Source organism: Heloderma suspectum, chromosome 5 (assembly GCF_057233095.1).
Source record: "Heloderma suspectum isolate Gila_16-S chromosome 5, 16-S_ref, whole genome shotgun sequence".
Lineage (NCBI taxonomy): Eukaryota > Metazoa > Chordata > Lepidosauria > Squamata > Helodermatidae > Heloderma > Heloderma suspectum.
In genome coordinates, this window is record NC_139462.1 from 37642102 (window position 1) to 37930459 (window position 288358).

At 43.6% G+C, this 288358-nt stretch overlaps 3 protein-coding genes across 8 annotated transcripts; 2 read left to right on the plus strand and 1 right to left on the minus strand.

Annotated features, from left to right (window-relative positions):
- The first annotated feature begins 1808 nt into the window (after window positions 1-1808).
- CYP2U1 (cytochrome P450 family 2 subfamily U member 1) lies at window positions 1809-27931 on the plus strand. The gene is made up of 5 exons (XM_084855822.1): window positions 1809-2375; window positions 13264-13899; window positions 19955-20116; window positions 24415-24582; window positions 25504-27931. The coding sequence occupies exons 1-5, from the start codon at window positions 1913-1915 to the stop codon at window positions 25680-25682; spliced, it is 1608 nt and encodes a 535-aa protein (XP_084711948.1). The 5' UTR covers window positions 1809-1912; the 3' UTR covers window positions 25683-27931.
- Window positions 27932-34106: 6175 nt separating this feature from the next.
- Window positions 34107-65806, plus strand: HADH (hydroxyacyl-CoA dehydrogenase). Its single transcript, XM_084855823.1, has 8 exons — window positions 34107-34339; window positions 39666-39794; window positions 43264-43421; window positions 47844-47970; window positions 54040-54129; window positions 55629-55701; window positions 61197-61313; window positions 63410-65806. The coding sequence occupies exons 1-8, from the start codon at window positions 34223-34225 to the stop codon at window positions 63526-63528; spliced, it is 930 nt and encodes a 309-aa protein (XP_084711949.1). The 5' UTR covers window positions 34107-34222; the 3' UTR covers window positions 63529-65806.
- Window positions 65807-69417: 3611 nt separating this feature from the next.
- LEF1 (lymphoid enhancer binding factor 1) lies at window positions 69418-207819 on the minus strand. 6 transcript variants are annotated; one of them, XM_084855825.1, is made up of 13 exons: window positions 207139-207819; window positions 205986-206214; window positions 203361-203424; window positions 201438-201571; window positions 121856-121988; window positions 110094-110184; window positions 106176-106259; window positions 103852-103974; window positions 101631-101793; window positions 93411-93518; window positions 91074-91122; window positions 90008-90048; window positions 69418-70573 (listed from the first exon to the last, which is right to left on the minus strand). In XM_084855825.1, the coding sequence occupies exons 2-12, from the start codon at window positions 206190-206192 to the stop codon at window positions 90014-90016; spliced, it is 1191 nt and encodes a 396-aa protein (XP_084711951.1). In that variant the 5' UTR covers window positions 206193-206214; window positions 207139-207819; the 3' UTR covers window positions 69418-70573; window positions 90008-90013. The 6 variants fall into 6 exon arrangements, with proteins under 6 accessions (XP_084711951.1, XP_084711953.1, XP_084711956.1 ...); XM_084855827.1 differs by having other exon boundaries at window positions 205986-206205; window positions 207139-207542; XM_084855830.1 differs by lacking the exon at window positions 106176-106259 and having other exon boundaries at window positions 207139-207479.
- Between the last annotated feature and the right edge of the window lie 80539 nt (window positions 207820-288358).

Here is a 288358-nt window from a genome sequence, read left to right on the forward strand (position 1 = left end):
CGGTCACTGAACTTGAGCTGGACATCCTAAAGACTGAAGTCAAGTGGGCCTTAGGAAGCATTAGTAACAACAAAGGTAGTGGAGATGGCAGTATTCCAGCTGAGCTATTTAAAATCCTAAAAGATGATGCTGTTAAAGTGCTGCAGTCAATATGCCAACAAATTTGGAACATTCAACAGTGGCCACAAGACTGGAAAAGGTCAGTTTACCTTCCAATTCCAAAGAAGGGCAACGCCAAAGAGTGTTCAAACTACCCTATAATTGCGCTCATTTCACATGCCAGCAAGGTTATGCTCAAAATCCTACAAGCTAGGCTTCAGCAACATGTGAACCACGAACTACCGGAAGTACAAGCGGGGTTTCGAAGAGGCAGAGGAACTAGAGATCAAATCGCCAACATTCGCTGCATCATGGAGAAAGCAACAGAATTCCAGAAAAACGTCCATTTCTGCTTCACTAACTATGCTAAAGCCTTTGATTGTGTGGATCACAACAAACTGTGGCAAATTCTTAAAAGAGATGGGAGTACCAGACCACCTTACCTGTCTCCTGAGAAACCTGTATGAGGGTCAAGAAGCAACAGTAAGAACCGGACATGGAACAACCAATTGGTTCAAAGTTGGGAAAGGAGTATGACAAGGCTGTATATTGTCACCCTGCTTATTTAATTTATATGCAGAGTACATCATGAGAAACTCTGGGTTGGATGAATCACAGGTCGGAATTAAGATTGCTGGGAGAATGATCAAAAACCTCAGATACGCAGACGATACCACCCTACTGGCAGAAAGCGAAGAGGATCTAAAGAGCCTCTTGTTGAGGGTGAAAGTGGAGAGTGCAAAAGCTGGTTTGAAACTCAACATTAAAAAAACGAAGATCATGGCATCTGGCCCCATCACTTCCTGGCATATAGAAGGGGAAGAAATGGAAGCAGTGACAGATTTTACTTTCTTGGGCTCCAAGATCACCGCAGACGGTGACTGTAGCCATGAAATTAAAAGACGCTTGCTCCTTGGGAGGAAAGCTATGGCAAACCTAGACAGCATAGTAAGAAGCAGAGACATCACCTTGCCGACAAAGGTTCGTATAATCAAAGCTATGGTTTTCCCAGTAGTAATGTATGGCTGCGAGAGCTGGACTATATGGAAGGCTGAGCGCCGAAGAATTGATGCTTTCGAACTGTGGTGCTGGAGAAGACTGTTACGAGTCCCCTGGACTGCAAGGAGGTCAAATCAGTCCATCCTAAAGGAAATCAACCCCGACTGCTCATTGGAAGGACAGATACTGAAGCTGAAGCTCCAATATTTTGGCCACCTAATGCGAAGAGAAAACTCTCTGGAAAAGACCCTGATGCTGGGAAAGACTGAAGGCAAAAGGAGAAGGGGACGGCAGAGGATGAGATGGCTAGATAGCATCACCGATGCAATGAATATGAACTTGAGCACGCTCCGGGAGAGAGCGGAGGACAGGAAGGCCTGGCGTGCTCTGGTCCATGGGGTCACGAAGAGTCGGACACGACTGAACGACTGAACAACAACCGCCCCATAGCCGGAGCTCTCCTTTTTTTGCCTACTAGGCCGCTGCAAGCCAGGGGCGCCGTCAGCGGCTGCTGTTTGCAGCCACCGCGCAACCTCGGACACGGGAAGGAAGCAGGCGAATGGGGGGTCTGTTGGATAAGGCCGGCCAAGTCTAAGGAAACCCCTTTCGCGCGTGACGTCACGCCTCGGGAGGCGTTTCCTCCCCGCCCCTGCGGGCAGCCAATCAAAGGAGGAGCGGTCGCTAGCGGGCGGGAGCGCGCTTCGATCAACACTCGCCTCGAGGAGGATGTGGCGGACGCAGCCGGCGATGCAGCGGGGCGGAGCGTGACTCGCGGCGCAGCGCAGGAGCCGCCGCCGCCGCCGCCGCCGACGGAATGGCGGTGGAGGAGCCGCCGCCGCCCTCAGCCTGGCCGCCGGCTCTGGGACGAGGCCCGATGAGCTCGGCGCTGCTGGCGGCCGCCGGGCTGCTGCTGCTGCTGGGGCTGTGGCAGCTGCTGGGCCGCCGCCGGGCGCAGCAGGGGCTGCCGCCGGGCCCCAAGCCGTGGCCGCTGGTGGGCAACTTCGCCTTCGCCCTGATGCCCAACCTGCTGGTGCACAAGCGGCTGATGGGCCAGGTGGCCAAGGGCGCGGTGGCCGCCTCCCGGCCCGTCCCGGCGCATCTGGTGCTCACCGGCCTGGCCAAGATGTACGGCAGCATCTTCAGCCTCTTCGTGGGCAGCCGCCCCATCATCGTGCTCAGCGACTTCGAGGCCGTGCGGGACGCCCTGGTCAGCCAGGCGGAGGTCTTCAGCGACCGGCCCAGCGTGCCCATCGTGGCCATCATCACCAAGAAGAAAGGTGCCCGGGGCGTTCTGGGGCGGCCCTCCCGCCGGATGCGCCGGGCCCTCGGTCGCCAAGCCACGCCGCAGCCTCTCCAGAAGGCCGCGCCGCGCCGGGCGCGCTGCTTCGGGATGCCTGGGACGAGGGAAGACCGGGGAGAGCCTTGCGCCGCCTGAAATACTTAACGCGTTTATGCTGGCAGGAGCGTTCCTGGACCATTCCGGCTGATGCCAGAATAAATGGGTTAGGCTTCAAGGTGCCACAAGACCCTGCTGTTGTTCCACGAACGATATTGTGATGATGGAGGCCGGGTGGGAGCTGAAATCCCCCGTTAACGGGGGACTTTCTGAGAATAAGGCAAACTGGTGGTACAGTGCAGAGTATTTCACATATAAGGGCTTGGCTGCAGTCTTCCCCATGCTTTCTAGGGGGTGTAAGCCCCATTGAACAGGGTCATACTTATTTGTATAGGTTTGTGCTGCACGGAACTTTACAATATCCCTGCAAAGTAGGCTAATATCACTGGGTGGGGAAGGGGGCACTGAGATGAGAATGGCTTGCCTAACACCCTGTAGTGAGTTTGTGGCTGAGGTGAGAGTTGAACATATCTTTTTTGGCCACAGTGCCAGGCCATCTCTGTAGGTAGCATCTCATTTTGTCTGCAAATTGAATGCATGAAGTAGAAAGCCCCATGCAAAATAAAGTTATGTGTAGCTGTGTCTCTTTGGTGCAACAGGAGGGTGTATGACTGCTGAACATGTTGTCTTGATGGACTTGAATTAGAAAGGCGGGGGGTGAGAGAGCGAGCCCTGACTCTATAGTGGAACTGTGATAATTCCTTGGTGTAGCAGTTTGGGGCTGCAGTATTGTGAAAGGGAGGAAGAGTCTATTTGACATGTGATGTACTTGAGATATTCAGCAAGATAAGGAACACTTTGCGATCTTATTGACAATTCTATTTTCATCCTAGCCATCAGTTGTTGGTGATACTTATGTAAGTAGGACCCTTTGGGAGGAACTGGATACTCTTCTAGAATTGATCAAAGTGTATCAGCCTGATTCCTGTAGTGAATCCATCGTCTTATATCTCTCTGTGTGTGCGTTACTGTGGCTTAACTTCCAAAGAGGAAGTTAAGCCACAGTCTAGAAATAGACATTCAGTTCTCTACCTACCTATGTGCAGATGTTGAATCTTCAATGATCTACAGATTTGCTCCCTTTCCTGCTTGCCATATTGAAGCCCTGTCAAACATGAAAAGCTTCCATAATCCTCTGGAGCTTGGGGAAGGGAGGGGAGGGTCCGTAGCTCAGTGGTAGAGCATCTGCTTTGCATGCAGGAGATCTCAGGTTCACTCCCTGGCTCCTCCAGGTAGAGCGAGGAAAGAAACCTGCCTGAAACCCTGAAGAGCCAGTGCCAGTCAATGGGCTGGCTCACACATCATGATAAGCCAACTCTGAGGTATGTGCTGGCCGCCATTTTGAATATGCATGTTGTGGCGGGGGCGCACTGCAGCTTTTTATGTCATGTGAGCCCAGGTGTCGTGGGTTGTTCTAAGGTTATCCAAGGGTTGTTTAACCCTCAAATAATCCATGATGCCTGGGTTCACACAACATGACAAGTTACAGCACCCCTGCCATGGCTTGCATACTCAAAATGTTGGCTGTCTCATGTCTTGGAGTCCCGCAGGTGAAATAACCTATGCTGGCTTACTGTGATGTATGAATTGGGTCAGTGTTGACGACAGTACTGGGCTAGATGGACCAGTGGTCTGACTAGTGGTTCCTACTGTTTGAAAGCTGTGTTGTGATTTGGAGGATCTGGAACACCTCCAAAGCTCAACATGACATCAAGAGACAAGAACCTGAGCCTTCTTCAAGTCAGGGTAGGGGGAAGGGTTGTGGGGACCATGAACTTGACTGGCTATCAAGGCCAATGCAAATTTGTTGACCCTTAGTGAAACAGTTGAAGGCTGCAATCTGATACACATCTACCTGGGAGTTAAGCCCCATTAATCCCAGTTGAGCTTGCTTCTGAGTAGACATGGAGAGGACTTCACTGTAAGATTTCTAACTTTTGATTCGTGGCATTGATGTCTTCAGCAGTTGTCCAGGAATCATGAAGACAGACCTAAATACCTCCCAGAGGGATAAACTCTTGGGAATTATGAGATTTCCAGTCCCAACACATCTGGACAGTGCCAGGTTGAAGAAGGCTGGTCTGGAGAAAAGAGTGACCCCTGAGTAGTTGGCTATCTCTTTTATTAGAGGAAGATTCTTTAATGATGGAGGCCAAATAATGCTGCTGCTGGCTGTATCTTTGTGTAAAAATTGGCACAGGCAGCCATTTCCAGCTTTGTCTTTGCTAGCCACACCTATGTGTGGAAAGGTGCAGACAGGTGTAGCCAATTTTATATGCAGATTGTATGTAGCCCTCAGGGTCCCATATAGCTACTGCAAAAGGAAACCGCATGTAAGTGTTGAAAACTGAGGTATAACATGACTATGAATAGGGATAATTTTGTTCTGAAATACTTTTATTTAAGGCTTATATGTGTTTTGTTCTTGTTCAGGTTTTTGGGTTTTTTTTAAGGTTATTCCGTCATGTGATGCTGTGTTTGTTTTAGCAACATCCTTGAAAGTTTAAAATAGCTGGAGAGAAGCACCAAATAACTGGGCAATCTCCCAGTTTGGCTAAATAATTACTTGGGCTTGTAAGAACTACTACACTGCATATCCTATGCAGTTTTTCAAGCTGCACAGTGCGACACTGGAAGTTTAGCACAGGAGTTGTCATTTTGGCAGTCTTGGATATTTTATCCCCCAAGTTTCTAGCTCTCATGGTTGGTAAAATAAAGTTTGACAACATGTAGTTGAAGTTTGCAAGTGGCTCAGAAATCAAGAGATTTTACTCCTCATCTGCTTCCTTGTTCTTCCTGTGTCATCCCTTTATTCCCTTGCCTGCCTCCATCCCTGCCATTTCTCTGAAAATTTTGCAAAACTCCAAGTTTACAAATTAACATTGTGCAACTTTTTTATACGCCAGAACTTAGTTCTTCCTGGCAAACGGTTGTAATTTTATGGGTCACAGTTGAATCTTGGTTGGGTAGTGACAGGAACAGCTGTTTTGCCTTTTCATGGAACGCAATACCATGCCTGTGGGACAGCATAGCAGCTTCCAGGGATTTATACATAGAGCAGCAACATTTATTTATTTAATTTATTTAATTCAGGCTGTTTCCCGTCTCCTAACTGAGCAGAAGAAGCTGCTCCAGCTGATCTAGGGGCTAAGCAAACAAGCTCTCAGAGAGCGATCAGAGCGAGCGAACAGGGAGCACAAACAGGAGTTTGGCAGGGGAGTTGCAGGGGAAGAGGAGACAAAGGTGAAGCAGTGAGTGGCCTGGAGTGAGCTCAAGGACTTCCCATTCTGAGTCGCTGTGTGCTCACAGTGTGCTCCTGAGAACTCCAATTGAATTGAAGGGGCATGGCCTGAGTACTCCCAGTAGCTGTTTGGATGGGAAGTTTCAGTCTGTTTCTTGTTTTCTAGCTGAGCAGAGGAAGCTGCTCCAGCTGATCTAGGGGCTATACAAGCAAGCAGGCTCCCAGAGAGTGAGCGATCAGAGCGAGTTATCAGGGAGTTTGGCAGGAGAGGTCCCTACCAATTTTTTTTTTAAAAATATTTTTCTTGTAACACACACTTCCATACCAGTGGGACACTGTTGTTGACCTCCAGTGAATAGAGGACAAAGCATAGGCTATCCCAATACAATCAGAACGCTAGAAACATAAAGAGAATAGAGACAATGGAAGGAAAAGACTCTCCAGTGACCTGCAAGGTCTGTGCAATGTTTGTTTTCTTGCCTGAGATCAGCATGGCCTACACGTGCAACAAGTGCAAGTTGATTACACTGTTGGAAGAAAAGGTAAGAGGACTGGAGTGGCGAGTGTCGACCCTCCAGGGAATAAGAGAAGACAAAGAGTTCTTAGACAGAACAGTAGAACTACAGCAGCAAAGTGAAGTACAGAAGCTAGAAGAGCAACAGCAAGCTGAGGCAGAAGAGGAAAATGCTGAGGTGAGGAAAAATGAAGTAGAAGATACTCCTTGGAAAAGAGTGGCAGTTAGGAGCAGAAGAACTAGAAGCCACTCTGCGCCAGTGGAAGCAGTGGAACTATGGAACCATTTTCAGGTACTTGAGAACGAGACTGGAGGACAGCCTGCAGAGGAAGAATTGCAGGGGACCCCGCATGAGAGCGAGCAAGAGGCTGAAGGTCAGTCAAGCAGAGGCAATGAAACCAAGGCCTACAACAACAAGAAGAGAAGAAGAGTAGTAGTGGGAGACTCCTTGCTGCATGGGATTGAAACCCAAGTATGTCGTGAAGACCCATGGACTTGCTAGGTATGCTGTCTCCCAGGAGGATGGATTAGAGACTTGACTGAAGGTTGCCTACACTAATAAGGCCCACTGACATGTATCCCTTCTCATCCATGTGGGAACAAATGATATGAATATGAGCCAACAATGTGATGTGGCTACAAAAAAGGCAAATGCTCTTTTGGGCTGAATTAATAGAAGTATAGCTTCCAAATCCTGTGAAGTACTATTTCCCCCCTACTTAGCACTGGTTAGGCCTCATCTGGAGTACTGCGTCCAGTTCTGGGCACCACACTTTAAGAAGGATGCAGACAAACTGGAGAGGGCTCAGAGGAGGGCAATGAAGATGATCAGGGGACTGGAAACAAAGCCCTATGAAGAGAGACTGAAAGAACTGGGCATGTTTAGCCTTAAGAAGAGAAGACTGGGGGGAGGTGTGATAGCACTCTTTAAGTACTGAAGGTTGTCACAGAGAGGTTGCCACAGAGAGGAAGGCCAGGATCTCTTCTTGATCATCCCAGAGTGCAGGACATGGAATAATGGGCTGAAGTTACAGGAAGCCAGATTCCAGCTGAACATCAGGAAAAACTTCCTGACTGTAAGAGCAATATGGCAATGGAACCAATTCCCTAGGGAGGTGGTGGGCTCTCCCACACTGGAGGCATTCAAGATGAGGCTGGACAGCCATTTATCAGGGATGCTTTGACTTGGATTCCTGCATTGAGCAGGGGGTTGGACTCGATGGTCTTATAGGCCCCTTCCAACCCTTGTTGTTGTATTATTCTATTGTTTTATTTCTATACCACCCAATAGCCAATGCTCTGTGGGTGGTTCACAAAAATTAGAGTAGCCATTACAGTCCTCAGTTGTTACTTATAAAATATATAAAGCTAATACAGGTGTAAAAATTAACAGAGAACTCATTCCTTCTGTCAGGGTACTGTTGACATGACATAAATTATGTGGAGGTATTTTGCTTTGAAATGAATGCAATTTGCTTCCACATAACTCTCTCTCTCTCTCTCTCTCTCTCTCTCTCTCTCTCTCTCTCACACACACACACACACACACACACACACACTCTCTCACACTATGTGGAAGCAATTTCCTCTTTTTTCAAAGCAACATACTTATACATTTGTATTAAAGGTAAAGGTAAAGGTGTCCCCAACCAGTCGTGTCCGACTCTAGGGTGCGGTGCTCATCCCCGTTTCTAAGCCGAAGAGCCAGCGCTGTCCGAAGACGCTTCCGTGGTCATGTGGCCGGCATGACTGAACACCAAGGTGCACGGAACGCTGTTACCTTTCCCGCCGAGGCGGTACCTATTTATGTACTTGCAATTTCTTGCTTTCGAACTGCTAGGTTGGCAGAAGCTGGGACTGAAGACAGGAGCTCACTCCGTCACGCAGCACTCGGGTCTCGAACTGCTGACCTGCCGACCTTCCAGTCTGCAGTTCAGCGTCTTAACCACTAAGCCACCGCAGTCCTATACATTTGTATTAGACAACCGCAAAATGTTACAAAATGTACAAACAATAAAACAAAAATTTAGTAGCAGTCCAAATTTCTGTCTAGATAACAGCACCTTTGCCGTAATTTCAAAACATCAAGAATTCCTCAGAACTTTTACACAGAACAGCAGTTCAACCATATTAGGCATAATAACTTACAATAATTATCATCAGTAAATATTTGACGCTAATATTCAATCACTGGTTTCCAAATTGCCCATTTTAAAAGTATTTGCTGAGAGTTGTAAGTCATTTTCTTGTCTAAACATGCATAGGATTGTGCCTTAACATAGTGTAGCCCCGTCTATCAATTATATCCATCTATTTTGCAACCAGTCTATTTTTGTTTGTTTGATTCTTATTGGATTGCCATCTGCATAATGTTGTTTAATTAAAGATCAGGATGGGAAAGTGGTACTGTCCTCTAGAACAGGGGTAGGCAACTTGGTGCCTCCCAGGTGTTTTGGATTATACTTCCCATAAGCTCCAGCCAGCATGGCCAATGGTCAGGATTTATGGGAGTTGTAGTTAGGGATGTCTGGATTTTGTGAAATCTATCCTTGTGTGTTTCATGGATTGTGCAGTGTCATTCATTCTGGCATCTGTTCACAGACAGATTCAATTTTTTTTCATGATGTGGAAAAATATGCAAATAATTCCGTAAGAGGGTTCACAACAATTCATGTACTTTACATTAGTATGTAATGTTTAGCGTATTGTCCCCCATTCCATTCAACTTTTCCCTGTGTATATTTTTCAGTCTCAGCAGAAAGTTGTTATTTTCCTACAAATAAATTTGTGTAAATTTTGGGAAAGTAAAAAAAAAAAGAGAGATCTGAAAGTCCATGGACCCCACATGGCCTGAGGAGGCCGGTCCGCAGCAGATTCCACAGGTCAGATTCTTGGAAATCTGAACTCATTTTAGTCTGTCTCGAATTTCTCCAGCATCCCTAGTTGTAGTCCAAAAGCTTGGGCTGGTGCCACATTCCTTACCTCTGCTCTAGGAGTTTCTCATCTGCCTTTTGAACACTTCTATCATCCATGTATCTTTATTCTTCTGTTACTTGCTAGTGATGCACAAGCAGTTCGCACAACCACTGTATGCAAGAGATGGGTTGGGTAGCATGGATATTGCCACTTAGATATTGGCTCTCTGGCCACTGAAGTATTTTGCAGCTCAAGCATGTTATGAATCTGTTTACCACCACTGTCTTATTATTGCTATGAATTGGTATTTTCTCTTCTATTTATTTATTTAAAGCATTTTTATATTGCCCTTCAATTCAAATTTTCCAGTGCACTCATTCACCCACCATATAACAGCAGCAGCTATCACTGAAACAATTTGCAACAGTCAAAGGCGGCACAAAAAGCAATCTCAGTAGAATAAAAAATACACCAGCCTTGGAAAATAAAGTCTTTGCTTCGTCCCTAAAAGTAGTTCATGTAAGTGTCAGGTGAGCCTGTCTAAGGAGAAAGTCCCAAAGATTCAGCCCCACAACCAAAATGGCCCTCTTCTCCCAATGCCGCCCCCTTATTTTGGATAGCAGGGGGCACTTAAAGGAGGGCTTCTGGTAAAGATGTTGGTGTACCCACAGCTGGGAGGTGATGTTCCCTCCAGCATCTAGGTTCCAAGCCATGTGTGGTTTTAAAGCAGGGGTGTTTCATCTCTTTCAGCCGAAGGGCCAAATTCCATTTTGGAGAAGCTCTTGGGGGTTCATTCCAGTGTTGGGTGTGGCCTAAGGTAGAAAGGGTGGGGCCAAACCACCAGCATAACAGCTTAAAGCTCTTACTGCCAGTAGCTAAGTTTTAGGGGAGGCCTCTCAAACTTTTAGAATGGAGAAAATCTACACCAAAGCCAGGAAACCACCAAAATATCAGTGTTTGGGGGAAAGGGGCTGGGGGAAGGGGGGAACTGTACAGGGCTGGATTTGACCTATGGGCCTGAGGTTCTGAACTGAAGTTTCAAGGTATGCACCAGCCCCTTAAATTGTGCTTGGAAACAGACCAGAAGCTCTTCTAACACCAGTGTGATGTGTTCCTAGCACCCAGTCATAGTTAGTAGCCTAGCACCTGTGTCTTGAACTAAATTCATTTTTTGGGTAGTCTTCAGAGGCAACTCTTCATAGAAAGCATTGCAGTAGTCTAACCTGGAGGTTACCAGGGCATGGATAGTTAAGAACATAAGATCCCTGCTGGATCAGACCAAGGGTCCATCTGGTCCAGCATTCTGTTCCCACAGTGGCCAACCAGCTGTCGACCAGGAGCCCACAAGCAGGACAAGAGTGCAGCAGCACCCTCCTGCCCATGTTCCCCAGCAACTGCTGTATATAGGCATACCACCTCTGGTACTGGAGGTAACACATAGCCATCAGGACTAGAAGCCTGATCGACTTCTCCGCCAGGAATTTGTCTGACCCCCTTTTAAAGCCATCCGAGTTGGTGGCCATCACTACATGTTGTGGTAGCGAATTCCATAGTATAGCTATGCGCTGTGTGCATATTTGTAGCCAGGCTATCTCTAAACAGGTGCACTAGCCCTAGCCTTCCATGAGTGTCTGCCTTGTGAAAGGAAGTGTCTTCTGGGATGGCTAGACTTCCTGGTCCAATGCCTTACAATTGCTGTTGCTCTAACCAAACTGACTTCTCATTTAAGGGAAGAAAAAAAGCCAACTTAATATCAGCAGTACTTTGCCCATTGCCACTGTATGAGTGATATAACATAATTATAGTTGAGATTATGAATCTATTTTGGAGCTTTTTAAACCTTTATTATGTTTGCTGATATGCCAGTATAGGAAATATTGGTATATTCTGTTTTTGCACATGTTTGAGGACCTTCTTGTCACACTCTTCAAGATATCAGTCAAAAACCCATTTATCTTGGGAGTAAGTCCCAATGATTTTAATGAAATCTATTTCCAGTGGTATGTTTAGGATTGCAGTCAGCCAGCCAGAAATGTTTTAACTGCAGCTCAGAGCATCTCTTGCTAAGGCAGTTGCCATTATAGCATTCTGGTAAGATGAATAGGATGGTGCTATCCTACTGTGCTGTGTGTGATTAATTGCCTCAGTCAGCTCAGCTGCTTACGGAAGGCCAGTGTGGTGACAGGGGCCCACAGATTGGGCAACCCGTATTTGGACCTCTGCTTGGCCTTGAAGGCTATTTGGTGGCCTTGGGCAAGTTGTCATGTTGGGCAACAGTACAACTGTTGCGAAGATACAGCGAGCAATTCTGTAACAGCAAATGTGCTTAAGCATGTTTTCAGAAAGACAGTGCCATGAAAACTTGTTATCATAGCTGTGTTAATTCCCCTTTGCAAGAGTGGAATTTGGTACTGAGTTCAGAACTTGCTATTCTGAGGACCACAGCATCCATTAAAAAAAATCCCTGAATACATAGTTCTTAAGTCTGTGAATGCATGAAGCTGCCTTGTACTGTATCAGACCTTTGGTCCATCTGATCTTGTATTGTCTACTCCCAATAGTAACAGCTCTCCAAGGTCGCAGCTAGAGGACTTTCTTTGCCCTGATACTGACTGGGTTCACACAACACAACAACCCACACTCAAGGTTGAATGTGGGTTGTCGTTGAACCATGGGTGGTGGTTGAAATGTGGATTGTTGTGTGAATGCAGCCACACTAACAAACGATGGTTTGCTAACCATGAACAACCAACAGTTTGCAACCCAACAACAAACTATGGGTTCTCTTCATGGGTTGTTCATGGTTAACAAACCATGGTTTGTTAGCATGGCTGGATTCACACAACACAAGAACCCATATTTCAACAACAACTCACAGTTCAATGACAACCCACGCTCCACCTGTACTCAACCTTGAGTGTGGGTTGTTGTGTTCTGTGAACCCAGCCGCTCTCTATGGCTGGAAATACTAAGAGTCAAACCTTCTGCATTCAGAGCATGTGTTCTAACAATGAACTATGGGTTCTACTTGAAGATAAGCTTAGGCTGCAATCTGGAAGGAAGCCCTAGCATATTCAGTGGGATTTACTTTAGAGTAAACATGCCTACCTTCCCCAACCTGGGGCCTTCTAGATGTGTTGGACTGTAATTCCTATAATTCCCATCCAGCATAGCCACATAGGATCACACTCTTAACCATAGGGGTGTACCTCAGTGGTAGAGCAGATGTTTTGCATGCAGAAGGTCCCAGGTTCAGTCCTCAGCATCTCCAGTTAAAAAAGGATCAGGTAGCAGGTAATGGAGAAGACTTGGTCAGAGATCAGTTGCCATTCAGTAGACAATACTGGGCTAGATGTCTGATACAGGATAAGGCAGCTCACGGGTTTTGTAAAATCTGTTCTGTCCGCATTTCGCATATTGTCAAGTGCCTTTTCATTCCACTATCTGCTTATTTTTTCCAATTTCCTGAATTTGCACAAATTCACATTTGCACAAATCACGCGTGTGAAAATGCACAAATCCCCCCAATACTCATTTTCATTTTATTTATTTATTTATTTCTGTACCGCCCAATAGCCGAAGCTCTCTCATTTTCATGCTTTAGCCTAAGGGGAAATGAGCATTTCCAGCTGCTGCTTTTAAAATATTTTACGTATTTTTCTATGACTAAATTTGCGTAAGATTCCGGTAAATAAAAACAACAACAACACAGTCTACAAGTCTGTATACAAGTCTGGGCAACTCAGGAAAAGCTGGTCCACTGCAGAATCTGGGTCAGATGCATAGACATCTGAACGCATTTGATTCCATTGCGGATTTCTCTGACATCCCTAGTTCCCAGTGCCTGGCAAAATCTCAGAGTGACTGCAAATGTGGCTGTGTTGTGGATTAAAGAAAGAGTGCAAGACATTTGCGCTTCCTGTTCACTCTGTAAAATCATCATGTCCAAAGTCAGTCTCCAAAGCTGAGATTCGGAGTGGGTGGTGGGTGGAGGCTCTATGCAGGATTTCCAGTGGTTAAAAGGTCAAATGATGACTCTTACTAAGAAAACAAGCAGCTTCATTTCTGATCAAAATGTTTTCCTTCCCTTTCATTCAGGTGTGGTGTTTGCACCTTACGGCCCAATATGGAGAAAACAGCGGAAGTTCTCCCATTCCACTCTCCGTCACTTCGGATTAGGGAAGCACAGCTTGGAACCAAAGATTATTGAAGAATTCCAGTACGTGAAAGGAGAGATACTGAAGCACGGAAAGGAGCCGTTCAACCCCTTCCCCATTATCGGCAATGCCATCTCCAATGTCATCTGCTCGATGGCCTTGGGCAGGCGCTTTGACTATGGCGACATGGGCTTTAAGGGCTTGCTCAGTCTCATGTCGCGGGGTCTGGAGATCAGTTTGAATGGCCGCATTCTTCTAGTCAACATCTGCCCTTGGCTGTACTACCTCCCTTTTGGACCGTTCCGAGAACTCCGGCAGATCGAGCTGGATATTACGGCTTTCCTGAAGAAAATCATTGCGCAGCACAGGGAAAGCCTGGATGCCCAGAATCCCCAGGACTTCATTGATATGTACCTCCTTCATGTAGACGAGGAGAAAAAGACCAACAGCGAGAGCAGCTTTGATGAAGACTACCTGTTCTTTATTATCGGGGACCTTTTTATTGCAGGCACAGACACGACGTCCAACACACTGCTCTGGAGCCTGCTTTACATGTCACTTCACCCGGAAGAACAAAGTAAATGGCATCCTTGTCCACGTCTCTCCCATGGCTAGTCTGTATTGGGATTTGTCGGGAGAAGCTTTTCACAGAGCTGGTGTCAGGGGACGGCATGGTTGGGTACTTGCCATGGCCCTTGCTTTAGCAGGGGGCACTGTCAACCCCTGGAGCCCACTGGCCCTGCTGCTGCTGCTGGTTCTTGCTGTCGCTTCCTGTTTATCTGTGCCCCTCAGAAAGTGAGCAGGAGCAAGGAGAAGGAACCGCAACCTCTCCTCTGAGCTGGTGTGCAGGTTGGGAGAGGGCAAACGAAGGGGCAGCGGCAAGGAGGAGGTAGTTCCATTCAGGGCAACTTGCCCAGGGGCCTTCCAAAACTCGGAGGCCGCACTAATTATCTTCATGTGCTTGTCTGCCATGGAACTCCTGTGTGTTGTAGAGAATTCTGGGGCATGTTCTAAGATGGAAACTCAGTGCATACAGGGCCCTGACCAGGCCTCTTGGGCCTTGCTGTTGCCTTGCATGAGCCAAGAGTGCACCATGGGACACATCAGGAACATAGGAAGCTGCCTCATACAGATCAGACCATTGGTCCATCTAGCCCAATATTGTCAACACTGACTGGCAGCAGCTCTCCAGGTTTTCAGGCAGGATTCTTTCCTAGTCCTACTTGGAGATGTTGGGGATTGAACCTGGGACCTTCTGCATGCAAAGCATGTGCTCTACAACTGAGCTATGGCCCCTCCCATTCAACACTCCTCCAGCGTGGCTGCACGTTGCAAGGAAATATTGGTAGCAGTGGGCAAGTTATCCTCTCTGCCAACTGAGAAATCCTCAATAAGCTTTTGAAGAACCATAGGGTTACCTAGAACCAGGAGTCTACAAACTCTGACTGGATTTAACCAGCCAAGCTTTGTTGTCCAGTGGATAGGATTACATGACCATGTCCCACTTGCACAATAGAGGAATTGCATTAGCTTTATCACATCCTAGCTCAGTTGTAGCACCTCAATCGAGGTGAGTCAGCCCCAGGCTACACATGCAGCACAATGAGGTGAGAGGGTGGATTGTACCACTTTCGAGTGCAGATGGGGGATGCCATTTTTGAATCTCCACCACATAAAAACCTACCATTTTGGAAAGGAAAGTTCTAGCCAGATCGGCTCCTTGCATGTGCTACTTTTCAACTTACTGGTGGTTACTTTTTGTTTGGTTCATTTTTTCTCTCTCTCTCTAATGCAGAACAGTCAAAAATTGTGATTTCCCCCCAACTGCAGTCTGAAGTGACACAGGTCGTACTGATACAGTCCTCTCGCCCCACAGATCTTCATCACTGGGTTGCTGCTTTTCCCTCTCCAGCTGTTCTGTGGAATTGAAGCATCTGAGGGAGCAATCCTATGGCCACTAGTCAGCAGTTAGACGGCCATAGGATATCTGGTTGCTTCAGGTTCAAGGGAACCGACCTCGGAGCCCACGCTCCAGGCAGCGTGGAATGGCCCCATACTACGCACTCAGAAGAGGAGTGCAGAGCAGCCAAAACAGGGTGTTCTGGGGCAGGGAAGGCAGAAATGCCGGTACGATACATCCTATGTGTCATTGGACAGCCTCCTCCCTCACTCCGCCTTCCCTGCCCCAGAACACCCTGTTTTGACAGAAATCAGCTGTCTAGACAGAAATCAGCTGTCTAGCCGCAAATGCAGAGCAGGAGAAGCACGATCCCCTCCGTGCTTCTCCTGCCCTGCATTGAATAGGTGGTCGCCTCCGAGTTTGGAGGCGGCCACCTATTCCCATAGGATTGCACCCTAAATATCCTTCTGTTCAGATCAAGGCAGAATGAAGTCTCCATTGATTTCAGGAGGAAGAAATAAAGATGCAGCAATTCTAATAACACCTGGTTGGGCAAAAGACTCCAAGTTGCTGTTTTCTTTGTGCAATTTGTTTTTTTCACCATGGTAGCCAATCTCTGGCTGCAAAGAAGCCTTTGGTACCCAGGAATCATGAGGGCTTTTAAGCCCCACCCCCCGCCCCTCGATCGATTTGTGCAGTTTAATTCAAATTGGCTTGGAAATTAGCAGAGCCATTTTCCATGGTTAGTGTTCCCCTTTCTTCTGGAGCTAGTGGTGGCTGACCAAGAAAGAGATCTTGGGGTTGTGTTGGACAGCTCGATGAAAATGTCAACCCAGTGTGCGGCTGCTGTAAAAAAGGCAAATTCCGTATTAGGCATAATCAGGAAAGGAATTGAAAATAAAACTGCCCAGAGCATATTTCCCTTATACAAATCTATGGTGTGACCACACTTGGAATACTGTGTACAGTTCTGGTCACTGTGCCTAAAAAGGGATATTGTAGAGTTGGGAAAAGTGCAGAAAAGAGCAACTAAAATGGTCAAGGGGCTGGAGCAACTCCCCTATGAGGAAAGATTATTGGATTCCTGCATTGAGCAAAGGGTTTGGACTCTATGGTCTTGTAGGCCCTTTCTAACTCTACTATTCTATGATTCTACGATTACAACATTTGGAACTGTTTAGCTTCTAAAAGAGGTGAATAAGGGGAGGCATGATAGAATATATAAAATTATGCATGGTGTGGAGAAAGAGTATAGGGTAACATTTTTCTCCATCTCTAATAACACAGGATGCTGGGGTCATCTCATGAAGCTGACTGGTGGGAGTTTCAGGACATTTAAAGGGAAGTACGTACATCTTTACACAGTGCAGGGTTAAACTATGAAATTTGCTACCACAAGATGTAGTGATGGCCACCAATTTGGAGGGCTTTAAAAGGGGATTGGACAAATTCCTGGAGGAGAAGCCTATTATGTCCTGTTTGTGGTTTCTGGTTGTGGGCAGCTGGTTGGCCATAGAATCATAGAATACTAGAATACTAGGGTTGGAAGGGGCCTACAAGGCCATCGAGTCCAACCCCCTGCTCAATGCAGGAATCCAAGTCAGAATCCAGGCCAGTGTGTGAACAGAATGCTGGACTAGATGGACCCTTGGTCTGATTCGTCATGACTCTTCTTACTTTCTTACGGAAAATGGCTTGTCTTATTTCCAAGCCAACCCAATGTGGACCATGGGTGGCTCACCCATCTAGTGCAAACAAGCTCCTATATTCGCTTGGAAGGTGTAATTTATATTTTGCAAGAAACAAGGCAAGCATCCAGGGGGATGTTGCTGACAGAATTAGTGCTTCTGTGTTTAATACATTTCTTCTCCTGTGCCACAACACTCTCAGTTCTCAAAAAGTCCAGATTTTGCATCTGGAACCAGTTGGGAAAGTTTTTAAGGGCATAATCCTATCCATGTTTAGACAGAAAAAGTCCTACAACTCCCAGCATTCCCCAGTCAGCATGCATAGGATTGCTGCCTTAGTAAATTAATTTTCATGAGTTAATCTAGCTACAGAACCTGACTTTTTTCGTTGCAGGATTTATTGTCTTATGAAGCAGAAATGTATACTCCCTAATCCTTAGTGTTAAAAAAAATAATATGGGTACACTGAATATTTTGACCTTTCTACATGAAGCATTTATTGTGTGCTCGTGATTCCTTAGTCATGGTTGTTCACGGGTTCTTTAGACAACATCATGATCCTCCAGTTTCGTTTCTGTTTTCTGAACGAGCACTTTCCTGGTTATTTTTAGAGTGGAGAAAATGGTATTATTTCTGAAAGCGAAAGAAAAGGCATTTTCCTACTTGTGTAATTGCGATATTCTGCTATAGCACAGCACCACCTAGAGGTTATGTAGCAGAAAAGCAGGAAGGGAAAAGCTCCTTGTGTGGAGCTGGGATATCAATGAAAGCAAAAGTAGATACAGTGATTAACAGCCTCATGTAGAAAAGCTCTTTAAATATATCCCAACTATTATTTCATTCTCTTTCCACCATAGCCTCTTTGTACTTTAAAGCAGTGGTGGGAAGAAGGTAGATCTCCAGGTGTCTTTACCTCCTATTAGCTCTTGCCAGCATGGTCAGTGGTCAGGAATGCTGGGAGGTGAAGTCCAAAACATCTGGGGATCTACCTTCTGCCCACCCCTGCTCTAAAGCACACACCTGTGATGTGCGTTGCAAAAGATTTGTTGATATGCTGTTAGTGTCAGGATTCTGTTAGGCCCCACTTCACTTCAATGCTCAAACGGACGAGAGGCTTCAGTCTACAGCTTCTAATCCATTACTTCACAGGGTCATACAAATGCAAATTCTCAAGAGACTCTCCATCTACAAGGAATGCCTTCAGGGGATCCAAATGGAATTTATGGGAGTTGCCTGCTGTTTGAAGAGGGAGGCAGTCTCGCTAGCCTAACTTAAGGGGGGGAGGTCCCTCTCTTGTCGTGAGGCCTCTAAGCGCAGCTTCTCATGCAACGCCAATCGGGTAGACGGTCTAAGTTCCATCCCTGCCTTCTCTCTCTTTGCTCTGCGCCTGTGCCTGGCATCTATTAGGTCAACCTACCAGAGAGGTTCACTGCCTCTCATGGGGTGGGGGGTGAGGAGGAACCCTCAAGCTCAGCCATCTGTCTGTAACCTGAGAAGCAGGCCAACTCATATCTGGACTAGCCTGGGAAAACACCTCCCCCATGTCTGATGGTTCTCCTTCAGAATCTGAACTGCTATCTCACTCCCTGCGCTCAGAAACACCCCCGACGGTTAGCAAAACGAAATAACTGTTGGCGATTTGAAATATTTCTTGGTTTGCCCATTGATGCGGTTATGAACTGTACTGGCCAGCCATGGTGCAGTCATGAACTGTGCTGGCCAACCATGGTGCAAAGAGGTTAATTATAGAGAGATTTCAAAATCAGAGAGAGGGAAGACCTACATCTCCTGTTGGACAAAATATGCTTGAAATAGGAAATGAAACCCGAAGATTCATTTTTCTATGCACCAAAAGATTGATGGCAGTGAATATACATCTGAGTGAGGGTTGCCAACTGTTCCTGGCAGAGTTGCTGTACTTTTAAGAGCTGTATGACTGATGGAAATACAACAATCCAATCACTGAAAAGCATGGAGTGAAAACAAAGAGAAAAACCACCTCAAAGCTACTGTCAAACACTCCTAGTTCTTGCACACAATGTAATGTTGAACTGAAACTTGCATTTCTGGAATAACTTGGAAAATGTTGAGAGGAGTTGAAGTGAGGTCAAATACAAAGCAAGAAGGAGATTTCAGTGCTTAGAGTATGTTGCTGCTAATCCCCTCCCCCACAATAGTAGTAGTAAATTATTTAAGACTGCAATCCCATGCATGTTTAGACAGAAAAAGTCCTACAACTCGCAGCGTTCCTGAGCCAGCCGTGCTGACTGCGGAATGCTGGGAGTTGTAGGACCTTTCTCTGTCTAAACATGCATGGGATTGTGCTGTTACTTCCTTGCAGAAAAGAGTCAACTACATCTTCAGCGCATGTTAGATGGCTGGCGTCATCAATATTGATAATGATGAGGTTAGTTTCCATGTTAGGACCTCGTCATTCCAGGAGGGGTCAAAGCTTTCCCAAAACTAGTAAAAAATACCCCTGACCACAAGAACATTGTATCTTTACAACAGTAAAGCAAGCAATTCTAATTGTATTTAATTAGAAGAGAGTCCCATTCATTTTCATGCAACTTGCTTTCAAAGAAGTGTTTTTAAGATCGCAGCCTCAAAGTTTGGATTTTAGCCACTGGAGGGCAGTGTTCCACATTTGATTGGTTAAGGGAGATGCCTGTGAGCTCAATCTTTCTTTGCTCTCACCCCTAAGATACATATAATGTCAGCATGGAAACACAATTTTAATGTAATTAAATTTGTATAAAGCCATTTTTCTTTTCAAAAGCAGCTTTCCTTCTAGCTTAAAAAAGGCTGATATGAATTTAATTTGCAGGTTTCATGGCAGACAAAGACAAATTCAATAAGAAGGGAGACAAAAAACACCTAATCTGGCATGACATACCAAGCCTCTCTCCCTGGGCCTGTAGCATGAATGAGTCCGTATTCCCCATATCCATTATTCTAATTCACTGGTGATGGCTGCAGATGAGTCTGTCCCCCCACCCCATCTCTCCTCCAATGCTCATCTTACTCTCTCTTGTTTGGCATAGAAAAGGTTCAGGAAGAAATCGAATTGGTGATTGGATGCGATCGGCCTCCTTCCCTTGCTGACAAGGCACGGATGCCCTTCACAGAAGCAACAATCATGGAAGTTCAAAGGATGACGGTGGTTGTGCCTCTTTCTATTCCTCGAATGGCCTCAGAGACGACGGGTAAGACTTGTGGTGGGTTGCCAGTGACGAATGCAGCTCTTTCCTTTTAGTACGAGGTCATTTAGCTGGGAGCTGATTCGCATGTGGGAGAAAGACGAGGAGAGCTGACCATTGAACAACATCCACTTCTGCTTATCATGCTTCTGCTTTAACTTGAGAATGTGGATAGGGAGACGTTTTTCTCCCTCTCTCAAAATCCTAGAACCCAGGGTCATCCTATGAAGCTCTTTGGCAGGAGATTCAGGACACATAAAAGGAAGGACTTTTTCACATAGTGCTATGGACTATGGAATTCGCTACCACAGGATATAGTGATGGCCACCAATTTGGATGGCTTTACAAGGGGGTTGGACAAATTCCTGGAGGAGAAGGCTATCAATGGCTACTAGTCCTGATGGCTGTGTGCTATCTCCAGTACCAGAGGCAGTGAGCCTATGTACACCACTTGCTGGGGAACATGGGTGGGACAATGCTGTTGCACTCAAAGAATCAGAATAGTAGGGTTGGAAGGGGCCTACAAGGCCATCGAGTCCAACCCACAAGCACTCATGTCCTGCTTGTGGGTTCCTGGTTGACAGCTGGTTGGCCACTGTGTGATCAGAATGCTGGACTAGTTGGGCCCTTGGTCTGATCCAGCAGGGCTCTTCTTATGTTCACTTCACTCATTTTTTGTGAGGTCTGAAATCTTCAGATGAACTTGGGGCTTGCATGCTTCATTGCCGGTGAGATATGTGAGTCCTCCTTCATACGTTTATAGCAGAAGCTGTTCATCAGGGGTGCAGAACCTCAGATCTGGCCCTCTCAGGGTGTTGATCTGGCCCTCGGGGGTCCCCCAGAAGACCCTGCCCCCTTCCCCTGGCCCCAGCCCCTTTCCCCCCACCATCCATCGTTTGGTGGTTTCCTGGCTTTTTGTTAATCCCCACCCCTCATTCTAAATGGTTGAAATGTGTCTCCTAAGGCTTAGTTAGTGGCAGTCAGAGCTTTAAGCTAAAATATGCCGGTACATTTGGTGTTTTTAGCCCCACTCCTTTTGCCTTTGGCTCCACCCACCACTGGAATGCGGCCCCCGAGAGCTTCTACAAAATAGAATTTGGCCCTTGCACTGAAAGAGGTTCCACATCCCTGCTGTACATGATGTTGGATCACATACATGCATTTACTTTTACCCTTCTCTCAACCTGTGATTCAGCTCCAAATAAAAGTGAAAGACTTAAATGGCATTTTATTTTATTTTTGGAGATTACGCTTGCATCCTGTAACCTACGAATCCCATCCCCCACCCCCGTCACACACAAAATGGATGGACTGTGGATCACAATCTGAGACAGCATTCAGATTGCAGGACTGAACATTGCATATGAGCAGGCAACTGAGGAGGCCAGTAGAATGCATTTGTGAGAAGCTTGTCAGGCATGTCTTTGAAAAAGGGGGCAAGCACCGTAAGGAGGATTCTGTAATCCTCTCCACCTGGACACTTCAGTTAACGAGTGTGACCCTAATTCACACATTTTTGCTTCTCCCACTTTAGTGTCACCACACACCCCTCTGAGATAGGGAGAAGACAGTATCTGGCTTACTCTGTGCCATGTCTGCTGCCATCAGAGAGGGGGATGAGAGACAGGGCCTTCTTAGCAGTGGCTCCCAAGCTCTGGAACTCCCTATTCAGGGAGGCTAAGTGAAGCCCCCTTTTTTTGTCCTGCCAGCAGGCCTTTGACACATAAGTGTGTCTGTTGTTAAAGGGGTTTTTAATTGATTGGTGCTGTTCTTTTATTGTTTTTAAGTGAGTTTTTATTTGTTTTTATTTTATGTTTTTATTAAGATTTTTATTTTAATTTGTATTTTATTGTTAGCCACATTCAACTTTATTCTTTGGTGGAAAGGCAGGATATTTAATGATGTTGATGATGTCGTTTAGACTCGGATGCAATCCCATAATACCCCTGATAGCAAGGCTGGGGTAATATGTGTGCAATGAACTATGGGATATCTGCTCTTGGAATGTGACCTGATGTCCAACTTCATGTGTGCACCTGAGGACCAGAAAAACTGGAGCTCTCCCACGCTGCTGTTCTGTAGCAAAGAAAGTCAAGGATGTGGCACTTCTTCAGGCCCAACAGGCATTAAATGTGCTGACTAGAGCAGTAGTTGGAGGAAATGTAGGCTTTTATTTATTTTATTTATTTATTAAATTGATTAATCGCCCATCTGGCTGGTCACCCAGGCACTCGGGGCGATGTACAACATATAATAAAACAGTTTAAAACAATAAAATTCTACAATAAAAACGTTTTCTAAAATACCCTAACCCACCCCAAATGCCTGCCTGAACAACCATGTTTTTAATGCACGGTGGAAGCTCATTAAAGAGGGGGCATGGCGGAGTTCCCTAGGGAGGGAGTCTAATCTTAGCCTCTGGCAGGCCACCTCACTGGCCTCTGCTAAGCTCTGGAATTCTTTGGAACTCCCTGCCCCGGAGGTCAGGCAGGCAGCCACACTGCGTTAATTTCCACTGCCTCCTGAAAAGAGCACTGTTCCAGGGGGCATTCCTTAATTGACCCGTTATGGTTTTTATTGGCATTGTGTTTTTCAATAGGTATAATTTTAATGTGGTGTTCTTAATTTCTTTATTCTTTTACTGTTTTATTCCTTGTGTTCACCGCTTCGAAATCTGTTCTAGATATGGAGTGGTATATAAATGTCGCAAATAAATAAGCACAGAGGTGCTCATGCATGAAATGAAAAGAAAAACATTATTTTACAGTTGACGTCGATATCTAGATGTCACGGGTATCATTGGGGGGGAAAGCCAAAGCCCAGTGTGGGTGCTAGAGCACCTGCTTTGCATGCAGAAGGTTCCAGATTCAATCCCTGGCATCTCCAGGAAGGGCTGGAAAAACCCCTGCATGTGAAACCCTCGCGAGCGGCTGCCAATCAACCCCAGGGGGGTTGAACCTCTTCCAGCCTGAACACCAAATTCTACTTCAGAGAAGCTCGCGGGGAGAAGCTGTCAGGGGGGTGGGGGTGGGGTGGGGTGGGACGAAAGGCAAAAGAGGCTGTTACTGCCACTAACTAAGCCTTAGGAGAGGCAGTTCAACCTTGCATTTGGCCCCGCCCCCTTCGGCCCTGCGCACCACTGGAATGTGGCCCCTGAGAGCTTTTTCGAAACAGAATTTGGGCCCTGGGCTGAAAGAGTTCACCCAGTTTCAAGGGAAACATAGGAAGCTTTCTTTTATAGAGTGAGATCATTGGTCCATCAGGCTTAGTCTTCTCTGCACTGGTTGGCAGTGGCTTTCCAGGGTCTGAGGCAGGAGTCTTGGGAGTTTTACAAGCAAATTGCCCATTATCTGTTCTTTTCCTGCTTCAAAGAGTAATCGCCGAAATCGAATGAGAATGAAGAACGGACTGCGATCAGACTCAAGCACTTGGACTTTTAGGCATCTCTCGGCTTCTTATGATTTTGTAGATATGTTAATAAGTTACTTTTGCAAGAAGTCATGTTCTGAGCTGCAGTGGAATGTAGCTTAGACTTTGCAGCGTTGTTTCATGTGGCTTGCACCACTTCTGAAGTGGATGGCCTCCTTTAGCTGTTGACAAACTTGAAATAAGAAACCTGTGTTTACAAAGTATTGTGATCTATCCAGTGCCAAAAAGGCTGTGTCAGTATGCTTTCCTTCTTCTGTACCCTTGTGTGAGTACTTTACCTGTCTCCCTTCCTAATAAAAGCTTCAACAAATTTAAAACACAATTGAGAAGCCCTCAATCAACCAAGCCCCCTGCCCCACACAAACATGTGATGTAGACAACAACAAAAAAAATCAACCCACCCAGTGTAGGCTGGTGGCGCTGATGTCAGTGTGGTGGTAGATCCACTCCGGGTTTCAGTCAGAACCTTAAAGGAGCTATCCAAGGTGCTTCTGCAGAACTCCTTTAGAGTTTTGACTGGTTCTGACTGAAACCTGGAGCAGATTCACCACCCCAGCATCGGATCCACCATCCTCCTCTGAACCCACCTGAACTTGAGCACTTTTCTGTCCCCGTGATGTCAGTGGATGAGGGTTAAACAGGGTTTCAACTGCCGCTGTTTTCATGTTTTTAGTTTTGGACTGTGATTTTATTGATTTTTTTTAATGATCTGTGTGTTCTGATGCAAGCTGCCATGGGCGGATTTTGCCTTGAAAGGTGGCACATCAATCTTTGAAATAAATAAATAAATAAATAATATACGTGGGCAAAATATTTTCATAAGTATAATACCATTTATTAATGTTGTTAACTCTCTTCCCTTTTTCTCTTTTAAGTGCTCCAGGGATACACAATTCCAAAAGGCAGTGTAATCATTCCTAATTTGTGGGCCGTACACAGAGATCCTAATGTATGGGAGAGACCAGATGATTTCTACCCAGCAAGGTTTTTGGATGAAAATGGCGAGCTCCTCAAAAAAGACACATTTATTCCTTTTGGAATTGGTAATTTAACCCTATGTGGGGTGTATATTATGAGGACAAGCATATAGTCTTGATTGAAATAGGAGGGGCTTTTCTACATGAGGCATTTATCATGCACTTATCATTCCCTACTCAGGTTTACAGGTTCTTTAGATGACATCATGACCCTCCAGTTTCACTTCTGTTTTAAGCAGCATTTTTGGCAATTTTTTTTGAGCAGGTAAAATGCAGCATTTAATTGTGAAAGCAAAAGAAAGCACAATTTCCTCTTGTGTATTTGCACTCTTCCGCTATACCACAGTTCCACCTAGAGGTGATATAGCAGAAATGCAGGAAAGGAAACATTCCTCATGTAGTGCTCAGATCTCAATTCTGCGATGACAGTAGATACAGCAGATTAACAGCCTCGTGTAGAAAAGCTCGAGATCTTTAAAACCACGTGTGTTACATGGTGTAAGTTTGGAGGCCAAAAGGGCCAGGACAAATGTTGCTTATTTCTGTCTTGCCTTTTGTAGTCTATTTACAGCCTTCCCCAACCTGGCACTCTCCAGATGTGTTGGACTGTAACTCCCATCATTCCCAAATAACCCGTTAGCTTTAATTGATCACTGTTTGGCGATATAAATTGCAGGGGCATTGGTGGGGGTGGTTGAACCAGATCAGGTCACAGGGGGGCGGAAGAGTTAAAGACCATCTACCCCCAGGTTAAGGTCCTGATCTGAATCAGGACCCCTGCACTTACTCTAGAGTTAAAAAAGGAACCTGTACTTTGGGTCTTTCAAGTAAAATATGCCTTGGGTCTTCAGCTTGGTTTTGGTAGGACCCTTTATGAACTCAATATCATTTCTTTAAAAACTGGATTCCAAGGCAGAATATTAGTATTTATTTAAATTGTGAAGCTTCTCTTTCATCTCTGTCTAACCTCTTTGCTTTCTTTCTCAGGAAAACGGGTGTGCATGGGAGAGCAGCTGGCCAAGATGGAGCTGTTCCTGATGTTCGTGAGCCTTCTGCAAAGTTTTACCTTTCAGTATCCTGAAGACTCAGCGAAGCCGTCAATGGAGGGAAGATTTGGCCTGACTTTAGCTCCATTTCCATTCAACATAATTGCCTTAAAGAGATGAAGGAATCTCGGACAAGAATGCTGCATGACGTTTGCATTACTGTAATGAAATTCAGGGCTATATATATTCAAATGCACTCTACTAACAAAATCACCAGCCCTGAGCAGGGATGGGGAAACCTGCCCCACACAGGGTACCCAAAGCTCATAAAGCACTTCCCCCTTAGCCCGGGGACTCTTCCATTAGATGCGCTGAAACTCTTGACGTAGGAAGCAAAACAGAGCTTTTACTCCTCGGAGCTGCAGAACAATGAGTGGCAATTGCGGTGCAGAAACTTAACAGAGCTGTCAGGCGTCGAGCGACATTTTATATTAGAAACAAAGAAGGGGGAATTTGAAAATTAATTTATACAAGATGACGGTAGATGAAAAACAACAGAATAAAAAGCAGTGGTGTATTTGGATATCTCTTTTGTACAAGAATCCTGGTATCCTTTTGAAAGAACGCCTAGAGGGCGCATAGAGAAATATCTTAGAAACATGATTCTCTGTGGTTCTCCCTCCTCCTGGGTGAGTCCAACCTCCACCCGCCTTCACTGTGAAAAGAGCAGTCTTGCACACCACTGATTCAAGTGCTGATTCAGTCCTCAGGCTTGGCTTGCCCCCATGCTTTAGGCAGGCTGACTGCCTTTTTTTTTTTTTTTAAAGAGATAATAATTAAGCATTGCATGCACATTTGTTCAATTAAATTTACATTTCATCCCGCTCAGTCAATTTTTTAAAATGTGGAAAACCAGCTCCAGGGGAGATGGGTTAGCAATGACACTGGCTTAAGACAATCAGCACTGTGCATAGCTGGTTTCTGCTTCAGCCATGCAGAACCTGTTTCTCCTGAGCCTTGATCTGGGTGAGAAGATCAAAATGTGGTGAGTGTACTTCCATGGCTCAAATTATATACATCTGTATATGCTCTGGGATTTGTCTCACGGTAGCTCTATCATTGCTAAAACTGGATACCTTGGGGAGTCGCGAACTCTTATTTTCTGTTATTAGTTCTTAGGGCTTGCCTATATTCTGAGTTCACTGCAGATCAGTGCTGAACCGAAGTTGATTTAGCTAGCAACTGACCTGCAGCATCTGTACTAAAAAATATTTGAGGATCACTGTAGGGGCATAAGAAGCTGTGTTTACAGGTTCAAATTATACGGCTTCAAGCAATTTGGCAAACCTTTTCACTCTTAGCTGTGCATGATACAAAATGTACAGGAAGACAAAATCATTTCTAACCCCCCATACTTGCTCATGTTGCTGTATGTGGGAGGAACCCTTATCCTAGCGGCATCCCTTGCCTTTCCTCCTCTGGCCCTCATGAGAATAAGGAAGGTGCAAATGATAGATGCATGTATTCATTTGTGTTAGTCAGCAGCATTCATTGGTGGTTTTTTGTTAGCATATTTGCAGCACGAATTTAGGCAGTTGCATATTGTTTCATTGTGGTGGCCGTGTGCATCTGAAAGATGAGAAACTTTAATACTGGCCATCTAGAAAGATGGTCACAAGTCACAGTTGCTCCTGTACACATACCATGCACACGTACGTAGGGACGGGAAAACATACAGCCAATGCCTTGGGCTTGTTTTTTTGGCAGGGGAGAACCCACTTCGATGTAAATGCAGAGTTCATTTCTAATTCATTGAGGTGAAAGGAAGCAGTGACATGACCCGAAAGTGGTACAAGTCTCCGAATAAACGATATTCAGGTTTGACCTCTGCATGTATGTGCAGGTAAGATTGCAGGGTGGGCATGCCTTTAAGGTAGGCAGGTGACTTGGACAAGATTCTTGAAGATTCTTAATCTTCAGTGGAAAAGTGGTAACTGCACTCCTCACTTTCAGTTTAGAACAGCCAGATTTAAGGGGCAAAACTGCATTGTGAAGCTGGCAGTTGAAATTATTTATTGTATGGCATGTCAGCCCTCCTGTAATAAGGCAGCCTTTTAATGATGCACTTTATATTTTAATCAGGATCCAAAGATCTGTATGTTATAGTGGGCGGTAAGGGCCTCACTAATGATTATGTATATGTAGGTTGCCTACATCTTGCTAATGTTTACCATGCCTGCTTTTTCTTTTCTTTTCAAAATGAATGACTTGTTTAGAATTTTAGTAGGGAAGATTGTTAATACTGTTAGAAACTAGCTTTTGAGATGGTTGTTGATTCTTTAAAAGGTGCCTCTATTTCTACGGACAGCTTGAGATCTCTTTCTCAGTGTGAATCTCTTTGTCTAAGTAAACCGTTTTATTTTAAAAGCATTACTGTCTGGAAGCCAATGTTGTTTTAAAACTAATTCTACTGCGGGTATATATCTTAACTGAATTTACAGTATCGGGGGCTGCCCTCCTCCTATGCCTTGTCAGCATGAGCCGAAAGGGCAGAAGTCAGGAGGAAGCAGGGCTTCCTGGCGGGTTTTCTAAGGGCTCCTGAGCTTGTGTAAATGTTTCCTGGGGACGGCGGCATGATTGGGGGCTGAGAGGATGTCGGATCCATCGAATCTACAGCCTTTCCCTACACACCCATTGGGACACTCAAACACATGGTTTTCCCTGTTTCAGCAGTCAGAGTCCTCACCTGAGGAGGGATCAGCTGCAGAGGCTTCCATTGTGAGAGGTTGGAGTCAGGAGGAAGACTTTGAGGTCGGAAAACCCCCCCGAGGGCAGAGTGCTAAGACCATGGAGGGCTTTTCCTGCCCAACCCCATGGCTCTTGGAATGCTTCTCTAGGGACCATAGGATAGCTTTCTTAGGATACTATTTCATCTACTGTAGGCATCCTTCTTCCGCACCCACCTCTGTGCCTTCTTTGATATCTGTGGCCATATTCACACCACAGGTTTAAACTGACTTGCAGCTAGGGGTGTACGAAACCCCACTTACTTTGCTCCGCTGGGGTTCGCGGGGCGGGGAGGCGATCCGGTCCTCCCCCCCAGAATCCTCCCCGGTCAGCTCCACTCCGCGGCGTGTCCACGGAGCCGCCGGCTGGGCGGATCTGCAGCTGGGCTGCTGCGGACACAAATGGCGTCCTGCATAGGGGACACCATTTGCATCGCTGCTGTAGCCATGATAGGCCACGTAAATATTTATGTAGCCTATCATGGCTAAAGCAGCGACGCAAAAGGCGTCCCCTACACAGGATGCCATTTGCGGCCGCACACCGGAGCAGCGGCCAGCAGTGGCCGGATCCGGACCACCGGAGGCAGGTAGGATCTGGTCCGCGGGGACTTTGCAGGGTGGTGGGAGGATTGCTCCATTCCGCCATGGACTCCGGGGGGCCGGATTCTTTAGAATCCAGCCTCACTGGAGTCTGTGGCGGAATTCTCCACCATCCCTACTTACAGCACAATCCCATGCACATCTGTTCGGAGGTTCAATGGGATTCAATCCCAGATAAATGTGTAGAGGATTGCAACCTTAATAGTCTTTCTCCAAACACTCCTGGGAACTGTAGTTTTCAGTGTATATAGCAGTGGAAGGCATGTGAGGGATACCATACAAAGTTCTCAGCATTAAGGATTATTGGGGCGGGGGGGAAATGAATTATTAAAAATCCTATAAAACAGAGCCGATGTGGTGTAGTGGCTAGAGTGTTGAGCCAGGAGATCCGGGTTCTAGTCCCCACTCGGCCATGGGAGCTCACTGGGCGACTTTGGGCCAGTCACAGACTCTCAGTCCCACCTACCTCACAGGGTTGTTGTTGTGAGGATAAAATGGAGATGAGGACGATTATGTACACCTCCTTGAGTTCTTTGGAGGAAAAAAGGCAGGATATAAATGCAATAAATAAATAAATATGTTTTCACATTATTTCTAAATTAGCTATATAATCCAGTTAGCTGCTGAGCTACATTAGCTGCTGGCATACTGGTTGTGGGATACATTAATGTGGGATACATTACATTACCATATGCGGGAGCAAGTTCACTGGCTGTTATCCAAAAACGTGGATCATCTGGCAAAGCTTAACGTGTGTGTGCATATGCATGTGCACTGGTGATAAGTAAGAGTGTAAAGCTGTTGCGTTCTTGCTCTGCATGCAATACATCATCTGGCTAAACACTGTGTAGAAAACAGGATGGTGACCTGGATCAGTTTTTGGTGTGCTCCAGCAGGGCTGCTGTTATGTTCTTTAATTGCTGGACATTAAAAACTGTATAAAATAAGATTTCACTTGACCGACAGCTACCTCCTGAACATCCGGAAACTGCCTCTCTCCCGTCCTGATTTACTTGGAATCAAAGCAACCTTTGATTCCAGTGTAATTTGAAAGAGGGTACTCTTCAGATCAAGATGTAAAGCTCATACTGGAAATGCCAAAAATGGCATCATAGTGCAATATGTGTATTTGAACTGTCCTAGGATTCATTATGTTCATGTTACTTTTATGCAATTACATAAACAGCATGTAATGTAACATAAACAGCACTATCCTCTGGCCCATGATAGTGTTTCACGTTCCTCCTTCCATTCTGAGAACATCTTTTTTTCTTTTTTTAAATCCCAGCTTTATATAGCTGATTCTGCAAAGGTATATTCTGCAAAGGTTTAACACATTATTGACGTGGTTTGCATGATCAAAATAAGCCATGGTCGTGGCACATGCAAGGCATGATTTCCATAATCCCCACCTGGGCATGGCTTGTCATGTCCTCCGAACCTGGGCTGCATGGCTTGTTGGATGAAACAACTTCACATTGTCCCAGAAGGAGCAATTTGAAATGGCAAGCATGTTATAATCTCTGGAATTATTTATTGCCCCTCTGCCAAGGAGGGGTGTGTCTGTGTGTTCTTATTTTGTCCACACAATAACTTGATAAGGTAAGTTAAGCTGAGAGAGACTGGTCAGCAAGTGAGCTTTATTGCTAAGCAGTGATTTCTGAATCAAGGACTAAGCCTAAGGTTTCAATCCTATACACCAGAGGTCCGGGTGCCCCCAGCCTGGCCCTTTGGGGGTCCCCAGAAGGCCCCGTCCCTTTCTCTGATCGTTTGGTTTCCTGTTTTTGTGCAGTTTTTCCATATTCTAAAAAGATGAAATGCCTAAAGCTTGGTTACTGGCAGGAAGAACTTTAAGCTAAAATATGCTGGTATTTTTGGGTCCCCCCCCTTTTGCCTCCCCCTGCCCCAGCACTGGAATGTGCCTCCCAAGAGCTTCTTCAAAATGGAATTTGGCCCTCAGGCTGAAAGAGATCCTGCACCCTTGCTATACACACTTGCCTGGGAGTAAGTCTTATTGAATTCAGTAGAGCTTCTGAATAGTTTATGCATAAGACTGTGCCTGGTACTCTGCCTGGTACATCACACTGGCTTTCTAACATCTCTGTGGTCACTTTCCTACTGTCCAACTGCTGGCTTGCTTTGGCCAGGGTCAGAGGTATGTGTGTGGGTTCCCTTTTAACCTCCCTTCCCCCAACAAACACACTTGTCTCCAAGGGTTGGGGATTTACTACTACAACTCCAGGGTCTGTATTGGAGGAACAAGAAGGCCTTGAATCCTATGGATCCATAGCCTCCCCTGCCCCACAAATGTCCTGCTTCTGGCCCTACCACATCAAGGAGGCCTGCAACAGCTGACCTTCCTCTCTGGCAGGCAAAGAAGAAAGTCTGCAACATCCTAAGGCAAGATTCCATGGGCTGGGGCATGCTGGGAGTTGTAGACCAACACACCTGGAGGGCACCAGATTGGGGAAGGGTGTCCTATGGTCTTTCAACCACCCTTCCAGGGAGCATAGGGTTGCTCCCTAAATTTCTACCTCTTATGTGTTGAGATTAATCCACCAAGATAGCTCTGGTGCCCATTCAATGAAACAATCAAGACAGTAAGAAGGTCAAGATGACATGAGTTTTGCAGCCAGTATTGACCATAGACATCGTTGTGGTCTTTTAGGCTTTCATGACACTGAGTCTTGTGGCACCTTTAAGACGAACAGAGTTATTGTGGCACAGATCAGGAGAAGGATCCATGGGTGGAGGTTCTATCTGTCTCCACGTTGTCATAGACGGATCACCATCTGGTCTCATGGCTACTCCCTGCCTTCTCAGGAGTGGAGGGCCAATTAAGATGGTCCACCTCCGAAAGCTGATGGATCCGTTGCAATTCCAAAATGCCTTGGGGGGTTTCGTGGCTGGTGCCGCCACCAACCCTGTTGAGTCCCTGTCTGTGTGTGGAATGAAGATCTGACCAGGAGTATCAACACGGTCGCTCTTAGACATCCTCTCCTACCCACTTCCAAACAAGCTCCATGGTTTACAGAAGAACTGAGGAAGCTGAAGTGGCAAGGACAATGACTAGAGTGCCAGTGGTGGAAAACTCAACTTGAATCTGATAAGACACATCATAGGAATCATTTGAAGATCTATGAAGTGGTGATACATGCAGTGAAGACAGCTTTCTACTCTGCACTCACTGTAATGCCTTTAATGAGTTTTTTGCAGATAAAATCTCTTGGATATGAGCCAACTTGGATGCTGTCCAGCACCCATGAAGCTTTTTGCCTAAGTCATAAGGTACTTAGGCTTGTTTAGATGGGAAAAGTCCTACAGTTCCCAGCGTTCCCCAGCCAGCCTTGCTAGCAGAGGAATGCTGTAGGACTTTTTCCTGCCTAAACATGCATAGGATTGTGCTCTTAATCTCTAAGGTGCTTCAAGACTTAAAAAAAATGTTTTGCAGTATCAGCCTAGCAGGGCTTTGGAACTCTTATTAGCATGCCCAATCCTAGGCATGTTTACTCAGTCAGAAGCAAGCCCCAGGCCCCATCTACATGGCACCACTTTCACCCCCCACCCCGTCACAACTGAGCAGCAACATGGCTTCGAAGTAGCATACCCTGCGATACACTCACGATGTACTGCACACTTCCCTAACAGACTCACTGTGCCCCTTTCTTTGGCTGTTATACTGAAGTGTGCAGCTGTGCGCATGTGTGTGGGGGTGCGACACTTCAGTGGTTGTTTTGTATTTGAGGGGCTCTGCTGTGTCTTTCCATCCCTATTTAGGTAAAAAGTGGGTGTTTTGTGCTCCTTCATTTCCACACAATCAGCTTGTCAGTTCCCCAGCCTGAGAGTCTCGCGATGGTTCGCACTCACAAGTGTGAGTGGTACATGCCTACCCATCGCTCCGAAATGGTGGCTGGAGTGCTGTTGTTCCTCCCCCAACCCCCCCAGCCCTTGGGTGCTGAGTCAAAAAGCAACCGTTGAGAAGATACGAAGCTGCGAAAGTGTGATTAAATAAATGAAAATGCCCCTCTGTGCCTCTGTAACTACGCAGCTGCGAAGGAACGGGGGTGTGTGTGTGTGAAGGGGCATCACAGAGTAATGCAGGCTACGAACGCCTACAACACACCCACTGCAAAATGTAAGTCGGTTTGGGGAAGGGACAAACGGCTCACAAGCATGGGGAAACCCGTAGCAAACGAAAAACATTGCAGCAAAGCTACTCTTTGGAACTCCACATTTTCCAGGTGAAAACCACAGATGGCTGCAAAGTGGTGATTGTGTCTTCCATCCTGAGGCACCTTGACTTGCACCCGCCCCAGAGTAAAAGCCAGGTGTAGATGGGCCCCCAGTCTGTTCAATGGGGCTTTCTCCCCCATAAGAGTGTTTAAACAAGTCTTCTTATACCTACATATCTGGGATTAAGTCCCATTGAACTCAACGGAACTTACTTTTGAGTAGGCATACATAAGATTGCTAGCATCACCGATGCAATGAATATGGACTTGAGCACGCTCCGGGAGAGAGCACAGGACAGGAAGGCCTGGCGTGCTATAGTCCATGGGGTCACGAAGAGTCGGACACGACTAAACAACAACATAAGATTGCACTGTAGGCCTCCTTACGACAGCCAAAAATAATAATAATGAAAAGCAACATTGTGCCTCCCACATTTACTGAGGTCCCGTCACAGATTTTTAAAACGAGAAGGGGACGGCAGAGGATGAGATGGCTGGATAGCATCACCGACGCGATGACTATGGACTTGAGCACGCTCCGGGAGAGAGCGCAGGACAGCAAGGCCTGGCGCGCTACGGTCCATGGGGTCACGAAGAGTCGGACACGACTGACCGACTGAACAACAACAAAATATATTGAGGGAGAGAGTTGAGTAAGAGAGCTGCAATCTGTGGTGCTAAAAATGCACGGTCCCTTCTCTTGTTTGAAAACAATGTAAGTCTTGACAAGCAACCCGGGGAGGAATAGCCTTGGGAAGCCAGTTGGCCACCGCAGGGCGCAAAAGGTGAGACAGACAAAAAGGCCTACAACTCCCAGCAAATAGCTGGCTGGGGAATGCTGGGAGTCGTAGGGCTCTTCTCCGTCTAGCCCTGCACAGGGCTGCGCCCTAAAGCAGCCACGGCCAAGGAGAAGAGCGCGCCCGCAGCAAGGCCACGGAGGCGGGCACGCCGGAGGCCGGCGCTCCCTCCCTCTTCCTCCTGGCTTTGAGGCAGACGGGAGGCGCTGGGTCGAGTCCCCGCCCCTCGCTCGGCCGAGCTCCGCAGCCCCCCCTCGCGCGGCGGCCCGCCGTCTCCTCGCCGTCCCAGCACAGCGCGCTTCGCCATGGCCTTCGCCGCTCGCCCCTTCGTGCGCTCTGCGTCCGCGGCAGCCGCCAAGAAGACGGTGGTGAAGCATGTGACGGTGATCGGGGCCGGCCTCATGGGCGCCGGGATCGCCCAGGTGAGCGAGCCGCGGGTGGGTCGGTGGGCTGTCCGCTTGCTTGCTTGCTTGCTTCCCTGGGCAAGCGTTCTCCTTCAGGGCCCTTCACCTTCTGGGCTCGTGTAGTGCGGGGAGAGGCTGGGATTGTTTTTTTTCCACCCCCTCCCCGCTTCCTTTCTTTTTCGTTCCGGTGTGCTTAGAAAGTAAAAACGGGTTACCTTTATCAAGAACTAGTTTCTAATAAGAGGATATTATTAGCATTTGCAAAATAATTACATTAATTTGCTAAGTAGGACTTAGGTTTGGTTTTTGCCCTGTGTCCCCTTTGCCCCAGATGTGTGTGGGGAGGGCAGCCCAAAGTAATGAATGATGATGATGATAATGAGAAGTTGTTATTAACACTGCTGGGAACGTAGGCCTCCTGATGTGGAGCAAAATCCAACAGAAATTCCACCTAGAGTAGACCAGTTGAAATAAATGGAACTTAAGTTAGTCATGACTAATTTAAGTCCCATTCATTTCAGTGGGTTTACGCTAAGTAGGACTTGCGTTGGATTTTGCCCTGTGTCCCCTTTGCCCCAGATGTGTGTGGGGAGGGCAGCCCATGGATACTGCGAGCTTTCCCGCCCACTTTAGCGCATGATTACCGTGCACTAATCACAGCTTGTTTCTCCAGCTGTGGTGCCCGTTCTTGATGCCTTCCCTCAAGGTTTGTCTCTGTTGCATGGCTATCTCGCCTTCTGAAAGCCAGGTTGGGGAAAGCTTCTTTAGTGGCAGTGGACTTATATATACTGCATTTACTCTACTACATTCTCTCCTTTATATATCCCAGGAATGAGCTTTAGCACTGAAAATGTATTTCAGAACTGAGTCCTAATGAACTCTCTGCTCAAACGGAGCCACATTTCTACCCTTACCTTTATCAAGGGATAATAATGCAGCCTCTCCAAAGAATCTGTTTTACCCACCCGAATAATGGGAACACTTGTAATTGTAGCTAGCACTTGCACCTCTTTTCTGCCTAGCCAGTTCAGGAGGTATCCTGGTTGCTTCTCAGGATTGCTCAACATCTACAGAACAGGGAACAGGTATTGTAACAGGCCGACATTTACTAAAGTAGGAGTATGCAAATCTCCAGTTTACACAGTGCTTTGTCTGCAAGTAAAACTTGAAAACCTGTGCATTCCTGTAGTCCTATACTAACAAGCTGTGCAGGAAAAAATAAAAATTTCCCTATATTCTCAAACAAAACCATTTCAAATCTTTCCACTGTGGAACTCTTTTGTACCAAAGTAGTTACTGAGTTAGGAAAAATGGTGGGACTTTAAAACTACATTAGCAGTAGTGAGAACTAGGGATGCTGGAGAAATTTGAGACAGACTAAAATGAGCTTGGATTTCTAAGAATCTGACCTGCAGAATCCTCAGGCAGTGCAGAGTCCATGGTCTTCTGGACTATGTTTTTACTTCCCCAAAATTTACGCATATAAATTTGTAGAAAAATATGCAAGTTTCTGCTGAGGAAACATTGAATGGAATGGGGACAATATGCTAAAAGTTACATACTAAGGTAAATTATGTAAATACTGACGTAAATACTGATGTAATTACTTTAGTATTTTTCCACCTGACAAAAAAAAATTGCATCTGTCTGTGGGCGGACAACAGAACAAAAGGCACATGACAATCTGCAAGACACAGATGAAGCAGATTTTACATAGTCCGTACATCTCTAGTGAGAACCTGAGTGTGATCGTCTGAATTTGCTGCGTGCCAGGCAGAGCTCTAATGGCTTTTAATTTTTATATGAACTTTCAGCTTATGGCAGCTCTTGGATACCTACTGGCTTGTGTAAAATGCCAAATCATATTTAGCAACTGACTTTCATGCTTTGGTATCCCTGATAACACCCTATTGAAACATGCTTTGTGTGAAACTACCCTTGATGACTGCAGGACAGGGTGGTTAGAAATGTCAGACTTTGGGTTTGCACTGGTTCCCAAGATCTTCTAGGTAGTTTTGGATTTGTTAACCTATGAAGCCCTTACAGCCTGGGCCCTACAGACCTAAGAGGCCATCAGGAAACTCATCAGACCCATGAGGGCTGTATTGTAGTTCTCAAAATTCCTGCATAAAAGGTACAGTTCCAAGATTATCATATGTTATGATGTCCATGCACGTAACACACTGATTTCTGTACAGTATTTTGTTGTGAAGTAGTCCTGAGTATCTTCTGTAAGGACTGTGTAAGGTACTTTGCTTAGGTGGGCCTTTTGTGCCATGGTTAAACTCTTGTTAGATGGTTAGGGGGAAATTCCAGGCTTATGACTCATCTTCTAAAGGTAAGATAATCTCTTATCTTTAGTTCTGTGCTGTACATCAGCTTCTAACCCAGTTGTGTTCTCCCCATTACTTCCTTCTGTATAAGTGAGTAATAGCCCTGTACTCCTATGGTAAGGCACTTTGCTTGAGGGGCATTGTAGGGACGCCAAAACCTCCAGTCATGACAATACGTCAACCAGCGCCCGCTCATAGCGGTGCCACAGAAGGATGCACAGTGTCTCTATGTGCAAACTGTATTGCATCTGCTATAAGGTCCTTGCAAAATACTTCCCTTTCCTACCGGTCGCATCCTATTATTTATGGGCATTTTGCTAGCATAATAATGGACCACCCAGCTGGGATGTAGAAATCTTGGATAATTGCAGCAAATCTTTTTATCCAAGTATCATTTTTACAGCACAGTTCTAGATGTTCATTCCCAAGCACATCTTTTAAGAGTTGCAGTTTTTTCTTCTAGAATGAGGACTCGCTGTTTCAGAGAATGATTTGGCAGCGGATGACTTTGGGCAATGAGTGCTGTTAAAAAGTAGCTTTCTCAAAAAGGGAAATGAAAGTCAGCTGCTTTTATTGAGAGCTTCTTGTAGAGGAAAAAAAGGGGTGGCTGTAGCAGGTAAAGGTTAATCTTGGGCACACATGCCTATTTCTGCTGAGAGCCTTTTACGCTAGAAGGGCAATGCCAAAGAGTGTTCAAACTACTGCACAATTGCGCTCATTTCACGTGCCAGCAAGGTGATGCTCAAAATCCTACAAGCTAGGCTTCAGCAGTATGTGACCCGAGAACTACCGGAAGTACAAGCTGGGTTCCGAAGAGGCAGAGGAACTAGAGATCAAATCGCCAACATTCGCTGCATCATGGAGAAAGCAAGAGAATTCCAGAAAAACGTCTATTTCTGCTTCACTGACTACGCTAAAGCCTTTGTGTAGATCACAACAAACTGTGGCAAATTCTGAAAGAGATGGGAGTATCAGACCACCTTACCTGTCTCCTGAGAAACCTCTACGAGGGTCAAGAAGCAATAGTAAGAACCGGACTTAGAACAACTGATTGGTTCAAAATTGGGAAAGGAGTACGACAAGGCTGTATATTGTCGCCCTGCTTATTTAATTTATATGCAGAGTACATCATGAGAAACTCTGGGTTGGATGAATCACAGGTCGGAATTAAGATTGCCGGGAGAATTATCAACAACCTCAGATATGCAGGTGATACCACCCTAATGGCAGAAAGCGAAGAGGATCTAAAGAGCCTCTTGTTGAGGGTGAAAGTGGAGAATGCAAAAGCTGGTTTGAAACTCAACATTAAAAAAACGAAGATCATGGCATCTGACCCCATCACTTCCTGGCATATAGAAGGGGAAGAAATGGAAGCAGTGACAGATTTTACTTTCTTGGGCTCCAAGATCACCGCAGACGGTGACTGTAGCCATGAAATTTAAAGGTGCTTGCTCCTTGGGAGGAAAGCTATGGCAAACCTAGACAGCATAGTAAGAAGCAGAGACATCACCTTGCTGACAAAGGTTTGTATAATCAAAGCTATGGTTTTCCCAGTAGTAATGTATGGCTGTGAGAGCTGGACTGTAAGGAAGGCTGAGTGCCGAAGAATTGATGCTTTCGAACTGTGGTGCTGCAGAAGACTTACGAGTCCCCTGGACTGCAAGGAGGTCAAATCAGTCCATCCTAAAGGAAATCAACCCTGACTGCTCATTGGAAGGACAGATAGTGAAGCCGAAGCTCAAATATTTTGGCCACCTAATGTGAAGAAAAAACATCCTGGAAAAGCCCCTGATGCTGGGAAAGATTGAAGGCAAAAGGAGAAGGGGACGGCAGAGGATGAGATGGCTAGATACCATCACCGATGCAATGAATATGAACTTGAGCACACTCCGGGAGAGAGCGGAGGACAGGAAGGCCTGGCGTGCTCTAGTCCATGGGGTCATGAAGAGTCAGACACGACTTAACGACTGAAAAACAACAACATTCCTGCACAGGTTGGCTGAGGCACTTCATTTTCCATTTGCAGTGACAGCATCCTTCAGTGGCATGGTTCACACATAACATTAACCCGTGGTTTGGGCTATTTAGTTATGGGTTGTTGTGAAGCATGAACATGACCACGCTAACAAACCATGGTTTGTTGACCACAAACAATTAAGAAAGAGAACTCATGGACAAAAGAACCAAATACCTAGGGAGGTAGTGGGCTCTCCCACACTGGAGGCATTCAAGACCAGGCTGGACAGCCATCTGTCAGGGATGCTCTGACTTGGATTCCTGCATTGAGCAGGGGGTTGGACTCGATGGTCTTGTAGACCCCTTCCAACCCTACTATTCTATGATTCATGGTTTGTTGCTGGGTTATTTAAACCATGGGTTGTTGTTACATGTGAACCCAGAACCATGGGTTCGTGGGTTGTTTCACCAGGCTACAGAGCTGGCAGGCAAGAGTGGTAAAAAAAAATAAAAAAATCAGCCACTCTGCATGCCAGTACTAAATGACACAAAGGCATTTGGAATACAAGGAGGAAAAAGCGAAGAAGGAGGGAAACAAATAACCCAGGGATTGAGAGAACAAACCATGATTTGTTTGATCATCTGTCAGACAAACTTAGTTAGGGCAACAAATCATGGATTAAATAACCTTGGGTTAGCATTATGTGCAAGCCAAGGTGTTGTAGTTCTTAGCGTTGGAACTAGAACTGGGGAAAACCATGTCTAAGTTTTCACTCAGCTCTTAAGCTCATTGGATGACATTGGGCTAGCCACATTCTCTTAACCTACCTCACAGGGTCGTTGTGAGGATAAAATGGGTGGCAGGGAAGGATGTCATCCTGAACTTCTTGGCTGAAAGGTAGAATGCAAATAAATATTAGTAATAAGTTTTACTTGTACTTTTTGTTTTTGTGGATTACTTTTTTCTTCTTGTCTTCCTTAAAGCACTTCTTCCTTGTAGACTAATGGACCTCTTTTTGGGCATTTCCCCACCACCACCCCTGTCTTTTCCATAGGTTGCTGCAGCAGCTGGCCACACTGTGATATTAGTGGACCAGTCAGATGAAATATTAAATAAATCCAAGAAAGGCATTGAGGAGAGCCTGAAAAGATTGACAAAGAAAAAGTTTGCAGACAAACCTGAGGTGACATCTTAATATTTATCAATACTGGAAATGGTTGTTGAAATGTGACAAAGCTGTTTGTTTCTTTTGATCTTTAATGCCTAGTCAGACAGGTACAGTAATATTAGATATGTATACTGTTTTTAACAGGCTCTTTTCAAGGACTGGAGTGTGTTACAGGCTGACAGACACCCCCCCCCCCAGTCATCAAGGGCACTCTGCAAACAGAAGCAAACTTCTGTGTGCAGATCACCTTGATGGACATGTTATGCATGCAAAGGGAGGTGTGAGAAGGAAAACAACCTTGCAGCCAGCACATAGGACTGCACACATGGTATGCAATGTAAGCCTCCTTGGGAGGGCTTTTGTCCTGAAAGATGGCCAAGAAATGTTTTAAATAATTATTTTATTTATTATTATTCTTATTATTATTATTTATTTCATTTCTTTATGGCCCAATAGCCGAAGCTCTCTGGGCAGTTCACAAAAATTAAACCCAAACGGCACACGATAAAACAACTTAAAATATATAGAACATTAAAACCACAATATAACAATACAACCACAGTACAACCTAGCAGCAGTGCAGGAATTTAAAAGACAGATTTAGAACAGCAAAGCTAAAAGTCTAGAAAGCTAAAATGCTAAAATGCCTAGTAAAATAAAAAGGCCTTCACCTGGTGCCGAAAGGAATACAATGTAGGCGCCAGGCGAACCTCACTAGGGAGCTCATTCCAGAGCTGGGGTGCCACAGCAGAAAAAGCCCTCCTCCTAGTAGCCACCCGCCTCACTTCCTTTGGCAGGGGCTCACGGAGAAGGGCTGCTGAGGATGATTGTAAGGTCCGGGCAGGCACATATGGGAGGAAGCGATCCTTCAGATAGCCTGGCCCCAAGCCGTTAAGGGCTTTAAATGTTAATACCAGCACTTTGAATCAGGCCCGGAAATGGACTGGCAGCCAGTGCAGCTGGAAAAGTACTGGCGTAATATGAGCTTGCTGGCCTGTCCCTGTTAACAATCTTGCTGCCCTATTTTGGACCAGCTGAAGTTTCCGGACCGTTTTCAAAGGCAGCCCCATGTATAACGCATTACAGTAATCCAGGGAAGAAGTTATCAGAGCATGGATAACTGTAGCTAGGCTATCTCTGTCCAGATAAGGGCGTATTGGTATAACAGCCTAAGCTGATAAAAAGTGCTCCATGCCACTGAGTTCACCTGTGCTTCAAGTGACAGTTCTGGATCCAAGAGCACCCCCAAAGTACGAACGTGATCCTTTAGGGGGAGTGCAACCCCCTCCAGAACAGGTTGAATATCACCTAGCTGGGCAGACGAACCACCCACTAACAGTAGCTCCGTCTTGTCTGGATTGAGTTTCAGTTTATTGGCCCTCATCCAGTCCATTACCGTGCCCAGGCCCTGACTCAGAACAGCCGCTGCCTCACCAGGGATTGATGAGAAAGAGAGGTAGAGCTGGGTGTCATCCACATATTGATGGCACGTCAGCCCACACCGCCGGATAACCTCCCCCAGCGGTTTCATGTAGATGTTAAACAGCATGGGGGATAAAATAGAGCCCCGTGGGACCCCATGGCACAATTGCCACGGCACAGAGCAGTAATCCCCCAGCACCACCTTCTGGAATCGGCCATCCAAGTAGGAGCGGAACCACTGCAGTGCAGTGCCTCCATCTCCCAACCCAGACAACCTATCCAGAAGGATACCATGGTCGATGGTATCGAAAGCCTCTGAGAGGTCCAGGAGAATCAACAGGGTCGCATTCCCCCTGTCCCTCTAAATAAATAAATAGTGGTGGGTTAGGCACATACCTCTAACAAATTATTGGCATTGTCATCAAAGAGAGCATCAATCTGATGGGGAGGTGAGGGAATTCAATCTTGCCTCTCCCTCCCCCATTCCCAATAGCTTTGCATCCAGCATTATTTTTATTTATTTATTTATTTATTTGATGTATATGTTGCTCTGTCCTATGGTGTTAGTGCCTTGCAGCAGTTTTTCTAAGTGTTAATACTCCTATCATTAAGGGGCTCACAAGGCTAAGGAAATCAAATGGTTTGAGGGATAAAAATGACATTGTAAACATAAAATCTACGTTAAAAGGAAGGAGACCTTATTCGTTGTACTACAACTTGGTGGATTGCCATCTGGCAGCAACCCAGAAATGGTCCTTCTCTGTGGTGGCATCCGCGTTGTTGAATACCCTCCCCCTTAGTGTAAGGGAGGCGAAAACTGGCATGTCTTAGGTGCCATTTAAACACCTATCTTTTCAGCCAAGCCTCCCTTGATTGATTGTGCTGCCCACAATAGTTCTCTGATTTTAAATGTTTTAATTGAGAGTGGTTTTTTGTTTTGTTTTTGTTTTGTGTGTTTTAACTGAGATTTTGTATTCTGTTTTTAAATATTTGAACTGTGGACATTTTGTATTTTAAACTGCTTTGAGATGTCTTTTTAGATATAGTCAAGCTGTCTATAAATAGATTAAACAAGAGAGCAATCCTATAGTCCCTGGGATAGCCTCCCAGGGACGATAGGATTGTTCGTGAAATCCTTCCAAAGTCAGAGACAGCACTCCGACATCGGAAGGGGGAGTCAGAGAACCTCCCCATCTCTGCCCCCTCGCAGCCAGCATGGAAAGAACCGTGCCAGCTGGCTCTCTGAGGTAGGAAACTCTACCTCAGTGAGGGGGGAAAGAGGGTGACCCAGGGGGCGGGGAGGGGAGGAGACCAGAGAGGCCAGGATACAGTTTATCCTGAGTCTCTTCCAGCACCTTCCCTCCCCCTCCAAAGCATCCTCACTAGGTGGACTGAAGAGTTCCAAGGCTTCCAATCACTGAGGGCGCTATCAATAGGATTGTGCCCTAAATTAATTAATTTTTTAAAAACCTTGACAGAACAGTGCGTTTTTGCAGGTAGCCACCTGCTAAATGCATATTTCTTAAAGAGATGCTGCAAGGTGAGCTGGGCTGGCTGGCTGGGAAGCACAACTTAGACCCATGTGTGTTGCTGATGATGTCTCTGGGGCTCCGCTCTGGATGGATCTTCACTCCTGGACCCTGGACTGCTCCACCATCAGCACCAAGTGTTAGTGCCAACATCAGCCATTGGAAGAGGTGCTCCTGGGTGGGATGAGCTGGGTGGGGAGCAGAGATCAGTTCCCCATGTAGTGTCGATGGTGGCGCTCTGTCCCGGGGGTAAAATGTGGGTGCTTATTTTGTGGGGGAAAGTGACAGACAAAAACTGCCAGCAGGCCAAAAAGGCTCTTTGCTTTTTCTCTTGAGTTAAGTTACTTTCTGCTTTTACTTATTGGCCATGCAGCAATGTGTTAGGCAGTTGGGCAGGTACAGCATTCACGTACAGTTAACAGAGGCGCACAATATCATTTCACAGCACACTGTTGAAAAACGCATTGCACTTGAAATGGGAATTCTTCCTTTGAAGACAAATCTGTAGTTTTGTTGTTTCTCTGACTTCTCAGGCTGCGGCAGAGTTCATTGAGAAGACCTTAAAGAACTTGACCACAAGCACAGATCCAGTCTCTGTAGTGCACAGTACTGACCTTGTAGTGGAAGCCATTGTGGAAAACATAGCAGCAAAAAACGAACTCTTCAAGACACTGGATAAGTTTGCGCCAGAGTATGTTCTTACAAATCCTACAAAGCAAATGCAAAAAGCTGTTGTTATCTACTGGTTTGTATGGAGATATGCATCTATATTTGCTTGAAGAGGAAGGCAAGCTGAAACCTCCTATCCCATCTACCGTCTCCTAAGAATTTAGTTTGAAGGGTGTTGGAGAAAAAGTTCTCCCACTCTCCTGCAAGTTAAACATCTGCCAAAACCCAAAAGAGATACAAGATCACGCAAGTGCCAATCTATTTTATGCCACTTTCCCATCATTTTGGAGATAACGTCCTTCCTCAGAGGCTCCTTATAATAACATATTGCCGTTTTATACCCATACGTACACAAGATAATAAAGCACAAAAATTGCCATGGAAAGATGCATTCACAAGCGCATTACAAACTTTCAGCACAGAAAATGCCCAAATAAAACTCCTACATTAATGTTTTTTATAAACAATTTAAAATGTATAAAGCTTATAAAAGAAAATACAGCCACCCACTAAAACTAACATTTTCTTACCTGCACTAAAGAAGTAGTCATTGTTGCTGCACATTCACATGATACTGAAGTCACATTGATTTTGTTGCCTTTGTAAATTATAAAGAAGTGGAAGTGTCAGGAATGAGCCAGCCTCTTGTGCTCAGAGACCAGCATGAGAGAAGTTCCTCCACAGAATATATGATAGCCTCCCCTCTCTGGCTGTTGCTCCTGTCCTGGGCGGAGCTCAGGTACTCCTGCACTGAATGACTTGGGGCCAAACTGCATTTTACATTAAACGTGTTCTTTAAAAAGCATGCTTAAGTCGGCCACTTTTATTCTGAGGGAAAAGCAGCCTGATCCATATGAGGGCTCTGCGCTTCTACTTCTCTTTCAAAGTAAGTGGCCGACTTAAGGACGCTTTTCAAAAAGGGTGTTTAATGCAATGTATAGTTCAATTGTTGATGAAATATATTCCAGCGGAACGTAGACAGGTTTGATGCAAGATTTATTTGGTTATTTGTTGTAATGAACTAACATAAACTTTAACTGTAGATTCATCCATAGGACTAATAAACAGTGGCTGAGAGTTTTAAGGGCTTGCTGCCGTGCAGGATGCAGCTAAAGATGGCTTTTTAGCACACTTGTCAGCAGCCCTTTCTTCCAGATACTGAAAAAAAGCACTTCATATTGAAGTTTTATACTACAGGCATTTATTTTCATTTTAAAATCCAGCAGTCTCTTACAAGCCAAACATTTTAAATTCATTGGGAACTATGAGAGTTGAAAACTAGAATGGCTGTAGACATCCTTTTACTTCTGATTTGAATTCTAGTATCTTTTGGCTATCGAATCTATCTGCCTCCCTGAGGACTACAACTGTAACCTTGCTTGCGATACATACAGAGTGGAGGTAAATGAGTTAGGTGAGATGAGGTGAGATGTATGTCTCTTGTTTCCGCAACAGAAGCAAGTGTAGTTTTCTGATCATAATTGAGGCCATCCAGTAGTTTACAATGTTGTTCTTCTGTAGCGAAATATCTATTGTTCTTTTACCTTGGTAGCTTTTTATTCAAGCTTTTGTGGCACAGTAATAAAAAAAAGCAAATTGCTCTTGCAGCTACTTTGCCAGTAGCCCCATCTGAGATGCTGCCAAATAAAGCATTCTGTATAAAGATTGAGTTCTACAGCAAGTTTCAGAAGCTCATCATACTTCCACATTGGTGATTCTTTGATAAAGTTATCATTTGAAGAGCATCTCGCTCTGCTCACTGGAAGAGGCCTGAGAACTGAGTGAAGATATTAACTTCTGAAGAGAACAAAGGTGGAGCAATTCTCTGCTTGTGAGCAAAGATTAAAAGGATATTCCTATACCAAAGAGCCACCTCCCATAAATTATTCAAGTAAAGTCCCATCCATGCTTCCAGCTGTTCACGCCAAAGAGAATTAATCTTCACTGTTACCATAGGTTCTGAAGAACCCTATCTATAAATGAGCAGTGTTTTCAGAAAGTTATTTCTAGACTGATAAAATAACGAGCTAAATAGGCTGGGGGAGATGAATAGAATATAGGTCTATTCTGAAGTGGTATATCTTGCAGAGTGTTGCATATTTTAATAGCAAACTCAGGTGGTGGGTGTTGACAGCTATGTAGGGCCAGTGAGAAACGCTAGGGAGGAGTCCGCGTGCTCAGGAAAACCTTGAAGTTTGCAGAAGTTGTTCAACTGGAGCATGCTCGGTATCCACAGAATGCTGTCAGTTGGAAAGCAACAGAAAGTGGGGTGTTGACTGAATGTCATGAAGTATTCTGGAGGAGGGCAGATCTATCAGGAACCCTGAGCAGGAGCGCCCTGTTAGGAGAGGATATGCTACAACAGGGGCGGGCAACTTGTGACCCTCCAGAAGTTTTGGTTTGCAACTCCCATCATCTCTCACCATCAGCTAAGCTGGCTAGGGCCGATGAGAGTTGTAGGCCAAAATGTCTGGAGGGCCCCAAGTCCCATCCCCCCGCCCCAGCTACAAGGTTTTCTTGTCTGATCAAGCTATTTGTGGGTATTTGTAGGCAGTCTTGACTGCCAGAAAAATATCATGTTCTTCTTCCCTAGTAGAAAGCTGGCACCATTCACAGCAGTCGTCTCCTTGGATAGTAGTTTCAGTTACATAAATACAGTAGGCTAAAGAACCTCAAGTTAGCGTAGTTGAACTAAGTGTGCTCTAAGCTTCTTATGAAGAATGTATTGCTTTTAAGAAGAAAGCAACCTGAAGACCTCCAGCTGTATTAATTGGTGACCAGGCGAGTAGCTGTTAACAAGCTTGTGACTAAAATATATTTTAAAAATCTCTGATTTGTAAGAGACTTATGTTTTTGTTTTGTTTTTAAAAAATGAAAATATCCCTGTAGTGCAGAACCTCCATTTGAAATGCTTCTCTCCCTCCCCCCACCCCAAATCTTGGAGGATAGAGACTGCTGCTGTTAAGTAGGGTAACTTTGAAGGCTATGAAAAACATTTTAACTGCTGCTTCTATGCAGCCTGCATGGCAGCAGGGCCTCTAAAGTTCCCAGTCATTGCTTATCAGCCCTATAGATTAATCAGGTGGTAAATGTTAATCTACGGGTCAAAGTTCTTGTTAGTTCACTTCACCAAATGGTCAGATGCTACATTAAATCTGTTTCCATGTCACTGGAATAGGTTTGACTTTACCCTTTCTACCAGCCTATTTTCTTGTGTGTTTGAATCCCTCTCATTTTTCTCTTAAGACACTATGTAGGAACTGTGTAATGTTGATGGATTGATGACTGGCTTCTGAAACTTGTAAACTTAACCTACTAGACATATTAGGTCATTGTTGAAGCAGAACTGAGCAGTCAGGTGAAACTTCTTAACCACAATGTTTTTCTTTTCATTCTGGTCATATATCCTACTAGGTGGTGCTGCAAATATGGGAATAGATCTTAGTAAGGGTATTGGTGTGATAATTTAAATCTTTAAAGGATGTAAAGCCCTAGTTGTATGCTAAAATCTGAACTCTAAAAGTACATGCCATGTAGACTCTCGTATCCAGAACTGAAAGTGTTGAAGAAGATCCAAGAATGCTTGGGTGAAACTACTGTGTCAGTGAGGTTTTGCTTGACAATCCCAAGCACACAGCGTTTCAAAGGCTATGGAATAAGTATACATTGGGGTGGCCACTGTGCAGCCCGCTCTGTACCGCTGAATTCAGTGGTGGTAGGGAATTTTTTTTTTTAATTTAAAAAAGAAAAGAAAAATCACACTTTTAGTGCTGTGGAGTACTAAAAGGGTCAAATTTAGCTTGCAGACAAGGTACATCTAACCCTTTCAGCAATACAGAGTGCTATCGAGTGGTTTGCTGCTGAATGTTGGTAGCAAACTACCAATTTGTAAGTTCTTTAAAAAGAAGAATTTGAGGCGCCCTGCAGACAGCACGTTGCCCTGCAGAGTCCAGCCCGCCCAGGGCAAAAATGCCCCCTAAACTCCTGCAGTTGCCCACCCCTGGTTTACACGTCCCTTTTAGCCCTACAATTACTGGGGTTTGTGTAGCTCTTATATGCATGGTGCTGTCCATCACACACCCTGGTGCATGGCCAAAGGGTAAATTTCCAGAAATGTGCCCACGTCTGACTTAATTTTTTTCCGATAAAATTCTGTGTTTAAGCATCCCTACTGCAGGTATAAGCCCTACAAGCCACTTTGTGCTAAAAGGTAGACAAGTATTTAAGGTTTCGTATTTATGCAGCTTTCCCTGTCTCCATTGCATGGCATGTTCAGTCCTCATTGTTTGGCCTGCAAGAGGCTACATGAAGAGAGGGACTTTGAATTAAAACAGCAGATCAACACAGGTCTTTTATCTTAATTTATATTTATATCTTATCAGCGTAAAGGGTCCTGAGGGTTGAGAGTTGTAACCAACATAAACGGTGTGTTGCTTCCCCACAGGCATACGATATTTGCTAGCAACACTTCATCCTTGCCAATTACAGAAATTGCCAATGCTACCACCAGACAGGACCGGTTCGGTGGCCTACATTTCTTTAATCCAGTGCCTCTCATGAAACTAGTGGAGGTAAGGGAGTCTTGACAATATTCTGAAGTAAATGTTGTAGCAAGGTCGGTACATGTTGCAACCTATGTGTTGTTGAGCTTCTGCCTATTTGCTGCTGGTCAGTTGGTGTTTAGAGGCAAAAAAAGGTAAAAGTGATATCCCTGGACACCCCTCCCTCAGTGTCTGGCTCTGAAGCCCTCAGAGCCAGGCATTTGGGCTTGGCTAGCTCTCTGAAGAGCCACATTGGCTGCTTTTTCCAGCTGATGTGGCTCTGAAAAAAGCCTGCCTGTTCTCTGGTTCACCCTGAGAGGATCCCCAGGGCAAGCCAGAGGCCAGTCCAGAGAGCCCGGCTGGCCCAGTTCTCCCACTCTGGCAAATGCTGCAGGGGGAAAGCAGCTGACGAGGCTCTCTGAAGCACCTGGTTGGGTGCCCCTTTGGTGGGGAGCGGGGAGCATGCTTTCACTGCTCCACCACCTGAGGTGGGGAATTCACTCTGCCTCATGACAAGGCCAGCCCTGATGGGTGGTGAGTGCCAACAAGATTGGAGCCATAATGAGGCCACTGAGGAAAAAGAGTGAAGTATTGCCATGTTCAGGGGAACACTCCAAACAGGAGTACTCTTGTAGGTGAGAACAGACTGCAACATTGTGTTACAGATCCTACTCATGTAACACCAGAATACAGATTCATAGGCACGGTTTTATACCTGAATGCAGGAAGTTAGGTACAAAACCTGTCCACGAAGGTGACATGTCCAGTATTTATTACTTCTTAACAGGGTGAGCAAAGGGGATAGGGGGACATCTCTAGGCTGGTATTGCCTCTGAAAAAAGCTTCCCTGGTGCCATAATTTTAATGACGTGACTGATATCAAACAAAGAGCTTGGTGTACCAGACTAGGAGATGTGACTTATAGCTCTAAAATAAAAGTACTAACCACGGTCTGCCTGTTACAGGCGCCCTTTATGGAAGCATCGTATGAAGTGTTTTTCATGAGTTCATCTCGTAGTGCTAATGCAATGCTTAAAAGCCTGTGATTGTGTACGTGGGGAGAGATGATTCCATGGGGAAGACCTTCAGAATCAACCCTGCCCACATGGCTGCGGGCTTTTAAAAACATTGCATTAACACTGCCATGAACCCACTGAAAAGTGCTTCCCATAAATCTAATTATGCCCTCCTTTTTCAGTTCTGGAGGTCTTAAAACTAGTGGGACCTGGCTGCTAATAAACGACAGCTTGACTAAAAGTTGCAGGTTTTTATCGTTTTAAATTATTGTACACTGCCTTGCCCCTTCATGGATCACTGCCTTGTTGTGGCAAAGGGGCTTGCGTAACTCAGTGAAGCCATTAGCTATGTCGTGCAGGGCCACCCAAGACGGACAGGCCATGGCGGAGAGTTCTGACAAAATGTGGTCCACTGGAGAAGGAAATGGCAACCCACTCCAGTATTCTTGCCAAGAAAACCCCATGGAACGTATCACAAGGCTAAAAGAGATGACGCTGGAAGATGAGCCCCTCAGGTCGGAAGGTGTCCAATATACTACTGGGGAAGAGCAGAGGGAATTTCCAAGTAGTGCCAGAAAGAGTGAAGCGGCTGGGCCAAAGCCGAAAGGACACTCAGCTGTGGATGTGTCTGGTGGTGAAAAGAAAGTCCGATGCTGTAAAGAACAATATTGTTTAGGAACCTGGAATGTAAGATCAATGAAGCCAGGGATGGCAAGATTGAACATCGACATCTTGGGAATCAGCGAACTAAAATGGACAAGCATGGGCGAATTTAATTCAGGTGACCATCATATCTACTACTGTGGGCAAGAATCCCTTAGAAGAAATGGAGTAGCACTCATAGTCAACAAAAGGGTGGGAAAAGCAGTACTGGGGTACAATCTTAAAAATGATAGAATGATCTCAGTACGAATCCAAGGCAAACCATTCAACATCACAGTAATTCAAGTCTGTGCCCCAACCACTGATGCCGAAGAAGCTGAGGTTGATCGGTTCTATGAAGACCTACAACACCTTCTAGCACGAACACCAAAAAATGATGTCCTCTTCATCATAGGGGATTGGAATGCTAAAGTAGGAAGTCAAGAAATCACCGGGATAATGGGCAAGCATGGCCTTGGTGTACAAAATGAAGCAGGACAAAGGCTAATAGAGTTTTGCCAAGAGAACACTCTGATCATAGCAAACACTCTTTTCCAACAGCACAAGAGGCGACTCTACACATGGACATCACCAGATGGTCAATATCGAAATCAGATTGATTATGTCCTTTGCAGCCAAAGATGGAGAAGCTCTATACAGTCAGTAAAAACAAGACTTGGAACTGACTGTGGCTCAGATCATGAGCTTCTGATGGCAAAATTTCAGCTTAAATTGAAGAATGTAGGGAAACCCACTAAACCATTCAGGTATGACCGAAGTCATATCCTTTATGAATATACAGCGGAGGTGACGAATAGATTTCAGGGATTAGACCTGATAGACAGAGTGCCTGAGGAACTATGGATGGAGGTCCGTAACATTGTTCCGGAGGCAGCAACTCAATCCATCCCAAAGAAAAAGAAGTGCAAGAAAGCCAAGTGGCTGTCTGAGGAGGCTTTACAAGTAGCTGAGGAAAGAAGGGAAGTGAAAAGCAAGGGAGGAAGGGGAAGATATATCCAACTGAATGCAGAGTTCCAGAGAATAGCAAGGAGAGACAAGGCCTTCTTAAATGAACAATGCAAAGAAATCGAGGAAAACAATAGAATGGGAAAGACTAGAGATCTCTTCAAGAAAATCGGAGATCTCAAGGGAACGTTTTGTGCAAAGATGGGCATGATAAAGGACTAAGAAGGCAGGGACCTAACAGAAGTGGATGAGATTAAGAAGAGGTGGAAAGAATACACAGAAGAACTATACAGGAAAGATCTGAATGTCCCTGATAGCCATGATAGTGCAGTCACTGAACTTGAGCCGGACATCCTAGAGAGTGAAGTCAAGTGGGCCTTAGGAAGCATTATTAATGACAAAGCTAGTGGAGATGACAGTATTCCAGCTGAGCTATTTAAAATCCTAAAAGATGATGCTACTAAAGTGCTGCACTCAATATGCCAACAAATTTGGAACACTCAACAGTGGCCAAAAGACTGGAAAAGGTCAGTTTACATTCCAATTCCAAAGAAGGGCAACGCCAACGTCCCCTTCTCCTTTTGCCTTCAGTCTTTCCCAGCATCAGGGTCTTTTCCAGAGAGTTTTCTCTTCACATTAGGTGGCCAAAATATTTGAGCTTCAGCTTCACTATCTGTCCTTCCAATGAGCACTCAGGGTTGATTTCCTTTAGGACTGACTGATTTGACTTCCTTGCAGTCCAGGGGACTCGTAAGAGTCTTCTCCAGCACCACAGTTCGAAACCATCAATTCTTCGGCGCTCAGCCTTCCTTATAGTCCAGCTCTCACAGCCATACGTTACTACTGGGAAAACCATAGCTTTGATTAGACGGACCTTTGTTGGCAAGGTGATGTCTCTGCTTCTTACTCTGCTGTCTAGGTTTGCCATAGCTTTCCTCCCAAGGAGCAAGCGTCTTTTAATTTCATGGCTACAGTCACCGTCTGTGGTGATCGTGGAGCCCAAGAAAATAAAATCTGTCACTGCTTCCATTTCTTCCCCTTCTATATGCCAGGAAGTGATGGGGCCACATGCTATGATCTGAGTTTTGTTAATGTTGAGTTTCAAACCAGCTTTTGCACTCTCCACTTTCACCCTCAACAAGAGGCTCTTTAGATCCTCTTCGCTTTCTGCCATTAGGGTGGTATCGTCTGCGTATCTGAGGTTGTTGATAATTCTCCCAGCAATCTTAATTCCGACCTGTGTGTCATCCAACCCGGCATTTCTCATGATGTACTCTGCATATAAGTTAAATAAGCAGGTGACAATATGCAGCCTTGTCATACTCCTTTCCCAATTTTGAACCAATCGGTTGTTCCATGTCTGGTTCTTACTGTTGCTTCTTGACCCTCGTACAGGTTTCTCAGGAGACAGGTAAGGTGGTCTGGTACTCCCATCTCTTTCAGAATTTGCCACAGTTTGTTGTGATCCACACAGTCAAAGGCTTTAGCGTAGTCAATGAAGCAGAAATAGATGTTTTTCTGGAATTCTCTTGCTTTCTCCATGATGCAGCGAATGTTGGCGATTTGATCTCTAGTTCCTCTGCCTCTTCGAAACCCCGCTTGTACTTCCGGTAGTTCTTGGTTCGCATACTGCTGAAGCCTAGCTTGTAGGATTTTGAACATCACCTTGCTGGCTTGTGAAATGAGCGCAATTGTACAGTAGTTTGAACACTCTTTGGCATTGCCCTTCTTTGGAATTGGAAGGTAAACTGACCTTTTCCAGTCTTGTGGCCACTGTTGAGAGTTCCAAATTTGTTGGCATATTGAGTGCAGTACTTTAGTAGCATCATCTTTTAGGATTTTAAATAGCTCAGCTTGCAACTGGTACCTACAAGCACTTCTTAAGTAGGACAGGTCCTACAGTTGCTTAAATAGCACAGGTCCTTCTCTCTTCTTCAATTCCAACCCCATGGGAGAAGATACTGGAAACAAGATAGTGCCGAAGTTATATTGGGGTGGTGGAGAGGCGGATGTAATGGAGGACACTATGGAAAATTGTAAATTGGAACCAGGAAGAGCTTGCATTTCTTGCATGGGGTCTCTGTAATGTTCATACCACAGAGACTCCTGTGACCCTGAGCCATCTCTGATTTTCCATGTGGTTGACAGCCTCTCAAAAAGCTAATAAAAATACTAAATATTCTGGCTACACAAACACCACACCCAAGCCAGATTACATAGAAATAGCATTCGAAAAGCATCTTGCACATTATGTTGAACTATCAAAAGGTATCACATGTACCTGGGATAGATGATTTACACTATGGAAAAGCAAGTCATGGGTTGCGTGCAGAAGTCTATGGGCCTGGCAGCCGTGTATCCTTGGTACTGATTCTATTTTAAATTGGGAAAGGGTGGTGTAACTTTCCAACCCGTTCCATGCTCTCTTGGCCCAGGAGCGGTTAATGTTGGAGGGAAGAAGAAATAAATGGACTCCCAAGTGTGACTGATGGGCAAGCATCCTCTGTTAATACTTGATCTGTTGCCGAGCAGTATTCGAAAGCAATTGGGATGAAGGTTGCAGGGCTGCTTGATACTCGACTCTTAATTTCAGGGAGTGAAGAGAAAATTATCCTTCCCCTCCCCTCACCAAAATAGTACAGACAGTAACATATTTTGGGGCCTGTGTACTAACTACTTCAAAATACTAACTACTTCAAAATACTAACTACTTCAAAATGAAGAAGCGTCCTGCTAGCTTGGAATTATCTAGTCCAGCATCCTGATTCCCATGGTGGCTAACCAGATGCCTACGGAAAGCCCACATGCAGGGATATGAGGGCAATAGCACCTTCCCGTTGTTTGTTCCTTTCCTCCTCTGATCCTGGATATAAGGATATAGACATCAAGTTAAGTAGCCGTTGATCGCCGTATCCTCCATCAATTTGTTTATAAGAGATTCAGCCTATTATAAATGTTGTCTTCAGAGAAAGTGCCATTATATAGCAGTGTTGTGTGCCTGTCTTTGTAGCTAATTAATCTTTACAGACTTATCTGAATATCTAAAAGGAGGGTAGAGAGGGGTGTGAGAGCCAGTGTGGTGTTGTGGTTAGAGCGTTGGACTGGGACTCGGGAGATCCAGGTTCTAGTCCCCATTCAGCCATGAAGCTCACCGGTGACTTTTGGAGAGTCACTGACTCTCAGCCTAACCTACCTCACAGGGTTGTTATGAGGATAAAATGGAGAGGAGGAGGATAATGTAACCTGCCTTGGGTTACTTAGAGGGAAAAAAGGCAGGATATAAATTTAATAAATAGTCTGCTTGGACTCTAGAGGAATGAAGTGTGATTTGACTGTTCATTTGGTGGCAGTCTCTCTTCCATGGTGGTTATGTTATGAAAAAAGGTAACGTATCATTGACATGAAGAGATGACCCCACACACACACACACACACACACATACACACACACCCTTTGATGATGTCTTTGCTGCTAGGTTATCAAGACACCAATGACCAGCCAGAAGACTTTGGAGTCACTCTTGGATTTCAGCAGAGCGTTGGGGAAAAATCCAGTGTCATGCAAGGCAAGTACATTTGAAATTAAGGGAGGAAGGTCTAGGTAACTTCAGAAAGATTCAGACTTGGTCATAGCACCCGAGAGCAAGGTGGAGTCCGATGGACTCCCCAGCGCTCAGTCCCCCGAAGACACCACTTGCTGAACTGCAGGGCAGTCACAGATGTGCTTGCCAAGTGCCAGATGTGCACTCACAGATGTGCTCACCAAGCACCACTCAGTCCGGACGGTGAGGATTTTTCTGCTCTAATATGCTGTGAAGCCACCCTTTTTATTTAAATAGAAAAACTTCATTCAGAGGGAGCACCTGCTTGCTTAGTAGGAGATGAAATGAAGTATTTTTTAAGAGGCAGGGAAATTGGGATATACATGTCCTTTGTAGTTCCTGAAATGTAGGCAGAATATCAAATGGTTTGATGGCAGTGTAGAAGATGAGGTAGGCTGCTGCAGGACTGGATGTTCTGTCAGAGGCTGGGAATATCCATGATTGGTTGGTTTCTTGGCCTTGAGGCAAGAGAAAGGGGAGGCAGTGGTGAGCACTTCTCGCATGCCCTTGAGGTTGAGCCTTTGTGAGCAACTTGTTGGAGTGTGCATAAAACCTCGACCCTTTTTATGGAGGGCGATCACTTTCCCCTTGTTACTGGGAGGAGTTGGCATGAACCTAGTCGAGATGCCACTGCATACCATGAGTGGTGTGTTTGCATCAGAACATTTTCAGATGCTCTAGAGAGTGATCTTATTTAGTATGTTTATTTTACTTGTATTTATTCCATTTCTGTACTGCTCAACAGCCAAGGCTCCAGTTCACAACAAAACCATAAAATACAACATGATAAAACATAATATAAAACTTAAAAGTTTAAAAGGAGCATGTAAAACCAAAGTGAAATCCAACAGCAGTTACGGCCCAGGGAAAGCCTGAGTGGAAAGGTGCATTTTTAGGAGGCGCTTGAAAGATGCCACGTTTTCTGCCTCCCGAACTGCACGGGGAAGGGTTTTTCCGGGGGGTGGGTGCCGCTACAGAGAAGGCTTGCCGTCAGGGTTCTTCTTGGTGACATTCCTTTTGTTTTGAAACGACCACCAAGGCCTGGTAAACAAGAAAGCTTTGAAAAGTACCCCATGTTAATTTTTTGTCCCAATGCACAATTGTTTGACCTGAAATATTTGTGGAAAGAAATTAAAGCACACTTAATGTGGTTCAAATATTATATTACGCTGAAATTTTTATTGCAATACTTATAAAAAGTTAATGAAGAACTTTTCTCTGTTCTATAAGGGTAATTACAAATTTTCATCGTATTTCAAAGGCTAGCCTCCTTCCCCATCTGCAACAACGGGGTAATAATACAGGCCTATGTTGCGAGTTACAAGATAATGGATGTGAAGTAATCCCTCACATCTGGAGGGCACCAGGGTGGGGAAGCATCCCTAGAAGGCGCCTTTTCAAGTAATAGCCCTAACTTGGATTGTAGCAGTGGCCTGTTTTAATCCCCATCTTTCCATTCACAGGACACTCCTGGGTTTATTGTCAACAGGCTCCTTGTGCCTTACCTGATGGAAGCAGTTCGGCTTTTCGAGAGGGGTATTTTATTTATATTTATTTATGTTAAAATATTCTTATATTGCTAGTCATGTACAACATACCCAGGTGGCTCACCATACTAAGATTACAATGCAAGTATAAATTAGGCTAAAAGAGACACTAGACAATAAAACCAGCAGCCATGAATTAGAAATAGTCCTAAAACAGGGGTTATAAATCAACAAATACCAAGGTGCATAAGATGTCTTCAACACGCACCTAAACTGTAAGAGTAGGCACATGTTTTATTTCAGAGTGAACAGTAGGGGGAAAATCATAATCCCACTGTTTGACACCCACACCTACACCACTCCTTTTTCCTGGAGCTTCGCTGAAACCCAAGCTGCTTTTGGGATGATTTAGATCCTTTCTTGGGCTGGCTTTGTGGACTGAGGACATGGTCTTCCAGGGACCAAGACATGGGACTTTGATACTTTTATATGGATACTTAATCTTGGCCCTCCATCTGACATGTCCTACATGACTCACCATTGCCATTCTTGGAAACCATAACACGGTTTCCAATATTAAGTAAACACACACACAAATATAGGCTGTGGTAGGTGCTTCCCTCTGCTCTTCTGTGGGAGCCCCTAAGGGAGGGGCCATAGCTCAGTGTGACAGAGCACCTGCTTGGCATGCAGAAGGCCCCAGGTTCAATCCCCGGTTTCTCCAGGTAAGGTGAGAGAAGATTCCTGCCTGAAACCCTCGAGAGCCACTGCCAGTCAGTGTTGACAATACTGGGCTAGATGGACCCGTGGTCTGACTCAGTATAAGGCAGCTTCCTATGTTCCTTTGAGCAGAAGCAGGCTTGGTGCATCCATTATGGCATGCATAATGGAGTTCCTACGTGTACATAGAACATTTCCCTTCATAAAACAGAAAACCCATGGTCTTTGAACCGTGCAAGATGGGTGGCGTTTTACTTTGTAGGATATTAATGGCATATTCTGTTTTACTGCAACACCTTGCTCTCCAGGAGTCATTTTGTGTTGCTCTTCCTATCTGCATTTGAAATCATACACTTCCTGCTAGGTGGAGAACTGATGTGTTTGAAGTGGATGGTTGTGTGAAAAGGACGAGGAGACGACCAGTGACGGGGGCTTTGTTTGGTTAGATGTGTGCTTTTGCATAGGTGTGCAGCTTGAGTTAATCCACGCCAGATCCTTTCTGACTTACTCATTCCATGTTCAGATGCTTGCTCTACTTCCTCTAGCACGTTTGCAGTGTTATTCCTCTATCCCCTATGGGCTGATGTTAAAAATACAGCATAGAGTGGACAGATGGTGCATGCCATTTTGCATATTCTGGTGGCACTTGGTTGCCACAGTCTCCAGAGCCATAATCCTGAGATGCCGCTTGGGCTTTCATGTGCCCAGAAGTATTTCAGATCCCTCCCCCTTTGTATGCAGCATATTAAAACCTTTTAAAAAGTATCTTCCCCACCCGTTTCCAAAAGCAGGCTTGTTATCCTTTGGCAGCAGGGAGATAAATCACATCCTGGTGATTATCTCTGGAATTGGGTCTACAATGATCATTTTCATTAGGCTGGCAGATGCCAAATTGCAGTTGGAGGCACAGTACTCTTTCAAAGCTATTATGTTTTTTTTATATATATACCAAGTTTGAGCCAAAAAGAATCTAAACTGGGGCCAAACTAAACATTCATCACAGCATGCGTAGCAGAGCTGTGCATGATTGGATTATTTACGTTAGTATAAACACATGTGGCCCCCATTCGGATTGGGACTGTAGTGCTCGGGGGGGGGGTTAAGCTTCCCCCCCTTTAATTTTTGTCTCAAAATTCCACCCCATTCCCCGGGGGTGGGGACTGTTTAAAAAAAAGGGAAAAAAGCTCTTTGTTGGAATCTTGTAAGTTTCTACCCTGCAAAATATTTTACTACTCTACTAACAGGCCAGCATGGAAATGCAGGCTACTAGTTTATTAGCAGTCTAGTGTAAAAAAAAAAAAAAAAGCCATCTACCAAGGAGACTGGTGGAGGAGGGACAGAGTGATCGTTGTCCCTTCCGACAGCCCACTGTGTTTCATGCTGGTTGTGGGGGAAAAGAGTTGCCCTCCTCTGTGGCTAGTACATAAACCACTGGCAGAGAGGGGAGGGGGAGTGGTCTGTCTCTCTTCCACTCACTTGCCTGCATGAAATTCCTGGTTGTCCTTGGCTGCCGGGCAAGTTATTAAATACACAGCTAATTTAGAGATACAGACTGCAAGTTCATGAGTATTAAAAACAGAACTATATAGACATAACGAATATGAGCTTTGTTCTGCTTGCCAAGGCTGGGCATATTCTGTGCTAAAATATCCAAATTGTTCACCAAGAAAAGCAATAGGTTCTATAAAGAGCTAAATCCGACTCCTGACAAATAGAAACCCTGCTCAGCTCCACCTGCATGGCCTCGATCCTTTTGTAGTATTTGCCATCACAGGAATGTGGACTAGAAACTAGCATTAATAAAGCAACGTGAACATTGCTTATTGTTAACAGGGGGAGGGCTGTGTGTCAGTAGAGCACATACTTGGAATGCAAAAGATCCCACGTTCCATCCCGTGCATCTCCTCTCTGAAGTCCTGGAAAGCTACTGCCTGTCAGTGTCGGCCAGGGGTCCCCAATGTGGCACCAGCAGGCACCCATAATTTTTTTTATTATTATTTCCCCCCTTTTTTCATATGTGTATAAGGATTTGTATATATCCAAAGCGATTAATACATATGAAATGCATAAAGCCTTGTAGCGCTTGAACATAGGCTTCAACAAAAGCAGATCAAGTATCTAAATAAGTATCCATTTGAAGGTGATGTCTATATGCCAGCTGTTCACATACTGAAAGCATTGTAAGGTCCTCAATCTGTTGCATTATAGGAGGTGAGTGTTTATCCTTCCAGTGTTGTAATATCAGTCCTTAAGCTGTCAAGAGGGCGTTGAGAATCACATTTACGCTGACGATTTGTTAATTTCCATGTAAATGATTTAAGAGGACATGTACGTCAGTACATATTAAGGACTGTTCTAGTACAAAATTTATCCGTGTAATAACCTCCTCCCGAAAAGAAGCAACTACTGGATGTTGCCAAAACATGTTTAAAAGAAGCATTAGCTGTATTGCACAGTCACCAGTTAGCCAAATTAAGTAATCCCTTATCAAAGAGACATCGCGGTGTCCAGGAGACATGAAGCAAAAGTTTTTGCTGAATAAGATGCAGCCTAAGATTCAAAGACTCAACAGCTAGACGCCAAAGCGGCGATCCACAGATCAGGCATTTTGTGGTGGTGTCCACAGCATGGTCTCAAATCCCCAACTGTGCCCGTGGGCCCGAAAAGGTTGGGGACCCCTGGTGTAGACAGCACTCGGCTAGATGACCAGCGGTCTGACACGTACAAGGCAGCTTCCTATGTTTCTGTTCTCCGGGGCAGCACAAAAGTGTCTTTGCTGAGTGTAAACACCTTGAAGCATAAGAAAGGGACTAGCAACCTCTCTTCTCTGGCCATGTTTTTGCCACTGTAGTGGTTCAAAGAAGAAGCAGGTCAGACAGGAGAAAGTCGGCGGAAGAAGGCAGCTTAATAGAGTAGGAATGGTGATCTCAGGGTGGATTGACCGATAGAACAAAGCACTGGACATTGCCTACTCGGGTACTGTTTTGTAGCCGTGTTGGCGGAAATGGGGAGTTATCATTGTCTTTCAAATCTCGGAGCCAGTCAACTCTTGAAATAAGCCTTGTCTTCTTCAGAGGAAACATACTTGCTGTGTGAAGCGCTAAAGAGAAAGTTACGCTGCGTAACTGTTCAGACTTAAGCCCCCTTTCATGGCTGTCTGCTATTAAGGATGTTATTTCAAACATTTTATTTGGAAGGCTGCCTTCCTTTACAGATGAAAGGCCTCCCATTATCAAGATCTCTGTAAATATATTTTAAATATTAAAAGCTCCCTTTGTAGTTCTTAAAAGTGTCGTCGGCCTGTGAAGCAAAATTAATCATACTTCTTGCTTATCCATCAACAAATATCACTAATTACTCCTCAAAGGCAAAATAAGAACAAATTAGTTTGTTTTTTTTTTAAAGCAAAGGAGTGGTACTGTGCGAACAACTTTCATTATGGCTAAAATATCACCATATAAAAGGCTTCAGCTAAATGGTGCATTCTTGAGTGCATAAAATATGTAACTATGAAATTTACATGGGTGAAAATCTGGATGTGGCTCTTGCTCATTAAATACATTCTTAATCTACCCCCCACACACACACACACACACTCCCCAGTAGTTATATCCTGATTTCAGCTTCTGTTGTGGCCTTTAAAAAACCTGTAGTCTGGTAGCTTTTAAAATTTGTTGGGAAAATGTATTAAAATGAATGTTGTAAGAAACAGGTCTCACTCTCTCACTGTAGCATGAGGTTTTGTTTTAATTGTTGTGCCCAGAGTGAAGTTTTATTTCAGTAGCATATGCTGAATCACTGCTGATGAAATGATCAATAATTTATGGCTTGGTCTTCAGTCTTCTAGCCAACTCCCTCCCACCCCCCGCACACACAAGAGTAGAAGGACAAAAGTTCTACTGCAACATTTTTCAAACTTCCCATTTGCAGGGAACATTTTCTACACTGACATTTCTGCTGATGAAGAACTTCCAAGCATCTGCCTCAGAGTCCTGTGTTCTAGACTAGCAGCAGTACTCAAACGCCGCTGCCACCAAGGGCAGGTGTTCTCGGCAGACCGCTTCCTTTGTTCTACAGATCCAAGCACATAACTCCTATTTTAATAACGGTAGTCTTGCCTTTCTAATGTGGTGGGTGTGCCTGGTGTTGTGAGCAAGCTTTCCGAGGGTCCCCAGAATGGATCTCGAAGACCACCAGTGGTCCATGGGCCATACTTTGAGAACCTATCTTCTAGAACAGGGGTGGGCAGAAAGTAGATCTCCAGATGTTTTGGACTTCCAACTGCCAGTATTCCTGACCACTGTCCATGCTGGCAGGGGTTTCTGGGAGTTGAAGTTCAAAACAACTGGAGATCTATCTTCTGCTCACCCTCGTTCTAGAGTGTGTGCTCAGTTCATGTGGGCTGGCCTTTATGGCTTCACTGTCACCCTTGCAGGCTGAGTGTGTGTGACTGCTGCCAAACAGACACGGCTGCTGTGCCAATGCCCCTCTATTAGTGGCTGGGTGGAAACAGGAGACCGTCAAGCTCAAAACGATGATGCTGGTGCCTGTTGAACTGTGGTCATCAAAATGGGCTTTGGATACATATCTGGTCTCTGTTCAAAACCATTGTGAAGCCAAAATCCTTAATGTTGGTCTCTAGCTGGTGCATCATTGTCCAGTATCCACAAGCATGTCCTCAGTGGACACAGTCTTCTTGAAAGCTGCCACGTTTCTGAGTCTGTGAAGTGCTAATACCTCTATCACAAGCCGCACCAAGTATATGCCATAAAAGGGAGAATAGATGCTGAACGTTGTTCATCAGGTTGTCCACCTTTTCTCTAGGGGATGCATCAAAGGAAGATATTGACACTGCCATGAAGCTGGGGGCAGGCTATCCAATGGGCCCATTTGAACTCTTGGACTATGTTGGCTTGGATACCAGTAAATACATTATAGATGGTATGTATACTTTCCTGATTAGTTTAATCCGCTTTTCCTTATATCAAAAGAGAAATCCAAACCAGCACACACATTACAATAGATGCGTTGAGCTTTCCTGCTGCTCTTGCAAAGAGCCGTTGTGGTTTTGTGAACCTTCAGCTCCTTTTAACTCCATTTCCGTTTTCATTGGGAGGGAAAAGTGACCTCTTTCTTCTTGAATATCACAGAGGGTAGTCATTATTTCTTCTTTGTGTACCTGTCTCTGATAAAGAGTATGACAGCTACTCTGTCTATGGCGGCTTTTTCCACTGCCTGGAATTTGCATGGACAATGAGGAACTACAGTTCATTATGAGGATGTAGAGGTAATATGCCAGAACAATGTCTCTTTAAGGGAGACCTTTCAGGTACAGTCCAATGGGTTGCGCCCTCGCAAGAGAGAAGCCCCCAAACTCGGAGGCTTCTGTGTATCCAGTGCCCTTCCAGGCTGAAGCCAGCAGGGCAGGAGCAGCAGAGGTAACCTTCCCCTCCCCATCCTCTGATCATCGTGTTTTTTGCTAGATGGGCTTTTCCGCCCATCTAGCAATGGCTCTTCAGAGCGGGAGGGAAGGAGGCTGAAATAGCTTGTATCTGGGCCTCTCCGGCCTCCTCACTTCCCCATACACCAGAATGCCCCCTTTTCCCCCTCTCTGAGATTAATTTTTCTGATCTCAGAGGCCAGCCAGTGCAGTTCTTCCTGCACTTTTGAGAGGGCGGAGGTCAGATCTCTGGCTCCCCTTTCCGAGGTCAGAGCACTGTCTCTGACCTTGGAGGGGATGATCTCCACTCTCCTGTGGCCCCTCAGACAATGTCTAGGGGCCAAAGGATTGTTCCCACAGTGAATCATCATTCAGGGCCCTGGTACTCTTGAACTGTAGTCAGATGTGTATAGTGGTAACAGAACATGCCTGTCCATGCTTTATCTTCTATGAATGTTACTGTTGTCATGGTCATGAACCTCTTTCTGCCTGAGGACTGAATTTCATGTCAGCTTTCGGGGCTGCGTTCCAGTGGTGGGTGGGGCCAAAGCAGAAGGGGTGGGGCCCAAATACGAGCGTATTTTAGCTAAATGCGCCTCCTGCCAGTAACTAAGTCTTTGGAGAGGCATTTCCCTCTTTTAGAAGGGGAGAGGGAATGCACAAAGGCTAGGAAACCATCAAATGATTGGTGGTTGGGGAAAGGGGGGGTGTCCTGAGGAAGGCGGCGTGGTCATCTGCAGAACCTCCGAGGGGAGGATTTGGCCTCAGCCTGGGGTTCTGCAGCCCTGGCCTAGGATATATTATATGCAGTACTTCTAGAGGAAAATCTTGTGACCTAATTCACACCTGGGCAGTGGCCGGCCTAATAGATAGTATCTTTAAAATTAGTCCACAGACCATTTACAGTGGCTAGGGTAATGGTGTCGCCCTCCAGAGTTGGAGACCTGTATAACATCACTGGAGTCACTGACTGGGTTCACATAACACAACAACCCACACTCAAGGGTAGAATATGGGTTGAGTGGGTTGCTGTTGAACTGTGGGTTGTTGTTGAACTGTGGGTTAGCATGTTGTCTGACCATAGCCACACTAACAGACCATGGCTTGTTAACCATGAACAATCCACAGTTCACAACCCAACAACAAACCATGGGTTGTCTTCATGGGTTGTTCGCAGTTAACAAACCATGGGTTGTTAGCATGGCTGGGGTCAGACAGCACAGTAACGCAAGTTTCAGCAACAATCCATGGTTCAATGACAACCCACACTCAACCTTGAATGTAGGCTATTGTGTTGTTTGAACCCACCATCTCAAGCATAGATAGGCCCTGAAGATGCGTGCAGCAATTGCTGAAAGGAGAAGAGCTGGTTCTGTGCTGGATTTTCTGCATTTGAGTGCTGAACAGAATTGCAGTATTTAGTACTGGAATTCCTCTCTGGTCCCTTTGGGCAGGCATAGAAACTTGCTTTCTTGTCCAGTACAGAATACCCCTTGTAAATGAGGATCCTTGAGAAATACAGAAGCATCTGTGATAGGTTATCAAATTGAGTTTTTACATAATGGGCACCACTGTTCCTTTTTTCCTCTCTTGTCAGGGTGGCATTCATTACAGCCAGACAACCCTCTCTTTGCTCCAAGCCCAATGCTGGATCAACTGGTAGAGGAGAAGAAACTGGGAAAGAAGACTGGGGAAGGATTTTACAAACACAAATGAGCTTTGCAGTGTGCCATGATTTCCCTGCCTGTATAAGGATAACCCCCATGCCACTTGGTGTTTCCATGTCTTTCTTGGAGTGCTACTTAATCAGGGCCTTAAAAAAAAAAAAAAAGTCATCACTGTGCATTCTGATTGTAATGTCTCTAAGGCAATTGTTTTCCCTAGCTAATGACTTGTTCCCTTGAGATCTGCGATTCGGAGAGTTTTACACACTCAAGTGCCTTTCTTTAGGTTCAAGATGCTGTCTCAAGGACCAAATGGGGTCTGAGTTCATGCCTGTGTGACAACCTCTTAAACTGTCAGACCTTTTAATCCAAATAAAATAGTCCCAATATCATCTAGAAATGAATGCCTTGCTTTTACATTGACTTTTGTCCAGTAGGTGGCAGTATGACAACATTGCTTTGAATCTGTCACTGTTTCCATGTGATCCAGTAGCATTTTATTCAACACCCGCTTGCATGCATTGGTGTAAACTCCTATATTCTGTTGTCTTTGTTATAGGTATTCAGCGTTTAGCTTGCATGTGTGTATTACATTATATAAAATGGAGGTGGCACAGGTACGGAACAGCAGCAAGAGGACAGGAGGTATTGCGTTTTTTTCTTTTTTCTTTTTAAAAAGACATCCTTGTTAAGGAAACAGGTATGGAGAGGTCCTTCCAGTCCTAGCTTATTAATTTTAGTTTTCATTCATGTAAAATCCGCATAACTACTTGTGGCTACAACTCCAGTAAAACTACATACCAACGGCTTATTTTCCATTAAAAGTATTTAGGCTTCTTTCAAGTGAGAGAAGTGAAATAATTTAAACATGTTTTCCTTTATTAATATTCTGTTGCCATATTGGAATTACATATACTAGAGAGGCTAGTAGATTCAAGCGCTATAGCTCGTATTAGGTGAAAATTGCGGGGTGGGGTGAAAACCCTTAAAGATGCTTGAAGCAGTATGAATCTTGGACCAAACAAGCAGCTGCTACCAAGATATTTTCTTGTTAATTTGGAATAACAGTTAATGAGCTTATCCTTAAATATACATTCATAAGTGGGATCTAAGAAAATACACTTTACCAAGTATCGTGTCAAGCCTTCTACCACAAAAAAACCTGATGGCAAATTATTTTTATGCTTAGCTCACTATGTGGAACCCTTTGCCACCTCTTCTTCTTATGCATAAATGTGGTAACTTCATGGGACTAGATACTATATATCCTTTAGAACCTCAGGTGAGAAAAGCACAGGAGTATTGCAGAAATTACACATGAAGTTTAAGACTGCAATTTATGAGAACTTTTTTTCCCTGCAGGGTGATAGGTGGTGAGAATTGGATACAAAGATTGATAGCAAGTATGGCTGGTTTGGGATTTTAATGTTTTTCCGTGTACCTGGTTTCTTAAACTTAAGGATCTTGTAAGGAAGTGAGTTATTCACATAAGTGAAAGTACTTTGCATCAGTGGTGAACGCTTAAGATTTTTGTTCAAGGTAAACTAGAGTATACATTTCCCATATACATAAACAACATGTGGATGAGAAGTCCTGTACTGCCAAATCCCTTCCCAGTAGGATAAGCAACTTATCCCAGTAGGATAAGCTAATCTTACTTTCCCACTTCATGGAAGAATACTGGACTGGCAGACAAAAGGGAAGTTTGTTTTTTAATAAAGATCTTAGGGACAATAGGTAGGTCAGATAAATAGCTTTTATAGTAAAACATCCACTGATCTATGAGGCCAGTTAAATAGTTGTACTCTAGCAAATATTTCTAGATGCAGCATATGGGACTTGGTCTCAAACTAAGATTATCATTAGCAGGGGTAAAAGTTAGGGTGGCTTGGTCTATCTAGTTATATTGGGGTCTCAGTATTTAACCTTTTACTTGGACTAAACTAATACAAGGAAATACAATAGAAATATTTAGAAAATCCAGTTTTTAAATATTTTAATGAAAGAATATATTTACACACCACTAAATTGACTGCAGCACCATCCAGAACACCTCTGTTCTGTTGTGAGTTTGTTTGGCCCTCCTCTTGACCTGGGTGCTGAATAATTGTCCACAAAGAGCCATGCTTTGTTGTGAGGTGCTCAGTTATGGTAGGTCGATGGTGGTGGCCTTGTATCATCTGTGGGGACCCACCTTCTCTGAGTCAGAATTCCGCCCCTGGTAATTGGGGCACCCTTCAGACCCTAGACTGTCACAGATTAATTTTGATATAAAGCTCGTCTCCTTCCCCCCACCTCCACCGAGATGCTTAACATGATCATTGCAAACCTGAATCAGTTGCGTGAATGGTACTTTAGCACTGGGAATTGTGCGCACTTCCTCTCAGCATGCTTGGCTGCAATCGCCAGTGTGCATACCTGTTACAAATCCATGGGGCTTGCTTTTAGCGACACATGCTTAGAATGAAGGAGGCTAGTCTCTGGCAGCAACGTCTTTCCATGTCAGCACAGAATAATATTTTGTGCTTGGTGCAGGGCTGCTGTATATAGAGTCATCCCTTCCCCTATAAAATTTCGGCAGAGCCACATTTTTTCCTGCCAGCAACAGCCAATGAGGGGGAGCAAAACATGCAGTGTGATTTACCCATGCTGTGCTAAGTGTTTACAGGCGATGGGGTAGAGAACTTGACATGGGATTGCCATTTTTTTTGCACCAGCTGTATCTTGAGTATAAAGTCTAGTTCTGCCTTCAAAAGGGCAATCGTGTTCTCTATTACACTAGACCAGGGATGGGCAATTTGTGGCCATCCAGATGTTTTGGGCTACAACTCCCATCTGCATAGCCAATGGTGGGGGTTAATGGGATTTGTAGGCCATAAGTTGTCCGCCCCTACAATAGACAAAGATACTGTCTAAAGAAAAGTTCTTCAACACAGGAATAATGGATCTTCTGACTTCTCTCAGAGACACAGAGCACTCTTAAAAGAAAAAAAAAGCCAGCACTTCCTATGGTTTCAAAGTGATGCTAAAAAGACAGAACTACTGAATTTTTCAGTGTAAAACAAACGCAAACCTGATCTTTGTTTTGAAAAATCTAAGACTTCTATCTGCATTCCGGGACACTATCAGAGGGACGTCTAGCTGGTTGCATTCAATGCTAGTCAAAGTAACAGTAGGGCTTGCAAACGCATAATTATTAGTACAATGTTTTTATTAGAGCAGCTGTTTGTGTCCATGTTGGTTGTACCAAGTTTCTGCAAAAGATGTGTTGTATCAGTGCAATTGAATGCTGCTGCCAGATCTACAAAGGCATCATAGAATAGTAGGGTTGGAAGGTGCCTGCAAGACCATTGAGTCCAACCCCCTGCTCAATGCAGGAATCCAAGTCAGAGCATCCCCAACAGATGGCTGTCCAGCCTCGTCTTGAATGCCTCCAGTGTGGGAGAGCCCACCACCTCCCTAGGTAATTGGCTCCATTGTCGTATTGCTCCAACAGTCAGGAAGTTTCTCCTGTTGTTCAGCTGGAATCTGGCTTCCTGTCACTTGAGCCCATTGAGCCCAGAAAGGTTGCTGCATAAGGTGATAGCATCTTTCAAATTAAGGTGGAGTCTTAAAAGCCAGCAGTCTGTTCACTAAAGCTCAAGATGCTTAACTTGCTCAGCAGTCTGATAATCAGCTCATATTAACAAGGAAGCCTATGTCAGGATGGAGCCCAATATACAGACTTTGCAGGTCAGACAGTCACAGCAGGCAATCCTCAGTACTGTGCCACAGAGCCTTCCAATGGGTGTGGGGTGGGGGAAAGAAACAACAGTGGGCTCCATGCAAGTACTAGAGGGGAAAGGGGGCTGCTATTAGATACAGGCAGCAGTTTTCAGTCCTGCAAGGCATCCTTTTGTGAACTGTCCTAATTTGTGGTGTAACACTTGAATGCAAGTATAGGCACGGGCAGACTTTGCTGTTCATTATTCAAATGTCAACAGTTCCCCCCAAGATATGTAGCTGCAATAAGGTCAGAGGCTGAGAAAAGTGTCTACAGCCGTAAAAGGTTTGCTCTCAAACCAGAGAGGAACTGCCTGATGCTGTTTGCCACTGGGCAAGGTTAGAAGCAGGTAGGAGTGGGTGGAAGGACTATCAGAAGGCAGGTGATCAGCTTGCTCACACATGGCCTTGCACAAGTCAGATGTAGTTGAAAATGGGCCAGGATGTGGCAGCAGCAACATCAAGCACAGTTCTGTCCACAGCCCCTTTCTCCAGTAAAAACAAGCATATACTTCCTGCAGCCAAATTCCAGTCTACCACAGGTAAGCACTAGTAATTAACTTGTAGATGCAACGGGGTTGGTAAAAATAGGCCACCACAAAGTGTTAGTGCCATGCAATGCCTTACATGGTCTATTCCACGGCCACGAAACTGCTGTGCTTTCAGGTATCTAGATCACAGGTAGGCAACCTGGTGCCCTCCAGATGTTGGGCTTAGACATAGAATCATAGGTTTGGAAGGGGCTTACAAGACCATCGAGTCCAACCCCCTGCTCAGTGCAGGAAGCCTGATTCCCAGGCAGTCTCCCATCCAAGTGCTAACCACTTGGTTCAGCCTAGAACACAGCCAGCACTCTGCTGCAGCTGCACCTTGCAGTGGAAGGACGACTGCTAATGAAGGACAGACTGCCTGCAGCAAATATTATTTGTCATTTTTGATCTTCTCTTTGAGTAACCCCAAGGGTCCATTGAACATGGTTTGAACACTACTGCATTAGGTTATGTGTAGACAAGGAGCAGTTCTACATGAGGCTTTTATTGCATGCTCGTGATAGGTCACTCACGGAAGTTTGCGGGTCCCTTACATGATGTTGTCAACCTCCAGAGCGTCTCCTGTGCTTTTTGAGCTTTATCCTGCTTTTTTAAAGATTGGAGATAAGCTGGTAAGAAACGTGAATGCAAGATATTGGCAGTCTGTAATGATGGTGTTGCACTATAATACAGCCACTAGATGTGTTGGGCTACAACTCGCATAATCCCTGACCACTGGCCATGCTGGCTGGGGCTTATGGGAGTTGTAGTCCAACAGATCTGTAGGGCACCGGGTTGGCTACCCCTGATCTAGATGATGGCAGGTAGAGAGTTTGGGACAAGGACTCATTGTAGAAGAAGAAAACCGGCACTTCTCTTTACATGGGGCTCCATCAGTCAGGCATGAATTGAAGTTACTCTTACAAAGGTGTTAAGAGCTGATGGAATTTGTAAGGAATTAAAACCAATTGAACCAGGAAGTAAATTACGATTTTCCTCAACAATAAATTGTCTTATTTGTGCCACACAATGCTTTTAATACTACTTAAATATCACCTATTTGAGTCCTTTAGTTAGATATAAAAGACAACTAACTTACATTTCTTCCCACAAAAACCCAGACACGCACAAAGAATGCTTCTAGCTCAGTACATATTCTACATATGATGACCTCCAAAGAAATGCCTTTTTTCTCCCACAGTGAGACTATGAAAAGAAATGGCTTATCCATAACGTTGGTATTGTGCGAGAGAAATGTAAGCACACAGTAAAGTTGAACTCTTAAGCATACTTACTAGGAAATGTCACTGAACACAGTAACCACAAAGTGTATGTAGAATTGGATGGCATGAGATGCAAGACACAATCCAGAAGTTAATCCTATTAAAAGCAACAGAATGAAACATGTAGAATGAAAACCCATTTATGTTTAGTCAAAAGACCCACTTATTTAGTGGGTTCTCATTGCATGCATGTAAGGCTACGGCCTTAGTCATGACTAACTTAAGTTTCACGGATTTTGCTTGATTGACAATGAGCTTTAGCTGAATTGTGTCCACAAGATAGCAAAGCATACAGGACACAAAGAGCAAAAGTGCCACCAGATATTCTTCCGCAGGTGAAACATGTCGAATCAAACAACTCATCTTAGCCAGTCAAAAAGTATTTTGTCGTTTTATTACAAAGCTTTTATTTAAAAAACAAAACAAAATGCTCAGCACATTAACTCAAACTGGAATGACAAAATATATATCAGTTGACAATTTTTTGGCAAAGGCTGTGCCTCAACTATTTAAAAAAATGGGTACATCAATGCTCATTTCAACAACTGGCATAAAATCCCACTAAACAGGCTAACAAAAACAGATACAAATACAGAACAATTGAAGTAATAATAATTCAAGTGCTGGGCTTTTTTTTTTACAAGGAAATTCAGGATAGGTGAGTAGGAGAGCTCACTGCAGTCAGTCCTGATGAAATGTGGTGCCTTTACACATACAGAGTAAATGAAGTGGATCAACAGGACTAGTGACCAACTGATTGTTATGTTTAGTATTAGAGGATTCCATAGCACACATATACAATGAGGGATTGTTATGTTACAAATTGTTAACAAAAAAGCCACAGTTCTCCAAATAGTTTGTTCTTCCGCTGCAGGAAAAAATGGGAATTTCCTTTTATTTAAAAAAAACAAACAGTTTTTTAATGCTTCTTGAAAAGCTCAAAGACAATAAAAATGTACACCAAGGAAATAGCTAAGATATAAAAGCATTCAAGTTTTCTTTTTAGAAGCTGAGAATCCAAGTTTGATCCTTTTGCACCATTTAAATAAACTGGATTGTGCCTTCCTCAACAAATTAATTTTGTTCTTTCGGTGTGAAGGGTTAGGATGGGAGTTGCTGCTGGCTTACATCATTCGGTCGGCTGAAGCAAAACAAACACGGCAGAACTATTTTGTTGCTGACTCAGTATTGACAACATATGAGATACAAATGTAGGAGTGTAAGGCGGAGTGAAGATAAAAAGCTACTCTGCTGACTGGGGAAAGTTCTGAAATGCTCTTCTCTCTTATTGTGTCAGATTTGGGACTCTGTGATAGCGAAGGGGCTTGGCAGTGATTGTCTTTATGGTTCAGTGTCTTTAGCAGTGACATCAGGGTGAGTTTTGACATCCTAGACATACTCCTTAGTGGTGGTCTGTGCAGATGAAGGACATGCCTGGAGATTTAGCAAGCTTCCATTTCAAGGAGAGGCCCTGATGTCGCTGCCTTTGCTTTGCACGTTGAGAAAGCATTTCTCTTTCCACCTACAGGGGGAACAGTAAGGTGAAAAGCTTTAGTTTTTTTTTAAAAAAGCATCATGGCACTTCATTTATCATTCATTTGTTTGATTATAATACTACTAGTGAGCGTTTATATAATGTTTTAGAGTGTTAAAAGAGGTTCACATACATGATCTTGGTAACCCTAGTTACAACCATCCTATAAGGTAAGGGTGCAGAAATCTGGCCCTCCTGGTGTCCCAGTTCAGTTTCCCCAGATGGCCACACACACCCATTACCCTGGCCACCAATCTTTTGGCAATTTCTCAGCTTTTGTGCAGTTTTTTCCTTGTTCTAAAAGGTTGACATGGCTCTCCCAAAGCAGTAAGAGCTTTAAGCTAAAATATGCTGGCATATTTGGCCCTTCCCTTTTTCCTTTGGCTCCACCCCCTTTTGCCTTCGGTTGTACCCACCACTTGAAGGTGGCCCTCAAACGTGTCTGTGAAATGGAATTTGGCCCCTGGGCTGAAAGTAGTTCTGCTCCCCAGATGTAAGGCATGCCAGCATTAATACTGGATTGCAAATGTGGAAGCTGACAGTGCAGGGATTGCAAACCCTGCACTGCCAGCTAAACACAGACCTTCAGTTCGCACACCCCTCTGCACAGGTCACGTGCCTTACCAACCCCGCTCAAGTTTGATAATATTATTTATTCTGTTGATGGAACAAATCTTGCACAAGTTGGAAACAGAGAATGCCTTGATGCAAATGTCCTTGTTGTTGCAAGGTAACTGCCCACATTTGGTTCTGGCCCTGCCCAGTTCTGGCTCTAGTTACAGCACACCCATTGCTAGAATGAAGACAGATTTCAATGAAGGTAATGAGGAACTTGACAGGAAAAAGGTTCCCCACTCCTAGAACATAGGTTGCCTAAGACCTCCAAGTGAATTTACGACAGAGGCAATGCGATTTGAACCAGGGACATCCTTGTTCACAGTTGAGTCTTTTAGCCACAGTGCTATATGTTTAGCATTGGGTCCATATGTTTTGTTTCTCCAGTGGCTTCAGTTATGGGTCAGTAGACCAAGTACATTAGTAGACATCACTCTTAATGTGATGTTTCTTATTGTAGCTCATGTTAGAACACATATTCAAAGGAACCAAATTCCCTTGTGTTACCAAGCCATAGCATTTGATAATTATTTTCCATATTGGCCTCCAGTATTGGGGTAACAGGGATGGGATGCAAGGTATTCCCTTCCTACTTAAGTATAAATTATGTAGAGGTTCCCATATGCTTTTTTCAACTGTTTTGAGTATTGCTCCAGTTATAATTTTGAGGGTTTGATTCAAGCAAAAATTCTGATGTTTACAATGCCAAGTCCAGTTAATGTGTAGCACATCCCTTTTAGCACACCATGACCAAAACTAAACATGGAAGGATGTGCACAATGCAACTCTTGGCAGGCATGTTTGCATTTGTATTCTAGCTTATTTAAATTACAGAGTTGATGCACTGATGCCCCCCTCTCCACAAAGTACTAATCTAATTTTTTATATAGCTCATCAACATACATGGCACCCGTGAGATGATGGAGTGGGTTGCATGTGCAAGTAAACAAAAATGCTTCAGGAAAGTAAGTGAAATAGGAACACAGAACCTAAACTAATGTCTACTGCAACATTTACAGTTACAGGGTACATTTCCCCTTGCACTATATTCATACATGTGTAGAGGAAACTTACACCTGTTGCTTCACCAGGAGTCTGATTTTAGTTTATTGTTTGTTTCAGTTAAATCTGCCTGACCTTTTAAAAATCAAAGAAAAATGCCCCTTTCAACCGAGGTGGTCTGCCACAAACTAAACTAGTTCCTATTTCCTCATAAAACTCTCCTACCTCCCCCTTTTAAACCCCCTTTAGTTTCCTGCCTCTTTTTTAAAAAACTGCTCCAGAAGACATGGGGATCAAAGAGTCATGAAGACCTTTACTTTTCCAAGGATCCTGAAGGAGAGGCCAAGCAAAAAGCAAAGAAACACTCGAGAGCGAGAGGGAGAGAGCACCCTGCCGATTTATATTTACTTTGGGCCTTTTCATCCCAGATTTTCAAAGGTTTGGTCCAGGTTGCTCTTCCTGGGAAGGTTTTCCTCTCGGTCTTACATTAAAACATTCTGTTTCCTGTTGAGGAATGGCCTTGAGGCACCAAGCCAGTAGTTCACAGCAGCCTGATACAAGTACTGCGATTCAGAGTTACTCCCCATTACCAGCCAGGAATTTAGTCCTTGCTAGAGGAAATGAAATGCCCTTCTGTTGAGATGGTTCCCGTCTCTCTTCCCCCCACCCCACCCCCAGGAGGCTTCTCTTACCAGCAGCCTGTCTTTGAAGTGAGGAGGTTAAAATAATGTCCATGGCCTTGCTCCGATCCTCCTTTCTCGAAAGCGGAGCCTTATTATTATCATTTTCATTCAAAGTGCCACCCATAGCACTTCTGAGCTCACACTTTCATAACCACCTTTTGCCTCCCTCCCCTAGTTTCCTGCACCAGACCGAAAAAAAAGGGTGGCGCTAGAAATACAATTGTTTGTTAATTTTGACAGGCGGGTACCCAAGGTTCAAGGTTTCTGCCTCTGCTTTTGATTGCTTTTTTATTGGCTGTATTGGCTAGGGAATACTACACTGAATTCAGTAGCTATGCTGAGGTCCATGAACTAAAGTCTTTCACCTGCTATTAATGATGATGATGATAATAAATCCAAGCTTTTGCAAGCATGAGCTACAAACTGGAAGTTTCTTCCATCCCTACTAATAAGCTGATCAGAGTCTTAAAGGAACAGCTATGGTGTTGCCTTACAGATATAAAACAGGTCAAGCCAGGATTCTTTTCAAGAAACCACAGGTATGTGCTACAGAGACTGAAGACTTCCCACATCTAAGGCTTCACTGGAGGGCTACAGCTGAAGTCTCGCCAAACCAGGCATGCCCAAGCAAAGCCCAACCCGCAAGTGAAGTCGGCGCAATCAAAGACAGCAATTACAGTTCCCTGGCTGTGGTTCGGCTTCAAAGCAAAGCACTGCAAGTCACATTTTAGCATATGTGAAGCCTTGAGCCTGAGCCACAACAAGATCCCCAGTCCCTGCCATTCATGCTGTAGCACAGATCTGACTGCAGCAAAGAAATGAGGAACTGTTCCTCCAAAATAAAAAGAACGTTAAAAAAATGCTCCAGAGTTAAAAGATAACACTGAAATTTTGGCAGCAAGAAGGGTGCATAATTGGAGATTTGTGACATGCAGAGATCAGAAGCTGGATTTTAATTCCCCCCCACCCCAAAGAAGTGGCCAACAAGCTTTTGCCCTTTTCTGCACTGTACATTTTTAAAAGGGGTATGTGACTGAGCTGAAACACATTTACACAGCAGCACGGTTTTTAGTTATTTCAGTCGAATTTGCTCATAGGCTAACATTTATGGATGATTCAAAGTGGCAGGAGTGTGAATCAGAATCAACCTCTGCCATGGCAGGAATCTCATGACTGAAATCTCCTGAGATAAATGATCTTCCCTTTTACTCTAAAGCTTCTACCTAGAAGGAATGTATCTTTCCATTTCCACAGGCAATTTGTTTCGTTCTACATCACTTTTTATCGTTAAGGAATTATAATATACCTAATGTAAAATTCCAACCCAAGTCTGCTTTTTACATCCTAAACTTACTGATGATTGACATTTCCTTAAGTGTTGAAGTGAACATGGCCTACTCTTTTACATATTTGTGAAAAGCTACCTCTAATTTTCATTTAAATCTAAGCTCCATCTAACAGTTGCTTTCCAACATTTCCTCATTTGCCATGCATTCCTAAGCCATAACTGTTGATTACCTTTGAGTCCAGTTATCAGTTCCATTTCAGAGTTCTTAAACGCTGATGATCTCAACTCAGCACAATAGCTTAATAGCATCCAATGTTGTGGAACAACCGTTAAGTGCCTCATGTTGCATCTTATATTTCTGTCAAGACTATACAAAGATGACATTCTGCTGGTGCAGAGGATGTTGTGTCAGTGGAAACTAGGTTCTGAACTATGCATAAGGGGAGAATCCAACTAAGTTCTGCTTCCCCAACCATTTTCAGGAGAATGGGCCAGGTGCTCTGCTAGCACATGATCCACTAGTACAGTGTGCAACTGCTTGTGCAACTGAAATATTTGGCAGAGCTCTGCTAGAGCTATTTGAGTTTGTAGAACAATACCATTGGATACTGTCCCATGTACTACCAATCAAAAGACAGTGTGCAGTTATTCCATCTTTTCCACTTTAACAGATTTTCTGCGGTAAGAAAAAAGACAGTAGTAGTGGTAGGAAAACATGGGAGGGTTACTAATGGAAGATGACATCTGTACCCCTTGTAAAATTCCATGAATGAGGCAGGGTGATTTCACAATAAAAGCCTCTTATGGAATGACCCTTAAAACCAGTAGATCAAACAACTAAACTTCCAGTTACTTAATCTGGCGGGGCCAATTTTAATTAGTTGGGGCTCCAAAATCAGGAAAATGTTGTACGTTTTAGGCTATTTTAATTCTGGTGTATTACTCTAATGGAATAGAATGTATTAAAGATTGCCTTTCTTTAATCAGTTGGCAGTCCTAGTTTATTAAACAGGAAATGACATTTGTCTTACTTAGAAGTACAGACTGTCCCACCCTAAAGGTTTGATTTCATATATCCAGTTCATATCGAGAACTACTCCTTAGATTCTCCTTAGTGGTACCATCGAGGCTTCCCAGACTTCTCTCCATTTTGTATTTACACAAGGTTGTCTTACCAATATGGACCAGAACATCAGACAAAGTCACTATCAATACTTGTCATATTTTCTCATTACAAATTTTGGAGAGAAGCAGAATTTCAAATAATGCAACCCCATCCCCTATAACTGACCTGAATCAATTAAATCAAGTATTGCAAATAAACTGGTTTGTAAAGCTTCTTTTTTCTTTTCTTTTTTGTAACTGATGAGACTAAAAACTTTGGGCAACTTTTACTGTAAGGTTTCATGTTAAGCACGATCTGCCTTATACTTTGTTTTAACTAAACTTTATATCCCACCTTTCCACTCTATTTCTAGACCATCCAAGATAGCTCTTATAATAAAAGATATAAACACAATCATACAAATATTAAATCAATAATAGCACAGTAGACATGGCAGGTTAAAAGAAATCTAATGAGTCAAGAGAAATAATACAAAATCAGCCACTAGGCCGACCGTTTCCTGGGGAAAGTATTTTCAAAACCACATCTAAATGCAGGAACTGGCAGAAGAACTCTCAGAACCACTGCCTGTTATCTTTGAGAAATTGTGGAGGACAGGTGACCTGCCAGATGACTGGAGGACAGCTAATGTTGTCCCTATCTTCAAAAAGGGCAAAAAGGAGGAACTTGGGAACTACAGACCAGTCAGTCTGACATCAATCCCTGGGAAAATTCTGGAGCAGATGATCAAGCAATCAATCTGTAAGCACCTTGAAAACAATGCAGTGATTACTTGAAGCCAACATGGATTGGTCAAGAATAAATCCTGCCAGAATAATCTCATCTCATTTTTTGATCAGGTAACCTCCCTTGTGGACTGTGGGAATGCTGTAGACATAATATACCTCAACTTCAGCAAAGCTTTCGACAAAGTGCCCCATGATATCCTGATGAGCAAACTAGCTCAAAGTGGGCTAGATGAAACAACGATCCGGTGGATCCACAGTTGACTACAGAATCGGACTCAAAGAGTGCTTATGAATGGGATCTTCTCAAACTGGGGAGAGGTAACGAGCGGGGTACCGCAGGGCTCAGTCCTGGGCCCAGTGCTCTTCAACATTTTTATTAATGACTTAGAGGAGGAGGTGCAGGGAATGCTGATCAAATTTGCAGATGGCACAAAATTGGGCAGGATAGCTAATACCCTGGAAGACAGAAACAAAATTCAAAGTGATCTTGATAGGCTGGAGCACTGGGCAGAAAACAACAGAATGAAATTGAATAGAGATAAATGCCAAGTTCTGCACCTAAGAAAAAGACGCCAAATGCACAGTTACAAGATAGGCAATACTTGGCTCAACAACACTACAAGGGAGAAGGATCTTGGAATGGTTGTAGATCACAAGCTGAATATAAGCCAACAATGTGATGCGGCTGCAAAAAAGGCAAATGCTATTTTGGGCTGCATTAATAGAAGTATAGCTTCCAAATCCCGTGAAGTACTAATTCCCCTCTACTCAGAACTGGTTAGGCCTCTTTTTGGGTACTGTGTCCAGTTCTGGGCACTGCATTTTAAGAAGGATGCAGACAAGCTGGAGAGGGTTCAGAGGAGGGCCGCAAGGATGATCACGGGACTGGAAACAAAGCCCTATGAGGAGAGACTGAAAGAACTGGGCATGTTTAGCCTTGAGAAGAGAAGACTGAGGGGAGATATGATAGCGCTGTTCAAGTACTTGAAAGGTTGCCACAGTAAGGAAGGCCAGGATCTCTTCGCGATCATCCCAGAGTGCAGGACATGGAATAATGGGCTCAAGTAGGGATGTACGAAATACCTCCAGGTCCACACGGGGGGAGGCAATCCGTCCCTCCCCCGGGAATCCTACCCGACTGGCTCCGTTCCGTGGCAATTCCGCAGAGCCGCCGGCCGGCTTCAGAGCACCAGCGATACGGCCATTACCATATCGCTGGCTGAGGGTGACTGTCTCCAGACGCAAATGGCGTCTAGTACGCCATTTGTGGCCGTAAAGGTCTTAGATTAAGGTAAATGCAGCCGTAAATGGCTGCATTTAGCTTAAACTAAGTCCTTTACGGCCACAAATGGCGTCGTGGACACCATTTGCAACCGCAGTCAATTTGCCCAGCCAGCAATATGGCAGTGGTGGCCGTATTGCTGGCGCTCCACAGCCAGCCGGTGGGGAGGATCCGGCCAGTGAGGATTCCTCCAGGGGGCAGAGGTAAGTCTTCCGATCCTCCATGGACGCCGGGGGTGGGGGCTGGATTTTTTTGAATCCAGCCTCACTGGGGTTGGTGGAGGATTTCTCCCCCATCCCTAGGCTCAAGTAACATGTAACACTTCCTGACTGTTAGAGCAATACGACAGTGGAACCAATTACCGAGGTAGGTGGTGGGCTCTCCCACACTGGAGGCATTCAAGATGAAGCTGGGCAGCCATTTGTCAGGGATGCCTTTACTTGAATTCCTGCATTCAACAGGGGCTTGGACTCGAGGGTCTTATAGGCTCCTCCTCACCCTACTATTCTATGATTCTATGACTGTATGCCATTAATGAGCATGCCAAGCAGATCTCTCAGGGCAGGGAGTTCCACATCCTGTCTGCCACCACAAAAAAGCCTCCTTATGCATTCTAACCAGCTGCAACTCTGATGGCAGCAGGATGTAATGAAGGGCCTTCCTTGACAAACTGAGCAGGGTTACATAGGTGGAGACAGTCCTTCCAGTAACCTGGGTCCAAGTCATTTAGGACTTTGAAGATCATCACCAGCACTTTGAATTGAGCTAGAAACAGATTAGAAGGCAGTGACAATGGAATCACATGCTCCGAAGAACTGATCATGGTCACCACTATGGCTGTTACAAAACAGTTTTGCACCAGTTGTAGTTTCAGGGTTTTTTTCCAAAGGCCACCCCACAACAGCACATGATAGTAGCCCAGCCTTGATATAACTAAGGCATGCACAATTGGAAGTAGATCTGTCTTCTCCAGGAACAGGTTCAGTTGGTGCACCAATCTAAGCTGTACAAAAGTATTCCTGGCCATAGCCATTATCTGAAGATTCAGAAGCAAGGCAGCATCCAGAAGCATCCCCAAACTGCACACCTGATACTTCAAGGAGAACGCAATCCTATCAAAAACAGGTTGAACCTGTAACCCTGGATCAGGAGCAGTCTTGCTGACCAAGACTACTTTCTTATCTGGATTAAATTTCAGTTTGTTGGCCCTCATCCAGTCCATCACTGATTTCAAATATTCGCAGGTTTTTCCCAGGTGGTACAGAGGTTATTACAGCTGGACCTAGGGATACTGTAGAACAGGTGTGATCAACACATGCTCCCCCCCCCGGTGGTTTTTCCAGGGCTGTCACCTGCCACCCTTGCTAAATTTGCCAGTGGTGGCAAAAAAGCAAATGACATAAGAGGAGTGTGTTTTTATATTGTTTTAAAACTGTTTGTATTATTGTATATCGCCCAGAGTGGCTGGGTGACCGGCCAGATGGGCGATTAAGAAATTTAATAAATAAATAAATACATTTTGCTTGCTCCCTGCACACCTTATTTCCTTGCAAATTGCCGCTTTTTTGCTGCCACCACTATAGAAGCAATTTCAGCAGCAGTAATTTTAGTGACAGCAAATGTGGAATGTGACTCCTAGTGGGTTCCTGGGGGGCAATGCAGCCCCATGGAAATTGCCCACCACTGCCATAGAACTCTTAGAGGCCTACGGTAAGAAGTTGGCTAGGCACCAAAGCCACCTACTTTTATCTTCCTGACAGGTAATGTTCGTGATAGAAGAGAGATGGGGATTCACCTTGACCTCTTGGCAATGTTTGATACCATTGACCATAGTACCTTACTGGACCAGCTCTGTGGACTGGGTTGGTGTGATCCAGGAGTTCTGCTCCTACCTACAGGGTTTCAGAAAGTAGCATTGAAGGCTCTGTGTTGTGGGGTCCCACAAGGTTCCATCTTCTCTATGTTCGTTAATATCTATATTAGATAAGGAACCTATGGCCCTCCAGATGTTGTTGGACTTCAGGTCCCATCAACTCCAGCCCTATGTCCAATGACCAGGGATGATGGGAATTAAGAATCCAACAACATCTGGATAGCCACAGGTTCCTCAGTCCTGCTCTATATGAAGTAGCTGGATGAAGTCAGAGGGTTTGGAGTGAGGTGTCATCAGTGTGCTGATGACACTCAGTTTCATTACATTTATATCCCACCTTTTTTCCTCTTGCAAGGAACCCAAGACAGCTTACATGGCCCTCCTCCTCTCCATTTTATCCTCACAACAATCCTATGAGGTAGGTTAGGCTGAGAGACAGTGACTGGCCCAAAACAACCATGTGAGCTTCATGGCCAAGTGGGGACTAGAACCCAGATCTCCTGTGTCCCAGTCCAACACACTAACCACTATACCATACTGGTTTAAGTTCTATTTCTCACTGTCATCTGAGTCAGCTGAGGCTGTGCGGATGCTGACCTGATGTCTGGATTCAGTAATGGGCTGAATGAGGACTAATAAACTGAAGCTTACTCCTGACAAGATAGAGGCTCTGTGGATAGGTGGTTCTCAGGTCTGGAAGTTTTGGGTGTTCAGCCTGTTCTGGATGGGGTTGCACTCCCCCAAAAGCAGGTAGACAGATTTAGGGATGATCCATGATTCAGTCTTTTACTAACTTCATCTGGTTTGCCAGCAGTAGCCATTCCTGAACAGAGATAACCTGGCCACAGTCATCCATGGTAACTTCCTGGCAGGATCACTGTAATGCATTATACATGGGGCCTTGAATATGAATTGGGAGCTTCAACTAGAGCGAAACGTAGCTACCTGACATTTAACTGGTTCAGTCAGGTAGAGCTGTATTACTCCAATTTTGAAAAAGCTACATTGGTTATCTATTTGCTTCCACGTCCAATTCAAGGTGCTTTCCTTGAATTTAGATTTGTCTGTAAAGACCTAAGTGGCTTGGGACCCAAATACCTGCGGGAGCACCTTCTCCCATGGGAGCCCGTCCATGCGTTCAGATTTTCAGCTGAGGCTCTTCTCAGAGTGCATTCCTTATCGGAGCTATATCACGTATGCATTAAGGAGAGGGCCTTTTCTCTGTTGGCACTGCAACTCTGAAATATCCTCTCCAAAGGGGCATAACTGGTGCCGACCCTGCAATCTTTCTGACACCAGGCTAAGACTTTGCTATTCGCCCTGACATTTTAAATGGTTATGTTGTTATAATTTTTTGCTGCCTTTCAGTTGGTGAAGGATATTGTTCCATTGTATTTGTACTTCGTTAAACAGTGTGTTTAATGCTCGTGGCTCTCCTGGCAGCTACATTGTGCTCGTTTCAGCACCCGGTCGAAACCTTTTTATTTTCCCAGGCTTTTTAGTCCTTCAGTTTTACAAATTGTGTTAGTGCTTTTAAAAATCTTTGTGCTGCTGCTGTTTTTTTTTTTATCTTGGTTCCTACTTTGATTTTATTCTGTTTAAACCTAAGGTTTCTCTATTATGTTCTACTATGTCATCGTATTTTATGGTTTTACATTTTGTTTTGTGAACCACCCTGACAGCTTTGGCTAATAGGCAGTATAGAAATTTAATAATAACTAAATAAAATATTTTATATAATAAACACCCAAACATGAGCTCCAAAAGGAGAGACTTCGGTGTCATCAGCATACTGATGGTACTATACCCCAAATCTCTAGATGACCTTCCCGAGTGTTTAATAATATGGGAGACAAGATGGAACTTTGCAGGATACCATAAACCAAAGGCCAATGTGTTAAGCAAAAATCCCCTGGTATAACATTCTGGGCTGGTCTGCATGATCGGTGGCTAGCAGCATGGCTTAAATAAGCCACAGTGGCTTGTGGCACATGCTGGCTGATATTGTGAGTATTCAAGCCACATTGGGCAGTTGCTGTGGCTTACTGTGCAGTGCAAACCAGGGTTAACAAGCCACTCGGAACCCAAGAAGAGCCCATGGGTTCTGGGTGGCCTGTTAAGCACAGTAACAACCTCCCCTGCCCAGATTTGCCACGGCAACGACCTGCTGCAACTTTAATACTCATAATGGTGGCTGGCATATGCCAAAAGCCACCAGGGCTTACTTAAGCCATGCTGCTGGCCACCAGTCATGCGAACTTAGTCTCTGAGATCTTCCCTCCAGGAAAGGGCTGGAACCACTGTAAAACAGCCCATCTCCCCACCCCAAAGTTCCATCCCAGCCTACATTCATATGAAAGTGCTGTAAATTGGAATTATGCAGTTTTTTTAAAAAAAACTTTATTTAGTCCTACAGTCATGTGAAAAAGAAAGTACACCCTCTTTGAGTTCTATGGTTTTACGTAACAGGACATAATAAAAATCATCTGGTCCTTAGCAGGTCTTAAAAATTAGGTAAATACAACCTCAGATGAACAACAATACATGACATATTACACCGTGTCATTATTTATTTTACAGAAATAAAGCCAAAATGGTTCACCTAAATCCATTTGCCCAGCACAGCATTAACATGCACAACAAGAAGTTTAGCTTAAGAGCACTTACCAAGACATACAATTTTTGAAGGGGCCATATAAACATGGTCCTCCCAAGGAAGTCAGTTTGGGTCGGTATACATGGGCTTTAGCTGACTACAGCTATCTCCAGGATGGACAGAAAAGCAATGAAATCATCATGATGTTATTGCTGGCTGAACTAGAAGTAGTCGAGGTTCACCAAGGCCCATTAACATGAAGAGGTCTGGCCCAGTGGAAAGCACTGGGTTTATATAGCTCTCCCAGCAACAGGTGTGCTGCAAACCCCACCGCCCCCCAAAGGGATACAATCAGCAAAAGCCATTTCACATTAGATACTTCAATTTGATCCCCACAAGCCAGACTGCAACCAGCCCTCATCCATCTGTACTACAGAAGGGGAATATCCATACCCAGCACTATGAATATCACATTTTTCCTGTATTTTCTGGACATTCCTGCTACAGGACGGGCAAGAATGTTCTTCTAATCTTAGATAGCTGTTAAAAGGGATTAGACACAAGCTTGGAGGGTAGGTCTACATGGTTTAGCCATGATAGCTAAATGGAACCTCTGTATTCAGCATACCATGCAAGAGGAGAGAAAGTTTAATCCTCTCCTCCCTAGCCCCTCCCTCCCCCCCCCCGATGCTGCAGTTAAAGGGGGAGGGAGCCTCCATTGGTCCCAATAGGCACTTTTTTACCTTTTTCAATTGCGCATAGGGCAGTGGGAGGGAAGGATTAAGCATCCCCTCCCAGTGTGCATTGGTCCTGATTGTGACCCTGTATGCTTACTCTGGGGAAGACAAACTAGAGGGGCAGCTGCATGCAAAGTAATTAGCAGCTTGTAGTTTGACCCTGAGTACTAACGGGAGTCAGGAAGGCTCTTCCTTGTAAGATTTGCGGAGGTGTGTGTTTGATCGCTGATGGCAACGGAATGCTGACCACATTAACCTTCAACAAGTTCAAGTAAAGTTGCTCTAAGCTGAAACACGCATGTTTGCAACACTGAAACTTTAACTGAACAAACAATCCTGATGAAACATTTTATTTTCCCCTTTCCCCAGCAGGTGTCACTCTGTGATACAAGGTTGTGAGCTTTCTGCAGCCTTATAATTTAATAATGAAGACTCGAATCTGTGTCTGATCTCCCTTTGCTTTACAGAGTGAAATTTTGCCCTTCCATCTTGTTGAGATGGTGGTGGTGGTTTTTCCACTCAACAAAGAGACTCAGATTTGAGTTCATTTCCAGCAGCTGAGTCATAACAACTGGAATTTTAATTTACTAGCTTTTGCTGTTAATCCACACACAAAACCCGAATTTCTTATAATTAATTGAAGATTTAAAAATAACTTCCCTTCAAACTATTAGTAATAGTTATCTTCCTCTATTATTTTTATACTCATACAGCAGTCAGTTTTCAAGACCAGTCCTAAGTAAATACAGTTATTATGGGGCAGCCAGTTTCTTAGAAGACTCAGAACAAGAGAAGATGGACCCTTAGACCATTTTCATGTTACCACATTAAACCATAAAATGAAATTGTGCCACATCGGTTTTGCACAAGTATTTCCACATTTGAATGCAACCTGAAACTAACCACAGCATGTTGAATTCTAGGTTCTTGCCACTAGAGAGTGCTTTCCAATAAAATATTCACCAAAATAACAATGTGGTAAGATTACACAAAGTAATGTAACCTGGGCCTAAATCGAAATACAGCATGGTGTATTTCCAAAACCATCATGCTGGGATGGTTCATACAGTGTTCTTAGGTTGCTACTTGCTCTTTCTTATAGAACCTAATTAATCTTCCTTAATTAGACAAATGGGCAGAGCCTCCTCTCTTCAACTGCTTAGAGAAAAGCAACCACATGGCAGGAAGGGACCTTTAGCCCACGGTTTCCCAGCTGGTGCCCTCCAGATGTGTTGGACTACAACTCCCATCATGCATAGTCGGCATGCCTATTTGGAAGCCTGCTTTAGCTAATAAAGATAGTTGTTTGCTGCTAAGGGTGAGTAAGAAAGCAGCAGCTGGCAAGGCAATGGGAAACATTTATTTATTACATTTCTGTACTACCCAATAGCCAAAGCTATTAGCCGAAGCAATCGCCAAATATGTATATTAAAGGCATGTCCAGATCTGTTTACCTACACTGACCACTGAGGAAGAGGGAAGGGCAAGAAGTGTGAGTGCTTATGTTTGTTCATTTTGAGAGCAATCTTATGCTATAGAGCAATCCTATATTGGATCATCCACTCCTGCCTATCTCCTGTTGGCTCTTGCTGGCAGGGTGGAAGTCAGGGCTTACTATATTTTACTTCCGTTTGTTGACAGAAGAAAAATCAGTCGCTCCTATTGCCGACAATGGACGGGGGCTGAGAGGGCTTGGGATCCCTTGGATCTTTGGCCAGACGCTCCCTGCCCACTGGAACGAGCACCCCCCCCCCCAAACACCCAGTTCTGGAGTTCTGACCTCACGGAGGAAGCCACCATGGAAACCACAGAGGCTGTGAGCAGCCAAAAAGAGGGTTTCAACATCAGGAAAAAATGTCTGAGGTCATGGCTCTGTCTATGGCCTTGGAGGGTTTTTTTTCTGAACAATCCTATGGCTCTAGGGGCCATAGGATTGCTCTCTAACAAACTATCCTTGTGAACCAGTCCCTATGGAATTTCACATATATAGGCTTACATAAAAATTAGTAAAAGCTATTTTATGTAACTGGGAATGAATGAACAAATAAACAGAAATCCATTATATGCCAGAGCTTTAAAAATTTGTTACTAGAAGGGGTATACCAATCTAATGAATTTCATCATCCAGTTTTCACTAATTAGGCCACTTCCTGCTGCTTAATTCAATGAAAGCCATCAAAATAAAATTTCACTCTCTAGAAAAGCTTGGTGCTTTGCAGTGAGACACTAGGTATCTTACTGTGTTAACTGGATGCTAGCCAGACATATTCAAATATTCCCATAGCTCAATGTAATAACGTGGGCCTTTTTTCTTTTTTTGGCTTTCCGCTGTATATTCTCAGTAATTTAAGAGCAATAACTCTCAGCAGGGAAAAGAGTAGCCCAAATAATGGCTTTATGGCACTGTGTTGTCTCTGGTCAACCATGTACACAGTCCCATATCAGCTGGGGACATTTTGAGTAGTTTTATATGAGAAGGGATGTGTGTGTGAGGTCCAGTTCTGGTACTGAAAACCAAATCCTGAAAACAATGTGCTCAGAGGCACATTGTTCCTCAATACTTTGTCTACTTCCTGAGTCACTATTCTGCACCTGGCTCCCGTTGGCAGACCTCGGGATTCTAGTGACCCTGCAAGCCTGAAGTCTGCCCACTCCTGGTCTAGAAGGCTTCTATCATCTGCATTTGTTTTGCTAAATGTGTCTTACAGGCCCATCTCATATGGTGGGTTCTTCTTGGTCCTGCTTTCTGCTTGTGGCAAGCTATAACAGCAGCTGTATATACACAGTGCCAAGTAACCCCCGATTCTGTGATTATAAAAAAATCAAGCCAATTTGCGTATATCTACTTTTTGCATAATTTATCCTGCTTCCAAGATTTGGGGATTTCATAGCATTTGGATCTGGGGAGAGGGAGGCAAGGAGATGGGTAGTACGAGAAATGGAGGAAAGGGGAAGGATGTGGAGTTTTAGGTTAACTTCCCAACACAGTCAGGAAGACAAGTAACAGCAGCTCATAAGAACTATCTAGGATGCTTAATGCCCTCCTCTCCAGGCACTGGATGTTCTCGGCCAGACCCTATCTGGTTTCCAAACACATAAGGCTTTTTAGATGATAAATTCATAGCGCAAAAAAATGAGCAGTTGTTCCTCATCTGTTGGATGGGATCTTCAGAGAAACACATCTGTTTTAGGGGTATCTCATTTCCCAGTATTCAAATGGCAATAACTTGTTGATGGGGAAATGTGATTTTCCCAATATTCAAGATAGGGAAGGTGCAATTGCACTCATGTCCTGCTTGTGGGTTTCCTAAGGGCAGCTGACTGGCCACTGTGTGAACAGAATGCTGAACTGGATGAAACCTTGCTCTGATCCAGCATGGCTCTTCTTACATTCCCATGGTATCAGAGCCATTGGTACTTGGGAGACATATGACATTACTATTACTGTTTTTGTTTACAGGTTGCTTATTTCTATTAAATTAGAAACACAACTTATGCATGATTCTTGATAAGTACCAAAAACAGATTTCAGGAAAATACCTAGCCAGCTAAAGCTTCCTAATATACAACTGTCCCATAGAAGAAACTTTGGAATTGAGGATGCATTGTGGGCAGAATATACTTGCAATTGAGCAAGATAATGCTTTAAAACAAATCTTAGTAGTTTTTCGATAACTAATAATCTTGCTCCTTTCTTAGATGGCTGAATGGTAGTTCCTTTTATCACAGTTTATAACAACAATCTACCGTAATGCAAATACATTTTGTGTCTTTTTTTAAAACTAAAGTGCAATTTCGGTGCATGGAGTATTCACATATGTACAACTTGTATTAACAACTATTTCACTGAAATTATAGGATGATTCATTTCCAAATCCACTACAGAAAAATGTAGAGAAAGGTTCACTTTTTTTTTTTCCAAGTTTGAGAACAGGCTGTGCTTGCTTTCCATAACATTAGTTTGATTAGCAGACAGACATAAAACCTGCATTTTGCAAGTGAGCCAGCAGAGGGCTTTTTCACTGCCTTGTTGTAGTGAAGGGGCTTGCGTAACTCAGTGAAGCCATAAGCTATGCCGTGCAGGGCCACCCAAGACGGACAGTCCATGACGGAGAGTTCTGACAAAATGTGGTCCACTGGAGAAGGAAATGGCAACCCACTCCAGTATTCTTGCCAAGAAAACCCCATGGAACGTATCACAAGGCTAAAAGATATGATGCCGGAAGATGAGCCCCTCAGGTCGGAAGGTGTCCAATATACTACTGGGGAAGAGCAGAGGGTATTTCCAAGTAGCACCAGAAAGAGTGAAGCGGCTGGGCCAAAGCCGAAACGACACTCAGCTGTGGATGTGTCTGGTGGTGAAAAGAAAGTCCGATGCTGTAAAGAACAATGTTATTTAGGAACCTGGAATGTAAGATCAATGAATCAAGGTAAACTGGAGGTGGTCAAACATGAGATGGCAAGATTGAACATCGACATCTTGGGAATCAGCGAACTAAAATGGACAAGCATGGGCGAATTTAATTCAGGTGTCCATCATATCTACTACTGTGGGCAAGAATCCCTTAGAAGAAATGGAGTAGCACTCACAGTCAACAAAAGGGTGGGAAAAGCAGTACTGGGGTACAATCTCAAAAACGATAGAATGATCTCAGTACGAATCCAAGGCAAACCACTGAACATCACAGTAATTCAAGTCTATGCCCCAACCACTGATGCCGAAGAAGCTGAGGTTGATCGGTTCTATGAAGACCTACAACACCTTCTAGCACGAACACCAAAAAATGATGTCCTCTTCATCATAGGGGATTGGAATGCGAAAGTAGGAAGTCAAGAAATCACCGGGATAATGGGCAAGCATGGCCTTGCTGTACAAAATGAAGCAGGACAAAGGCTAATAGAGTTTTGCCAAGAGAACACGCTGATCATAGCAAACACTCTTTTCCAACAGCACAAGAGGTGACTACACATGGACATCACCAGATGGTCAATATCGAAATCAGATTGATTATGTCCTTTGCAGCCAAAGATGGAGAAGCTCTATACAGTCAGTAAAAACAAGACTTGGAACTGACTGTGGCTCAGATCATGAGCTTCCTCTCGCAAAATTTCAGCTTAAATTGAAGAATGTAGGGAAACCCACTAAACCATTTAGGTATGACCTAAATCATATCCTTTATGAATATACAGTGGAGGTGATGAATAGATTTCAGGGATTAGACCTGATAGACAGAGTGCCTGAGGAACTATGGACGGAGGTCCGTAACATTGTTCAAGAGGCAGCAACTCAATCCATCCCAAAGAAAAAGAAATGCAAGAAAGCCAAGTGGCTGTCTGAGGAGGCTTTACAAGTAGCTGAGGAAAGAAGGGAAGCGAAAAGCAAGGGAGAAAGGGGAAGATATACCCAACTGAATGCAGAGTTCCAGCGAATAGCAAGGAGAGACAAGGCCTTCTTAAATGAACAATGCAAAGAAATCGAGGAAAACAATAGAATGGGAAAGACTAGAGATCTCTTCAAGAAAATTGGAGATCTCAAGGGAACGTTTTGTGCAAAGACGGGCATGATAAAGGACAAAGAAGGCAGGGACCAAACAGACGCAGATGAGATTAAGAAGAGGTGGCAAGAATACACAGAAGAACTAGACAGGAAAGATCTGAATGTTCCTGATAGCCATGATAGTGCGGTCACTGAACTTGAGCCGGACATCCTAGAGAGTGAAGTCAAGTGGGCCTTAGGAAGCATTACTAACAACAAAGCTAGCGGAGATGACAGTCTTCCAGCTGAGCTATTTAAGATCCTAAAAGATGATGCTGTTAAAGTGCTGCACTCAGTATCCCAACAAATCTGGAACACTCAACAATGGCCACAAGACTGGAAAAGGTCAGTTTACATTCCAATTCCAAAGAAGAGCAACGCGAAAGAGTGTTCAAACTACCGTACATTTGCGCTCATTTCACATGCCAGCAAGGTTATGCTCAAAATCCTACAAGCTAGGCTTCAGAAGTATGTGAACCGAGAACTACCAGCAGTACAAGCTGGGTTTCGAAGAGGCAAAGGAACTAGAGATCAAATCGCCAACATTCGCTGCATCATGGAGAAAGCAAGAGAATTCCAGAAGAACCGTGGTGCTGGAGAAGACTCTTACGAGTCCCCTGGACTGCAAGGAGGTCAAATCAGTCAATCCTAAAGGAAATCAACCCCAACTGCTCATTGGAAGGACAGATACTGAAGCTGGAGCTCAAATATTTTGGCCACCTAATGCGAAGAGAAAAGTCACTGGAAAAGCCCCTGATGCTGGGAAAGATTGAAGGCAAAAGGAGAAGGGGACGGCAGAGGATGAGATGGCTAGATAGCATCACCGATGCAATGAATATGGACTTGAGCACACTCCGGGAGGAAGCTCAGGACAGGAAGGCCTGGTGTGCTATGGTCCATGGGGTCACGAAGAGTCAGACACAACTGAACGAATGAACAACAACAAAAAAGGAGCAAAATGATAAAGACTTATACCATATCCTATGTTCAATTTATTAGGCGTCCACACCTTTGTGATAAACTTGGTAGAATTTAATTTAATTTAAATCTCGGTTCCTGCAAGCAAATTTCACAGCACTTTAGCTCCTTTGCTAGTAAACTAAACAGAAGATGCCTAGATGACAATTTGCAAACAAGAGTAGTTGATAAGTCCACCATTTAGGTTTGAAATCATGGCAATGTGTGAAGGTTAGCTTTTGTGCTTTTATCAGACATCTAGATATATCATCACTACTGGCATTAATTTCAATATCTACATTAAGTGATGCAGCTTTAATTCCTTTTTGAGTATTATTGGGGCCTTCACCACACCTAACACTTATCACAGTTATGGAAAAGAGTCTCAAGGGTTGAAATACTGAGCAACTTCATTATAGAATTTATAATCAGGAAATTCAAAATTAAACAATGCATAAGAGTATCAAACGAATACCCCTCCTACTCTGCCCAGTCAGCACTATGCAAGTAACAAGCAGAACAAGTTAATTTGGCTGCAAATAAACCATTCAAACTTGCTTCTAATGAGGGTTTTTGTAACATGCTGCCAGCCAAAATGGTTTAGCTGCTTAGTGAAATAATACTCATGTTTCATAGACAGACTTGCAGCTAGTCAGTGAGGCATGGTCAATTTGGGTGGTGTAAGTTAAAATAATTGAAAAAAGAACTGGGGCTAAAATACACAGCCGGTATAAAAACCATTAATCATAAGAGCATTCATTTGAGGAGAAAGCACTTGTAAAAATATGTGCTATAAATTCAGGATTTGTCCAAGAATTAAACTTGAGAAAAGACTTATAAAATCTTTTTTATATATATATATATATATATATATATATATATATATATATGTGTGTGTGTGTGTGTGTGTGTGTGTGTGTGTGTGTATGTGTGTGTGTGTATATATATATATATATATATATATAAATTTAGCAGAAATGCTTTTAGAAATATTCTTACCATGCTTCAGATGTAGGCAGCTGTCATTCGTGGGGCTGCACCTGTAGAAGATTGTTGTTCTTTAACAAATTTCCATTGAATAATTTTTTGCACACCCCAAATAAAAGGTCTTATGCTGGACTATGAATTGCTGATTGATTTCCTCTGCCTTTCATGGTTCTTATACCAGCCATTTTGTTTTATTTGTGAAAGGACCTCACTGCTCCTTTGAGCCAACATACCAGGCAGCTGTTAAGACCATTTCCACTGTCTTTTCTTTTTTTTAAGTACACCTAACCAATACCCCCACACAGAATCAAGCCATTAGATATCTTCACAATGAGGAAATGTGTACAGCCAAGATCTCTGTTGCTGCCTCTTTCAGCAGTTGGAAGAATGAAACATTCTCCATACTTCTGGAAGTCAGTAGAGGTAGAAGGGGCTAGGATCCGATGTCTGGCATGTGGAAGAAGGAGAGACACCCAGCTGCTGCTTGTTGAAACCAGGCCAAGGTGCAGAGAGAGAACAGAGGAGTCAGCCTTTTGCTGCTGCTTTTAAACTGGTGCTGCCTGTAAAGCAAAAGTTGTGGCAATTCTGCAGCTGCTGAGAACAATCTTCACTTGCCACAGCCATTAGAAAGTGTAGCTGTATAAGAAGGTTGCAAATACTGATTGTCTTGCAGGAGACACTCTTTTTTCCTTTGTCAGCAGTAGCTCTGACACTGAGCAGCCGGGAATTATTATAACCTACAGTCACAGGTGCTATTAGTAATCTCCAGTTTTGAGCCTGTGCTGACCACCAAAAGCACAGAGACTTCTCTATTCTTCCAGATGCTGAAACAAGCAGCACAGAACTTGATTCCATGCATTTCCTTATTATGACAGCAAGGATCACACTCTGACACTGCTTTGGGTATAGGACAAGGCAATGAAGACAGCAATCAAAACAATGTCATTAGAAAACGCACTAACCATTCTGGAAGCGTCTATGTAAATAAGGTTACATATGAACTAGAAATAAGCCTTAAAGCACAGTGTTTTTAAAATATGGCAAGTAATTAACATCACGATCCACTCATAAAATATACCTGATGTTGACTCTTGTAACTTCTCTCTCTTCCTCTTCTTTTTTTTTCCCTATAGAGGGCAAGAAAAATTGGAAAGATCTGTATACAATGCCATGTAATACCATTTTCTAAAAACTTAATATTATTTATGACAGGGTGATATCGCATCAAAAGTAATTTCTGATCATCTCCACATTTTAATCATTAAAAAAAGTGTTTCCTGCTATAGAAAATGCAATATCTCTATATGACCCACCAAGGATTATTCTTGAAACAGTTTGCCTATATTCAGTTTCAACATACATTTCCTTACAAGTTTCATATCTTGTAGAACACTCTCTACTAAACTGTGCTCTGCACTATGGATGAAACTTTACCCAACACTCATAATCACTAGCTGAATAAAAAGTTTGAAGGGTATGTCTAGTAGAAATTACAATATGACATTTCAAAGAATAAAATATCCTAAGTAAGTCTATTCGCAAGCAGTAGACACCATGAAGAACATATTTCAGGCAAAAAGGCAAACAGACTGAGTTACAGTGATTATTAGCCATAAACTAAAGCAATTTTAAGCTATGATTCAATTTCTAGACATGTATTTGTAAGTCAAAAGCTCTATTCAGCTGCAATAAAGAGAGTGGTAATTTGACAGGCTGCAAAATTACTGCAATTCAAATTGACTAGTTTCCATAATGAACAGTAACATGGAGGATGGACTTGAAAGGTTGCAAAACCCCTTAAATTTATTTTAACAGATGGTGGCTTCAGAGCTAGTGTGATGTAGTAGTTGGAGTGTCTAACTAGGACCAGCAAGAGCTGGGTTCAAATCTTCACTCGGCTATGAAGCCCATTGAGTAAACTTGGCCAGTCAGCCTAAACTACCTCATAGGATTGTCCTAGCTCGTAAGATAAAGTGGAGATGGGGAAAACCATGTATGCTGCTCTGATTTTCTTGGATGTAGAACTGTAGCAATAAATCAGTGCCTTTTGAAAACTCACAAGTTCAGTGATAGGCAATAGACAGATTGACATGTATTTAAACTAACATATGTCATTTACCTTTTATTTAACATCTCGCTTTTTACAAATACTAATTACTTATCCAAAACATTTTTATCTAGGTGTTAACTAGAAAGTGAAGCAATGTATTTTCCGTTTGGGAAGAAACTGCAATCTTAAAGAGCTGGACACCCTATCAGGCATTTTCAGCACAAGTTCTCAATATTGACGTAGCCAGCTGAAAGATCTGCACATATGCTAGACTTCCAATAGCATGATGGGCTGCTGTCCTCAGTCCTCCTGTTTTAACATAATTCATTAAGACGGAACAAGATTTTCAAAAGGAACAGAAGCTAAGGACACAAAAAATGGTTTTGTTAAATTACTGTGGTTCTAGGCAAAGGAGATTTTTTTGGCTCTGAAGCTCATTTTATGGAGTTTGACTTGGGGGCAAATCTGACATTAAGTAGGCATAATGGAATATGGATATAGCCAGCTACTGATTGAAATCTTCGTGAAGGTGCATTTTCAAAGTCAGGACTAGGTCTAAGATTAGCCTCCACTTTGAATTCTTTATTTAGGAGTAATCAAGGCCCAATCTTAGCTAACTCCCAGACAAATAGTTCTTTGGATGTTATCAGTATGGGATTTTTTAAAGAAAAAATAGCATTTTTAAAGAGTAAAGGGTAAATACGTTGTTTAACTATAACAGAATCATAATTTGATTTTGCTGTGAGCAGCTTTGCTTGCTAAAAACCATCATAATTAAAAGCAAAACACATTTTTATGAAGTTTTGACTAATTTTTTTACACATTGGATCGGCAGCCAAAGATTACTGCTTTGTTCAAATCAAAATGTGAAATTCAGTCCAACTCCCATTCTACCTGCTTAGAAAAAAGCACCACACAAACGAAGACAGAATCGACACAAAGAACATTTACACATAACCCAGATTAGTTCCAGGACAATCCAACAGGGCCCTCCTTCAGAAGAGATTCGTCGCCATGTATTTAGTAACCATGCGATAAACATATGTCAAAAGAGTCATCAGGTGGGGGACATATGTGAGTCACTGCTCCAGATGTTTGCAAAGCAATCATCTACCATTTAATTACCATTTTGATGTGTTTGCCACATGGAACAAAGCTGGGCCAGAAAGACATCCAGGGCCAATTCAGAATCAGTTTAGGATATGTGAAAGTTATTTTTTAAAAATAGGCAGGAGAGTAAAGAGACACAGAACTCAAAGTGAACGCAAGGCCGACACTGGGTCTCATGTGCCAGCTGCTCCCTCACCTCCTTTCATTTTAACTGCAGCAAATGCTAGCTGAAGAAAATGTAAATTAAGGGCTTACATAGTTGTCCCTTGCAGACCAGCCAGGATAGAGCTGCATGTGTAGCTGTCTTTCTTTCCGAGCTAGTTCATAATATTTAGCTTGTTCTTCACGGGACAGTGCATGCCACTGCAAATAAAATGAGAAAGAATGAATGTTGTGCTACAGGAACATGCTACACATACTGAAACCTAAAGGATAATACTAGTTGGAATTATTCCAGTGCATGGGAAAAGGCTACAATCACTCAATTTGCTCACGTATCACCAATAGTAAGATGCAAAAGTAGTACCACATCAACAGAACATTATGACCATTTAAGGAGGAAGAGATTTTATTTATTTATTGCCTCAACCATGTAATGTTCAAGCCTATAAACTCTTCAACAAAAAGTTTGGGTTTTAAATTCTCCCATAACATTTACTCTTAGAGAGCTGGCAGAAGTTTGGAATATGGCAGGGGTGGGCAAAGTATGGCCCTCAGCCCAATTTCATGCAGCCCTCAGCCTAATTTCAGAATTAGGCTTTGCAAGCAAGCCAATCAGACTTTTGGCCAGGGTGACAGCCCACAGAAACGGGACAGAGAAGGGGAAAAGGGGGTAGCAGAAAGAAAGAGAAAGGGTGGACCTGTGCATTTTTGGCTCTGGACCTGCCCACTGCTTGCTTCAGCCCCACCCACTACCAGCATACGGCTCCTGACAGACTACCCTCCAAGGAATACAGCCCTCAACAGGAAAGAGTTGCCCCACCCCTCAACTAAAGTGCAGTTTCCCATATGATGTGAGGAAAAGGTGATTTATTTTGGCTCAGAATAATAGCATTGCCAAATTCATTCCAGTTCAGTTTAGGTTACATTACACCCACAAGTCTAGGCTACCAAAAGACTGTTATTCATACAATTGTAGCGAGTATAAGAATACAAGGAAAGGTCCATACATTTGTATTGTCAACTTTTAATAGTCAGGGGCTAGTTATACAAAGTAAGTGCTGTTTTCGTGCTTTAGTTTTTCTAAACTTCTTTGACTGAAGTCTAATGTGAGATATTAAAAATATGATCCATACTAACAAGAATGTACTATTTTCATGAGAGTTTTTGTCCTGATGTATTCAGAGTTTTTTATGTGGTGGCTACCACACTGTGAGGTGCCATATTTCTGAACTTGAGGATCTGAACCCCTGATGCTAAAGGGACAGATTGCTTCCACTCTGTGGAGCTTACAGTCTAGAATGGTATGCATGGAATTAAATATTTGTTTTGTATTTTAAGATTCTTTTTTGGGGGGGTGCAACAGAAGAGGGCAACTACTAAGGGGTGATAAACTGATGAAACAAAATGCAAAGCAAAAAAAATCACCGAAGGAAAAAAAGACTAGACAGTGAGTCTGAAGCTGCTATCGGAGCTGAAGCATCTGCTGGAAGCTTGAATAAACTTGGCTTTGGCATGATAGAGAACCAAAAGTCATTGCAATGTTTGCGGATCATGGAGTTGGTACAATATGAACAGATTGACAGGCAAGGAAGGTATTTTGCCAATTGCTTCTTGAAAGTGAGATTAGTAGTAGCACTTGACAAGAGGGGTACAAAAGCAGGAGATATGGACTTGAGGTAAGAGGTGACACCAGTCCTGACAAAATATTCCTTTTTAAAAAAGCCACTTGTTGGTATGCATTCAAGTCATTACAAGGTCAGAATCATCAGCAGCCAATTTTATGGCCTTTGTTATCTGCAATCGATAATTATCTTTCCTCCCTCTCAGTATGGTTACAGGAATCTTCACTATTAGTTTTTTTGCCACCTTTTCAGTCATTCTTCCCCTTGGGAGTGTGACCTCTCTCAACTTCCAGCCCAATGCATACACTCTGAGATCACATGGTCACCAACGAGTTTATTATTGCTGCTGCTATATTGTTCAAGAACTCTACTGATATCCCAGAGCATCATTCTGGGCTTGAGGTGTTCCAGCACAAGGCAGTTTTTTGAACAGGTGCATTTCTCCTCTCGGTGCCCTTCTCCAATCCATAGCAACTTTTGCCTTTGCTCTCAAGCAGCAGCAGCCAGCTCCAACCCCCGCAGCTGCCTGTCAGCTGTTTCACAGCAGGAAATGAGGGTAGAAGCTTGCTGCTTCCAAGAGCCAGACAGCAGGGAACATGGGAGGGAGCCAAGAAGGGACAGAGATGAAGCACAGAAGGTGCGCTGCTTTTCCAAGGGGCTCATAGTTTTCTAATAAAATTAGAGATGGGGGTTTGGGGACCTCCAGAGGAATCACTTTGCAAAGGTGATTGCAAAGATGATCTTCTCTGCATCTAAGTATTATCACCGGAACAGAATATTTTGTATAATTTCCTGTGATTATTCAACATAGGGGTGTTGCCTAAAATGTTAGCACCACCTGGATTTTGTTGTTTTTAACTGTTCACTGTTAGTTTTCTGGCGGGCAACTGTAAATGTGCACAAATTTAATGCATAGCATGTAATTGGTTAGGGTTTTTTTTATTTGTTTTTAAACCTTTAGGAGTGATAGTATCTCTAGCCCAAGAACTTTGAAAACATGTAGCATATCTAACACTGGTTTCTATAATATTGTACAAACAGTGTGCAAACATTCAAGAAATTTCTTCGAAAAGTTGAGAGCCGGAATAGCTCAATAGCTTCTTTTGAGGAAGCAGCATTTCAACTCCTTAAAACAAAACAACTCACCCTCTTAATTTGTATAATAAAGTTACTTTGAAGAGAGGCCTCACCAGAGCTTGGACAGATTCCCACAGTACTATTTCCCCCCTTGCTACATACAAGGTAATTTTGGTTGTGCACCATCTGCCACTTTGTTCAAAGTCTGGCTTTCAGCAGACCATTGCAAAAGCTAGAAAAGTGACATTTGATGTAGCATGCCAACAGCCAAATCCTCTGTGTGTTGGCAGATGGACACAGCCAGCTGACCTCAGGCTAAAGTGCCTGTGTACAAACACAGGCAAGACTTTTCCTGCAATTACCATGTACTCAGAAGGCAATGTGAGTAAACAGACCAGTCATCAACCCATAATCTGATCTACATAGAACTGGCTTGAGTGAGAAGTCCAACATGCTTCACGCTTCCCTGGACTGTGTGTTTAGCAAGTTTGAGTTTTAATGCTAGTTAACATTTGGTGGCTGGAAAAACTGTAACACAATATGCATATGGTGGGGCAAACCAAACAAACTGTGAATCCACCCTATATCGCTAGCTGAAATGTTAGGATAACCATTCTCTATTCACTTCTGTGAAACACAGTTAATTGTAGAGAAAGTTAGTTTACAACTCTTGCGACAAAGGGCAGGTACCTTCGCTATGTGCAAAACTGTATAGAAGTGCGGTGTTAAAGTAAGTGTGTGCGTGTGCGTGTGTGTGAGAGAGAGAGAGAGAGAGAGAATGAATATAAAATGAGCTCACTACAGGTCCCACAGCTATGAAATGAGCCCTCAGAGGGCCTCTTGGCTTAGCAACTGAAACTGACAGACGAATACCTCAGTAAACCGAATGTTTGCTCAGCCGTCAATCATGCCATAGGGTAAGGACCATAGCTTTGGGGAAGAACCATAGCTCAGTGGTAGAGCACCTGCTTTTCATGCAGAAGGTCCCAGGCTCAATCCCTGTCTTCTCCAGATAGGGCTGGGAACACTCCTGCCTGAAACCATGGAAAGCCACTACCAGTCGGTATCACCAGTTCTGGGCTAGATGGACCAATGGTTGGATTCAGAATAAGGCAGCTTCCTATGTTCCTACGTGCTTCATCCCCTTTGTTAAGGCAAGCGATCCATCTTGTTTTATTTTTAAAAGCACCACACCTACATTGGTACGTTCGTTCTTTTTTCTTCTTCTTCTTCTTTCATTTTTATAAGTTAGGGCTCTAAATAGAAATGTTTTATTGCTGCTGTTTGCTGTTATGGTAAGGCTAAAAAGGAAATTCTTTCTTAAGAAGCACAACACTGTTCTGAGTTTGAGAAATGTTTTGGTGACACATGGGGCAGTAGTCTTTCAGGACAGTGAACAGCCAGCTTGTGCATCAAGAGTTCAGAACAGTTTTCACCTCCAGAGCACGACCCTGAAGACCAATAACAAAACTGAATTGGATGGTGCTTCCAAAAGACACTGCGCTAAAAAGGTTCTCTCTGCCTTCACCAGGAGGTTTACTGAGTGTCAGGCAATGATCCAGAAAGGTATGCATACACCGGAGTGTTGTGTAGATGTTTCCTTCACAGAAAACTCCCCCACAGAATCTTCAAACTTTAAATTCCCATGTCCAAAAAAGAAGCTTGTGGATTTGTTTCATAACACATATGGCTGACAAATCATTCACACCCTGATTTAAAAATCTCTCGTACCACATAAATTAAAGAAACACAATTTGGGTAAAGAGGGATTTAATAGTTCTGCAGGGGAAGCTTCCAAGGAAGAAAAATTGGGGTGTATGAATAATACACCTTTCTGGATCCTGGCCAGAGTGTCTACCCAAAAGGCCCCATTCCTGCCTAATTGCTATCCTTTGCAAGTCAGTATTAAACACAGACCAATACTCTATTTTGTGAAGGGTGCAGGAGTTACCTTGGGAGACAAGAGGTAATTTAAGTAATGGAGAAAGCTATCAAAATATAGACAGGGGCTTAAGTTAATTCAATGTTTGTGAAAATCAGAGTAAGAATTTCCAGTCCTATGTCACATTTAGACAGCATAATAATCAAATACAGAGAGCATGCTTTGATGGAACCAAGCAATAAACTTTATAGTATTCTTTGCAAATAGATCCCTAATCACTCTGACGCCAAGCCCCATTTTAAAAGCCAAGGGTTTAGGTAGTTGGCAAGCACAGCTCAAGCTAAAGAAATATCAGAAGAGAATGAAAACCCAGACTTAAATGAAGGTCTCAACTTGTAAATGCATAGAAGGATTAGTCATATTGCTAATATTTTAAGGCAGATAGTCTGCTATGAAAACCTGAAGAAAAAAGGAAATGTACAGTAATATGTCGCCGAAGAATTGATGCTTTCAAACTATGGTGCTGGAGAAGACTCTTACGACTCCCCTGGACTGCAAGGAGGTCAAATCAGTCAATCCTAAAGGAAATCAACCCTGACTGCTCATTGGAAGGACAGATACTGAAGCTGAAGCTCAAATATTCTGGCCACCTAATGTGAAGAGAAAACTCCCTGGAAAAGACCCTGATGCTGGGGAAGATTGAAGGCAAAAGGAGAAGGGGACGGCAGAGGATGAGATGACTAGATAGCATCACCGATGCAATGAATATGAACTTGAGCACACTTCGGGAGAGAGTGGAGGACAGGAAGGCCTGGCCTGGTCCATGGGGTCACGAAGAGTCGGACACGACTTAACGACTGAACAACAACAACAGTAGTACGTACTTTTAACATGAGTAGACGCTAGTTAAATTTGTTTCCTACTACACAGAGCAGAACAGTAACTATGAGAGAGATGGTTACATAAAACTGTCCTGGCGAATCAGTGCACCATCAAAAATACAGTTGCACTCTCTCTGGCCAAATACAGTTCCAGGGCAACCAACTCCCTTGAAAACAGCTTCCTAATTTGTGGTAGAACTGCATATATGGTTGTCTGCTCCAACACCTACATTACATTACAGTCTGAATAAGCAGGACCCTGGATGCAGAACACGTGAAAGCTATCTCTTTAAGGCCAAACTAAATGTTCTCCTAATCACTCACAGTGGGACTATGGGTGATTTTTTTCCATACTCTCCTGCAAGCACACGCTGCCCCCATTTGAATTGGGACCATGGCACTTGGAAGAGGACTGAAGTCCGCCCCTCACTTTTTGGGGTACAATTCCACACTCCCCACCACCCATATGGGGGTTAAAAAAAAGAAAAGTCTCCACTGGAATCAATGGAGGTTTTTTTTCTTTTTTTAAACCCCCCAGAGGGGAGGTGGAGGTGGAATTTCAGGATGAAAATCAGTGGGAGGGGGAACTTAAACCCTCCTCTCTTGATGGTCTCAATCTGAATCGGGGCCATGTGTGCTTGCAGAAGAGTAGGGGAAACAATCATGCATAGCTCCACTATGCTTCATTTGGACGAAGTGTAGTTTGGCCCTACGTTTGCTCCATATCCTGAGGCTGGAGGCTGTACCAGATAATTCAGTTTTATTCTACATGAATTAATTTAAGGGTAGGCACCCTTTTTGGGTCTGTGGGCACATTCAGCAATTGCAGAAACTGTCCTGGACACTACCACAAAGTGGGTTCTATAGGGGACATGGCTAGTCACAAAGGACGAGTAGGAAAGGAAAGGTTCCTCCTGTGCAAACACCATGTCATTGCTGACTCCTAGAGGGACGCCTGCTTAGGCTGGTGTTTTCATGGCAGACTATAGCGGGGTGGTTTGCCACTGCCTTCCCCAGTCGTGACTACCTTTCCCCCAGCAAGCTGGGTACTCATTTTACCAGCCTTGGAAGGATGGAGGGCTGAGTCGACCTGAGCCGGCTACCCGAGACCCGGCTTCCGCTGGGATCGAACTCAGGTCATGGGGAGTATTCGGCTGCAATACTGCCACCTCCCACTCTGCACCACACGAGGCTCAAAGGACAAGTAACCTGCCCCCAAATACTAAGTATATAGCAGGGGTGGGTGTGTTCTGAGCCACAACATACAAAATACCTCCTTTGAACTACAGTTTTCAACACCAATAGAAATCTATTGCATAGAAGGCAAACTCTTTTTCTCTCCCCCTTCCTATCCTCCTGATTCTGGATCCCCACCCATATTCTGTCTCTCTCTCTGTCTGTCTGCCTGTCTATCTGTCTCTCTCTCTCACACACACACACACACACACACACACCCTCCATACACACACGCAAGCACCTACTGGAACTGTGGAATTCACTACCACAAGACGTAGTGATGGCCATCAATTTGGATGGCTTTAAAAGGGGGTTAGACGAATTTGTGGAGAAGAAAGCTATCAATGGCTACTAGTCCTGATAGCTCTATGCTACCTCCAGCATCAGAGGCACGATGCCTATGTACATCAGATGCTAGGGAACATGTCTTGCTTGTGGGTTTTCCATGAGCAGCTAGTTGGCCACTGTGTGAACAGAATGCTTGACTAGATGAACCCTTGGTCTGATCCAGCATGGCTATGTTCTTAATGTATCCATCATGCACACATGCCCCTCCCTTTTCCTCCCTGCCAGCACACAAAAAATCACCCTTTATCAGGATCGTTTCAAAACCTGCCCCCCACCCTAAACCCTTTCTCACTCTCTCTCATCACACACACGCAGCCCCAGACATACAAGCATGCAACCCTCTCCCAGCCCCCACTGGCTTCCTGCTTGCTTCTCTGATCCCCAACTAGCTTACCGCTGCTCTCCCTAGCCCACCCACCTGCTCTCTTGGTGGCTGGGTGTGCTGCAGAGGAAAGCATCATCCTGCACCCATCTGCCATCTTCATTTCCTAAGAATGTTTCTGAGCCCCGGGTGTGGCCCAGAGGCATTCATGGGAAATGAAGATGGCAGCGGCTGGAGGCCTTCACTTTGCTTTGAAGCGATCTCAACTGCCCAAAAGAAAACTCATTAATTTTTAAAATTTAAGTGGGAGGTGTAGGGCACTTCAATGGGTACCATGAAAGGTGTCCGGGGGCACACTGCTGCCTGTGGACACCACGTTGCCTATCCATGTTAGATATGTTCCCTCTTCCAACATAAAATTCCTGCATGACCATTTGTAAATATTTTTTATTCCAAAGCATGAACAGAAACAGAAAGTCTTAAGATACAGTTAACACATCTGCATGAGTATATGAAGCTGCCTTATACTATGGATCCATCTAACCCAGTGTTGACTCCATCGAATGAAAGCTGTTCTCTAGGATCTCAGTCAGTGGCCCTTCACAGTCCTCCTAGCCGAGACTCTTTAAAAGATATTTATTTATTTGTGGCATTTATATACTGCTGAATATAACAGAATCTCTCCACGGTTCTCTCTCTCAGTGGGGAATTAAACCTGAGATCTTATGCAAGTAAAACATATGCTTTACCAAAGAGTTATGGGCCCATGCTTTATGGCATAGAAAGACTACTTGATTTTTTTTAATGTTGTGTCACATCATTTCCACTAGCTAATAACAGCATAGTCAATGTGTGAACCAATACACTATGGGTGGTGGATGGGTTGTATAACTTATGCTCAATACAGAACACGCATATACACAAAAACACACTGTTCTGCCATACCCTTCTGCCAAGGATCTGGTTGATTGCGGCACTTTCTTTCAGAGTACACTCTGCTACAACATTCGCTCTCATCTCTTTCATGTATAACATGAAAGCGTTCAGAGGTTTCTTAATGTGAGGTCTTTTGGGCTCTTGTTCTTTCCTCTGTTCATGCTGAGGCTTCCTAAAGGTAGCAGGAGGAAAGAAAACACAGAAAAAGAGCAACTGTTACCATGTTCAGCTTTAGGTGTGATGGGAGGTACTTTATACCTCCATTTCAGATAGTCAACAAGCTTTTTTCCCCATTTCTGAGTAGAATTGTTTGATTGGTTATTACAATTTTAGGACATGACGGGAAAAAAAGCAATCACACTGTGTCTTCTAGAATGGGTGGACAACTTGTGGCTGTCCAGATGTTTTGGCCTACAGCTCCAATCAGCCCTAGCCAGCACCAATGGTGAGGGATCATGGGAGCTGTAGGCCAAAACATCAGGAGGGCTACAAGTTGCTCACACATTCTAGGAGGTTGTTAACTGGCAAGTCTCCCGCTCTGCACTCTTTGCCAGAGAACGTTGGGGGCACTTCCAATATTACTTGTTTTCATTCTCAACTCATTTCCAAGATTATTGGTATGTCTGTGCCTGATTTCTGTAAACACAGAGCAGCAAAAATATCTGGAAGATTACAATTTCAACCAAAGGAGCAAGTGACTTGTGGACACACTGGGGCTGTTCACATGACATGCCAGCCCACTGTGGGTTATTTAATCCATGGTGAGGCTGCAGCACATGCAGGGCACGTGCAGCCACCATTCTGAATATGCAACCCCCACTAGGGGGTTGTCATGTCATGCGAATCCAGTAAGCATGGGCTATGCGAGGGTTAAACAACTCTCACATAACCCGTGGCCTGTTTTAGGGTTATGCGAGGGTTATCTAACCCTTGCATAAGCCATGCTCACTGGGTTCACATGACATGACAACCCCCAAGAAGGGGTTGGAACCCATGGGCGCCATGGCGTATCATCCAAACCTGGTCAACACCATAAATTTGATGCTAGGAACAGCACTCAGTAAGGGTGTTGAAAAATTGAATTTCCTGTAATGTCAGAACTTCAAAATACCTGATAATTTTCTGGCACCCTTAAATAAGATGACGGATTCTGCTCATTTATGGATGCATCTACTAGACCTGTGCCCATTTGCTCATATGTGGCAAATATGATTTAGGGGGGACAATAAACTCTTTGGGCTGGATCCAGACTTAGTCAAACTTAGAGTGGGAGCTCAGTTAGTCCATTACTAACTTAAGTTCTGTTGATTTCAATGGGCCTACTTTAAGTATAATTAAGTCTGGATCCAATCCATCTATTTTGGAAAGAAGCAATATCCAGAGCTCATATATCTGTTCTACAAAATAGGCATATGTATTACCCTTTTAACATTTCATTCTCATAGTGCTTAAGGACAGGATTCAATACCCTAAAGGCACAGTTGGTGTCTTGAAAGTAAATAACATACCAGTCTCAGGAACTGTGTCACTGAAAAGGTCCTAGGAATTGATGACTTTATCTGTTCTTGGCCCATGTCATTTTTGTATGTTTTTATGCATAATTCTGTTCCATTTCTTCAAAAGCCCTCCTTAAGTGTGTAGATACATATTAAAATACATAGTTTAAATATGTACTTTAATGTGCATTTTCTCTCAAAATGCATATTTACATGCATATTTTGATATCTTTAAACTGCACATCTTTATTGGTAATATTCATCACAAGTACCGCTTAGGATTTGGGGGTGGGTCCTACAAGTCTCACTTATATTGACAAGGGAAAAAAATGTATCTAAGTTTCTCTGCCTAAAACTATTGCTGAGCCCAAAACTATGTAAGAGGATGGTCATTATATACTGCTTGTTAGACAGATCTGCTAGAATCTCTTTATGCAAGCCATAGTCCATTTCACACATAGGCCACTGCTAGCCTGAATCATGTTAAAATCACAGTATTACATGTTCTCATGAACTAGTTACTGAACTAGTTATCTCTGTTTCAGCTATTTCCCCCTTCAGATTTGAGACACTTAGAAATATCAAATACCATAGTCCTATTGAGACACAAATCTAACACCTTCCTGCAAGAATATGCAAAAGAGTGTCCCACGATCATTTTTGCCTTGCTTACTCAAATTTTCAGGCATTGCAGATTAAGGATTAATTCACAAAGAGAAGAAAGACTAACTCACACATGCATTAAGTCACTATCTGTGTGTGGGTGCTCTTGTTTGACTTGAGGTGTTACAATCGCTGGGTGAGGGATTCCAGTTGTGTGGGGTCCTGGAGGACCAGGAATCATATGATGTGAAAACCTAAAAAAAGGAAAGAGGGCAATTTCATAATAGCAACTTGAATACAGGATAGGATGACTATATGAATCAAGACAAGGCTTAGGAAGTGATTTATTCATACTGAGCTCGCAATAAGGACACCATGATACACCAAATGTGTGAAACAATTATTCGGCTAAGACCTATGTGATATAAATAGAGTTCTTATTCTCCTGTAATGTGGGAGGAAATCTTATTTTTCAGAATCCTCAACAGGAAAGGGACATTTAATGTGGCCAACAATTTAAAAGGCATAACACCTTTAACCAAAATAAAACTGTTTCCACACAAGTATAAAAGATATTATCCACCACCAGCCAACAAGAAGTAGGAATTATCACATGCAGAAAATTAAAAGGTTGAAGAGCAGTTTCCATAGGTTGATACTGACTTGAGAACCTATTGCACAAGGATCTAAGTCCCAGGCAACCATTTCACTTTCTTATAAGGAAAATTCTGGTCAATATTAAATAGCTTTGTACAGCTTCAAAGGACTCACCACCACCACCACCACAGCTAGTCAGCTAAAATTCTTAACAAAAGGTAACTTTCCTATCATTATAAAAAAGACATTAAAAAAACTATCTTCATAACCAGGTAAAAGTATTAGCCTGTTACACATCCCAGCCTATGTTTCATCAATATGACGATCATATGTTGAGCTTTAAGTCCCCCAAGGACCACATGGCAGGGGGAGGAGTCAGGTCATTAAGACACATTACCATGTGTGTTAATTGATTTGCCCTGGGCACACATCCAAGTCACTGTACCTCTGTTGGGAATACAGTACTTGCAGTACAGATGAGTTGCATAAAATATTTAAAGTATAAGGGAACAATATTGGAGTTTGTTTGTTTGTTTGTTTGCTGAAAGCATTTATATCTTGCCCTATATCATTAAGATCTCAGGGCAGCGTACAGATAAAATCAATTTAAACAGTATAGAATTTGCTCCACCCTGCAGTCCCCCACCCCTAACCCTGCTCCGGAGGATCCCCTAATCTCCTGGAGCAGGTTAGTGGGGCTGCAGGTGGAAGGGGAAATTCAGTCCGCCAGTAGCATCTGCTTTGCTGACATAAGGACACCACTGGATACAACCATAAGCTTTCCTAATGTTCTTACCCTGTCTACCTGCTTTAAATATCCTCATAACTTCATCTGTTGCAAAATCCATCAAGAAATTCACACAGAAACTAGTGCTAGCTGGTAAAAAGCACACTAGAATAGTTTTCATAGTGGTTCGCACAACTGGGAATTTTTGACAGATTGTATCACTAATGGGGGAATAAAAACAGTAATTAAATGAAAGAAGCAGACGTAAAAAGAGATGTGATGGAACACACACCAAGTCTTACAATGCCTGTGTAAATTGTTTTTGGCTGAGTGTTTTTGTATTTTGAATCTGTAAAATATGGAGACGTTCACTGCAACCTTTGGGTACAGCAAGCACAGCGCAGAGATCCCGTATTTCCATAGCGCAGAGACGTTACATAGAGTGACGCAAAAGTGTGCCCCTGCCAAATCCCACTTAGTGCTGCTTGCTTGCACTAACAACAGCTCCCCATTCACACACCACCATTGCAGATATAACCATGTGTACACAGCTTCTTTTGCCTTTATTTTAAAGCAGACTTGGGCTTGGAAATTTCCTTGCAGTGTTGCAATTGACATTTAAAGAGTAAAGTACTGGAGGGGCTGGAGTGGGGGCGGGAGGGAGAGAGAACAAAATTACTCCAATGATCAGTGACTATTTTGTATTTAGTCATTATATTCATATGATACAAAATAGCAAAAATGCTGTTTGAATTACTATCAGGTGTATTTATGTCTTTTATTACATTTATATCCCACCTTTCTTCAATTAGAACTTCAAGCAGCATGCATGTTTCCTAAGAAATCTCCTATTCAGGTACTGACCAAACCCAAATCTACTAAGCTTCAGCAAGGTTGCTTTATTATTTGTCTTTAGACCATAGCCTTGGCTATAAACTAAAGGTAAATAGCATGTGATGAAGGCAAGCTGTATATACACAGTAATATATATATATATATGCATGTTAGCTTGCTGGGGGCAGGGGGAAAGCAAGCGGAGGCATACACCAGGATGCAATCAGAAGAGCAAATTGCCCCTCTAATCTCAGTGGTTCCTCCTCAGCCAGTCAGTCATTCCGCACCTACACCTACCTTGACATGGAAGTGTCGACTGAAAGTGAGGATGGGTAGGGTTGCCTGAATCCACTTGAGATGGGATATACAGGCTGACCTTGCCTGAGGTCACAGAAAAAAGGAACCCATCAATAATACTGTAATAGAAGTGAACCTGCCTTTTACCAAACACCAATGAAACAAGAAGCTAGGAAGTAATGAAAGTAAATGGCATTCTGACTTGGGAGTTCTGCCAATTCCTTTCCTGCATTTAAGAGAAAAATCACTGCCATGGATTTCTGGAAGATTTATTTGAACTGGATAATCTAGAATTTTCTGTGAAGTAGATTAGAATAAACTGGAATTTACTTATTGATAATGGGACATTTAACAGCCATTTGCTCACCCAGGAAATTCTGGGGACTATAGCTCTTTGTAAAGGAGTGTTTACTAATACAAAATTCTCAGCAAACTACAGTTTCCATGAGGGAAGTCAGGATTGTCAGTGGTACAAAACTGACATAAGGTTATAATTTAGTAGGCCCAAATTTCCACTAAAACCAATGGATGTTTGTCACTCTGTCTGCTAATGCATCAAAAATTAACAGTGTCTTAGTAGGGTACCGATTTATTTATTTTTTTGCCCTTGAAAATGATTGATAACTTCAACATCTCCTGGAGAACATGAACTTATCAATAAGGCCACACTGCAGGGGACAGACTTTAGCAATTGTTTCCTCAAACCACTATCTGGGAGGAATTATTCCTTTCCTTGCCCCCTAGCCTGACAGATCAGCTACTGAAACGTCCCCCCTACACACACACTTTGCTCCACTGATGCTAACATTTCTTGTAGGAATACTGGGACCGGGCAGATCAAATCTATTGTGATCAGTATTTTCTCCAGGATTTTGAGGCCCTGAAGCATAGCATAATAAGCGTCCCACCCCACCCCTCACCAAATCTGGCAGGAACAGGACATGCAAACTGAGAATTCTCTTAGGCTGAATCTAATCTTTTTTGGATACTCTGGTGCAGAGTAGAAATGGAAATACTGTGCGGGCACTGGGCCTCCTGCTGGGCTTAGAGCCATGGCAAAAGCCCAAACTTGCCACCCTCTGGAGCCAACCCTGGCTGCCATTGCTGTTTGCATTCTGGTCCCCCCGTCTTTGTCCTCCTTCAGCAACACTGTGACGAAAGTTTCCAGATTAGCACTGAGATATTAACGAGGGAGAAGCAGCAATTTGTTCAAGCATACAAATACCTAGTTCACACATAACAGTGGCGAGTTATGGATTAATTAACCCACAATTTGCTGGGTGGTGTGCCCAGCGCATGCCACGTCACTTTGCATAATCAACCTCTGATTGACCCAATCGGAGGCTATTTCTTGATGTGTGAACGCAGACACTATGGGTTAACTGTGAGTTAAACAACCCACAATTAGCCTAAGAACCAAGTGTAGATTAACTGTGGCTTTCTTAACACATGAATAACCCATAGTGTCCAGGTTCACATGTCATGAAACAATCTCCGATCGGGCTGATCGGAGGTTGATTCTGAAAAGCAGAAGCACGCATCAGGCATATGACCCACATTTTGCTGCCATTACATGCAAATGGGGCCATTGGGTCATGGTGTATTCAGATTCCTGAAATTGATTGGTTTGGGTGCACCAGCAGCATCCACACTCCTGGCAGCTTGGATGGTTATTTGAGCTTCATAACCATCTGTTTTGGGCTGGCCCTTTTCTCTCTTTTCAGGCAAAACGTCTTGTTGCCAGCATCACTTTTCCATGGCCTACTGAGGCAAACTCCTCCGAATTTAGTTTGAAAAGACAGGGACAGTTATCATTTTGTGTTTGTCTCCAAAAAAAGGTGGTACAGTTTAAGGAAAGCTAACCATTTATTTGTATTTAAAGATGAGTGTATACATACAATTTGAATGCAAACATAAATCTTGAAAGAGAGCACACAAAAAATAAACCCTCTTCGGTTTGAAGTTCCAGTCTTCTTCAGAATGCCATACCCTACAAATTGATTTCTTCAAGTACTTTGAACTTTTTCTGCTTAGTTTGCATTGTCTTTTCCTCCAGCTTGCATTGATGCAACTTCTGAGCAGATTTAACACACTTACGTAGAAAAGTTCAGAGAGAATAATTGATCTACCCTTGAAAGACTACGCTCAATTCTATTCAAGCAGAGCTATTGATTGACAGATTTAATGTTTTAAGGAATTGGCATTTCCAAAGCTGCTGGCCCTTTATTATGTTCACCATGACAGTCTTCACACTTAAACAGAGCTCTGTGCAAGTGCACAGGGAGGCCTATGGCACAAAGGGCGGAAAAGTAGAAATCCAAGTATCAACCCTGGACCGTATTTTAGCTACAGTAAGCAGAGCACAAGAGCAACGTATATTACACATCATTTGTACTGTCAGCATATTCCTGATTTGATTTTCTTCTTTGTAAAAATATATGCATTGAAAAAGAATTTGAAAGAAATGCCAACACTTAAAATCTGGTATCAAAACCATGGGAAATCCTTCTGTAGCAGAAAAGCACCAGCAGTATAAAAGAGAATGGGCATCAGATACTCTGCTCTTAAAAATCCTAATTACAAAGACATTTTAGAAATTTGCAATAATTTTTGACATGTGCTATAAGAGGCAATTTTGCTTTTTTTCCCCCCCTAAACATCCATATAAGCTAACTCAAAGGTTGGGGCCCAATCCAACAAAGAATAAAGAGTCTACAGCTGTGGAATTTTCTTGTTTGATGTGTTATGTCAGCTCTGCCAAAAGGACAATATGGTCCCTCCCAGCATGACAAATTGAAAAGAGGTGCGGTGCTGCCCACTGGCATCAACCCTTTACTTAAGGCTCGAAGAACATGACGTTTTGGTTCACTGCCCTGCAAATGGCACTCATGCTTTTGCTCATGTCTGAATCTCTCTCTTGCTGGATGACAGTGCAATTGATTACATGACTGGAAGAGGCTTTACTGAAGGTAAATTCACAGAACCGCTCTGCCAACAGCTCTTTTTCATCTGTGACCTCACCATGAACATGGTGAATGAGTTATATCTGAAGGCTGATATGCTATCATGAGTCTTCCTGAAGTGGACTACTGCTACCATGGAATGATTGTGTTAACTCTCTGTTTAAGATGACCCATCTGCCACATGGACAGTGCAATGACTAACAGGTGAGTAAATGAACTGTGATTTAGTGGTAAGAAGCCACTCTGCACATGCTCAATGGCACTCATATACTTTATGTGTTCCAGCCCTGAACTCTGCAAATATTCAGGGCAAAGGCCTGGTCAAATAAGCCATCTTAAATCTAAAATAACATATATTCCAGACATTGGGGGAATACAAGCTATACAATTTGGGATTTATACAATATATTGCTTATGGGAATACCACTTCTTTTTACCCCAAATATTCCTCTGCGAAGCCATTGGCAACTACATTTCAAAGTGTATTACAATCAATTGCTATTATGTTACTTATTTGTTTATTTATTTATTTATTGCATTTATACCCCGCCTTTCTCCCTCTCGCAAGGAACTCAAGGCGGCTTACATTATCCTCCTCCTCACCGTTGTATCCTCACAACAACAACCCTGTGAGGTAGGTTGGGCTGAGAGTCTGTGACTGGCCCAAAGTCACCCAGTGAGCTTCCATGGCCAAGTGGGGACTAGAACCCAGATCTCCCAGCTCCCAGTCCGTCACTCTCACCACTACACTACACTGGCTCTCATTTCTCATCTCTCATTACACTACACTGGCTCTCATCCGCATTTATGGAAATGCCCACATTTTTAAAAAAATATAAACACACAGGAGACACAGTTCTCAAGGCAAGAAAGGATGCAGTTGTTGTTTTTTAAAGAAGCACACAACTATGCAAGCACTCACAAACATGGTTCAGAAGCAGCAGGAGGGTCTTACCAGCCCAGAGGTGGCGTTATCTGCCCAACATTGCCAGGAGACAAGGGATAGAAGGTGGGGATATCAGGACCTGGAGGATGCCTGGACATGCCTGTTAAGGAGCATAGAATGCAAGTTGTCATTCTAGCCAGCACAACATAAAATACTATGATAAAAAGGGAATATAGCCAACTTATCCATAAATTAAGATAAGAATAAAAATGAGCCTGCCATATATTTACCACTTTTATAAAAAATATTCCATGACAGATTATTTCATCCAGCCTAGGCTGTGAATACTGAAATCATTTTTGTTCTAAGAGTCACCTCCCCTATCTTATAGGAATAAAATAATTAGGGGTGGGATGCATGAGCTCTCGCTTAAACCATGGGCTCACAGATGGTGGAAGAAAGATGAAACTGGTTTGATTTCTGCCAAAACAGTTTATTAGCTGCTAAAGTTAGGGTATGATCTAGCTGGAAAAGTGCTTGTTATAAACATTTTGTGAAACAGGGTTCAACCTGAGAGGAAAGTCCAGATGCAAAGGGCTGAATCAAGACTAAGTGAGTTGGAATGGGACCGAAATTACTTAAATCAATGGAACTTGTCATGACTATCTTTCCCCACTGATCACAATGCAACCTAAGTTTAATATACACAGAACGGATAAAACTTTATGTCTTCCTGTGGTAGAGATGGGGATACTGAAAGCATACACACCACAGGGATCTAAACCACATCTTGGTCATGTTCCTAGATGCTATCATTTGAAATCAATGACATGACATGCCAGATTAGCCATTTCTGTAAGCATTGCTGGTGCCAGTATCCCGCTAATTTGAGTGGTGGCCCAAGGCCCACAGATGTCTGTAAGAGACCTGCAGATCCAAGCCCCAGGTCTTGTGCAATCAGCTTCAATAAAGCCTGAAAAGTCATTGTTTCACTATCTAGACACCAGCTCTTAGAATACTTTGAACCTTATATTTCATGTTCCAGGGGGATAGCTCTGTTAGTCTGTTGCAACAAAAAGTTTTATGGCACCTTAAAGGCTAACAACTTTCTTGTGGCATAAACTTCATGAACATGAGCTCACTTGGTTACCTCAGATGCATGGTCACCTCAGTGGATAAGTATATATACCCCAAGTACAAAGAGAAGGAGGGGTGTATGACTGTGTGTCTAAAACAAAGCCAAAAGGTCAAGCACTATAAGAGATAGCAGTAAATGCATCACAGTACTATGCAGAACAAAAATGAATTCAAGATCTAATCAGAATGGGTACAACCCGCTCCTAACTAGCAGCCCTTGGTAATGAATAGGCATAGCAAGATCAATAGCATAAATACACACCTAAGAGGGGCAACTGCTTGTTGCAGTGACCTAGCCACTCCCAGGTTTTGTCAAGATCAAATTCCAGAAACTTCTTAATTCCAAATTCAATGGCTTCACATTCAAGTCTCCCTTTGAAACTTGCCTTGGACTACAATGGCCTTATGGTCTCCTAGAATGTCCTAGAAAATTGAACTGCTCCCCCACTGGCATCGGAGTGTTACAACTTCTAATGTTTGATTTGGTTCCATTTATTCTCTTGCACTAGGAACAGTCTTATTTGTCCTATGGCAATGATAGAAGGGCATTACTGAAGAAAGATACCATGTTAGAAGATGGTTAGATGAATGACCCCATAAGGTTAAGGCTGATGCAGTTTGGTCCCATGACAGCATTGCCCAAGTAGATATGGTAACAGAGATGGAACCAAGATTTGTATCTCCATTAGATGGCCCACTGGTGCTGGTGAGAAGCTAATTCTAACCAGGGTGCTATCTGAAAGGAAGGACTGGCCTTCCGCACAAGTACTGTGAGGGGGGATGATCATCTTCCAAGGTGGGCTGTAGATCCTTGATGATGCACTGAGAAGTACCATCTGAAAGCTGTAAATGATAGTAAGCAACATTGTTACCCTTCTGCTGGGCCTGTCCCATAGTAGGGGGCTAATGGGTACCTGTCTGGCTGTGTCAATCTGTTTCCCCCTCTCCTGCTTGCCCAAGTGAGTGCTGCAATTTTAAGAATTCTTGATGTAAATCCAGGAGGTAGTAATCTCTCACCAAAGGAATGGCAAAAACGCAGTTACTCGGTAAGATTTGGCTGTAGAGAATGGATTGTGTAGCATGCTCTGAACTGTAGCTGGAAGTAATAGTAGGTATGTGTAATAGTCAGTTGGTTTATGGAGGTATTTATGCCCGATGCATAATTGTAGTGTGATTGTAGTGTACAGAAAGTGGACCTATTTCATAGAGTGCTCCAGATTCAGAACAGTGGAAATCACTAAAGGGCTGACTTGATTTCTCAAGGGCTTATTTTCTGGTGAGTTCAAATGAAGAAGATGCCACCAATATATCCTGGAGAGAGAAATGTTACTAGGAGATGGGAGCAAAAAAGAGATATGCCAGCCTACCCCAACCTGGTGCCCTCCAGATATTTTGGACTACAGCTCCCCCATCCCTGACCTTTGGCTATGCTGGCTGGGGCTGATGAAGGTTGTAGTCCAAACACTGACAAGAGAACAAGTTGGGGAAGGCTGGAGTAAGCCATTAACTATATTGGCATATTAAATGGGTATCCATACCCAGATGATTGATCTGAAACTGTTGTGAAAAAAAGGACAAAGGCTGAAAACATCAACCCAGTGCACAGCAGCTGTGAAAAAGGCAAATTCCATGTTGGGGATCTTTAAGAAAGGGATCAAAAATAAAATGGCCTTTGGAGTGCCTGAAATCGGTGTAATGATGTTTTTTTAAAGTAAAAGGACTTCCTTTTAACTTAAAAAAACAACAACATTGCATTGGTCTCAGGCACTCCATAGGCCATTTCCTTGGCTATGTGTGCTTTGACATCCTCCCAAAATCTTTCAGGAAGCATTGACAGCCCAGGAGGCTGCAGAGCACAGCACAAGGTTCACTTTAAGCAAGAAAAGCACACGCACATATCTCTGGCCACCTTGTAAGATTACTAAGCCTTAAGGTAGGCATGAAACCCCTGCACCCACTGACTTTTCCCAAAATCTCCTCTTTCTTCAATTTTCAAGGGTGATTTCTTTTGCCCCTCTCCACAGCAAATGACAGGGGGGGAAAACTCAGCCAAAATTATCAGCACAGTACTAATATAACTTATACATGTGTGGTTGCCAGAACTGTGCTTTCATGGAAGCTTCCTTGCAATGTTCTGCAGATAACTAAGACTGGTGGCATAGGGCCCAAGAATCGACTCCATGTAGCCAGACACCTATACTGTCAGAATGCCAATGTTTGAAGCAATGGCATGTCCACATTTATCTGGTTTGTGAATTCAGGGTACCAACTAGAAGAGGATCCTGGGGTGTCTCTGTGTAGATTTGTTCCTGAACTTCTATAGGAAGTTTTTACAACAAGTTGTGCAGTTCCTCAGCAAGGTCAAGTGATACTGACCTGTAGAATGTGGCGTTGGGAGAGTTGCATCTCAGCTTTCCATATATAAAGCAACTTATTTGTGATAACCAAAGCACCCCTTTGTCATCCTTTTTTACCATAACACCACCATTGTTTCTGAGGTTGCAGGTGCCAGTACATTTTGTATGGTTGACATTACAAGGCAAGCAGTGTGACATTCTGACAGTCTCAACCTGAACATGAAAATAGCCTATGTAACAGTCCAGTTTGTACTGAAAAGATCAGGAGCGGTCCATGTATACACTCTTTCTCCAGTGCTGGGAAGATGATTGTTGTGTATCAATACAGTTATGTGGCTGAAGTATTTCTTGAGTTAAGCATGGCAGAAATAAGTCCCCAGGTCACCATGGAACAGTATCACATATGTGGATGTCATGAGGCAGAAGGAGAATTCCCAGGCCAAAACAGACTCTTCTGCCTGGTTCAGCATGCTACTAGATAGGTTAACAATATTGCTGGGTAAGCAATATTTTTGTCCTCCTTTTCTGTAGAGAAGCAAAGTGGTTTTCTCCTTTTTCTGTAGAAAAGCAAAGTGCATGATGTAGATGGATTGCATCGTTTTGGGAAAGTCTTGATAAGTGCAAAGTTGTGTAGAAGACAGTCTTTATGTAAGACTCTGGTTTTGAGAGTTCATTCTAAATCCTCACTTGTTAGCTATACAGGATGCTTATCAGATTAGAGAGTCAGTATCCATTTGTGTTCTGCATGGCACTGTGACGCACCATAGCCTCCTTTGCATTGCTTGACCTTTTGGCGCATTATATATTCATATTCAGTTTCCTTCTCTCTGTACTAGGATATATATATGTATACCTACCGACTTAGATGACTGCTTCATCTATCTGATGCTGAAGCAGGCCGTGGCCCAGAATAGCTTATGCCACAAGACTCATGGTTTTTACATTTCTTGGTTGATTTTCACTCTGGTTTAAAAACAAAAAGAGGTAGACAGTTACACAGACCGTAAGCGATAAACTGATAGTATTTGGGGAAGCTTATCTAATTTCCCCCTTAAAGATCAATTGAAAAAAGTATCTAGAAATTTCTCAGAAATGAAATATGTGAGGAGGGGCCGGGAGAAGAGGAAAACAGCAGTTCCAAATAGGCAGCAGACCAGATTTATTAGATTAGGTAAATTGCTGCTTGTACATTTTCTGTGGTTCCCTTGCGATTCACAGATTTTGGAAACTTGCTACCACAGAGGATCAGTGGTTAATTAAGAATCATTTTCAGGCCTACAGTGGTCACACTTGATATGATTCATTTGGCTTCTGAATGTCAATTCGGCTCTAGCTAAGCTCCTCATCAAGTTGACTCTTGTGGGCACCAAGGTCAATCTTTTGTACTCGTTAGTATTTTTGTAGTTGGGTAAGGAGGTCTCACTGGAAATGATCCATCAACTCACACTCCCAAGAACATAAAAATGCTACTCACTCTAAAAGCCACCTCAAGGATTAAAGCTAATCCTAGTCCCAGATGAGCCCTATGGTTTTCACGCTCTACCTAAATCTCATACCCCAAGGAGGCACACAGAATTATGGTCACAGAGACTGTTAAGCCCTTGATTTATGTAGTGCATTAGAGAAGAAGTGAAGCAAGAATCACAGGTTTCACTTTAAATGTAAAGTCCTCTATTCCAAATGAGAAGAGGTTCAAGTGACCTCTTCAAGTGACAAGTCATTTTGGAAGATAAACTACATTACAAAATTCCACAAGAAACTGCAGTATGACAAGAACAGGCTTTCAGCTAGCTAACTGCCTGTTTGCCCCCAAGTAGCAAGCAGCTTGTTGTCCCTTCCTATTTCTTGCAGCTTCTTTTTAAAGATCTGGACTTTACCTCCCATCCCCTCAGCTGGACAAGTAAGAATGTACCTTGGGTGTGGGGAATGAATCTTGAATAAAGAAGGAATATCCACATTAATTAACCTACTTCTGTTCCTCTTTTAGAGAAGCAAAGCAATATCCCATCATTTTCATGGATTATAGACTGTGTTATAAAACAATAGTAATGCTGTTATCCTGTCATTTATGATGCCATAAGAAGGCATCAATATCCCTTCAAAGCTATACCTATTTACAGGGCAATATTAAATGTTGTTGTTCAGTCGTTCAGTCGTGTCCGACTCTTCGTGACCCCATGGACCATAGCACGCCAGGCCTTCCTGTCCTGCGCTCTCTCCTGGAGCATGCTCAAGTCCATATTCATTGCATCAGCGATGCTATCTAGCCATCTCATCCTCTGCCGTCCCCTTCTCCTTTTGCCTTCAGTCTTTCCCAGCATCAGGGTCTTTTCCAGAGAGTTTTCTCTTCGCATTAGGTGGCCACAATATTTGAGCTTCAGCTTCAGTATCTGTCCTTCCAATGAGCAGTTGGGGTTGATTTCCTTTAGGATGGACTGATTTGACCTCCTTGCAGTCCAGGGGACTCGTAAGAGTCTTCTCCAGCACCACAGTTCGAAAGCATCAATTCTTTGGCGCTCAGCCTTCCTTATAGTCCAGCTCTCACAGCCATACGTTGCTGCTGGGAAAACCATAGCTTTGATTAGACGGACCTTTGTTGGCAAGGTGATGTCTCTGCTTCTTACTATGCTGTCTAGGTTTGCCATAGCTTTCCTCCCAAGGAGCAAGCGTCTTTTAATTTCATGGCTACAGTCACTGTCTGCGGTGATCTTGGAGCCCAAGAAAATAAAATCTGTCACTGCTTCCATTTCTTCCCCTTCTATATGCCAGAAAGTGAAGGGGCCAGATGCCATGATCTGAGTTTTTTCAATGTTGAGTTTCAAACCAGCTTTTGCACTCTCCTCTTCCACCCTCAACAAGAGGCTCTTTAGATCCTCTTCGCTTTCTGCCATTAGGGTGGTATCATCTGCGTATCTGAGGTTGTTGATAATTCTCCCAGCAATCTTAATTCCGACCTGTGATTCATCCAACCCGGCGTTTCTCCGTCCATATAAGTTAAATAACCAAGGCAACAATATACAGCCTTGTCGTACTCCTTTCCCAATTTTGAACCAATCGGTTGTTCCATGTCCGGTTCTTACTGTTGCTTCTTGACCCTCGTACAGGTTTCCCAGGAGACAGGTAAGGTGGTCTGGTACTCCCATCTCTTTCAGAATTTGCTACAGTTTGTTGTGATCCACACAATCAAAGGCTTTAGCGTAATCAATGAAGCAGAAATAGATGTTTTTCTGGAATTCTTCAATTTAAGCCAACATTTTGCAAGAAGCAGCTCATGATCTGAGCCGCAGTCAGCTCCAGATCTTGTTTTTACTGACTGTATAGAGCTTCTCCATCTTTGGCTGCAAAGGACATAATCCAACTGATTTCGATATTGACTATCTGATGATGTCCATGTGTAGAGTCGCCTCTTGTGCTGTTGGAAAAGAGTGTTTGCTACGATCAGCGTGTTCTCTTAGCAAAACTCTATTAGCCTTTGTCCTGCTTCATTTTGTACACCAAGGCCATGCTTGCCCATTATCCCGGTGATTTCTTGACTTCCTACTTTAGCATTCCAATCCCCTATGATGAAGAGGACATCTTTTTTTGGTGTTAGTTCTAGAAGGTGTTGTAGGTCTTCATAGAAACAATCAACCTCAACTTCTTTGGCCTCAGTGGTTGGGGCATAGACTTGAATTACTGTGATGTTGAATGGTTTGCCTTGGATTCATACTGAGATCATTCTATCGTTTTTGAGATTGTACCCCAGTACTGCTTTTCCCAACCTTTTGTTGACTATGAGTGCTACTCCATTTCATCTAAGGGATTCTTGCCCACAATAGTAGATATGATGGTCACCTGAATTAAATTCGCCCATGCCTGTCCATTTTAGTTCGCTGATTCCCAAGATGTCGATGTTCAATCTTGCCATCTCATGTTTGACCACCTCCAGCTTACCTTGATTCATTGATCTGACATTCCAGGTTCCTAAACAATATTGTTCTTTACAGCATCGGACTTTCTTTTCACCACCAGACACATCCACAGCTGAGTGTCCTTTCGGCTTTGGCCCAGCCGCTTCACTCTTTCTGGTGCTACTTGGAAATACCCTCTGCTCTTCCCCAGTAGTATATTGGACACCTTCCGATCTGAGGAGCTCATCTTCCGGCGTCATCTCTTTTAGCCTTGTGATACGTTCCATGGGGTTTTCTTGGCAGGAATACTGGAGTGGGTTGCCATTTCCTTCTCCAGTGGACCACATTTTGTCAGAACTCTCTGCCATGCCCTGTCCGTCTTGGGTGGCCCTGCATGGCATAACTTATGGCTTCACTGAGTTACGCAAGCCCCTTCGCCACAACAAGGCAGCGATCCATGAAGGGGAATATTAAATGTTACTGCCATTATATATCCACAACAAAAGGACAAGTACAAACTCAATTTATCAACCTTCTGCCTAACATCTAGGGATTCAAAAGATCCTTAAAATGGTGATAACTCAAACTGCATAAAAGGAACTCTGAATCATTAGGCGCTAATGTAGCATGCCATTGTTTGTGTCTTCAGCCTCTGGTCCTTGATTTTTTTAAAAATAAAAAGCCAGCATGGGAAAAGAACTGGATCAGGATCATGCTATGGCTATTTGCAATGGGATCTTTCCTCCCATTGCAAATAGCCAGCATGGGACCCCCAATTTGGGTAGAAACTGAAACAGGGGGAAAAACATTCTCCATGCTATGGTCCTGATCTGGTTTAGCCCCACCACCAGCTATTAATTTTTTTTAAGATCAAGCATCAAGCATATCAGGGCTAAAGACATGTTACATCTAGTTTGGCCCCACATTACAGAGATTGCAGAATCTTAGATTTTAGTAACGAGTTCTGTATCCGGTGTATAATGCACAGTATATGTGGCCAGAGACACAGGAAGCATGTTCCTTGTTTTGTCCCAGGAAACTGCATGCCAGGTTACCAAGCAGTGTGCAGAAACACACAAAAAAGTCACATGAGAAGTTCTTGGCAACCTCTGCGAAATAGAGGAACCAGAGCAGAAAGCATGTTTCTTAAGCCTTATTGGACTGAGATTAGCAGTTAGAGTACGGCAGAGGATAGATGGGCCTGCTTTTTTGTACAGCACCTTGGTATCCATAAGGATGAAGGGTAGTTTAAAAATATTTTAATCAATCAACAAAAATGAAATTAAAAGGTGACTGGGAAAACATGTTCTAAAATGGGAAATAGTAGGTATGGAATAAGAAATCCATGAGAAAACATACAGTTTTAGAAAGCTCATCTCCGTAGGCAATCATAAAACAGCCAATCAATTGTCTGTATAAGTCATTCTAGATTCAGATGTTGGTTAGAAATATTCAGTCGATATACTGTCTTATACCTATGTCCCATACAAATACATTTTAAGATGCTCAATGATCAAAATGCCAGTCATTTTCAGCACTCTAATTTCCTGTTTCACCCCACACATTTTTAGTTTTTTTTCCCAGAAATTGCACTAGCAACAATATAGCACGATCCACCAAGCCTCAGTCACATCCACCTTCACCATGTATTTTACTAGACCTTAATGGCACATCTCATGAGGTACTGCATGTGCTGCATGGTCAGCCCCAGTGTATTTCTTGCACCAGAGCACCTCAGGGTAGCAACAGTTACAACCTAGTAATACAGAGATTTCTAGGCAATAAAATATGAATACACAACCTTAACATTTCACAAATGGAAACTTGAGATTTAACAGTAAGAATAGTTGGGATTTTTTTTTTTAACACAGAATTTTCATTTGAAATAAAGCTACAAATACAGGCAACAAAAAGAAGGAACACATATAACAATGTAACAGTATATTATTAATATCGTGAGAAAAGGGAAACTCGCTGATTACAGTCCTTTCAGTGTAATTGTATGCATATATTCTCAGATGCAAGTCTCACTGAGTTCAGAGGAACTTACTCCATATAAATGTGTATAGGATTATAGCCTTAGTGTATAATGGGTAAACTTGTGAGACAAGTAGGGTAAAACAACCAAAGCAGAAGTTCACTATTGAGAAAATTTAGATGTTTGAGTTACGGAGCCAATTCATACTCAGAAAAGATATAAGAATATAAGAGCGATGCTGGATCAGACCAAGGATCCATCTAGTCCAGCATTCTGTTCACACAGTGGCTAACCAGGATGTATCTGTACTAGACAGAAATATGATTAGAAGTTTGAAGGGCTTACATATAGACAGACAGAACCCATCTTCCCATAACATCTTTTTTAAAAATTGAGATTCCTTGCTTGTTGTACTTGCTGAGCAAACTTATACTTATTGTGGTCTCCCAAATCCACTGCAGTTTAGAAGGTTGCTTGAAAGAATACCGATGACATACTATACATAATTTTGCTGCTTCAGAAAGTCTATATTAATTGTTGTTTTAATTCACATTTGAGCAATACATAGGTACGAACACAAAGAACACAGGCTGTCATCTGAAAGAAAGGCTAAGGATGTGAAAAGTCAGCGTACCGATACTTTGGGTAGTATCCAACACAGGCCTTGTGTGGGCGGCCAGTGGCAGTATGCAGGTGGCCCCTACCTCTGGCAGCCGCGATGTAGCACTTCTGGGGGGAAGCACCGCAACTAGGAGAAATGCTAGTTTCTGGAAAAAGCAGGTTGTGCCCCTTCCAGAAGCTAGCATTTCTGCCTGTTGTGGCACTTCCCCCCAGAACTGCTGTATCACAGCCACCAATGGCAGGGGCCACCCACGCAACACCCACATTGTAGACTATCCTTTGCTCCCAACCATTCAATATCTCTTAGAGTACAATTTGGTTCAGAGCTTTTAATTGATTTTTTTGGTCCAGACAGTTTTTCTGGAAAGATTTAAAGGGGGTGGGGTTGTTGCTTTTTAAAAGTAAGCTGGTACTTTAAAAGTGAGCTGGTAAGCTGCACATACACACCACCAGATTCATCTTTGCTTGATAATTCAGTGTTTTTGATGCCCTGCTTATTCCAACAGGCCTTTCAGAGACCAGTTGCTTCATATCTTCCATTAGCAAAAAGGGAAATAAATAAAATCTGATTACAGTTTTCATTACTTTTATTTAAATAAAGTATCTTCATATTGTTGCAGAGAATAGAATACAGATTAACACTCAACCAAAAGAGTCAAACTACAGTCAGGTTCACATAATTTGGCCTTTTCTCCCACCAAATAATCAGCTTTGTCGGTCAATATATTAAGATATTCAGCAAATTGGCCACTACACGAATAGCAATGCTATGAAATCAAGATTGTTCAAACAGTATCTAGGAAGCTGCAAGTGTGCACAAAATGTTTTATATCAGGATCTGATAAGATATAATTTTAGTAAAGTCATCTCTCTTTCAGTTGCTGTGTCATGGGGCATGGCCCCAACATGTTTATAAAGGTTATAAAACTTATAATTCTGCAACACAATGGCCAAAAAAAATAAATAGAAAAACAAAATTTTGAGATCCAGGCTAGTGCCACCACAGCCATTGAAACAAGATACACACATCATGTTGGTCAGTGAATTAATCTATCGTTGCCAAAGGGAACAATGATTTCCAGTTAGTTCAGTGGGCAGGGGTGATTAGCGGCACACACTGACCCTATGGTCATTAATAAGTAGTTTACATGCTTCCCACAGAGATTTTAAGTCAACAGAAATTTCATCTAGATGCAATACAAATGCCTACTTATTTCTATGGCCCTAATCTGAACCCAGTAAGTGGTCAAATAAATTAAAAGAGCTTTGGCTAACGGGCAGTAATAGACATGTAATAAATAAATACCTTGAAAGCATATTACACAAATAGTTTAAGATCCTATGGTAATATTTAATATTACAATTAGTGATCAAGCTAAACAAATTTTTAAACCCAAATGAAGAACAAATGGCTATCATTTATTCCAGCAGAGGTGAAAATGTTGTATGAAAGGGCAGAGCTGAAGCCTCTTGGTTTCCTTTGAAGGAAGCCTTCTCAAATTTAGAAAATGTAATATGGTTAGTAATAGGAAAGAGTGATAGCATCTCCTTTCACCTATCTGAACCTAACTTTGAAAAAGCACCTCTACACTTCAGAACATCTGCACTGCACATCTAATATGACAGGGGGCGCCAAGGACTTTATTTGTAGTTTCCTGGGTTTTATCAGTCCACAAAAGAGGTGCACCAGGAAAACCAAGGCATATGGCCTTTTGATTAAGCAATATTTTGGGACAATACTAAAGTATAACAGTTCCCTTTAGCATCCGAGGGAAAATGCTAAAGCATGCATTGCTATTCTGTTAACAGCTGTTCAATTACTGCAATAAATGATTGATGGTTCCTCACCTTGTTTTGAGTTGACATCTGAAGGAAGGTGTGATGGATGTGACCCTGGAGAAAAGTGCTCATCGCTGTAGGTGATAAGTGGGGTGAGAGGGTGAACCGCATGGGAAGGCTGCACCACCGGTACTTTGTTTGACTGTAAATAAAAACAAAAACATTGGTAGCAATTGGGGGGGAGGGGGTTCTCAATAGGGCTGACCAAAACAAAATAGTGCAGACTAAACTAGCTGGCTTTTAACTAGGGATTAGCAAAGCTATTCATTTCAGTTTCTTACAGTTTCTCATTTTTCCAGTTTTAATTTTGGTTCGTCCTGAAGTTTGAGAATTTTACCAATCTTACGTTCAGTTCCAAACTTTGAGAAAAAACTTCTCATGAAAATTTGTATGTATTTTGTGCACTTTTCTCCCAATACATTCATTTTTATGCAATTTTGCCTAATATATACATTTTTGCAAGCAATTTTCCTAATATAATGCATTTTTAATCATTGTCACTAATATATCCATTTTTGTAGGCACTTTTTCCTAACATACAAATGTTTGTACATATTTTTTTATTGGAGAATTCCATTGCACAATTAGGAGAAGAGTAAATTTCAAAGGATAACTCAATTTTGGTTCAAAAGTGCGAAGTTAGGTAAGTTCTCATTAAAATGTGAACTGAACGAATTTCTCCTCTATCTCTACTTTAACTAGAAATGCTGGAGAAATCTGCTGCGGACCCAAATGAGGCTGAATTCCCAGGAATCCGACCGCCAGAGTCCACAGTGGACCACCCCCCCTTACCTGCACGTCTTCAGACTTCACTCAGGATGACTCTCCGTCTTTCTAAAAGTCGTGATAAGCTCATGGCAGCTGCCATTAGCCTATCATGGCAAAATTACAGCCACAATTGGCGTATTTTACGCTATTTGCAGCCATAAAGTACATACTTCTACCTAAATTGTGGTATAAACAGCCGCAATTCAGGAAGAAGTGCTTTACTGCTGCAAATGGTGTAAATATGGCAATTGTGGCTGCAATTTTCCCATGATAGGCTAATGGCAACTGCCATTGGCCTATCACACATTTTAGGAACACGGAGAGATGTCCCCTGAACTCCGGCTGACACACCAGGGCTCTGGGAAAATCTATGGGGCCCCAAGTGGCCCAGATTTCCCTGCGGTGCACCCTCTGTCCTGGACTCGATGTCTCTGGGTTCGCCCATCCCTACTTTCAATTGACCAAAGGTATGGGAGGGTACTTGTGTCTTTGGGGATATGTTGATGTGAATGGCAAAGGAGAGAGCATAAGAAGCCAGAGATACAGTCAGGGGTCTGAAATGTTTATGATCAGAGTAAATCATCTGAGCCACAGGTTACGGCACCCATTCTCTTTCATCTGCCCTCAGCCATAACATTTTCCACATGAAGCAAAGGAATACGCAGATCCGTGGACCCATGCCTATTGATGCTATACGAGTTTGCAGTGCTGATGTTCATCACCATCACCATTTTTTTGAAGAGCTGAATGATATTCTGCATTGTAAAATAAGCCAACAGGTTTACAAGCTTAAAAAAATTGGTAAGAACAACCTGAATATCATACATGGTATGAATTGCAGATTACAACTTTATATGAGCAAGAGGTATATCTAGCATTGGTAAAATGCTATGCACTACTGCATCTCTAATTCAGAGTTTGTCCACTGACCTAGTCTCCATGGCGAGTCCCTTCCCAATGCAATCTGCCCTACTGTGATGTCCTCCCAAGTAGCTAAGGAAGGTATGATCAGAATATTTTATGATGCAACAATACAAACATTTACACCAGTGTACTTTGTGGATAAAAAGATTCCCAACATTACATGGATAGTTTTCTTTTAGGCCTTCCCACTCAGCCCTCACCCCATTCTTGTTATCTGTTATTACTGAATAACAAATACTGTTACTGTTATTTGTGGTTGCTTGTTATTACTAAAGCACTGCAAGTCATACCAGAACTCAGCTATGAGGAGAAAAAAGTCTAGTTTATTATTATTATTCTAATAATTTCTGACTGGGTTATGGTTACTCCCATCCACGTAGTGCTATGTGAGATGTTAAGGTAAAACAGAGGTGCTAGTTGTGTTGCCTATGTTGAGTATTTGCTAAAATTTAGTACAGCATTAAAAAAAAGTCATTCTATTGCTACGTGCAGCAATCCCCTCAAGCTGAAGAAATGCTGGAGTTACCTGAATAATTCCTATTTTTCCCCAAAGCCTTAGTCTATGCAAAACATGAAAAATGTTTGAGACTCATTTGCATTATTACACTATGTTATGTAGTTTAATTTTCTCTTTTTTCTGTCTATGGGTGTACTATCAAGGAAAACCTCAGCTTATTTTTTTGCTAGACTCTGAGTGGAACCCCCTTCAGCAATTTTTTTTGGTCACAAATATAAAATCATGACAGATGAGTGTATGGGGGTGGGGAGAGGATTCAGACAAAAATGCAAAATCACTCATAAAGTACTCCACATATAACATATTGATAATTAAGTAGAGAGATATTTCTTAACGGATCAACTTTTATTTGTGAATGCTAATACGATTAAAAATTGTTGGGCCATATTTAAAATACATCACAGGAGAAGTGTCTGTGTGCCTTTCTAGTTTAGAAAGCACAAAAACAAAGCCAATGTCATATTTTCTGCCTATTTTTTTTCTTTGCATACTTCCCCTTGTTTTCAGAGCACCACCTTAAGGAACCTGCATTAGCAAGTGGTATCATCTTAATGTCTGACCTACCCCTCCAGTCATATAGCTCAGAATCTTCTGCATGAATTTTTAGCTAAATTATGCTATCCTTGCTCTCCTCTTAATTTTACGGTTTTCAACACAGATTTGCTTTCCTGTGGGAAGGAGATAAGAACCTCAGGATTTTAATTTAAGCTTTGGCCTTGTCTTATATTTTGCAAGAGGGAGAGTGTGTGTGAGAAAGAGGGAAAAAGCAGTGCTATTCCTAGGTGTTTTAAAACCAAAAAGCATTAGGGTCATTATTTGTGACCAAATAATAAAATCAGTACGAATTCCCATTAAAATATATGAGTTGGCTTCCAAGGGAGATAGCTCTAACTGCCATGCATCTTTCCTTTTCTTAAACTCACAAATTGGATACCAAGTTTTAGATTATCTATAGCTACATGCCTCAGTTTTCTGAGAAGACTTCGATGGGCAGGGTATTAGTAGTAATACTAATACTTTAGAGACAAAAAACATGTCCTAAAACATGCAGGGACATCTAATACAGTGCTAGTAACTTTTTGAAAGATGGATGTGTACAGAAAATTGTGTCACCACCATAACACTGAAGTAGCCAAATGGAAGTCATAGGCTCAATCCAGCCCCCAGAGGCTTCCTTTTCAATATAAGCCCCCAAACCAAAGACCCCTACTATAATGTATTTGAGCTGTTTTCTTTTGCATGAGCTGACACTTCCACAAAGCCTCTTTTACCTTTTCCCGTCTATAAACAGCAAAAATCTCAATTTACATTCTTTGGCTGCCTGTCTTGGCTCATGCAGAACTGTGGTGTGTAAAAAGGCGAGGGCATTGCTAAAGCCTCGCTCGGTGACCATAATAGGGAAGAATAGATTAAAGACTGTTTGTCCACATTTTGAGTCAGGCAGGAGTGGGTGTAGCCAGTGTTGCTGATCCTTCAATCCTTATTCAGTTCAAACATATAAAATACTACTAACAACAAAAACATCCACAATTATACAAGCCTGACAAATACAACTGGACAGCAGCCTTCAAAAGACCTTTCCCTAGTTGATATCAGCCTCGTCTCCAAGGAAGGGGACACTCTTTGAGAAGGCCATCGGCAGATGACCTTAAAATTTGGGGCAGGTTCATATGGGAGTATATAATATGGGTGTTGTATATATTGTTGTTATATATAATATAGGAATAAGCCAGCCTTCCCCAACCTGGTGCCCTCCAGGTGTTTTGGACAGCAACTCCCATTATCCTGATGATTGCTGGCTGGGGCTGATGTGAACTGCAGTCCAAGACATGGGCAAGGTCTAGGTTGGAGAAGGTGATGAGCTATCACTTGTGTAAGTGTTTAGCAATATCAACAATGTATGGCTCTCATCTGCCCCCTTTCTAGCTTGACCTAGTTTATATGAGGTGTTACCAAGTATTTATTTCAGACACTAAAATTCCCTAAATAGATATTTGGGTAAGCAAGAAATTAGTAAAAACTTAGGTGACAGACCAAACATGGAGCATCTTGCAAGAACTTAGGTCTTCTAAAATGCTGCAAACCATATGATAGCCTTTGACATTTTGGCAATATGAATGGCTATTACAGATCCAGGAAATCATGCATGTGGTTGAAGTTAACAAACTTTGTCAAACTGAAGAAGGTCGACAATTACACAATATGTTTACAGAACATGGAGTATTATTTTTTTTATAAAGCACTAGAACATGAAAGATACAGTATTACCTTTTACAATGTTGGGTGTAATCAAAATGCTGTTTAAGTCACAGCACAACCTATTTATAAATATTCTATTGCTTATGTATCTTTTTAGCCTCTAAACAACCCAGCAGTCCAGATTTGCACATCATGCTGTACAACCTATAAGGTAGCTGATTGTGGATTATGGTATAAGGTGGAAGAGGTAGGCATGTTGCACGCAGCACACCCGCTTATGCATCACAATCCACTGGTTTTTAAACTGATGGGCTGTCACATTACTTGAGATCAGGGCCTATGAGTTGCTGGTGTGCATCATATTTCTATCTGGTACTAGAAGTTATCTGAAACTAGAAGTTTCTGAACACAGATGAAGCCTATGTTCACTGCTATATGCACAGACCCACACCTGCCCTTACACTGAGCCAGATGATTGGTTCATTATGACTGGCAGCAGCTCTCCAGGGGCACAGGGAAAGATCTCTCCCAGCACCTGTTAGTAGAGATCCTTTTAACTGGAGATGCTAGATGTACTTCTTGCCTGAAACTTGCCCAGCCTGTGGGATGGGGGCCAAAAGACTCCCTCCTTATTATCTCCTCGCCTTGGTAATCAGGTGCAGGTGTGGGGATGGTGATGTGCACATTAGCACTGTTGCCTTGTCATTTACCCTTTAAAAGGAGGGGCTGAAAGCCCACATCAGCAGACTGGGGAGGAGTGGGTCTGTCAAGAGCTAGGTCTATGCCACTCTGAGCCAGGAACTGACCCAGAGGTGGAGAATATGGAGCAGAGGTGACTCCCCAGGAGAGCTGGTGTGTGTAAGTGCCAAAGTGACAGGTTAGGTAGAAGTGGACAGCTTATAGGTTTAGTTTTTGTATCCTGTGTTTGCTCCCTTTCCCTATGTGCTTGTTTATTTATTTAATAAAGGTTATTTTTGTATTAATTGGGCTTGGCCATATAATTTAGAGGTGTCTGACCAGACCACAGGGGACCTCCTTCGTGGCCTAACCACTCAGAAACGCTACTTGAAAGCAAGATTTACCATATAAAAGATGGTGAGGGAAAATAACAAGCCCGCCCCCAAAGGGGAAAAGCATTATACCAGATATTGAATCTTGGGCCTTCTCTGTTCTAAACTTGTGCTCTGCCACTGAGAGGGTGTCTCCACCAGTGATTTACTCCAAGCTGGCTGCGTGTTGAGGTTGTTAGAGATACATGACAACATGCCCATCCAGCAGCCACCCCAGAGCTTATCAGGGAAAAACCAGATTTCCTGAGACTGCTTAAAGTCTGATTCTTTTCCTTAAGTTGGGTTCTCCACGGTATAGTTGTTGTATGCCTCAACCCCTGTATTGACCTTGGGTATGCTAGCCCTGCCGAGGGGTGTGCCTTTCACTGTGACCCCAGTCAAGGGGTGTTTTCTGTCCCTGTGTTTCCCAGCACAAACCAATTAGTGTCTACTCAGAAGTAACACCCGTTGTGCTCAATGAGGCTTGTCTGCCAAATGCACACATAGGAAGTAAGTACTTCCCCTCTCCATTATGGAGAAAGGGTGGGGAGAGCCTGGGGCGGAAGCCTCATTGGTAGATCAGCCCATGCCACTCAGATGACGTTCACTTCAAGCCCCCACCACATACTAGAAAGTATGTTGTGTGAAGCAACTTAAAATGGGGTGATGCACATGCTTGTGGAGCCCTGCCCGGACCAAAATCTGCTCCTAGAAAAATGCGGGTAAGCCACTCCTCCCTTCTCCTTCCATTGTCATGGAGACACGGCCTGAGCTATGGCTACTCTGCTCTGATACTAGAGGTAGGTGGTGAAAGGAGTGCCTAGCTGTCCAGTCTGACAGCATTATCACCATTTCTCCGTTTTTGCATGGTACAAGAATACCATACATGATACATGCAGTATATAGGGATTTTTTTGGAACCTCAAGTTTGTTGAGTCTGGAGAAAATGCACCTGTGTATCCCTTTCAGCTTTCTGCATGCTAGACAATGGACAATTTAAATATAGGGATATATTTGAATTACTATACACAGTTTGCAGCAGCCTTCCCTTCCAAAAACCTGACAAGAGTGTCAGCTTAAGATACAATGACAATATAGACTTGCCAGCATGCTAAAAATACGAAAAGCAACTGAATATGCATAGATGAAGAACGTTTCCCACGCGACATGCGTCCATTCTGCAGAGCCTGCATTGCGTTCAGAGTCGGGTGCTATGCCAGGTCATCAGGCAGCAATGAAAACTGCACTGGCTCAGAACTGGCCCACACAATATTGTTCTTCTTTAACCAGGAACAATCTTCCAGACTGAGCTGAAGCAGGAACCTGATTGCAGAGACTTCCCCTTAGGAACCAATTCAGAAGCTTCCAATGAATTTCACAGTGATGCACAGATGAGCTGAAGCTGCCTCTGCCTGGAAGCAACGCTGAACAAAGACAAGCAAAGCTACACCACCTTCTCTGGGTCATCTCTCATAAATAGGCTGACCATATTTTGTTGAGACAAAAACGGGACATTGGGATGACAAAAACGGGACGGGGTTATGTAATATTCCACTGTAATAAAAAAATAGCTAACAGCCTGTTGAACCGAAATATGAGTCTGAAAAGTCCGAATCAAACTGAATGTTGGGCAGAAAGAATCTCTATGGGTGGAATGATGGTAGAAAATAACAGTAAGACTCACCCTCCTGGCTCCCACATGCTGAATGGGGCTTAGCGACCGCCTCTCGAATTCCCTGCCACTGCAGACAAGCGAGGGGGCGGCATCTGATCGTCGCTAGCTCAAGAAGCCTGGCCCTGACTGGATAAAGTAAATGGAACTTCCTCTTTCATCACACTAGTAGTTTTACTGCACGCATTGATTAGCATAGAGCCTTACGATAAACGCGTTCAGTTTTTTTTTTACAAAAAATTAAAAACGGGACAAAATTTAATTGAAAAAAACTGTACTGTCCCATTTAAAACGGTACATATAGTCAGCCTACTCATAAAGCATAGTTTTGAGCTAGCTGATCCGGAGAAAGAGGCTGGACTTGCACTTTGTCGGGGTGGCGGTGGCGGCGTGGGCTGTAGAAGAGTATGGGCGGGCACGTGCAAGCCATGGGCCACATTTTGCCCACCCTTGCTTTAAATCATAGACTTTCTGTGGAAAAAAACAATTTTTCATAACTTTTTCTAGTGCGAGATTAGTCAGTTTCTTATGACCAACTCCTGGGATTCCTTCTCCACTAACCAACTGCACATGGTAACTATTTCCTTTTCTTAAATAACGTTACTACTGCCAACCTGGGCTTGCTTAAATCTCATAAGAAACTGACTAATCTCGCACTAGAAAAAGTTATGAAAAATTGTTTTTTTCCACAGAAAGGCTATGATTTAAAGCAAGGGTGGACAACATGTGGCCCATGGCTTGCACGTGCCCCCCCATACTCTTCTACAGCCCACGCCGCCGCCACCACCCCAACATCATGGCAAGAAAACAGCAAACAAGCTAAATTTGCCCTTTTAAAATCTGTAGCAATTTGCTGTCAAATGCCAGCAGCAAATTGCTGATTTCTTTCCTAAGGGTAGCAGCCCCGGGGGGGGGGGGCGGTTGGGTCCCAGACCTGCCAAAGTTGCCCACCCCTGATTTAAAGCATTCTTTGAATACAGTATTTACAAGGGAGTACAACACCCTGAGAGAGAAGAAAAACTGGGAGAAGATCTTTTAAGTAGGTATCTAGAAAATATATTCAGCAAATTATGTTGCGGTTCTTCACGTATTGGAGCCATTGGATTACAACTCTGTATTGGAAAGTTTTAGACAACAACAGCAATGCCACGTTCACAATTTAAACTTATAAGGGGTAAATAAATTTGGGGAGCTTCTTTCTTTATTGCCATTATCCACATTTTTGAACAAAAGCTATGCATTTTCTTTCCCTTTCATCAACTAACCACACTCAAAACAGGCACAAATCCTATACTCGCAACCTCAGAATCCAACACATGTCTATACTAAGCAATATAAACAGAGTAAGCCACTTTCAACCTCTGCCATTCAGCAGTAATCTTACACAGTCTTCAGTTTCTTTGGGCCAAATGTTTGGCTAATCATGCACAGCAGAGCTATGGGGAGTTAAACTCCCCTCCCCATTTTTTCCCCCTGAAATTCGACCCATCCCCATGGGAGAGGGAGGTATTTAAAAAAAAAAAAAAACCTCAATTGAATCAATTGAGACTTTCCTCTCTCTTTTTACCCCCCCCCCCACCGCCCCTGTGGGGGAATGGAAGCTCAAGGAAAAAATGGCTGTGTGTGTGGGGGGGAGGTTTAAAGCCTTCCTCCTGGAGCACTACAGTCCCAATCCAAATTGAGGCCACACATGCTTGCAGGAGAGTAAGGAAAACTATCATGCATAGTTCCACTATGTGTGTGATTAGCAAAATGTTTCATTTGGCCGTTTGTGTCTGGCTGATAGTATTGAACAACAGGGGTCTATCTGTGTCACTGCTGGATTGGAAGATGAATGGATATGGGTATGAGAGAGAAAAAGCAACAATCTCCATTTTGGGTTCCCCTTGAATGGCAACTACAACAGTCACAACAGGGTAATAGGTTGATTGCCTGTATCTACTTTATAGTTCATAAAGAGCTCCAATGGTGGTGGGGGGGGGGGAGGTGCAGAGTTTGTATTGTACGGAACACCCAAGTGCCACAGTAAGCATTTCAGACCTACTAAAAACAAAAGCTCAGCAAAAACTCTTTCAATTGGTGACTGTATGAGTCTAGACCACAGGTTGCACCACACAGACACAACTGGATGAGCAAAAGTATCAGAAAAATGCAGAACTTCACAGGTCTATAGAACTAAATAGCCCAGTGTCATGCTTTAAAGCACCTTGTCACACGGATGTCATAATGTATTATGAACATTAAAGGTTAACCGGCAAAGGAACACTCAAGCCTGTTAACCTGAGTGGGTCCCTGTAATGTCCCACTGACCAGGCTGAAAAGGGGGTATTTAACACAAAGTTAGAGAGCATTTCAGCACCTTTTAAGAAGTTGCCAACAATTCTAGACTTCAGGTCTTTTGTAATATCAGAAATTAAATATAACGCCCTACAGCAAGGCGATGCAATACCCTCGGAATACCAAATCCAAATTATTTTTAAAGAACATATGTAGGTCTTGAGTAGATTTGCACATTTTAAACAAATCAAATAATGCTTTATCATCTTGAGTTTAATGGCAATTTGAATTAGGTCTTTATGATTAAATGGAATGAGATTTGAGGAATATTTTGCATTCTGAGAGATGAGGTGAGGTGTCTTCTTTATTTTGCAGTCTGTGTTATATTTGCCTTCATGAAAACCCTATGAGACAGTTTATTATTTCCTTTAGCTGCACAGAAAATGCTGGAAACCCTTACCTAGAAACAGTCATTGTGTAAATTTTCTCCAACTTTTTTTAAATGAAAAGCAGCAGTTGGAGGCTGCAACCAGAAGCAGAGGAAGGGCTGATAGAGAAGAGGGACTTTTCCTTCATGCCATTTGTTTGCTCATCCCCCTCAAACTGCTTTTCCTCTTACATGGGAAAGATAGAAGTCCCCATCTCTTCCCACCCTGCACTGTGGACAAAAAAGCAGCCCAAAAGAAGCACTTTTGGGAGGAGAAATGCAAAACATGGAAACCATTAAGCACTCCTTCCCAACCCACCCTTCACACTGAATGCAGGCTCCAACTTCTGCTTTTTGTTTTGTAAGAGAGTTGTGGAAAGTTACACTGATTGTGTGTGTGTGTGTGTGTACACACACACCCACACACACACACACATCGACTACAACATCAGTCAAGTATCAGTAATATCCAGGGATACCTTCTTTGTGATGCAAAGACTAACTCTTTGAAAGAAAATTGCATTCCATTTGTTGCGTACTACCATCCTGCTGCTCCTACGTACCACAGGATAATTAAAGGTGTGCTGTTGCGATCCCCCAGACTGTTGGTTCTGGAGGATGTCAACATTCGTGCTGAGGGCACCTTGCCTGGGGCGGCTCAGGATTTCATGGCCTCCATGATGACCATGGGACTGCTCAACATGTCATCGGCCCAACGCACATAGCAGGGCATACTCTAGATTTAGATTTCTCAACTGGACATGGAGATGGTGGTCTGAAGAAGGTGGAGAACTTTGCATTACCTGTTGAGGTTTAGATTTACAGCAGCTTTTCCCCTCTGCAAGGGTGGGGAACTTGTAATAATGTATTATGAACATTAAAGGTTAACCGGCAAAGGAACACTCAAGCCTGTTAACCTGAGTGGGTCCCTGTAATGTCCCACTGACCAGGCTGAAAAAGGGGTAATGTATTTAGGTGGGGAAAAGGAAAAGGGGGTGGGGAAGATGGTCCGCCTAATGGATCCAGATAGTTTTCAGAGGCCTCTGGGAAGGTTTCCGGCTGCTATGGCGAGCTCTCCTGTTGAAACCCTGATTGATCTGTGAAATGCAGAAATGACCCGGGCAGGTGACATGATTGTTCCTGAGCATCCTCTCCTGAGTAGAGCTCGAACTGCTCTGTGGTATACCCCAGAGCTGAGAGCGATGAAACAAAATAGGAGACAGCTTGAGTACAGGTGGAGAAGAACTCCTAGTGGATGCAATCGAATGCTGGTATGTGCCTATGGTAAAGCATATTCAGGGGCAGTGAGGGTGGCAAAAAACCCCATCGTCTTGCTGGCTCTATTTAATCTTCTATCTGCCACCCAGCGGAGCGTTTCAGAGTCATCCGGGGGCTATTACATGCCGACCCTAAGGACACTGTAGACCCCTCTGAGGCCTGCTGTAATGCATTTGCAAGGCACTTCCATGATAAGATCTCTCGCATCCGCTGGGACTTAGACTCCAGTGTTATAGCAGGTGAATCTGGTGAGGTATCCAGAGCACAGCCTTGTCCTGTTCGCATGGATGAGTTTCAGTTGGGACAGCTCGAGGACATTGACAAGGTGCTTGGACAGATTCGTGCAACCACTTCCATACTGGATCCTTGCCCCTCTTGGCTGATAAAAACTGGCAGGGCAGGAACAGCTGGCTGGGCCAGGGAGGCGATTAATGCCTTCTTGAGAAAGGGAGTGGTCCCAGGCCACCTCAAAGAGGCAGTAGTGAGACCACCCCTAAAGAAACCCTCCCTGGACCCAGAAAATCTTAATAGTTTTAGGCCAGTGGCAAATGTTCCTTTCCTGGGCAAGGTTCTTGAGTGGGTGGTTGCCAAACAGCTCCAGACACTCCTGGATGACACTGATTATCTAGATCCATTTCAGTCGGGGTTCAGGCCAGGTTTTGGCAGGGAAACAGCCTTGGTGGCCCTGTATGATGACCTAAGTCGGGAGAGAGACAGGGGAGTGTGACCTTGTTGATTCTCCCTAATCTCTCAGTGGCTTTCGATACCATCGACCATGGTATCGTTCTGGGATGATGTCCGAGCTGGGAGTGGGAGGCACTGCATTACAATGCTTTCGCTCCTACTTGGATGGTCGGCTCCAGAAGGTGGTGCTTGGGGAATATTGTTCAGGCCCGTGGATTCTCCAGTATTGAGTTCCGCAGGGGTCAGTTCTGGCCCCCATGCTATTTAACGTCTACATGAAACCACTGAGTGCAGTCATCCGGAGTTTTGGGGTGCGTTGCCATCAGTATGCTGATGACACACAGCTCTATTTCTCCTTTTCATCTTCAGATGAGGCTGTGGATGTGCTAAATTGGTGCCTGGCTGCAACAATGGACTGGATGAGGGCTAATCAACTGAAACTCAATCCACACAAGACTGAGAGGCTGTTGGTGGGTGGTTCTTCTGACTGGATGGAGGGTGCTCAAGCTGTTCTGGATGGGACTGCACTCCTCCTGAAGGAGCAGGTTCGTAGCTTGGGGGTTCTCTTTGAGCCATCTTTGTCACTTGAGGCTCAGGTGGCCTCAATGGCATGAAGTGCCTTCTAGTAACTTTGGTTGGTGGCCCAGCTACACCCCTAGCTGGACAGGGATAACCTGGCTTCAGTTGTCTATGCCCTGGTAATCTCCATGTTAGATTACTGCAGCGCACTCTATGGGGGGCTGCCTTTGAAGATGGTTCAGAAGCTGCAGCTTGTGCAAAATGCGGTGGCCAGATTGATAACAGGCACCAGAAGGTCTGAACATATAAGACTGACTCTGGCCTGCTTGCACTGGCTGCCTGTATGTTTCCAAACCCAATTCAAGGTGCTGGTTTTAACCTATAAAGCCTTACATGGCTTGGAACCACAATACCTGACAGACTGCCTCTCCCGACATGAACCTACCTGTATGCTATGCTCAACATCTAAGGCCCTCTTCTGGCCGCCTACACTGAGGGAAGCTCACCGCCTTTTCGGTGGTGGCCCCTAAATTATGGAATTATCTCCCCGACGAGGTCTGCCTGGCGCCAACATGGTTATCTTTTTGGCGCCAGGTTAAGACCTTTCCCGTCTCCCAGGCATTCGGCAGTACATGGTAAGTTTTAGTTGATTCTGGAATGTCTTATGGTTATGGTTGTTTGCTTTTGAGATTGTTTGAAGTAGTTTTTGATATATGTTTCGTTTGTGTATATTGTCTGTTCATGTGTTTTTTTTTATGTAAATGGTTTTTAATCTCTGTATATTGTATTTAATGTTTTTAATCTTTGTAAACTGCCCAGAGAGCTTCGGCTATTGGGCGGTATAGAAATGTAAATAGTAGTAGTAGTAGTAATAATAATAGACAGCTGCTCTGTTATATCCTATTGTGCTCGTTTAATGGAAGCCATTAATTCTCCATCATGTATCGCATTCAGAAAACCTCCCAGTCTGTGTATATTGTTAGTTAAGGCTGCAGTTAAACAAGATACTTGCAACCCAGGAACATACCATTGTAAATCAACGCATTGTATTACCTGCAGTTACCTCCAAGAAACTGAAATCCGTGGTGGAACGAAGCCCCCCCACCCCGCGAAAGGCACATGAAATGGGACACTTACCCAGTGCCGTTCGCGCTGCTTTGCGAATGGTGGCAGCATCTGCGGCTGCCATTCGCTTCTTCATTATGGCTGTGATAGGCTACGTAAATACTTATGCCATTTGCGTCCCTGCGGGGGTGCAACGTAAGTACTTACACCATTTGCGACCCTGCGGGGGCCACGATAGGCTACGTAAATATATATGTAGCCTATCACGGCAAAATACAGGGACGGAAATGGCGGTGGCTACAGCGGCCGCCATTTCCGTCCCTGTGCAGCCCAGCGGCCAGATGTCCGGCTGTAGGCAGCCCCAGCCGGCGGCTCCGCGGAGTTGCTGCGGAGCGGAGCCGGTGGGGAGAATTTCGGGGGGAGGGACGGAGCACCTCCCTGCCACCACAAATATCACCCTTTGAAAAGGTAAGTGACTTTCGTACATCCCTATCTCCAGGCGTTCCAAACTGCCACTCCTGATATCCATTTAACAGCACAGCTACTGATTAGGGCTTTTTTTTTTTTAATGTTTTTCTGGTCTGTGAGAGTATGTTTTTAATTTTTAATTACAAAACAAGCCACAGAAATGTTTTACATTTCAGGTTATCGATGGCATCAAAAAGTACAAGATAAGAAATAACTCCTAAAATGGATAAACAGTATAAGCTAGCAGTTGAATGAGAGAGAGAGAGAGAGAGAGAGAGAGAGAGAGAGAGAGAGAATGAGAATGGATATAGACTAGATGGCCAAGTTGTACAATGAGGATTCTACCAAAGAACTCATCGCCATAAGAGATTCAAGGGGATCCACTGAGGTACGACTCCCTTGTTCAAATTCTGTTACCATCATACCTTCCTGGTGTCCAGCCCCTATTGCACTCCATCCTAACAACTTCCAGTAAGCATTTATGGCCCTTGCCTGTGATACCAGAACTGATGGGCACATGTGTCTGACTATTCTGGCAGTTGGAAGACTCTGGTTCAGATGATGCAAGGCTCACTGGATGAAAGCAGCTGTAACAGAAGCGTGTGTGTGCGTGTGCGCACACACGTACATGAACAGGTCAGTACAAGACATTGTAAACAGTACCTGTAGGTGAGGCAAGATACATCTTCTCATTGACTCCCTGCCTTTCTACCAGGGACTTTTTGTCTGAAACTATTCCAGAACAGAGAATCCCCTGAAAGCCTCTCACTGACCTGCTGCCTGACCTCTTCTTTCTTACACATGTTTCTGATATGCAACTATCAGTAATTGCTCTGGCTAATTTGCTGCCTTCAGGCTAAACAGAGGATTAGTTCTCACCGAGGAAGTAAAACTCCATCTTGATTGTACCACTTCAGGCTGCAGGTGGGGTCCCACATGACTAAATGCTCCCACATACAAACCTGCACATAGAAAGCTAGCATGTCAGCCAGAAAAGATCTAGCCTGCTCTTATCTCCAATATGCTAGTTTTCTACATGGGGGGATATGTAGTTTTTGTAGGGAGGAGAATTCAATCATGTGAGCCATGCAGTCTGAAGGGTACAACTAAGACACAGATTTACTGCCTCAGTGAGAACAATGTCCATCTTAGTGCAGAACAGAAGAGATAGCATTAGGCATAAATACACAAAAAAACACTCCTCAGTGAGCTGGGAATTTTAAAATGGCTTCACGGCAAGGGACAGTATGCTGGTGTCTCCCATACACAAAAGTCCTATACAGATGGGTCCCCACAGGATAGAACTGAATGTGCAGAAGGGAGAATAGGATAGCCCCTGCCCCCACCTTCATGAATTCATTGGAATTTGTGCACAGGGACTTATGTGCAAAGACCCTAGTTCACATAAGTTTCAAATGCAGGAGTGACCAACATATTTTAGCCCGAAGGCCAAATTCCATTTCAGAGAAGCTCTTAGGGACCACATTCCATTGATAGGCAAGGAAATAGGCAACAGTGGGTTGCTCCCACCCCCCAAATTCCACTGTTACCAATCTTTAATAGGAAGTATTTTGTCAGAGTTCCCCCTATGACCTGGACCCCCTGAGCAACTCATTATGCCTCCTTAAGAATGTCACCTTCCTTCTTTTACCTTCCCCTTCCCAATAACATGGGGCTTTGGCTGTAGATGTGGGGTGATTGGCACTTCAGATACTGGGTTTAACCACAAGAGTTTACTGGTAAATTAAAGCAAGAAAATCACAACTAAAGGTATTTACACAATAGAGCTGAGTGATACAAAAGGCATTAAAAGAAATAAAAAGTTGCAAAATGCAATTTCCTTTACCCTAGCTGCAGTTAGACTTCTTCAGGCTGCTTCTTCCTGGTCCCTCTTCAGGCTCTGGTCTCCACAACTGTGCTCTTACTAGCTCTCTTTATGTACCCTCCTCCCCCAAAACCAAAAGTACTGCTTCAAACCTGAAGAAATGAAACCTATCCAGGGAAATTAAACTGAAACCTAACCAGGGAAATGAAACTAGTCCTCTCAGGGATACCTCCTCCCAACAAAAGTAGGGGGTATCCCTTTTGCTTTGCCTCTGTAGGCCTCAAACCTTCACATCTCTACTCAGAAGCACGGGCAGCATGTCTACTCACAATTAAGCAGGACAAGCCTCTGCATGTCTACTCAGAAGTAAGCAGGACTGAAATCACTCAGCAGCACTTTCAAATAGCATCCCAAATATCAATCCTATGTCGGTCCACTCAGAAAAAAGCATGAACATCTTGTCTACTCACAAGGATGCAGGGCAAGCCTCTGCATGACTACTTAGAAGTAAGCAGGACAAGACTCTGCAGGACAAGAAGGAGGCAAGACTGAATCACTCAGCAGCTTTCCCCCCTGGCCCACCGCCTTGGCCCTGCAGGGAAAAGCTCTTATCTCTGATCAGCAGCTGATCAGAGTGCTTTCCCCTGCTAAATAGTGAGAAAGGGAGCACTTTTTGAGTGCTAAGCAGGGAAAAGCACTCATCTCCAATGAGCTGATCTGAGATAACTGTTTTTTCTTCTGTAGCAGATGGGTTGGGACCACTGGAAGAAGCTGCCAGACGAAATGGCAACCCAGTGGAGGTCCCCTGTCCCTGGTCTATGCCCTGCAAAAGTGGGGAATACAGACCATACCATCACAGCATAAATGTACAGGCCACTATGCACATGTTCTAACCAAAGGGGTTAAAACATAACAAGAGCCCTGCTTGCTCCTATAAATTTATTTATTTGTTTATTTATTAAATTTCTTCATCGTCCATCTGGCCGGTCACCCGGCCAGTCTGGGCAACGTACAATGGTACAATTTAAAACAGTAAAATTGTACATTAAAACATTATTTAAAAATATCCTAACCCACCCCAAATGCCTGCCTGAATAACCAAGTTTTCAGAGTGTGGCGGAAGCTCATTAAAGAGGGGGCATGGCGGAGTTCCCTAGGGAGGGAGTTCCACAGAGTGGGGGCCACCACAGAGAAGGCCCTCTCCCTCGTACTCACCAACCTAGCTGTCCTGGCTGATGGGACAGAGAGAAGGCCATCCGAGACTGATCTTGTTAAGTGGCCTGTCTGGTGTTGCTGGAGGCACTCCATGAGATAGGCTGGGCCAGAACCGCATAGGGTTTTAAAGGTCAAAACCAACAACTTGAATTTGACCCGGAAAACAACTGGTAACCAGTGCAATTTCTTCAGCACTGGAGTGATGTGATTCGGCTGCCTTTAATCAGGCGGTCCGCCGCGTTCTGCACCAGCTGCAGCTTCCGAACCGTCTTCAAGGGTAACCCCATGTAGAGCACATTGCAGTAGTCTAGACGAGAGGAGACCAGGGCATGTACTACCAATGGGAACAGATGGTCAGGAAGGTAGGGGCACAGCCACTATATCAGATGGAGTTGGTACAGCGCTGTCTGGCTCACGGCTGACACCTGAGCCTCCATGGACAGCTGGGAGTCTAAAATGACCCCCAGGCTGCGGATCTGGTCTTTCAAGGGTAGCCGTACCCCATTCAACACCAGGTCAACATCCCCCAACCTCCTCTTGTCTCCCACCAAAAGTACCTCGGTCTTGTCAGGGTTCAGTTTCAACTTATTCCTCCCCATCCAGCCACTCACTGTCTCCAGACATCTGGACAGGGATTCCATGGCCAACCCTGGTGAAGATCTGAACAAGAGGTAGAACTGCGTGTCATCCGCATATTGATGTCACTGCACCCCAAACCTCCTGATGATAGCCCCCAGCAGCTTCACATAGATGTTAAATAGCATTGAGAAGAGGATGGAACCCTGTGACACCCCACACGTGAGCAGCCACGGGTCCGACACCTCCTCTCCCAGTGCTACCCTCTGGTACCTGCTGGAGAGGAAGGACCGGAACAACCGTAATACGGTGTCTCCAATGCCCAACCCCTCCAGGAGGTCCAGGAGGATACTGTGGTCAACGGTATCAAAAGCTGCTGAGAAGTCAAGGAGAACAAGGAAGGAGCATTCACCCCTATCCAAAGTCCTCCTCATATCATCCACCAAAGCTGTTTCTGTCCCATGCCCAGGCCTGAAGCCCGATTGAAATGGATCTAGATAATCGACTTCTTCCAAGTGTGCCTTCAACTGAATCTCCACCACCCACTCAATGATCTTGCCCCAAAATGGCAGATTCGAGACTGGGCAAAAGTTGTTCAAGACTTGGGGATCCAAGGAGGGCTTCTTTAAAAGCGGTCTTATCACTGCTTCCTTGAGGACTGATGGCATCACTCCCTCCTCAAGGGAGGCCTTCACCACCACCCTGATCCCCTCACCCAATCTCTCTCTGCAGCTCATAATGAGCCAAGATGGGCAAGGATCAAATAAGCAGGTGGTCAGCTTTACGGATGAGAACACCCTGTCCACTTCATCAGAAGGAAGAAGCTGGAACCAATCCCACAAAACCAGTTTGCCACAAGCTGCCTCTCGCTTGCTAACTGTGTCCACAGCACATGGAATAACACTCCTAATCCGATCAATTTGATCCGCAAAGTGCCTTGCCAAGGCCTCACAGGAGTCCCTAGAATGGTCCAGCGGTTCCGGAGCAACTGGACCAACCAGGCTCCGGACCACTTGGAACAGCCTCCTGGGACAGTACTCTGCAGACGTGATAGAGGCAGCATAGTATTCCTTTTTTGCTGCCTTCACCACCACGTGATAGGCTGAAGATACAGCTCTAGCCTGTGTCCGATCATCTTCGGAGCGAGACTTCCACCACCGGCGCTCTAGCCGTCTCACCTTCTGTTTCAGAGCTCGTAACCGCAGATTAAACCATGGTGCAGTTTGAACCCTGTTCAGGGGGAGAGGGCGTTTCAGAGCCACCCGATCTAATGTCCCTGTGATTGCAGCATTCCAGCCAGCCACCGGGGCCTCAACTGAGTGGCCGTTTGCGTGCTCCAGAGAATCCCCAAGTGCGTTCAGGAATCCATTGGGATCCATAAGGCGCCTGGGGCGGACCATTTTAATGGGTCCTCCACCCCTGCGAAGGTGTGTCTAGTCAGCTGGTTCCTGCAGTGGCCAACCTGACACTTCTTTGGAAGCCCCCAAGTGGGAGGGGCTATAGCTCAGTGGTAGAGCATGTTCTTTACATGCAGAAAGTCCCACATTTAATCCCCGACATCACCACGTAGGGCTAGGAAAGAATCCTGCCTGAAACCCTGGAAAGTTGCTGCCAGTCAGTGTTGGCAATACTGGACTAGATGGAAAAAATGGTCTGACCCAGTCTAAGGGCATCTCTACACAGATCACTTCCTGCTGAGATTTAGACTTCTGGTGGCCTTTCCCCTCTGCAAGGGTGGGAGACCTATTAAAATGGTCCGCCCCCGGAGATTAATGGATTCCGATGGATTCCAGAGGGCTCTGGGGGATTTTCCTGCTGGTATGGCTGGTGCTCCTGTCGAAGCCCAGGTCACTCTGTGGAATGCAGAGATGACTCGGGCGGTTGACACGATCGCGCCCAAGCACCCTCTCCCTCTGAGCAGAGCCCGGCCAGCTCCTTGGTATACACCTGAGCTGAGGGCAATGAAGCAAGAAGGGAGACGGCTAGAACGCAGGTGGAGGAAAACTCGTGCTGAGTCTGTCCGAACACAGGTAAGAGCCCACTATCAAGCCTACTCTGTGGCGGTGAGGGTGACAAAGAGACAGTTCTTTTCCACCAGCATTGCATCTTCTAAGTGTCGTCCAGCTGAGCTTTTCCGAGTGGTTTGCGGCCTGTTACATTCTGGGCCAGGGAGAGAGATGGTGGAACCCTCGGTAGCACGCTGTGACAAGTTTGCACAGCACTTTGAGGATAAAGTCGCTCAGATTCTTCATGAATTCGACACCACCATTAATGCAGTTCCATTGGTGGAGGCGTTCAGAGCACTGTCTGGTCCAGTTTTATTGGATGAGTTTCAGTTACTGAGGCCTGAGGATGCGGACAAGGTGCTTGGCCAAGTCCGATCGACCACTTGTGTGCTTGACCCTTGCCCTTCATGGCTTATTAAATCAAACAAGGAGGGGTTGTCCGGCTGGGTCCAGGAGGTTGTAAATTCCTCCTTGAGAGAGGGAGTGGTGCCTACCACTTTAAAAGAGGCAGTAATTAGACCACTCCTGAAAAAGCCTAACCTGGACCCAGAGGATGTTAACAATTATAGGCCAGTGGCCAACATCCCCTTCCTGGGCAAGGTGCTTGAGCGGGTGGTTGTAGGACAGCTCCAGGCACTGTTGAATGAAACGGATTATCTAGATCCATTTCAATCGGGCTTCAGGCCTGGTTTTGGAACGGAAACTGCTTTGGTCGCCCTGTGGGATGACCTCTGCTGGGAGAGGGACAGGGGGAGTGCGACCCTGTTCATTCTCCTGGACCTCTCAGCGGCTTTCGATACCATCGACCATGGTATCCTTCTGGATAGGTTGTCTGGGCTGGGAGTTGGAGGCACTGCATTACAGTGGTTCTGCTCCTACTTGGATGGCCGATTCCAGAAGGTGGTGCTGGGGGATTATTGCTCTGTGCCATGGCAATTGTGCCATGGGGTTCCACAGGGCTCTATTTTATCCCCATGCTGTTTAACATCTACATGAAACCGCTGGGGGAGGTTATCCGGAGGTGTGGGCTGAGGTGCCATCAATATGCAGATGACACCCAGCTCTACCTCTCTTTCTCATCAAACCCAGGTGAGGCAGTGGCTGTTCTGAATCAGTGCCTGGGCATGGTAATGGACTGGATGAGGGCCAATAAACTGAAACTCAATCCAGACAAGACGGAGGTACTGTTAGTGGGTGGTTCGTCTGCCCGGCTAGGTGATATTCAACCTGTTCTGGAGGGGGTTGCACTCCCCCTAAAGGATCAGGTTCGTAGTTTGGGGGTGCTCTTGGATCCAGAACTGTCACTTGAGGCACAGGTGAACTCAGTGGCACGGAGCACTTTTTATCAGCTTCGGCTGGTATACCAACTATGCCCTTATCTGGATAGAGATAGCCTAGCTACAGTTATCCATGCTCTGATAACTTCTCATCTGGATTACTGCAATGCGTTATACGTGGGGCTGCCTTTGAAAATGGTCCGGAAACTTCAGCTGGTCCAAAATAGGGCAGCAAGATTGTTAACAGGGACTGGCCTGAGAGCTCATATTACGCCAGTACTTTTCCAGCTGCACTGGCTGCCAGTCCATTTCCAGGCCCGATTCAAAGTGCTGGTATTAACATTTAAAGCCCTTAACGGCTTGGGGCCAGGTTACCTGAAGGATCGCCTCCTCCCATATGTGCCTGCCCGGACCTTAAGATCACCGTCAGCGGCCCTTCTCCGTGAGCCCCTGCCAAAGGAAGTGAGGCGGGTGGCTACTAGGAGGAGGGCTTTTTCTGCTGTGGCACCCCGGCTCTGGAATGAGCTCCCTAGTGAGGTTCGCCTGGCGCCTACATTGTATTCCTTTTGGCGCCAGGTGAAGACCTTTTTCTTTTCCCAGGCATTTTAGCTTTCTAAATTTTTATCTTTGCTGTTTTAAATCTGTATTTTAAACTCCTGCACTGCTGCTAGATTTTATTGTGGTTGTATTTTTATATTGTGGTTTTAATGTTCTATATATTTTAAATTGTTTTATTGTGTGTTTGGTTTTAATTTTTGTGAACCGCCCAGAGAGCTTCGGCTATTGGGTGGTATAGAAATAAATAAATAAATAAATAAATAAATACACCAGCCTAAAATCCTGCATTTAAAACAGGAATTTCTGCTTCCATTTGTAATGCAGGATCACAATGGACTCGCTTTACACGTGCTTCCTTTCCTCCCTCCCCTTTCCCCCTCCTTCTCCCCCTTATGTGAGTCTTCCATATGTTTCATTGATCTAGCTCCTCTTCTTGCAGCTTCTTCTTTTTAACCGGGGGGGGGGGGGGGGTTCCACTCAAATGGAACACAAGCAGGGTAATTTGATACCTCATTATCTCTGATCTATTTAAAAACAGAATAAAGGTCATTTAGTGCAGGAGATGCCCTAGAGGTTAACGGCGTCATCTAAAGGGCCCACAAACTTCTGTGAGTGAGCAATCTCAATAGCAGGATAAAAGCTCCGTGTGAAGAAGCCCTACAATAGCTTCCTATGTTTCTATGAAACAAATGCAATAGTCTTTCTTGCTGTTGTGTCCCAGCATTTGGTAACAGAGATATATTACATCCAAACCTGAAGTTTGGCATATTTGACTAGTAGCCATTGATAGCCTCCATTAATTTGTCCACACCGTTTTAAAGCCATATAACTTAGTGGCTATCACAACTTGTTGCAGTGAATTCAATAGGTTAACTATGCTTCATCAGATGTTCCCAGGTTCCAGTATTATGAGGGAGAATTTTCCTCCAATCCATGTCCACCCTCACTTGCCTGTTTTCTAAACTTAAACAACCTCAAACACTGTAATCTTTCCTCATAGGGGAGTTGGTCCAGGTTGGAAGTGTGGGAGTCAGCACAGCAAGTGCAAATCCATGCCCCCACCCCACTGCCCCACACACAGCTTGAAGATTTGCACAGATTTAATCCAGCCCAGTTATTTTGCCAGGCTTCAAATCACTAACAAAACAAAACCAAACCACTGTATTTATAATTCAAATGTGTTTATGATACTGTTATGCATCATTAACATAGGAAAAATAAATGATGATAAACATTAAGCCATGGACTCTTATAATGGCTGTCTTTAATAACCTAACTAGAAAGGTAGTATTATTGTGTTTAATGAAATTCTAATGGAACCTTTTCTGGCTGCAAGCTCTCCCTGTAACCAAGTAGGTAACGTCATCTTTAACTGGCAACTATCTTCTGTAGAGTATGTGAGCTTTCAGTTACTTAACAGGGAGAAAACTGCTGAAGAATTCGACATAATTCTACAACTTACAGTCCTTTTTACCAGCAGAACATGATAGCCCAGCTAAAAAAAAAATAGCTTCAGAACTACAGAATAGCAACAAACAACTATTATCTCTCCCTGTTTGGATACTGGGTTCCAAAATAGATTACAACCTCATGCCTTTCAAGACATAACATAAACAATAGCATTCAGTGAACAGTTGCCATGTAGAAACAGTAACATGCAGGTGCTGAGGAAGACAGCTGAAAGAAAGTTAATAAACACACGCACACAGCTTGAATCATGGAATTGTTTCTGAATAATACATGCATGAAAATTACGTGTAAATAAATGAGAGAAGTCAGCAAAAAAACAGTCATGAGTATTTCAGTTAAATAAAGAAATCTGAAAGCTGGCAAGTAAAGTTGAAGTGAGAATTATTGCACGTAAGTAGGTCATCTAGGAACCTGTGGTAGAAAACCTAAATTCTTCAACCACAACATGTGAATTCAGTTATCGGAATAAATTATGAATATTGTCTGAGTGAAACTTGAAAATACACAATTTGCATGGTTAGCTTCAGTGGTTTGGGGGACAGAATTTGGGTTTTCCCTGATCTAGCCCTGGAAAATTCAGGCTGTGACAATGAGGATGATTTGCCTGTAAGGGCAGGGGACAGACATGTGGGTCACAGAATTTGCTGTTACACATGCCAAGTTAAAAACAACAGATCCATCAATGGAAAACTTGATCTCAACCTGCCAGTTGTGACTATGATTTAGACTGAGGTCAGAACATTTCCAGCAATCATGGCCAATGCTTTACATGACTTTGTGGATCCCACAGCAGAATAGAGAAAGTCAGCATGAGCTAACCGAACAAACTGCATTTCTCATGGACTCAAAAGTAGCATGGTTATTCTGCAGCACTGGATACATGGGTTTAATATGGCAATCTTAATGGCTCTGAATTCCTGCACACAGCACTCTCAGCTCTGGATTACAGAATACATCCATAACATGTAAATATTGTATAAACCAAGAGGTGGATTGTTAGGATTGCAGGCTAATAGCCGAAGGGAAATGATACCAAACCTGGAAGACCAAATGCTGTGAAACTATACAGCAAACATTTTCTCTTGAAGAGGCACAGTTTTACAGGAGGCACAGTTTTTACAGGACGCACAGATTTACATCTTCCTGCCCTTGAAAGCATTAGACAGCTTTAACATTTGGCCACCTGTAACATTTGGCCAAGGACCTTTCATTGGTACTGAAACTAGGAACAGAGTTGGGAATACACTTTCCCGTACTTCAAGCAGACATTTACCTATGTTTATTGTTTAACACTTACTGTTGCTACTTCTGTAGTAGCAAAAGCAAATCGCTACAATGTTTCATAAAGGAAAACAGGTATAGTTCTCTCATTTACATGGATGAAGAATTTATAGTGTAGAAACCGACTTAAAATTATTTACCTATTACATGGAAACCATGCTTACCACACCTATGTGTCAAATGTGTACTTTTTGCTATGAAATGTTTTGCTCCCCAAATAGGACAATATTCAAAATTCTAAAGTTCTATGTAATACACATTAGGCAAGTCGCATAAGATCCAGTCCCCAAATTCATACAGATTTGTGAAGTGTTGATGCCCTCTCACCTTCCTCACCTCTGATTGTATTATTCCAGAAGTATTATTGTATTATTCCAGATGTACCTATGGAAAACACTCCCAACGCTCCTCTCTTTTAGTGAGATAAACCCAACTTCTTCCTGCCTTCACCAAGTCTGCAAGTTTTGCTGCAGAGCTGATTGGCTGGCAGCTGTAGTCTCTTGTCCTACCTCCAGAGCAGTTTTATAAGGTTTTAGAAATGCATCTTAACCCAAAAGCAACACATTAATGTGCGAAAGTTGATCTGTTCAGTTGGCAACAAATCATTACTTTTTAAGAAGCACAATCCATTTATATACATGATATAAAATGGAATCAGTGGGGAACAAGAGGAAGGATTATCGTTTCTAGATCTGCTTTCACCAACCTGATGCCAATGGTCTAGACCAGGGTTAAGAATCTGGTTGGTTCCAAGGGCTGGATTGTCCCTGGAACCAATCTGGCAGGCTGGATGATGTCAAGGGATGGGAGCCTACCCCTTGAAACCACACCTCCAAAATCATCTGGCCCCTCCCCAAAGCCAATTTTTGTCCTACTGGGGCTGAATCAGGTTCAGTGTAAGGGCAAATTAAGGGGCAACTCCAATAGTCAGTCAGCAAACAGGCACAGGTAGAGAGCACAGAGTTACCAGTCAAGTATGTGATTCCCAGAAGACACTGTCAAGATCCAAACACAAGAGAGCAGTCAAGCAGAAACACAGTCCAAAAGCTAGGGATGTGTGAACCCACTCCTGTCTGGGTTCTCCGGGCACCTGCCCAGCCCTGCCCCCACTTGTCGGTCCCCAGACCACACTTGAGCCCCTCCCGTGCTCAGCAAGCAGCCCACACTCACCCCGGCAGCCTGATCGAGCTCCGTTGTTGCCATTTTTTGCAAAATAAAATGGCTATAGGAAAAATGTGCATATTTCTGTATACAAGAAAACATGCACTTTTGCAAATATGAATATTTGTGTATGTGTGAAAATGCGCATTTTGTGAACATGTGCATTCACAAAATGCACATTTCACATACACAAATATGCGTATTCGCAAAAATGCACCTTTTTGCGACCGCCATTTTATTTTGCAAAAGGTGGCAACCACGGAGCTCGATGAGGCCGCTGGGGTGAATGCGGGCTACTCGCTGAACTGGGGCAAGGGCTCAGCAAATGGGTCTCGGGGCTGTGGGCAGGGGTGGTTCCACCGGATTCCCTGGACAGAATTGGGTGCCCGTGCCATCCCTACCAAAAGCAGAGTTAGGGAGGAGTCCAGGGGTCAGTAACATGGAGGTTCAAACATAAGACAGGGCCAGGAAAATAGGATACAAAGCAATAGGAGATGAGGTAAATGTTGTTCCAACAATGGCTAAACAGAAACTGAAGGCTTATATAGCCAGAGCTTCTAGGGCTCCAGCCAGGGCTCAGCTACAATTAGTTATAGGTCCTCTGGCAAAAGTCTTACTCATGAGGAGGGCCTTTCTCTTCAGGGGTCTTTTCCTCTTGAGGAGTCCTCCTTCCTAATCAAGCAGTCCTTCTCAAAGGAGGCCTACTAGCCTGTTTCTTGAAGTAATGATGCTTTTGAGGGCTAGGTGGTCATCCAGCCTCTGCCTCAAAGACAGAATTCCCCTCCTCCTATGGGGATGGACCTGCAGTCATCTCCGAAGGCCCAGGCTCCCCCAGGTCTCCTGAGATGGGTAATTCCATGGCGTTATCCATTTCTGGGAGCTCTAGCTCCTCGGAGGATGCTCCCTCCAGGGGGGCATGACAATTTTAGCTTTCTTTTAGCTGGAGAAAGGGGCTCAGCAAGTTGCATGTCTGCTTCACGTGCCACTTGTCTTTCCAATTGGGATTGCATGTAAAGGGGAATCCCTGTAGTGATCAGAGATAACAGCAGGGATTCCTCTCCCTTTAGAGCAGTGCATGAAGGACAATCTCCACTGTTATCTCCAACCAGAAATAACAGTGAGGATCCCTAGAGAAAGGCTAACAGAAAGCGGATGTGGCCTGGAGAGGGGGAAGAGCTTGGACAGAAGCCTCCATGGACCAGTTTTCCCATCCATGATCTATTCAATCAGTGCTGTCCACAGGCAGCCACTCTGCTGTGCAAGCCAGCTCTGCTGCAAAACCTATGGAATTGGTTTACCTCCATACTTAGTCCTGGTGGGGGATAAGTATATGGGCTTCTCCACACCAGGCTCTTTATCCCACAACGTACCAGAACTTATGCTTCCAGAAGCGTGCAATAAAAGCCTCGTGTAGAAATGCTCTATATCTCAATGAACTAGTAAGAGTGTTCCCAGAGTACAACTAGTTCTTTCTTATGTATCTTGGAACGTACTCTTAGCTGTCTCGGGGTGGGGGAGCTTCCTGGAAGTTTTCAAATTCAAATAGAGACTATAAAAATTGTAGCTAGTAACTTGTCCTGATCTTCCTTGGAAATGTTCACACATAGAATGTGTGCCATGAAATAAATACTTTGAGTTACCTGAACAATTAAGAATGCTGCCTAGTTTATTAACACCTCACAGGTGGAACATTTCCAGGACTACGCTCTTCCAGTTTTTATATTCCTGCAAAGCAGGGCTGTGTGCATTTTATTTATATAGAAAAGTGGAAATACTTTGAACACAAGAGCTGATCAGCATAAAGTTGACCTGAACAAAGTAAAAAAAAGAAAAGAAAATTCAATCATGTTGCTCTGCTCTTATTTATGCCACAGCTATCCCACATCAGTGACAGGTTACCCTTGGAAGGCAGTGGCCAGGAGTTCCTTTGCACAGCTTAAGCTGGTGCACCATTTCTACGGTGGTTTGAGCTGGCTATAGTAGCACATGCCTTAGTTATACTGAGATTGGATTACTGCAATGTGCTCTACAGCAGGTTACCTCTGACGAGTCTTCATAAACTTCAACCACTTCAGAATCAGAATAAGGCTGCAAGGATGTTAGTGCCCATGGGATCATATTACACCCATTCTGCAACAGCTGCACTGGCTGCGCATTCATTTCCAGGCTCAATTCAAAGTGCTGGTAGTCATCTTAAAATCCCTAAATATCATGGGTCCAGGATATCTAAAGGACCACCTCCTCATGTATCAGCTTGGCCAGTCTCTAAGATCTGGTGAAAAAGCTCTTCCCGCCTATGACTGAGGCAGAGGCTGACTGCAACAAGAGATAAGGCTTTCTCAGGAGCAGCAGCCAAATTGCAGATGATCCTCTCTCTGGCCTTCTTCTGCTAGTTAATAAAGAGTTTAACAAAATAAATAAATCTGGCAGGCTTTTGCCCTGCTTGGCACATAGTTTTCATCAGACGTGGAGATGGTTGCTTTTATCTGCTATGTCTACATCTCACTGTATTTTGATTTGATATTGTTATTTTATTATGTCATTGTGATTTTACATGTTGCCTATATGAGCCGTATGCATAATGAATTAGAAGGGCACGGTATAAACTCTTAATAAAATAAATTATTGATGACCCTGAACTAATTCTCATTAAAGCACTTCCCTGAGGATGCAAATTTAGGTGGAAGCCAAAGAGATAGCCCATTGTTATACCTTTTAGATCCCTTCATTAAAAAAAGGATAGAACATAGAGCTACCATCAATTCACAACTCTACCAGAGATGTAATGGTACCAACAATAACCTCACTGATGTCCACTAGCTTAGATTCTTCTAGGGAACCTTGAGACAAAACAAATTCATGAGTCTTGGGTGGTTGCTTAGTTGGGATTGCTGTAGAACAAGGAAATGAGTATAAAAGTGAGTTTATTTGTTGGATATATTCTATGATATGCTTGAGCTAATACCAGCATCCAGTAAAAAATTAAGAATTTCATCCATCGTCATGCAAATCTGGATTTTTAAAAAACTTTAAATCTCAGCTCCAAGAGATTTGGACTTCTGTTCTAATATGGAAGTATGTTAATTGCCTAAAATTTTACACATCAAGTCTTAGCATTTGTTGTTGTTCAGTCGTTCAGTCGTGTCCGACTCTTCATGACCCCATGGACCATAGCACGCCAGGCCTTCCTGTCCTCTGCTTTCTCCTGGAGTGTGCTCAAGTTCATAAGTCTTAGCATACATCAGTACAAATAGTATAGTCATGTGTTAAAGAGCAGCAGGGTCTATCTACAAAAAAATCTTAATTGGGATTTACATTTAAAAAACAACAACAACTAAAGAACAGGGTGTCTCAATTTAGTCATGATGGAATTCAGATTCTCTACACCCAATTCAAAATCCCCAAGTACCTTTATACTGTCCTCGACCAAAATTTATACCACGGTGTCTTACAGCAAAGGTGCAGAACCTCAGGTCCAGGGGCCAAATTCAGTCCTCCAGTGGTCTCAATCTGGCTGCCCAGGGTTCTCCAGAAGGTGCCAACCCCTCCCCCTGGCCCCACCCCCTTTCCCCCAACTACCAATTGTTTGGTGGTTTCCCAGCTTTTTCAGCTTTTCCACCATTCTAAAGGTTAACATGCCTCTCCTAAGGTTTAGTTACTGGCAGTGAGAGCTTTAAGCTAAAATATACAGGTATTGTTTGTTTTTTTGGCCTCACCCTTTTTTGCCTTCAGCCCACCACTGGAACGTGGTCCCCAAGAGCTTCTCTGAAATAAAATTCAGCCCTCGAGCTGAAAGAGATTTCTGTAAACCAGGGTTGCAGAATGTAAGAACAAAACACATATGGAAACAAATAAAAAAAGAAGATAACAGTATTTAAAATGCCTGGGTGAATTAAAAAAAATGTTTGCCTGGCACCTAGAAGAAAACAAAGTTTGCTCTAAGCATGCTTCTTTGGGAAATTCCACAACTGGGGGCATCCGATCTGAGAAAGACCTTTCCTCCCTAGTTGATATCAGCCTCCTCTCCAAAGGAGAAGACACTCTTGAGAAGGTCATTGGTAGATGACTTTAAAATTTAGGGCAGGTTCATATGGGAGTATATAATATGGGAGTTGTATATATTGTTGTACATAGTTGTTATATATAATATAGGAGTAAGTCACCTTTCCCCGACCTGGTTCCCTCCAGATGTTTTGGACTACAACGCCAAGGATTCCTGGCCATTGAACAAGCTGGCTAAGGCTGATGGAAGTCCAAAACATCTGGAGAGTAACAGGTTGGAGAAGCCTAAAATAGGCATTTCTTCAGGTACCTGTGTCCCCAGCCACTTAAAACTTTAAAGCACCAGTACTTTGGACTAGAAATCAAATATAAAGCCAGTGAAGCACTTAAAACTGGTGAGATGCGATCCAAACAAGCTTTACTAGTTAACATTCTGGCACCTGTATTCAGAAATAACTGGAGGCTTCAAAGACTTTTCAAAGGTGGCCTCTTATATTATAGGAATCCAGCCAGGAGGCTACGGGGGTGTGGAAAACCAAAACTAGGCTATCACTGTCCAGAGATGTTTGCAGATGCCAAAGCAGCTGCAGCCAGTAAAAGACTCTCCAAGCCACAGAGGCCACTTTCTCCTCTAGAGACCAAACTGGATCCAGGGCCAGATCTACACCTCACATCATACTGATACAATCCCGTCATGGTAATGCTATATCCCTCTTGCGCATTTATACCACGTAGCACACACAATGACATCTGCTGTGGCATTTTGGAAAATACAGAATAAAAAGTGGGGGGTAACACTACAAAAGCAGTATAGGAAGTGTGTAATATGCCCCAACAGTTATCAGTGCACTTCAGTCCTGGTAAAAAGCCCTAGTGTAGATTAGCCCAGGAGAACCCGCAAACTGTAGACTTGCTCTTCCAGGAGAGTGCAACCCCAGCCAGAACTGGCTGAGTACCATCTCTCCAGACACAAAAACCATCCACCCATAGCATCTCCATTCTGTCAGGACTGTGCTTCAGTTTTTTGGTCCTCATCAAAAATTTTGCTCAACTCTATTTAGTACCAGTACTACTTGTGTTCCAAGACTGATCTCTGATACTGAAAACATGGACAGGAGTGAAGCCTGGCTGACATTAAATCCTGCATTCAGACAAACATATACTTGCATTTTTCCCCCCTAAGGCTGCCTGAATCTGCACTAAAGAAATATTTCCTCATATAGGCAGTAATTTCACACTGAACTACTAATGCACATGCAGTATGAATATGGTCTATAAAGGCTATGATGTAAAGGTAGGCCATTGCTCCTAACTTTTATTTTATTTATTTTAGGATTGAGTCGCACAGTAATTAGTCATCTGGCATGCAAAGTGCTTGAAAAATCCAAGACACACTTACCCTATCTATGTCCATGCAGTAATGCACACATGCCTCAAAACCATCTCAACAGTCCGGTTCTCACATAATGCTAACCCATGGTTTATTTAACCCATGGTTTGTTGCCCTATCCAGGATTTATCTGGCAGACGATTTAACAAACTGTGGAATGTCTTCTCAATCCCTGGATTGTTTCCCTCCTCCTTTGCCCACACTCTCCCTGAATCCCAAATGCCTTTGCAGCACTGCAGTACTGGCATATAAAGAGGTTAGTTTTGTTAGTTTGGGTTTTTTACCACTCTTGCCCACTGCCTCTGTAGTAAAACAACCCATGAACAACCCAGTTCACTCATAACAACCCATTGTTTAAACAACCCAGAGTTCACTACCCAACAACAAACCATGGTTTCTCTTTCTGGATTGTTCACACATCACAACAACACATCATGACAACCCAGAATTGAACAACCCATACCATAGGTTAGCGTTATGTGCCACCAAACCAGGCCACCATCTGCAAGTCTCGTTTCATCAGGGCTGGCCTTATCATTAGGCAAAATGAGGCTGATACCCAAAGTGAGCTGCCTGATGTATTATAAAAGGGCAGCAAACTGTACGTTATTTATTATGGTTATATTTTTGCTGCCTGGGAGGGCAAGGGAAGAGGTGTTCGTAGGGTTTACTGCCTCAGGTGCCAAAATAACTTGAGCAGCACTGGGCACTATGCATTTTGACTTGGGAGAGGGCATTTTGTTGCTCTGCTCAGACAGCAAAACATCTGGTGCCAGCCCTACACTTCACTTTTGCTTGTACTAGCATAATAGTTGCGTAGGGAGGATGCCTGCAAGACATTAGCATTCTTCCATTAAGATGAGTTCATTGGAAGAAAGAGGACTGAAAACAGGGTTGCCGTGTGGCCTTTAAAAGGGTGTGTGTATGTCAATTTTTCAATGGCTTCTGCCCAGGTTTATGATTCCGTCCAGGTACCCACTCCTGCCCTAGATTACAATTAGTGCTATGGAAGTTGTTGTTCAGTCGTTAAGTCGTGTCCGACTCCTCGTGACCCCATGGACCATAGCATGCCAGGCCTTCCTGTCCTCCGCTGTCTCCCGGAGTGTGCTCAAGTTCATGTGCAGCTGTTGAGAAGGGGATATGATGGAGCTAGGGATCTCCTGTGCTCTTCTCCTCTGCCCCAACAGACGTTTGGCAGTATGAAAGAAAATATTGCAAGGCTATTACAGCCAATCTAGTGGTGGGGAGAGGGAGTACAGAAGCCCACTCTCTAAGGGCAAGTCCCTTTGTCATTGTAAAGGTGGTAACCCTATCTAAAACCTAAATTCAGAGGAGTAGTTGTGTTTGTTACTTTTGCTGCTACAGACTAAGAGTCTCCTGGCACCTTGAAAGCTAACAAATATATCATGGCACAAGCTTTCGTGGACTACAGATGTAATAACCTTGTTTCCTTGATTCACACAGTTGGGTACTGGATTACTAGTCTCACCTTTACAGCACTGAGGGGCAATTACTATCCCCATTATTCTTAGGCCTGGCCTAAATCTACTCAGTAAGCTCATGGCTGAACTGAGATTCAAACTCAAGTCTCCCTAGTTAAAAGCTGAAGAGACCATTCTACTGAATTACGGTCAGAAGAACTCAAACCACTGTGCATCTAAAGGTGCAATCCTGTGCATGTTGAGACAGAAAGAAGTCCTGCAACTCCCAGCACTGTGGAACACATAAATATAAACATGCATAGGACTGTGCCTTAAGAGTATTAACTGTTGGCCCTTCAAAAAAGTTGACCTAAGGAGGTTCATAGGGTCAACCTATATTTTCAACCCAACCTGTTAGAAAAATCAGAAGAACCCACGGCTGATAAATACCCCCCCCCCAGTTCCTCAAAGGCTTGAACTTGATAGTAGTTTCCTTAACCAACAGCATGCAAGACACATTTATGGACACATTTCCTTGCATGCTACACATACCACAGTTGCATGCCCAACCACAATGTCATAGCCCGAAAGCCATGAGAAGAATTCATGGCAGCTGATATTTACAGTAGTACTTCCTCCACCACCCCTCTTTTATGTCAGTCTGTTCACCTGATCTTTTTCACTCACTTAGCTGGAAGTCTGTAAAAAGAGTTAGTATGAATACCACATGGAACAATTTTAGATGTCTTTGCGGGGTCTTCTGTCTGGTGCCAGCATTACTGTCTCTACAAAGACAGTTTGATAAAAGAGATTTTAAAAAATCAAACACTGAAGCCTTGACAGCAGGATCACTGACCATCCCAAATATTGGACTTCTATTAAGCAATCCTCATTCTGCTCTCCCTCAGATCCTATTCTGTCCTTCCTCCCCCCTCACAGATTTCTATGCATTCTCAATTCTTATTCAAAATAATAACATAATTACTTGTGGACAATGGGTAAAATCCAACATAAGTCCTACTTAGAGTAGATCCATTGAAATGAATGGGACTTAGGCTAGTCGTGACCAACCTAGATACCATTCATTTCAATGGATCTACTCTAAGTAGGGCTTATGTTGGATTTTACGAAATAGGTTAGCGAGCAATCATCATACAACATTAAGGAATTATTCTAACAAAGCACCGGGCAACCTTTTTTCTGTCAAGGGCTACATTCCTTCATGTGTAATCTGTAGGCGGCCACATGGTGGTGGATGGGGCTGAAGCCAGCAGTACTTGGGACCAGAGCCAAAAGTGGATGGGTCACCCCTTTTCTCTTTCCATTGTCCTTCCCATGCAGCAGACTGCCAGGGAAGGGTCAGATCGCTCTTGCCAGAGGTCAGAACTGATTGTATGTAGAGGTCTATTGAAATTAGTCTGAGGACTGCAGGTTGGCCACCCCTGTTCTACGAAATGGTCTTATAGGCCCCTTCCAACCCTACTATTCTATGATTCTATGAAATACTAGCGCACAAGCATTAATTAATGTTATCATTGCATGATACTCATTTTAGGGATGACGTAATATCTACAAATTCTGCAAAACACAACTAATCTGGGGCAAAATTGTTAAAATGAAAACCATTCTCAGTGTACGTAAAAATAGGCTGGGTATTTAGGTGGCTTTAGTTATAACTTAAGAAAATGAGTAAAAATGTACCTAATTAGGACATTCCTTCCCAAAGCTCCAGATGTGAAATGCTTATCATCCTATTTATATTTAAGCAAAGATCTGTGGGACTAAGGGCTTCTTCACATGGAGCTTCTTTCCTACTATTGAGATTGGTTACTCATGGATGTTTGCGGGTCCTTTAGATGACGTTGTTAACTTCCAGAGTGTCTCCCATGCTAAATGACTTTTATTACATTTTTTTAAAGATAGGAGATAATGAGCTATTAAATTACCAAGCTTGAGTTCCACTTGAGTTCCCTCCATACAAAAGCAAAAGCCGCAATAAAAGGTGCTAGACCACAGTGCCATCTAGTGGCTGTATAATGAAATATATGGAAGACTCAGAGAAGGGGGGAAAGGGGGGGAAGTGGGGGGAGGAAGTATGTGTAAAGGCAGTCCATCGTGATCCTGCACTTAAAACGGAAGCAGAAATCCTTGTTTTAAATGCAGGAATTTAGGCTGGTATAGAGATGCTCTAATTCAGATGAGCTGAAAGAGCAATATTTTATACAAGGAAGAATACATTCAGAATGGAAGATTTGTATTGTATCCCAAAATGCTACAAGAGGAGCTAAAATACACGAGGATCACTTGCAGACTTGATGGGAAGCAGCGGCATTTTGTACCTACTGCATGAGAGTGTTGCACATATCTATACTACTAACATATGTTGGTTTTATACAGTTTTCTCTGCAGTGGTTTCTCCCAAAGAATCTTTGGAATTGAAGTTTGTTGAAATGCTGAGTACATCTTCTTGCTGGCCCCTTCTCACCCCCACCCTGTTGAAATGAGTAACTATTAAACCCATTGAAATCCATGGTATGATACGCCCCAGATACTTCAGTCTCAACACACCCTTGTATGGAAACCACAGTTCCATGATGTCCTGTGATTTTTTGATCTGGCAGCATTTACTGTGCACACAGAGTTCTCAGCTATCCTTCTTTTGTTTTGTAAGGTCTGGATGTGGGGTGGGGGGTGGGGGAACAGGTCTCAAAGTAATCTTCTTCCGAAATTAGTACACACACAAAAGGTTCCCCCAAAAGATCCTAAACTGGGAATGTTATATGTCCACAGTTGAGAGGGGCTAGGAACACAAGTAACACATTAGTAGGGTTTATAATAACAACAATAACAACAACATCAGCCCTGAAAGCTGCTTTTAAAAAACTCACACCCTTCGAGATTCGGCAAAGGACTCATTATCTCAAGCTGTGAGCCGGCATGATCAAAGCCCTGGGAAAGGTCAGACATTCCAGTAGGAGTGACACTGATGCCTGCAAGCACTCTTCCAGCGTACATTTCTCACAGCAGAAGCTGCAGTCCAGCACCTAACTGAAGCACTTTATCTGGTTACCAGGTGAATTTGCAGATTAGACTTTGAGTCAAGCCAGGCAAGCTGCTAGGCCTCTTCTACATTTTTTGAAGAAAAAGCACTTTGTGCGTGTTCCTCTCCCCTTTCCCTCCCTCCCAAAATTAGATCTAGTTCCAAAGTAAATATGTACATATGTTGCCTGTGTGAATGTGCCCACGATCGCATTAATGCACAATCCACTGACCTTTAATAAATTTACTAAGTTGCCCATATCCATGTACATTCTAAGGCTTTGAGTACAAAGTCAAGCCATACAGGCATATCCTGCTATGGAGACTTTTAGGGATATGTCCGCAGTGATTCTCTTACCACAAATATTCCATGCAATAATTTTATTATTTCATAATACTTGTAAACCACTTGATATAGTAAAATCTCTTAAGTAGTTTACTTACTAAAATATTAAAAAAATCACAGTTAAAATAGTCAAACACAGGTACAAGAAAAATAAATAAGTAACAAAAAATAAAATAATTAAAAACCAATAGAAAACAATCATCATAATATCAATTGCAAGCCAGGGAAGCTTGTGTAAGCAGGTATGTTTTCAGGAGCTTTTTAAAAATCAACCAATTTTCTGCCTCCTGAACCACACAGAGAAGGGAGTTCCTGAAGGTGGCTGCCACTACTGAGATGTCACATGGTGACACTCGTTTGGTCATGGAATGACCAGTACGACCTCTGTTTAGTATCTTAATGGTTGGCTGGGGGTATATAGGCCCTATAGGAACACAGTCTGCTGGGCACTCGGGTCCCACATTGTTGAGGGCTTTGTATATTAACAACAGAACCTTGAATATGGCTCGGTACCTAATAGGCAACCGGTGCACAGGTGTAATGCGTACCCTAGCTCAGATTGGGATGGCTCCACAAAAGCTGAACCTCTCTAGATTTCTGCTATAGAGAGTAGGTTTTATAATTCTTAATAGGCTCTACTCTCTTGAGTCACACACTTTTTCTGATCTAGGGAATTGCATGTTAAACTCCATTTGGAAGTTTCAAATTGGACTCAAATCGTGCTGCCAAAATGAAGCAGATATGGGGTGAGATCAACACTGTGACTAGGAGAGAAGATGCACAGCACAAGCACTATGTATTAATTTGGGGACAAGGCTCTTCTGCCAGAGTTGCTTAAGGGAAAGTACATGTGTACACTGCAGAACAATTCAGAAGGTAGCTGTGTAATTTCTCATGTACCTTTCCAATGGATGTCTGTATATTTGCAAACAACTGAAGTACAGGTGTAGTTATTGGAAGGAATATGAGAATATCTGCCTCCATGCAGCATTTAATTTTCTTTGACCTGGAATGACAGCATAGTTCTACTTTGGTTTGGGTGAAACCACTTTGATCAGGGACACAACTAATGGAAATGAGATACTATTCTTTATTCCTATCTTAAACGTTATATTTGCTAAACATCGTACACACAATGATTTTACTAATTCCTTCATTGCCGCTCAATACCATCCAAGTGCATATACCACATGAAAGAATACTGATTGTTTATATGGCACCAACAATAATGGAAGCACTCCTTCACACTTTAAAATGAGGCACAGTTTAAGGGTTTATTTCAGGGTGTTGTTTTAGGATTTATACAAAAAATACTATCTACTATGCACAGAATAGATCTGCATTTCCTCATCAGCTCCTCCTCTGGAATTTTGTAGGGCAGGAGACTGGATAGTAAAGCCACGTCACAAAACCACATCAGAAATACTTTTCTGTCTTAACCCAAGGGAGGATGTGGAGGTAAGGCTACATCAAAGCATGAACAAAGGCAATGCTGGCATTTTAGATGTACACATTTATCCTCTCCATACCAGCTACCACAATAGGCCTAATGATCATTCAAAAATGCTGGGTTCTAGGCAATCATGAATCTTTCTCCATGAACTAGATGGCAGAAAAGTCATTTGCTCAGACAGGACCATGTTCTCATAGCATCTCCAGCCACAAAAACCCAAAGCATCATGGCAAGGCGCACTAATGCTGCTCTGTCTGGGGTTTATGCATAGCAGAACAATAATTTACTAGAGCCGCTGCATCAATATCAATATAGAATTCTCAGTTCACGAGTCTGTGTTCCAGGAAAAAATAATATATCCAACCTTTTGAAGTTGGTACTAGTGTTTTCATGGATCACTGCCTTGTTGTGGCAAAGGGGCTTGCGTAACTCAATGAAGCCATAAGCTATGCCATGAAGGGCCACCCAAGACGGACAGGTCATGGCAGAGAGTTCTGACAAAATGTGGTCCACTGGAGAAGGAAATGGCAACCCACCCCAGTATTCTTGCCAAGAAAACCCCATGGAATGTATCACAAGGCTAAACGAGATGACGCCGGAAGATGAGCCCCTCAGGTCGGAAGGTGTCCAATATGCTACTGGGGAAGAGCAGAGGGTATTTCCAAGTAGCGCCAGAAAGAATGAAGCGGCTGGGCCAAAGCCGAAAGAACACTCAGCTGTGGATGTGTCTGGTGGTGAAAAGAAAATCCGATGCTGTAAAGAACAGTATTGTTTAGGAACCTGGAATGTCAGATCAATGAATCAAGGTAAGCTGGAGGTGGTCAAACATGAGATGGCAAGATTGAACATCGACATCTTGGGAATCAGCGAACTAAAATGGACAGGCATGGGCGAATTTAATTCAGGTGACTATCATAACTACTATTGTGGGCAAGAATCCCTTAGAAGAAATGGAGTAGCACTCATAGTCAACAAAAGGGTGGGAAAAGCAGTACTGGGGTACAATCTTAAAAATGATAGAATGATCTCAGTACGAATCCAAGGCAAACCATTCAACATCACAGTAATTCAAGTCTATGCCCCAACCACTGAGGCCGAAGAAGCTGAGGTTGATCGGTTCTATGAAGACCTACAACACCTTCTAGAACTAACACCAAAAAAAGATGTCCTCTTCATCATAGGGGATTGGAATGCTAAAGTAGGAAGTCAAGAAATCACCGGGATAACAGGCAGGCATGGCCTTGGTGTACAAAATGAAGCAGGACAAAAGCTAATAGAGTTTTGCCAAGAGAACATGCTGATCATAGCAAACACTCTTTTCCAACAGCACAAGAGGCGACTCTACACATGGACATCACCAGATGGTCAATATCGAAATCAGGTTGATTATGTCCTTTGCAGCCAAAGATGGAGAAGCTCCATACAGTCAGTAAAAACAAGACCTGGAGCTGACTGTGGCTCAGATCATGAGCTGCTTCTTGCAAAATTTCGGCTTAAATTGAAGAAAGTCGGGAAAACCACTAAACCGTTCAGGTATGACCTAAATCATATCCCTGATGAATTTACAGTGGAGGTGATGAATAGATTTCAGGGATTAGACCTGATAGACAGAGTGCCTGAGGAACTATGGACGGAGGTCCGTAACATTGTTCAGGAGGCAGCAACGAAATCCATCCCAAAGAAAAAGAAATGCAAGAAAGCAAAGTGGCTGTCTGATGAGGCTTTACAAGTAGCTGAGGAAAGAAGGGAAGCGAAAAGCAAGGGAGAAAGGGGAAGATATACCCAACTGAATGCAGAGTTCCAGAGAATAGCAAGGAGAGACAAGAAGGCCTTCTTAAATGAACAATGCAAAGAAATCGAGGAAAACAACAGAATGGGAAAGACTAGAGATCTCTTCAAGAAAATTGGAGATCTCAAGGGAACGTTTTGTGCAAAGACGGGCATGATCAAGGACAAAGAAGGCAGGGACCTAACAGAAGCAGATGAGATTAAGAAGAGGTGGCAAGAATACACAGAAGAACTATACAGGAAAGATCTGAATGTCCCTGATAGCCATGATAGTGCGGTCACTGAACTTGAGCCGGACATCCTAGAGAGTGAAGTCAAGTGGGCCTTAGGAAGCATTAGTAACAACAAAGCTAGCGGAGATGACAGTATTCCAGCCGAGCTATTTAAAATCCTAAAAGATGATGCTGTTAAAGTGCTGCATTCAATATGCCAACAAATCTGGAACACTCAACAGTGGCCACAAGACTGGAAAAGGTCAGTTTACATTCCAATTCCAAAGAAGGGCAACGCCAAAGAGTGTTCAAACTACCGCACAATTGCGCTCATTTCACATGCCAGCAAGGTGATGCTCAAAATCCTACAAGCTAGGCTTCAGCAGTATGCGAACCGAGAACTACCGGAAGTACAAGCGGGGTTTCGAAGAGGCAGAGGAACTAGAGATCAAATCGCCAACGTTCACTGGATCATGGAGAAAGCAAGAGAATTCCAGAAAAACGTCTATTTCTGCTTCATTGACTAAAGGCTAAAGCCTTTGATTGTGTGGATCACAACAAACTGTGGCAAATTCTTAAAGTGATGGGAGTACCAGACCACCTTACCTGTCTCCTGAGAAACCTGTACGAGGGACAAGAAGCAACAGTAAGAACCAGACATGGAACAACCGAGTGGTTCAAAATTGGGAAAGGAGTACGACAAGGCTGTATATTGTCACCCTGCTTATTTAACTTATATGCAGAGTACATCATGAGAAATGCCGGGTTGGATGAATCAGAGGTCGGAATTAAGATTGCTGGGAGAATTATCAACAACCTCCGATATGCAGACGATACCACCCTAATGGCAGAAAGCGAAGAGGATCTAAAGAGCCTCTTGTTGAGGGTGAAAGAGGAGAGTGCAAAAGCTGGTTTGAAACTCAACATTAAAAAAACTAAGATCATGGCATCTGGCCCCATCACTTCCTGGCATATAGAAGGGGAAGAAATGGAAGCAGTGACAGATTTTACTTTCTTGGGTTCCAAGATCACCGCAGACGGTGACTGTAGCCATGAAATTAAAAGACGCTTCCTCTTTGGGAGGAAAGCTATGGCCAACCTAGACAGCATAGTAAGAAGCAGAGACATCACCTTGCCGACAAAGGTCCGTCTAATCAAAGCTATGGTTTTCCCAGTAGTAATGTATGGCTGTGAGAGCTGGACTATAAGGAAGGCTGAGCGTCGAAGAATTGATGCTTTCGAACTGTGGTGCTGGAGAAGACTCTTACGAGTGCCCTGGACTGCAAGGAGGTCAAATCAGTCCATCCTAAAGGAAATCAACCCTGAGTGCTCATTGGAAGGACAGATAATGAAGCTGAAGCTCCAATATTTTGGCCACCTAATGCGAAGAGAAAACTCCCTGGAAAAGACCCTGATGCTGGGAAAGACTGAAGGCAAAAGGAGAAGGGGACGGCAGAGGATGAGATGGCTAGATAGCATCACGGATGCAATGAATATGAACTTGAGCACGCTCCGGGAGAGAGCGCAGGACAGGAAGGCCTGGCGTGCTATGGTCCATGGGGTCACGAAGAGTCGGACATGACTGAACGACTGAACAACAACAACTAGTGTTTTCAAACAAAGCCATTCACAATAAAAAGGTAGGCATAATAAGTCACATTTCATTAGATATAATAGACAAATATTGCAGGGGTACAGTTCACACATCTTGCAAGAAAGGTATCTTTAGCTATTTTGCATGTGATAATGTAAGATCAGCTTCTGCATCCCTCTTGCATGTGCTGTTGTTTTCAGAGGCACATTGGCAGCAACACACAAGAGGGCTTTCTCGTGGCAGCACCCCAGATCTTCCTCTTTACCTGGGTTCTACCAGCAAGTGAAGACATTTCTCTTTAGACAAGCATTTGACTCTGCATTGCTTAGGGTTATTTATTGACTGCTACTTTGTGTGGGGGGTATGTTTTTGCTGCTGCTTTTAGTTTGCTAATGTGCTTTATTGTAAGCTGCTTTAAGTGAGTCCTTTTTCGGAGGGGAAAATCGGGGGGGGGACATTTTTAAATACATGGCAAGCAAAACTTAAAAGTTGCCTGTTGCCTATCATTGAGGCTGCACTAGAAGAAAGTGAGCTGAGAAGTAAAGAGCAGCCATGTGTTTCGATTACGGTATTTCCAGATGAGGCTCTTAATGTGCAATTGCTGTGCCTCCCTCCCTCACTCTTATGAGGAATACAGATGATGTTGTAAGCCAATTGTAATTCTCCTGCATTTGCCCACTACTTCTTCCACCTTTTTTCTTATTGCAGAAAATATGTTAATAAGGAAAGAAGAATAGCAGCGCAATCTCTTCACAGGTGCTGATAGGAAAATGTGCTATTGAGTCACAGTGGGAGGAGTGGTCCCTAGGAAAGGTGGATGACATATTCATAGATCATAGAATCATACAGTTGGAAGGGGCCTACAAGACCACTGAGTCCAACCCCCTGCTCAGTGCAGGAAGCCTGATTCCCAGGCAGTCTCCCTTCCAAGTACTAACGAGGGCTGACCCTACTTAGCTTCTGACATCAGATGAGATCAGGTGCATCCAGCGGATGCCTATCCTTTCCTTTATTGCTTGTCATGCACTTCCAGTTTCAAAACCATTTCATATTCTGCACCACAAGTCTAATTAGTAAACATGTTTAACAAGCAGGGAAAAATCAAGCCACAAGTTTTCTATCTGGGCTGCTAAACATATGGCCTTATATTATTTTACCACGGCCTTCTCTTGATATGACTGCTATTGTTGCTGTTACTGCCGTTACAGTTGTTGCTGGTTTTATTGTTGACTTTTATTGTTTTTATGTTTTATCGCTTTTAATATTTTAACTGTTTTTATGTATTTTATTGCTGTAAGCCGCCTTGGGAGGGCTTCTGCCCTGAAAGGAGGCGAAGAAATGTTAAATAAATAAATAAATAAATAAATAAATAAATAAATAGGCTAGATCAGGTTGTCTGATTAGATTCAGTTGTGAAATTGACTAAACTAGAGATTGGACATTCTCTCTGGTGAAATCGATGAGACTTACCCTGCCCACACTGCTCATGTTGTGCGCACTGTATGAATGGAACATGGTGAGATGCAGGCACCCAGAAGTGCTAGACCCTCTGAGGTCTGGATGGTCAACTGCAACTCTGCTTCTAGCTTACAGCAGAAAAGGAATGATTTCTGTAGTGCTAGGAGCCGTCCATCTGGAAGCACCCTTGATCTCTCTGAACACAGAAAAGTCGGATCAGATGTGTAAAGACACATGTCCCAAGCAAGTGTGCAACACATGAAAATGGGGGCGGGGAGGAATAGCCTTGTATGCAAGATTAGTCCAAGTCAGTTTGCTGCCCAAAAGAATTGACTCCATGTGATCTGTAATGTATGCCTTAGAACCCTTTGCAGTGTTGTAGTGGCAAGAGTGTTGGACTAGGAGCTGGGAGATCTGGGTTCTAGTCCCCACTCAGCCATGGAAGCTCACTGGGTGACTTTGGGCCAGTCACAGACTCTCAGCCCAACCCACCTCACAGGGTTGTTGTTGTGAGGATAAAATGGAGAGGAGGATGATAATGTAAGCCGCCTTGGGTTCCTTGCAAGAGGAAAAAAGGTGGGGTATAAAAGCAATAAAATAAATAAAATGTAGTTTCAAGAACAGAGCCCCAGCAAGGGATGCCATGATAGGACACAGATTTGACTACTCATCACTTCACTTTGGACCCTAATATTACTCCCACAAGAAATTTATTGGGTTCTTTGTGCTCTTGGGCATGACCCTAACACTAAAAGGACTTTCTCCTGCCTTTCACCAGCTTACAAGGTCAGAAGGACCCAAATGCATCAAGCAAGATGGAGACATTAAAAAAAAAAACCAGCCACAGGAACTTATAGGAAAATAGCACATGGAATAAGACAACTGGATACTGCTGCACCAGCATCTCTTGTACTTGAAACTATTACTGTGATTGAGAAAGCTGTAAAAATGGCAAATGGAATGGAAACTACACTCTGAGGACTTCAAAAAATGCATGAAGAAAATTAAGCCATTTTGAAATTTATAATTTATGCAAGTCTGTAGTTTATTGGCTCCATGAAGTAATCAGTAAGTATAAATTATGATTCATGGCAAAATATTTCTGGGTGAAACTTGTCTTCAGATATACTTGCTTGGAAGCAGGTTAGAATGAATAGGAAGCATAAAACTTTCTTCTGGAGACCTCAGGATTTAACACATCATCCAACCACTTGCTACCCAATCTCATCACCTTATTGAATTAATTTGTTACTTTAGGCACTACTGACATATAAAAGTAAAAGGCTGGTTGGATCTCCAAATTAATACATGGATATATACTTTTCTGGAGAATCCAGTTGTACCAGCTAACAGTATTGGCATTGCACTGGAGATCCTTAAACTAGTGAAACTTGGGAAGACCCAAGGTGGCTTAAATATGAAAACAACACAATCCAATTACAAAAGCACATTACACTGAAGCAACAATTTAACAACAATTTAAAAGACAAAGACTGTTAAAATTCTTGCAATAAAAGACAATTCCAAATATCCAACAGCATACATAAAAAGCATTTCAGTTAAAAGCCAGAAACAAATATGTATTTTAAAGCTCCTCTTAAAAGTGGCCACAGATAGGGCCAGATGTATATCTTTCAGGAAGGAATTCCATAGGGGAGGGGCCACCATTTAAAATGCCCTGTCTCTAATATCCATTAGTCTTATTGATCTTAGTGGTGGGCCAACAATAGGGCCCCAGAAGATGATCTTAAAACACAAGCAGGTTCATCCAGGTGAAGGTGCTCCTTCAAATAACTTGGCCCCAAACCTTTTGGGGCTTTAAAGTTCAACACCAGCACTTTGAACTGAGTCCAGAAATGTATTTATTTATTTACAGCATTCATATACTGTTCTACATCTAGACAGATTCTGGAGCAGTGAACAATGCAAGATAAAAGATAGGAAGATGAAAGAATAAAACTCCATATATATATATATATATATATATATATATATATATATATATTAAACAATACCAATAAAAAATGTGGCTGGTCTGTCAAGGAAGGCTTCCTAAAATGAAGATGTTTTCAGGAGACACCAGAAACAACACAGCATTGGCAACTGCCTGACCTCCAGAGGCAGGGAATTCCAAAAAAAGGGGGCCACCACAGTAAAGGCTCTTCTCTGGGTGGACTCCAAGTGGGCCATAGATCCATGCAGAACCACCAGGAAATGCCCTGGCAACCAATGCAGCTGGTACAGAATTTGTGTAATACAATCTGACTGTCTACTGTGGTTACATTATGTACCAGGTGACATTTCCGAGTCATCTTCAAAGGCAGTCCCATACAGAGTGCATTACTGTAGTCCAGTCCAGATTTCACTGAGGCATACATAACTGAGGTTAGGTCTGCTTTCCCTAGACAGGCTCAAAGCTGACATACCAAATGAAGACAGTCTTTGTTGATGCTGCCACCTGTACTTCCACAGTGATGAGTCCAGGAGTGTCAGGGTGGACACTGAGCCCATAGAATCCCAGAGTAGTTCTGATTCGGAGGAAGAGCAGTCGCTCCTGGGAGAGGAGCACGCCCCTTTTTCCCAGGGCCCGCAGCTGACAGAGATTCCTCCCACCAACATTCCTAGATTAGAAATCAGTCCAGGGAGTGACCCAGCACCGATAACAGACTGGTTGGATGCGTGGCGCAGACGCAGAGAGCGGCGCCAAATGGAGAGCGCGGAAAGGAGGCGTAGTGCCCGTTGACGCTCAAAGAACGGTTGCGCCCAGAGGATCCAAGGGAAAAGGGGATGGATTCTCCCTAGTCCTTATATTCAGGGGTCTGCCAGTAATTGCCTTTCAAACTGGGACCAACTGTTCCAACTTAGGGCATAGGGATGCTGCTGCTCAGATCTAGTTGCTACCTGTAGAGTTGTAAGTTGTAAAAGAAGAATAAAGCTTTGAAAAGAATCCCTTTGTCTGCGTCTGGACTTGGCTACTGGATTAGACTGAGAGAGCCCTCCAAGGAGCCCTTGACAAGGAGGACCCCCAAGCTACAAAATTAGTCCTTTGCAGACTCCATGCAATACCAGTTAAATCCCAGCAGATTTCTTATCCGAAGCAATTCTCTCTTGTCTGGATTAAGCTTCAGCTTGTTTGCCCTCATCCATCCCAAAACCACATCCAAGCACCGATTTAGGAATTCCACCCTGAGATTAATAGGTGGGAAAGAAAGGGTAGCACTGAGTCTCAACTGCATATTGGTGATGCTGCATCCTAAACCGTTGGACCAAATGACTTCCCCCAGTTGTTTAATGTAGAAGATACAGGAGGCCATGCAAACTCCATGTTCCACATTATTCTGCCAGCAGGCAAATTCGTTCCTATTCAGACACACTTTTGGCCATTCAGCTGACTTTTGCTGAAATAGGTTTTAACTGGTGTGTGTCAGGAGTACCCTAGCTGCCTCTTGCAGTCCCCACCAATAGCCAACTCAGGACACAGATGATGAGGAATTCTTTCCAATGCTTTATTCCTTTATTTTATGACTCTTTCAGAATACTAGTTGCCAGCGCCAAAGCAAGGAACAGCACTGGGGAAAGATAGCTGAGCAGCCTAAGCTCCAGGTAAGGCAGTTGGTCTCCGTTTGAAGGAGAATCACAGGAAGACCCTGAATTTATGGGCTAGGGAGAGATCCTCCCTCTTTCCCTTGAGTCCTCAGGACGCGACCATTGTTTGCGCGCAAACAAGCGCTACGCCTCCTTTCCACGCCCTCCATCTGTTGTCACTCCCTGCGTCTGCGCTGAGCGTCCAGCAAGCCCCCCTCCAGCGCTCTCTCACTGCCAGGGTCACTATCTATCCCAGGAATGCTGACAGGAGGAATCTCTGCCAGCTGCTGTGCAGCGAGCTCCTCTCCCATGGATTGCTGTTCCTCCTCAGAATCAGAACTGCTCTGGGGCTCTATGGGCTCAGTTTCCACCCTGACAGTGTGTGCTGTTTGTTTAATTTTATTGAGGTGTTTTTAATTCAGTGGCTTTTAAGTTTTGATTATAATTTTGTATTTATCATTGGTACCTATCTTGAGCATGTTAGCAGGCTGCTCGGTGGTAGGGCTGGCACTGCAGGCTTCCACAGTATTTGGCATCCATGGATATGGTCACTTTATGAAGCTTTCCCTGAGCAAAGACAGGCAAAGGTTGGGAAACTAATAGCTCAAAATGATTCCGCCAAAAAACTTTGCATTTCTCCAGGTCACCTATGGAAGACCAAATTTAGCAGCAGCACCAATCCAATCTAAGTTGCACATAATCAAGAGTCTGGGGTGATGATTGACTTACCAGTGCATGCATATTCCAACCCAGAAGTGATCTCCTCTGGTATGATTAAATCACTGGTTGAGGTGAGACCAGGAGTTTCCACACATTTTGGAAAGAACTGCTTTGGGTGCAACATTGCCCTGATTAGATTTCCCAAGTCTAGGTCATGCTCTTAACATCCGAAATGGCTCTTGCAAGGAGAGTATCTCAGCCTTTTTTTTATATACCTAGAACGCTATTGACACCACTTGAGAAGCTTACTCTAGGCCCTTTGTGTCATTGCCATGTAAGAACTGACACCCACTGTGTCTTTGAAGCCTTTGTCAAAACAGTATAAGAACTCCAAGCTCTCAGTGTGCTGTTTCACCTAATTGGTCCCATTCATGACTGTTGGTCCAGTGGCACATGCTGGGACCATGCTACTGAGATCACTATGGTTCCAGTTGCCAATCAGTTCCAATTTGCTGATCACTCAGTCCCGTAATTCAGGCACCCATCCTGCCACTTTATTATTCAGCCACTTGGGGCCAAGCCAAAGTCTCAAGAGTTTGCCTTGGCAAGAAGTCATTTTTCTGGCTTCATCCCAGATTTTTTTTTTTTTTAAGATAATAACAAGACAGGGAGGGATCATGCTGATGGCCCTGGAAACTGGAGTGAATGTGTGTGATAGCTCTAGGTAACCCTGTTGTGCCATCCCCTTTTGTTACTGTAGCTGTGCACCAGGACTAGCCTGACTGCATCACCACTGTTAGGACAAGCCTCTGTGAAGCCATTTTTTCCCTCCCTACTCTTGCAGGCTCACTCCAAACCTCTCTCTTTCTCTCCCAATAGTGTCATAGGGCTCCCAGTTTGCCTAGCCCCTACTTCTGTAACCTCCCCACACCCAGAAGCTCAGCCCAGATGTTACATGCATGTCCACATCTTGGTCCATGCACCAAAGCCCTCGGTTTAGGCACCAAGAGAACTATTAAGTTAATTTCCCCATCATTCAAATTCACATCCTCCACTTGACTGTATCTATTCGTTTGCTCTGCATAGTGTGCGTGTGTAATTGCCAATGTGTTGGCATTCTGTAATGAATGGTCTACCAGCTAATTTCCCAAAGGCATGAGAATACATTTTAAATTACTGAGTATTTAATAAATTCTCCCACGTATGTATGTGCGTGTGTGTGCACGTGCATATCATTAGGCCTTCTCCTGCCAAGACACACTAGTGACATAGTTAAAAGGCACCTTAATGGATGTGTATGTTGAGAATGTGCACAAATTTGTGCACGTTCAGTAGCAGCAGCATTTGAAGTCAAAAGGTGGGTTATAAATGTAATAAAATAAAAGATGTTAAATAGCTTGGAATATGATGGAATCTCACAGTATCCAACAGGCCAGAGTAGAAGTCCCACAGTACAACTTCTTGAGACTGACCTGATAAAATTAGAGCCACCATAAAACTGTACTGCCATAATCCATGGTCAATTGGAACGAATTACCTAGGGAGGTGGTGGGCTCTCCCACCCTGGAGGCATTCAAGACAAGGCTGGACAGCCATCTGTCAGGGATGCTCTGACTTGGATTCCTGCACTGAGCAGGGGGTTGGACTCGATGGCCTTGTAGGCCCCTTCCAACCTTACTATACTATGATTGTATCAAAAGCCACTGAGTATCCTTCCTATACAACAGTGGATTCAGAGGCATGTGCTATACCAACATTTAAGTCAGCCTTTCCCAACATTGGGCTCCCAGATGTAGCTGGACTACAACTCCCACAACTCCTACAAAGTTGGACCATTGTCCAAGCCAGCATGGACAATGGTCAGGGATGATGGAAGCTGTAGTAGTCCAATAAGATATAGGGATCCAAGGTTGGGATCCCCATATCAGAGAGAAATGCTCTCCTACAACAGACCAGAGTCATAAGCCAAGAACAAACCCTGGTTCTGACTTGTCTCTGACTCTGACTTGTCAGGGAAGAGACAAACCACAGATCTCAGTTCAGACATCAAGCTAAACAAACAATGGAGGGAGAATCCCTGACTTCTTTAGCTGCTTCTGCTGGCAGGAGGAACCACACTGGAGTGATTGAGCAGCTTGCACCATCATGATCGCTCACTCATGGTAAAACAGAATTTAAAAAAACCCTGGCTTACTATGATGTCTGAATGCACCAATTGTGTTCTACTGGGCTTATTTCCTAGTAAGCATATTCAGGACTGCAGTCCAACTATATGTTTCTTGAGATAATGAGCTGCAAAGCTTTTACGTTTTCTTTATCAGATTTTACCCACTGTCCCTTTAAATGGATGAAACTAGGTAAGCGTTCCAGTCAGAAGAGATCAACATTTGGATATAAACCAAGATGTCAATGAGGAGTAAAATAAAATGACATTTCGATTTATCAGAATAGGGTGAAAAATAGACAATGAATAAAGGAATTCAAATTTTGTGAAGACATGTGTTTAACTAGCTCTAGCTGCATTTCCCCCCAAGCTTTGGAATCGGCTAAGTCAAACATAGGGCCTATTTATTAATAAAGTATGAGTATGGCTGCTTTCTTGTGAACAGCTTTGACTATGGCACCTTAAAGATGCTGTTCTCCATTATAATTTTGTAAAGTAACCCAGAAACCATTTCTGAATCCCACAATCCTGGTAAGAAGTGCAGCTATAAATGTAGCAGCTATATCAAAAACAACAGGCATTGCATTTGTAGTGTATTATTGTCTTATACCATCCATTCAATGTACAAAGCCATTCACAAAAGAGCAGCTGGCTTTATCTCCATGTAGATAATGAAGTGTATCTCAAGTGGTCCCACCTGGACTCTGTCTTTATACCTTAGTGCAGAATTGCTTTTACATTTGTAGCTCTCCTCCTTACAAAGGAAACTGCAGGGCTCAGAAAGGTTCTTTGGTTACTTTAACTAGCTTTAAAATAGTAAGTATAAAAAATAGTAAATGAAAGCAATCAGTAAGTCACTGGATTGAGTAAAACCTCCCAAACAAACCTCTTCAGTGTTTTCTCCACTACCGGCTATTCTCAATTATTTTGATCTAACATTCCACTTTAAACCCAGTGCCAATATATAATACAGTTGTGCTTTAAACATGGAGGTTTCCAAGGCTTTTCTAAACAGTAATCTAATTATTTTAAGATGTGGAAGCAGACTAGGCTGTGGGCCAGAATGTTTTCCTCTTTGGAAAACAAATGGACCACCAGGTGCTTTTACTCAGAACTCAACATGAGATGGTATGGTGCATATGCACGCACACACAAAACCTGGTAGCTTCTGTCAGCAAAAGGAGTTCAGAATTTTAGAGTTGGTTGAAAAATTGCTAAACGAAGTATGCAATATAAAAAATTATTCCACTTATGTTTATCTCATCTGTTCCCATTATACACAGTAATTTCATAATTATTTGGGTTTTACCAACTTCTGTGCTTATCTTGAATTCAAGGCATACATTTGACCATACTTATGGAGACACAACGCTGAGAAGTTGAATGATAGAGGCATTTTGTCAGTGGTGTACATACTCAGCTCATCATCACCTCTGATCAAATAAATTATTGTCGATCACAAGCTGAATATGAGCCAACAATGTGATGTGGCTGCAAAAAAAGCAAATGCTATTTTGGGCTGCATTAATAGAAGCATAGCTTCCAAATCCCGGGAAATACTAGTTCCCCTCTACTCAGCACTGGTTAGGCCTCATCTGGAGTACTGTGTCCAGTTCTGGGCACCACACTTTAAGAAGGATGCAGAAAAACTGGAGAGGGTTCAGAGGAGGGCAACAAAGATTATTAGAGGACTGGAAACAAAGCCCTATGAAGAGAGACTGAAAGAACTGGGCATGTTTAGCCTTGAGAAGAGAAGATTGAGGGGAGATATGATAGCACTCTTCAAGTACTTGAAAGGTTGTCACAGAGAAGAAGGCCAGGATCTCTTCTTGATCATCCCAGAGTGCAGGACACGGAATAATGGGCTCAAGTTACAGGAAGCCAGATTCCGGCTGAACATCAGGAAAAACTTCCTGACTGTTAGAGCAATACGACAATGGAACCAATTACCTAGGGAGGTAGTGGGCTGTCCCACACTGGAGGCGTTCAAGACGAGGCTGCACAGCCATCTGTCAGGGATGCTCTGACTTGGATTCCTGCATTGAGCAGGGGGTTGGACTCAATGGCCTTGTAGGCCCCTTCCAACCCTACTATTCTATGATTCTATAACCTAGGGCTGGGGGGCTGGGGGTGGCAGCACTACAAGTGACAAATGACACCAAGATATTTCCTTTAACTCTTAACAACTATTGCCTCTCTCCAGGGCAAAAATGCGCCACATAATACTAGTTTACATTAACGGTACAGTTAAGTTCAGCACAGGGTTGGGGAACCTCAGGTCCGGGGCCAAATCTGGCCCTCCTGGAGTTTCCCAGATGGCCTCACCCCTTTCCTCCCAACCACTAATTGTTTGGTGGTTTCCTGTTTCACCCCCCACCATTCTAAAAGGTTGAAATGCCTCTCCTAAGGCTTAGTAATTTGCAGAAATAGCTTTAAGCTACAATATGCTTTTATTTTTTTTTATTTTTTTGGCCCCACCCCCTTTGCTTTTGGCCCTGTCCACCACTGGAACATAGTCCCCAAGAGCTTCTTCAAAATGGAATTCAGCTGTCAGGTTGAAAGAGACTGCCCACACCTGGTTTAGCATGTGCACCAGAATCAATATAGCAAAAGTTAAATTTGTTTTTCAAAAGTGGCAAATTACAAGTTTAAGTTATCAGATACCACAATACAACTTATTCTACAAGATGCTTGAATGATGTTAATTAGTGCAGACATGCTGAAATCCAGGTCAATCACACCAGAATCATTGTTCTTTTAATTCTTTTCCCAGTGCTCTGCCATTACCTACCTAGGTAAGTAGGTTAGGGGTTTTATGGCACAGTGACAGCTAACGTTGGTGCCAAACATTCTAGTACTCCAGATCCATATCATATTTGGAGTTAATTTCAAATAGCGAGAATAGCTCATTTTCAAACTTCAACTTGAAGAGTTTAAACACTTTATTAAAGATATCCAACTGCAATTTCAAGTTATGCATTTCTGATTTGCTATGTACTGTGCAGAAACAACAAACAACTGAAATCCGACCAGCACACTGCGTCTTGTTGGCAGACTGACCACATTAATAAAGAGTGCGATCCTATGCATGTTTAGACAGAAAAAAGTCCTAACTTGCAGCATGTCCCATCCAGCCCTGCTGGATGGGGAATGCTGGGAACTGTAGGACTTTTTTCTGTCTGAACATGAATAGGATTGCAGCCTAAATTACCCACAGGTCTTTGAAAGCTGTAGAGGGGGCCAAAATTGGCCCAAAAAGAGAAATGCTGCACAGGGGCATCTCATACTTTTCAAAGGATCGTGCACTAACTACTTGCATAATTCATCCCTGTGGAATGAGACACCATCTGCAAACAGGACATTGCTCTTGCACCTATTTCACAGACAGGAAAGTGATAAATAAAAATAAAGTGATGTGAATGGCAAGAGAGGTGTCAGGCTCAAGACATTTCTGGAATTCTATATTTTAAAAAGTTACTTCATTACATCTAATTTATGCTGCACTCCTGTGTAGAGTTAGGCCTTTCAACTCCCATGGAAGTCAGTGCTGGGTGGGGGCCTATTGGCAGCACTATACCAAGGGCGCACTCAAGCCTGGCGCCAGCCCTGGATGTCAGGGTTAAATCTGAGTAATAGCGACTTGAGAGTTCATAGCCGAGGCAAGGGTTGCATTGAATGCTGTCAAGGTTCCCCTTATGACCTGGACCCCCTGAGCAACTCATTAAAGATCTCTTGCCTACTAAAGAGTCCCACCTTCCTTCTTTTAAACTTCCCTTTTTAATAACATGGGGTTTAGGCTGTAGATGTGGGGTAATTGACACTCTAGACACAGGGTTTAACCACAACAGTTTACCTGTAAATTAAAGCAAGCAAATCACAACTAAAAGTATTTACACAATAGAGCTGCGTGATATGAAAGGCCTTAAGAGAAAATAATAGTTTCAAACTGCAAGTTCCTTTACCCTAGCTGCATTTACTTCTCCAGGCTGCTTCTTCATGCTCTGGTCTCTCTGTCTCACCTCTTACTGGCTCTCTCGCTCTTTATTTATCCTCTTCCCTCAAAACCGAAAGTACTGCTTCAAACCCAAATAAATGAAACTTAACTGGGGAAATGAAACTACTCTTCTCAGGAATAACCCCTCCGAACAAAAACTCCAGTCCTCTAAGCCTGACCTTTTTTCCTTTTGCCTTGTAGGCCTCAAACTTTCACGAATGCAGTTTTTTTTTTTTTTTAAACATATTCTGCCCAGCCATTAAGATCAAGTAGGGATGCTCTCTTGACAGTGTCACATTTGCCTGGGGTTTGAGATGTGACAACCTGAGAGGGGGTGTTCTCGATACAGGCACCCTGACTGTGGAACTCCCTCCCCACTCATATACGGGCAGTGCCAAGTCTTATAAACTTTCGGTGGCAGCTAAAAACATGTTTGTTTACCCAGGCTTTTGAATGAATTTTCCTCTTTTATGTTGCTTCATTGTGTAAACTGTTCTTTATCTGTTATTGTTCTCCCTTGTTTATGTTTTTCTTTTTCAGTGTTGTACTGTTTTATTGTGTTTTACTGCTTGCATCCTGCTTTGGGATTGTTTACTAATGAAAAACAGGTAAAACATTTCTTTAAATAACTAAATAGATAAATTTTGAAATGAAGTTAAGAATACAGGCTAAAAAAAAAGAAAACCCATAATAGAAGCGTAGTAATTACTGTGGCCTTAAATGCCATGGTTTTTACAGAGTCAAAGATGAAAGGGACTAGTGCACCACCTAGCCATATTATGGATACCTTCAGCTTGTGTAGCCTGAGGCTGTGGACAACTAGTTGGAGCATTGAGACCCACCCCTTGCTGGCTTGTGAAATCAGTCAGGGCTGGGTTGAGTATTTGGACCTCAGAAGTAGTTAATGCCACTTTTGGGGATGGGATGGCATAGTTCTCACTAGCTTGAACAAAGCACTGGTGAGGCGGTTGTTGAATAAGCCTAGTGCCAGCTAATTTAGGATAAGGAGAGCCAGTGTGGTGTAGTGATTCGAGTGTTGGCCTGGGACTTGGGATACCTGAGTTCTAGTCCCCATTCACTCGGCCATGAAGCTCACTGGGTGACTTTGGGCCAGTCGCAGACTCTCAGCTCAACCTCCCTCACAGCGTTGGTGTTGTGAGGATAAAATGAAGAGGATGATTTATGTACGCCACTTTAGGTTACTTGGAGGGAAAAAGGCAGGATATAAATGCAATAAATAAATACCACCCAACATTAAATTTGCTATCTGTGGAACATGTGGGAGCTTTTCAACTCCAGGCAGCGTTGGATGATACTGATTATTTAAATCCTTTCCAATCCAGTTTCAGGGCTGGTCTGGGGATAGAAACAGCCTCGATCACCTTGGTGGATAACTCAGAGCCAAAGATGTTATGCTAATTTGAGTAGCATGTAGCTGAGGGTTGCTTTTTATTTACTCTAGTGTAAGCACATGAAGCCTCAATTCAGATCAGGACAACACTACAATGGGAAAGGACTACACCTCCCACCCCCATTGTTTTACTTGAAATACCCTCCCCTATGAGGGGGTTATAAAAAGGGAAAATCTTCCATTGATGCCAGTTTAGGGGGGAAATGGGGGTGGGAAAAGTTTAATCCTCCCTTCCCACTGCATGGAGGTCCCAACCCAAATCAGGCCTATGCATGCTTACACTAGAGTAAATAGACAGCGGATTCTCAGCTACACACTATACAGTTAGCGTAACATGTAGTTTGGCCCTTACTTAAGAGAAAGAATGGTGGGAATGCAACCCTGTTGGTATCCTGGGCTTCTCAGCAGCAGCTTGCAGTACCTGATTATGGTGGAATTTTCCACTGCTGCCAGTGCTCTGCCAGCAGTGAAGTCAAAGTGAGGACAGTCTGAGGTGTATTGAGGTGGCTGATGATCCACAGGATTGTAGGCTGCCTCAGTCTCCCAACACGCACCCCTCAATCCAAGATGGAAATTCTGCCAGCCCAAGAGCTAGTGCTGCAAATTTCCTCCCACTGGAGTCAATTTCTGCCTCCATTCTTCCCTGGTTGGTGCAAGCCAGCAAAGCTTAGGAAGCAGCGGTTCCTCTGCCACAGCTCTCTCTTAATTGTAGGTTATAGCCAAGGAGGGAAGCAGGGCACAGAAATGTCGTATGGAGTCACCTTCTCAAGTTTCACCAGATATAGCCCAAACATTTCCAAATATATCTCGACAATCATGAAGACTACAAAGTTACTTCAAAAGGAAGAGCCGAGATCCTCATCATACTGAGTCTAAAGTTGCATATAGACTAAGGATTCCGGTCTGAATTTTGACCTGGTTATGGGATTGAATCGGCCTTTGTTGCCCTATTGAATAACCTTTATCAGGAGGGGTGGGGTAGTGCGATCCTGTTAATTCTGCTTGCTCTCTCATCGGCTTTTAATACCATTGACCATGATATCCTTCTGGATCAACTCCATAGACTGGCCATGGGAGGCAGTGTGTTACAGTGGTTCCAGTCTTACCTGCAGGGTCGATTTCAGAAATTAACTTTGGGTGACCATTCCTCAGCCCCTTGGCAATTCAGCTATGGGGTTCTGCAGGGTTCCATCTTGTCCCCAATGTTGTTCAACATCTATATGAAGCCCCTTGAAGCTAGGGGATTTACAGCGAAGTGCTAGCAGTATGGTGATGACACACAGCTATATCTCCCTGTGACATCTGATTCAGCTGAGGCTGTGCAGGTCCTGGATCAGTGCCTAGACACAGTGATGGGCTGGATGGGGGCCAATAAACTGAAGGTAAATCCTGCCAAAATGGAAGCCCTGCGGGTGAGCGGTTCCCAAATCTCGGAGACAGGTTTATTGCCTGTTGTGGATGGGGTTGCACTCCCTTTGAAAGATCAAGTTCGTAGTCTGGAGGTACTCCTAGATCCATCACTGTCACTGGAGCCCAAGTGGCCATGGCCACTTGGAGTGCCTTTTACCAGCTTCGACTGGCACGCCAGCTATGGCCCCTCCTGGACAGGGATAACTTGGCCACAGTGGTACAGCAACCTTAAGACTGGATTACCGCAATGTGCTCTGTGAGGGGCTGCCCTAAGGCTGGTCCGGAGGCTGGAGCTCATGCATAATGCAGCAGCTCAGCAGTTGTCAGGAGCTTCTCCTTTTCAGCATCCTTTCCCTCCTTTGCTGAGGGAACTGCACTGGCTGCCTGTTCCTTACCGGACCAGGTTTAAGGTTTTGTTACAAATATATAGAGCCGTAAACAACTTGGGACCAGGATACTTGAGAGAGAGCCTTCTCTGTTATCAACCTACCCAATCACTGAGGTCAGAGTACACGCTCCTGGTGGTTCTGCATGGACCTATGGCCTGATTAGAGCCCACCCAGAGTAGAGCCTTCAGTGTGGTGGCCCCCTTTCTGTGGAACTCCCTGCCCCTGGATGTCAGACAGGCACCGATGTTTCCAGTGTCTGCTGAAGACATTTTTCTTCTAACAAGCCTTGCCCAATTGACCAGCCATGATTTTTATTGGTATCCTGTTTTTAAAACAACTGTTAATATTGTGTGTTATTCCTTTTATCTTATTGTTCACTGCTCCGGAATCTGTTTAGATGTGGAACAGTATATACATGTTGTAATAAACAAATAAGGAATGCCCCATTTTCTCAAGCAACCAATTTTTAAAAAAATTATTTCTAATGTAAGTACTTATTAAAAACTGCTTCTGGCAGGTGCCATCCTAGAAGAATTCCCTCTTCTCTCACACACTGCAGAAATACCTGTCCTAATCTGACGACTGCAACAGTCATGAACAGGCCTCTTCCCCTACAAAACTATGATATTATTCATATGCAAATGTATTTAAGACTTACACAAATTAAATCAACCAAGTCAAGTGACAGCCCTAGTTACAATCCAGATTTAAATAAAAGTAGTGGGAATCTATCCATTGACTTCAATTGCCACACACTGCATCCTCAAAATAGGTGAATCTCAAAATGAGGGGATTTTAAATGTGAGCATGCTAAAAGCAACTGAACACATAAATTGTAGTCCTATGCCACACAAATTATTCTGGAGGTATTGGATGACATGGAGGAACCGGTTTCAGAACAGCTGCTCCAACAACTGAGTAACAACATTATTCCAGGTGACAGAAACCATGTATTACAGTTTAAAGAAAAAATCCGTTTACAGTTTTACTTTACAGTTTAAAGTAAAAAAAAAACATATCAAGGTGCTTACGTTTTGAATAGGATACAAAATTGATATATATATATATATATATATATATAGCATGATAAATTCCTAGGATTCTGCGTGAAATACACAAAATAGCAAATTGCAATTTGTAGCTAATTTGTGATGATGAAACTTTATGGCAGATACAGAAATAACTGCATAGAAAAGAAGTTTATATGAAAATGTTCAAATGCCTATTTAACAACTAGAACACAATCTTCCCCCTTCGTCCTAGGCTACATGCAGCTATTACACTGAACAAGCATTCAGCACATACAGTGCTGTTTTTTCACAGTGCTTCGGGAACTACAGTTTTGAAGCGCCCAGGCTTTACAAGTCTTAAGATACTGAAGTTGTACTGCTCTGTGAATACATAGGATAGATAAACTCTAACTGTATTTATTAGACAAACACTAGATTTCTTATGAAACGGCAAAACATTAAAGCCAAACCACATGACACATGAGATCCGTAATTGGATTCCCCAGTGGCATTTTTCTCTTAAAGTTTAGAACAGGTACAAGTGCTTTTGGATTTGATCAGAGGAATGTCATTGGGGGAAGGGTTTTTACCCTTTCCTCTGCACTGTTTCCTAGTCTAACATACATCCCCTTGAAACTGCTATTAGGCTCACAGAGAATGAATACACACACACACACACACACACACACACATGCAGAATGTGCATTCCCCATGCACCCACAAGTCTAATACGAGGTCCTAATAGCTTGTTAACTGAAAAGAAACTTGATATGTCAAATTACATTTGATTTTAGATAATACTGGGCCTTGCAACAGAACTGTGCAACCAAATTTAGGATGAATGCCAAAACACTGTATTTGGATTTGAAAAGTGCACCATTATATTGTTCTCCTAAGTAGGTTGGGGATGAGAAGAATTTTGAATCCTATTAACCTAGGAACTGTTTGTCAAAAATACTTCGAATTTAGCATGACCACATGCAAATTATACTACAGAAAACCTTGGCAAATTTGCAGATGTTCAGCTCGGTCGGTGGAACATAACATTGTAGATCACTCTTTTCAATACAATCACATAGCTTCCTTCATAAATATAAATATACCTAAGTTAATTTTTTATTTTTTTAAAAAAAGAAAAAAACACACAACATACCTAAGTTCTAACCATTTTCCAGATAAAGAAAATAAGGTAAAAGTCCGTAGTTAGCCTAGTAGTAACAGTGAGGAAAGTGGACCCACCTATTTTTTTTAGTTCTTGTGGTGGAAAGCTTCCTATCATTTGTGTTCTTCAATGGAGCACCACCAAACTTCATATCAGGGGCTTTCAGTTTAAATTAATATGAATCTCAGGAAATATTTTATCTGTCCAAAAGGTGAGAGTACTCCCCTGCCCATTTTGGACATATTAACAGATTTGTCACCAGAATATAAACTGGGAATAAAGGAAGAGGTTCAATGCTACTGATTATTCATCTGGAAAAACTTAGGCTGGGTTGGCATGACTACAGGGTGAAAGAAGCCATCATGGCTTCGCCCTCTACCCTTGTGCGTGCCACATGCATGCCAATTTACATAATTACCCACGCTGCTGCGTGGGTTGGCGTGTTGTCTGAACCCAGCACACAGTATGGCGAGGGTGGATTCCTATCCACTCTACAACCCATGACATGCCATAAGGTGAGTATGAAGCCACCCCCACTACGCCACACACTGGGTTTGGGCAACATGCCAACCTGCGCTGCAGCACAGGTAATTATGTAGACAACCGGCACACATGCAGCAAGCACAGGGGCAGGGAGAGAAGCCACAATGGCTTCTTTTACCTCCACAATCGTGCAAACCCAGTCTTAAACTTTTCTTCCCCCAAAATGAAGTTGTTCTTCTCTCAAAAAGACTTGAACACAATATAAATTTTTAAAGTTTGCTTATCGTGCAAGTCATGAATAATGGAGCAACAACTTGTTTTTAATGCAGCGTGTAAAAAATTATTCTAGTAATGGGCAATACGGACAGATACTGAAAGTTATTCAATGAGCCTGCTCAGGGTAGTTCTAACAAAGAGTTTCATTTCTAGTAAGCCAGAGATGGAGACTTCAACCCCCAGACCTACCCCAGCCTACTGAAGTTTCCCATCCAGCCCTCAGAGGCTTTGAGTCCCTTCCCAGGCCTCCTCTCCTCACCTCTTGGAGGCTATTAGAGAGAGAAAGCCCTGCTATTATCTCCAATCACTACAGTAGGGATTCTCCTTACTTATTATTGTTACATTTCTATACTGCCCCATAGCGAAAGCTCTCTGGTGCATCTTACAGAACTTAAAACATTAAAATACAATATACAAAGTTTAAAAGCTATTGACATAAAAGCACACAGACAATATACACAACCATATAACTAAAAACAACTTTGAACAGTCAGTCATAACTAAAGACACATCCAGGACCAATTAAAACTCATAATGTGCTGTCAAATGCTTGGGAAAAGAGGTAGGTCTTAATCTGGCACTGAAAAGATAACAATGTTGGCGCCAGGCAGATCTCATCAGGAAGGTCATTCCAGAGATGGGGGACCACCACTGAGAAGGCCCTCTCCCTTGTTGCTGCCTTCCAAGCTTCCCTCGGAGGAGGTACCCAGAGGAGGACCTTAGATGCTGAACGTAGAGCACAGGTAGGTTCACTTAGCCTCTCACTTTCCCAACTGGCAAGGCGAGTTAGGTGCTTTCTCTGCCCCATGTCCTCCCCAACGGAGTAAACCATGCCCTAGAATTCCGCCAGCAAAAAAGCGAGAATAGGTTGAGCTCAGAGCAGGCATTCATGGAGCTGTCCTTAAAGACTCTTCAGAAACATTTGCTGATACAGAACACATTGTTCCAACAAAAGTCTGTTATATTAGTGCTCCAGGATCTACACTTCCTGCCTTGTAGATACAATCCAGTTTGTGGGCTTTGACCTTTAAAGACTTCAGTAGCTTGAGCCCAATACACATTATAAAACAACCTTTTTATAGTTTATACAAGTGCTCATTCACACAACAGCTTTCTCACTACATTTGTGCTGCCTGAAGTTATCCTGTAATCACATGAGTAAAAATCAATGCGAACTGGACTGTACATGGACGAAGCCAAAAGTAATTTCCATGACAGCATTTTTTTTCCAGCTGCTTCAAACACAGGAACTGCAGAGGCTGTATCCACATACAGCTCCATTCACACAAGCTTTCCCTTTGTTGGTATGTGTCTTTTTATGGCTCCAGGATGTTTATGTGAAGGGAAGAGAAAGGACTATTAGAAACAGCCTTAAGACAAACCTAAGAGCACCCTTTAAAACCATCCTTACATAGATTCAGATACCAAAAGTATGCAGCAGGAACTCTCAGCAGCTGTCCCCCTCCTCTCTTGAAGCCATGCCAAAGCTAAACCTATATCGGGTTAGGGTTAAGCATGCAGAAAACTGGATATTAACTGCATTTGTGTGATTATCTTTCCATTCTGAATTGTTCCATTTTGAAATATTTTTTATGATTTTTACTGATACATTCTCAACGCATCAGTATAAGCCTTGGGGCAGGGCAGACTAGATATACATCTAAATAAAAATAAGTTAAGTATTGCTACTTGATAAAGTGATTCCCCCTTTGTTTCCAACCAATCGGAAACATGAAGTTTGTGCTTTATCCCTTGGGACTGTACTAACAGGCAACTGTTACCATTTATATCCAGGTAAGCACAAGACTAGCTTTAAGCAACCACTAAGAGAGAAGCTACAGGATAGCTCTTGCATAGGCAGAGGAAGAGGGGGCAATCACTCAAGGATAAAAGCAAAATTGCCACAAAAATATGAGGTATGCGCCAGTCTCACAGGGCAGACAAACTGCTGTGCTGATCTGCATAGTATGTTTGCACAGTTCATAATTGTCTATTGCCATCTTCATAAACTGGCATCCACTGGAGCCATGTGGATGCTGCAACTCCAGTCACAGAAGTTCGAGGTCACAAGTTAATCTTGCACAGGAAGAAGACAAGAGCAACAGCTATAGTACAATCAAGCACTGTGGAAGGGAAAGGACATAGGGTACATGAGACCACAAAAGTAATGTAACAGGTTTAAGTGATGGTTGATAACAGAGGTCACACATTAATATTTGCTCTGGCGTGGGCAGGTCCATGAAGTCACAAAGAGTCGGAAACGACTGACCGAATAAACAACAACAAATTGCCCAATAGGTGAAGCTCTCTGGGCAGTTCACAACATAGATATAGTTTGAAAGTTTCATTGGAAAAATATTAGAACACAGAAAAATGTTAGTCTTTAGTGAAATTTTCGAATGCTCTCTACTTCTATGTTTTAATATATCTCCTATTCTCACACATACACACACCCTATGCTGAACAACTTAACAAAAATGCTTCAGTATGAATCTCTGCCCAGTACATTATAGAAAGTTAAATAAATTTTCCCCTCAGTAGATGAGTATGTTGCTGTAACTTTGAGAACACTTTACAAAGAAAAGAAAAAGAAATCCACGCTACATATTTGCTGCTTTTCTTGTTAGTCCACACGTTCCATTAAGCATTAGAAAAATATCTCAATCTATAATCGATATAGGAAGGAGGGATTATTCCAGACTATAATTTACTATTGAAGTTTGTGGCAAAGTGTTATACCACGAATCAAATGTAGTCTAATTCCTCTGTGGTTATATTTAAGAGAGTGGAAGAAAGTGACTTCACTGAAGCCAATGCTTGAGGCTGCCCTGCAGCAGACTGGATCCAGATCGAAAAGAACTGGCAACCCTAAAACTTTTTGATAAGATAAAAATTCATTGATGTTGGCTCACACCGGGCCCACTTCAACTCTGTACTTGTCCTCTGTGTTTCCTTGGCATATCTGTTCCTTTCCTCTATCTGCTTTAGCATAACTTTATTTTTCCCTTTTATCTTTAGATAACTGCAGCCAGGGACCGGAGGGATTGATTTTTTGTTTTGACTTATTGTTTGAAGATCTGTAACTCAAAGCAGCTCTCGTGCCTCTGATGTCTAAAGCCTGAGCAGCATAAAAGGTAAAACTAGCCCTGTATATCAAACTGAGCAGTGATGCCATTTATAATCAGCTATCTCTTCGCATTTTATTTTCTGGGGGGGGGGAGAACAGGGGGAGAGAAAAGCAAATATTTTAAGGTAAAGAGATACTTTAAAATGCCACCTATAAATGATGCTCTCAAAGTAAAAGTACTTGAGGGGGGGAAAATCTGACATATTGTACCATCAGCACCCCTCTCATTTCAAATGCATCTTATTGTGAAAAAATAAAAGTTTTTGTAATGTCTATTTGCATTTTAAATACAGATCATAGCTGAAATATCTTGATATGAGCTTTAAGATCTCTTCATGTAAAAAAAAAAATGCTCAGCTGTACACAAATGTGGCTATGAAGCCCTCTGAATGTCCGACTTGGATGGGAAAGCAGTGGGAGGCATTTATACTTGCAATTCAAAAACCCAGCAATTCATCAGACCACCACTAGCATTTTCAAAAATAGGAAGGCAGCCTTGGGAGTGTATTTCAGATATGATCTCCTTCAGAACTACTCAAGTTCCCCCTGCCCCTCCTCTGTCCTCCCCCTCCCAACCTTCACATCTGCAAACATTGCTGGGCTATTTGTCAATATAAGCCTTTCACAACACTGATATATAAATAGGGAGATAAATTATATCAAGTGCACGGCACTACAGATACATACTTTTTACCGTAGCCTAGGTTGCCTGTTCCCCTGAAGTTGCTCAGCTTGATGAAATATGGTTACATATGCAAACATTATCTCCCAATTGTAACCTTATTTTCTGCTCTGCTGGACAGTGTGACCAGCATTTGTCATCATGCCTCCCCCGCCCGCTACATCATTCATATGTCTATAATTGTCATCAAGATGTGGCATGTCAGCAGGGCTCCTGTGTTCAGAGTTCCCCCATCTCTACGCAGTCACTCAGGTAACAAACCCATAATCTCATCCTGTTTTCATGATGGTTGAATTACACATAATTGTTTCTGCACAGTGATTGATTTCTGCCTGAATAGAGACCTCTGCCTTTTTTCAATGCAAGCGAGTGGCAGCCAAGTCTCTCCATCTAGGAGGAGGCAGCAGCCTTTGAAGAGATCAAAGCCAAGGCCGCAAGCAGTTGTGCGCCCTGGGAATATGGAAAGCCTTTATGTTCTCAACCCCATTTCCAACATCATGTTGGATTGCAGCTGCATTACATTCTGCCAGCATTCTTAATGCTTTTAGTATTGACTCTGACATCACCAATAGCTGTTTTAAAGAAACAAAAAGCTGAAAGATGACTTATTTTCACAACTCTGTAATTGGAACATGCAAAGTTAGGGGAGGGAAGCATTTGTTTTTAATCTGAAATAATACAGAAGAAAAGCATGTGAGCACACACAAAATTATATAAGATTTTGCAAAATGAAAAACATGTTTTTCATATGGAAAGAACAGAAGGGTCATTTTTATAGCTTGGACCACACAATACGAACTGCTTATTATGCACATGCATTGTGAAGCTTGAAGAGTAAAATAAAGCATGACTATATACAGAAAAGCAGGCTAGAAAATAAGTGCGTTAAAGCAAGTCACTCAGTCCAACTGTAAGACAAGCACCTCAACTAAAGTACAGTATGAACACCATCCCTGTAGTAAGAATACATTCCTTGTCATTAAGGAACTTTTTATGTTCTAGCAATATTAAAACACATTCAGAAGTGCAAAATCAAATCTTCATTTTTAATCCTTTACATGAGTATTTAATAGTTCAGTGCATCATTAACCCCCCTGCCTTGTTTCTTTTTAAAGATGTCGAATAGAGAATATGGTCTACTAGGATCCTGTGTTCAAACCTGGCTATATTGGTTTATGAAGCTATTTCAGATGTTGTGAAATATATCATTCAAACTTCAGCCACAATAATAAAAAAGGATGTGTTTGCCTTGCCAAAGACACGAAGCCTTTGCACAAACAAGTCCTGTTTAAAATCAGCTTGGTGCAGGAGATGTGGCAACATCCCACCTCAAAAGTACAAATGCATTTTGAAGCAAGTCCTGTGTATTTAATGAAACATACTCCTTAATGTGTATGCACCCAGTTTTTCATATTTAAGCCAAATGATGTGAAGCGAATTTAAGGTTGTATGGGAACAGGCAGGTGTCAGTAGGTGTTATGTGTAGTTTCTGCAGTCTGCAAATAATCTGGGGTGCTATCCCAATTAGGACTCACCTAGACAATGATACACACACACACACACCCCTCTACCTGTATCTGTAATAATGAACTGCCTTTAAAAAAAAAAAAAAAAGCAGTCAGACCTGGGAGAAGGGTAAATCAGATTAGGCCAATGGTGCTGGGGTAGTGGGAATTAATCCTTTCCACCTATGGCATTTTCCCAATTAAAATCAGTCCTTGAAGTTATTTGTTCTGCAGGGGCAAACCTACAGGCATCCATATACCTGCAAGTGCCCCCCCCCCCGACAGATAGAAGTTTGAGGGAGGGGCAATTTAAAATAAATAAAACTGTACAGAGGGAAAGAGTTAAGTCTCTCCCCGCCCCCACATCCCCCTGCACTATGGCTTCAATTACCTTTCCCTTCCCTTGGGTGACTATTTATCCTTCTTTTAACTGGGAGAGCCTAATTGAGGATTTCCTGTGTCACCTCTAGTTTGGCCTAGTGTAACATTTGCAGATTAGTCCCTTATCAACTACTAACGGGACTGCAACATCTCTTGTGATAATTTGGACAAATTATTCACAGTGTTTGCCATCCTGGACACTATTGTACCATTTTTCTTCCATTATCAAGGCTTTCATTTTATTCTGATTACGCATAATCCACCTTTTCACCAATCCCTGCCATTGCTTTATTTTCTCCCTTCAGCCTTGTATGATCCCCAGTTACTTTGCATCATACCAAGATATAATGATTCCTCCCTTTTCCTGCACACCCCAAAGCTACTCGTGCCCCATGTCCGTACAGGATGCAGCTGCTAGGACACACATTTAAAAGGTTATTTGCTTAAGCAGCAATGCAACTGGAAGACTTCAGCAAGTTTATTGCACCAAGGAAAATATTGTGGTTTTATATCTATATGTATAACCACATTTGGATACAGCATGGAAATATCATAAATAAAATGGAAGGGATCAGTCATCAACACTTTCTAGCTCTATATTAACGTATCACCACTACACATGTTTGAACATTTAAAATATTTATCTCATTACCACTTCCAGAATTCTACTGTTTGTTCCATTCTAGACAGACATCTACATTGTCTATGAAGGCTGGAAAGGTTTCAGGTGGTAGACAGTATGCAAAATAACATGCTTATTTTGTATGTCTCATCAGTATGTTGGGTTTTGTGTTAGAGTGTTGGACTGGGACTTGGGAGATCCAGGTTCTAGTCCCCACTTGGCCATGAAGCTCACTGGGTGACTTTGGGCCAGTCTCTAACTCTCATCCTACCCCACCTCACAGGGTTGTTGTGAGGATAAAATTGAGAGGAGGAGGAACATGTAAGTCATCTTGGGTTTCTTGCAAGATGAAAAATGGTGGGATATGAATGTAATGAATACATATAAATAATTAAAATATTTATATCCTATCCTTCCATTGTACAGCAATGCTCAGGGTGGCTCACCTCATATTAAAACAACCGAAATACACATCATTAAAATGAAGCAAAGACATGGGCACAGCACATAAAAACAATCTTATAACAAGGAGTCAATTCATGACAATTCATCAAACCATTAAGCCAAATGCTTGCAGGGAAATAATTGTTGTAATCATGTGGCAGAAAACCATGGAAAGGGGGCCAAGTGAACCTTCCTAGGTAGTAACCTTGCCAAAGTTAAGCCGGTCTGGTCAGTGCCTATATAGGAGACCATTTGGAAACCTTATGTCTCCCTATGGAAGAAAAGCATGATATCAATGTAATAAGTAAAGAAAAACAATTATATAAATTAAGATACATTAAAATAAATAGCACAAGTCGTGTCAGATTACGAGGATCTAACACTGCTTTCCCTAACCTGAGTTCCTCCAGATGGTTTGGACTCCAACCATCCCTGACCATTGGCATGCTGGCTGCATCTGATGAGAGGCACAGTCCAAAACATCTGGAAGGACTCAGGTTCAGGAAGGCTGGTCTATCTAGTCTAGTGTCCTGTTTCCAAAAGTAGCTAGCAACGTGCTTCTGGGATATCCACAAACAGGCAATGAAGGCAGTAGATGATTAGTTTGTTCCCCAGAAGGAGGGAGAAGAGAGCCGATTGCTCCAGTTCATCTTGGTTATTGCTGATACTTGGCATAGCTTTCAGCCATTAATACTGTGATATTCATAAGTCACAGCCAAAGACCGTGCAAGGGTGCTACCTAATGATGTTAGTCAGCATTTAAAAAGACTATTTTCATAAAGTTTTGGAATGCAATCTGGCATGACAAAAACTAATCTTACATTCAAAGATGCACAGGGGCTAATACCAGATTTCTAATTTCTCTTGAGGCCTATATGCCAAGCCTGTAAAACATCACTCACTCTATTGCCTGTGGCAAGTAAGAATCACCTCTTAGCAGCAAAGACTGTCAATGGGAAGGAAGTTGTGTTTTTTAAAACCTTTCAGGCGACTGCTGTGACTAATATAGATGAGTGGGACAGGCTTGTAAGATTCTTTAATGAACCAGTAATTTCTGGGACTTTTCAGGAAAGCTGCTTTAGAAGCTACTATAGCACTAGAGTGTTATTTTATCATGATACATTTTAAAATACACCTTCCTCTTAAACTGTAAGATGATGAGCTCAAAAACCAAGCCCACAAGACATTCTGGGATGACTGCTAATATTATGCTTTAAACATTTCCTGAAGGCATATGCTTGCTTTGAAGTAGAAATGCAGAAGCCCCAAAGGCAACTCCAGTTAACAGTTCGGACTTCTGTACGATCTACCCTTGTATTACCTTATGCCATACCACTTGGCACAAAGTGCTAGTGGTTGGTTAAAGAGATACCTGCGTGGATAAGCTGCTTCAAAACAAATACATTCTTGGCAACAAATCCATCTTGTCTTAATAGATTTAAGAGGGTTGTCTGTACCAGCTAGAGGTGTAAGCAGCATGGACAAAACTGTCCTGTCACCAATAAAATAAGCTGTAAAGCAAGCTGCTTTAAATAGTACTGTTTTTAAAGGTTGAACTTTATCATATTCTTTGTTGTTGGTGATACAGTTTTTGATATCATATACTTTATAAATAATATAAAATTCCTCCTGATTTTATATATTTTACACACACACACCTTCAGCTCTGTCCTAAGAATTTCTGGATGATTACCCCAACTGGGGAAACACACCGACTCAGCTAGATTCTAGTATTTAACTGGAATTCAAAGAAATCCAATAAGCCCATTGTTATTTAATCCTGGATTTTGGGGGGGCAGAGATTTTAGAAATGATAAAACACCCGAACATGTCCATAATATTTGAATCACCTCAAATAAGTCCCTGATTGGATTTCTCAGTTATGCTTGATACTTGTTAAGGAGGTAGGGTGGTCATGTGTCTTCTTTTACAGAGGACAGTCCTCTATTCAAAAGGCTGTCCACTCAGAGTCTGCTTTAAAGATCAAGACCAATCAGATACTCAAATAAACCAGTGGTCTCTGGTACCTAATAAAATGGACTTCTACATGCTTTGCTGGCAGAGAGCCTAAGGGTGCATTTAATCAGAAAGGCCAAATTAGTTCCTTGGTGATGCTGGCTTTTTCTTAGGTGAGACTTTTGCTAGAGGCATTTTAGGAAGCAGTATATGTAAAAGCTGAGCAAACTTCCATGTTTTCTGGAGGTAGAATGTTCCCCATAATAGTTAGATTGCTCTGGTTAGAGAGCCAGGCATAGTTTTTCTACCACATGATGCTACCTTCTTATAGGGTGGCCACTTGTAAATTGCCAAAAAATAGGAAATGCATCACCAAAAGAGATGACACATATTTTGTCATGTTATGAGACATTTGGACTCTGGTTCCAGTAATCAAGTATAAAATATGCACATATTACACCAGTTATGATGGGCACACATTTGCTTAAATCATGGCTTTTCCCTTCAAAACAATGCTACTAGGAAAAGGCTTTTGTGACATTTTGAAGAAAATAGTAATTTACACAAATGTGCTTCCCTTCTTTATAAGCAACACAATAAGCATGTATTTTGTACTAGGGTATCAGAACCCAAGGACAAAATATATTGTAAGACACAGCCCTTACAGCCATGTGGAAAGCCATTGTTTGGTTGAACATTTCCATTTGCCTTCCACAGTATGAGATGGGTCTGCCAGTTTGGTCTGGGTCCAAAGCATATGAAGTGTACTCCAGCTTAGACAAAGAGGGTACATTTCTTGAGAACTCTTAAATAAGCCCCACTCCCAATGGCATCTGCAGATGTGGCCATATAATAATGCTCTCCAGATGGGTAATGGAGAGTTCTATTCTTCTCAGATTTGTCCTACACAGAGGTCCTTTTCCCAGAGATTCTTTTCTAAAGGACACAGAAGCCCTTATTTATGGTTTTCACTATGTGCATTCTTAAGTTACAGTTCTGGGCGCAGGGTCTGATAGAGGAGCCTTGCCAAAGCCAAGAGTGTGTGGGTCTGGTCAGTGCCTGATGGGAGACCAACTGGGGAACCCTATGTATGCTTTCTTGCATGCAGAAAGATGGGATATAAAGAAATGACATGGGCATGGGAAATGGCAGAATATTCACCTCTGAGTAACTTGCAAGTTTTCAGATATGTTGTCTTCTATTTTCTGTATTTGGCAAGTGTCTTGGAAATTTATCAGTATTTACCAAAAACAAACATATCACTAGTTACAAGCCACAAGAGACACTCCTCTTCACTGTCTGTGCGTGATAATAGCATATATGAAACAGGAAGACAGAGACATCTCCAATACTAAAGGACTACACAAAACACACATGAAGTAAAAAATTACCTAAAAAATTACTCTGTGGAACTCCCTCCCTAGGGAACTCCGTCATGCCCCCTCTTTAATGAGCTTCCATCATGCATTAAAAACGTTGTTGTTCAGGCGGGCATTTGGGGTGGGTTAGGGTATTTTAGAAAATGTTTTTATTGTAGAATTTTATTGTTTTAAACTGTTTTATTGTATGTTGTACATCGCCCCGAGTGGCTGGGTGACCAGCCAGATGGGCGATTAATAAATTTAATAATAAATAAATAAATACCTAGACAGGGGAGTTACCACAGTAAAGGATACAAAGTTCGCAGTGCAGAACAACACTTGTGTCAGGATTTGGGTTAGAACAATTAACAGGAAGTTGCCTTGGCTTACTTTTTAGTTTCGGCTCACCTGCCATATGGTTTCTACCCCAAAGCAGCCAGAGGCTACAACCTCAAAACACTGCACCTGGATTGCCTCTGACACTTGTCATGGGGAAAAATAGGTTTCCTAGTGCTCTGATCTAAACTCGTTAAGTCAGAAGACCCAGGCTTATATCCATTTAATCCAGACAGGTTCCTAGGTGTGGGGTACATCTCTCTTGTGCTACGATGTGGAAATCTTTTGAACCAGTATTTGTATTACACATGGGCCGCTTGGGATGAGTGATCCTTCATCAATGCTAAATGCTAACAAAATGAAACAAGTCTCCCAATAACCTAATTGTGTTTAAAATATTATGAGTTGTTTTTTTTAATTTAATAGATTTAACATCCATGTTGTAGATTCTCTCCAGTATTTTTCCTGAGAGGAAAAGGAGATCAGAATTATAACAACGCTTGAGAATATGTGAATGGTCTTTTCTGTAATACAGCTTTTTAGGTAGATATCTAAGTGTTAATAGTCCTGAAGAGGATATTTGGACAGGTGCTTCTTTGCTCCTCTGAACCTGCCATCATTTCCTTTTCTATACAACCACTAAACACACAGAGGCCCTGTCCTTTGCTTCTAGGGAGACTTTGCCTCTAGGGAGATTTTGCTTCTCGCAAAACTTCATGGTTTTGCTAAGATCTTCCTTGTATCATTTGAGGTACTTTCTGCTCCATCCCTCATCAGCTTGAACAACAGCTGTAACCCATTCCTAAACTAAATTTCATATACTTTGACAAAATGCTATTGTACACTTGTTTCTAATAAAGCCTTGCTTATAAATATTTGTGCATGTGTTTTTCTGTATTTATTTCCAAAAGCCTACAAAACCTTCTACCAGTCTGCCCATTTGTATCCAGGGCAGTTTGATCAGTGATTCTATCACACATGCGCAAACACTTAGGATACTTGGAGCTGATTCACACAGTCCCTTTTCAAGGTTAATACTTTCCCAGACAATAATCTAAAACTGTAATTTGATTGCCGGCAACACTTTAACCCACTATCATATCAGCTTGCCATTTAACATGGCAGGGAGAAGAAAGAAGCCTGATTTGCAGTAAGAATGAACGTTCTGGATAATAGATCAATCACGACAGTTACTAACGACAGAAGGATAGTTTAAAGTCTATATTAGTGTAATACTTTTATTCAACAAACCAAATGGACACAAAAACGTGCGGGTTTTCAAGATATCTAGATCTCTTCATCAGGCAAGGTATTACGAAAAGCTGGGGACGGGGAGGTGGATAGGAGAAAACAACAACACTAACTCGATGGTGAAAGTGTGGGAGGAGGGGTCTGCAAACACACAACTTAGGTTGTAACAGGTTGTGCGATGGTTACAGGTTGGACCTCAAGCTGCCCCTAGGACTACTGGAAAAATGTTTGATCACCCATTTCTGAAAATACAAAATCCAGTTGTTATCCAGAAGTGTCTGCATCCAGGGTGGGGCACACAGGCCCTTTTATCAGTGGGCCACAGAAAGAAACTAAGCAGTCTTTATATTAACAAAGCCAGAGATAATTTTAGATAATGTCCCAAGTTTTTTAAAAGTCACTGGAAGCCAAATTGGGAAGCTCTACCTAGTAGTTGGAAGGGATGAACTCTTAGAGAATGAAGACCCAGCTTCAGGAGGTATAAAATCTCTTACTCCAGTGTAGAGTCCTGCTGTAGAATGATTATATTCAGTATTCTCAAAGTCATGCAAAAAACAAAGGTAGTTGTGTTGGCCATTACGTGTTTCCCCCTGAAACCCATATTACTGTAGTAGTTTATTAGGCCAACCAAAAGGTCACCAAAAGGTGCAAGCTTTCAAGATCTCCAGAGATCTTGAGAGGTAGCAAGAGGGTAGAAAATGGGGCTCCCCCTAAGCCTATGAAGGCTAAAAATTTGCAAATACTTTGGAATCCCATGTGAACTCTAACTTTATAGCCTTTAACTGGGAATGTGCATCAGATTCAGCCAAATCCTGACCCAAATTGGACTGCTTTGGAGAGATCTGTTGGCCCTCCAAGGCGAAGCACAATTACCTCCAAAGCAACCAACACGGAATCTGAACCTTCCCAAAGCTCTGGGAGCAATTTGGAGAGCTGAAGAAAGGCAGACACAATAGCTACATTTCCCCCCAAAGCTTTACCATATATGCAAGACACTAAGGTGGGAAGAGGAGGTGTGAAGTGGAGTTCAGTGCTGACAGGTCTGCCTTCTAATCACAGGGAATGGTTTGGATGGTTTGTCCAGTCCACTTTTAAATGGCTGATGGCTATGTACTACCTCCTTTATCAGAGGTAGTATGCCTATGTACACCAGTTGCTAGGGAACATGTGCAGGAGGGTGCTGCTGCACTCATGTCCTGCTTGTGGGTTTCTCTTGGGCAGCTGCTTGGCCACTGTGTGAACAGAATGCTGGACTAGATAGACCCTTGGTCCGATCCAGCACGGCCCTTATTATGTTCTTAAGTTTATCAGGGTTCTCCAATCACAGTGCTTTGGGGGAGGGATGTTGAGTCTGGTATTACCCTTTGCTCCAGTCTGTTCTGGGCCTTTTGTTAGTTCTGCCCCATCTGCGCATGAATATTTGAAGAGCTTTGGTGGAGTGAGAAATCTTTAAGGCTTGTCTGCTTAATCCTTCCTAATTCCTTATCCTTCCAACCAATTCTTATTCCAGCCTCCCAGTCATTTTCCTGAAATCATTTGGTTTCTATTCCAATCCATTTCCACTCTAATCTTTTTTCCCCTAGATGTTTAATTTCAATTATTCTTGCTGTCTGTTACCCATCTTCCCTATTATCAGAGCACCTCTGTTATATAGGTAGTGTCTCTTCCCTTCCTGTCCCACCAATTTTGGGCCCTAGTCCTATAGGTTAAATTTTATTATTTTCAAGTTCTGTGTTCTGTTTTACTAGCGTGTATTAGCGTGTGCTCTTTGTAACGTCTCTCATTAGTTTATGTGTCACTGTTATTTTACTGCAGTGTGCAAAAGAGCTCACGTATATTAATAAAGTGTACATACTAATCAGCATGTCAGGAAGCAAGTTTACGGTGGCAAAGCACATGACAGAGAGAGGCAAAATACTGCTGGCAGTCCCTATACCCAACTGAGTTTCCTCCCTCATCAGAGTTAAACATCTAGTCCGAGGGTGGGCAACCTGTGGTCTTCCAGAGGTTTTGGCCTACAGCTCCCATGATCCCTCATCATTGGCTATGCTTGAAAAGGCTGAGTCTTTACAGGGAGGAGCCATTCACAAGAGGAGATACAGCAGTTCCAAGGCTGCTGCTAGCAGGGGGAACCAGCCCACTTCCACTGCAAAGAAGGGTCTTTTTGTAGAGGAGGCAGCAGCCAGCCCTTCTGCCACTGGCACATATCCTCATCCACCCCTGCCAATCATCAGCTTTGCACTTGTAGTTTGGTGCTAATCATTGAGCAGAACACATGTCAAAAAGCTTAAACAACTTTTGCCTACCACCTCCAAATTGCCTTCACTCACGGGGTTAACCAGGCTTGAGATTGTGACTCTTCCTTCATTTTTTAAAAAACGGCCGACCATCTCCTCACATAGTCTTTGCTAGCAGGGGCAGCCATTGCCTAAGATTTTTTCTTCTAAATGTGCACGCAGTGCGCTGCCTATGCCATGGCTCACTCCAAGATCAACTTCGATAGTCCCTTACACAGAAGGTGTTGCACCTATCCTTCTGTAGTATGGCGGGTTTCTTAGCAGGGGCACCTCTACAGTGTCTGCTGTTTTCATACAAATTGTCCCACCAAACAATGGGGGGGATTAGCGAAACTTCTTTAACCACCCCCAAATTGTAAAGACTCCTCTAGCACAGAATCCCCTGAACATTTTCAGATGGCTTCATGTCCACAGAAGGGGCAACTAGGTATGCAAATTTAATCTTTAATTTTGCCTCCAAAAGTTAATGTTATATGTACTTCCTTTAAATTAAAAAAAAAAAATCAGCCAAACTGTAAAGTCTGCTTGCACAAGAACTATTGTATCTTTCTCTGAAATTTGGCAGGTTGTATTCACTCAGTATAGGGTGCTATGCCTGAAAAATTCATCACATTCAGTTTTTTAAAAAGCAAATTGCAATAGCCATTTATTGCTTTCCCATGATAGTCAATGGGGAGGCAAGAAGCTAAGGGCTTTCTGAAGCAAGGTTCTGATTCACATCCAAGGTAAACTGGATGGCCTCTGAATCAGGCCACTTTACAAGTCACCAAATTGGGGCTCAGATCTTGTGGCCGGTGTGCACCCTTGCATTTAACTATAAATGAGTGCATAATGCATCATACAGTAAAGTTAATTTTAGCTTGATGCATTCATGGGGTGGAGGGAGAATCCAAAAACTGAGTAAGCATGGAAAAGAACAGCCCTTCACCAACCCAATGGCAAGTGCTAAAAAAAAGAAGGTGGTGTGCAATGGAATGTTTACCTTTTATTACTGATAGTCATGAATTTGCCAGTGTTTCAACAACGGAAGAGTGTTTTACATATGCAGTTTGTCTCCCAGCCCAAATGCTGTACACCTCCCACACATACACAGATCCCACAAAAAGATCTCTATCATAGCAATCAGAAGAGTTCTTTGGAAAGCAGTCAGAACTGCTTTCTCCATACTTTCAATTGCACAGTTAGTTTTACAAAGACTATCTTTGAATCTGTGCATGTTATCCCTATGCTTCCCCCCCCCCCAAATTCATTATTTGGATGTCCTTCATTGATACCTCCATAAAGGACTACGGTCAATTAAAAAAAAACACACACATCTAGAAGAGTAGAAATTTCAGAGATTTCACTTTGATCACACCAAGGAAACATCACTTATTAGATGGTCTTTTAGCACAATATTTTTAAATAGCAATTACTATTCCACTATAATCCTTTTAAAAACCCATACCAATAAAGCTTCAACACAGCAGCCAAAGTGTCTATGTCTGCTGACTAAAGGCTTCAGTCACACTTTGACTTATATAGCACCCTATATTCATTTTGACAAAGAACACACTTGATTTTTGTATGAATGCTGGCCCTAAGGACACACAGGATTTTCTTTTGCCATTAGCCATGCTCACTGGGGATGATGGGAGTTGTAGTCTAACACAACTGGAGGCACTAGGCTGGAGAAGCCTGAGCTACCCTCCTGTCTAGCTATGGGTCCAAAGGTATCTGACCTCTTCTCTACCCATAGGTCCTCTTACATGGAGAAATGCAAAGTGCACCAGACAATGCATTTGAATATATTACTGCCACTTGCAATTTGGTCTTAATGCTTTTAGGAGAGAGAATGTGTATGCATGTTTTAGGGATACCTCAGTTCAGAATGTTATATTTCTTTAGTCCAGGTAAGCAAAAGAAAGCCTCTGTCGGGCAACAAGCCAAAAGGAACATGCCAAAGCAACTTAGTACATCATTCTGTTGAACATATATGTTACATCACAGGTGGAAAGCATAGGGCCTATAACTTCCACGTAGCCTAATGGCTGAAGTTACAACCCTGCAAAATGCATTTCCCATGGTTCAACCAGTTTTAAACTTTCCTGTTAGAAAGTGTTGAAACTTAATAAAATGTTAAGCAACAATGGAATATGTTATAAAATGTTCTGTTTCTCAACACAGAATTTCTATATAAGCATTTTTTCACACTGAATAGAGTTAATTTTTAAAAAAAGGTTTAAGGATACAAGTGTTATGACTATACAACTTTTGGGCAAATCCAATGTACATGAAAATGTTATGGCAGTTAGTCATTGGGCCTCTAAACATACAGGCTGGCTATGGAATCTCCAGCTTATGAGTTAGCAGCGAGGGCTCTGGTGTAAGCGACTTATATAAGTCGCTAACCTTGTATAAGATCCACACCTTGGATGCAACAACAGTCTGCGTGGAACTTCAGAGAAGGAGTTACATCATTCACACTATATGGCTGCCTTTTCTGCCTGTGCATTTTCAAGAATGACGCAGAAGTTCTTCAAAATAAAATCAATGCATTATGATTTGCAACTCAAATTGGGCCTCTGTTACCCTTTCCCCAAGCACCCCATGATTGAAAATTAACTATGTAAGTTGTCATTTAAAATTATAAGCCGTAATCAATGTATCTCTTTCAGACTTGGGGTCTGTTAAAGGTACAAAATAAAACCCAGCTTTGGTGCCAACAGCTGTATCTATGGGAGTTTAAATTAAAATTGGCACTTAGTTCACTAACTATTCTGGAACATACAGTATGTGGGACCTACTGGTCAATCAAATTATTCTAGCTAAGAACTAGATGCAAAGCAAACCACACTTTTCTTTCTTGCTGAGAACACACGCTACATAATTAAACTTTGCTTCTTCCATCTTAGTCAAGTGATTAGATTAAGGTTTTGGAAAGAAATATGTATAAATAGCCTCATATGAGAACTTAGGGAAACTCTCCCTCTCTCTCTCTCTCTCTCTCTCTCTCTCAATACAAAAAGGATAGGCCTGGCTTCAGGACAGAAACCCCATACCAGTCTTCCTTGAAGTGCCGAAATATGGACTGCTTCTCTTTCTTCTCTTTATCTCCTTCCACGTTTGACGCTTTTGTTATGATGGAAACCACCAAAAGGCACACAAGGCTATATTCACAAGTACTGTGGTCTTACTCTTGACATATGTGCTACATTAGCACTTGCTTTATGAAGAACAGCATTCTTCCTTTTGCTGGTCCAGCTGTTTTCTTCCATGGTTATAGCAGCTTTTTGCCAGTAACCTGGAAGTTTGTAACTCAAAGGTATATTCATGGGATATTTAAGAATAAAAACAAGCTAGGCAAACTCTAAAAGAATTGGAAAGGTTTTTTGAATAAAGGCCTAGGAACAAGTTTCCACAAAAAGCATCAACTGTCTTTAGAACTTTTAGTGCTAATTTATGTAACCACTTCAGGAGGTGATGTTTGCAAACTCCACACAGTAAGATCTATATGGAAATCAATCTTGTGAATGGATCCAAAAAGCTCTGAAATCTTGAATGCCTTACATAGCAAGTCATACCATTGATTCATCTTGTTCAGTATGGTCCTCAGAGCTAAACTTTTCTTCATTACTAGATGAACCATCTTAGAAAAGGACACTTTCTAAGGATGAGATGGCAAAGCAGCAGTCACACATAATCACTGGAAGGAAATACATTTCCAAGACCATAATTTAATTCAGAAAAGTTCAAGACATAAAACTGATAGCTCCAAAACATATAGCCAGACTTGCTCATCCATTCACAAGGCAGCCATCTCTCCAAGAGACCACTGAACATATCATAAAGATGGATGTACATCTTAACTCACTGACATAAAGTTATCAAAACATATACAGTTTTCCCAAATCATCTGAATCTCTTATGACTTCAGTAATATACTTCCTTTTACACATCAAACCCCATGCCGACCCTCCCTCACAAATACTGTTCTTTCCCCTTAATTAAACATTATTACTACATCAGTCCTTTGAGCATACCACCAACATTGTCCTTTTGCCTGACACAGTATACAGCATACATTCAAGCCTTATATAAGCTTGTATTAAAACATGTAAAGTTTCAAAGAAATGCTAACTTGCATATTACTGTTCAGATAATTCTTTTGACAAAAGTACTCAGTAGTGTGGAATTATGTTATCTCATAAGAGAAATAATCATTAAGAATTTTAGCATGCCATAATGAATAGTTTAGCTGCATAATTCCAAATAAATCAACAAAACATTGATCAGCCATAAGGCCATCAATTATTGTACACAGAAATATCCATTTAAATAACTGGTTTTCATCAAATTCCCTGCAGGTTAGCAAGACAAACTGTCCAGAATGAGGTGAAAAAATTCACTGCAGCCAAGGTGGTTCAAATCCTTACTAACACTTCTGGAACAACAGATGTAGTCAACAAGCGGATGCTTTGTTATACTAACAAAGAATTCCACATGTACCATTAAGCAAATTCACAAACAAATGGTCATTGCAACACAACCAAGAACAGCCTGCCTTTAAATCTATCATTCTACCTAAAAGAGAGAGAACCCAAAGGATGGTGACTGTGTAGGTACCCTCTTTTTAGAAGAGCGTCGTTACCCTAGAAAATGTGTGTTCCTGAACCATTTTGACAAGGTCACAAACATGGAGGTGGAGGGTCATTTTTATGGATTTTAGGATTCTATTCCCATCTTGGTACGTTTTGAAAACAGTTCCAGATGTAGTTTGAGATTTTCTATTATTAAACTGTTATGTATATAACGGTGTATGCATGCACATGTGTTTTTAATGCATACACATTTACTGTCCTTTTCTGGGATATTAAACACAATTCAAGGTAATTATAATAGCCAAGAAATTGTCCAATACAATTCTGCTAATACAGCATCTAGCATTAGGTATACATTCAATTCCCCTCCATATGCCAAACACATCTAGCCAGAGCAATTGTAAATATCTGAAGTAAGCCAATGACAAACATGGAGACATACTCGACAAGGAAATAACTAATATTCAGTTTCACACATTGAATCTTCATGTATTTGGCGTAAATCTAGAACTTGCAAACTTAACATACCAGCTTCAATTTCAGAAGCATAAGTAATGTATAAATATAAAAATAAAGTGCATCACTGTGTACCAATTTTATCTCGCTCAAAACCACAATCTCATAGAATAGAAGCCCCTTTGGATCATCAGCACTGTTTCAATTATCAAGGAGAACCAGGAGTTCAGACACACAATGCGATCATATTCATGTTTACTCCAAAGCAAGCTCCACCAACTTCAATCAGACTATGTACACAATCAGTGTTCATAGGAAGGATGTAGCCTTAGAGTCACTTCAAACATCACACAATAGTAAACCATGTTTGCCACCAATATACATTTTGTGTCAGAAATATAGTCAATCCCAGTGATCTGTCTAGATTAGCCTTCAGGTGCTGGAGAAGACTCTTACGAGTCCCCTGGACTGCAAGGAGGTCAAATCAGTCAATCCTAAAGGAAATCAACCCTGAGTGCTCATTGGAAGGACAGATACTGAAGCTGAAGCTCAAATATTTTGGCCACCTAATGCGAAGAGAAAACTCCCTGGAAAAGACCCTGATGCTGGGAAAGACTGAAGGCAAAAGGAGAAGGGGACGGCAGAGGATGAGATGGCTGGATAGCATCACCAATGCAATGAATATGGACTTGAGCACGCTCCGGGAGAGAGCAGAGGACAGGAAGGCCTGGCGTGCTATCGTCCATGGGGTCACAAAGAGTCGGACACGACTGAACGACTGAACAACAACAACAACAACCTGGTGTCCCCCAGATGTTTTGGACTTTAACTCCCACCAGCCTCAGCCAACCAGGCCAATAGTTAGGAATGCTAGGAGATGCAGTCCAAAATATATGGAAGGCACCAGGTTGGGGAAGGCTGGTGTAGATAATATATGCACTAAGAACATGTATAACAAGCCTAAGTTAATATTTGCCATGTTTACATGAGGAAATTAAACATGTACATTTTGAAGATGTAATGCATTCAATCCGAAAAGACAAAAGTCACACATCTGGGCCTCCACCAGTGCAAAGGCAGTGCTTCAATTTAATCACTCGCTTTGCTTTATGCCACTCAGCCAACAAGAAAGAGTGGCCTCCAAAATACAAGCACCCTTCATCTCAGATGGATTCTCCACTCCTTCTAACAAACAATTACTCAATTATTTAAGCAAGCCCCAAACCATCAATGTTCACATACTAGCATATGCCCAACACAGAGAGAAATAAAATTAATAGCATTTAGGACTCGGAGAAGCTCGCACGTATCTAAGTATCTGTCAATTTTATTTTATTTTTTAAAAATCTAACTTACTTTGGAAGACTGCTGAGGGACCAGTCTATCAATGATGCCAGTAGCTTTTTTAAAGCACCTCCTGTATGCAATATTTTTGTATTTATATTAAAAGGAGGCAGCAGGAGGGCAACATAGGCCCAGAGAATGCATTCAAGATCCTGGAAGAGGAACTCCAAGGAAGCAGAAAGTGTTTTGCATAGAATTATTTAACTGATCTCCAATTCTGATGCACATATGTTTGGGACAGGTTGGTAAGAGGGGCACCTCCGCCTCTTTAGCCCAATCAAGATAATCACTAGGAGGGCAATCCCATGCATGTTTACACAGAAAAAAGTTGTACAACTTCCAGCATTCGCCAGCCAGCCATCCTCATTGTGGAATGCTGGGGGTTGCAAAAGTTTTTTTCTGTCAAAACATGCATAGGATTGCACCCTGATAGGAGCTTCCACCTCCTCTGGCAACTGACTGCATCTGCCTAGGAAAGCCCCACTTCAGCAACAGCTCCATAAATGTATACCATTGGTTACAGCTGCCACTGAAGTCACACCAACGAGCTGTTCTGTATGATTCACCTCTTATGCTTGGCTTTTCAAAATTCCTTAAAAGCTTATATAGTGAGAAATGAGCCTGAGCAACAGGAATGCATTCTCAGCACCTTAATTAGTAACCAGCATTCCTCTCAAATCCTGCCAAAACTAAAGATTTGCTAATCTGTAAACAAAGCCTGTTCCCCCCGCCCCAAATCTGTCTTTATATATGTATATGTGTGTAATATATAAGAAGTAAACTTACTGTTCTAGGAATCGGTGGAGAAAGAGATCCATTAGACATATATGGATCATTATTCATATTTGGCATCATGATATATCCAGAATAACCAGAGTAAGAAGGTCCTTTACTGTATATGCCTCCATCTGAGTGTTTCCCTATGAAAAGCAAGAGTTATTAATTGAGCTGTCACTTAAGTTTGACGTACCACAAATCCCTATATAAGCTTAAATGACTAATATTTTTCCAGTAGTTTTAGATTTTAGGGAGAGGAAATGCTTGTTGCACTACCAATGTTTGCATCTTTAGCATTCTTAGGCCTATTAGGGCCCAATCCTATGCATGTTTAGGCAGGGAAAAGTCCTACAAATCTCAGCATTTCCCAGACAGCACTACGCCCTTAGGAGGGCAGTATTAAAGTGTGTATAATATCTCAGACCACCACCTGCAGTTTAATAGGTTCTACTGTATGACTTCTGGGAAATTTGGAGAAACAGAATATTTCCTGGTGGTTCAGGGGGAAGTTCAGCTTGCTGAACACCAACAATATTAAAACTTCAAGTAAGTCAGTTTATTGCTACAGCTAAGAATTGGAAGTTATTAAGAGTGCCCAGCATGTGCTGTTCTCAGATGGAGAACTAAGATGTTCTAGCTAGTTTGGGGCTTAAGAAAAAGAAGAAAAAGACATCCTTCTGATAGTCTATACATATGCAGCATGAACAAGTGAATTCTGATTATGCCAATTAGGAGCAATTAAGGAGAAAAGGGGTTCAGGCTTGTGTACAACAGTGCCCTGCTGCTAGCAGTGGGCCTATTCATCATAGGGGGTTGCATTTTTAATGTGCTTAATAACTAATTTATATAATAGCTATTTTGCAAGCACCTAGACAGAAGCTGAAATGCCAAGTTCTACAGAGTTCATGTTACAAATCTTATTGACAGAAGTTGCCCGGCCCTTCTCTACTATCCCCCAGTGGAAAATAACGTTTCTGTGTTGAGCATCTAACCTGAAACATATACGTTTTGCAGTAAGAATCACATTCACCTACCCACTTACACTGACTGAAATATCTTATCTAACCAAGTCACATCCAAATTTTTTTAGTTAATTAGCAGTTCAGATGACCAGTTGTTGTTAGAATTACACTGCTTCCTACATCATGTTTTAGAACAAGGGAGTGCTCACTGAAGTAACCCCTTCTAAACTTAAAAAAGCCTGAACAAGTAGATAGTAAGAACAGTTGCCTTCCCTGGTAGGAGAGAAGTGTACATGTGCTCTGTTATAAAGCAGATGTAGCGGTTAATCCTGTTCTACATTTTAAAATGTTTTGGACACAGGACTGATTTACGGAAACATTCCCATGGCATAAAGCAGGGCGGCCAACTTTCCCCATGGAACCCACCGCGGGCTGCACCCCTCTCCTGTTGCTGCCACAACCGCTTCTGAATTTGCAGCAAAAAACAAACGATTTTGCAAGGAAACGAGGTGGAAAGTGAGTGCACACCTTGCTTTCAAGTGCAACTGCACTCCCGATTATGCTTCCCCCGCCCAAAAGGTGCACACTTCCTGTGTGCCTTGTTTTCTTGCCAAATTGCTACTTTTTTGCCATCACCAGCATGGTGGCAAATTCAGCAGCAAGAAGGTGCAAGGGGGGGGCCAAAAACAATTATGTGGGGCTGTATGTCCTGTGGGCCACATGTTGCCCACCCCTGGCATAAAGGCACAACATGAGAAGTGGCCCTCCAGAAAAAGAAATAGTTAAATATCAATAACCAGCATTCAGATGAACTGTCTCTTGATGTCAGGTTGCCAATTAAGCTTTCTCAGACTAAATAAATGCAACAGAGCCCACCTCATGCATATTTATGTCATTTACGCATCCACCGCCACAACAACGTAAGAGTTAAATCTGGAGCCTGTGTTAAGATTTTTTTTTTTTATCTTACCTTCTTCAGGATGTTCTCTGCCTTTCTCATGGTATGATTCCTGAGGTTGACCTTGCCTGGATACCTAGCCAAAAAGAATCAATCATGTGTCATTACTACATTTCAATTAATTTGTATCTTATTGTGATCCTTAGATTCTTCCATAATAAAAACGGATAGCATCCGAGCCCAGCAAAAGCATCTCCTACTTTATGCACTATGTGATAATGGGCTAAAGAAAAGAAAAGAGAAAAATAACTACTGCTTCATGTTCTTTTTCAGTTTGCACAGCTTTACTAGTTTTCTGTTTTTGGGGACACAATAGCTTCCATAGTCCATATTTTGCACAAACTTTCATTTTAGTGAAAAAATGCACTCTGAGAGTCTTTGAACTATCCAAGCTTTAAAAACAAAAACCCTAGTATAACGTTGGTATACTTTAAAGGATTTTCGTAAACCAAACAGTTTACGAAAATCCTTTAAAGAGTTTATGACTAATGCTTTGACCTTGCTCATTTTAACCCAAGAAATTTCATGGCTACTCTTGACCTAATGCTATTATATGATCCTGTAATTCATACAAACCTGCCTTTCCTGTGCCATGGAAAGTGCTTTACAGTTCAATCCTAGGCATGTCTACTCAGAAGTAAGTATCACCATGTTAAATGGGACTTACTCCCAGGTAAGTATGTACTGAACTGCAGCCTTATAGAGGGGGGGAAACCCTCACACTGTACTCCATCCTCACAAAAAATCATGCACTACAGTATTTGAGTACAGGGACTAACAGTTAACAAGCTACAAGGAGTAATAGTTAACAAGCACTAGTTATTGCAAATACTGGACTACACTAACATGCATTAGTTATTAACAATAAAAGAACAAGCCATTAGCTCCATTTTAATCAAACAAATCTCATACAAATTCAAGGGGTAATACAGCATCATAGTCAGTGAGAATAAGACAATCCAAATCTGAACCAAACCTTAAATGGTCAACCCAAATATAAACAGGTTCACAGCTCAGTCCTATATGCCAGAACTAAGCCCTGCTGACTTCAGTGTGTCTTACTCTCAAGTATACATATGACTGCAGCCTTCATTGTGAATGGCATTGATTCTGAGTGGAATTTATTTGAAGCGATTGTGCTTGGGACCATTTCCCTGAATGTTGCTGGTAGGGCACAACCCCTTGTCTACTCCCCAAAAATATTACTCTAACTCTGCCAGAAGCAACAGGGAAAAGGGGGGCTCTCCCAGCTTATAGTAACTACTGCCCCCAGTTGTTAGGCTACTGACGTTACAAAAGTCAAGATTACTAACGTTTCTCAAAGTCTCTCAATGCTGCTTTCCCCCAACAAACTCAAACTATGGGCCTTCAGGTTTTATGAATGCATGAGTCATAACAGCCTGCAGATATTTTCTTTAGCAACAAATTTAAGGTCTGTCTGCTTAAAGCTACAGAGGCTCTCTCAGTACAGCAAAGCTCTGCCCTGAACCTACAGCTTGACTTTTGTTTTGTTTTTAAGAGTTCGAACATTGTGACTTGCTATATGTCCGTAGGACCTCCCCTTTCCTGCCTTTCAAAGATGCTCAGGATGATAACTTCCTAGGATTTTTTGCCCTGCTCTGTCCATACCGCATCCATTTGTCTTCTCGAGTTAGGGAGCTGCCGCCTGCTAGCTATCCACGTGTCTCTTAAGTACTCTGTTTCTTGCTTACTGGAGTGTAACCGCGATAATATATACAGAATACGCGGCCCCAAACCCAAGTTTTAATCTCAGACCAGGTGGCTTACGTTTCGGCTTTGATAGCTATCTTGAACAAGGAACGCAGCGAAAGCTTAGTTTAGCAAAAACTTTTAAAAGGGGGGGAGGGAGCGATGAATAGAAGTACTACCATACTTGCATCCCTACTAAATGCGCCCCCCCCCAATGTTTTCAGGTTGGGGGAAGGGAGGAAGAAGATTAAAGCACTGGGTAAACAATCGCTCCGTGTCAACCTCTGTGCCTGCCCCAGCCCCCAATGCAAAGCGGGAAAGGGGGGGGGGGGCTACAGCAAACAGCTTCCAACTCCACTCCCTCCTCCACCACGCCAAGCGCTACTCATTCATGGGGAACGGCGGAGTATCGGTTTGCAAAGCGCCGTGGTCAGAACAGTATCCCGCTCGGCGGCTTACAGTTTCCCGTTTTCCACGCTGGGCGCACACGCCCTTTCCTCAGCTCGCCTGAAAAAATAATTTCCTTCGGCACTTCAAAACCACCACCACCCCCTTTTTAAATCATCATCTCGAGTTTTCACGAACCAGCTTTCTTCTCCCTTTTGCTAGCCACAGAATATTAAATATTGCCACCCACTCGAATGCATTCCAGAGGAGGTTGCTACGCCACTGCCGATTCACTGTTTGATATAAGGGGGTTAAAGAACTACGAGGAAGAGTTTCCCCCACGCCCGAAGCCCACCCAAAGAGCGAGACCGGATTGTTCTCTGTGCATAACTTTATGTGCCTAACTTTATTGCTCCCGTTGCTAACACTTGGCCATCGCCCGTTCCAGAAAGTTTGCTGCGCTCCATCAGCTGTCGCACACTCCCCCTCGTCCTTCGCACAAACGAACACCGGGAGTTTCACCCATCCCTTTCTCCCCACCTCATGGCCGTTGCTACTGGGGGTAGTTTCCGACTCGTTCACCAGCGAAGACTTGATGTCAGCCAAGTCTCCCTCTTCCTCCGGGTGGCTAATCTCGGCGAAGATCTTCTCCTTCTGGGGGTCGCCTTCGTCTTTGAAAGGGATCATCTCGTCCGTGGCGCAGAGCTCCGGATCGCCGCCGCCGCCGGCGCCCGAGAGCTGAGGCATAGTGGCTGCTTCTCTGTCGAGTCTGCTCCTCCACCCCGGGAAGAAATGCAGGAAAGGAAGACGGGAGGGCAGGAAGAGAGAAAGAGGAATAGCAGGAGGAATGATGGAAGTTAAAAAGTGGACGACCGGCTTGCTCCGCAATCCAGCCTCGTCTCGCCTCCCCCACCTAGACGCAGGGCCTCCCTCCCCTCGCCTTGCCACCGCCAGCCATATCCAAACACCTGGGGGAGGGGAGGGGAGGGGAGGGGAGGGGGGAGAGCAGGAAAGAGATCGACAGTAGCCTCGCCTGTCTATTTCGTCTGCCTGCCTTTAAAAGGGAGGGCGGGAGGGAGGGGAGAGAAAAAGAAGAGAGGGATTCACACTCGCGCACTCCTCCCCTTCTCTCCCGGTTTCTGTTATGTCTGCAGCGAGAGGACAGGGAAGTCTGGACAAGTTTGCGTCCCTTCCCGGTTTTGCTTTTATCTCCTCTGTTATGTTTTTCTGAAGAGGTGTCTAGCTTCTCATTGAGCCCTGGTTGGTTGGCTTTTGATACAAGCAGAATTTAGCCGTCCGATTTTTATGAAGCAAAAGTATTATTTGGGGGACCGGGGGGGGGGGGAGAGATACTTTTTTTTTTTGTAAGCCTGAGTTGTCAGTCTAACAAGTCCCCTTCATTTCAACGGGTCTACTCTAAGTAGGGCTAACAGTGGTTACAACCTCTGAGCCGGAACCTCTGGTTCCGGTTTTTCGAAGCGAGGGGGGGGGGGAGGACCTTGTGTGACTGCTTGGCTGGGTTAAGTGAGGTTTTTCTGTTTCTCGAGTAAGTCGGAGAGGTGGAGATGGCAAGGAAAATGCCAGAGCGATACCTCGCGGAGAGAGGGGGAGAGAAGCGGTGTGGTGGGTGGGACAGACAGACAGAGAGAGAGAGAGAGAGAGAGAGAGAAAGGAAAGTCGTTCGCGCACACACCAGGACTCGGCCTTTGTCCCTCGGCCAGGGGAGTTTTCTGCCGCTCGCTCCTCTTCGCTGTCCTCGGCTCCCTAGAGGAAGAAGGGAAGCAGGAAGGTGGGTGGGGATTTACACGGGGGCGGGGGGGAGAGACGGTGCAGAAAATCCCTTAGGTGGAGGAGAAGGGGGGAAATCGAGAAGTTCTTGCGTGAGAGGAAAGAGCCGCCGCTCCTTTCGTTAAAAAGGGAAGCCGGCTCCCTCGGGAATCAACAACGCCACAGGTTCTCCAAACGAGTCCGGGGTCGGCTCCCGCACTCGGACATCACAGGGCGAGCCGGCTTCTTCTCCCTCTTATCTGCCTCCTTCGCCTCGCCCGGGCGACGGCGCTGCCTCCCCTCCGCGGGCCAATTAGCGCGGCAAAACAAGCCACACAGGTGTGCGCGCGCGCAGCCTCTCCTCCTCTTCTGCGCCCGCGAGCTGTCTCGAAAGGCCCTTCTCCGGCGCGTGGGGCTCGCTGGACCGTCTCCCGGTTCGCGCCACGAGTTCTGGCGGGCGTGGGGGGGGGGGGCCTCTGGAACCGCTCGGCTGGGATGAGCCTGCTGAAGTGGGCCGGGTGAGGCGCAAAGCCAGTTGTCTCGCGCGCTCTCCCTCTGTAATGTAACTTTAACATCCCCTCCACCCACTCCTTCCTCACCTCCTCTCTTTCCACCTCCCTCCCTCCTTCCTCTCCTCTCGCGCTCCAGCTCGCTCTGTTGAAAGGGTGGGGGCGGGAGGAAAGAAGATGAAAGAGAAGCCGCCGCACTGATTGACAGCGTATTGATAGACGCTCTTGGGAGAGAGGGAGAGAGGGAGGGAAAAAGGAAATGCATCCATACAGGGAAGAAGAAGGGGAGGAAAACCGACCTAAACCCAGCTTAGAAAGCAAACTGGAAAAGCACGGGAGTGGGATGGAAGCTCTCTCCTCTTACTAAAGACACCCAAAGACGTGGCACAGAAACAGAACGTGCAGCAAAGCATCCCGAGTTAAAAAAAGCAAACAAACAAACAAATATCTCAGCAAACACGTTGTACCTCAGGAAAGGTGCTTGCAGGGGTCATAAAGTAGAGGTGTAGCAAAAAGGAGGAAAATGGGTCGAAATCTCTGTGTGTGTTTCCTCACTCAAGAAAAGCTCGCTTGTCTTTTTCCGAATTGTTTACACTGTAATCGCTTTGGCTTTGACGACTGCCCCCTCCCCAATTCTCCTGGCGTCGATGATGATGATGATTATATGGGCTAAGTAAAAGAAAAAAGAAAAGGGGAAAAAAAAGCGAGGAGGGTGAGAAGGAAATTGCTATTCCAAAGGGTGGAGGCTTTTAATTCACTCCCCTCCCCAAGGAAACCTCTCAAGAGAGGGCAAATAATAGTTATCTGAACATCTTCTGACAAATCTGGAACAAGGGTGTTTTTCTAGGGCTGCTTTGTTAAGACTTCCCCCTTTTTGGAGAGGAGGGGGAGCGTGTACGCATAAAATTGTTTTGTAACGGAAAAGGGGGAGCTCGTGTGGCTGTTTTTGTTTGTTTACAGTCTGTGTGTATATATACCGTCATTAAACATAGGAAGGCAGGAAGAGTGATAAAGGGATCCAAAATTAACGGAATGATAAAGTCTTCAGGTTCACAGATCGGTATAATAATGAACTCTAGAATCTTATTTAGAATAGAAAGAAAATTCAGAGGATGACACTTACTCCCCACCCCACCATAATTTAAGGCTGCAGTCCTATGCATATTTACTGGAAAGCAAGCCCCATTGAACTGAATGGTACTTCGAGCAGATAAGCTTAGGATCCGGTTGCATAAAATATATTCTTATTGGTACGAGATTTATAAGCAGTCTTCTAGCTTCCTTGTAAATAACTTCCATTAGTTATTAGTATTGTAAAATGGAATAGAACCTACTGTTGATTTTATTTTGATTGTATTTTTCCCGAGGAATGTATGTGTGAAGAAGAGAAAAATCGAACTCTCAAGACTCTCTCCTAGGCATGCCAACTTGGAAGTAACAGCCATTGAGTTGGATGGGGCTTCCCAGTAAATGTTCTTAGGTTTGCAGCACTCTATTTTGTATGTGAGGTGTTTTTGTTTTTTTAACCTATCCAAACGCCAGCAGAACAACATGGAGCAAAAGGAAGATGGTAGGCAAATGTGCCGTCCCCGATCCTTAACCCGTTTTTTAAGAAGAACGTTTTTAATGCCCGCCAGGACCCATTTGGGGGATGGGGGAGAGAGAAACACGGCTTCTTGTGACAAGATTATTTTAAAAGTTGAGGTGAAATAAGCAAACGTGGAATATTTTCATGACATCATTTCCCTTTGGCAACCTGTAGTCAAAATCCAGCTCCTCTGAGGAACAAAATCCACCAGAAAAGTAGGAGGGAGAAGAGAGAAACGAGTCACCCTGATGTTAACTTAAAGCAAGTGCATTACATAAAGAATCAAACCCTCAAACCCTCCCCCCTTTTGTTTCCATAAAAACATTAAGGGGGGGGGGGACACACTTACGCCTGAAGTCTGAGATACTAGCCCATATGTACGTACCTTAAGGTAAACTCAATTGAATACAGGGGGACTTACCTCTGAATAAACATGGCTAGGGTTGCGGTGGATAACTCCAATACTCGCGGGCCAATCCTATCCATATTTACTCAGAAGTAAGCTGCTCTGTATTCAAGGGAGCACATGCTTGCGCATGGGACCGCAGCCTGAAGACAACCATATCTATCCGGAAAAGAGTTCAGAGTGGGGCGGGGGAAGGACGCTGTTCCCAAGTGTTTATAGGACTGTGCAGTCTGACTTGGAAACAAGTTCTCTATTAGAATCAAGGAGAATTACTGCTGAGCAAAGACGAATCAGGGAGGGCTGCGAACATACTCTCCCTGGAAGCAAGCAAGTTCCATCGAAATGAATGGGGCTGACTTGTCCCTAAATCCGTGTTTGACAGTACGCGTGTGGTATATTCACGACCTTCTCTTTCCTGGGGTCCCTGCCTGGAACCCGAAGAAATTCAAGGGCGATTAGTGATGTTTTCATCTTGTTCCACCTAATTCGAATCCTATTTTCCCCTGCACGTTAATTGTTAGGCTTGCCATTTTCATCCACAGAATCCTTTCCTTTGCCCTCGAGATTACTGTAGTTTAAACTACTTGATGGGAATCACTTACGGGCGGAGGGGAGAGAATTAGTGGGGCGGTAAAGGGAGGTTCCATCTGATGTATTCTAGCAGAGAGATCTTCCCCTTTGGAAAAACCAACCAAGCTCCTTTAGACAACCTAAGGATTTTCTTTAACAGGCATATATGTGTTAGTGTTTTGCTGTTTGCATATTACCCCGGAGAGTGTGTTGGGGTTATATATGTAAGTAAAGCGGGTGATGGGGAGGAAGAACCTTGGAAGAAATTACATTTTTAAAGATCTCTTCATGAGAAACTTTCCTAATGACTAGCAGTCAATATAATACCCCAGGAAAGGCTTTTTTTCTTCTTCATAGAACTCTATTAACTGTCATAACGATTAGCATTTGGGTCTCCAATTAGCATGTGTCTAATCGATTGGAATTGCCATTAGAAAAGAGGAAGGGTAGTGAAATCCTTTCCAGTTCCAACGAGATTTGTGTCAATTTTGGTGGTGTTTACTGTTCCTGGATCCCGGAGGAGGTGCAGGGAGAAGAGAAGGCTTCTCCAGGGAGTATTGTTCACACGGAGGTTTAGTATTAATCTGATCCCTCTAATAAAACAATTAGGGAAGGATTTCTACCTCTTTCTGAAATTTGCCCTAAATCTCTTATTTTTCCCCCCACCCCCACCCCTCCTCCCCCTCCCCCCTCTATCAGCCTACATAGCCATGGGCTGGTAAACACGCTTCCCCCTTTCCCCCCCTTCCATCACCACCACCCTCTTTGCAAAAGACATACTCCTGATGTTAAATAAAAGGAATAACTGGAAAAGTAGAGGCATGTTGTCTGCAGTTCCGCCGGTTTGCAGAGATGCCCTTCTTCTCCTTGTAGCTAGAGGGGCTAAAGGCGGAGCAGCGCCAAAGCCCTGCCAAATTAGTCTCTAGCAAAATAAACTGTGTGTTTAATTAAAGGGAAAGGAGTTGTGTCCCTTCCCTATCCCCGTTTTGTTTTGTTTTGTTTTTTAATTGAAGCAAAAAGGATCCCCGCATCCCTTTCATGTGGGCTGGAGGGTTTCCCAATCCCGTTTTTTGTTTTTTGATTTGTTTTTTGTGGGAGTCTGTTAAAGAGAGAAAACGGAGGGGGAGCCGGTGGAAGAAGAGAAGCGTAATGATTTATGACAAGAGGATAAACTCAGGAAAACCTCAACTCCAACGCCAGATTTGACTGGAGACAACGCGAGGCTGACAGGAGGACTCTGGAGTTCATAGGGTGGACGGCTAAAAAGCAGGCGAGTGTCTGTTTCAAAGCCTGAGGCTCTCGGCGGTATTAAAGCAGCCTTCCCGCAACCTGGCGCCCTCCAGAGGGGTCGGACTGCACACCCCATCGTCTTCCCAAGCTGGCTGGGTTGCAGGAAGGCTGGTATAAAAGGATGGAGGTGAAGCACTCAAGCGGGAATGCTTAGGAGCAAGGAAAAAGTTATGTCAAAGGAAGCACTCGTGTCCCCCCAGCCTATGCCTGTCACTCGCGAGTAAGTCCCATTCAAGCTTGCGGGACTTACTCTCTTGCAAACCGGACTTACCTGTGATGAAGCCTGGATAAAGTTCCATCTGTAATTCTATGCCCACTTAACTGGGTGTACGCACCATTTCACTCAATGGGACTTAATCTGAGTAAGCATGAGCCCAAAGCACTCCTGGGGTTCTCTCAGGCACCTCAAAAGACAGCCTGAAAGGCTGCATGTTTCCTTGGAAGGAAGTCCCTTTGAATTCAATAGGAGTTTTCTTCTAAGTACACCTAGGATTGCAGCTTCTTATATGCAGAATTACTTCGGCGTAACCCCCATTGAACTGAAGGGGAGTTTCGCTGAATCTACAGGATGGGGCTAGACCTGATTTACAGCCCAATCCCACGACGCTTTACACAGAAGTAAGCCTACTGTGAACTTCCTATTTACTTCCTAGGTAGTGTGTTTAGTATTGCAGCCTTATAATGCAATCCTGTGTGTGTTTATTCAGAAATAAACCCCATTGTGTTTAATCGGTCTTACTCCCAAGTAAGTGTGTATGGGATCGGATTAATACAGTGAGTCTTACCTCTTAGGAAACACGCCTAGTATAGCATGGGCTTTGGTAGAGTTCTGGTGTATCTTTAGTAGATAGACTTGACTGGTCGAAATAAACTTGATTTGTGTTTGTCTGAATAGACGCATGGGCTGAAACAGGTTAAAGTAGGCGGAGCATACATTATGGAGACACCTAACAGGAATGGAAAACACGTGTCCCGACAGCCGAGTTGTTGAGATGTGACTATAATGCACCGTCTACCGTCATCTGCATTTGCTGGGTCGTCAAAGCAAGAATACTAATTGGCATGCAAACAGTTTAGATCACCCCCTCCCCAGATGAACTAGGCGAACAAACGACGGTGTTCTTATTTCACTGCCTTGACTTCCCATTAAACTCAGATCATGACGTGAGTGGATTGAATAAAGCGCTCATGCCACATCACCCCAAGTAATTATTAACAATATGCTATAAGGGTGCCCGTGGTCTTGAAAGGGTTAAAGAGGAAACAAAACTAAGGAAGATCTATTTGAAACTGAAACGTGCTGATCAGGTAGTGAAACTTTACCCTGATCGAGCCGAATATACCCCATCAGATGAACGGGTAGGATCGAACTGGACTTAACTTGCGCCGGAACTGAAACGCTCTTGAGTTCATTAGATCTTATTTCAAGACGAGTGAGTTTGGACCCAAGAGAACATAATCCCATGCATGTTAGGAGTTGACAGTGAAGTGGCCAAGTTTGCGGATGACACCAAATTATTTAGGGCGGTTAAAACAAAAAGGGATTGTGAAGAGCTCCAAAAGGATCTCTCCAAACTGGGAGAATGGGCATCTAAATATCAAATGCTGTTCAATGTAAGCAAGTGTAAAGTGATGGACGTTCAGGCAAAAAATCCCAACTTCAAGTATAGCCTGATGAAATCTGAGCTAGCAGTGACTGACCAAGAAAGAGATCTTGGGGTTGTAGTGGACAGCTCAATGAAGATCTCAACCCACTGTGCAGTTGCTGTAAAATATGCAAACTCCACATTAGGCATAATTAGAAAAGAAATTGAGAATAAAACTAGCAACACCATACTGTCCCTATACAAATCTATGGTGCAAGCAAAGTGCTGAATGTGCCCGATCTCGGAAGCTAAGCAGGGTCAGCCCTGGTTAGTACTTGGATGGGAGACTGCCTGGGAATCAGGCTTCCTGCACTGAGCAGGGGGTTGAACTCGATGGTCTTGCAGGCCGTTTCCCACCCTACGATTCTATGATACCATATTTGGAATACTGTGTACAGTTCTGCTCATCACACCTAAAAAAAAGATACTGTAGAGCTGGAAAAAAGTGCAGAAAAGAGCAATGAAGGGGCTGGAGCATCTCCCCTATGAGGAAGGTTACAACAGCTGGGATTGTTTAGCTTCGAAAAAAAAGAAGGTGAGGGGAGACCTGATAGAGGTGTATAAAATTATGCATAGTGTGGAGAATGTGGATAGGGAGACATTTTTCTCCCTCTCTCAAAATACTAGAGCCTGGGGTCATCGTATGAAGCTGATTGGTGGGAGATTCAGGAGAGCTAAGAGGAAGTACTTCACACAGCACATAAACTATGGAATTCGCTACCACAGGAAGTAGTGATGGCCACCAGTTTGGACGGCTTTAAAATGGGATTAGAGAAATTCCTGGAGGAAAAGGCTATCAGTGGCTACCATGGCTACACCTATGTGCTACCTCCAGTACTAGAGGCAGCAAGGCTATGTACACCAGTTGCTGGGGAACATGGGCGGGAGGGTGCTGTTGCACTCATGCCCTGCTTGTGGGTCCCTGGTCGACAGCTGGTTGGCCACTGTGTGAACAGAATGCTGGACTAGATGGACCCTTGGTCTGATCCAGCATGGCTCTTATGTTTACTCAGAAGCAAGTCTCATTACATCGAAAGGGGCTTACTCCCAGTCCCAGGTAAGTGTGTGAGGGATTGCAGATTTAGTCACAATCGGACTGCGGGCTGTAAATCAACAACACAGACACAGAAGTAGGAACACCAACAAGAAGAAGTTGAACATAGACAGCCTGGCTATAAATGAAACATGCAGCAGGAGAGAGAGAGAGAAAGATGCGCAGGACCAGGAATTAGTGTCTCCCCGAGAGAGGTACCGGCGCGAAAAGTTACCTTGATGCCCCACCCCGAAAGCCCAGCGCTATGCAAGGACGAGGCAACTCAGAAGATGCCTAGAGAGAAACGTTCTCTTATCTCTGCACACCCACTCAGGATCATTGCAAACAGGTTCGGGGACTGACCCTGTTTTGTGCCCCGTCTGTATGGATTTCAGAAAAGCAGCATGATTTGTGTGTTTTTAATGCCCCCCCCTCCTGAAACACACTTGCAGCGGGTCTCTCCTAGGCACGTCCACTAGGAAGTAAGTCCAACTGCTTACTATGAAACCTAATCTCTAGTCACCGTGATTTAGGAGTGCAGCCCCGCAGAGCGCGAGCCTGTGCTTATTTTACTCGGTCGTGACCATGTTCCAGTGGAGCTTACTCGTGTGTAAGCGCGCAGAAGGCTGCAGCCACAGTCGGAGACGCACCCAGCCCTCCGTAACGAAAAGCAAATCGAGGCGGAAGGAGCCCCAGAGGGTGAAATAACAAGGCGGTGAAAATAAAAGGAAAGAGAAAGAATTGGGGAAAGGGAAAAGAGAGGGAGGAAAGTATGCAAAAATTGCAGTGGGGGCTGGTGGGTCTGGGGTCTGACTGCCTTTCAGTCAGAACTCTAAAGGAGCTATGCAAAGTGCTGAACACATTTTGGGGACGGGGTTCAGCACTTCGGACAGCTCCTTTAGATGTCTGGCTGGTTCTGACTGGAACCCAGAGCGGAATCACAGCCCCACCATGGGAGCCACCAGCCTCCGCTGAAGAACTGAGTGCCGAGAATCACCAAGGAGCGGTCCTCGCCGGAGCGGAGCGGATGGTTGCGTGAGGAAAGGCAGCGGCGGCGATCCTGCCCTTATATAGGCAGAAGGCGGGGTTAGGGGGCGCGCAGGGGCGGAGCGGCGGCTCCCTTTGATGTGCCGCCGGCTGTCTCTTTCATCCTTTTTTCTTTCCCTTTCTGGCCTCTTTGTGTGACTAAATTTGGCAAGAACATGGAGCCGCGCCAGGTTTTCCACGTGTGCGCAAAGCTCCCAGCTGAGCAGACGAGGGTTCTCTTCCGGGTAAGGAGACAGAGACAAAGATCAAAGAGTTTGGGGAGCTGGATCTGAAATGTGAATTGAAAGAATAATAATAATAATAATAATAATTAATGATAATAATGGAAGGGGGGAACCTCCCACGCACCTAAGGCTGGACACATTCCAGCCCCTCAACAGACTAACTGGAGGGAGCTTGGTGTAAAAATAAAAGAAATCAACGGAAACGACTTGCCCCCCCCCCGCCTTTTCCCTCTCCAGATTTTTGTTTGGCATTTTGGCAATTCTTTGAGAATGGCTTGCTCTCAATTTGCACTCCGTGTAGCTCAATGGCTTCCACTGTCAATATTATTGTAGCAACAGCTCTGTGCCTCGCACGTCTCTTTTCTCCAGCTGAAACAATCAGAACAAAGGCACTGATGAGAGGGGTTTATTATTATTATGGTTTCGCTTCCCACCCCCACACCCACCCCATGACTCACTGCAAAAACCTTCATCATAACAGTGCTACACTGAGGAGGGAAAAAGAGCACGCGAAAGGGCTCCAGATTAATCCCTAATTAGGGAGCCCCCTTTCACACACAGTAAGCTCTGGGGCTGCGGGTGGAGAATACCATCGACATCGAGTGACAACCGTAGTAAAAACAGAGCAGTTTTGCCGTGGCAAATATATTTAGAACCAAGGGGGTGTAACGTAGCTGATTATAATAGGCTCTTCAGATGAAGCAGGGGTCCCCCCCCCCCCGCCATGGATTTAGCCTTAGCTATAGAATTGCTAACATAGCAACTGTAATGCATTAGGGCCTAATAAAAGGATTTGTAGAATGATGCTATTTCTGAATCTTAGGCCGGAATGGATTTTTAATTGCAACTATATGCCCGCCCCCCACTCCTCTCAGTGATTTGAGGGGTTTCATGGGGCAAATTAGGCATCCTAGCAGGGTTTGGCGCAGGACGTCTGGAGTAATAGTGAAGCTGCAACCCTATACATACCTGGTGTACAGGGAGTAAGCACCATTGCAATAAGTGGGGCTCAATTTTGAGTAAACGTGCCTAGGAGCAAGCTTCTGAGTATGTGCAGAGTGACTTTTCTTTATGACTAGTTAACCCAAAGCAGTCTGCACCAATCTAGTATTAGTGGGATCAGAGACTGCACGTTGTTGTAAGTGCAGTCTTCATATTCCTTGACTCAGGCATGTCTTAAGTCTAATTAAAGGGAGAGTTCCTTTAGTTAAACTAAAAATCCTTAAAATAGCTTCATAGAGTGATATATAAATAATGTGATATAAACACTATAGTAGTAGTAGTATTGTTTTGTAAGACACACTGGGAATTTGTTTGATGGGTGGGGATAGAAATCTTCATAATAAATAAAAGGAATTAAATTAAGATGGATAATTAGTTAAACGTTAGAAAGGCAAATTGAGCAGAACAACCCACCTGCTGACAAACACCTGAGTCCTATACATTTCTACTCCAAAGTAAGCACCAGTGAGTTATATTGGACTTTATGTTCAGTTGTGCAGCTAGGGCTGAAATCTGCAACCCGGGGGCTCCCAAATGACCAGCAAGAGAACAACAAGCCATGGAGACTGTAGCAAACATGTTCAACACCAACACCTTGATCAGGCCCACTGGGCTGACACTGTTTGCTGCAGCAGGACTGTCTGTGTCTCTGACACTCTTTAGTTTCCTTTAACATGGACTGTGGCTTGGATAATTCATGGAGGAGATGGCTATCAATTAAGCTAGTATCAATGGCTAGTAGTCCTGATGGCTATATGCTACATCAGAGGCACTATGCCTATGTACACCAGTTTCTGGGAAACATGGGCTGGAGGGTGCTATTGCACTCATGCCCTGCTTGTGGATTTCCTGCGGGCAGCTGGTTGGCCACTGTAAACAGAATGCAGGACTAGATGGACCCTTAGTCTGTTCCAGCATGGCTCTTATATTCTTAATGCGCCCTCAGAGTGAAAAAGGTTTCCTACCCCTGGTGTTTGGATTGCAGCCTTAAAGTACAATCCCATATTCACCTACTTGGGCTAAGCCCCACTGAACATGATGGGAGTTACTTCCAAGTAAATATGGATAGGATTATGTTGCATGACTGCAGTCCTCTACAACAGAAGACAGTGAGACTTGCTTCTGAGTAAACATTTAGAGGGTTATGTACAGTGCACGATTCTCCTGTAAATTTACCTCCAACATGTTGAGATTTGCAGCTTACTGTTGCTATGCATTCCTTGGAAGTAAATTCCACTGAGTTCAATGGGACTTACTCCCAAGAAAGTATGCATAGGATTGCAGCTGAAATTGCTCTTCCTTTTTTCTCCAGTCCTATGCACACATGGAGTAAAGCCATTACACAATTTAATACACACTGGAGTACTTCGGAGTAAACATGAATAGGGTCCGGCTGTATATGGGATTAGGATCCAAATTGGACTTGGGGCCAGTTCACACAACTGTTTGCTTTATTTTTAGCATAGGCTGTATTGTGAAAATAATAACCAGATAATTGGAATTGCTCATCATAAGCACAAGCCACAAATTTGCTTGCAACCAACATTAAGAAGGAAGGGTGTCCTTTCAGATTTCAACAGGAGAGGGCAAGAAGGTTTTGAAGGGGGGAGATGGGGAAGAGAAGGAAGATTAATTACAAGGTTCAAGGGACTGGTCTTGTATATATTCAATATTAGATTGCCCCAAACCAATGTATTTTAAGAGCTTTTGTTGTGGTTATATTTTTAAAACCTCAGAATAACCAGAAGGATAAGAACTCTAGAGGAGCAGTCACATATGATTTGAAATAGAGGAGGGGAGGACTTCCCTCTCCTGCACTCCGTAAACTGCATCTCTTTAAGAAACTGTACAAAATCTTTAATAATTGTGCTGGTGATGAACAAATCAGGTGACCCATTTACTATGTACAGTGTGTAATCTGGGCTGGAAACCATGCAGAGAGAGTAGCTGAACTGGGCCTCCAGCAAATACCAAAGGAGTTTAAGATAATAATAGACTTCTTGTTTGGGTGTCTTTGCTGTACAGTGTAAACTTTTGTTGATACTGCTTTGTGATGTGTACCGCATGAGTTGAAGAGTGACTGGGACTACATGGAGAGAATGGAGGAATAGTCAGCATTCTACATAAAACTGACTGAGTCAGGGTGTATAATAATAATGCATTATGTCTCCACATTTGCCTCTGTAGGATGGCAATTGCCTGGGTCTATAAGTACCTTAAAAGAGAATGATGAAGCACAGTGATTATTTCTGTCCTCTGTTATGATCTCAGAAATTTAGGTGCACACCTGTAGTTAGAGGCTGCCCCCCCCTTTTTAAAATTTTTTTTTACAGACAATTAAAAACAGTTTACAATTCCGTCTTTAAAAGTCCTGCAAACCACATGAACTGCCCCCCTACTTTTTTGGCACCCCCCCCCTCAACTTTTAGGCTGGCTACAGGCCTGTTGAGGCATGACCACTAATATTTATCTGTTTCAAATCTGGGTATTGTGTTTGCTGGGCATGATTCTCAAGGGCACAAAGAGTTCCCATCAGATTTACAAATAGGGAAAAGGTATCCCTGTATGAATGGTATGTTTTCCCACAATCTCTTGGACTATCTTGGTCAATTGTGTTCCAGAACTGAAAAAGAGTGGGATGCAAAAATACTAAATAAATAAAGCAGCACTATTCAACCCTTCTTGTTAATTCCTAGCACCAGGAAATCATCAGTATACATATTTACATGTATTTCGGAAACCAACAGGGCCAGGAACTTACTTTAAAAGTACAATGGCTGGGATGTTCCAAATTCTAACAAGGCCCCGTAGCTACAGATAGGAAGGCTGCACATTGTATATTGGCCATATGTTGCTCGAGTCAAGATTCATCACCATAAAAATCCTGAAAGGGACTAAACTTATCCTTGTGTCACGAGGACCTGTGAAACCATTCAGAAAATTACAAAACGAAATGAATGATAGTGCTCACCACATGGCTTCAACAGCTGTGTACTTTCCGCTGAGGCTGCTGCAGACAGCCAACGCAGTCCTAACAGCTTCCAGCCAGATGCTGCATGTGCCAAATGCCCAGTCCTAGAGAAGCCAGGAGCACTGCGCCTGCAGCATTTGACCTAGAGTTGTTGTGATTGCTCTGGGCAGTTACAAACAGCAGTAGTGGGGATATGCCGCATGCCCCCATCACGATATGCCTGGCACTCGCCAAGGCTTGGTTGCCTACATTGGTGCTGTGGAAAAGAGGCAAGCAGTGGAGGCTGGTGGCGCCAATGTGAATTGGCTTTGGGTTTCAGTTAAAACTGGTCAGAACTCTAAATGAGCTATCCAGGGTACAGAACCAATTTGGGTTTAGAGTCAGACCTTTAGAGGTCTGACTGGTTCTGACTGAAACCCAGAGCACATGCAGGGTCCACCCTGGTTAGTACTTGGATGGGAGACCACCTGGGAATCAGGTTTCCTGCATTGAGCAGGGGGTTAGACTCGATGGTCTTGCAGGCCCCTTCCAACCCTATGCTTCTATGATCACAGACCCACTGACATTAGAGCCACCAGCCTCTACGGGAGGCAAGGGTTACCATATTAGTATTGCCATTTGTGGATTGCATCCAAAGGGTTTGAAAGGGCTAAAAGTTTAACCTTCTTTCCTGAACAGGAACCCAGGTCCAGCTCTCTAGCAAAATATACCTACAATTCAGTCCTATGTGTGTCTGTTCAGAAGTAAGTCTCCTTGAGCCCAATGTAGCTTATTCCCAGATAAGTTGGTATAGGATTGTAGCCTTAGAGAGCAATAGCACCAGGGCTGCAATATCCAGTTGCCTGGGAGCAGGTCGTAATGAACTCAACGGGGCTTATGTCTGAGTAAACATGTATAGGATTGCACTCTAGACCACGTAAAGAAAAATATCATTGACTTTAGCTGATGTTTTTAGCTACTAGGGCTGCAGTCCTACACATACTTACTGGAGAGTACTAGCCCTACTGAACACCACAGGATTTACTTCTCAGTAAGCATGCATGTGATTGCATTGTATGTGAGAAGCAAGATCAAATCTGGCAGGAGCTCAGATTCATACCTTAATTAGGGATGGTGGAGAATTTCTCCACGAATCTCCGGGAGGCCGAATGCCAACGCATTCGGCCCCCCGAAATTAGTGGAGAAACGGTCCACCACCCCCCCAGGATGGGACTTACCTTTGGCGAATGTCCCTGGCGGCTCCCGGCGGTGGTTCGGCGGCGGCCGGTCTTCCAACTGGCTGCCGCCGCCGCCGCCATTTCCAAGTAAAAAAAAACAACATTCAAGAAAACGTGATAGGCTACGTAAAGATTTACGTAGCCTATCATGGCTACATTTTCAAAAAACACCGTGATAGGCTACGTAAGGATTTACATAGCCTATCATGGCTGACTGGGAAAAAAAAAACAACGCGCATACGCAAATGGCGGCACCCATGGGCGCCGCCATTTGCGTTCCTTATTTGGGCACGTGTAGTCTACGTAAACATTTACGTAGACTACAGCGAAAATAAAAAGGTAAAGGTGTCCCCAACCAGTCGTGTCTGACTCTAGGGTGCGGTGCTCATCCCCGTTTCTAAGCTGAAGAGCCAGCACTGTCCGAAGACGCTTCCATGGTCATGTGGCCGGCATGACTGAACACCGAGGTGCACGAAACGCTGTTACCTTTCCCGCCGAGGCGGTACCTATTTATCTACTTGCAATTTCTTGCTTTCGAACTGCTAGGTTGGCAGGAGCTGGGACTGAAGACGGGAGCTCACTCCATCACGCAGCACTCGGGTCTCGAACTGCTGACCTGCCGACCTTCCAGTCTGCAGTTCAGCGTCTTAACCACTAAGCCACCACGGTCCCTACGGCGAAAATAAGGGCAATGCAAATATGCAAATGCAATAGCGTTGCCCTTATTTTCGCCATAGTCTACGTAAATGTTTATGTAGACTACACGTGCCCAAATAAGGAACACAAATGGAGGCGCCCATGGGCGCCGCCATTTGCATACGCACTTCCCCCCCCCAAAGTCAGCCGTGATAGGCTATGTAAGGATTTACGTAGCCTATCACGGCTGACTGCAGGGACGCAAACGGCGGTGGCTACGGCCACCGCCATTTGTGTCCCGGCCGGCAAGGAGAATTCGCGGCCGGAGGGACAGGGCGCCTCCCCCCCGGCCAGAATTTCGGCGGGGAGGGATGGGGCGCCTCCCCCCCACCAAGAATTTCGGGGGGAGGAACGGAGCGCCTCCCCCCCACCGTGAAGCAAGCTGAGGGACCAGGTAAGGGACTTTCGTCCATCCCTATAATTAAGCTGAGCAACTTAAGCATTGCACAAGCCTGATTGTAAGTCAATTAAAATTAACATTGCACCAAAGGACAAACAACAACAAAAATTAGGGGTGCAATTTTATGCATGTTTAGGGAAATGCTGGATGTTGTAGTTCTTTTTTCTGTCTAAACATGCATAGAATTGTACTCTAAATGTTTTTCAGTCATACCATAGGGACAATATCACATTTCAGCCCAATCCTATGCTTATCTACTCAGAGTCTGCATTGGATTGCAGCCTTAGGGAAAATGTACATTAAAGCAGGGGTAGTAAATGTGCTGGAGAAAGCAAAAGAATTCCAGAGAAACGTCTATTTCTGCTTTATTGACTACGCTAAAGCCCTTGATTGTGTGGATCACAACAAACTCTGGCAAATTCTTAAAGAGATGGGAGAACCAGAGCACCTTACCTGTCTCCTGAGAAACCTGTACGAGGCTCAAGAAGGAGCAGTAAGAATCAGACATGGAACAACCGATTGGTTCAAAATTGGGAAAGGAATACGACAAGGCTGCATATTGTTGCCCTGCTTATTTAACTTATATGCAGAGTACATCATGAGAAACACCAGGTTGGATGAATCACAGGTCGGAATTAAGATTGCCGGGAGAATTATCAACAACCTCAGATACGCAGACGATACCACCCTAATGGCAAAAAGCAAAGAGGATCTGAAGAGCCTCTTGTTGAGGGTGAAAGTGGAGAATGCAAAAGCTGGTTTGAAACTCAACATTAAAAAAACTAAGATCATGGCATCTGACCCCATCACTTCCTGGCATATAGAAGGGGAAGAAATGGAAGCAGTGACAGATTTTACTTTCTTGGGCTCCAAGATCACTGCAGATGGTGACTGTAGCCATGAAATTAAAAGGTAAGAAGCAGAGATATCACCTTGCCGACAAAGGTTTGTATAATCAAAGCTATGGTTTTCCCAGTAGCAACGTATGGCTGTGAGAGGTGGACTATAAGGAAGGCTGAGCGCTGAAGATTGATGCTTTCGAACTGTGGTGCTGGAGAAGACTCTTATGAGTCCCCTGGACTACAAGGAGGTCAGATCAGTCAATCCTAAAGGAAATCAACCTTGACTGCTCATTGGAAGGATAGATACTGAAGCTGAAGCTCAAATACTTTGGCCACCTAATGCGAAGAGAAAACTCTCTGGAAACGCCCCTGATGCTGGGAAAGATTGAAGGTAAAAGGAGAAGGGGACGGCAGAGGATGAGATGGCTAGATAGCATCACCAATGCAATGAATATGAACTTGAGCACACTCCGGGATAGAGCGCAGGACAGGAAGGCCTGGCGTGCTGTGGTCCATGGGGTCATGAAGAGTTGGACACAACTGAACGACTAAACAGCAACAACAAGTGAATGTGCAGCCCACCCCCAGATGTTTGACTGCAACTCCCATCATCCTGAGTCAGCATATGGTGAGGTATGAGGGAAGTTGTAGTCCAACAACATCTGGAGGGCCACATATTCTCCATCCCTGTATTAGAGACATTGCTCTCCAGTTATTTCAGATATTACTTGAATCAACCATCATGGTTATGGATTCGCACAATATGCTTATCTATATCCTTACATGAATAATGCACCTATGTTGAAATCAGTGACCATGGTGGATGCAGCTGGCAGTACCTGCAATTACAGAGCCTTGTTTTTCTCAGGTGCTCTGTTCAGGGAAATTGTCCCTGGCTGTATCTGTTCTTACCTAAGCTAGGGGTAGTTGAGAGACTGATTATGTGTAGGGAAAGTCTTACTGGATCAGCTCTTTGTAGCTTTGGAAATTTTTTAAAAATATGAATGAATGTTTATATTAAGATACTTGGGATAGATTTCTTGTTTTTGCTTTCACAATGGACCAAGGCCAAGCGACTGCTATATGTGGTAGTGATGAGGAGCAGGCACTTCTCTCCCTCTGCCAGATCTCCCTCTATAAAAATTGCAGATGTTGGCATATAATTTGCAGTGATAATCCATTAATTACTTTTGATAATCTCCTGGAAAGTTCACCCCCAAAAGTTAAATTTGGCCTCAAATCAGTTGAACCTAGCATCAAGAAGTTCCAACTGGTGTTTCTGGCTGTGATTGTAACACCTTTTCCTTAGAAACAAGGTGGAACTCCTCCAGCTCATTTCACACAGAGCACTGAGCTGTCAGCAGATGGTAAGAGTTTTCTGTCACCACTGACGTGGGCCAGATTTGAACCTGTGACCTAGAGGTGACAGGCCATATCTCAAACAAGAAGCAGGCAAACATGAAGCTCTTTGATTTTCACTGAAACTGGTCTGAACTCAGATAATGAGGAAACTGGTTTGACACGTAGGCTCATCAGTGGGTTAGTTAAAACAAAGAAAGGCACTATCCCATTTGCATGACTCAGTCTGGAAATACATGGGGTAGTGATGGAGACTCAGTTCAGATGGTAATTGTCTTAAGAAGTTTCATTAATAATGTTCCAGAAAAAGGGGGCACATGCTAAACTGTTCATCTGTCCTTGATGACATAAGATGCTTCATTTAGTCCTATTTTGTTTCGCAGTTTTAATACTATTTATGGCACAAAGTCCTAATTGTGAAATTAGTGTGATTCAATTGGTAGAGATTTGTTTTTCAATCAACATATTAACCTCTGACAATCTTATGCATTGTCAGAAGTCCCACTACATTCAATGGGTCTTACTTCCATCTAAGCATATATATAGGGTCGTGGCCTCAGTTCACAGTCTATAAAATAGAAGGAAAACAGTGACCTGTGAAGAAAACACAATAAAAATGTCAAGTACCTTGCAAATTCTCTCTCTCTCTCTCTCTGTGTGTGTGTGTGAGAGAGAGAGAGAGAGAGAGAGATTGAGATTCTCTTGTGGAAGGGGAACATCAAATACTCCTGGTCTCCAAAATCCCATATAATACATTTTACCCAGGACTTGTCAAACAGAAAATACCCAACTGGCTCATTTATTGCTACATAGTGTCCATGGGGAAAAAAGCAAATTAAGGAAAACCTAAAGACAAATCCTTGCTTGAATGGCTATACATGGTTAATTTTACCCAAGCTGCCTGCTGGGTGGTTCTGAAATAAGCTAGCCCTTTAAGGAAGTGATACTCATTAGTTTCAGAATCCTAACAGGTGAAGGTGGGTTGAAGAATTTTTGCACTCAGGACCAGGGCAGAGATAAGTACTGGGGTGTAGTTTCTGGGCCAGACCCACCTCCAAGGCCCCAGAGTGTTGAGGATGGTCACAGTTTAAGCTTCTCCCACTGCACACCTGGCTGCTGTTGCTCATCACCAGATTTGAGTAAATGTTGGTGCTTCAGCCTAGGCAGATCACCCAGCAGAGCTGGCAAAGTCTGGAGCTAGTGAAGGGTTCTGTCTTACCAGTGAATTAAGATCTGAACTTCCCAGCCCACTGACCTCCAGCTCTAGTTCTCTTTCCTGCCTTTTTATAGCGAAGTCCCTGATTGCTTCCACCTGAAAGCTCAGCCATTCCCAAGCCCTGCTCCTGCAAGCACTCAGTCATCTGGATCCTAATGAGGATGGCAGGGCTTGTGGGCATGTCAGTCTTTTTGCCTGAGGTTCCTGTTCTACACCATTAACCTCCTGGAATCCCAATTGTAACGGGATTGTCAGGGGTCTCACTGGACTCTCTAAGATCCTATTGTTATGTGTTTTGTGGTGCCAATCTATTCAGGAGAAGGAATCAAAGAGAGTTGCTCAGATATGGGACATTACCATGTTCCACAGATGTGCAAAGCTGCCTGCCTGCTTTCTTCTCCTGAATAGCTAAGGAAGGTAGCATTCCAAGCAAGAGGAAGAGACCAATGAGTAACTTTCCAAAGGTATGAAAAAGTGCAAGACTTGTGCTCATCAAGCAAGTCTGTGATGCAGTGCAATGTGATGGAATCTGCATGTTTGCTCTAAGTTTATGACCTTTCCCTCATTCCCTTGGGATTTCTTGACCTTGTTCTGATCCATAGTACGTGGCCAAAGGGCAGTGCCAGTTTCTGCATGGTTTGCAACAAGAAAACTGTGAGTAAGTCCTGAGTAAATTTTTCTTATACTCACAGAGGAGAAGTTGGTTTTATTTTGGAGGTGAATCATTGCTTTCTACCTCCTGCTGCTGGAAGTCACCATCACTACTTTATTCCACAACCAAGATATAAAAGGTTCAGAAATGAATAGGAACTGATATATGTGGGCAGAAACCAGAATTGAAGAAATCTGTTGTAGTGGTTATATTTGTAGTATTGTTTCGAAGGGTTCTGATCTCAGCAGCATCATGCCTTCTATGTGGAGTCTGGTAATGCTCAAAAACCCAGACAGCTTAATGATGACTAAAGCAGAGATGCAGCAAAAAGTAAACAAGAAAAGCAAGGAAATCTAAATTGATGTCTGTGTTGAATTCAGCCTTGTTTTGGATAAGCACACACTGCTATGCAGAGTGAGGTGGCTGCTTCCAAGAATAGATTTGGACAGGACCAGTGCCAGGTTTGAGGGAGCCCTGGGAAAGCTGCCCTTCAGCGCCCCCCCCCCCAGACACACACCTGCACTAAGCTAGTGTGCTCCCCTGGGAAATGAAGACAGCGTTCGCTGCTGCAGTCACTTCATCTGTTGTTTCTCTGCGGAGAGCCACTGCCTGCCTTAGCCTCCACGTGCTGCTACCTGTCCCCTAGTAGAGCAGGCAGTGGAGTTCAGCAGAGAAGTGCCAAGCAAAGCAGCTGCAGCAGCTGCCACCATCTTTATTTCTCCAGAATGCCTCTGGGCTAGGGATCTGAGAACCCACCCCGCTCGGGTCCTCTGAGCGCCTGCCCAGCCCCTGCCCCTGCTCACTAGACCTCAGACCAGTCCTCAGACCGCTCAGGTCCTTGAGCACCGCCCATGCTCGGCAAGCAGCCCGCACTCACCTTGGCAGCCTTGTTAAGCCCCGCAGTTGCCGTTTCTGAAAAATAAATTGGCGACTGCAAAAATGCACATATCTGCGAATGTGCACATTTGCATATGTGAAAATGTGCATTTTTGCGAATGCACATATTTGCATATGCGTGAAATGTGCATTTTTGTGTGAATAAAATGTGTGATTTTGCGATTGCCATTTTACTTTTCAAAAGATGGCAGCTACACAGCTTGATGAGGCTGCCAGGGTAAGTGCGGGCCACTCACCGAGCGCAGGCAGGGGGCGAGCAGGGGCAGGGGCTCAGTGAGCGGAGCTCGGGGGTGTGGATGGGGAGTTCCGCCAGATTCCCAGACCAAATCGGGGGCCCATGCCATCCCTACTCTGGGCCCCAAAGTACACAGAGGCATTCTGCAGTAAGAAAGATGGTGGCAGCTACAGCTGTTTTTCCCGGGACTTCTTTTCGGAGGACAACAAAAAAGTTTTCTTAAAAGATTAAACATTTCTGGTGATGTCAGGCCTGGATTTGGGGCTCTGTGACAAATTATCAGTTGCAAGTGGGACCAACAACAACATGGCATCCTTACAGTTTTGCTTTGGGAGTACTGAATTCCTCCCTGTGATCACACATCACTCACAAGAATTCAATGTGGTTTAAACACGTTCATGTCCCATACAAAAAATGTCATTGCATTTGGAACAGGAAGGCTCCCACTAGGTCTGATTAACCAGATGGCAAATTTGAAACTTCTATTAGGGCACAGTCCTATGCATGTTTAGACAGAAAAAAGTCCTACAATTCCCAGCATTCACCAGCCAGCATGGCAGGCTAGGAAAAGCTGGGAGTTGTAGGACTTTTTTCAGTCTAAACATGCAGAGGATTGCACCTTTAATGTTTTAGTCGATTAATGAATTATAGCTTGCAGTCTTAAATGGCATATTTTTAAATTGTGCAACTAGATCAGCCATCCCCAACTTCTGGCCCTCCAGATGTTTTGGACTACCAGCATATGTATCCATCATGGCTAATGATCAAGGATGATGGGATCTGTAGTCCCAAACATTTGGAGGACAGCAAGTTGGGGAAGGCTGACCTACATTGTCTTTGGGCTCCCTAAAATGGGGGAGGGAATTGGAGGCAACTTTTCTGTGATAAATCCCTGATTTGGTATAGAAGGGATTGTTGGAAATACAACTCATCTGTCAACCCCTTAAGGGATTTTATTATATTAAACAGTATAAAAGTATTATAAATAAATAAATAAAATATCCCCTCCCCAAATATGGTATTCACTTCTACATAGACTACCTCCACTACCATAGTTAATGGAAGGCAACATATTTAAAATCTAAATTCAATATATATTTTTTACTTACAAATTACATAATATGTAGCCCAAATGCATTTCACACTCCCATGTAGTTATTATGAGCAGCTTTGCTAAGCAATTATTATGTCAACATTAATCACACATGAAAAAAAACACAGAGAAAGAAAGACATTATATTCACATGACCCGTTTCCCTTTTGATTTTTTGATTTACATAGATAAACCCTCAAACTGATGAAATACAACTTTAAAAGACAAATCATGACAAACGGCAATTTTATTTTTCCTTATTCAAACCACACCCAGCCAATCCACCTCAAACAGTTAAAACTATGCACAGACCCCCAAAAAACGTCTATCACCCATGCAGTTGCCAAGGAAGTTATCACATTTAATTTTGAAAGAAGAAACTGTCCCGAAATGAGAGGATTGGTAAAAAAAACAAGTTGTAAAGGTAGTTCAAAGGATCCTCTCTAGAATACTTGAGGGTTTACTCAAAACCACACTAATAGAAGCTCAGCTAAAATGTATACCACAGGTCAAGAAAGGTACCAGTAAGTAGGGCTGTGCATGGACCCCCTGATCTGACTTGGAAGCCACTTCGGGGCTTCTGAGGCGGGCCCGATTCGGCTCGGGCTGATTTGAGGGCCCCCCAACCTGCCTTGGCCTACAAAGCTGAAGCGGGACTCTAACATCCGAATCCTGCTTTGGCCCCCCCAACACGCCACCCAGCCTCCAGCTCCTTACCTGGGCCCCTGTTCCGTGTGTGTGTGTGGGGGGGGGGTGCTGCCAGAGGAGCCACTGCTGCTGCTGTTGCCACCGCTGCTGGCACTGCCAGAGAAGGAGCTGCGAGGGAAACCGCTGCCTGTTGCAGCCCGCCAACTGTCGACAGGCATGACGGCAGGAGTTGCCCCACAACTGCACTCTCTCCCTTCCTTGCAAGGAGGGACGGGTGCCCAGTTGGAGGCCGACTCCTGCCTCTGCTCAAGCCTTCATGGGTTCCTTGTTTGAGAGGAGCCCATGAAGGCTTGAGTGAGGCCAGCGGTGGCAGCTTGCAATGAGAGCAGGCTGCTGCTGCTGCTGCCGCCGCCACCAGCTCCTAGGCCCTCTGGACATGCGCTGGCAGCCGTCTTGTTCTGGGGAATGCGGGGAGCCATTTCCCCCTGTTTTTGCACCGTGACTGTGCCTGTGAGTGGCAGATCTGTGATTTTTCTGGTTCACTTGGTGGAGGCAGATGTGCTCTGGGATATGTTGGTGGTTTGGGGGATTTGCTCTGCAAAAATCATGTGAAATCAAGAGGATCCCCGCCAAGGATCCCTGTTTTTGTGTGGTGGCTGCGCCCATGAGTGGTGGATCTGTGGTTTTCTCGTTCAGTCCATGGACGCAGATGTGCTCTGTGATTGGATGGTGGTTTGGGTGTGTGTGTCTCCCCTTAAAAATCATATGAAATCATGAGGATCCCTTTTTTTATTTTATTGATCCTTGTTTTACCCAGTCCCCATAGCATGTGCTTTCTTCTTGGCTTCGTTCTGCCAAAGGAGAGTGGGAAGGGTTAAGCAGAGCCTGGCAGAGACTGGGGCAGTTGCTTCCTGTGGCCACAGCAGAGGCAGGATAGGACTGGAGCAGAGAGAGAAATGCCATGGAGCTTCCCTCTCAGGTCCCGTCCCATCCTGCTGCTGCCACACCTGCCTCCATCATTGCACACAATGGCAGCTCATCAGGGCAGCAGGAGGCTGTTCAATTATCAGGCGGCTCGTGCACCCCAATGAATCATCTTGCACCCTACTTTGGAGACCACTGCTCTAGCCAAATAAAGTTCAGACAGTCCTCTCCTCTCCAGTAACACCACCTCTCTCACAATGAGCAAACAGAGGCTGATTCACAGCAAAGCTCCCTCCCTCTTCTTCCTCCTCCCTCTCTTCTCCCCTTCCCTTGCCTCCCCCGGTGGCCAGATCTCTCTCAAATTGATACCTTTGGTTGACTCCACATCCTCTTGCCTTCCCCCCTCCCTCCTTCTCCTCCTGCCCCTCCGCTTGATCTTTCAGAAGTTGATACATTTTGGAGGCAGCCTGTCTGGGCTGCTCAGAAGGCATAAGAAGAGCTCCAAATATACAAGGCAGACAAGGTGCTTCATGGAAGAGCTGCTTTGCTTTGGGGATCCTCGGTGCTGGTCCGATCTGCTTCGTATCACAACGAGGCACCTCCAAATCAGCCTACTTTGCCTCATTATTTGAGCTTCATACCGAAGCTGTGCACAGCCCTACCAGCAAGTCCAAGACGTCACCAGCACAGTTATTAAGTAGTGTTAAGGAAGCTATGAAAGAAAGGAAGTCTTCCTTCAGAAAATGGAAATATTGTCCAAATGAGGAGAACTAAAAGGAAGTCAAACTTGTGCATGTATGCACGCACGCACGCACACAAATGCAAGCAGACAATAAGGGATGTAAAAGGATTTTGAGGAGTACATTGCTAATAAACAACAATAAAAAATTAGTTAAATTCATCAGAAGCAGGAAACTGACTGTTGGTTGACAAGGGAGTTAAAGGAGTCTAAAGGATGATAACAAAATTGCAGAGAAGCTGAATTAATTCTTTGTGTCTGTCTTCACTGCAGAAGATTTAGGGCAGATACCTGTGCCTGATATTTTTAGGCCAGGAGCCTTAGGAATTGAGGCAAATCGTAGTGATAAGAGATAAAGTTCTCAGCCATACTGACAAATTAAAAACAAACAAATCACCCGGTCCAAATGGTATCTATCTGAAACTTCTTAAAGAATTCAGATGTGAAATTGCTGATCTTCTAAAAAAATATTTAACATTTCCCTAAGATCTGACTCAACATCAGAGCTCTGGAGGGTGGCCAGTGTAACACCATTTTTGAAAAAAGTATTGGGGGAGAGGCAGGGTTCCAGGAAATTACAGGCCAATTAGCTTAACGTCTTTTCCAGGAAAACTGGTGGGAAATGGTGTTAAAGATACAATTATAAAGGAAATAGAAGGGCAATTCTATCTGCTGAAGCTTCTGGAAGGTAAGTCCTACCTTACTAACCTCTTTGAGCATTTCTTCACAAGGCTGTTAAATCAGAAGTGAGTCCGCTGTATCTACTTCCAGTTTTGTTGCAGAATTGAGATCCAAGCACTACATGAGGAGCTTTTCCTTTCCTGCCTTTCTGCTACATAACCTTTAGGTGGCACTGTTGTATAGCAGAACAGCGCAAATACGCAAGAGGAAATCTTGCTTTCTTTCACTTTCATAATTAAATGCCACAGTTTCACTGCTCTAACAAAAAATTTTCCGAAAGTGCTGGTTAGAGATAGAAGCGAAACTGGTGGGTTATGATGTTGTCTAAAGAACTCAAACAACCGTGAGGAGGGAATGCTGAGTGCACAATAAATGCTTCATGTATAAAAGCCATTAGAGTTCTTGGAGAGTGTCAACATGTATGTGGATAGGCGTGATCCAGTAGACATTGTTAACTTAGTCTTTTGAAAGGCTTTTGACAGTCCCTCACCAAAGACTCCTGAGCAAACTTAGCTCACGAAAGGGATCTTGGGGTTTTGGTGGATAGTTTGATGAAACATTGATCAGTCTGAAAAGGGCAAATTCTATGTTGGGAATAATTAGGAAAGGAATTTAAAATAATACTAATATCAGAATGCTTTTATGGTGCAATCACATTTGGAATACTGTCTATAGTTCTAGTCACGACACCTCTGAAAAGATATTGTAGAGCTGGAAAAAGTGCAGAAAAGGACAACCAAAATAATCAAAGGGCAGGAACAGCTCTCCTCTAAGGAAAGGTACAATGTTTGAAACTCTTTAGCTTAGAAAAAAAGGTGTGTAGTTGGAGGGTGGATGTGATAGAGGTGTATAAAATTATGTGTGATATGCAGAAAGTGGATAGGGAGAAGTTTACTACATCAGCTTTTTATAGTCTATCTACAACAACAGCTTACGACAACTGGAGGTAGTTGAACATGTACCCAAAGGGTACATATGTTGTACATATACAACAGCACAATAAAACTTCATTCATGGTCAGAAAAATAAAGCCAGTCATCCACAAATTTACAAGACTTTTTTTGTTATCAGCCTCTAAAGAGACAGAAGGGGGTGACTACTTCTAGACCTTTCTAGGGAGAGAATTCCACAGTCTTGGTGTTCCATCTAAAAATGTCCTGTCCTCATGAGCTACAAAAGCACGCACCTTGTGTATATAAGGAATACAGAGCTGGGCCTCTTTGCCAGGTTGTAAAATGTAGGATGGAATTGCTGCCCTTGGTGCGGGGCCAGTTCATTTGGGGCTTTAAATATTCCTGGAAATATAGATTTGGTGGGAGATGATGTGTGACCCCAGAAAGGGGCTCAAATATGTGTCTGCATCCAGACCTGTATGTCAGGTTTAAAAGAAGCAGCTGTTTTGTTACATACTGATTTGTGGGTCACTCCATTTTAGCACCAAATAATAAATCTTAATGAATTGACAGCCCCACAGGATACAATTTTAAACATTTTAATAATGTTATAACACTTCCACAAAGCAATTTTTAATGTCAGTGGAAGTCTCGATTTCACAATACCCTGAGCTATTTTCTTTTCCTCTTGTGAACTTTCATTTTAGCCCAGGTAGAGAAGCAGAATTTCTTCAGATTAGTTTGAACCAGAAGAATTCTGTCTTTAGCAAGAGCAATTAAAACAAAGGGGCTGCAGGCCAAAGTGCCAGCGGTCTGTAACCATCTCAAGTGTTGTAGTTTAAGCTACATATTAATGCCTAGATTCTCTGTTGGGAGCTATGAATAGTTAATTCCTTAATTCTGTTGCATTTCAGTGGACTTTAGGTTCACAAAAGCCAATAACAGTTTTATTGTTATTTTATTGCCAAGCAGTCCTATGGCACTTTACAGGGAATATACACACCCAGCAGAATAAATTGGGAAAATCCTACGGTGGTAGAATAAAGTGTACCACTTCAGGCTGCAAGGGGCAGGGTGGGGGGTGTCACATTTTTAATGTCCCATTGTATTTAAAACACACACCTGTAAATAGAAAATGAGCTCCTCAGTGTTTGGAGCGGGCTAGAATTTGTCTCCCTCATTTGGTAGATTTTAACCTGCAGGGAGTTTTGTCAGGGTTCAAGAATGCAGGGAGGAAAGGATACACTTCAGCAGACGCAGAGATCTGAGGGGTGGATGGGGTGCCCAGGCTGTAATTGGGGTGGGTAGATTCAGGTGGCCATTTGTGAATTGCCAAACATGAGGACATGCTCCACCAAAAAAAGAGGACACTTTTTTTTAAAAAAAAAAATGCATATACCAATGTATATGTATAGTTAAAAAAAAAACTTGTACTATATTTCGATTTAAATTATATCTCATCACAGTGTAGAAGACTGTGACCAGGTGACCTGTGGGCCAGATAAATTAATGTTCATTTAGTCCAGTAGTCTTTTTTTTCTTTTTTGCTATCCAGCCAGCCAGCCAGCCAACTAGATGCCTCTAGGTGGTCAGAAAGGATTCCTTTCCTTTCACAATGCTATCAAGACAGGCCTAAATCCTGCGCGTGAAGTTTATGAGTAGGGATGTACAAAGATTTAGTGGGTGGAGTCTGGTGGCTCCAATGTCAGTGAGGCAGTGAATCTGCTCTGGGTTTCAGTCAGAACTCCAAGGAGACACCTTGGATAGCTCCTTTAGAGTTCTGACTGATTCTGACTGAAACCCAAAACAAATTCACTGCCCACTGACATCAGAGCCACCACTACATTTAGTTTCCATTTGTTTGAGACCAGAACTTGCCCTGTTTGCACCACCCTGAACATGACATGAGCACTTTTTGTGGGCAAAACTTGCACATTCCCAAGCTTCTGATGCTTGTTTGCAAAATGCATCCTTTAGAAAAATGTACATTTTCATGCTTTAGTCAATGGGAGAAAAGTATGCATTTGGGTGCGCACTTTAAAAAGTGCACACTAAAATGCGTACTTCTCCCGTTTGAACAGGGGGTTGCAGGGAAAGCTCACAATTGGGAATGGAAATGAGGTGGACCGAGCTTCAAGATGAAACCCAAAGAAACTTGATATTTTCCCATAAGACCCTGGGTTTCAGACAGATTAGGCCTCTAGTTATAACAATTATAAATACAAGTGAAAGAAGATATAAACCAGAGAGATAAAATGGCCAGTGAGTCTTAGCCTAATTTTTCCATATATGACATTGCCACCATACTGTTACTGGTCCCAGATCAGCCTCTGAATAAGAAATATTGCCAACCTAAGTTAGTCAACTTTGCTGTGGTATGTCAAAGAGTTCACTTTAGGGTAGTGGAGACTGGTGGCTCCTATTTCAGTGGGGCTGTAAATCTGCTCTGGGTTTTAGCCAGAACCAGCCAGAACTCTGCAGGAGCTATCCAAGGTGCTGAACCTATTTTGGGCGGGGTGATAGGGTTCAGCACTTTGGACAGCTCCTTTGGAGTTCTGACTGAGACTCAGAGCACATTTACAGCCCCACTGACATAGGAGCCACCAATCTCCACTGCTTTAGGACTAATTGTGGTACAGGGTGTTTCTTCTGGGCCCTGTTTCCACGACAATGGAAGGAGAAGGGAGGAGTGGCTTACCCGCATTTTTGTAGGAGCTGCTTTTGGTCCGGGCAGGGCTCCATGAGGGTGTACTTCGCACTAAGTGGCTTCACATAACTTCTGGGTAGGGTGGGGAGGTTGGACTGAACGTCACCTGAGCAACAAGGGCTGCTCAACCAATAAGAGAGGCTCCCCCGCCACCCTGGGTCGATAAGGAAGGTGCAAAGTAGTTACTTCTCCTTGTGCACATTTGTAAGACAAGCCTCCCAATGAGCCCCAAGCCTCATGGAACACAATAGGGGTTACTTATGAGTAGACACACATATGCTTGTGCTGGGAAAGGATGGGGGGAGAACACAGGGATGGGAAGCCAGCCCCCTTTGTAACCGAACCAATACCGCGCAGGATCTCTATAACGAAGCTGTGAATTAGTTACTTCCTAAGGCAATAAAGCAAACAACAGAGAATTGAAGCTTCAAGATTGTGCTTAACCGCACTTAGGGAATTGGGCTTTAAACTGTGCCATTTCAATTGAAGGGGATCTCTGTAAGTACTGATGTGGGCATTGGCATTCAGAGGGCAAGCCTCACTGATCACAATGGGAGTTAGTTCGGAGTAGACACTAATTGGTTTGTGCAGGGACGGGAAAGACACAGGAAACAGCCCTTGACTAGAGTCACGGTGAAAGACACACCTCTGGGCAGGGCTAGCACACCCGAGGTAAATGCAGGGGTTGAGGCACACAACAACTATACTGGGGAGAACCCAACTTGAAGAAAAGAGTCGGACTTTAAGAAGTCTCAGAAAATTCATTTTTCCCTGATAAGCTCCAGGGTGGCTGCTGGATGGCCTAACCACCTCCATACGCGGCTAGTTCAGAGTGAATTGCTCATGTGAGCGGATAAACAAACCAGGAAGGGATAGCTTCACATTATGTCTAAACCCAGGATTATGGTTAAGTGCACTATTGTGAACCGCGGAGATATTTTTTATTATATTCAGTGATATATAAATGCCACAAATAAATAAATAAGCAAGCGAGGATTGGATACTATGTTTAAACCAGGTTTTAAAGGGGTTTATGATCCTGGCTTGTTTGGGTGCACTAAACCATAATCCCAGGTTTGGCTGTGATGCAAAGGTATCTCTTCCTAGTTTGTTTACCTGCTTGCATGAAGGAAGGAGTGAATGGGCTACATGAATGCACCAGCACACTGCTCATTTACATTGTGCTTTATTAAGCAGGGTTCTTGGTTTAATGTAATATCTGAATATGGTCAGTCTTTTACTACCGCTGATTGTAAGAAAACAGCAACAAGAGCATGAGAATCTGAGCAGTCTGCAATATTTATTTGGTGTAGCTACGGGCTTCTCCATACCAGGTTTTTTTTTATCCTGCAACTTTACCAGGGCTTCTGCTTCTGAATTCTTTGTGGGATTAAGATTGACTCCTTCACACACACTTCCTCTTCCCCCACCCTGCCCCCAGCGGTTGCCTTTATCTGCACGTTCTGTATGTTTCATTATACAGCCACTAGATGGCACTGCTGTTATAGCGCAAGTCCCTCTTTACACCGACATGCACTTTTTAATTACCTCATTATCTCTGTTTCAAAGAAAGCCACAGAAATGGTCTGAAAGCACGGGAGAGGTGCTGGAGGTTGACGATGTCATGTAAAGGACCTGCAAACTTCCATGACTAACCAATTTCAATTGCAAGATAAAAGCCCTGTGTAGAGAAGCTGTAATCCTAGCTGGCCTTACTGCAGTTCAATCCAGGATGGCCATGTGTCCTACTTTATAGAGGACAGTCCTCTGTTTGAAAGGCTGTTCAGTCTAAGCATGCATTAAACATAATGAACCCTAAGATGAGAGCAGGGGCCATTAAGTTGTCCCTCAAGAGTTAGCACTTGGACACCAGAAGGAACAGGCAGTCAGGATCACTGGTTTATAGTCTTCTTTACTATGGTGAGATGTACTGTACTTCTATTAAAATTATAGTAATTACTTCTAAATTGTATATATGCATATGCAAATTTTAGTATGTGTAATTTTATGCAAATCTTTGTCCTCTCTTTTTGGCAAAGCGTAAGTGACCGCTCTACACCAACTAGAGGTTGTTTGGTTTTCCACTTTCTAATCAGCAGCCTGGACAAGAGCTCTGTTCATTTTGCCCAAATACCACTGTGAGTTGGCCCACTGATGTAGATCTAGAAGTTCCAGTGGCAAGTGTGCTGTATGAAAAGTACCTTCAGAGTTTCAGTGAAGTCAACAAGAGGCAAGCCAATGACATAATGAGGAACGTTGGATTACTTGAGCTGCAGAAAATAGAATCCTAAAATCTAGGATTATTGTTTGGTTCTTGGAGGTGAGTGAGAAATCATTGTGAACTAAAGTAATACATTGTCTGCTTGGATTTAACTTGTCATGGTAAAAATATGGCATTGGGAAAGCTTTAAAAGTATTACTTCGCCTACAGCTAGGGTGTTTTCCCCCCTCCTTGCCTAATCTTTATAGTATACAAATGTGAGATTGTTAAATTAGTTTATAGTTTGTACAAACCCTGGAGCTTGAGTCAGTGCCGTTATCTGTTATAGAAATGCGAACATGCTCTTTGATGTGTAACTCTTGGCGATTTGGGAGGATAAATATGGAATACTATGGACATTTATAAAAAGAATCCAGAAATTACAAGTCTACTAGGATTTCTGACATACATGGCAGACGCATGGTGCACTTGGATAATTTCGGAGAATGGACATTTCTATGACAGGATTTCTACTGGGTATTTTTCAGGTCTCCTACTAAGTTTTTTTTTGGGGGGGGATGGGGAGGTTGGGCAGGTATTATTACACACAGAGTGATTTTTATGTTACAAATGTTGTGAATGGAAGATCTGGCCATTATCAGCATCAAATCTGCTACATTAATGCCCTGATAGTAAGAAAGGAGGAGACACCATTATCAAGACCAGCATCTGTAGGGTACTTGTAAAATTACAATGATTTCAAGCGAGCAAGAGGAATGTCCAATGAAATGTGGATGTTGAAAGATTTTTATATTCAGAGGTTTACTACCCCTCCCAGCCCCTCAAGTTGTTATTGTGGCTGCACATGAGTGTCCCACGAAGTGCTCAGTCCTATGGAGATAGTTGTCAGCCTCTGAATTCAGCTATTCAATGCGATCCTTGCCTCGATGCTCCAGCCGCCCTCCTTTTTTGGCTAGACAGATGATTTCCCCTGTCTAGCTTGGGAGCTTTGGAGCAGGAGGGGGGAGGCCGCATGGTGTAACATGGCTTCCATGGTCTCCTCCCCTCTCCGCCCCTGGGACTGCCCCCTTTTTCCCATCTCTGTACTCCGTTTCTGAGTGTGGAGACATAGCCGGCATGGAGAGAACCACGCCAGCTACGAGAGGGTGGGGTAGGGGGAGCAGAACATGGTTTCTGGGTTATCAGAGACTGAAAAAATCCTATGGCCCTCTAGACAGTGTCTGGTGGCCATAGGAGGCTCCCTCAATGTGTTTAGGGTTGCACCCTTTGTCTATGAGTGTTTTTTTTGCTTGCTTTTTACAAGTTGAAGCTGAGCAGGACACTTCTAGCGAGGGCACTTCAGAGGGGGTGGTGGTAAGGAGGCTGGATGGAGGAGGCTCAGGATAAATCATATCCTGGCCTCTCCCTGCCCACCAGAATGCCCCCTTTCCCCCCTCTCCAAGGTCAATTATCCTACCTCGGAGAGCCAGCCAGTGCAGTTCTCTCTGTGCTGACTGTGAGGAGTCTGGGTCAGATCTCTGACTCCCCTTTCAGGGATTGGGGTGCTTTCTCCGACCTCGGACAGGGGAATCCAAGCCATCCTATGGTCACTTGGATGCTCGCCCAGGGACCATAGGATTGCTGTTCCCATTATGAGTTGTTTTAATGCTTTCATGCTTTACTGTTTTTAATGTTCTTATTTTTATTCTTTTAAGGTTTTATTATTTTGAATGGTTGTGACTACCTTGATGGTTTTTTAGCAAATAAGGCAGCATATAAATGTTAATAATAATAAACACTAATAAATTAAGCAACTCAGCAGTAAGACTTAATTCCATTGGCCTTCACCTCTGACCAAAAAGGTTTGTGCTACACAACTATGTCGCAAACCTAGAGTTAATATGAGGACATCCAAATGGCATGGATGTTACAGTCAGAAGTTTTGCTTTAATAACTGATGATTGACCCATACTTTTATTAAAAGATGTGTCAAATCCTTCTCTTTTAAACTGGAGAAGATTGATTATGTTAGTGGGAAGCTCACTGAACACTTGAATTCAAACAAAAAGGGTAATTACGAATGGATGAATCTACAGAATCTACAGATGCATCTAAGTGCCTAAGGGTACAATGCAAAATATATGATACTTTTGTGTGCTAAGAAGTTTTTATTGGCATGAGGTCAAGATGGCTGCAATACTCAGGTGTGGTGAAGCCGTGATTGAGTTATGGGGCCTTGCCGAAGGAGCGCCAATACAATCCACAGTGTCACAGAGTCTGTACACGCCACATATTTTACAAGGAAAAACATGATTTTAAGTCACTGTCTAAAAATATCATTGGGATCAACTTTGATTTCTGTGTTTGTATGCTTGATCAGGCTTGATCTTGGAACAGTCAGCCCAACACTACAGATCAAAGCAGAAGTAGAAGAGAATAATTAACAAATTTTGAGAAAAACATACAAGCATTCAGTTCTCGCCTTATAATATTGTTCTTAAGATTTTCAAGCCATTTAACACTGAATTTCAAAGTAAACACTTTATTAACACTGATTTAGCACTGACTCTTAAAGTAAGATGGGGTATAAAGAGTTTACACATATGCATTTCTCAACCCCCATTACTGTATGTCTGTGACACAGGAAGCCATAGCTTGGATCCAGCAGGAGTCTTCCATGAAAAGAAGGGGAGAGACTATTGCTGCCAATTTCTCTGTCTGACTGCAGCCCCCTGTGCCACCTGCCATGTGATTCTCTCCCCCACACACACCAATTTTTCAAAGCAGATTTTCAAGAGCTTGCAGGGGAAACGGGCAACTAACAGCCCAAAGCACCCCATTCTATGAGCAGAACTTTGAACCTAACCCTGTGATCTCCCAGGTCTCTAGCATGTATAGCCCTATCATGAAGGAGGCCAGGGCCAACTCTGTGATAAAGGAAGGTGAGGCAACCTGTTTCAGACAGCACCATGGGTGTGGGGAAATAGATGGGGCATGAACTGGTATCAGAATGGTGCAGCAAAATGTTTTAAAGTGTTGGCGCGTGCGTGTGCGCGTGTGTGTGGCATTTGGGATCCAGTTCAGGTAGCGAAATGTTTTGGGCCAGCACTGAATATGGTTGAAAGCATTTATTTATTTGTTTATTTATTTTCACACATGTTACATTTTTAGATAAACATATAAAATGTAGCAAGTGAAGCAACCCCCTGAAAGCTCAAATCTCAGGCCACATGGCTGAATTGAATGCTGTTTTGGCTCATAATAAACCCAAAGGGAAAAAGAAAATGCTTGCACCAAAGTAAACATTACAGTATACACAGATACGTGTAACATTGTGCTGCTGGTTTCCTTTTAAAATCAAAAACAGCCTTGGGAGGCTGAGATTGGGCGTGGGTGTGGAAGAACACGAGAGGAGAGGGTTGCTTCACCATTTTCTTTGCCATTTTCCTTGCTCCAAATACCTCTCCCACACTGCCTCCCCCTCCCATCAGAAGGTTAGGCAGATCTAGCACAGAATATTAGTTTTTTCTAACCTTTTCTTCTTCCTTTCTTCCTTAACAAAGGGACCTTAGGCAAGCCCCTGTCTCCAAAGTGTCAGCCCCCCACCCCACATCAGCAATATGGGGATGATAATACATCTGCTTTCTAGGAAGGAAGGTTATGTTTTTTATTTATATACGTGTCCTGCCTTTTGACTAAACTCTTCCAAGCTGCTCACAGTATTAATAACATGCAGTGAATTCGTTAAAAGCCATACCCCCTAAAACAAAACAAAACCAGCAGAGTTTCAGCAGGAGCAAATGCCAGGGCTGATGTCAGCAGCATCTGGCAACTTTGAACCCTGGCAATTGCCTGAGGAGGCCAGATACTGACACTGGCCCTGAGTGTTTTGCACTGGGCATCTGGGTCTGTGAGCCACCCATCAATTTACTTACCTTTGGGCACTTCACTAGGAGGGTCTTTACACCTGAAGTTGGTCCTGTGCCTAATCTTTTCTTCACTTGCCTCCCCCTCTCTCTTTACCATAGGGCAGTTGGTGGTACATAGCCCTGTACCAGGAGCGGGCCCAGTCCAGCAGGAGCAAGTATCTGGTGTTTACTTCGCCTGTGTCCCTCTCTCCTCACGATCCTTCGGATTCAAACATCTCACATTACAGTTTTAATTTTTATTCAGCATGTTTCTTATCATAAAGGCAGGGGCAGTGATGGGAAAAGTTGTACCTGCTTCTCTGCTGTCTTGTCATGCAGCTTTCAAAGATCCTTTCCTTAAAAAAGGAAATTCTCAAGGCATAATTAAACAATTCCAACAAGAAGAAAAGGTGGAAGACAACAGGAGAAGCCAATGTGGCTTCATAAAAAGCTTAGAGATGACCAGAAAACAAAAAAGGACACCTCTAGGAAGTGGAAGGAAGAGTGCAGGCAGGTAGCACAGAATTGCAGGGATGGCATCAGGAAAGCTAAAGCTGAGAACGAGCTGAGGTTAGCGAAGGATGCTAAAAGCAACAAAAAGGCTTTCTTCAGGTACGTGCATAGTAAAAGACAGAGGAAAGAAAAGGTGATCCAGCTATTAAATAAGGATGGCAAAATGATAACAGATGACAAGGAAAAGGCAGAAGTGCTCAATTCCTACTTTGGCTCAGTTTTCTCCCGAAAGGGGGTCTATGACCCCCCTGGCAAAGGCAAAGTACAGGCTGAAGGGGCAGGATTGCAGCTTGAGATTGATAGGCATATGGTCAAGGAACATCTAATTACTTTGAATGAGTTCAAATCACCAGGGCCAGATGAACTGTATCCTAGAGTAATTACTAGCAGAAGAACTCCCAGAACCAGTGTCTGTTATCTTTGAGAAATCGTGGAGGACAGATGAAGTGCCAGATGATTGGAGGAGGGCTGATGTTGTCCTTATCTTCAAAAAGGGCAAAAAGGGGGAACCTGGGAACTACAGACCAGTCAGTCTGACATCAATCCCTGGGAAAATTCTCGAGCAGATGATCAAGCAATCAGTCTGTAAGCACCTTGAAAACAATTCAGTGATTACTCAAAACCAACATGGATTGGTCAAGAACAAATCCTGCCAGACAAATCTGACCTCATTTTTTTGATGAGGTAACCTCTCTTGTGGACTGTGGGAATGCTGTGGACATAATATACCTCGACTTCAGCAAAGTTTTCAACAAAGTGCCCCATGATATCTTGATGAGCAAAGTAGCTAAAAGTGGGCTAGATGAAACAACGATCCGGTGGATCCACAGTTGGCTACAGAATCAGACTCAAAGAGTGCTTATCAATGAGATCTTCTCAAACTGGGGAGAAGTAACAAGCGGGGTACCACAGGGCTCAGTCCTGGGCCCAGTGCTCTTCAACATTTTTATTAATGACTTGGATGAGGAGGTGCAGGGAATGCTGATCAAATTTGCAGATGACACAAAATTGGGCAGGATAGCTAATACCCTGGAAGCTAGAATAGCTAGAAGGAAGCTAGAAGATGATCAGGGGCCTGGAAACAAAGCCCTATGAGGAGAGACTGAAAGAACTGGGCATGTTTAGCCTTGAGAAGAGAAGACTGAGGGGAGATATGATAGCGCTCTTCAAATACTTGAAAGGTTTCCACAGAGAGGAAGGACAGGATCTCTTCTCGATCATCCCAGAGTGCAGGACACAGAATCATGGGCTCAAGTTATAGGAAGCCAGATTCCGGCTGAACATCAGGAAAATCTTCCTGACTGTTAGAGCAATACGACAATGGAACCAATTACCCAGGGAGGTAGTGGGCTCTCCAACACTGGAGGCATTCAAGATGAAGCTGGACAGCCATCTGTCAAGGATGCTTTGACTTAGATTCCTGCATTGAGCAGGGGGTTGGACTCGATGGTCTTATAGGCCCCTTCCAACCCTACTATCCTATGATTCTATGATCCAGTGGTCTTCAGGATGGGGCTGTCATGGGGAGGGGGATGAGGGAATTCCTCACTACCACACCACAGTTCAACATAGGCATCTTCTCCATCCTCTGACCACTTGCTCATCAGTGGGCGTAATAGGGCAGGCTCCTTGCCAGCTCACCATCTCTCTGGATAGTGTTGTAATAAACCAGCCTTCCCCAACCTGGTGCCCTCCAGATGTGTTGGACTGCAACTCCCAGCATGCCCCAGCCAGTCACGTTGTACCCCAACACATCTGGAGGGCACCAGGTTAGAGAAGGCTTTAATAAACCATGCAGGTGGGCTATATGAAGTGGAGCAAGGGACCACTTTGAACATACAGGCAACTGTCAAAAAGCACTATAGAAATGCTTTATTTTTTCTTTAAATAATTATTTTTATTATCCACCAATGTCATTTTGTTTTTCTGCCTCTGGCTCTACTCTGGATGAACACCCTAGAATATGGCCTACACTTCATGAACAGCTTTATTATGTGAATGGTTGTTGTTGTTCAGTCGTTCAGTCATGCCCGACTCTTCGTGACCCCATGGACCATAGCACGCCAGGCCTTCCTGTCCTGCGCTCTCTCCCAGAGTGTGCTCAAGTTCATATTCATTGCATCGGTGATGCTATCTAGCCATCTCATCCTCTGCCGTCCCCTTCTCCTTTTGTCTTCAATCTTTCCCAGCATCAGGGTCTTTTCCAGAGAGTTTTCTCTTCGCATTAGGTGGCCAAAATATTTGAGCTTCAGCTTCAGTATCTGTCCTTCCAAGGAGCAGTCAGGGTTGATTTCCTTTAGGATGGACTGATTTGACCTCCTTGCAGTCCAGTGGACTAGTAAGAGTCTTCTCCAGCACCACAGTTCGAAAGCATCAATTCTTCGGTGCTCAGACTTCCTTACAGTCCAGCTCTCACAGCCATACATTACTACTGGGAAAACCATAGCTTTGATTAGACGGACCTTTGTCGGCAAGGTGATGTCTCTGCTTCTTACTATGCTATCTAGGTTTGCCATAGCTTTCCTCCCAAGCGTCTTTTAATTTCATGGCTACAGTCACCGTCTGCAGTGATCTTGGAGCCCAAGAAAGTAAAATCTGTCACTGCTTCCATTTCTTCCCCTTCTATATGCCAGGAAGTGATGGGGCCACATGCCATGATCTGAGTTTTTTTAATGTTGAGTTTCAAACCAGCTTTTGCACTCTCCTCTTTCACCCTCAACAAGAGGCTCTTGAGATCCTCTTCGCTTTCTGCCATTAGGGTGGTTTCATCTGCATATCGGAGGTTGTTGATAATTCTCCCAGCAATCTTAATTCTGACCTGTGATTCATTGAACCCGGCGTTTCTCATGATGTACTCTGCATATAAGTTAAATAAGCAGGGTGACAATATGCAGTCTTGTCGTACTCCTTTCCCAATTTTGAACCAATCGGTTGTTCCATGTCCGGTTCTTACTGTTGCTTCTTGACTCTCGTACAGGTTTCTCAGGAGACAGGTAAGGTGGTCTGGTACTCCCATCACTTTAAGAATTTGCCACAGTTTGTTGTGATCCACACAATCAAAGGCTTTAGCCTTTAGTCAATGAAGCAGAAATAGACGTTTTTCTGGAATTCTCTTGCTTTCTCCATGATCCAGTGAACGTTGGCGATTTGATCTCTAGTTCCTCTGCCTCTTCGAAACCCCGCTTGTACTTCCGGTAGTTCTCGGTTCGCATACTGCTGAAGCCTAGCTTGTAGGATTTTGAGCATCACCTTGCTGGCATGTGAAATGAGTGCAATTGTGCGGTAGTTTGAACACTCTTTGGCGTTGCCCTTCTTTGGAATTGGAATGTAAACTGACCTTTTCCAGTCTTGCGGCCATTGCTGAGTGTTCCAAATTTGTTGGCATATTGAATGCAGCACTTTAACAGCATCATCTTTTAGGATTTTAAATAGCTCAGCTGGAATACTGTCATCTCCGCTAGCTTTGTTGTTAGTAATGCTTCCTAAGGCCCACTTGACTTCACTCTCTAGGATGTCCGGCTCAAGTTCAGTGACCGCACTATCATGGCTATCAGGGACATTCAGATCTTTCCTGTATAGTTCTTCTGTGTATTCTTGCCACCTCTTCTTAATCTCATCTGCTTCTGAAGGTCCCTGCCTTCTTTGTCCTTTATCATGCCCGTCTTTGCACAAAATGTTCCCTTGAGATCTCCGATTTTCTTGAAGAGATCTCTAGTCTTTCCCATTCTGTTGTTTTCCTCGATTTCTTTGCATTGTTCATTTAAGAAGGCCTTCTTGTCTCTCCTTGCTATTCTCTGGAACTCTGCATTCAGTTGGATATATCTTCCCCTTTCTGCTTTGCTTTTCGCTTCCCTTCTTTCCTCAGCTACTTGTAAAGCCTCCTCAGACAGCCACTTGGCTTTCTTGCATTTCTTTTTCTTTGGGATGGATTGAGTTGCTGCCTCCTGAACAATGTTACGGACCTCCGTCCATAGTTCCTCAGGCACTCTGTCTATCAGGTCTAATCCCTGAAATCTATTCCTCACCTCCACTGTATATTCATAAGGGATATGATTTAGGTCATACCTGAATGGTTTAGTGGTTTTCCCTACATTCTTCAATTTAAGCTGAAATTTTGCAACAAGAAGCTCATGATCTGAGCCACAGTCAGCTCCAGGTCTTGTTTTTACTGACTGTATAGAGCTTCTCCATCTTTGGCTGCAAAGGACATAATCAATCTGATTTCGATATTGACTATCTGGTGATGTCCATGTGTAGAGTCGCCTCTTGTGCTGTTGGAAAAGAGTGTTTGCTATGATCAGCGTGTTCTCTTGGCAAAACTCTATTAGCTTTTGTCCTGCTTCATTCTGTACACCAAGGCCATGCCTGCCTGTTATCCTGGTGATTTCTTGACTTCCTACTTTAGCATTCCAATCCCCTATGATGAAGAGGACATCTTTTTTTGGTGTTAGTTCTAGAAGGTGTTGTAGGTCTTCATAGAACCGATCAACCTCAGCTTCTTCGGCATCAGTGGTTGGGGCATAGACTTGAATTACTGTGATGTTGAATGGTTTGCCTTGGATTCGTACTGAGATTCTATCGTTTTTAAGATTGTACCCCAGTACTGCTTTTCCCACCCTTTTGTTGACTATGAGTGCTACTCCATTTCTTCTAAGGGATTCTTGCCCACAGTAGTAGATATGATGGTCACCTGAATTAAATTTGCCCATGCCTGTCCATTTTAGTTCGCTAATTCCCAAGATGTCGATGTTCAATCTTGCCATCTCATGTTTGACCACCTCCAGCTTACCTGGATTCATTGATCTTACATTCCAGGTTCCTAAACAATATTGTTCTTTACAGCATCGGATTTTCTTTTCACCACCAAACACATCCAAAGCTGAGTGTCCTTTCGGCTTTGGCCCAGCTGCTTCACTCTTTCTGGCGCTACTTGGAAATACCCTCTGCTCTTCCCCAGTAGTATATTGGACACCTTCCGACCTGAGGGGCTCATCTTCCGGCATCATCTCTTTTAGCCTTGTGATACGTTCCATGGGGCTTTCTTGGCAAGAATACTGGAGTGGGTTGCCATTTCCTTCTCCAGTGGACCACTTTTTGTCAGAACTCTCCGCCATGGCCTGTCCGTCTTGGGTGGCCCTGCACGGCATAGCTTATGGCTTCACTGAGTTACGCAAGCCCCTTCGCCACAACAAGGCAGTGATCTATGAAGGGGGTGAATGGTAGTGACATAAATATTAAATCAGAAATCTTTAATGGATCACTGTTTGAAAATATAAACTGCACACATGAGGGGGCAAATCCAGACTGGGACCTTAGCAGGGGGAATGAATTAAAGCCCAGCCACCTGATCCAGATCAGAGCCCCTGAGCTTCCTCTGGAGAAAAAGAAAGATGTAGCTATTAGTTGCATCTTTAAAGGAACGTGTGCTTTGGCCCTTGGCCCAGGTGATATAAGCACATCACACCAATGCTTCGCCACCTTCACTCACTACAGTCCATTTCTGGGCCCAATTCAAGGCGCTGCTTTTTTTCTTTAAGGCCTTCCAGGGTTGAGATTAAGATACCTGAAGGACTGACTCTCTCCACAGGTACCTACCTGGACTTTGAGATCTTCTCTGGAGGCCCTATTCCAGATGCCCCCACTGAGGGAGGTGGAGCGGAGAGCCTTTTTAGTGGTGGCATCCCGGCTGTGGAATGCTCTCCCCAGAGAGGCCCAGCTGGCAACTACTTTGTTGTTGTCTGGGTGCCAGGCAAAGTTCTTTTTCTCTTCCCAGGCCTTTTAATCTACCTTAGTTTTAAGTTGTTTTTACTCTCCATGACATGTTTTTTTTAATGCTACATTATAGTTTTATTTTCTGTTTTATTGCTATTGAATTTATTTATTGTTGCCAGGCCCCCTGACAATTCTGTTATAGGGCAGCATATAAAAAGGCTCAATAAAGAAAATAAATAAATCTTGAATGGACATAGGCATCTGGTTTCAAATTTGGGTACCCCCCTGCATTGCAAAGGTATGTGTGTATTGGAATAGATCGTTAGAAGTGGGCAGACTTCAGATTTGTGGGATCTACTTTGTTTTGTTAACTAGAACCCAGTAGTCCCCCAACCAGAGACGTGTGCAAAAGACAATTAAAGAATTCTAAACTCAGGAATTTGTTTTATGTATCAGATCTGAACAGAGCCCACAGTCCTTCCACACAAAAATCCACTCCTGGTTACCCTAAACGTCCTTCATTTCAGCAGTATAATTTAGGGGTGTGTTGAGTCATTTTGTTGTTGCTATTGTTCAACAATTGAGGGTCAGAAATCCCTGTCTACCTACTGCAAATCTACCAGTAGATTTAGATTTACCTTCTGCCCACCCCGGAGATGGATGATTTAACAGTGGCGATAACCCCAAGGGTAACCCTGCAGGAAAACACAAGCACATACAGTACAAGCATAGTCACAGAGCTGCAAACTGTTATCTCAAGTGTGGTTAGAAGTAGAAATTTTGTATGTGCATATCAAAAAAATGAAATGGATTTGCTTTGTCAGCGCTTCAGGAGCAATGGTGATTAAACACATTTCTACCCAATTTGCTGCACTAAGTTGATTTACCTTTTTAATGAGTACATGAAAATGACCAGCACTGACCCCACATCAAAGTGCATTATTGCTGTTGTGTGCTGAGCTGAGTTTTGATTGTTCACTTCTTTTTCTTGTACTGAACCACACTTGTGCTAGATAATAGTGCAATTGTTTTAGGCAGCAGTGTATACTTTTTTCCAGATAAGGCTGTTACCTAAAAGGTGCAGAACCTCAGGTCTGGGGTCCCAATCCAGGCCTTGGGGGTTACCAGAAGACTATACCCCCTTCTCCTGGTCCCACCCCTTTTCTCCCAACCACTGATCATGTAGTGGTTTCTCTGCTTTCGTGCAGCCTTTTTCCCAGTCTAAAAGGTTGAAATGACGCTCCTAAGTGTAGAGGAAATTCCCCGGAAGACCTTTGTATATCGAGGAGATAGTGTGACATGCTACAACTGCTTCTTTGATGCTTGACCTTAAAAACCAGGCCTCTGAGGCCTCCTTAAGAGCCTTCTAGCTTTTTGGCCTGACCTCTTGTCTGAAGAACAAGTTAGGATGGTATGGCCTTGGAAGGCAGGGAGGATCCCTTTGGCTGCAGCCCACCTACTGATTTAAATTATTTGCGGGCTAAGATGAAAAAAGGCCCAGACATCATGAGACCATCACAGCAGGTGTGATTAGACAGCACAGAGTCACGGGACATTTTGAGTATATAAGTCCCTCCAGAGCGTCACTCCATGGAGCTTTGGCGCAAACCAGGACTGTGGAGGTGCTGCATGTCGGCTGACAGGAGTCTTTCTGCTGTTGTTATCCAGGGCTCCCGACAGCAGAGTGGAGGAGTAACATATTCTGCTTAGGTCTGCTTTATAACATCATATGCTTAACTGTAATACTCTGCTTGCTGTAGTTAATAAAGCTTTTTGACTCTTATGTTGTTATATTTTTAATTTTTTTGGTTTTGTTGTGTTTACGTTTTGTTTGTTTTGTTCAAACTCACAATAAAAGATTGATTAAAAATAAGAAATATATATAATAGGTACTAGCTATGTAACAATATTGCATACAGTGTCAAATCATACAATTGACTACTGCCTTTGAAATTGACTATTGACAATTGACTAATATAGGGAAACAACCAGGATTTAATTTAACAACAGTATACAGTATTATTATAGGGCATGCCCCTAGTGCCCAAGCACATCGCATGTGCTTCCAGATGGACAGGTCCCGGCGTTAACAGTCAGGTGGTATTGTGCAGCTATTCCGTCCCTTTTCCTTAATGGATTTTCCATGGTAAGTAAAATGCCAGAAGAGGCAGTGGGAAAGCATGAGAGGGTTATGAGAGAAGATGATTTTGTCTGGACCTTCCCAGGGTGATCATGTGACAAAAGCCTCATCTGGGAGCACCCCACATCAATCGTTGCTGCAAACCTCACAACAGCCTGGTTAGCCAGGCCATTATTATGAGCTCCAACCCAGAGATCGGTTCCCAGAAACCACACTCCCCACTCCTCCCCCACTCCCTCGTAACCTACTGAGAGTACATGGTTTACATAAGGTTGTCCACTGAAATTGTGGATATTTGAACTAGGGGTGTCCCCGCTCAACGGTAACTTTTCAATTATTAACAATATATCTTCATGCTAGAATCTGTGTGCTATCCAGATTTTTGAACAAAGATGTATAAATAAATCATCAGTGAATAAATTAGGATTACAATTATCTGCAGGGTTCCCATAAGGCGTCCACATTCCATCCTTGAGAGTCCAACAAAGCTACTATAAACAGATGTTTTCTTTTTCTTTGGGATCTGCCACATCTGTTGCTTCAGCCACTGGCAGTAAGAGATTCAGGAATACTGTTTCATGCTGCATGTTACGCAGGAGAACTACTGGAATATATTTCAAACAGAGAACTAACATGTTACTGCTTCTTTTCCCTATGGCCTCAACAGGCAAAAAGGAAGTGACTCCTCTCTTTGAAGAGTCAGAACCTGCATTTTGTCCACAATGCTTCTGTCTGCCTATTAACTCCAATTGCATGCTGGCTGGAGCTGTCAAGACTACATTCCTCTCTTCTTGCTACATTGTTAATCTATAGAGATTTGATTTAAAATCACACTAACGTGTAGGCAATCCTTGTGGAATATCCCAAGTGGGAGCAGAACAGGGCACCCAGTAGCTGAGAAGATGTGATGGAGTTTCAGTAGCTTGCTCTTCTTTCATGGCCTCCATTCCCTAGACATCATGTATAGAGCACACTTGCCTCCAGTGTCCAAAACTTTCCCTCTCAACATTTCTCAAAAGGTCTATCAAAATCCTTGATGACAGAAGCAAAATAGGCTATATAGCACAAATGTATACAACTGTGAAAATTTCTATACAAGGCCTTTATTGCACGCTTCTGATTGGTCACTCATGGAAGTTTGCGGGTGCTTTACATGACACCCTCAACCTCCAGGGCATCTCCCTTGCATTTTGACCTTTATCCTGCTTTTTAAAAGATCGGAGATAGTGCAATAATAAATGAAAACCCACTTTAATGTCCATGTGATATTGCACAGTTGTGCTATAACCACAGTGACATCTAGTGGCTGTAAAATGAAACATATAGAACTTGACAAAAACTTGCTAAGAAAGACAGCCCCCCCCCCCGAGCCGTGTTAGCCCGTGTAAGTAGCTGATCTTAATCCCACAAAGAATCTGGAAGCAGAAGCCCCGGTAAGTTGCAGGATAAAAGGCTTGATGTGGTGAAGCCCAGTTTAACATGCATGAGTCAGATTGTTTAAATTTCATTTTCCTTGGTATAGACAGAATTTGGATTTGGAGAGTAAAGCACAAAGTGTGCACAATTGGGAGGAGCCATAGGTCAGTTGTAGTTATAGCGTATTGGCTTTGCATGGAGAAGATCCCAGGTTCAATTCTAGGCATCTCAAAAGGCTCAAGTAGCAGGGAATGGGCAAGAGCCCTGCCTGAGTTCCTGGACACCAGCCACCCAGAATAGACACCACTCGGCCTGGATGCACCAACGGTCTGACTCAGTAAAGATTTTGTTATATTTTAGGGTATAAATGATTTTCCCTTAACCTATTTTGTTTCTGTGATCTCTGACTCAGTACAAGGCAGCATCATGAAGAAAGTATTATTGCTAGTTAAAATATGTTTTGGATGGATCCACTGTCATCTTTTAAAATGGCCATTGCTTGTGACTGCTCTGGTGGGACGCAAGCTCAGTTAAACTATTTTGAAATATGAATGCGATATAAAAACAAAGATCCCAAATCCTGCAGCTTCAAGCATCTGAAGACTTTAAATGGGAAATATTTAGAGCTCAGAGATTAGGTGGAAAATCATGCAGATCAAATTAGAATAAGGAAATGTGACATTAAATCCCTAATGCAGAAGTTAATTGGGGAAGCACGTTGTAAACAAAGTTACAATGTAACTTTGAGGGTTATATCTTCATGTCAAATAAGTTAGAGTATGCATCTAAAAAACATGTAATTTCAAGAGAGAAGTACCAGTTCAAAATTAATATAATTGATTAACAATTAAAAATTATAACACAAGTAGAATGGGGTTGGAGGTGAAATATTGAGTTTCCTTTGATAGGTAGAGTAATTATGAAGTGTGCTTTTGAAGTTCAAGAAGACAGCCTTAGGACACAACATTTTTAAAGTAAAAAATTGGCTTGCACTCTGTTAGAATGATTTATTTTGCACTAAGAAATGGGTGTGAGACATGATGTGATTTAAAATTTCATCCCTTGATGGAACTGCTTGAGGGTGACATGTCTCTCTCTCTCTCTCTCTCTCTCCCCCCTCCCTCTCTCATTTGAGAGTGGGGGGCAAGGGTTGATGGAAGGTTTTCTGTCACTAAAACCTAATGTATAAAAAACCAAGTTTCTTTTTAAAAGGAATTTAGAAAAACAGGATGTAAACTTTCTCCTCGTACCAGGAAGCTAAAACCTTGATTCTTCAGAGAGCCACAGGCCATGAATAAAATTTGTATAGAATTATCAAGGTTGGTCATTTTTGCTGGCCACCAAATAATTCCTGCCTGAGTAGAATAGCATTTTACACATCTACAGGATATAGGCAATAGACATCTTTGGAATGAGACTTTTACTGAACATAAGTCCATGCATCTGTCAGGGTCTCCTTCCAATAGAGAAGAGCTATTCTCAAAGAAATAGGTATTTTCAGTCTGGAATGGTCATCTTCAGTCCTTAAAAAGTTCACCCAATCTTGCATGCCCTCACCATCAGATGACTTATTTCGCTCTTTTCAGCCTTCCCTAGTCCACACTATCCATGGCTGTCCTGATTGACCAATGGTGACATTGAGGAATGACTGCTGCCAGGTCAGGCCCAGGATTTGCCTGTGCAGCCAGCAGCCTATGGACTTTTCTACACGAGATGTGTATCGTGCACTCAACATTCCCTACTCACAGTTGTTTATGGGTTCTTTCGACGACATCGTGACCCTCTAGTTTCACTTCTGTGTCTAGCCAGCACTTTCAGTGAGTTTATTCAGAGCAAAGAAAATGTGGCATCTAATTGTGAAAGCGAAAGAAAACATAATTTCCTCTTGCATATTTATGCTATTCTGCTATATCACAGTGACACCTGGTGGTTATGTAGCAGAAAAGCAGGAAAGGAAACACTCCTCATGTAGTGCTCAGATCTCAAATACTGTGATGAAAATTGAAACCAGAAGTAGATACAGCAGACTAACAGTGAATTAACAGGCTTGTGTAGAAAAGGTCTACCTGGCCTGGTACTCAGGCTTTTGCCCTGTATTCCCAACCTGTGTTTCCATCCTCCTTGATTCTCACCTCATTCATTCATTGGATTTTATACCATCTTTCCATTCCAACAGGAGGCACACGTGACACGGCAGCTTGCAATATTTATGTTTTTAAAACTCCAGCGGAGATGCACAAAAAATCTTCTAACATTGGAGTGAAATAACCAAGGAACAGCAAACCAAAACCACAAAAAGGCATTACAGGGGGACGAAAAAGATCAAACAAAAACCAGAAGACTTTATGTGGCAATGAAATGCCATGCGTAAGACAGCAAAGAGAATATCTCTGGGTACTGCCCCATGGTTAGCACATCTCAGATGGTGGTCAGACATACAGAAGGGCCTCTCCAGCTGAGCACAGGTGGTGGGCAGGATTACGGGGACATATTCTTTAAAGTATCAGCGCTCTAAGCAAGCTGTCCCCAGCCTGGTGCCCTCCAGATATTTTGGACTTCAGCGCCCAGCGTCTGTGACAGTTGGCAATGCTGGCTCAGGCTGATGGGAGTTGAAGTCCAAAACATCTGGAGGGTACCAGGTTGGGGAAGGCTGCGCCATTTAGGGAGCAATCCAATGGAGACAGACGTCAGCCTCTGAACTCAGAGCCTGATGCCTATCCAATGCAGGGCGGCTGGAGCATGGACAGAACCATCTCCTCCGTGTTCCATCTGTCCTACATTTTTGGCTAGATGCGTGATTTTGCATGTCTAGCTGGGAGTGTCAGAGCGGGGAGGGAGGCTTCAGTGGTCCCCTCCTCTCCCTGTCCTGGGATCATCCCTTTTCATCCTCTCTGCACTCCGTTCCCAAATGCAGAGAAGTAGCTGGCACAGAAAGAACCGCACCAGCTACAAGGGAGTGGGGGAGTGGGTGGGAAGTGTGGTTTCTGGGAACCGAGCTCAGTTCCCAGAAACCAAAAAATCCTATGGCCCTCTAGATAGTGTCTAGTGGCCATAGGATTGCTCTCTTAAAGACGATAAACAGCACTTTGAATTGTGCTTGGAAATGAACTGGCAGCCAGTGAACCTGGTACAGGAGTGGACTAATGGGCTCCTTAAAACTGGCTCCAATTAGCAGCTTTGCAACTGCATTTTGAATCGGCTGAAGTTTCCAAACAGTCTCCAGTGTCAGCCTCACATATTGCATTACGATATTATTGCACTACAATAATCAAGGTTTCATGTAACTAAGGTATGTGTAACTATGGCCAGATCCAGGAAGAGAACAAAAGCACTGGAAACTGGACAAAAGCACTCCTGGTTACCACTGTCACCTGAAATTTCAGAGTGCTGGATTCAGAAGCACCTGTAAAACTGGTTTTTCAAGGGGAGTGCTAGCTCAACCAAAGTAGGCTTAACCCCTATTCGTGGATCACTCAACTTAGAGCTTTTCTACACAAGGCATTTATTGTGTGCTTGTCATTCCCTACTCACAGTCATTTACACGGTCTCTAGACAAGTGACCCTCCAGTTTTGATTCTCTGTCTAACCAGCACTTTCAGCAAATTTTTTTAGAGCAGAGAAAATACAGCATTTAATTGTGAAAGTGAAAGGAAGTGTGATTTCCTCTTTGCATTTGCAGTATTCCGTATACCACAGTGCCACCTAGAGGTCATGTAGTAGAAAAACAAGACAGGAAATGCTCCTTGTGTAGTGCTCGGAGCTCAGTTCTGTGACAAAAGTGAAAGTAGATGCTGTGAATTTACTGTAGATTAACAGATTCATGTAGAAAACTCTTACTGACCAGGTGTTAATTTCTTGCTCCTCAATCCCTGCTTTCTTGGCCATTCTATTGGCTTCCTGGCTGCCTTTGTAACCACCCCAGGAAAAGTGTGCTAAGATGCTATTGTGTGTATGAGACTTAGTTTTTACTTATTTGTTTATTTAAAGTATTTTCATCCCGCTCCTCAGCCCAAATAGGCACCCAAAGCGGTTTAAAATCAATCAGTAAAATAAGTCCCTGCCCACAGGATTACATTCTTAAAAGACATGACATGCATGATGCAAGGAAAAGGGGATGGGGAGAGAAAAGAGGAAAAATTAAGTAGATTTTCAGCACAGCTGGTGGAATGACCCTGATTCACTTCTCATTTCCTGCAGGGAAGGCAGTCCAACTGGAATGGGCCTGGATGTTTCCTTGACCTGCTCCTGTCTGTCTCTCTCTCGTTCTTCTTTCCCACAGGTAAAATTAGCCCTGGCCGGGGGGGGGGGGGAGAAGGGGAGAGTCCACATGAAGCAGGCTCTGATGTTCCAGTTGCTCAGGTCAGATGTTCAGCAACCTCCACATCTTACCTATAGGAGAGGGGATCATGTAGAGTTGCTGATTGTAAGAATTCATAGATGCAGGTATAAACTGAGAAATGACGTTAATTGAAACACCATCACAGAAAAGGTGCTACTGCTGATAAAAACAGAAGCAGCTGCAGGCGTCTGGATGTGTTTTGTGTGTGGCAGAATAACAAACATCTGTCATATATACTTTGAAGTAAAAGTAACTGATTTCAGTGGCTGTGGCATAAACATGGGGCCACCATGTAGAAGCTCTACTCTGATCAGTGATGTGTGTGGGTCAGATCTGCACATAGATTAGACAAGGGGTAGGCAACCTTTTGGGCTTGTGGGCACATTTGGAAATTTGAGAGACTATCCTGGTCACAACCATAAAGTGGCTGCCATGGGTGGGCATGGCTAGCCACAAAGGACAAGTAACCTGCCCAGAGGCATCATGGGAAGTTAAGATGGCAGCAGCACCACATAGCTTTGAAGCAATCTCAGCTGTCAATAAGGAAAGGTAAACATATTTTTAAAATAAAAATTGGCCTTGGTGAGCACCAAGGAAGGTATCTGCAGGCACATTGGGGCCTGTGTACACCATGTTGCCTACCCATTAGACTCTAGTGATTATAGTTTGGGGGTTGGTTTCCTTTCCTGGTCCTCAGATCCTTCTGTATACAAGTCCCACATTGATTTTAAAACTGCCAAGTTTCAAAAACATTCAGCTATTTGGCACCTGCATTTGAAGATGGCATCCGCTAGTTTTATGCTGGCAAGAATCTTTCAGATACATGGTTTGAGACTTAACCATGCAGCAACTCCAAGTTTTTAAACCTGGGTCTACTCCAATCTTGTATAAATGGAGAGGTGGTGGTGGGGGAAAAACGTTTTAAGAACAAAAGGTTCTTAAGCACATGGTGCTGGTGGAGTACTAAACCTGCCCCCTGCCTGTGTCTTATTTCTTTGCAGACTGACCCCCTGACATCCTTTTTCCTTAGACAGCCTCTAATACTGGAACTCAGCCTGGCTGGGAGACTTTAACACATGGATCTGCCACGGTCACATGTAGCCAGAACCTAGGATTTTGCAATATAAATGTTCCTTAATGTTAAAAACATATTTTACCTTTCACATGAGGGAAAATGTCTGGAATGGTGCCTAGACGATCTATTGATTTATGGAACTTGAAATGTTTTTCAAAAGAGTGTCACAAATGCACGTAATGTCTCCGGATGCTAAATTTTGTATTTGCATCTCTGAATAGAAACGTAGCCGGCAAGATAGAGCTCCCTATTGGCAATACATCAGAGAAGAAAACAGAGCGTGACTTATTCCAGCAAGGGTCTGGTATACATTACACCCCATTAAATTGGCTCCAGAGAGGCCTATTTTGGATGATAAAACATAGAGGGTTTGTGTGATATGCTAAAGCCTCTCCATTTTTGCCCAGACCCTGTCCTTTTTTATTTTTTAGAAGGAACGGAACTTATCATCATAAATATGGAAGACAGATTCATGAATCTGGAGATGATCCATTGTGGATGGCATAATGACTACAGCCATCATATTTTTTGCAGAAAGTCTGGTGGAGTCTGTAAAAGTATATTGTTAATTTTTTAAAAAATATATACATAATGAATCCAAATGTCCAACAAATATTAATGGTAGTGTAGTGGAATTCCTAGCATTGGCACCCTGGGCATGTGACATTAAGGGCACAATCCTATGCATGTTTAGACAGCAAAAGAGTCCTACAATTCCCAGCATGCCCCAGCCCAGCTATGCTGGCTGGGGCATGCTGGGAGTTGTAGGACTTTTTTTCTATGTAAACATTCATAGGATTGCATCCTAAAACAAGGAATACCTCTTATGAATTGAATTGCATATGGGACCCCATTCTGGAGTGCTCTGGAGACCATGGTGTCGTCCCAGAACAACAGGCATTATGATTTCATATCTCAGCTGACAGCTTTCACAGTTTGAGGAGCAGCAATAATCCCTCCACCTTTTTAAATTATTATTTCTATGTATTTCAAAGTGGTCTTTCTAAGGTGAATTACAATGTAAAAACAGTACAAATCAATTCTTTCTTATTATTTGGGGGGCAGGGGTGGGAAGAAAGTGGATAGAGGGAAGTTTCTCTCATCATACTAGAATTGCGGGTTATCCAGTGCAATGACAAACAAAATAAAGTACTTCTTCACACAACACATAGTTGTAGTGCCACAAGAGGGGACGATTAGATGCCTTTAAAAGAGGATCAGATAAATTTCATGGAGGATGTTAGCCACCCAGAGAGCTTCGGCTACAGGGTAATATGGAAATATAATAAATGAAATTAAATGAAACCTTCATGTTCAGAAGCAGTATATGCTACTCAGTGACCTGGTTCTCATGACAGACCACTGTAGGTTAATTTACCTGCGGGGACTGTTGTATCATGCCAGGCAAACCCAAGCTGGCCAAGGGTTGTCATGTCATGCAAACCCAGGGATTCATCACACAGGAGCAGAAATCCACATCAATACAGGTGCTTTCTCCATCCAGTTTCATCACAGGATTAGATCGGGCTCCTTTCCACCGTTGTTTATCTTGTTATATTCCGTTCCTTACCTTTTCACTGGGTGGCTACTTTTCCATGAAAAGTTATTACACGCACTGGGGGCATCATGAAATTTCCTTCCAGGTTCCTGCCCCTTTCCCTCCCCTCGCAGATTACTGGTGGTTTGGTTGTGATTGACATGCAATGCGGTGGACAGGAACCCCCACCAACAGCCCCGAACCCCATCCCCACAGGCACTGGTTTCCTAGTGAACTGCTGGAATGCTGGCATGTCGGCATGCTGGACATTCTGTGTTGTGGAGTAAGCAGCCAAAGTTGGGAGCAAAAGTTGGTGCATTGCATTTAGTCACGGCATGGCGGCAAGCCAGCAGATCAGTATACCAGCATGCCCACCACCCCAATGTCACTGCCGTCGTCATGACTGTGCCCCCAACAACAAAGTGGGTTTTTCATGCTACAGGAGAAGTACGTGGGCAGGCCATGGCATTCCTATTGTGCAGGCTGAAAAAATACCACATTTTTTTCCATTTGGGGATAAGACAGGATAGGCAAAGGGAAATGGCCAGAAAATCACTGGAAGATTATGATGTTGTGTAATGCACTTGCAAACTTCCATGAGTGGCCAATCATGAGGTGCGATAAATTGCAGGTTTAGAGATGCCCCCAGGCAGCAGAGATTGTTTGAGAGCTAGGCAACCCCCAAATAACCCATGGCTTGTTTTAGAGTAATTTGAGGGTTGTCTTACCCTAATGCTGAATGGGAGGGCTGACCCTGCCTTGAGCTGTGAAGGGGAAGTTCCTTTCACTGCTGAAAGGATCATTTGGGCAGGAGAAATCCAACCACAATGTCTCCCTTTTCCCATGCAAGATTTCTCAGGCCATGAAGGAGATTCCCCTTTTGTCACTGAAAGGATCCTGATGAAGGAGTTGGTCTTGGAGGATACGTTCCTGTGGTACACATCCCCTGAGCCCAATCCCACCCTCAAGGATTCTTTGTGAGTGAAAGGGGGGACCCCTTCACTGTTGAAATGATCTTTTGGATAGGAAAAACTGGGCTCTGGGATGCATGCAAGGCACATATTCGGAGCCGATTTCCTCCATACTTTTTGGCAGTGAAAGAGGGTTCTTCTCACTGTCAAAATAATCTTTTAGATGTGGGATATTGGGCTCTGGGATGCATGTCACATGGTATGTATTCCCTGACCCCCTTTCCTACTCTCCCTTTAATCCTTAAAAAAACCCCAACCCTTCAGATTAAGACAAGGTGGACAATTTGTGCCACATTCTCTTAGGAATAATCTGCCAGGGGATGGGCCATCCTATATCCCACTGCAAAGTACTCCCACTCACATTCACACGTTAACTATCCCCACTCATCCACAACTTTAACTGTTCTGTTTCCTCTACTGCAGCTGAAAAAAAGAAGAAAACTCTACCAAGGGCTCTGATTCCTACTATAGAAGCCTAATTCCTAGAGTGTCCCTGGAGTGTTTTCGGAAGCTGGTAGAAACCGCCAAGCTCTGATTTCCAGGACACTCTGGGAATGAGGTTTCTATGGCAGGAACCACAGAGCCCATTTCTATATCTTTTTTTTTCTTCTCTTCGTTTTGGCAGCAGGACAGGCTGGATGTGGGTGAGTCACCAGACAGGGTTCGGGGGCCGGAGAGGGGGTTGCCTGCAGTGGATGCTCTGCATTTTTTACACTCCTGCCTTATGAGGTCTGAAAGGTAGCATATTTATTTATTTATTCATTCATTCATTCATTCCATTCCATTCCATTCCATTCCATTCCATTCCATTCCATTCCATTCCATTTCTATACCGCCCAATAGCCGAAGCCGAAGCATATAAATGTTTCCATGAATTACTCAATGAAATCACTGAGGACAAAGTATCGTATGAGAAGCACTTACATTTACTGAGTTTGATTATGCTTGGCACATAATCTTTACCACATTAGAGAATTTGAAGAAGCCACATACCTTGAAACACTAAAATGAGGCCTGTATAATATTACCAAAGAGGCTTTAACAGGTTAAGGTGTTAGCAAGGAACAAGTCAGCGGTGTTCATTTAAACAGCTTCTGCTGAGTCAGAGTGTTGCCCTGCAGTCATCCGAAGGAGTGGTCTGTGTTAATTAGGTTACATGTGTACCACACTCATTATGTAAACCACTCCAAAAAATCTGCACAGGAGGTTCATTTGCCCTCTGTTAGTGGCATCTCAGTGTTCTAGAGATAAACAGCCTTCTCCAACTGGGTGATCTCCAGATGTGTTGGACTACAACTCCTATTCTGGGGATAGTGGAAGTTGTAGTCAAACACATCTGGAGGGCACTTGGTTGGGGAAGCCTGTTCTAAAAGTAGGAATTTCCAGAATCGAAATTATACCCTCTGACCCAGAAGCAGACAGTGAAGAGGGAAATGAACTTTGCACATGCTCAAAGGCACACTTCTCTGGCACTAGGGAAAGAAAGGTTGTGGAGCTGCTTAGGACTCATCCTCAGATATTTTAGGCACAGATAGCCATGAAATTAAAAGACGCTTGCTCCTTGGGAGGAAAGCTATGGCAAACCTAGACAGCATAGTAAGAAGCAGAGACATCACCTTGCCAACAAAGGTCCGTCTAATCAAAGCTATGGTTTTCCCAGTAGTAATGTATGGCTGTGAGAGCTGGACTAGAAGGAAGGCTGAGCGCCAAAGAATTGATGCTTTTGAACTGTGGTGCTGGAGAAGACTCTTACGACTCCCCTGGACTGCAAGGAGGTCCAGTCAGTCACTCCTAAAGGAAATCAACCCTGAGTACTCATTGGAAGGACAGATACTGAAGCTGAAGCTGAAATATTTTGGCCACCTAATGCGAAGAGAAAACTCTCTGGAAAAGACCCTGATGCTGGGAAAGACTGAAGGCAAAAGGAGAAGGGGACGACAAAGGATGAGATTGCTAGATAGCATCACCGATGCAATGAATATGAACTTGAGCACACTCCGGGAGAGAGTGGAGGACAGGAAGGCCTGGCGTGCTATGGTCCATGGGGTCACGAAGAGTCAGACACGACTGAACGACTGAACAACAACAACAACAGACTGAAGTTCCCAGCCGTTTCACATCAGGACAGTGGAGCATTTACTTCTATTATGAGGAAAAGCAATGCTTTTAATTTAAATACAGAAGCGAATTGTTTATTTTATTTATTTGTTACATTTATATCCCACCTTTTCATCCAAGGAGCCCAAGGTGGTGTACATGATCCTCCTTCTCTCCATTTTATCCTCACAACAACCCTTTGAGGTAGGCTAGGCTGAGAGTCATTTTTAGAAGAAATGGAGTAGCACTCATAGTCAACAAAAGGGTGGGAAAAGCAGTACTGGGGTACAATCTTAAAAATGATAGAATGATCTCAGTACGAATCCAAGGCAAACCATTCAACATCACAGTAATTCAAGTCTATGCCCCAACCACTGAGGCCGAAGAAGCTGAGGTTGATCGGTTCTATGAAGACCTACAACACCTTCTAGAACTAACACCAAAAAAAGATGTCCTCTTCATCATAGGGGATTGGAATGCTAAAGTAGGAAGTCAAGAAATCACCGGGATAACAGGCAGGCATGGCCTTGGTGTACAAAATGAAGCAGGACAAAAGCTAATAGAGTTTTGCCAAGAGAACATGCTGATCATAGCAAACACTCTTTTCCAACAGCACAAGAGGCGACTCTACACATGGACGTCACCAGATGGTCAATATCGAAATCAGATTGATTATGTCCTTTGCAGCCAAAGATGGAGAAGCTCCATACAGTCAGTAAAAACAAGACCTGGAGCTGACTGTGGCTCAGATCATGAGCTGCTTCTTGCAAAATTTCGGCTTAAATTGAAGAACGTCGGGAAAACCACTAAACCGTTCAGGTATGACCTAAATCATATCCCTGATGAATATACAGTGGAGGTGAGGAATAGATTTCAGGGATTAGACCTGATAGACAGAGTGCCTGAGGAACTATGGACGGAGGTCCGTAACATTGTTCAGGAGGCAGCAACGAAATCCGTCCCAAAGAAAAAGAAATGCAAGAAAGCCAAGTGGCTGTCTGATGAGGCTTTACAAGTAGCTCACGAAAGAAGGGAAGCGAAAAGCAAGGGAGAAAGGGGAAGATATACCCAACTGAATGCAGAGTTCCAGAGAATAGCAAGGAGAGACAAGAAGGCCTTCTTAAATGAACAATGCAAAGAAATCGAGGAAAACAACAGAATGGGAAAGACTAGAGATCTCTTCAAGAAAATCGGAGATCTCAAGGGAACGTTTTGTGCAAAGACAGGCATGATAAAGGACAAAGAAGGCAGGGACCTAACAGAAGCAGATGAGATTAAGAAGAGGTGGCAAGAATACACAGAAGAACTATACAGGAAAGATCTGAATGTCCCTGATAGCCATGATAGTGCGGTCACTGAACTTGAGCTGGACATCCTCGAGAGTGAAGTCAAGTGGGCCTTAGGAAGCATTAGTAACAACAAACCTAGCGGAGATGACAGTATTCCAGCTGAGCTATTTAAAATCCTAAAAGATGATGCTGTTAAAGTGCTGCATTCAATATGCCAACAAATCTGGAACACTCAACAGTGGCCACAAGACTGGAAAAGGTCAGTTTACATTCCAATTCCAAAGAAGGGCAACGCCAAAGAGTGTTCAAACTACCGCACAATTGCACTCATTTCACATGCCAGCAAGGTGATGCTCAAAATCCTACAAGCTAGGCTTCAGCAGTATGCGAACCGAGAACTACCGGAAGTACAAGCTGGGTTTAGAAGAGGCAGAGGAACTAGAGATCAAATCGCCAACATTCGCTGCATCATGGAGAAAGCAAGAGAATTCCAGAAAAACGTCTATTTCTGCTTCATTGACTACGCTAAAGCCTTTGATTGTGTGGATCACAACAAACTGTGGCAAATTCTTAAAGTGATGGGAGTACCAGACCACCTTACCTGTCTCCTGAGAAACCTGTACGAGGGTCAAGAAGCAACAGTAAGAACCAGAGATGGAACAACCGATTGGTTCAAAATTGGGAAAGGAGTACGACAAGGCTGTATATTGTCGCCCTGCTTATTTAACTTATATGCAGAGTACATCATGAGAAATGCCGGGTTGGATGAATCAGAGGTCGGAATTAAGATTGCCGGGAGAATTATCAACAACCTCCGATATGCAGACGATACCACCCTAATGGCAGAAAGCGAAGAGGATCTCAAGAGCCTCTTGTTGAGGGTGAAAGAGGAGAGTGCAAAAGCTGGTTTGAAACTCAACATTAAAAAAACTAAGATCTTGTCATCTGGCCCTATCACTTCCTGGCATATAGAAGGGGAAGAAATGGAAGCAGTGACAGATTTTACTTTCTTGGGCTCCAAGATCACCGCAGATGGTGACTGTAGCCATGAAATTAAAAGACGCTTGCTCCTTGGGAGGAAAGCTATGGCAAACCTAGACAGCATAGTAAGAAGCAGAGACATCACCTTGCCGACAACGGTCCGCCTAATCAAAGCTATGGTTTTCCCAGTAGTAATGTATGGCTGTGAGAGCTGGACTATAAGGAAGGCTGAGCGCCGAAGAATTGATGCTTTCGAACTGTGGTGCTGGAGAAGACTCTTACGAGTCCACTGGACTGCAAGGAGGTCAAATCAGTCCATCCTAAAGGAAATCAACCCTGAGTGCTCATTGGAAGGACAGATAATGAAGCTGAAGCTCAAATATTTTGGCCACCTAATGCGAAGAGAAAACTCCCTGGAAAAGACCCTGATGCTGGGAAAGACTGAAGGCAAAAGGAGAAGGGGACGGCAGAGGATGAGATGGCTAGATAGCATCACGGATGCAATGAATATGAACTTGAGCACGCTCCGGGAAAGAGCGCAGGACAGGAAGGCCTGGCGTGCTATGGTCCATGGGGTCACGAAGAGTCGGACATGACTGAACGACTGAACAACAACAACAGGCTGAGAGTCGATGACTGTCTAAAACTCACCCAGTGAACTTCATGGCCAAATGGGGACTTGAACTCAAATCTCCCAAGACCCAGTCAAATACTCTAACAGCTACACCATACTGACTCTCTGCTCCATATGAATAATGACATGATGTGTTTGGGGATAGCTTTGTATTCTTAGTATATATTGAAGCAGAAATTCATCCTGCAGTTTGTTTGACCTTTCCACCCTCTTAGCCAAGAAAAGAGTGGCTGTGTTTTGGTATGTATATATTGATCAAAGATGGCAGTTTAGTGATCCCACATTTTGGGATGGACAAGATCATCTTTTGGCCTATACAAGTTTATTATCTTTGATACTATCAAAGTATATACTTTGTATATACTTTGTGCACTGTACCAAAGTAGAGTTACAACATTTCATTTTTATTTGGTTTGTTAAGGAGTGTTTGATTACAACTCCTTTTTCTCCCAAGTCAGAGAGAGGTGTCACATTCTCCCTTCTTTGTACGTTTGATTTTGGAATATAGACCTAGTTTGCATGTCACAGCAGAAAACTGTGGGTTATTTAACCCATGATTCGTGGGAACCCTTGCGAGCTGCTTTCAGTTTTGCTAAACACCCTCAGATCAGCACGATCCAAGGTTGGCTGTGTGATGTGCGAACTAGGACCGATGGGTTGTTTAGGGTCTAAACAATCCAGCAATTAACCCATGGTTTGTTGTTGGGTTAACCTCTGGGTTGTTTAGTGCACATCAGCCCCTGCATATCGTGGGTCAATTAACCCATGATAAGTCACTGTGATGTGTCTTTCATTCTTCAAAGGCTGGGATGCTAAGGTTTGTGTTGATTAGCAAACAGAGACAAGGCCAGCCCTAATCAATTTACATTTGTTTCTGCCAACGATTGGGTAGAAACCCAAACTAAATTTGTTCCAGGCCTTCTTAAGACATGCATATATTGAAACCTGAATTAAAATGTTGAAAGGATCCATTTACTATTCAGATAGACTCATCCTCAACATTATTATGGTTTAAATTTATATTTCCTCAATAATTTCCAAAGTTTCAGTATATTACTTCCTAAGACTCCTGTTCTTTCCAGATGTTGCTTGCTAGTTTGATCTTTCCTTGGTCAAGAATTATATTAAATATAAGAGGGACTCCATGCCTGAGCCTGGGCACCTTTATCAGGGGGAGACAACAGCTGATGCTAGGGTGGCCAGGTGCCCTACTTAACAGAGGACCATCCTCTATTCTAGAGAGCTGGCAGAGGACAGTCCTCTGTTTGAAGAGGTGTCCAGTCTACGTCTGGTTTAAAACAAAAGAGCTATAAGGAGGCAGAACAGGGGCTTGAATTTGCCCAGCTGCAGTTAGCACCTGGACAGCAGACTGAACAGGTACACAGTTCACCTGGTCAGGTTTCTCCACTGTGGTGAGATATTTCTATTTAAATTATAGTTAATATTTCTAAATTTGCACCCATACTTGTAAATTTGCATATGAAAAATGTAATGCAAATTGGCATCCTCTTTTGTCCTCTCTTTTGGCAATGCATTTCCACTTTGGGGCGGGGGAATGCATAAGTGGGCACCCTAGCTGATGCTCAAGTTTGAATTTAAATAAATGAAAACATCTATGGCAATTATGACGTTAATGGGTTACAGAGTAAGCCAGGCCTGTTGGTAAATGCAGTATAATAATATGCCAGTGGAATGTTGTTTTTAAATTAAGTCTCTTGTGGTTATGTGGTCTTCCTTTAGCAGGATAAGACTTTTTAAGTGGGATCTAGTAACCTTCCTCAGTATTACACTGAGCCAAAAATCACTTTGAACTGATATTTAACTTAACGATGCCGGTATTACAGAGCATTACTATGATAATATTCTTTTCCCCTGAATTTCCGCAGTGTATCACCACATATTTAACTGCATTATATGTATCCATATCTAAATACCATATTAATTTCTTTGGGTTTCCACCTGCAGTGATGTTAGATGCTCTGTTCTGCATCCTCTCCATCTTAGTATTTCTGCACACCACATATCAAAAAATGCTGTGTTTACACTAGCACATGTTGCACTCGTATTTCCTGATTTGCTGGAAGTCTGTCATTAAAACAGATTTGCACCAAGGTATCATGAGTTGGCTTTAGCTGCAGAGTTGCAGAGCTGCAAGTGGGTGACCACCAATGCTACACCTAAACATAGAGCCTAATTTCTGGCATTAAATATAGTCGGTGGGAGTTTGTACTGGTCTCTCTAGTTTCTAAGGGCCACCAAAAGCTCACAGGATATAATGGAAACTGGCAAGTGGATTTGATGGTCTTGTGGGCCCCTTCCAACCCTGCTATTCTATGATTCTATATAAGATTGGATTATGTGTTTTTTGCCAGACATCTCATAACATAACACAGAACTCTAAACTCAGTGAGAAATACCAAAAAAATATTAATATTTTGCCAGTGTTCTAAACCTATCTGCTCATTCTTATACATTTTCACCACTGGCTGGAGGCATCCTGTCTCATATTGCCTTCATCAGGACAGTATAACTGCCCTCGGATACACTGGCTGCATTTGCACAAAACAGTAAGCCAGGAGTTGTAGAATCATAGAATAGTAGGGTTGGAAGGGGCCTACAAGTCCATCGAGTCCAACCCCCTGCTCAATGCAGGAATCCAAGTCAGAGCATCCCTGACAGATGACTGTCCAGCCTCATCTTGAATGCCTCTAGTGTGGGAGAGCCTACCACCTCCCTACCACCTCAATTCTCCCTAGGGAATTGGTTCCTGTGTCTTATTCTGGTTTAGTGTGAATGGACAGCATGCTGGTGCATTCAGTCCATTCACTTCTGTTTCACTCCTTCATGCCACTGCGTAAAACTAACCCAGAAGGGATAGTTAATGTGAAGTAGGGCTGTGCACTGTCTTGTTACAAAACCTGAATAATGAGGTGAAGTGGGCTGTTTCAGAGCAAAAGCCTCATGATATGAGGCAGGTCAGAGCAGTACCGAGGCGCCCCAGGGCAAAGCACCCCCCCCACGAAGCGCCTCCTCCGCCTTGTATATTTGGAACTCTACTGAATGCCTGAGCAGTCCAGACAGGCTGTGTCCAAAATGTATCAACTTCTCACCACTCATGCGGAGGGGCATGAGGAAGAGAAGGAGGGAGGGAAGGAGGGAGGGAGGGGGAAGGCGAGCGCAGGAGGAGGATGGAGTTTGCTTTGGCGAGTAGGAACTCTCAGCCAGAACCAACGGCAGCAGTCTCCAATCAGAGAAAGCGGTGGAGGAAGGGGGTGTATATACTTTGGCGAAAGGCTGTGTTCGGTTATTGCACTAGCTGTGTCTTTGGGAGAGAGGGCTGGTGTGGGTAAATGAATGTGTGTGCGTGCATTCTTAGGAGTTGTTCCTTCAATTTATTCAATTTTGATCATCATTAGGCTTTCCTCAAAATTTAAATTAAAAGGAAACAGCTTGGTTGTACTGGGAACGTTCCCTTCCCTCGCTCCTTGATAGTCCGCCCCCATTGGGATGGTGTCTTTTGCAGCACCTCTTCCAGCCGCCTTCTGTTGTTATTTGTATTTCATTACATTCATCTCTCCTTTCCATATTTTTCAAACATAGCTTTTCCTCACAAGTTGCTGCTACACTCCTCCCTCCCCCGCCATCCCTGTGTTTGTTTATCTCAGTTTTGGACTCCGGAAAAGGCTGCATTTGTTGCGTAACATCAACCCGTACTTTTGCTTTCTCTGTTCTATTCCCTTGTCATTTTTGTCAGTCAGCTCAGCTCTGTCTCTTTTAGATTTTTACAAACCCAGTCTTATTTCAGTTTTTAAAAACAAACATTGACTTCTGGGCATATTCCTCCTCCCCCCTTTTAAAGCATTTAAAGCAACTAAATTCAAGCATTTAGTTCTTTCTTTCTTTCTTTCTTTCTTTCTTTCTTTCTTTCTCTTTCTAAATTCTTAAAGAAAGGCATATTATAGCAGCCTATGTGTGTAGTATTTGTCCCTGTCCCCCCACCCCCACCCCCAGTGCTGAAGTGAACCATCTGTGTCTTCTCTGTGTTGATCCTCCCAAAACAGAAATTAAAGGGTTTTTTTTTAAGGGGGGTTGATTTGGCTGTTATCTAATCACATGCGCTGTCGCCCTGTATTTCTTGAAGTTATCCTGCCTTCCATAAAAGAGCATGAAATATAAAACATTAAATTAAAGACACCCGTCATTTGCTTAGGTAGTTCTGCTTTTCTTTATCTCTTGTGTGTCTGTGTCCATGTGTGTGTGCGTGCTAGGGTGTTGTTCCACAGACACTATACGTTCCAATTTCAAGGCAGTGTTGAAAAAGCATGAGACACATAGTATTTATATTAATTACCTTCTTATTCCAATAACACCCCACTATTATTGAAATAAGAACACTGGATTTGCAGTGTAGTCATCCTACATGGGGCTATGTATTGTATTTTAATCTCCTTGACCTGTTCCCTCTCCTGCCTGCTTGCCTGCCCCAGACTCCGCCAGCCCGCCTGCCTCTGCTGGCCTCTGCCAGCCTGCCTGCCTCCTCCAGGATCCTCCTTTCTGGCCATAGGCTGCTCTCCCCTAAGCGAATGCCCTGCTGTTGTTTGGTTTGCGGCCCCAGACCGCTCTTCCCTACACAATATGGCCTAGTGGGCAAGACATCACACTTTGGTCCACTCATTCCCCTTTCTTTCTTTCTTTCGTTCTTTCGTTCTTTTGTAATTTGTACGTCCTTCATTTCAAAAGACATTGTAACTAATTCCCACAGCCCATGTCTGCTCCCCTGGCAGATCTTCCCAACAGACGCACTCATGGTCATGTAGGAGCGGTAGAACCACCACAGGTCCTGACTGGCAGAGTTGCTGTGTCTTCCTGCCTCGGTCAGAAGACCACCGTGAGCCTGAGGTCAGCAGAGATGACTGACTGCATAAACTGGGTAATTAATATGCCCTTGCAGCACTCTCTGTTCCTTCTGGTCCCGAGAATCAGGTTTCACATTACAACCTGTTCAAGTTGGGAAAGAAGCGGTCTGGCCAAGAAAAGAAAACCCAAAGCATAGAAATATCAATACTCGTTCTGTGCTAGAATAAACAACAGCAGATAGAAATTTCTTCCAGCCTGCCTGCCAGATAAAGTGTATATGCAGCCATAGAGAGGCTGAGGTGGTGATTCTTCAGAATAAACTTGCTCTGCACTTCAGAGAAATCTGCAGCAAAGATGGGGCATGGTGTCATGTAATGAGGCTTCAACACACTATCCCTTCTGAGTTTGCTTTGGGTTTCATGTAAAACTGAAATTTCACCTGCACCTACCACAAGCCAGTGGGACAAACTGCCTGGGCTTTGGGGGAGTGATGCCCTGGAGGGGGGCTAGGCGGGGCCAAGGTGTCATGTGCGTGCATGGAAACAGGGAGAAGTTATGGCTCTTTACTTTCTGAGTTTCTATGGAAAACCTCAAATTTTACCAGCACCTTACACCAGGGTTGGCGGAGAATTTCTCCCCGAAACTTCGGGGGGGCCAAGCGCCAACGTGTTCGGCCCCCCGAACAAGTTTTGGGGAGAAATTCTCCGCACCCCCCGCCCCCCGCACCCCCCCCCCGGGACGGGACTTACCTTTCCTGAATGTCCCTCCCGGCAGCGGTTCGTCGGGTCTTCGTCAGGGGCGGGGACGGCAGCCGAACTTTCGACCGGCTGCCGCCGCCGCCATTCCAATAAAACTAAAAAAAAAAAAACGCCCCCGTGATAGGCTACGTGACGATTAACGTAGCCTATCACGGCTAGATTTGCAAAGTCAGCCGTGATAGGCTACGTAAATCGTCACGTAGCCTATCATGGGTGACTTTAAAAAAAAAAAGCGCGTACGGATAATGGCGGCCCCCATAGGGAGCCGCCATTCCCGTTCCTTATTTGGTCGCTGTAGTCTACGTAAAGATTACGTAGACTACGGCGAAAATAAGGGCAACGCTATTTGCGTTGCCCTTATTTTCGCCGTAGTCTACGTAAAGATTTACGTAGACTACAGGAACCAAATAAGGAACGCGAATGGCGGCTCCCTATGGGGGCCGCCATTTGTGTACGCGCTTTTTTTTTTAAGTCACCCGTGATAGGCTACGTGATGATTTACGTAGCCTATCACGGCTGACTTTGCAAATCTAGCCGTGATAGGCTACATTAATCGTCACGTAGCCTATCACGGGGGTGTTTTGGTTTTTTTTTTAACTTTTAATTTCGTGGCCGGGCGAGGTGAGGCGCCTCCTCCCCGGCCTGAATTTCGGCCGGGCGAGGCGGGAAGCCTCCCCCCCCAGCCTGAACTTCGGGGGGAGAGCAGCGAAGCGCCTCCCCCCCACCGCGAAAAGCTGCGAGACCAGGTAAGTGGGTTTCGTGCACCCCTACCTTACACACAAGCCAGTGGGCCAAAATGTCTGAACTTTCATGGGTGCAATGCCCTTGAGGGGTGCTGGGACAGCCCCAGGTTTCACACACATCCGTGGAAACAGGGAGAAGTTACAGCTCTTTGCTTTAGCAGTTTTCCTGCAAAAACCCAAATTTCACCTGCACCTAGCACACAAACCGGTGGGCCAAACTGTCTGGGCTTTGAGGGGTACAATGCCCTCAAGGGGAGCTGGGAGAGGCCAAGGTGTTGCATGCATGTGTGGAAACAGGGAGAAGTTACAGCTCTTTGCGTGGACCATTTCTGTGGAAAACAAGATTTTAACTCTACCTAGCACAAAAACCACTGGGCCAAACTTCTGAAATTTTGCAGGTGGTCTCCTCTCCAGGGGGGTGGAGAGGGCCCCAAATTTCATGCCTGTATCCTAAAAACTGAAAAAGTTATGAGCATTTGTGTTTTCCTATGCAAGTCAATGGGAAAACGCCAAAATCATGCGATCCAGATATCCGAATCTCACTTCGGATTCGGATCTGAGTCAGATCAGAGGGGATCCAAATTGGTCCAAAGTGGATCGGGGTCACATCGTATGATCCGAAGCAGCATCCAAAGCAGAATCAGTGGTCTGTACACAGCCATAATGTTAAGTCCAAATCTGGGATCCCTGGTTTGTTGCTTCCAAACAAGCATGGATCATAAGCCAGCAACAACCCAGGGTTGGCTGTTGGCTTATGAACCGTGGGTTGTTTTAGAGCAATAAACTAAGATTGGGGTCAGTCAGAACAATACCCCACCGCTAAACCATAAAGATAGACCGTATCAGTGGTGATATGGAATAGGATTAATAGGATGTTATGAAATTATATGGTGATATGAAATAGGATTAAGATATTCAAGGCAGCTGTGACATAGGAAAGTTTGTCTGTATCAGAAAGAAGAATCTGTTAAGGGGTGGGCTGTCTGATGAATCACAGTTTTATGTGGTGAAGGAAGCAGGCAAGGCATTCTTCCTCAAGGAAGCAGCTAAATATGAGAGTTGCTTAAACATAGAGATGTTGGAGAATTTCTCCACGAATCTCCGGGAGGCCGAATGCCAACGCATTCAGCCCCCCGAAATTAGTGGAGAAACAGTCCACCACCCCCCCCGCTCCCCCGGAATGGGACTTACCTTTGGCGAATGTCCCTGGTGCTGGCGGCTCCCGGCGGTGGTTTGGCGGCGGTGCGGGTGCGGCGGCAGGTCTTCTGACCGGCTGCCGCCACTGCCATTTCCCAGTAAAAAAACAACAACAACAACAAACGTGATAGGCTACGTAAAGATTTACGTAGCCTATCACGGCTAGATTTTCAAAAAACACCGTGATAGGCTACATAAAGATTTACGTAGCCTATCATGGCTAGATTTTCAAAAAACACCATGATAGGCTACGTAAATCCTTACGTAGCCTATCACGGCTGACTTTGGGAAAAAAAAAAAAAGCACGTACGCAAATGGCATTCCTTATTTGGGCACATGTAGTCTACGTAAACATTTACGTAGACTACGGCGAAAATAAGGGCAACGCTAGTGCCCAAATAAGGTGCCCAAATAAGTGCCCAAATAAGGAACGCAAATGGAGGCACCCATGGGCACCGCCATTTGCGTACGTGCTTTTTTCACCCCCCCCAAGTCAGCCGTGATAGGCTATGTAAGGATTTACGTAGCCTATCACGGCTGACTGCAGGGACGCAAACGGCGGCGGCTACAGCCGCCACCGTTTGCGTCCCGGCAGGAGACGGGATTCGCGGCCGGAGGGACGGGGTGCCTCCCCCCCAGCCAGAATTTCGGCCGGAGGGACGGGGCGCCTCCCCCCCGGCCAGAATTTTGGTGGGGAGGGATGGGGCGCCTCCCACCCCGCCCAGAATTTCGGGGGGAGGGACGGAGCACCTCCCCCCCACCGCGAAGCAAGCTGCGGGATAAGGTAAGGGACTTTCGTCCATCCCTACTTAAACCTTATAAAAGGGTTTAGTGCTGTAGAAGGAGAGGTTCAAGCAGAGGCTTTCTTGCCAGTCATGTAGAGCTCTGTTTTTGGCTTGGTGGTTATTGTCAAATTTATTTTGTAAATAGCTATATAGTTTTCACTAATGAAGTACAGCAAATTAGATTACTTGACTTTGTCACTTCTGGCTGTTCTACAGTTCTAGTCTGTAGTTCTGTCTCGCAAAACTACAGACTAGGGCTGTGCATGGACTCCCCCACACACACACAGTTCACTTCGGATGCCAATTTGGACCTTCCGAAGCAGCCCCGCTTCACTTCAGACTGATTCAGATCCAATCTACTTCTCTTCATATTCAGATCCAAAGTGAGATTCGAATATCCAAATTATTTGGATTTGATGTTTTCCCATTGACTTGCAATTGAAAACAGAAACAGCCATAACTTTTTCACTTTTCATGATAAATACATGAAATTTCAGGAACTCTAAGCCGCCAGTGTAGTGTAGTGGTGAGAGTGACGGACTGGGAGCCAGGAGATCCGGGTTCTAGTCTCCACTTGGCCATGGAAGCTCACTGGGTGACTTTGGGCCAGTCACAGACTCTCAGCCCAACCTACCTCACAGGGTTTTTGTTGTGAGGATAAAAGGGAGAGGAGGAGGATCATGTAAGCCGCCTTGGGTTCCTTGCAAGAGGAAAAAAGGCGGGATATAAATGCAATAATAATAATAATAATAATAATAATAATTCCACGTGCCAAATTCCAGATAGTTTGTCCAAGTAGTTGTGCTAGGCACAGGTAAAATGTGCTATTCTCAGAAACTCAAACCAAAGGTCATAAAGGGATAATCAGAGAAGTTAGGTGTTTAAGTGGTGCTTAGGAGGTCACTATCCTTAATCTCTGGTGTAGGTTTCTTTGAAGTGCAAATAACCCCTCTCCCATAGTACTACATTCTTATTCATCTTCACAGTGGATGACCTTGGGCTCTTTTTGGCTGAATGGAATACACCATACCTGGGGCGGGGGGGCAGGCTGGCAGTGTAGCTTTTGTGTTATGTGCTTTTTTCAACAAAAAGGGATGTCAGAGAATTCTGCGACGGATCTCGGTGAGGCTGAATGCCAGTGCATTCGGCCCCCCGAAATCCATCACAGAATGAAGCCCCCCCCAACCCACAAAAGGTGCGCGGGGCAAAGTCCCCACTGCCCCCAACCCACAAAAGGCCACGAAATGGAGCACTTACCTGCTCCCATCTGCGCTGCTTTGCAAATGGTGGCCGTCCTGCGGCTGCCATTCACTTCCTCTTCATAGCCGTGATAGGCTACATAAATACTTAGGTAGCTTATCATGGCTAAATACAGGGATGCAAATGGTGGCGGCTATGACAGCCACCATTTGCGTCCCTGCAGGGCTGTCCAGCGGCCGGATGTCCGGCTGTGGGCAGCTGGAGCCGGCCGGCGGCTCTGCGGCTTGGCTGCGAAGCAGAGCTGGCTGGGCAGGATTCCGGGGGGGAGGACCGGATCGCCTCCCCCCCCGTCGAGGATTCCGGGGGGAGGGATGGAGTGCCTCCCCCCCCAGTGGAAACAACGGAACAGAAGGTAAGTATTCCGTCCATCCCTAATAAAAACTGTCAAAGCAAAGAGCTGTAACTTTTCACTGGTTGAACAGAAGGGTCCCAGCATCACCTTGCCCACTTCTGCTCCTGCCAAGACCCCATATATGCCTCATATTGGGCTCACTTTGCCACACAGTGTAGTATTAAATTTAAATAATATATGTTAATATGTGTAGTGCTTTGCCCACTGTATTTTGAAATGTGGACTTGTGCGTAGTGCTTTGCCACACACTGTTTGTTTGACCACAACACAAGTGTGCGCACACACACAAATACACAGACACACAAGAGCAAAAGAAAAGCAAATACAGAACTACATACAAGCAAAGAAATGGGGTTTTAATTTTTTTTTTTTTTTTTAGGGAAAAGATGGTGTTCAGAAATGGGAAGGGAAGGAATACAGGAACTGAGAAAGGCGGGGTGGTGGTGGTGGAGGTGAGCCAAGAACAAGGAAAGAAAAGTGTGTGTGTGTGTGTATAATCTAGACAGAAAGCAAGGAAAACTAATGGTTGAGAATTGAGAAGGGGGCGGGGAAGCTAAAGAACAAGGCAAGTCAATGGAAACTAAAGTACTTTAAAAAATGGTTTTTTGAATATACAATCAAGAAAAATGAAAAGTAAAACCTATTAGGGGGTGGAGGGAGAGAGACAAAGAACCAGGCAAAGAAAGGAGGAAACTCAAGCTAAGTACTTTTTAAATGTTTGGTTTTTTAAATAAAGAATCTACAAAAGAGAGAAAGGGAATAGTTGAATTGGGAAGGAAGAAGAACGACAAAGCTGCAGTACAAAGACACACACCACACAGGTCTAGCCAACTCTCTTTAACAACAAGTAAACCACCACCTCCAACTCTAACCAGCGCGCTCTCTCACACAAAGAAACGAAAGCAGGCTATATATCTCCCCAATATATCCAGTATCCCCCCCTTCTCCACCACTGTCACTGATTGGAGACTGCTGGGTTCCATTCAGCCCTAATTTGGCAACTAGAGTTGCCATTCACCAAGGCTCGCTATTTCCCCCTCCCCCTGCTGTTGTCTGCCTCCTTGCCCCCTCCCTGATCTTTTGCAAGTTGATACATTTAGAGATAGGCTGTCTGGGCTTCAGAAGGCTTCAGAATAGCTCCAAAACTTCAGGGCAGACCAAGATGCTTCAGCGGTGACCCACTTTGCTTTGGACTGCCTCTATACTTGTCTGATCCACTTCAGATCTCAACAAGGCACCCACAAAGCAGCCCGATTTGCTTCAGTATTTGGATTCAGCACCGAAGTGATGCACAGCCTTACTACAGACCATCTACCATGCAAACATATTCCTTTTATTTCTGAGATGTTCAAAATATTAGTCTTTTGTGAGTTTCCTGTAGGAATTATTATGTACTAAGCAGTTGCTTTAGCGAGCCTCATGACCTCCTGACCTCCTGGGGAAGAACTTTTTTTCCTGTGGTAATTCCATGACACAGCCAAGGCACAACACTTAAGGATTTGTCAACCACAGAACAGGGATTGATCAGCCGTCCTACTTCTGGTCTTTTTCCTTTCATAACTCTGCTTCCCTAAGTTAAGAGTCTGGCAAGTTTGGGCCGGTGTCAATGGAATCCATTGTTTCTGTCCACATGCTTTGAAGAGCAAGTATTCATAAATCATTCCCTTTAGGTTGGTTTCCTCATAATCCAAAAGACTATTCAAGTTAGGCCTCCATCAGAAGAAGTGTATTTTTAAGGGTTCAGATTCCATTCAGATTTATAATAAGAAAAAAAAGAGTAGATGACACAACGGGAACAGCTGACTAATATGTTTGAACTGTTCCCAATTTTCAATGGATAAATTTGTTCAAATATTATTTCTACTTTCCCCAAGTAATAGGTATTGCTTCATTCATGGGTGATGGCTAACCTTGTTGTCTTCAAATCTCTAACAACTTCATGTAGGCCCTTTTCTTTTTCCAACTTTACACAACTCCCCTACCAGCATTTAGGAAGGGGAGTGGGTTCAGTTTTAGATAGAGAACATGTACCTACCTTGATATATATATTTAATATTATTCGCTTTAATTTTAACATGTCTTCCAAAGACGAAGCAATAGACCAGGGGTGCAGAACCTCTTTCAGGCTGAGGACCATATTCCCTTTCAGAGAAGCTCTCAGGGGCTGCATTAGAGTGGTGGGTGGGGCCAAAGGCAAAAGGGTCAGGGCCAAAGACAGATGTGGCAAGTACCAAAAATACCAGCATATTTTAACTTAAAGCTACTGCCAACAGCTAAGCTTTAGGAGAGGCATTGCAACCTTTTAAAATGGGATGTGTGTGTCAGGGGAGCTGCACAAAAGCTGGGAAACTACTAAATGATCAGTGGTTGGGGGGAAGGGGGGCCAAGGGAAGGGAGCCTGCCATCTGTGGAACCCTGGTGCACCTGGTTTGGGTCCTAAACAGTGTGGATGTGGCCCCTGGGCCTGAGGTTCTACACTTCTACTATAGACATTTGCCATTTAATTACAACAGACCTTAACCTTTTGGCATTGGGTACAATCATATATAGTTACCTCATGATTGTATCAGAGCGCTACTGGTACAGTTTGATGCAACTCTTAACAAAACCCAGTTTTGTTAACAAACAGTTAAACAAACAAAACAAACAGTTTTGTTTTGTTAATCCCCATGGCCCATAATCCTTATACACAGTTTGAATAAAACAGCTGGATGTGCCCGATTTCATCTGATCTCAGAAGCTAAGCAGGGTCAGCCCTGGTTAGTACTTGAATGGGAGACTGCCTGGGAATCAGACTTCCTTCCTGCAGTGAGCAGGGGGTTGGACGCGATGGTCTTGTAGGCCCCTTCCAACCTTATGATTCTATAAGCCCCCATCATGTGTTAATTGTGTGATGGGGGGCACCATGAATACAAAGGGTCCTGCTGGCCCTACCTGTCATACTCCTGCTGGAAGGCTGCTCCTCCTCCTCAGAGCTGGAACTCCCACAGATGGATGATGTCACTTAACCATCTATATCAAGAGACTTGGGAGAGGAGAGGACCACAGGAAGAGGGGAGCTCTGCTTCAGAAACCAAGGCTGAGTGACTTGCCAGTCCCAGAGTGTGTCATCACCTTAAGAGGCAAATCAGCAGAACTCCTGTAAGAAGAATTGCCTGACTGCAAGGAAAGACTCCTCAGGAGAAAGCAACTCCTCAGGAGTGGGGTTCTGGCAAGATTGCTCTGATGTACTGCAGCTGAGCCTTGGGTGGGGCTCAGCAGGCTCTGGTGTTAATAGCCATTCTTCCAGCTCCTGTGTCTTCTACCTTGCTTCCAGGACCTTGCCCTGTGATTAACTCTCTGTGTTACTGACCCTTGGATTCCTTCTTGACTCTGCTTCTGAATTGTGTATATATCTGACTGGCTAACTGTGTTTTGACCTCTGCCTGATATCTGGACCACTTCTGCCTTAGCCTGACCCCACGTATCTGCCTGCTTGCTGGTGCTTTGACCTCTGCCTGTTTCATTAACTTGCTTCTTGGTTAGCCCTTTCACTTGAAGTCTGCTGCAGCCAACACAGGACACTACTTCAACTTCCACAGGCTGGGTATGGATGACTGTAGCAGGGAAGCTGACATGTGTAAGCTTCCATGTGAGCTGGAACTTTGAAAACGGTGGTTTGCAGCTGACATGGAAGCCTAAGTGTATAGGTTTTGCCTGCTGCAGACATCCGCGGTTGTGTGTGGGGGTGTGCACGTGCTAGTGCCAACCTATTGTACTGAAGGCCCTTTGAAGCAACTAATATGCTATAGAGCTACAGTAATATTCAAGGATGCAAATATTTTACAGTTCTGGTATATTAAAGAGGCAAAGGGCAGTTCTGCAACACTGGCCTGCAATTGCTTTCTCTTCTTCACAGATGCAGAATGAAGCAGCAAAATGTGGGACTTATTGAAAAGGCCATGTATAACTGATGTGTTCCTTCCTCAGAGGACATCTCTCCATTCTCGCTAGCAGAGTTAGTCTCTAGAAGAAAGGAAGGGTCTGCTCTTTGGAACTGCACCTTTTCTTTCTTGTATGGCAACTCCATTTAAGATTTATGAGTTATGAATAGCCTAATGTCCTGAACTCTGGCATGGGCGTGACATTAACGTGTGAAATCCAGCACTTTTCTTCGTCTTTCTCCTAATAAATGAGAACAGGGAACCTCACAAAACTGCATATCACTGTATCATTCTATGATAACTCCTCATTCTATGTGGATGGTACTAGTTGCCAGTAGGGAACTTTTAATGTGGAATGGTAGCTTTAGTTGCATAGACTCCATGAGCTGGTTCGTACAATCACTGCAGCCCACCATTGGCTTGTTTAAGCCACAGTGGGTTGCAACGTGTTCCGGTGTGTGCTGGGCAGTTTTTGAATATTCAAGCCAGGGCCGGGGCTTGTCATGTTGTCTGAACCTGGGCAGCAGGGGTTGTGCAAGGGTTAAACAATCCTCACATAGCCCTAGAACAGACCATGCATTATGTGAGGGCTGTTTAAGCCATGGTGGCTTATTTTATCGCGTGAACCGGCCCCATGTATCTATTCCAGTGAACAGACAAATCTAGGATTTAAATTCTCTGCTCTGCCACTGACAGCCATCCAGCTCCAAGGTAGTGGAACTAACCACAGCATAGAATACCATATCCTATCCATATTGCCTAAATAACACATCTGTTAAGACCATGGCTGCTAACACCTACAGATACAGTTCCATCCAGCTATATTGGAATGATGGGTCCAATTTTGTGAAGAGTGAAAGTAAAAAAAATTGTACCTGGAAGACTATACCTTCCAAAGACCCAAAACCTTAAATTAAATAGTTAAAAGACTTGTGCGTATTTATCATGTTATAAAAACACACCCAGCCAGAGAAGAGATGTATGCAATTAAAAACTGATAAGTGTCAGGATCAGTATAACAAGAGCAAAGTATTTGTGGCTAATATCTGATATTATCTCAAAAAGGGAACAGCCTTGGAGCTTGAATGCATTTAATGCTGATTTAGTTTCCTCCCATACGTAAATGATATAAATCATGTTAAGATAATGTCTTACTGTTGCTCATTGTGCGTGTATTAGAGGAGCTTTCTCCTGATGACCACAAAATAAACCTTGGTTGTGAAATGTTTCACCTTCCTCAAGGCAGATGAGGAAGGGGTCATGATCATGGAGACTGAATGTCAGAAGATCAGAGCCTGGTTTTGGCATTCTAAAAATGAATAAAAGAAGTTAATAAGGACAAGGAGTGTTTTAGCCTTATCCTTGCCCATCTCTCTGTCTTTCTGAAGGGGAGAGCCTCTGTGTGATTTTAAATGCTGGAAAATCAGTGCCTTAAATCGCATGAACAGCTCCCACAGATACAGGAGGCTTCCTCCTTCACAAAGTCACCCCCTGTGTATAGAGGGTGATGGAAATTATGATGGGAGGGATGGTACTAGCACTGTCTCTTTTAACATGTTTATTTTACTCAGATTTTATAATTATACAAGGCTTGTGTTTGGAACTGTTAACAAGTATGCTTTCCAACATGTGCATGAGCATACACACATTCCAAGATACACACATCAAAGGGATCTTTTAATGCTGGCTGTAATGCATCTCAGCAGATTTATTTCAATGATGCATACATACATGTGTGCGCGCACACACACATGTCTATTCCAAAGAGGATTTATTTATTTAACACATAAGAATCAAGACCCAATGATCTCATTGGGAATTAGCATATTGGTAGAATGCACTGTATGAATTCCAAGATTGCATTAACCAGTTCATAAACCATCCTAGGCATACTAAACATATCAGGCAGAAAGCCAAATGAATATCATAGACATCCATGCACAGGATTCAGAAGTGGGGACACTAGCTTAAAGGTTCACTCAGTGTTTAAACTGAGTGTAGCTGTGCATGGATGGCAGTGGACATAGGTGGTGAGTCTGAACCTAAATGGGCTGGGCAAGGGACAGTAAAGAAGAAACTGGGTTCCTGTGCTTTCTGGGAAAGGGAGAGAGAAGGAAGGAGAACTACAGACCCAAGAGAGAAGGGTTTTGTGGCAGTTTGAGATCTCTTCAGAGATCCTGCTCAGAGTGCCACCATCTTCTAAAATTAGGTGCTGGTTAATAAGGAACAGGGCCTTTTCGGTTGTGGTGCCTTGCCTTGGAAATCCTGTCCATTCATCAGGCTCCCTCGGTACTGATACTAGGGAAAAAATGCTAACATGATTTGCTGTGGTTCTGGACTGTGATTTGTTGATTCTTTTATTGCTCATATTTCATGGTTTTGTGGTGACTTTAGATTTGTTAATCACCTAGACTAAGAGTTAGGATATAAATATTTTAAGTGACCATGTCAGTAATGTCTATGATTATGCAGTTTAAAGCTCATGGCCTGCAGAAGGGCCTTCATAGTTGTTTGGACATTCTTTATCCACTGGCTGTAAACTCACATATTCCTCCATTAAGTAGTACAGTTTCAAAATCCGTGTATATGGCTAGAAAGCTAGAGCAGATGTCTCCTTGACCTCACCATATTATTTGTACTCAGTGGCAACTCCAGGTTTTTGAGGGCCTTGGGCACCACACCCTCAATAGGTCCCCCTCCTTGTGAATCTGCCTTTCCACTGCCATTGTCACCAGCTGCTATTGTGCCTCATCCTGTTTCTTATCATTGCAACCACTTGCTCGCTTGACAGGCAGAGGGCCAGTGAGCAAGTTTGCAGTGGCATTTACTGCTCCTCTTTTTCACCACCACTCTTGTCTGGGCCAGAGGAAGAGGCAGGTGAACAAGTACATTGCAATGGTGAAGAGAGGGAGCAACTCCAGGGGCTCTTGTCAATGGGCCCTTGCTGGGGTGTGGGGCCCTTGGCAGGTGCCCAACCATGCCTACCCTTGAGACCCGACCAAATTGCACTGATCAAATTGTATGGTGAAGATTCAGCATCTGGTTTCCATAACAGCCTTTTCACCCAGCTTTACCAAGAAGGAAAAACAAAGATTAAGTGATTCTATGTGAGCTGCAATACATGAAAATAGAGCTGCAGCAGTTGAACTGGCAAAGTGTAGTCCATTTTCGAAGGATTTAAAAAAGAAATAGAAGTATATACACGCACAGAAGTAAGGATGCCCACACCCATTCTCACCTGGCAAGATACGTCTTATGTTAATTGGAACAATACAGTTCCCAACAGGAGAACAAGCTCCATAAGAAAAAGCTTTGCATTCTTGTCTTTTTTATCATTCCTGTAATTGTAGTAGAGATTGAATTGTTCTATGAGTAGGTGAATTGGGGGGAGCTGTTCTGGGGAACACTAGCAGAGTACTAAAACCTACCGTAGCAGCCATTTTGAATTGTTGTAGAAAGAATGGGTAATGTAGGCCAAAACATCTGGAGGGCAACAACTCCATTCAGCTCTGGCCAGTATAGCCAATAGTGAAGGATCATGGGAGTTGTAGGCCAAAACGTTTGGTGGTCTACAAGTTGCCCATCCCTGGTTTATTGTACAGTGGAGCACATAACAAAGATGAGAGCTTTCAATTAATACTTTCAATCAACCCTACTACTTCATGTGAAGAAACAAGAGCAATATTAAATTGTCTTCATAAAAATGTAGATGTGGTGAAAATAATTTCAAGTTTTGATTAATAAATTCAATGCATACTGTGCCCCAAAACATATTTTACACATGGAAGGCCCACATTTTTCACTGGAACTCAAGAGTGAGGGGAGAAGTGTGACTGACTTCAAGCTCTTTGTATAAACTTGTGAATTTGGGTAGATTTGTGAATCACTCATTAAAGATCACATCGTGTGTGGTATAAAGTCAGACAGACTGAGAGCCCCCCGATTATTGAGACAGACTGATTTAGCCCTGAAGCATGCAGCAAATATGTACAGGGCAGAGGAAATGGCTACATAGTAGTTGAGTGGGCTGGATTGCCTACGGTGCAAAAGTATTTTTAAAAAGCTAAAAGACAGTCTGAAATTCCCTAGAAGTATGTGAAGGGGGGTGCAATTAATCTGTTCTACAAGGTGAACTTGTGTGGTTTGTAGACAACATACTTACAAAGAAATTAGTATTACTGCGATTAAAGATTTAACTGTCACCTTCTATTTATTTTTTAACTTCATCCATCTTCCACTTATCCTCAGGACATTGTATAAAGAGTTTCTTCTTAAATTTATGAGGAAGTCATTCAAACAGGAAGAAAGAAAATGCCTGCTGTGGGGTCAAAAATGCATCCACTATCCATGGTGGTGGAATATGTAACCCATGAAACCTATGTAAACTATGGAAGGCAATTTCTGATGTAGGTATTACAGATGTTATATTGGTTAAGTCTATGATGAATTCTTGTAGTTCAAAAACTTAAATAAATTTCTGTGCTATTTTCTAATTCAAATATATTACCCTGAGCTAAAAAATAAATGGCCTAGTCCACATGCATAATCAGGCATACGTGTTTGTGGTGGCGTAAATTACATGAATGTTCAAGTGTGCATTTATGTGCATCAAATGAAGCTACAGCCTATCTGCATTGCAGTGCTTTGAATAAGATGCACATTCCAATATGTATTCAAATGCAAACGACTATCTACATCCTTGGGCACTAGTTGTGCATTAACTAGAGTGCATGGCCAGAGCTGGTTTAGAGCCAAAGTTTATTAATAATCATTCTGATCTATGAAAGAATTCTGAACCTTTTAGAGAAAGTGAAAAGACAGGACTTACTCTAACTTTCAGAATGCTGGGACTAATCCAATGAAATCGTTTGCCAATAGATTCAGGATAAAAAAACACAAAGTATTTTCCTTACGCAATGCATAATTGAATTATAGAATACATTGGCACAAGAGAAAGGTGATATGCTCTTCCAGCTCCACCCTCAGCTATTTCAAGGACTTCTGTTCCTTCAGATAAATCTGTCCTTTCTTTCCTACCTCTTATGTCTGGAACTGCCTCCCAGAACAGCTGGAGATGCCACCTTTCTTACTTCCTTCAAACCCCTCCTCAAACCCCACCTTTTCAGTGAAGCCTTTTTGCAATGTAGCCAGTAGCCTACATACATGAAACGGAAATAAGCAATCTTCCCCTGTCTACCCATCTCCCTTCCCTTCCTCTGTTTTCTCCTCTGCATCAAATGTTGGATTGTAAGCTCATGGGGGCAGGGATCTACCATTTTGTACTTCATAAAGCACTATGTACATTGACTGTGCAATATACATAAAATCAACATGTCTTACATATATGTAATACACCCATTGGACCAGTAGATCCACTACTATTACAGTGATTACTAAAAAGTCACCATTGAAAAACAAAGGAGTTCATTTAGTGTCTCCCTTCTTCCACTCTTATGTAATTGCCCAGTTTGGCCATTGCAGCGGAGTAAAATATTCTGTACTACTGGGAGTTTTCTTTGTTCTCCACCATTTCATGTTAAGGATCCTGGAAACACTAGTCATATATGCTATTCTGTCTTCATATTTTGTCTCTATATTTTTGTATGCATAAGTAGGGGATTGAGACATATGTTAAAATAGATTATTTTTATTTGTCTCCTATTTGTGGCAAAATGTACCAGTTTCACTCTCACATTTCCAATAGGGTTATAATTGTGAATCACCTTTTGTAACTTATATGGAATAATATTGTTGTTGTTCAGTCGTTAAGTCATGTCCGACTCTTCGTGACCCCATGGACCATAGCACGCCAGGCCTTCCTGTCCTGCACTCTCTCCCGGAGCATGCTCAAGTCCATATTCATTGCATCGGTGATGCTATCTAGCCATCTCATCCTCTGTCGTCCCCTTCTCCTTTTGCCTTCAGTCTTTCCCAGCATCAGGGGCTTTTCCAGTGAGTTTTCTCTTCGCATTAGGTGGCCAAAATATTTGAGCTTCAGCTTCAGTATCTGTCCTTCCAATGAGCAGTCAGGGCTGATTTCCTTTAGGATGGACTGATTTGACCTCCTTGCAGTCCAGGGGACTCGTAACAGTCTTCTCCAGCACCACTGTTCGAAAGCATCAATTCTTTGGCGCTCAGCCTTCCTTATAGTCCAGCTCTCACAGCCATACATTACTACTGGGAAAACCATAGCTTTGATTATGTGGACCTTTGTTGGCAAGGTGATGTCTCTGCTTCTCACTATGCTGTCTAGGTGTGCCATAGCTTTCCTCCCAAGGAGCAAGCGTCTTTTAATTTCATGGCTACAGTCACCGTCTGCGGTGATCTTGGAGCCCAAGAAAGTAAAATCTGTCACTGCTTCCATTTCTTCCCCTTCTATATGCCAGGAAGTGATGGGGTCAGATGCCATGATCTTAGTTTTTTTAATGTTGAGTTTCAAACCAGCTTTTGCACTCTCCACTTTCACCCTCAACAAGAGGCTCTTTAGATCCTCTTCACTTTCTGCCATTAGGGTGGTATCGTCTGTGTATCTGAGGTTGTTGATAATTCTCCCGGCAAGCTTAATTCCGACCTGTGATTCATCCAACCCGGCATTTCTCATGATGTACTCTGCATATAAGTTAAATAAGCAGGGCGACAATATACAGCCTTGTCATACTCCTTTCCCAATTTTGAACCAATCGGTTGTTCCATGTCCGGTTCTTACTGTTGCTTCTTGACCTTCTTACAAGTTTCTCAGGAGACAGGTAAGGTGGTCTGGTACTCCCATCTCTTTCAGAATTTGCCACAGTTTGTTGTGATCCACACAATCAAAGGCTTTAGCATAGTCAATGAAGCAGAAATAGACGTTTTTCTGGAATTCTCTTGCTTTCTCCATGATCCAGCGAATGTTGACGATTTGATCTCTAGTTCCTCTGCCTCTTCGAAACCCCACTTGTACTTCCAGTAGTTCTTGGTTCACATGCTGCTGAAGCCTAGCTTGTAGGATTTTGAGCATTACCTTGCTGGCATGTGAAATGAATGCAATTGTGCGGTAGTTTGAACACTCTTTGGCGTTGCCCTTCTTTGGAATTGGAATGTAAACCGACCTTTTTCCAGTCTTGTGGCACTGTTGAGTGTTCCAAATTTGTTGGGATACTGAGTGCAGCACTTTAACAGCATCATCTTTTAGGATCTTAAATAGCTCAGCTGGAATACTGTCATCTCCGCTAGCTTTGTTGTTAGTAATGCTTCCTAAGGCCCTCTTGACTTCACTCTCGGGGATGTCCGGCTCAAGTTCAGTGACCGCACTATCATGGCTATCAGGGACATTCAGATCTTTCCTGTATAGTTCTTCAGTGTATTCTTTCCACCTCTTCTTAATCTCATCTGCTTCTGTTAGGTCCCTGCCTTCTTTGTCCTTTATCATGCCCATCTTTGCACAGAACGTTCCCTTAATATCTCCAATTTTCTTGAAAAGATCTCTAGTCTTTCCCATTCTATTGTTTTCCTCGATTTCTTTGCATTGTTCATTTAAGAAGGCCTTCTTGTCTCTCCTTGCTATTCTCTAGAACTCTGCATTCAGTTGGGTATATCTTCCCCTTTCTCCCTTGCTTTTCGCTTCCCTTCTTTCCTCAGCTACTTGTAAAGCCTCATCAGACAGCCACTTGGCTTTCTTGCATTTCTTTTTCTTTGGGAGTAAAAGTAAAAACCAGGTCTTGTTTTTACTGACTGTATAGAGCTTCTCCATGTTTGGCTGCAAAGGACATAATCAATCTGATTTCAATATTGATCATCTGGTGATGTCCATGTGTAGAGTCGCCTCTTGTGCTGTTGGAAAAGAGTGTTTGCTATGATCAGCGTGTTCTCTTGGCAAAACTCTATTAGCCCTTGTCCTGCTTCATTTTGTACACCAAGGCCATGCCTGCCTGTTATCCCAGTGATTTCTGGACTTCCTACTTTAGCATTCCAATCCCCTATGATGAAGAGGACATCTTTTTTTGGTGTTAGTTCTAGAAGGTGTTGTAGGTCTTCATAGAACCGATCAACCTCAGCTTCTTCGGCCTCAGTGGTTGGGGCATAGACTTGAATTACTGTGATGTTGAATGGTTTTCCTTGGATTCGTACTGAGATCATTCTATCGTTTTTGAGATTGTACCCCAGTACTGCTTTTCCCACCCTTTTGTTGACTATGAGTGCTACTCTATTTCTTCTAAGGGATTCTTGCCCACAATAGTAGATATAATGGTCACCTGAATTAAATTTGCCCATGCCTGTCCATTTTAGTTTGCTGATTCCCAAGATGTCAATGTTCAATCTTGCGATCTCATGTTTGACCACCTCCAGCTTACCTGGATTCATTGATCTGACATTCCAGGTTCCTAAACAATATTGTTCTTTACAGCATTGGACTTTCTTTTCACTACCAGACACATCCACAGCTGAGTGTCCTTTCGGCTTTGGCCCAGCCACTTCACTCTTTCTGGCACTACTTGGAAATTCCCTACTGCTCCAGTAGTATATTGGACACCTTCCGACCTGAGGGGCTCATCTTCCGGCGTCATATCTTTTAGCCTTGTGATACGTTCCATGGGGTTTTCTTGGCAAGAATACTGGAGTGGGTTGCCCTTTCCTTCTCCAGTGAACCACATTTTGTCAGAACTCTCTGCCATGACCTGTCCGTCTTGGGTGGCCCTGCATGGCATAGCTTATGGCTTCACTGAGTTACGCAAGCCCCTCCGCCACAACAAGGCAGTGATCCATGAAGGGGATGGAATAATAATATACCGTCACAGTATTAGCTTAATATAATTTTCTCTCGAATTTGAACATAAGGAAAACTTCATTGTCATATCTTTCAAAGTGCCTTCACAGGAATAACTTTTCTTCCATTAGTGATGTTAGTGAGAAATTCCTGATAAGCATCTAAAGAAGCTTAACGTTTGTAAATCTCTGCAACAGAAGAAAAGTCTACCAGCCGTTATTGGCCATGGTAGCTCAGTCAAAGGTCAACAAGTGTCTATTGGCCATGATAACTTGGCTGGACACTTCTGGAGACAGAATGATGACTAGAAGAGGAATTTTATGTACAGGGGGGATGGGATCTGCTGCACAGCCACCACCATATCCATCACCTTGCTAGCTCATATTAGCCAGGAGGAGCTGAGGATGGCTTTTTTGCCCTTCCTGTTCCAGTGGTTTGTCTTTTTCATCAAGGCTCCCATAGGATTGGGAACCAATCTGGGGGCATATGAGCTGCCATTGGATCTGGTGGGCCTCTGGCTGCCCTCAGAACACTCCATTTGGGGCCAGTAGAAACATCTTTGGCAGTAGATCTACACCTGGGGAGTTTTCCACAGACGTTCCTGGTGCCTACACTGCGGAATGATACACTGATGCAATGTGAAATTGGATGGCTATATGTTATGCTACAATTCCTTCCAAAATATTCTTTACTACTTGGCCACTTTCAAATTATTGCTGCACAGCATTCTAGAAGGAGTCAAGTGTATCAGTGAGTGATCCCACAGCTACAGTGGCTAGTTGAAAAACTGGCAACCCTATCCAGCCATCTCATTAGAAACAGTTGTTCCTAAGGTGTATGTATCTGATAAAATATGATACCATGATGGATGGGCCAATAGCTTTGAAGGTCCCACTCAGAGGGTCACCACATTGGTTGCCCTATTAATATGTTTACTCAATTAGAGTGGCGCCAGTTAGTCCCACCTGACTTGAAGCTGTGCCAGCATTTCCCACAATAAACTTTCATTTCTTAGTTTTATACCTGCCCATAAAACATTGCTGCAGGCAAATCCATGGATGCGGCCTACTTGGTCCAAATATGGAAGGTTAAAAATAAACAACCATTACATATGAAATTCAAAGACTGCAACATTTGTAATTAGGTTGCTTCAACTGTACACTTTGGAGCAGCCCAACATAATGTTATGTCTGGACTGCAAGAATGAGGTATTTGAGAGAAAAGCTGAGAACATTCTTCCTGATAGCTTCTCCTCTCAGCTCAGTTTTCTGACAAGAAGCTATGCTTTCTGAATTTTCCCAAACTAATATGTGAACTGTAACAGTTAGACTTTGATATTTGCAGTTCTCAAAAATTTTATGATGCAGTTTTCCAACCAAAAAAGTGCACAAAAATATGCATACTAGTGAAAATATACAAAAATGCATTAAACTAGGGAGAACTGCTTGCAAAAAATATATGTTAAGCAACTACATACAAACATGCATATATTAGCAATTAGCAACATGCATATATTAGCAGAAATGTGCACAAAAATGCCTATCATTTTTGTGCGGACTTTATAAAATCCCACAAACTGATGCAGAAACAGGGCAAAGTTAACTTAAGATTGGAAAAATGAGAAAGTGAAATTGACAGATTTGTCCAACTATGTGAACGGTTGCACAAGCTCTTATACAGCCATCCATGGAAAAGAGCTAATGGCTATTTTCCTTTAATTGACAGTTATTTGGATCCAGCTGAATGTTTATTTACCTTAGGTCATTGCCAAGTTGATTGATCGGCCAATTTTTTAAAAATACTGCTCCTGTGCATTTAGCTGGAGCCCAGCTTCAAAAACTAAGCATCTAAAGGGTTTTGTGTCATGAAGAAATGTAGTGCGAAAAGTTTCACTTAAGTTTTAGCATGTAAGGCTGCTGTTAAAGGTATAGGCACAAAGCCAGTAAAAGTTGGCAGCTCTTTGGGAGACATCCAATCTCCTATATATGTTGACCAAAGCTCCTTGATGTGAGAGTAGGGCAGGAATATTTTTTTAAACAATCAAACAAAGCAACTGGCATGTTGTTCATCCCAGAGAGAGGTTTTAATAGACCAATATCGGTTGGTGAAGGATTCACACAATGATTCACACGTTTGCTTTTGGAATAACTTGACTGTTTACTCTTTCATCAACAAAAGTTGGTCCTATAAAAGCTACCACACAATGACTTCACAGACACACAGTCTTTAAC

Excerpts from the sequence above, each read along its gene's own strand:
- CYP2U1 (XM_084855822.1), top strand. The coding sequence starts at position 1,913 with ATGGCGGTGGAGGAGCCGCCGCCGCCCTCAGCCTGGCCGCCGGCTCTG. Across the intron at positions 13,900-19,954 it reads ACTTCACCCGGAAGAACAAA|AAAAGGTTCAGGAAGAAATC; the intron begins GTAAATGGCATC and ends TGTTTGGCATAG. Across the intron at positions 24,583-25,503 it reads ATTTATTCCTTTTGGAATTG|GAAAACGGGTGTGCATGGGA; the intron begins GTAATTTAACCC and ends TTTCTTTCTCAG.
- HADH (XM_084855823.1), top strand. The coding sequence starts at position 34,223 with ATGGCCTTCGCCGCTCGCCCCTTCGTGCGCTCTGCGTCCGCGGCAGCC. Across the intron at positions 55,702-61,196 it reads AGTTCGGCTTTTCGAGAGGG|GGGATGCATCAAAGGAAGAT; the intron begins GTATTTTATTTA and ends CCTTTTCTCTAG. Across the intron at positions 61,314-63,409 it reads CAGTAAATACATTATAGATG|GGTGGCATTCATTACAGCCA; the intron begins GTATGTATACTT and ends CTCTCTTGTCAG.
- LEF1 (XM_084855824.1), bottom strand. The coding sequence starts at position 206,192 with ATGCCTCAGCTCTCGGGCGCCGGCGGCGGCGGCGATCCGGAGCTCTGC. Across the intron at positions 203,425-205,985 it reads CCAGTAGCAACGGCCATGAG|GTATCCAGGCAAGGTCAACC; the intron begins GTGGGGAGAAAG and ends CTTTTTGGCTAG. Across the intron at positions 70,574-91,073 it reads GTTACAAGAGTCAACATCAG|GTGGAAAGAGAAATGCTTTC; the intron begins GTATATTTTATG and ends TTCCCCCTGTAG.